General features: G+C 44.1%; 1 protein-coding gene and 2 long non-coding RNA genes across 4 annotated transcripts; 2 read left to right on the top strand and 1 right to left on the bottom strand.

The window, feature by feature from the left end:
- Positions 1-34,559: 34,559 nt before the first annotated feature.
- On the bottom strand, positions 34,560-162,693 carry FAM171A1 (family with sequence similarity 171 member A1). Its single transcript, XM_047741581.1, has 8 exons — positions 162,364-162,693; positions 94,916-95,143; positions 84,750-84,842; positions 68,851-69,009; positions 64,199-64,375; positions 41,241-41,357; positions 38,124-38,238; positions 34,560-37,507 (listed from the first exon to the last, which is right to left on the bottom strand). Exons 1-8 carry the CDS (start codon positions 162,458-162,460, stop codon positions 35,806-35,808), a joined length of 2,688 nt encoding a protein of 895 aa, XP_047597537.1. The 5' UTR covers positions 162,461-162,693; the 3' UTR covers positions 34,560-35,805.
- On the top strand, positions 55,077-66,111 carry LOC125107022 (uncharacterized). 2 transcript variants are annotated; one of them, XR_007129446.1, is made up of 4 exons: positions 55,077-55,132; positions 59,559-59,828; positions 65,540-65,649; positions 66,022-66,111. It is a non-coding gene; the product is annotated as an uncharacterized LOC125107022 (long non-coding RNA). The 2 variants fall into 2 exon arrangements; XR_007129445.1 differs by lacking the exons at positions 65,540-65,649; positions 66,022-66,111 and adding an exon at positions 63,421-64,279.
- A 39,821-nt stretch (positions 162,694-202,514) lies between the features above and the next one.
- LOC125106216 (uncharacterized) lies at positions 202,515-215,371 on the top strand. The gene is made up of 3 exons (XR_007129275.1): positions 202,515-202,659; positions 205,712-205,715; positions 215,360-215,371. It is a non-coding gene; the product is annotated as an uncharacterized LOC125106216 (long non-coding RNA).
- Positions 215,372-225,737: the final 10,366 nt, after the last annotated feature.

The following is a 225,737-nucleotide window of genomic DNA, read 5'->3' as shown; positions in this document are numbered from 1 at the left end:
ACAGATAGCCAGCTCCGAGCAGAACAATCATCTTAGGCGAATTGGGGTAATGTCCATGACGCTGGGGGATCGGACAGTGTCAGGTAGGACACTTTGGCTTTGCTCCGTGAAAGTCATAACCTACACCTTCAAGCCAAAGTAGATGGTCTTCTGGCTGAAACCCTCTGTGTCGACCCGTGAATGCAGGAAGGACAGGTCTCTCTGCTACACGGATTGCCAGATGAAAAGGCCGGTCAAGTTCAGCCTCTTCTTTGCTGTTGCGTTCTGTACACAGCAAACCCCTTCCTTTGCTTTCCTGTAACGGTTGGTGTTCAAAAGTCCTGCTGGACCACGGGAAGGTTTACAAAGTCTGCGGAAAGATAGTTACCAGAAACTGCTTAAGGAGCAAAATTGGATTTTAAAAAGCCACCTGAAATTTTTGGTGTGGGTTCGTTTTCTGCAGAAAGTATTAGGAGCATTTTGTGCCTCCCCTCCGCCCCCACCCCAACACCAAGGGGAGACTATGCCCTTAAAATGCAATGAGGTGGAGTATATAAAGACAAAAATTGCAAAGCGATTTCAAAGCCCATCAGCCTTTTATGGCTGAGGGTGTCGAGCCTGCTAAGGTTCAGTAAGAAGTGCAAAATGGGGCCAAAACATGAAGGAAATACAATACTATCTTTCACAATTGCAACTATTTCGGAGGTAGAAAGTCCCTTGTGGCCTCTGGCTTCAAACTTTAGAATAAAGGCAAATATAGATCAGAGAGTTTCCTGCAGCTCTTGTCTATGAACATGAATAGTCAGATAACTGTAACCTAGTTGGGTAACCAGCAGGATCATGGCCAGGAGCAAGTCTATCTGCTCAGTCACTCACCGATCAGAAGGGTTCTTGAAAAGATTTTAAAAATACAAAGCAAAGGAAACGTATTTGTTTGAATTTGCAAGAAGCTTTGACTAAAAACCCCTCAAAAAAAGAAAAAAAAAAAGAAAAGACAAATAATCCTGGAGAAATAAAATGAGGGCATCAAAAATCAGTTAACGCTGGAAAACAATGACAAACAGGGAACATCTGTTCCCCAGAATGGAAAGAAGTTGGCGCAGACGTCTGTTCAGTACAAGATTGAGGTTTTATATAATACAGTGTTTGTCATTGTTAATCAGTTGAAGGAGGGCAAGGTTTGCGGATGACCCTGGAGATTCCCAAATCCTATTGTCATGTACGGAAATTGACTATTTCTAAAAATGTTTGCTTCTTTCCCTGATCTAATCCCAGAGTTTGGGGAATTGGAACCAAGCAGCATCTTCTAGAATCTCAGATCCAAGATTGATGTGGGAAAAGAGAGTACTGTCAAGTAGCCCCTACTGTGTTAAAGAGGCCCTAGATAATTTTCTATCCTGCTAACTCATCTCCTATTATAGGTGTAAGACCATAATCATATAATTGGTCTTATTTTATTTAAGCTATTATAACTTTTTGGTTTTTAAAAATTGTGGTAAAATACACATAATAATAAATAGATCATCTTAGCCATGGCTAAGTGTATAGTTCCGTCATGTTAAGTATAATCATATCATTGTGCAACCAATCTCCAGAGCTCTTTCAACCTGCAAAACTGAAATGATATGCATTAAACAACTCCCCATTTCTGGGGCGCCAGGATGGCTCGGTGGGTGAAGTGTCCAACTCTTGATTTCAGGTCAAGTCATGCTCTCGGGGTCCTGAGATGGAACCTGAGAATCAAGCTCTGCGCTCAGTGGGGAGTCTGCTTGAGATTCTCTCCCTCTCTCTCTGTTCCTCTCCTTCTGTTCACACAAGTGCCTGGCACTTATGCACATAACCTCTCTCTGTCTCAAATGAATAAATCTTAAAAAAAGGAAAACAGAAAACTCCCCCACTACCCCCTCAGACAGCTAGTATTCTGCTTTCTGTCCCTATGAATTTGGCTACTCCAGATACCTCATACAAGTGGAATCATGCACTATTTGTCTTTTGGGGCATGGCTTCACTTAGCATAATGTCTTCAGGGTTCATCTGTGTTGTAGCATGGGTCAGAATTTCCTTTTTAAGGCCGAATAATATCCCGTTATAGGGATATAAACATTTTGTTTATCCATTTATCCTTCTATAGACACTTGGGTGGGTTCCACTTCTTCCTGTTGTGAATAATGCTGCTATGAATGTGGATGAAACATATCATTTTGAATCCATGCTTTCAGTTCTTTTGGATGTATACCCAAATGTAGAATTACTGAGTCATATGGTAATTCCATTTTTAATTTTTTTTTTAGGAACTGTCATAGTGTAATCCATTGCAACTGTGCCATTTTACATTCCTACCAACAGTGCACAAGGTTGGGATTTCTCTTCATCCTCACCAACACTTGCTATTTTCTGGGTTTTGATGCAAGCCATCTGATGGGTGTGAGGTGCTGTAACTTGATATAGCCAGAGATTTATATATAATCCTTGCTTCTGCCTATAAAGCACATTTTTTTAAGACCAAAACAATAATAAAAAATTTTAAAGTCACATCTAATACAAGGAAGGATAGACCACATGTAGCAATTGTTGTCCATTAGGTAACATGAGGTGATAACCATAGATGGTCCTTAATTACAGTGAAAAAATTCTTACATAAGTCAATTGTTGGAAGAATATTACACATTAGCTGTAAAGTAATACTATGTAGTACTTAACCTCAAGATCAATTTGAATATTGTCTCTTATTTTCATCTCTAAATACTATAATATGAAGAAAACGTGGGGGGGGTGGAAGATTACAGAAAGAGGTAATTAAGAGAATTTGACAATAGGATTCTAAAGGAAAAGTCCAAGAAGATCACGTTATTTGTAGTCAAAATCTAAGGGCAACTGGGTGGGTTCAGTTGGTTAAGGATCCAACTCTTGATTTCAGCTCACGTCATGGTCTCAGGGTTGGGCAATCAAGCTCTGATTTGGGCTCTGTACTTAGTATGGAGTCTGCTTAAGATTCTCTCTCTCTCCCTGTCACTTTGCCCCCCCCTTTCTTTCTCTAAAATTAAAAAAATTAATTTTTATACTCAAAATCTAAAGGTTCATTTTGGAAGGGTAATACATGGAGGACCCAACCTACAGTTTTCCATTTCTTCAGAGGAGAGTAAATTATTGATACAGCTGAAAAGAGATTTAATGAATGGGAAGATAGACCTGAGGAATAACCCAGAAAGCAGTTCAGAGAAATAAAAAGATGAAAAATTTAAAGACGTTAAGAAACATAGGTGATAGAATGAAAAGGTTTAGGGTTCATCTGACAAAAGTTCCAGAAGGAAAGAATGAGTGTCAGAGGGAGAAAATGAGGAACACTATATTTGAGAAGGTAATGTAAGTGTATTTTCCATGATTAAAGAAAAACATGAACCATTGGATTTATATATACCCAATTACTGGCAAGATTTTTTTTTTTTTAATGTAGGCACATTGTGTTAGATTGGTTAAGAAGATGGACCCAAGAGGCGCCTGGGTGGCACAGCTGGTTAAGTGTCTGACTCTTGGTTTGGGATCAGGTCATGATCTCTGGGTCATGGAATTGAGCCCTGCCTTGGATTCAGTGCTTGGCAGGGAGGCTGCTTGGGTTTCTCTCTCCTTCTCCCCTGCCCCTCTCCCTGTGCATGCCCTCTCTCTCAAATAAATAAATCTTCAAAAACAAAAAAAGAAAGTGGACCCAATTCTTAAACTCTCCCTATATCCATATTGTTTATAATCTGACTTTGCATCTCTTTCCCCAAAAGTGCTTGAATTTAGGTTGGCTTTTTAACCTGTTTTGGCCATTTGAATGTGTTAAAAGTGATAGTGTTTCAGATCTAAGACCAGCCTCAAAAGGCTTTGTGTGATTCCTCTCTCTCTCTCAATCTTTCCCCCAGAATCCTGCCTCTGCAACAAAGATGAGCCTAGATGGCCTTCTAGAAGGATAAAAGACTCTACCATTTAGGGTTCTTCCAGACAAGGCCATCCTAGGACCAGCCAACCTCCAGCTCACCCGCCCTCTGACTGGAGATACATTGATGATCACAACAAAAATCAGCGGAGCTCAGCGTAGACGAGCAGAGTCACCCAGCAGACCTGTAGATTTGTGAGAAATAATAAGTGAGATTGTCTCCAGATGCTAAATGTTGTGTGTTTTGTTATGGAACAATTGGTAACTGATACAGAAATTGGAATGTAAACATGGGATGTTGCCACGCAAAATGTATGCTATTGGCTTTACAATCAGGCAGCAGGCAGAGATTGGAAAAGTGGTAATGAAACCATAAAAGGCTAAAAAGTATGGTGTCCCATGTTATTTAGCATCCAAACATTTGGGTAAAATTCTTGTCCTTAGCAACTTATGAGATAGAAAATATATCTCATATACCTTAGACTCAAGAAAGATCATTTCGGGGCCCCTGGGTGGCTCAGTGGGTTAAGCCTCTGCCTTCAGCTCAGGTCACGATCTCAGCGTCCTGGGATTGAGCCCCGCATGGGACTCTCTGCTCAGCAGGGAACCTGCTTCCTCCTCCCTCTCTGCCTGCCTCTCTGCCTACCTGTGATCTCTGTCTGTCAAATAAATAAATAAAATTTAAAAAAAAAAGGAGAGATCATTTCAAGGCAGAATATTCAAACTGTCAGTTGGTTACTCCTAACTGCATATGATGGGGCTCAGCAAGAAAGAGATGAGCCAAGGAACGAAGCGGAGCATTTGCAAGCAGAATTGGAAAGAACATATACGGACAGGCACTTGCAATCTTTTTTTTTTTAAAAGATTTTATTTGAGAGAGAGAGAGCACATAAGTAGGGGGGAAGGGCAGTGAGAGAGGGAGAAGCAGACACCCGCTGAGCGGGGATCCCGAATGTGGGACTCGATCCCAGGACCCTGGGATCATGACCTGAGTGGAAGGCAGATGCTTAACCGACTGAGCCACCCAGAAGCCCCCAGGACTTGAAATCTTAAGAACTGACTCATTCCTTCTAATCAGTTGTGGTTACTGTGTGTATATCCAGTTATATTTGAAAAAGACTCTTGCCAGTTCAGCAGTTTATACTTTCCACTCTACGTGCCCCAAGCCCTGCCCATCACGTCTGCGTTGTACTGTCTGTTCCCAATAGCTGGTCCACTTCAGACTCCTGTTTGATTTCATCTTTTTTTTTTTTTTTTTAAGTGACTCCATTACTAATTGTGTAGGAACCTATGAATGTGCTATACCTTTGGAAACTGCATTTGAGAAGCACTTCTGATGGGCAACTCTGAGTGTGAACATTGCACACTCCAGCAGCTTAGTGTTCTGTGGGGAGTTTTCATACTTGCTCAAGCCAGTAGTGTGGGACTACAGAGAATCCTGCATATGGGCTGCGTTATGGAATTTCACAGCTGGTGAGTGTGTCTTGCCCCTGGAGGACAAGGTGGGACCTGAGGGCAGTGAGAGTCCCAGAGGATGTGAGATCGGGCCATAGCCCAAGTTGCAAGGTGCCCAAACTCTCGAAACCACGCTGCTTGCCAAATTCCTTGAATGTACCCAAGCTTTTTTCCACCAGCACATCACTGGATTGTGCATGGCCAAAGTTCATTTTTCTTTTATTAATAAAGATGATACATTTTTGTGTTCATATTTTAGAAATCATATGTCAAAACAGACAATGCCTTTCTCAGGAAATGTATATGAGGTGACAACTGAGAGCACGAGTCGACGGTTGATTCTGGCCCAGAGCTGTCACTCTCTACCATGCTGCCTCTGGACTTGATATATATCATGATAATCACACTTTATTAATGTCCCATGTCTGCATCTCCCCTGGACAATGGGCTTCTTGAGAATGAGCTTCATTGTCAGCGTCTTATAGGGGGCCTGGCAGATAGCAGGCACATAATGAAATTTTGCTGAGTTGAATTTAGCTTTAGCTTCCTTCCACCACTGTGGTCTTCCTCAGGAATCATGGGCACAATTTTCTGAGAGCTGTGTGCAAGGACTAGGGAGCAGAATGTTCCAGAGCTGGAGCATGGGCTTTAAGGCTCAGCACACTTGGTTTTATGTCCACTTGATAACAATGATGGACATACAACAGTGTCCAGTGCTATGTGCCGTCTGTGATATTCCCAGGCTTGCAAGCTAACAAGTATGCTTGTTAGTGTTTTATTGCTACTGGAAGACACGAGCTTCCTAGTTCAGAGACAAAGGATTTTGTCTCAAGGCATGGTAAGAAGCAGGAGAGGAGTATATCTGTGTCAGTCCCCCTTGACCCTGAGTCCCACAGGGGCAATGCAAGCAAATGGCTACATTCTCAGGAGTAGACAGACTTCTCAGGTGACGAAGCTCGACCTTAGGGAACTGGTTGTCTTTCTATCTTTTTTTTTTTATTAAAAAATTGTTAACTGTGGTAAAAATGTACATAACATAAAATTTGCCCCCAAACCTGTGACTGTATTCTTATTTGGAAAATGGGTCTTTGCAGATGAAATTAATTTATGGATCTCAAGATGAGATCACCCCAGATTACCCAGGTGGGCTCTAAGTCTGGTGACAGATCCTTCTGAGGGTGAAGCGGAGGGAGATTAGACAGAAGAAAGAGGACATGGGCATACAGGAGGGAAGACGGGGGCAGAGACTGGGATCATACCATCCCATGCCAATGAATACCACAGCGCACCGGAAGCGGGAAGAGGCTGGGAAGGATTCTCCCCTAGAGTCTTCAGGAGTGTGGCTCCGATTGACGCACTGTGAGAGAATAAACTTATCCTGTTCTAAGCCACCGAAGTAAGCTTGTAGGCAATTGTTATGGCATCTCTAAGAAACAAATATGACATCACACTTAGCAGGTACGAGTTTCCCGGAGGAGAAGGGCTTTGGGGTGATTTTGGCCAGTGGGGGGAGGCACGACAGAGAGAGAGAGAGAGGGAGAGAGAGAGGAAGCAGAGTCCCCACTGAGTGTGGACTCCAAGGTGCAGCTCAGTCTCACCCCCATGAGACCATGACCTGAGCCAAAATCAAGAGTTGGATACTTAACCGACTGTGCCACCCAGGCACCCCGAGATGAGTTTTGAATAAAAGGAAGAATGTTTGAATCTTGGGTAGACAGCAGGAGCCTCTGATGACATGTTGAAAGGGAAAGAAGGAAACCACATGCCTTTTGCATAATTGGAAGGAAAGGATCTGGGAAGTGATATAATTAGGATAATTTGATAAAGAGTCTTGAAATCAAATGTGAATAAATTGAATCTGCCGCAGAGGCATCCCCCAATTATGTTGTCAAAGATACAGGTGGGAGAAATGGCTTTAACCACGGTGTTGTAAACCTCTTGGAAGGAGCAGCATCTGGAGGTAAACAGCTGGTTACTCTGACTTATTTCAGATGAGAAGCAACCCCTGTCTGTCCTAGAGATTCTATAGCACACAGAAAAAAACCCATACTAAGCATACACAAAATTTCAAACCACCATCAACAAAAATCCCCCAACACCTTAGCCACGAGCCAATTGCGGGAAGGAATGGAAGTTTATTCAGAGGTTCGGTACCCAAGGCAGAGGAACAATGGATAATCAGATGATCTAGGGGGAAATGTATTAGATGCTTAAATGCAGTTCCTGAGCTTTCTGGTAAATCCAAGGAGGCACAATTGCACTTTAAATTAATTCCTAGCATGCCCGCCTTTGCATTTTTTGATGTTTGCTTTTACTTTGCGAGTCAAATTGATTTTCTTTTTTAAAACAACAAATAGCCAACAAAATTCAAGAGGATAATGTTCCAGGTTAGCGGTGCTGTATCTGGTTAACGAGTATTTCCGGAATATTTCTGCTGTCGGTGACAGGGAAGGCGAAGCCAATGGGGATTTGCTGCATGCCAGGGATAGAAGCAGCGCCTCTCTTACATGTGACAGTGATGGGAATTATTTCCCATTAATCTCTACAACAGCTTCGTGCTGTGGATATTATTCTCCTTTCCCATTTAGGAATCTGAGCCTCAAAGAGGTTATGTAACTTATCCAAAATAGTGTCTTAGCAAATTCTCCTCGCACTTACAGCCCTGTCGCAGTTGCCTGTTTCCTTGTGAGAGCAGACACTTGCCTACGCAATGTGCCACCCTCTACGTGTCATCGGCATCCACCAGCCCCTGTCGACAACGCGGTAAATGACAGATGCTCTGCTTGCTGCCTCTCTGGACGCCAGAGGTGGCGCTATGACCCCCTTTGTCAGGGAGACCTAAAGATGCCCCCCGGGCGCCCCTGGGGGATCTTAACGTGTCCTGTATTCATTCATTGACTGATTCGACTGTTGGCCAGACACCTGGCCGAGGGGAAAGATGTGAAGAGCCTGGTCCTCCGTGGGGTCAGCGAGCCTCTGAGGTCTAGGACCACCAGCCGAAGGCTTCTTGTAAGGGGAGAAAAATAATCTCTTAGTGTTCAGGTTCCTCGTATTTGGACATTCTGTGACTCGCAGCTGAGAGCGTCCCAACCCATATAGGCAGGGCAGGCTCGCCCCCACACGCCGGGAGGCTCACCACCTGTTTTGTGGGAGAGGGCCCCGCCCACCGGTCACGGCCAAGGAGACGACAGCCGCCTCCCTGCAGTAGGCAGGACCATCAAGGCACCCTCTATTAGAGCATCCTTCAAAAGGGGGTTTGAAAATCAAATTAGATTCTCTCTTTTGGGAATTTGAACTGGAGATTTAGGAAGATGGTTTTTCATGTAGCAGAGGGTGGAGAATTAAAAGAAAAAAAAAAAGAAAAGAAAAGAAAGAAAAGAAGGAAAAAAAAAACCTGGAGGCTAAGAGCAATGCTGAGTCACATCAAGGTGGGGCAGTACAGTCCGGTGAATACCCATCCATAAATTCCTGGTGCCTCACAGTGGGTAGGGTAGCCAGAGGGGAGAGGCCATGGCGGGCCAGTTGTCTTTGCTGACTCCATGTTCTAGAGAATGAGCTTGAGGCCTCAGGCTTGCCTCAGCTAATGCTACTGCTTCATCATCCATTGTCCTCCATTTCATTTCTAGTTTCTGGGGAGAAACTAAAAATGGTTGGGGGGGGAGGCTAGGAGGGCTTATGCTGAGAGTACTGTTTACGTAGGTTAGCTCTGCTGTTCACTTCCTAAGCACTGACGAGCTTAGGAAAGCAGACCTTGGATTCTAGGAAAACCCCTGCGATCCACTTGGTGCTGAGGTCGTCGCCACCCCTAGTCAGGGACTCAGGGAACTCAGAGCAGCCTCAACCTTCCCCTCCAGCAAGAGGACCACGCTCTTTCCTCACCACACCCTTAAGACTTCCTTTAACCTTGATTACTTCTGTAGAGCCCCCACCTCCAAATATAGCTGTATGGGACATTAAGGGTTCGGTATATGAATTTGGTGGTGGTGGGGGTGGGGGAGGACACACCTCAGTCCTGAGGGCTTTGAAAGTGGTAGCCATGCCCCATGCAGCTTTCCATTGCCCAGCAGAACATAAGTGCTGACAAAGCACAGGGTCAGGAATTGCTAGTTCAGGGGAGTCATGAATGAGATGACAGGGCTGGGATTTCAACTCAGGCCTTCTCTCTCAGCACCAGGTCAAATTCCGGGCTTCATACCTGGACATCCATGGGACATTAAAGGAAAAATAAGACTTGGCTGGCCCTCTAAGAGCTTAATCTTGTCATGGTGGCAAGCCATACAACTGAAATAAATGATAGGGTGGGGCACCATGTCACGGTGGGTAGGCTGGTTGGGAGGTACGGAAGGGCTTCAAAAGGGAAAGAAGACGAGTCGTCCTAAGAGGCTGGTCTGCTTGGGGACTTTGGGGAGTAGAAGGCAGGCAAAGAAAGGGTTCTCCAGCCAGAAAATTTTGGCGTCTGAGACCCGAGATGGAGGTCCGAGAGTCAGCAGGATGGTCCAGGATGTAGTGAGTGAGGAGATCAGTTAGGTTTGAATAAAAGTGCAGGAAAGACCAGATGGCAGGATGAAATCTGGAGAGCTCTGGAAGGTCTAAAGGACAGGATGACATCTCAAAGTCTAAAGTAACCTCTCCACTTAGAACATCAGTTCAGACATTTTAACCAATCATTTGAAAGTTACTAGAAAGGGGCACCCAGCTGGCTTGGTCTATAAAGCATGTGACTCTTGATCTCAGGGTTGTGAGTTTGAGCCCCACATTAGGTATGGAGATTACCTGAAAACGGAATCTTTAAAAAAATAAAGGTTACTGGAAAATGTAATCCTTTCCTCAGCAAAAGAAATTATTTTATGACTATAACTAATGGTGAATAGTTCAGGAAATATATTTTTTTCTATATGGATTATTGATGTGGTGTGCAGGAGGTACCATTTTAAAGTTAGAAGCAGATCCAATATTCATGATAAAATTTTAAGTGAATTCTGGGGCGCCTGGGTGCCTCAGTCCATTAAGTGTCTGCCTTCAGCTCAGGTCATGATCCCAGGGTCCTGGGATCAAGTCCCACATCAAGCTCCCTGCTTGGTGGGGAGCCTGCCTCTCCTTCTGGCTGCTGCTCCCCCATTTGTGCTCTCTCTCTCTCTCTCTGACAAATAAAATGAATAAAATCTTCAAAAAAAATTTTTAAGTGAATTCTTTATACAACTAAGTGTATCTTTTTATATTTTTTTCAACTAATATATCAGATTGTATAACACCTGCAAGGTATGCTTCATGCTTTAACTTGTACTTTGTTTTTCTAAAATTATTTATTGTCTGGTATAAGCAAACTCATGTAAATATTTTGGAGATCAAGCCGAACTCCAGAATTTTCATATATTTATTTTTCAGAGTTTTTGGAAGAAAACTCTATTAAATAGTCTCTATTTTCCAAAACAGAATAGCACGCCAGGTTGCATGTTTAACTACACATAACTCCATAGCAATTGAAAACCACACCTACTCTTGGGAAAATACTCAGATTTAGTGTGATAAAATGAACTGCTCTCTAAATGTTAAGTTATTCAAAGCTTGAAGGCCGCAACACTCCCATCCTCCACTATCTACAATGTGTCACCATATCTGTCCTCAGACACCCCTTCTTGGGTCAGTCTACGCAGACAGTGATGTTTGAAAATGATCGTGGAGACATTTAGAGTCTTCGATACAAATTTAAGGAAGCTGGAAGCTTTGGAAATTGTGGCCATTTGAGAAAGCTCCTTCTTATATGGGTATGTGTATGTCTGTGACCCTTTTCAGTGGCATAACATTAAGAGAAGTCAGCTTTTTAATTTTACGTTGCTTTAAGATCATCCCTTTGGATGATGTCACACCACTTTCCATATTTCACGAATTGGTTGACATTTCATTCTTCTATTTATTCTTTCAATATTTGAATGCACACCATTCCCCCCCCCCCCAATTTTGTGTGAGCCTATTTGGGGCTTAAGAGAATAACTAATGAGACCATGAGAGTCAAGTTACGTCCCCCTCAATGTTAAGTCTAACAGTCAATTTTGGATCGAATGTTCTACATCCCACTATTTTATTTACATAAAGCCCTTTCTGGCTTTCGCTCTTCTGCAAATCAGCTTCTAGCTGCCTTGCTGGCCTCTGCCCTTAACTTCCTCCATGGGTAATGTAAGAAGAAAAGATGACAGGTGTCATTCTACTTTGGAGATTTTTCAGGAACCAAACCTCTCCAGAGGGCAAAGAAGGGATAAGAGAAAGGAAAGGTCAAGTTGACTGTGGTGAAGCTCAGCCTTTTGTTTGGTTCTCCCGTGGTTCTCCAGCTGTGGCCTGTAGTGGCTCTGGCTTCTAGCAGAGGAGGAACAGGATGGGATGTCCAAGCCCGATGGAACGGATGAAGCAGGGCATGCGTGGGTTTCAGGACAGTGGAATTTCTAGTTCCCTTTCAAACTTCTGGTTACGCCATGCTTCATTCTGGGATGAGTAAGCATAAGGATCCTGAACAGGTGACGGGAGATGGAAGCACCAGCTCCCGTGGGGCCCGTGCCCCCCACATCCTGCCTGAGCCATCGTGCTTCCTCACCTGGGCCTGCCTTTGACTGGACACCTTCATCTGGACTGCTAAGTCAGGTGCATTTAATTCCTGGCTCTGAACGCCTGGCTTCTTGGTTTATCCTTGCCGGGGGTCTTGTATCTGGCTTTGATCCTGGATTTTAACACCTGCCCCTGCATCCTTGCGCCTGCTCTTCTGGCCTAAACGTATCCCTCACCCTGTTCTGTCTTCTCCACATGGGTTTCGGACAGGGTGGGGCTGGGCAACGGGGCTAAGTCCTCAGCTTGCTGAGCAACCAGCTCTGGGGCAGGTCTCAGCAAACACAGTTCTGCTCTTAGCTGCCTGCCCGTCTCCTTGGGTCCTCCATGTGAGTCACCCCACGAATGGCTGCGCTGGGTCATGGGCTATACCTATGAGGTCTCAAAGGAGCCCTTGGTGGGGACTTACTTAATTTTTATTTTATTTATTTATTTAACATTTTAATGATTTTAAGTAATCTCCACACACAGTGTGGGGTTCAAACTTGCAACCTTGACATTGAGAGACGCATGCTTCCCTGACTAAGCCAGCTGGGCACCCCACCTTGGTGGGGATTTAAAGGCCCAGCATTATCTGCAGAAGCCTGCGCAGAGGGCGAGGGTCAAGGAGGTGGTAGGATGACCACAGCTTGCCTGGTGGCATTAGCTGTGAAGGCTGTCTTTCTACTTCTAGGTTGGCATCAAGCGTTGTAAACAATAGCTCTTCTTGATTGTGCCCTTGCTCTTACATTTATGTGAAGAAGGGACAGCCCACCCCCCCAACCCCCACCCCGAGCCTGCCTTGTCTCCTTCCCACCCTTGGCATCCTAGATTCCCATCTCTGGGTTCCATCAAAGACAGTATAGACAGGATGCCTTCCCCCCCCCCACCCCCCGCCAATCTCAAGAGCTCCAGAAGCTGTTTATTTCAGCTCAGATTTACAAATATTGCCCTTCCTCTGCCCTGGGTCCCCTCAGTCCATCTCCACCCCCATGTGACATGATAAGCAGGACAAAGTCTAACCAGTCCAGCACGCTAAGTCTTTCTGTGATTCACTGTAGCTGGGAATGTCAGGGCCTGACTGGCCTGCCTCCCATCATGCCTAAGGGGTGTTCAAAGATGGAGCTGGAGAACGTTTCAACCCCTCCTGGAAGTTGGTTACTTTAGAACACGCCTCCCTGCTCCCACTGCTGCTGCGGACAGGAAGGTCTACACCCGGGATTCTCTCAGGCAACCCCTCCCCTGGGAGGTCAGCCTAGAAGAGGTTCTGCCTGCTTGTGGACACAACCATTCCTGCCTCGATGTCCCCCCACACCCCGGACTCGGAGCAGTGTCCTACTCGCTGGTCTTGTCTCTTTCAATCTTCACAGTCATTTTATTTCAGGGATCTCCTAGACCTTTAGTGCTATGTGGTGTTTTTTTTTTTTTTTTTTTTTTTTTCTCCATAGCTAACAGAGCCCTCTGCCGGTTTCCCTAACTTGAAATACTGCAGAGAAGGGATTGAGATTCGAGTCTTCCTTCCCAAATAGCCTTAGCACCTTAAATAGACAGAACCATTCCCCGGGGAGACAATGTTGCTAAGAAAAAGATGCAGGTCCTACTAGACCTTTCTCCCAAGTCAGTGGATGCTGCTTGCCTTACACTGATGCAATTTAAATGATTCTTCTAGGAATTAAAAAAACATCTAGCTGGGGATGCCTGGATCACTCATCTGCCTTCCCCTCAGGTCATGATCCCAGGGTCCTAGGATCGAGTCCCACGCCAGGCTCCCTGCTCAGCAAGGAATCTGCTTCTCCTTCTCCCACTGTCCCTGCTTGCACATGCTCTCTCTCTTTCTGTCTCAAAGAAATAAATAAACTCTTAAAAACAGACAAACATCTAGCCAGGTCTCTACCTTGACTCACTGCAGATAACCAGGGCAGGTAAGTGGCAGGTTCTGCCTCTGGCCACGTGGGGCGGTAATGCCTTTCCTTCTGCCATTACCAGGCAAGGGCTGTCGGTCTCCTCCCTAGAGACCACCAGCTCTGTATTCCTACATCTTATTTTCAATTCCTCTCTCTTTTACGAGCTACAGAGTCATCCTCACATCTGCCTCTGAGAATAAATCCTTTAGGCGGTGGGTAGAGAGATGAGGGAAGAAGGTCTTCTGTCCTTAGAATGTTCTGGATTAAGAGCTACCCTATGACCCAGCAATTGCACTACTGGATATTTACCCAAAGGATACAAATAGAGTGATCTGAAGGGGCAGGTGCACCCCAATGTTTACAGCAGCAATGTCCACAATAGCCAAACTATGGAAAGAGCCTAGATGTCCATCAACAGATGAATGGATAAAGAAGATGTGTGATACACACACACACACACACACACACACACACACACACACAGAGGCATATTACTCAGCCATCAAAAAAATGAAATCTTGGGGCGCCTGGGTGGCTCAGTGGGTTAAGCCGCTGCCTTCGGCTCAGGTCATGATCTCAGGGTCCTAGGATCGAGCCCCACATCGGGCTCTCTGCTCAGCAGGGAGCCTGCTTCCTCCTCTCTCTCTGCCTGCCTCTCTGCCTGCTTGTGATCTCTCTCTGTCAAATAAATAAATAAAATCTTTAAAAAAAAATGAAATCTTCTCATTTGCAATGACATGGATGGAACTAGAGGGTATTATGCTGCGTGAAATAAGTCAATCAGAGAAAGACAATTATCATATGATTACACTCATATGTGGAATTTAAGAATCAAAACGGAGGATCATAGGGGAAGAGAGTGAAAAATGAAAGAAGACAAAATCAGACAGGGAGACAAACCATAAAAGACTCTTAACTCTAGGGAACAAACTGAGGGTTGCTGGAGGGGAGGTGGGTGTAGGGATGGGGTAACTGGGTGCTGGGCATCAAGGAGGGCACGTGATATATTGGGCCCTGAGTGTTATATGCAATTGATGAATCACTGAATTCTACTTCTGAAATTAATAGTACTATATCTTAATTAATTGAATGTAAATAAAAATATTTTAAATAAGAAAAATAGAAATTCTCTTAGCATCACTATATGAAACAATAAGTTAATTCTACTGAAGTGAAAAAAATGCGATTGTTTAGAATACCAAAGAAACCATAATTATGGGAAAAATAATCATCAGTAAAAACACTCCACCTGCTTCCTTAGCTGTTACAACTATACAGCAAAAAGAAATAAGACCAACTTTTAAGAGAGTTTTTTTTTGGGATTTTCCATTTTCCCATTCATATTAAGAGACATTATGACCTGGGTCAACCAAATAAAGAAAAAAATATATTGGGATCGGGAAGCCAAAGGCTGTGAATCACACAGAACTGTCTCTTTACCAGAACTAGAGCCAATTAAAAGAAAGATGAACAGGAAATGTTCCACATCATAGCACAAGGTTGTAGTTAGAGAAACTCTATTTAAGTGTAATAAGAATATAGTCAATGTCATGGGCTTGTAACCAAAGCCAGATAGCCTTTAGATCTGGAGCTGTCTTTGCTCTCTCTACTTTACCCATTCTTAGACTTTGGTTAACGACCCAGCTCTATCTAGACTTCTTTCACCCCAGGAAAATTCAGAATAATGACTTAGGATGGGGAGGGACCATTTCTCTGTTTCTGCTGCTCTGGTGCAACCCATCTGTGCAACGACAGTCATTATCTCTGTGTTTGGTGGAGAGAGTCATGCCTCCCTCGAACCCTGCTCATTTCCCCTGCAAGATTTTCTTCTGATGACTTGAAGAGTTTGGCTTTTTCAACCATATCAGACTCCAGATTTTGATACCCTCAGATGTCTTGAACCGCAGGCCCCGCTAAGATATGTGCTAATATCATATTTTAGCAAAATAATATGTTCTTTCTCTAAAGCCTAAGCTCTTTCTTGTGGAATCTTCTGGAAAGCTGCAATAAACAATCAATACACTCCAACATCTTGAATGTTTCTACCAAATCTCATGTTAAGATCGTGGTAGGCACATCTTCTGAATCCCAATTTATCATTCCCACTACATAAAATAGAGTTGTTTCACTATTTTCCACATCCTTCACTTAGTCAATTTCACATTTTAGGGTCTGTTACTTGTAATTCTACTCTCGATGGAACCAAATTTTACCATCAGGATTCAGCATCAGCAGAAAACACAATTTAAATGGACTTAAATAATGAAGTGAATTTATTAAATCGTTTCAAATGCCCAAAGGCATTGCAGGCTTCAGGTTTGGTTTGATCAGGGCTTCCATTCAATTTCTCTGTGATTCTTTTGGCTTGCTTTCCTGATTTCTATCAGTTGCATCCGCTGAGTTCCTCAGAGCAGAATGACTCTAGCAGTTTCAGCTTTCACTGTACAGAAAGAGAGTGTTTCTTTTTCCTCCAATGGGTGAACAAAAGCATCTTCAATTTCACATTAATAAGACCAACTTAGACCATGTGCTCATTCCTCAACCAATCACGGGGCAAGGAGGATGTGTTTATGCTCACCATCTTGGCCAAATCAGGGCTCATGTCCATAGTAAATGCTACTGAAGTTGCACAGCTTCTGTGTGATGGCTACATGATAGTGTCGGGGAGGAGTGGGAGTTCAAAGGCCACTAACCATGGGCACCACACTCTTTGGAGAACCTGTGAATTAATCAACAGCAGGAATAGTTGTGTTCTGGAAACATGTCTGCCAGTAGCTCACTCCCGTAGCCTATCAATTGGGTGGAATGGAAGGGCAGTTTCTAGAGTGGGGTACTGGCAGGCAAAGCCAGGGGTGTCCACCACACCAAGAAAATAACCATAATTTTCCTAATAATAATTTTTCCTAAAATACACCTTAAAATGCCTTGGCTGCCAACTCACTTAAGTACTTATTATTACTGCAGAAAAATACTTTCTGGGAAGAAAACATCTGTTAAATAGTGCAAAAAACGAAATCCTGGAATTTGGGAAATCCTAAATTAGTGAAAATGTCAGTCTGTTGCTTGACAGCTGGTTATTTCTTTGGTTGCTCACACATCTTAATGACAACTATTTCCTTTCTATTGCGATGGATGTGGATCTCAGGCTACAAACTTGTAGAAGGAACATCCATTTCTTTATTTTTGAGACCTGAGTCTGAGACACCAGGCACCTGGATCAGTGGGAAGTTCAGTCTTGGGCATTACTGGACCATCTCGCCTCCCTCAAGATTGTACAAAGATGTCCACGGGTCTTACTGGTACCAGTGCACTTGCACATGTCTTTCCTTGTGGCTTCTGCCAGACAACTGTGATCCAGGTCTGTATGGCTCTCCTCTGTCCGGTGGCTTTACTGCCCCTGAGTCTTCTCAGGGTAGCGGCATCTTGGGCAAGACTGGCTATTTGAGGCCCAGGGCCCAGCATCCTTCCACATCCCACCAGCCATCCCTGTCTCACTACGCATTTTCGGCCTCCTTCAGCCATTCTCTCTACTGTCGATCTTTGAGTTCCTGAAAATATAATTCTTCCTCCTTATAATTTCCAAAAGCACTCTAAACACAATCTCCCTAAATATTTATTTATTTATTTTGGCAGGGGAAGGGGTGGGAGGAGAGGGAGATCCTCAAGCAGAATCCTCAAGCAGACTCAGGGCTGAGGGCGGAGCCCAATGTGGGGGTCAATCCCACAACCCTGAGATCAGGACCTGAGCCAAAACCAACCGCCTGGGCCACGCAGGTGCCCCTTCACACAATCATTTTAAATGAGCTGATGCTTCTACATGAGATGTGAAGCCAGGAACAGATTCTGCTACATGCTTAGAGGAGAGTGGAGGAGAAAATACAGGAGAAAACCAGGTTTAAGTTAAACTTGTTATATAATCAAACACAACTTAACCTGGTTTTCTCTCCCACTGCCCTTTGATGGGAGCAGGGGGATGTTTCCTCTGTCCATTTAAAACCGTCAAGTTGAGGGGTGCCTGGGTGGCCCAGTCAGTTAAGTGTCTGCCTTGAGCTCAGGCCATGATCCCAGGGTCCTGGGATAGAGCTTAGGGTCAGGCTCCCTGCTCAGTGGGGACCCTGCTTCTCCCTCTGCCATTCCCCTTGCTCAAGCTGTCTCTTTCTCTCTCTCAAATAAAGAAAATCTTAAAAAAAAACCAAAAAACCCTATCAAATTGGTGACATTTCTGGTCACTCTTGAGGAACAACAGTCTTACCACTGAGTGACAAAATGTGCCTCAATTTTTTCATCAGAGTGCTCAGTCCTGTAAATAAGCAAGCATCTGTTAGTTCTGGCATTCAGTCTTGTCTTGTCTTCCCCAATTGGGCTGGCTGTAAGGCTGACACGTGGCCAGGGGGAGAGAGGAGTCTTGTGGGCAGCGCCCCTCCTTCTGTGACTCCAGTCTCTTTGCCCACAGAGGTCTCTGCCCCACCCTGGGGTCTGGCCCTGTGCCTGGAGTTCACAGCCCTGTTTTGTCTAAAGGAGTCTTCCCAATTGCTCTCACTCTGTCTCTCTGACCCTTTTGTAAGTGGGTTAAGTGTTGTGGACCAGTTCCCAAACATTTCCTTTGTAAGTGCTGCCCGCGATGCTCGGCTACCCCAGCACTAACTTCTGGCGATGTCCTCTCTCTTACTGACCATTCAAGGCATTCTTTGCAAGAGGAACTCATTCTTCAAAGGGAAGCCTGAACTTGGTGGCGTAAGAGTGCCTGACCTCTCTGAAGTCTGCACTCTGCCACGTGTGGCTACGACACCATTTAGCAAAAGGGGTCCCTACTCTCTGCTGTGTGGTCACTTCCACATGGGAGCAGCTGATGTTTCACTTCAAAGAATCCCACAGGCCTCGTTTTCTCTGTCAGAATTCGTCTTTCAAAGATGCTGACAGAGTATCTGTGTGCCTCTGTTGGTTAAGCAAGCGTCTGCCTTTGGCTCAGGTCATAGCTCCAGGTTTCCTGGGTCCTGCGTGGAACCCATATGACTCTTCCCTTTCCTTTTCCTGGGTGAATTAGCCTAACTCAGCCATTCTTCAGGTGGAAGAGTTTCCCACATAGATGTCGAAGTCTTAAATCCCGTTTACGTGGACTGTTAATTTCTCAAGTTATGTGTATTTGTTTCCTTGGCAAAATTGTAAGTGTGTAAGGAGGAGCAAGGGTGACAGCCCCATACTCCGCGGGGAAGTGGGAAGGAGCCTGCTCCCTCCAGATCACGGCAGTGGGACAGATGAAGTGGTTGGAGCCCCTTCCCTGGAAGCAAGCCTTGAGCTATGGGGCTTGGGGTCCTCAGAAGGCTCAGGAGTTCCACAACCTGAAGCAAAAATGTGAATTTCCTTTTCATACCCGTTTTAAACACTCAAAGCATTTACACTGTGGCTGCTTACACTTGGAAGGAGTGAGTCAGGTAGAGGTGCCTCCCCGTTACTATCCGGGTGATCGGCATGCTTGGCTAGGAATGTGGACGACAGAAGTGCAGTGGCTTTATCAGCAGATCCACACGTTGGATCAACTGGTAATGACTTTCTCAAAGGGAAGAGATAACGGATAATCACACTGGTGAGTCATCTCCTAGACCACGTGCTGACATCATTCACCAAGGGTTTGTAAAATCCAGAATTCCTAGGGCAGGTCAGTGCTACAGGCCTCAGAGGACACAGGGAGAAAAAATATTGAGTCACACAAAGGCATTTTTCTAATTATCCCAAAGGTTATTCTCAAATGAAAAAAAGGGAAAAAAAAAACACTGTTACTATGGTATTCCAGAAAACCAAGAGATTCTGACTCACAGTAGATGCCATCATCTGACAGCTAATGTCCCCAAGGATAAAGTTAAAGAAATATTTTCATGAAAGGATTCCTACCATTTGCTTAATTAACACATCCATCACCTCCCATGTTTATCTCTTTGTGTATGAGAACATTTGGGTTCCACTCTGTTAGCAAATATCAATTCTATAACACAGTGCTGTCAACTACAGTCACCCTGTGTTACAGAAGAGCCTCAGACCTTATTCATCTTTTAGCTGACAGCCTGTATCCCTTTACCACCCTCTCCCATGTCCCCATGCTCCCTCCCTAGCCCCTGGGGTTCCAACCCCATTTTTACTCTCTGTTTTTATTCCTTTGACTTTCTTAAAAAATTAGATTCCACATATCAGTGATGCCAGGTGGCATTTGTCTCTGCCTGGGTCCTTCACTTAGCCTAATGCCCTCAAGGTCCATCTGTATGGCTGCAAATGGCAGGATTTAAAAAAATTGTTTTTTCAGTTCAAATAAATAATTGAGCTACCCTTCAAAAAATCAAGATGTTGGGGTAGTCAGTTCAGCTCTACATCTTCTGGTTACAACCATTTTGGCACAAAGAATAAACATGCAGAGAAATGTAGCTTGGGAGCTGGAGAGCCAAGTTCTGGTAAGTAAGATTGTAAGCCGACCTCCCCCTACACTTGGTTCCTGCTGCCTCCTCTCCTCCTTTCTTGGAAGACTCTCTCACTTGACTCTCTAAATTGAGTGTGAACCTCGCCTTCTCCTTGGACCTTACCAGGCTAGCCCTCCAGGCTCTCTGTATCATCTTAACCTTTACCTATTTTACCTTTGAATTTTGGTTGTCATTCTGGGCTTGTCGCAGCAGAAGGGGCATTTATTCCGAAGTTGACATGTGACATAGGAGTCTCAGTCAGGTAAGTTGGGGTGTATGTTTATTTTATGTGCTCTGAGCTTATAGAATGGGTGTGTGTTAAGACAACACGCAATCATGAAGTCAATGACAAGTGGATTTGTCCTTGTGCCTGCCTAGGTGGTGGAAGGTTTGATGGAGCACTTAAAAGAAAGACACAGAGTTAGTCAAGAAAAAAAAAGGGGGGGTAGAGAAGATTTTTTAAATGAATTAAGAACAATTATATCAACGCAAAAATGGGATTTAAAAGATAAGTCAATTTAAAAATCCATTCTTTGCCAGACAACTTCTGAATCTCAGCTCTGACGACAATCTTTGCTCTTACTCCCTCAGGATCAGAGATTGTGCCAACAGAATGATTTTGATTACCATTCACAAAAGTCATGATTCTTACATACCTTCATATCTCTCATGGGAAGATTCTAGAACACAGAGGCAGGGAGAATTCAGAACACTGTAGTTCTCATTAAAAGAATGAAGAACATCTAAAATGCAACAAAATGAGAATTTGTTGTTTTGTCATGGCGACTTATAGTTCCCATCATGGTGACTTATGAGTCTAATGATTGGGTAGTGTGAGTTATCTAGGATTTTATAATGAGAATTTTCATATATGGTTGACCCTTGGGCAACATGGGTTTGAACTGCATGGGTCCACTTATATGGACCCAGGACTTTTTTTTTTTTTTAATAAACCCAGGACTGTAAATGTATTTTCTCTTCATTATTATTTTTTCTCTAGCTTACTTTATTGTAAGAATATAGCATATAACACATATAACATATAACATATGTGTTAGCCACCTGTTTATCTTACTGGTAAGGCTTTAGGTCAACGGTAGGCTATTAGTAGTTCAGTTGTGCGGGAGTCAAAAACTAAATGCAAATTTTCCTGTCTGGAGGTCAGTGTCCCTAACCTATGCTGTTCAAGGGTCAACTATACTTTCATAGAAGCCAGGTTAAAAAATTCCAGAAGTATATATTTCAGCTTCTTGAGCTCTTCAAGCACAAGCATGTTTTCTAATATCTAAGTTGTAGTGTATTTGCCAAAGTGATGGTAGCAGTCAAGTCTTTACATTTACTGTGATAATATAAGCAAGAGCTTACATAAGAGACGGCGCCCACTCCCCCAGTTCTCCTCCCCGCGTGGAAGAGTGCCAGCTGAGGGTCAAGAGAGGAGTCATCCCACTGCAGAGGGGGCCTGAACCACAGGCACCTGCCATGCTGCTGGGACCAGGGGCGGGGCGCCGAGTCCCTGGCTGCAAGAGATTGTAGGGGCACTGAGCTGGCAGCAAGTCTTTTGTGGGAAGGCGGCTTTCCCCGAGGGACCCATGAGGCAAAACTTTGTAAATGCCTTTGGTTGGACGTGAAAAAAAAAATCACACATAGGTTTTTAACCAGCAAGACTCGCGTTTCATTACGTCTGGCTAGTAGGATGTTTTATTTCCAGGCTCCGTTAGATACTTGCGACAGACATATTTAAGCTAGCTGAAAACAAAGGGGGGAATTTATTGGAAGAGCAGTGGGATATTTTAAATAATGGAAGAAAGGGGACGGATAATAAGTTTAAAGGAATGGAAGTGATTCCAGTTGAACCTTGAAAGCAACTAGGACGGGAGTCCCGGACGTTGCCAAGGTTCTTCTCTCAGTCTATCCCTCCGGGTCAAGTTCCTGTGATCTGATTGCGGCTTGGCTGCCTTAGGCAACATGGGGTACTTCCTTGTGAAGTTAGTGGGGTGACTCAGATAGTTAGAGGAATAGGGCCATTAACAATTTCCAGGATTCATATGTGTAGCTCTACCACTAGCCGCACCTTTTGGAGTTCTAGTTTAAAAAAAAAGGTTCAAGGAATTCTGATTGGCCCCTATCTGGATCAGTCACTCTGGATGAGGACCAATCACTATACTCCCATCCTAGAGGGAGGGCGTTGGGTTCCAGCCCGTCTATTGGGCATCATTTCCAGAGAAGAGGTTTTTTTTTTTTTTTAAAGATTTTATTTGTTTATTTGACAGAGAGAGATCACAAGTAGACAGAGAGGCAGGCAGAGAGAGAGAGAGAGAGAGAGGGAAGCAGGCTCCCTGCTGAGCAGAGAGCCCGATGCGGGACTCGATTCCAGGACCCTGAGATCATGACCTGAGCCGAAGGCAGCGGCTTAACCCACTGAGCCACCCAGGCGCCCAAGTTTTTTTATTTTTTTTAAGTTTTTATTTATTTATTTATTTGACAAACAGAGATCACAAGTAGGCAGAGAGGCAGGCAGAGAGAGAGAGAGGGAGGAAGCAGGCTCCCTGCAGAGCAGAGAGCCCGATGTAGGGCTCAATCCCAGGACCCTGGGATCATGACCTGAGCCGAAGGCAGAGGCTTTAACCCACTGAACCACCCAGGCGCCCCTCCAGAGAAGAGTTATTAGGCATAGAAAATACCTGAGAGGCAGAGAAAACACACGAGAAGAAATGTCCTTGGATATTATGTGTAAGAATGTAAAGTAAAAAGGATATTCAGAAAACTTAGCAAACGTCTTTCCATCTGCCAGTAACTTGTTTTATAAAGAGAGGAAACACCAAAAGTCACCACATGGTTTAGTAACATTGTTCTTTTGAAAAGACTTTATTTATTTATTTGAGAGAGAGAGAGCGAGAGCAAGCGGGGACAGAGGGAGAGGGAGAAGCAGATACCCTGCAGAGCAGCGAGCCCGATGTGGAGCCTGGGTCTCCGGGATCATGGCCTGGGCGGAAAGCAAATGCTTGGCTGACTGAGCCACCTAGGCGTCCCTAGTAACATCGTTTTTCTAATTTTTAAATAAACTCTCCTGTCAGCTAGTGTTTCTTTTCAGATCTTATATACACTGCTTCTCTTCTCCTTTACATTCTCACCCACACTCATAAACAGCACCCAGATCTCAGGATGCAAAATGAAAGATGGGGTTTCTGTTCTGAGAAGCTATTACCTTTCCTCTTTCCCTCCTGATGCTCACCCTCAGTGTGTGAAGATTCTAGCTGGATAGCCCATAGTTGATGTCGTGTGTGTGTCTCAGCAAGTACACTTGCCTTTTTCCACCACAAGGTTTTCCTGACGGTCCAAGTGTTATTCTACTGGCCCAGTGGAAAAGTTAAGTTTAAACGGTGTGTTGTATTCTTAAAATCCTTTAATGTGGTGAGAGCTATTGTCATTCCTTCTACTCTATTAAGAATACAGAATAGGGGCACCTGGGTGGCTCAGCTGTTAAGACTCAGCTCAGGTCATGATTCCAGAGTCCTGGGATGGAGCCCCGCATCGGGCTCCCTGCTCACTGGGGAGCCTGTTTCTCCCTCTCCCACTCCCCCTGCTTGTGTTCCCTCTCTCGCTGTGTCTCTCTCTGTCAAATGAATAAATAAAATCTTAAAAAAAAAAAGAATACTTGATAGCTCTCGTCACATTAAAGGAATAGCAGATGCTTACATAAAGCATCCCACTGCAGAGGTGTCTGGTTGGCTCAGCCTGCTAATAGTCTGCTTTCCACTCTAGTCATGATCTCAGGGTCTTGGGATCGGCCCTGGGTTGGGCTCTGCACTGAGCATGGAGCCTGATTAAGACTCTGTCTCTCCCTCTGCCTCTACCTCTCCCACTTGCTCGTGGGCACATTCTCTCTCTCTCAAAAACAAACAAAAAGTGTTTTATTGCCGTTCATGATGACACCCTCACCTACTTATTGGTTGATACTCTCTCATTCCAATACCAATTCAAAAGGAGCTAGCTTCAGTATTACAGAATTACAGACTCTTAAAAAACAACCATCTTTCACATGAGACTCTGTGAGTGTCTTCGGCCAAGAATCCTCTCCTCTCTGTGATGCTCCTCTGAAGATGGCCCTCTCCAGCTTTCTTTCACCCTCCACCCCAGAAAAAGGCCAACCCCCTCCCCTAGAAACAGTGTATACTCAGCCTCTGTCACCCAAGAAAAGGAAAATCTACTTTTCTGGCCTTTTATAAGGAAAAAGGTAACTGATTTCCAATGCAATTTGAGCTATTCTCTAATTCCAAGTTTTTGTGTGTGTGTTTTTTTTAATATATATTCGTCATCCTCTGTCCCTTTGTGTGTCTTCTGATATCAGACATGAAATTTTCCACCACAGGGCACTTGATCTTGCATCACCGACTTTCCTACCTTGCCTCGCCTTGAAGGAGTGACTGTTATCACAGGACTCCAGAATTTCCCAGTTTGGGGAGTAGGGATCAAGTTATCTTTCTAAGGAGTACACAGGATCACTTAGGAGATCAATAACCACCACCATGCTCCTTGAAAGAAATTACAGTTGTTTTAACTCTGTATCAAACTGTTAGCATGCTGGGAAACGTAATGCTTAGCTTTCCATGAGAAAGTAACCCTTTTCCATAAGCATCGCAGAATGTCAGAGAGCATATAGGTCCATAAGGCAAGTGACTCTACTTCTCTAGTTTCCTTGCCTGTGAAACGGATCTCACAGGCTATGGTGGTTAGGATTAAATGAGCTGATCCACAGAAGGGGCCTTGGAACCTGCTGAAAACACAGGAAGGACTCAGTGTTAGTGCTGTTATTATCGCTGGAGTTAATCTCTGTGAGGCAGCTGGGTGCCATGGGGAGAATACCGGGCTTCCGGACAAAGCCTCTGGGTTTCTGTTCAAATCCTGGGTCTTTCTTTACCCCTGTTTGGGCAACACACTTAATTTCACTATCTTTGGATACAAAAGAGGATTAATATCACCTGCTCTAGCTATAGGACAGGGGAGTTAGTTGTGAGAGTCAAAAAAGATAATGCATTGTGAAAATAGTATATAAACACGAAGCCCTTATTATTACTCCTTGTCCTCTGTGATTTGGTTCCCTATATAATTCTGACACTGATTCTGATATATGTGGGTTTTCCATTACCACCAAGAAATTCTCCAACACCAGCTCGGGGTCCTACAGGTGAACTCAGTTTTGACACTACCTATCTGGAGACAGTGTCAGATCCCATAGGGGAAGGGCTCAGTCCCATGTGACTGCCCCCACCCTCCCCAGGCCCCCACGTCAGACGCCAATCACAGGTCCAGATTGTACCCTGGGCTGCTGATCCGAGGGCTGTAAATTAGAGGTTTCTGTGACGCCACCTGACGTTCCATGAATTTGCTAGAGTGGTTTATAGATCTCAGAGGATCATTTTACTTAACTAGATCACTGGTTCATATAAAAGGATATAACTCAGAAAAGCCAGATGGAAGAAATGTGGAGTGCCAGGAATGGAGGAGGGGAAGGGTGCAGAACTTTCATGCTCTCCAAGCGCATGGCTCTCCCCAAATCTCCATGTGTTCCCTTATCCAGAAGCTCTCTGAACCCCATCCCTTTGGGTTTTTATGGAGGCTTCATTACACAGGCAGGAGTGATTAAATCATTGACTACCTGCGAACGATCCAATTTCCAGCCCCTCTCCCTTCGTCTGAGGTCAAGGGGGTTGGACTGAGATTTCCTATCCTCGTGTCACATGGCTGGTTTTCCTGGAAACCAGGTGCATCCTTAGGCACAGCTTAAAGGTCACCTCAGGACACATTCAGGTGTGGCTGGGAGGATCTGTTATCAATAACAAGACACCTTTATTGCTCTTATCACTAAAGAAATACCAAGGGGTGCCACCAGGAAGAAGGACAAAGACCAAATATTTATTTCTTGCTTTAAATCACAATATTACCCCCTTGTCATCTGTCTCCCAAATGTCCTTTAATGATGAAGTGCCTCATTTAATTTGTGCTAGTTTGAGTTTGGGTTCTGTCATTTGCAACCACAAGATCAGGTCTGGGAGATACTTAGCATTTGATAAGTCTTTATAGATACATTTATTTTATCCTGACAGTAGAAACAAGGTTACCGGATCAGAGGCAGACGGACTGCTTACTTAAAAAATATCTTTACCCTCTGCCCCATTTCACCGCAACGCAGTAGGGCACGTGTCACATTGCACATATAAAGGGGATGGGGGGGCACGTCGGTGGCTCAGTGAGTTGGGCATCATGCTCGTGATTTTGGCTCGGGTCATGATCTTTGGATTATGGGATCGAGCCCGGCTTCTGACTCCGCACTCAGTGGGGAGTCTGCTTGGGATTCTCTCTCTCCCTCTGGCCCTCCCCTACTCTCTCTAAAGATAAATAAATAAATCTTTAAAGGGGGGATCCATACTATTGGAGAGGAACGCCCAAATTATACATTTTGGTGCTTTATAGGATCTATTGCCTGAAACTAACTTAACAGAAACAAACCCTCTCTGGGTGGAGAAGGGGAAGAAGGTCACTAAGTATTACAACACACGTAAATGAAGATAAATGAATAGCAAACAAATGGCTTGAGGGGAGGTCAACCTGTAAATCTCTCTGTTGTAATTCACTATCTGTCTTCCAAGGAATGATTCCACTCATCCTTATACCTAGGATGCCCCTAAATTTTGCTCAGAAAGCCAGTTGGCAACAGGAAATAGTCACATTGTTTCTGGTAGCAGGTGGGATTGATAGGACTTGGTGCCTGAATTTGGGTGGTGGGGTTGACCCTGAGGTTTCTGGCTAGGGGAGCTATACAGGGAAGCTCTCTACTGGGGTAGCAGAGACGGAGGAAACTAGAACAGGGCTGTTTTGAGGCACATCGGCAGGGAGGTTCACGGGGTATATATGATGACTCCATCACGGGACAAGTGGAGTCTGACATGCTTGAGGGTCATCTGGATGGAGATGCCCAACCAGTAGTTGGGCTAAATCTGAATAGCAGGTCTGGGCTGCAGATACAGTAGTGGGGATCCTTCACAGGCAGTGCTGTGAGATGGCCGTGGGTCTGATCACAAGGACAACGTGTAGTATGGGAACAGGATAGAGGACAAACCCAGGGTCAGTCAACATCTGGGGTTCAACAAGCCGTCAATGTGCACACTGCAGAGCAGGGCCCTGGCCACATATGTTGAGCACCTGCCGCTCAGCGTGGAGGCTGTTATTGGACATGTCTGCCCACCCCAGCTGCAAATCTAGGGACTGACGGCTAATCTACCCTTGAAATGAAGGGGAAATCCATCATTCCCCGGTAACTAACAGAAGCTGCGTCAAACTGGGAAGTATCTTCAGAATTGCCAAAGCAGTGATTTACAAGCCTAGGTTGCCAGCATCAGCTGGGGGAAGTGTGTTTAAAGCAACACTAGTACCAGGTTTTACCTGCGGAAGTTCTGAGTCTGATGGGTCTGGGGTGGGGCCTGGCTATGTCAGTTTCTCCTGCTTGTAGGTGACAATAATTTGCCTCTGGATTCAAGTACCAGTGTTCTGAAGTTACAAGCATATGATTGTCCTACAACAGCCACTTCACTAAGGAACAGAAAGGCTGTTGTCATGTATTTCAAGGGAATTTATCTTTGTAGCTGGTAGCAAATAAATTATGGTCATTGGGCATCTATCTAAACCCTACTGCCTTGTAAGCAGTATGCTCATATATATTTCTAGAGCAATATATAAGGAGGTGGCATCTTCATTGAGGCCCCTGGTTAATATCAGACAACTGGTAAATCATTCTACTTGCACGAAAGGAGAGGTCGCTCAGCCAAACCTTGCAGAAAGTGGTCAGCATGGGACAGAAGAGACCTTACTGTTTTGCCTACCATCTTCCTAAGCAGCTGAGAAGCGGCTGGTATAACAAAAAATGATCATTGTTACATGGTAGCAAGAGGATTAGGGAATCAGAAACTGTTAAGAGGAGTAATAACTTTTGGGGTGGTTGGGTGGCTCAGTCGGTAAAGCAGCCAACTCTTGATCGTAGCTCAGGTCTTGATCTCAGAGTCATGAGTTCAAGCCCCGCATTCCACTTAAAAAAAAAAAAAAGGAGTAACACCTTCTGTTTTGCCACAATTTACAGTTTACAATGAAATTTAATATTTATTGTTGCTTTTTAAAATGACTTTATTTATTTGTCAGAGAGAGAGAGAGCACACACAAGCAGGGGTAGCAGCAGGCAGAGGGAGAAGCAGGCTCCCTGCTGAGCAAGGGGCTCAATGTGGGACTTGATCCCAGGACTGTGGGATCATGACCTGAGCCAAAGGCAGACGCTTAACCAACTGTGCCACCCAGGCGTCCCTATTATCTCACTTGGATACAACCTACCCACAGAGGTAAGCAGAGCAGATGACACTGCCCCCCTTCTACAGCCATAGAAGTCAGTCTCCTATCTGGTCTCAGAGTCAGGTCTGATGCCCAGGTGCTTTGAGTCCAAGTCAGGGTTTTTCCCACAGCCCTAAAATTTTAATAATTGGCATGGCTTGCAATGCCTTCTACCCTGAGAATTAAATATATATTGTGCACAGAATGTGAACAGTGGATGGGGAGTGTGGAAGAGCTGGCCAGAAAGAGCAGGGGACCAAGAATTGGTGGAGGAGGTAGAGGAACATGGGGCCAGGGACCTGGAGATGGGTGCCCGTCCTGTGCTCTGGCCCGAGCGTTTGTGTCTCTGCGCAGATTCCTACATTGGAACCCTTGTGTCCCAGGTGATGGCATCACAGTGGAGCCTTGCGAGGTGCTTAGGTAATGAGAGTAGAGCCCTCATGAATCGGGTTAGTGACTTCGTAACAAGGGCCCCACAGAGCTCCCTGTCCCCTTTCACAACGTGAGCACATGAGAAGGTGTGAGCTGTGAACCAGGAAAAGGGCCCTCATCTGACCCTGCTGGTGCCCTGATCGCAGACTTCCAGCCTCCAAACTGTGAGAAATAAGTAATTGCTGTTTATAAGACCCCTAGTCTACGGAGTTTTGTGATAGCAACGCGGATGAACGGAGACACGCCACGTGGTCACTCACTGCGTGGAGCGGTCATCTCACCCCTCTGGGCTCCATTTCCTCCTGTGTGAGATTATCAAGGATTTTTCATGTTCCACAAGCCCCAGTGCTCTCATTCCTGATCATCCTGCTGAAGTGGAAAAGGTCTTAGAGGAATTATTAGCCAGCTAGCAGGTACCAAAACACTAACGTCAAACAAGCCTCCATCACTGTAAAGAATGGCAAAAACATTAACCATGGATTTTGGTATTTATATCCACAGCTTCAGAAACACAGTTTTCAGGGGTAGAGTGGGGGAAGGCTTGCGATTTCTGCTTCACCTGAAAAACTTAGCTGGATCTCGCCCACGTCTGTTTTGTCCACGGCTCTGTCTTCTCCACTGCTCACTTCTCCTCTGATTTCATGAATCCTGAAAACCATAATGCCTACTTCAACAGGTTTTCCATGATGTCGAGGGTTATCATAAGGGCCCCAAAACATAACTGCAATTGCTTTAACTATTCAAAACAGCCAACAAGAAATCACGGAAAAGGCACAAACTTCCAGTGAACAATACATCCTGGCGATGTCATGGACAGCATGGAGAGGACAGCTAATACTGTACCATGTATCTGAGAGCTGCTAAGACAGTAGATCTGTAAAGTTCTCATCACAAGAAAAGATATTCTGTAACTATGTGTGGTGATAGCTATTAACTAGATTAATGTCATGATCACTTCACAATAGATACAAATACTGAGTCAAGGTATGCACCTAATATAATGTTCTAGGTCAGTTATACCTCAAAAAAATAATAAAGACAAAAGAAATCACACAGTTTTGAATTAGTTGAAAACTTACCACACATTTCTATTTACAGCTATACTCATTTTTAATCCCCTGGTCCTGGGTGGCTCAGTTAGTTAAGTGTCCAACTTTTGATTTCAGCTCAGGTCATGATCTCAGGGTCCTGAGATGGAGCCCTGTGTTGCGTCAGGCTCCATGCTCCTCATGGAGTCTGCCTGGGATGCTCTCTCCCTTTCCCTCTGCCCCTCCCTCTGCTCTCTCTCTCTCTCTCAAATAAATAAATCTTTAAAAAGAATAAAAGGGATAAACACAAGAAATCATATAAAGTTTATCAGTTTATTTTAAAGACTTTATTTAGACAGAGAGAGAGAGATCATGACCTGAGCCGAAGGCAAAGGCTTTAACCCACTGAGCCACCCGGGCGCCCCTAAAGTTTATCAGTTTTGTGGTCTATTTCTTTTCTGGTTCTGGTGTATATTTTGGGTGCTTTGCCTCACGGTTTTAGCATCTATCTAGGCTAGTTTATACTAAATAAGGTTTCAAAGGCACAGGGTCTCTGTTATTTAAATGGTGTTGTGTCTCTCCTGGGATGGTTTAGGGCACCCTCTTTCATAAATTCCTTCCAAGTCCTGCAGGGACCGACCCCTGGACAAAGAATGTGGTCTTTTTCCCAGCGAAGGCCACTCATCTTACGCTAAGTTAGACTAAAGCCTGTAAAGCAATTGCACCTAGTTTTTGTTTTGTTTTGTCCTAAGTAGGGATTTCCATGTGAGCTTTGAAAAAGCAAGAGACCAGGTGATGGAGTCAGAAAGACTTTGTTCATATGCTGCTACCTTCTAGCTAGTGGCATGCTGGGGTACAGAGAGGACTTGAAATGTCAGGAATTTTGCAAGCCAGTTGTTAGACAAAGACATTCTTTTTTTAAGATTTTATTTATTTGTCAGAGAGAGAGTGAGCACAAACGGGGGAGCAGCAGGCAAAGGGAGAAGCACCCTCCCTGCCAAGCAAAAATCCTGACATGGGACTCGATCCTAGAACCCCGGGATCATGACCTGAGCTGAACACAGACGCCTAACCCACTGACCCACCTAGGCATCCTCAGACAAAGCCATTCTTAAAAACTATACTCAATTTACAAATAATTTAATTAAAAAACATAAAACAACTTAATTAAAATGATATAAAAAACAAGGTTACTAATTACTTAAAGCGCATCATGTCCTTATTATTTACTACAGTCCACTCCCTAATTAGTGGTAGTCATGTTCTGTGAAGTTACCCTGAACCCTGAATTTGTGAGTACAATGTTAGAACCTCTGTAATCAGTGGAAATTCAGAGTTGGGATTCCGAGAGTCCCTGGTCACATTTCATCTGAGATCAAAACATCATCTTGTTTGATGTATGTTTCTCTCCAGATACATCTTACGTAATACATATTGTTGATACATTAATGTTGAACTCACAGCCAACAGCCCTATGACTCACACATGAACAACACTCATCTAATACATGTATTCTCAAACTTATTGCTCTGCATGTCTGTGAGTGACCTCAAGAGCACTTCAAGGCTTGATTTTGGGGTTACAAATAAGTTTTAGTTAAGTGGGCAGGTTTGCAAATATGGACTCCCCAAATGATGAAGATCAGCTGTACATGTGATTATGCTCTTGGGGTTATTTCCCTTTATCGTATCCTTTTGGTGGAAATATAATGAGGTGCTACTGTGCATTTCTTCCCAACTCCTGTGTGCAGTGACATCACTCTATTGTCTAGGAAATTGGCCACGTGGGAGCATTTATACCATGGAAATTGGCAAATGCTCCAAAAAGAGGCTTGACCTGCTGATTGTCTGAATTTAAGAACGAGATGGAGGAAATGTTAATAATGCAGATTAAAGGGGTGCCTGGGTGGTTCAGTGGGTTAAAGCCTCTGCCTTTGGCTCAGGTAATGATCTCAGGGTCCTGGGATTGAGCGCCACATCGGGCTCTCTGCTCAGCAGAAAGCCTGCTTCCCTTCCTCTCTCTCTGCCTGCCTCTCTGCCTACTTGTGATCTCTGTCTGTCAAATAAATAAATAAAATCTTTAAAAAAATAATGCAGATTAAACTTGTAATGGTACCATGTCTGGAACCATTATATTGAGAATAGCACAAAATTGAGTAAATACTCTTCCAGTAGTCGAACACTTTTATCTGCTTCAACACAGAAGTCACTCAGTAACTGAAGTTCCAACATGTAGTCTTCCTCAGTTCAGTTCCGTGTTAATCATTAATGTAAAAAAAAAAAAATCAAGAGATGTGCATGTCAGAACTACATCCTTTTGTCAGTTGCAAAAGGCCGGCTACGACAAAAATCAATGAAAGCATTCTATGGAAATCAAGAGTCAAATGGAATTGACAATTATGTGTTTTATGATCTACAAGTCATGTCCTATACATCGTTTATCAGGAATATTTATGACTTTAAGTGCATTCATTTCCAGAGAGCTGGTGGTTTATGCAATGTCCCACTGATTCTAGCCGAGTGGCCTCAAATACTTAATCCCCAAGCCCCCATTTATTTGGAGCTAAAGCAAAGAATGAACATAACTCCCTCACAAGATTTTAAGAATTAAATGCATGATGGCTTCCGATATATGGTTTTTAGGGTAATGACTCAACAACCGTCTGCCCCATCTCCTTGCTCACCTTGTCTGGAGGACAGAACCAGTGTCGGAGCCATCCCCATGCGCATACCCGCGCCGTGTTTCTGGAGCTGGCCTGGACAGCCAGCTGGCGTCTGTCTCATCTCTGTAACAGGCCGGTGAAACCTCACCACTAGATGGCAGAGCAAGATACCTTTGATGGCTTTCGTTCTTCCAACAACATAATTGATTTGTAATAATGAGACGTATTTTACCTTTAACAGGCTAGAAAGAAAATAAACTAACTGTTTAAAGTCCGCAGTCACAGTGCTCCGTCTAGACAGCTCTAGTCTGGTGATCGGTGTTGAGCAAACACATAATCCTCTGATCCTCTTTTTGAACAAAAGACAAGTTAAGCTTTACCTTTGGCAGAACTGATTTTCTTCCGGCAAACCCACTGCCTCGCCTTCCTGGGCACACGATGTCTCGTGACCACAGTTGGCTGCTCCATACTTTTCATAACTGTGGCCAAACCAGCTATGTCCTACCGAATGAGGAGGGGTCAGAAAAACCCCTCTCTCTCCAAACATCCCACCAAATCTCCCATAATCAGTTCTCACAGGTAACACGTTACCTACTTTTCACAGGTAACTGCGTTGTAAATGATTCCTTTTCTGGAAACTGATGCTTTGATAAGCACTGGCAGCAACCTTCGCCAGGGCTGGAAAGACCTCAGAGTCTCCCGGCATTTTCCCAATCATCGATGTCTGGCCCTCGGTATTCTTGGAGAAGCCACTTACTTTTTCTTTGGAAGGCAACTGACAAGTAGTCTTTATGAGTGAAGTCTGCAAATATTGGTGAGGATGTTCAACCCCAAACAGTCCCCACTTGTTAAACCACAGACTCCCATCCATTCAGATGACCCAGCACCGTCAGGGAATCTCAAGTTTTCCCCCTAAAAAGTAAAATACATCAACCTTTGAGAATTAAAGTGATAAAAATCAACTTGGATTAGTTTTCTGTCCACACAGAATTCACGCATAAAGATTTTGTAATGAAGCTGTTACTGTAAACAGAGCTTAGTTTAATGTGTTCTATGCTCTGATGTCTCCATGAATAATTCTAATAGTTCACCCATCTGGGATGGTTCCGGTCATTGTAATGAAACCTTTTGAAGCTATTCCAAGTGGATCAATATTGAACACAATAAAACACATCAGTGTTCTGGTAAAGTGTAGACAATTCTCCCTATCTGAAACACAACAAAATGTTACCTTGTGTTCTTGAATGAAACTAAACAAAAAAGGTGGATTTAAATTGCCATGTCCACTCTGGAGTCTCTGAATAGAAGTTCAACAACCAGAATTTCAGACTACTGCGGAATGAAGAGGAAATTCTTTTTTAAAAAAAGATTTTATTTATTTATTTGAGAGAGAGAGAAAGAACAAGCAGGGGCAGAGGGAGAAGCAGGCTCCCCGCTGAGCAGGGAGCCCCTTGTTGGGCTCGATGCCGAGACACTGGGATCATGACCTGAGCCGAAGGCAGATGCTTCACCCAGGTGCCCAAGAGCCAATTTTTTTTTTTTTTTTTGACAGAGATCACAAGTAGGCAGAGAGGCAGAGAGAGGAGGAAGCAGGCTCCCTGCTGAGCAGAAAGCCCGATGTGGGGCTCGAACCCAGGACCTGGGATCATGACCTGAGCCGAAGGCAGCGGCTTAACCCACTGAGCCACCCAGGCGCCCCTCAAGAGCCAATTCTTAAGAGCAACTCCAAAACAACAAATAATGGCTCAGAATGAATGAAAAGGATGACAGGACAGTTTTTTTTTTTTTCTCTTCAGCATTTATTTTGAATTTTCATTTTTGGATAACCAAGCAGCTCTGTAAGAAGAATGCACAGAAGAGTCATTCTGGCACTTTCGGATAGTACATACGATTTCTGTAAAAGTCACATTCACTTGCTCAGTCCATACTCCATGTCTGGGTGAGCAAGATCAGCCCATAGGATTCCCGAGTTGATACATAACCGTATATACAGACAGCCAATGAAACCATAATGGTGGCTAGTGGCCGAAGGGATAGAGGAGGGAAGGGGATCTCTAAAGTGTCCTCTAGTCTACCTTAGCTCAACAGAATCCACATCACACATGGGAACTAGAGAGAACACTGCGTTGAAATGAGAATTTGGAGCACAAACGGGCACCTGGCAGCATGCAGCTTAAAGAAAAGGGCTATCATTTAATAACTTTATAAAATCCAGGCAGTTCAATTAAAGGAGTTAAGAAAGAAAAAAAAGAAGAAGAAGAAGAAGAAGAAAGGTGAGGGACTGTTGTTGTCACTGTAAAAAAGGCACTTGGAGTTAATGGGACCAGAATTGAAGGGCTCTCAGCTGATAAAAACTTCAGTACGATTTCATTTAAAAGGCTTGGATGTTAAGAGGTGACACTCGGGAGTTCCCAGAAGGAGACACCGAGATTAAACCACCGAGAAGCAGAACAGATGAAAACGAACGAAGGAAATCTTTTCAACCAAATTGCGTTGCTTTTGTTTTTGTTTTTAAAGCAAACCCGAAACCAAACTGAACCAACGCAAAAAACCTAAGCAAAGTAAGAGCACGAAGCAGCGATGCATAGCTTTCCTTTGAGATAATGCATACCTCGAGACACTAAGTGCTAAGCTAATTTCTCAATAATAACTTCACAGGAGCATTATCGTGATAAAATGGATTCAAGCAATGTGAAAAGAGTTTCATCCGTTCCCAGAATCTGAGGGAGAACTGAGGTTATCAGCAGAACCTTAGCAACATCACTTGTGGTTTCTCCGTGTCCCAGACACCGAGGGACACCAGGGCGCTACGTTCAGCCGTCTCCCTGGAGGCGAGGCATCCGTTAACACCATCCTTTATTCTGAGTCATACCTTTGATTCTCTTCTGACAATGACACAGTGAACCCTGATGCAGCGGAAGTCCACTCCCATGGGCGCCGCCATCCTACGTCTTCCACTGACAGGTAAACGCTTCCATAAGAAAGAATTTTTGGCAACTGTATTATATATTCCACGGTCGGGTGGCTCTGCGATCGCTCATTTAATGTTAAACGCCATCAGAGGTCTCTCCTCTCGTTTCTGCCAGGGGCTCTTCTTGTCTTCTCCTTGGTCCTCCTCATCTTCCTCTTCGTCGTCCTCCTGAGCAGATCTTCTCTGTTCGGGGCTGGCTAGCGGCTCAGGGGGCACGTCCGAAGTTCGTTTTGTCGTCTCCTCCTGTAGGCTGGGCAGCTGGCCGCCGCTTCTCCGGCCGGAGCCATCCAGCAAGCACCGCAGGGCACTGTCCTCGGGGGTGCAGACGGTCGTGCCGCACTCGCTGCTGCTTTGGTCCATGTCGTCCAGGTACACGAGCTGCGTGTAGGAGGCGCTGTCCGTGGCCCTCGGCTCTTTCGGCGGATGCTCCTGGCCAGCCGGGTGGTTCTGCGCCAGAGACAAGGGGTCTCCTCTTCCCTTCCGGGCAGATTTTGGTTCATTCATATCCACGCCAGAATCCAAGCTGGCGTCATTACTTCCGTTCCTTCCAGCTCTTTGGAGATCAATGTAGGAATGCCTAACGTGTGCATTGGACCTGCCGTCCAGGGAGACGAACCACGCCCGGGGGTGTGGGAGCGGCTTCCCACCCCCGAGTTCCATCAGCGCCTTTTCCGTCAGGAGCTGGACCTCACTGTTCATTTGAGCCAAGGCCGCATCGTTCAGGGATGCCGGGATGGAGAGCGACTCTGACATGGACGCACCTTGGGGGGTCCACTCCCGGGTGCCTGCGTCCTGCAAGTGCTGCTGGGAGATGGCCTGGCACGACAGGGGCTGCGCCGGGATCTGGGAGGAGGGGTGCGGGAAGATCCCTGCATGGGGACTGGTGAGCTCAGCCTGCAGTCTTTCGATCTCCAGCTGCTGGTCAGCTGGAACGACCAGCGGCTGGCCCACATAGGAATGGTCCCCCGGGAGTTTCATATAATGAGCCGGGATGACCAAGGCAGGTAAGACCTTTCTGTAAACGCTGTCATTGACCTGGTCCACGGAACTGCAGCAGATCAGCTGGCCTGGCCTCGGAAAGGACGTGGGTCTCTCCAGGTGGTCTACTGATCGCGACATCATACACTCAGTAGGCCTGCGGTCCAGCAGCTGCTCCTTTTCGGGAGATGAAGGCGCGGGGTACATATGTTCCTGAATGGTGAGCTTGCTTCCTGTGGGAATATGGTTACCAGAGGCCTGACCGTCTCTGTCTTGCTTTTCAAACAAAGGCTGGGAGAGCATGGCGTTGTAGCTCCTCCTGTATTCGCTGTTGCCAGGGGACTCACAACCTTCTCTTTCCAGAGATTTCCTGGACTTTAAGGGGAAAATCTCCACAGACTTGTGGTACTCTTTTCCCAACGTCCCACTTGGTGTCAGGTTATCAAAAGAGATTTGGCTTTTATCCTCTTCCTTGTGAGAGAGAAGCTCTTCCCGAGAGCTGAATTCCTGTGAGGTACTGTAGGAGAGCTTCAGCATGGGCGTGTGCATGTCCATTTCTCCGTTGGAAGACATCATTTCCAAATGGACCCCGCTCATCAGCTCCTTGGGCCCTGGGGCGTCTGGGCGGCCGTGGCTGGTGACAGAGAGGGGACCGGGGAATTCTGACTCCCGACGAGCGAAGAGCAAGTTGATGTGAGACATAGAAGTTGACTGATCCCTTTTGGAACTCTCCAGGGCTACAGGAAGTTGCAGTTTTCTATGGTGCTGACGAGGTTTCAAGCATTTCCGCCTGCGATCAAAGATAAAATCCAAACCAAAAGGTTAAACATTCTTGGAGCAGTAAAGTTCCACTCAAAATCCCAAGTCTCCATTTCCATAGGAAGAAACATAACAACTAATCACCCGCCAGAAGCCTTCTCACCCCACACCCTCGGCCTTATTTTGATTCAGAACAGCACACGATGCAGATTTCACCTGCAGGCTTTGAGATGTTCAACCAAGTTATTCATTCAAAAATGGTCCCCCAAGAGTCGACAACAAACATTCTCACAAATGGAATAGCCGAGACATCAAAATAAGAATTTTAGTTCTGCTTTGTCCTTGAGAATACCATCTCTTAATCAGTGTTCAGGAATATTCTGAACGAGTCATGACAACTGTCAAACTTAAAAAAAAAAACACCAAAACCCAAAACTCCCTTTCTGAGCAAACTTATAAACAGCATGCCCCCCACACCATGTTCATTTGTTCACAACTTTAAGGACAAATGTTCAGTTCTTAGATATTTTTTCATGAGAAAAAAAGGACCTTGATTCAGAAAAAAAAAAAAAAAAGACCTCAATATTAATGCTCACCCAAGAAATTCCATATTAAAAAAAGAGATTGCCAAAAAGGTAAAACTTTACCTGCAATAATATAAAAGGAGACACAGCAAAACCAAAAGTATGAAAGCCATTCCTCCTAAAATGGCCAAAAGAAACACCGTGTGATACGTGGTAATGTCCTGTGTGACAACGGGACCTAGAAGGTCAGAAAAGGGCATTTTAGATTGGAGAACACCTTGAAAGGAGAAGAGGGACACACTAAACTGAGAGCGTCTCTTTTGCTTCCTCTTCCCAGGTGGGGCGTGGAGCAGGGCCCAGATGCAAACACCCTTTAGGTGATGGGCTTACAGATCACCAGAATTTCACCCAATGGAAAGGGACTACCTCGACTGTCCCTGGAGCAGCTGTGTCCGGGGAGCAGTCTGAATACGTAAATACTAAATGCAGTGTCAAGGGTCCCTCCATAGCCCGGAAGACAGCCGCATTCGGTAGCACGCTCAGCATTCTAAAGACATGATCTTTCAATAAAAGAAAAAGGATGCATGATAACATAATGAGTGGGACTCTTAAACTCAGAGAGATTCAGAAATCCCTGAATATCCAGGGATTTTGTACTGCAGGAGAAAAAAAAAATCATAAGATTTTATTTGCACTTTCCCTGTACAATTATAACTGTGTGGAGGGCCCTTTGCCTAAATGAATCAGTTGAAATGTATGACATATATCGGCTATGACTTAAAAAAAAAATCCACAGATTATGGGTTGTCAAGTATTTCTAAAATGCCTTACGTTTTAAAAAATAAAGTCTTCCTCTACACTGCCTTTTCTAAATGGCTAAGCTGACCTTGGCCACAGAGCTCTTTGGAACTTACAGACAAGGTAGCAGAGATTAAACTATTTTCTTCTTAATGTATGTTGTAAAGAATCCCAAGAGGGAGTTTAACTTGCTCTTTAAGTTCAATAGTAGTAAGAATCCATCTTAATGGCACTGATGACAGATTGAAAGCAACAATGAAAACCTCCCCAAATTATAATATTGGGGACACACTGGTGTCCAGGCATCCCTGCAGTGAGCTAATAGATGGGAAGGAAGGAATGTAGTTTTTCATTATGTCTGACTGGCACTGTTATGATCACTATGCACCATAAACACCCATTAACTTACTGATTCTTGATATTTTAAGGGTTAGATTTCTTCAAAAATCTTTGCAAGGAGACCACTTCAGAGTTAGATAAGCCCAAGGAGGTGTACTAGTTTTTGGAAATAGTGACATTACTTAAGTCCAAAAGGTACCACCATTCTCTCCAAAACATAATTCACTTCAATGGGTGAGTGGTGTTCATATATACAAAAGTAGGAAAAATGACTGACAACTATACACTGCCTTAGTCGTTCAGAGAAATAATTTTTTACCCCCCCCGACACGACCCCCAGAGACATGGGCAATGCCTTGGTGGGAGCCACCAAGAAATCTGGGGTACACATAAAAATCATTTCCAAATAACTCAAGCTCAATCCTTTAAGTACTTAAAATGTTATTATCTTAACTTCTGCCAATGGAAATCTCTAGAAAATTTATAGCCGTACTTCATTTCCTTCTTAACTAGACAATGAAAGAATAAAAGCCCTAATTATTTTCTTGTTGGTTTTGGGCTCATGAAGGCACAGCATCTCTGTAATTTGTTTTTATAAGAGGGACAGCTGTGAGGTTACTAATGTATGTATTTCTACATTCAATGCCCCCAGGGGCTATGCTCTTTTTTTATCTGTATGCTTTTTATAGATTCTTATCTCTTCCTTTGCTGCTAGGAAGGGTTGGTGGACCTACGGCAAGAGGTTCTTTCTGCCCTCTTTACAGAGGATCTATTAGTCTGTGGCGTGATGGAAAAACTGAGAGCCATAGTTGTCGGAAATCTATCTCGAACCAAAGTTAACTGTAACGCATGGGCTTTGTGGCCTCTATTTGGGTACTTCAGGAGTTTCTTTTCTTTCCTTCCTTCCTCCTAGTCATATTCTAGATATTTCAAATTTGGAGAGTGGGGCATTTCTGTACTTGGCTCACAACCTCTACTGCTCCAAGAACATGGTCGCAAGGGAAATACAGACTCTGAAAGTGGATGTGAAATGTACATGTTCTTAGAATGGGAACAGAAAGTGCATGGGACCGATGTCTCAACACCCCCATCAAATCAGTTACTCTGGGAGTCTGAGTGTTCATTCCGGTGATCATTCCACTGCTGACATATTTTGGAGTCCTTCATGACAAGAGACAGCATTCAACCATAGCACATTTTGACCTAGCTCATTTGCCTACTTTATTCACCAGACTTGGTGGTGCAGAACTCTTAGATATGTCTGAGAAAAATCAAAGGGACCCTCTGAGCCTCAAGATCTGCCACGTCTCACTAAGGAAGGGGTCTAAGTGATACGGATTCTAAAGGCATTTTGAGTATCAGAAGCCATCACTGGACAGAATTCTCCAAACGTGACTATTTTAAGAAACAATTCTAGAATATTCACTGGGATAACTTAGGGCATATAGGTAAAAAAAAATTTTTTTTAGTTACGCTTTAAAAAATATGAATCAATTCACATATGCTTAATGGAGATGAATATTGTTCTAGACACAAAGCAACTAGTTTGTTTTTAAGCCTTTAGGAAATGTCAAATCAAGCCTTTTGCCCCCAGAAGGCTCTGATGGGGACTGTTTGCTAGCGGCTCTGAGGAGTGCCCTGCCCCCACATTTCTCTTACTACAGGCCACAGCTGTCTCTGGAATTAGGGAGGAGGTCTGAACCGCCCCTGTGGGCTTTAGATTAGGAATTCCCTATGGCAGCTGTCTGAGTAAAACAGAGACAAGAGACAGGAGTGTGTTCTGTGCATTATTCTTATCCTATCCTAGATGGGAGAGTCACAATCAGAACTCCTCCACTCCCACAAAATACCTTCATTTGGTCATTTGATTTTCAGATTTTCAACCATTTTTTAAAAGTCATCTCTCCACCCAACGTGGGGCTCGAACTCACGATCTTGAGATCAAGAGTTACAGGCTCCACCGACTGAACCAGCCAGGCGCCCTTCTCAACCGTTTCTGAGTAGGATGTGATCTCCCTGCTGAAGTAATTTTCCAAAAGCATACTTAGCCTGGACCCTCAAAGAAATCCCTGCCCACCATCGGGGGTGTTGGCTTCGTGTTACCTGGGTTGGGAGGAGACATGGCAGCCACCCAGTACCCCAGCTGAGGGGCGATGTACGTCCACGTCCTCTGGCTACCTTCCTGGTGCACAAGGCCTAGACCGCTCTTCAGCCACGTTCCTGTGGGATGCAGAAAAAACGTCAGCAGTACGCATGCTAAACACTATTTCAGGCGTACACATATCACACCAGTCATGTTATAGTGTCATGTTGGTAGCCAACAGCGTCCAAAAGTCATCTAGGGACGGCACAAGCTTTTCGTGGATTCTTTCTAGCTTCTTTCAGGGAAAATGGAAACTTTAGTTTTTTTCTTGCCTGATTAAATATTACTTTCAACCACTTTCTCAAACATCCTTGCTTGCAAACACAGATAATTCCACCCGAAAACTTTGGAGTATAGTAGAATAAAGGTCGCAAGACAAGGGCTGGTGAAAGCGGAAAGAAAAGGTGGGGTGACGGGTAATGCAGCATTGTTTACACTCTTCATTCTCAAGAAAATAAGCAAATTTCCTGTCCAAAATTACACACTGATTACATTGGAATTACTTATGAAAGTTTAAAAAAAAGATACAGAGAATTCTTGGTCTCATTTTTGCAAATTCTAACCCAGTAAACCTGGTTTAGAGGTGTGTATTTTAATTTTATTTTTTAAAGATTTATTTATTTATTTTGAGAGAGAGAGAAAGAGTGAGTATGTGTGTGGGGGTGGGGAGGAAGAGGGAGAAAATCCCAAACAGATTCCCCACCAAGTGTGGAGCCTGATGCAGGGCTTGATCTCACCACCCTGACACCATGACCTCAGCCAAAACCAAGAGATGGACATTTAACCAACTGAGTCACCTAGGCACCCCTTAGGTGAGTATTTTAAAAGCTTCCAGTTGGTTTTGGTGCTGGAGAACACTGGATATGTCCACGTCAGTGCTTTCAGTTATTAATTAGTATTTAACACTAATGAGCACCTACTATGTACAGGCTGGTCACAGCAGATGTATTTTATAGGCACTGTCTATAATCTCACAGCAACACTATAGAATAGGACTTATTTTCTCTTTTGGACAAGGACACTGGAGATTGGGGAGGTATCCTGAGGGGTACAGAGCAGGAGCAGACTCACATCTGTCTTTCCATCCATCTGTCCTCAGGGCCAGTGCTATTTCTCATCTACCCTGCTGCATCTCCTATAAACCTTCCCAACACTGGTGACTTTTGCCCTTTTTCATTTTTCCAGACACAGACCCAGTGCCCAAGGTCACCTGTTTCACAGGCAGAGAACCTTGCTTTGAGGCCCATGGCTGCGGCTGGCAGCGGAAGGCAAGGGAGAGCGCTGGCCAGCCCTCCAGCCATCCCCGCACACTTACCCCAGCCCACTGGGGTGATGGCCTCACTCAGCGGGTCTCCTGCCCTGCCTCAGTGCCCAGGGTGTTCCACGGTTGAGCCTGTTCCGGTAAAGTCCCACTACCTGTAACAGCCAAGGGCGCAACCCAGTCCCCTCGAGGCCTGAACGCCAACGTGCACCAACCATTCTCCCCTCTGGTCTCCAAATCCTTGTCTTCCTCCCCACCTCCCTCCCCCCCCCACATCAGGAGGTGGCGACATGGATTGTTCTCCCGGAAGAAAGAAACAATACTTAGCGCTGGCTCTAGGGCCTGTCAGTTGCCATAGCAACATTCAAATGCAGTGGGTGGAAGGTGCCCCTGGCAAAGCCTCCAGTCTTGCTGCCTCCTCTGCTCAGACAGCACTTAAACAAAGGAGGAAGGCCAGAGAGGCTCCTTAGCAAGCGTCCAGCATTGTCGGACCTTCCCATGCAACAGGTTAAGTCCCCGCTGGAGAGGATTTCCATTCACATCAGACAAGAATACAAACTGGGAGGTTTCTCAGCTGAGTCGGTGAACAAAGATGTCCAGTTCAGATTCACCTGCTGAAGAACACCAGCCAAGAGAGGACTGAGCTCCTCAGAGCATCGCTTAGTTCTCTGGAGTATTAAAAAACAAGACCACAGGCCCACAATGGTGCCACTTAGGTTAAGGCCCCAAGTCCATAAACCAAGACTTGGTACCTCACATACTGCAGTTTCATATTTTCAATATTAGGGAGTTTCCTGATAGACCCCTTCCGCTCCTCTTAGGATGGCAACCTTGCCAATAAAGTCCTTCTGTCTTTTGTCTTTTAAAGGCGCAAACAAAAGCCTTTAAAAGCGCAAACTTTTTTTTTTTTAAAGGCGCAAACAAAAGCCTTTAAAAACCTTTCTCTTGTTTAGCTCAGTAGAGTTCCCCCCTCTACTTGCTAGATGGGATGCTGCCCAATTCATGAATCCTTTAATAAAGCCAATTAGATCCTTAAAATTACTCCACTGAATGTTTTTTAACAAGTGCTCTTGAGGAAATGGAAACGCAGGACCTTTGACACCTGCAGCTTAGGGCCTTCTAGGCTTGGGAAGAAAGCTTCCCCGAAGGTAGGAAGCAGACTATTGGCCACCGATTCCAGTTTTCCGCTTGGGGATCCCATGCTGTTTGGTGCCTGACTTCCACGCCAGACCCCACTCTGCCTGGGGCTCCCACACAACACAGCCCTGCCAGGATCTCCACCTCGGCCAGGAGGCGCCAGGAGGCGCCAGGAGGCAGTGCGCACTCTTTGGTTTGTTTTTCCTAGGCTGGATTCTTGAGTCAATGCTCTGCAAAGGGAGTGGATATCCGGTAAGGCTGAAGGGACCCAGACAGAGAGATCTGAAGCTCATGGATCCTAAATGCTGCTTATTCAAACCTAACCTGACAGCTAAGTTGCCTCTGCCTTCGACAACATGAGCACATCAACTAGAAAAACACTTCTAAAATTGCTCCCAGCTAAACTGGAGGCAAGCCTGGTGAATGGAGCCCCCAGTTCCCCAGCTGATAAGTTTCCCAGTCCAGCCTGGATGGCCCTGGCTCGGCAGTGGTGGCGGTGGTGCCGGCAGGAGCCAGAAAGGCCAGCGATTGGAGACCATGCCACTGCTCTGTGCACCTGCTCTGGGAGCACAGGGAAGGCGGAGGGGGGCTTCTGGAGGATGTAAGTTTTGAAAAACAGGCAGCACTGTCAGCTGGGGGTGGGGGTGGGGAGGACACCAAGAGGAAGAAGAGGAGGAGGTAGTGTGCAGGAAGGCACGGTAAGTGCTGGGAAGATCCCTGGGGATGGGATGCAGGCAGGGTGCGGCGGGAGGGACGGGCTGGAAAGGGCTTCCACTGCCACTAAAAATGGTATGGAGGGTCCTCAGAAAGTTAGAAATAGAACCACTCTATGGTTCAGTAACTACACTACTGGGTATTTGCCCCCCAAATAGGAAAACACTAATTCTAAGGGATCCATGCTCTGTCTACTGCAGCATTACTTACAATAGCTCAACCACGGAAACAGCCCCAGGGTTCAGCAATACGTTAGTGGATAAGGCAGATGTGGTATACATACAACAGAATATTACTCAGCCATGAAAGGAATGGAATCGTGCCATTTACAACATGGGCGGAGCTAGAGGGTATGACGCTAAGTGAGAGAAGTCAGAGAAAGACAAATACTACATGATTTCAATACTACATGATTTCACTCATACATGGAATTTAAGAAAAAAAAATGTGCAAAGGAAAAAAAAAAGACACAAACCAAGAAACAGACTCTTAATTATAGAGAAGACACTGCCAGTCACCAGAAGGGAGGTGGGCGGGGGGAGGGGTGAGACAGGTGAAGGGGACCAAGGTGGACTTATCACCATGACCACCAAGTGTTGTGTGGAAGTGCTGAATCCTGATACTGTGCACCTGAAACTAAGACAACACTATGTTAACTGGAATTAACATCAAAAACTTAATTAAAAAAAAAAAAAGAAAAGAAAAAAGGGAGGCCCTGGGCCCTGCAGGTGGAGGTTGGGCGAGCTCAGAGCTCTTTTCCCCACCTGCCCCTTTAGCGCCCCACCCCCTGACCCTCTGCTCCTCAAACGTCAGCTCACACGGTGTACACCTGACTTAAGTCTGTGGCTTTGCCGGCCATGGCTGCTCTAATCGCCCATGGTTTTTCTCTCTTCCAGAAACTTCCCCATCTTTCAAGACTCAAGTCACGTCATGGACTTGAGTGTCTCTAGGACTGTCCCACGTCTCAGCACTCCTGGGGCGTGTGTCCATGCATCACTTTTCCAAAATATATGTTGCTTCCGTTGCTAACCCCTGGCCCGCGTCTTGCCTCCTCTCTCTGACCGGAGGCTCTGTGAGTTGGGGCCCGGGTCCTAAATTCCTTTTGTCTTCTTCCCAGCACTAAGAAATATCCCCGGCATAGGAGCTCAGTAGTACCTGAGCATGAGAAGGCTCGACATGCAACCCCAAAACTATCAGAGGACCTTCTGTGAAAAGCTGGGTGTGGCTGTCAGGACAGACATCCTTACAGAAGTGTGGCTCACATTCAAACTGAAGGGAACCAAGCAGCTGGGAAAGAAGCATTTATTTGGCCTGGGTTTTCAGGGAATGAAGGGAGACACTATCTCAGGATTCAGCAGTCATGCTGTTACTGGCAAACGCCATTTCCAAGCCGGCGTGTTTTGTGGGAGGAAATGAGCCACCGGGAATATGAGAATGAATGAACTGTGCGCTAGAACATATGCTTCTCATTAGTGAGATCCTGATGCCTCGGGATGAGGGCGACCTCCCCACCTGAGGAGCCAGCACACGTTAAGCGATTCCTGGGCTCCCTGTGAGGGAACGGGTGCCGGGAAGCTTCGCTGGTGATCCTGGCGAGCAGAACAAACACGGCTCTGGAAAGGCTCTTCTGCTGAATAAGGGCTACATGAGCACAGCCCCTGGGACCAGGGTGCCAAGGAGTGGGGGTCCCTCTCACCCAGGGTTCTCCTTCTCCTTGCTCTGAACTCGTCCTTCTGGCCTCTTTCCATCACTTCCCGAGGAGGGCCTGCTAGACTCTCTCAGGGTCCTCTTCACAGGTGGGTAGTTGAGGCAGCAGCTGGGACATGGAGAGTGTCAAGGGCCGGGCACCTCGGGAAGGTGTGCAGGTGGGCCCCTGCGCTTCCTCATGCCCCATCCCACTGGCCAGGCCAGGCTGCCACCTTCCTCAGGCACAGCTACTGCCCTGAGGAGCTGGCCAGCTGTTATGGGGGTCTGTCAGGAGTGGGCTGGTGGCTCCATGTGGCTCTGACCCAGGGCCTCGGCAGGTCTGTTACTGGGGACTGAATGTGTGTGCAGGGTGTATGAGTGACACCGAGGAAAGGAATTCTGCATTACCGAAATGTCTAGATCAGTAGCTTTCAAATAGTTTCCTAAAGCATTGGAACTCTCTTCCTCTAATGAAATCTTAAACAGAAATTCATACATAAAAAAGATGTAGGATGAGTTTCTCCAAAGGAAGGTGATGAGCATATCCCTCCTCCCCCAAGGCTGCCCACCACAGCGACGCCACAGCATCTCCTCAACCTGGTTTGGAAACTCTTTTCTCTACAGCATGGGTTTTATTTGCCAAAATGTGAAATAGAAGTTTTAACAAAAATTCTAAAAGGTGTCATTTACTTCTGCCTTGTAAAATTGAATATAGTTTTGATTTTTCAGGATAACTCAGGGCCATGATCACGATCAACCACAATGCTAGCTATTGATGCCTTTACGTCCCTACTGAAGAATGGAAGTGTTTGCTCTTACATTTGCTATACCCTCCCATACACTTGCTCCTTCCCTCTCTCCCCTGCTGCATTCTCCCCTTCCTTCCTCTATGCTGCTACCAGTATTCCTGTTACCAGCTCTGGTCCCTCACCCCCACCCTCCACCCCCCACTGCAGTCGCCATCAGAACTAGATGACCCACCTTCTTAAAACTGTGTCTGAGTAATGTCCAGAGGCAGTGTGAGAGACTGGGTAACAACAGCAGTTATCCAGCAGTGGTGTTCCGAATCTAAGTTCAGTATTTCTTTCCTTCCACACTATACCCTCAGATCAGTTTTTGTCTGGATTATCATTTTCTAGAATTAAACCTTACCCAGTAGAAAGACGGAGAAATATTTTCAAGAATACATACTTTGCTGGAAAGTCATCCTAGTCTTTCGAAAATGAATTAGTTATGTATTCTGCTGGCAAGGTTCGTTGTGCATAAATCACCATGAGTTCTTAATTTGGAAGCTATGCTTAACCACAAAGATTATTACACCCAATAAGTGACAGGCAAGAGAAAGGCAAGATTTCCGCTCACCTGTAAGATCTGATGGGCTCTCTTAGCAATCACCAAGAGTGCTACCTTCTTGCTATGTGACCAAGCAGTCATGAAATCAGCCTTTATTTGCAAAATATAAAGCAAAGTGAGTTAAAAAATATAACCAATGGCTATCAAAATTCTAAAATATGAAAAAGGGCTCAAAACACATGTTGAACTCAAACATGCCCTGTAGGGTTCATATTTACCTTGCTTCTCTTGCCTGCCATATTTCCTTCTCCTGGAAGTCCCTTTTATAGGAACCATACTAACTCGTCTCTGCACTTGGTAACAGGCAGAGAAAATCCTGATATTGGGAGCACTAGTGATTTTGAAAAGGAAACTGTAAGTGACAACTGACACTAGAACTAATTGCAAGCTGAAGCTGACCCCTTGTGCATTAGGCAATGCACAGGGACACAAGCCGCTGCTCCTGCAGTGAGACATGTCACTGACACGGGGCCGACACAAGTCCAGCTGTCCGAAGGGCCAGCTGGCTGCATGGACGGCTTCCCCAGCGGAAGACAACCCTGCAGGTGAGTTTCTAGCTCTGCCACTTTTTAGCTATGTGAACTGGGCGCATGCGGCAGAGGGCGCAGCAGAGGGCCTGAAGGGTCCCCGGGAACAATCCTGGAGCCGTTTCAAAATGCTCTTGTCAGGTAACAACACATGCATCCTCGGGTAGGTTCTGGTAGTTGGGTGTTCTCCCTCTTGCAGCTGACATATTCAAATTGATCTATTTCTCTTGAAAGAGACTGGGGTGAATGCCACTAGGTCTAGGAGCTGGGACTCATGAGGACATTCCACAGCCACTCAGAAAACCCACCTCCAAGAAGTTCTATTGGTCAAAGGGTGAGTACTGAACAGCCATACTGTGAAACACGGCTGTTTCAACTCCTACACCTGCACTTTTCACTGCAAGATATCTGGGGACATTTATAGTGAGAGGTGGGACACATGCATGCGTAGGGCAGGCGTGAACCGATGGTAGGAACCCACGACGGTCTCGCCTCTCAGCTGCTGGCCACAGCCAGTAACTGTCTCCTCTTTCCAGCTCTGTGACTCTTGCTCAGTAACTAGCACAGTGTGGGCACTGGCTCTTCTGAGAACTATCTTCTTTTTCTTCTTTCTTTATTTATTTGTGGAGAACAATTTCTTAAGAAGTAGGTCCCTCTCCGATCCTAGCAAGTGCTGCTGCAGCTGCTTTTCAGGCTAGTCTTAAACACAGAGTCTCTCCCGATCCCGGAATATGCTGGATTTCAACAGAATCTAGATAGGACTTACTTTTCAGGGCTTTCATTTGCATTCTCGAGGGCTATAACCTCTTCTCTACCTTTCTACCAGCCGTGACTACAGAAGTATCAAGGTCAACGTCTAGTTTACTCCATGTTCTGTGCCAGGATCCCTTCCTAAAATCAGAATATACAACTCCATTAACCCTAAGTCACACGTATCAGTATAGCAGAAGTGGCGACAATTTCTACTTTGATGATATTGTGGCACAGCCTTCTTGTTTCTCCCCAAATTCAAGTTCATGCCCTTGAGCAGTTATGCTTCCTTCTTCAGAATTTTTCTTCCATGAGATCTTTGAGGGGGAGGCATTTCTTGTTAATTACATAGCAAAGTATTTACATTGTGTCAATTATCCAACCATTCTTGTTGAAAGCAATCAAACTGAAGAGTAAAAAGTTTTGTACAGATGGTTGGAGTGTTAGGGCTTCAGGCAACCACATTTCAGAACTGATTTAAATAAGAATAAAATTAAGGGCAACTCACTATAACCAACGACCTTCCGTTTAAGCATAAAATCAGAAATACGCTGAATTATTAGAAATTAAAACAAGAAATGAACCTGTATTCAGCTACACCATGTTCCCTGGGTATTTTTAGGGTAATTTTTGAGAAGTACCTTCTTAAAAATAACTTTAATCTAAGCAAGTGACTCTTCTTTTTCCCTTGAAGCTTTGGCTGAGCTATCAGAAGCCTTACTGAACCAAGGTTTAGAAAAGAGTAATGGTAAACCATTAAGATTCTGGCAAAGTTATAGAAAGTGTATGCCTTAAATAGGTAGCTGAAAGCATTAGGATACATAATAGCATTAATAAAATTTAATGAGCGAATTTTGGATTTATAATAGGTATATATAAATTTCTAGAAAGTAGCTATTTCTTTCTTGATATTCTGTATCAGAGTACAGGCTAATTACACCCATATGGAGGGAAATTTTGTTCATTACCCACTAATGGGAGGCACAGCCACTACTCCCCAGCATTAGAAAACTCACTCCCAATGAAGGAGAGCATAACAGAGAAGTTTACAAACATTTGTACAGATGCAGTAAGAAGCCTCAAACCAATGCTTGCTGAAGAGCTTGTTACAACAGAGAGCTTGTTAAAACGCAGGTTCTGACTCGGTGGATCTGAGGTTCTAACAGACTCTCCAGTGTGGACCATACTTGGAAGCAGCAAAGCTCTAAATTATTGGCACTCTTGTGGGCGTGGCGATTCTTTCGGAGAACCGTGATGCCATTTCCCACAGTGCTGCCGTGGTGCACCAACTGGACAGCCAGTGCTCGATGCAACTTCAGAAATATTTTCTACAATATTTTAAAAAATAACCCAGTCACTCGTCAGAGGACCAGCCAGGAGTTGGCAAATTCAAATGCCTACAGATGCGGTTGTGAAGGGGCAGTGATGCCTGCGGACCCAGCTGTTGCCTCCAGATGGGGCCACATCGATCCCAACCTTAAGCCCTTTGCATTGACTGTTTTCTGCCCAGAATGTTCTGCCCCCAAGATATTCCCATTAGGCTCCTAGGTATCTATGGGACCTCGGCCCTAATGTCACTTCTCCAAAAGCTCTAGCCAACCAATCATTCTCTCTGACATTACTCTACCTCAATCTTACGGTACTTAGGTTCTATGAAGTAAGCTGGCTCGCTGTCTGTGGCCTTCATTTAGAGAAAGCGTCACAATCACAGGGACCTTCCCAGCTTTGTTTTGTCATTGCCTTGACCCCAGAATAAGCAGGGCACAAAGAAGCTCTTCAACAAATATTTGCTGAACTCTTCAATTTTCAGAAAAGAGAAGCCCAGAGAAGAATTCCATGGGAAATCTTTCATTTTTAAATGTTGGCAGTAAATTAAAACACCGCAAACAAACGACTGCCCCCAAACCACCCACAGGGGCCAAATCGAACACCCCCGGGAATGGGCTGTTCTGCATTCCCAGATGCGGCGCGTCGTTCTATTAAGCCGCATCAAGTCTTGGCATGGAAGTGGAATGCAGAAGAATCCCGTATACTAGGAAAGGAAGGATCTGGAGTCCGGAGGAAATCATGTTTTGCGTCTCTCCTGCACTCCCTGGGATGCTGTGCTTGTGCTGAATTTTGGCTTCTTTCTGATTAAACAAGATGGTAGCTTCCCACCCCCAGGGCTGCTCTGAGAATAGTGAGAAATGTTGGTTTATAGTAATATAAACTGCTTTGCTAATGGATAAGCTCAGCCAAGAATGAGTAGGGGAAGAAAAAAAAACAACCTTTCTCCAAATGATCCTATTTTTCTTCCCCGTCAATGTAGGCACATTTCGAACTGCCCATGTGAAATCCCTGGGCAGCCACGTACAGCTGCGTCTATGAGTACGGAGCAAGCAAGGGTCCTTCTGCAGATCTTCTGCAGACCCCTCGAATGGAGTGCATCCTCTGTAGGCTGGGTTTGCTCTGTGTGTGTCTGGTTTACGCACACGTACGCGTATCAACACACATAATTTCAAAGGAGTGACTCCGGGTGAGGGGCCAAAAAAAATCAACATAGAACATCATCTCTGGTTATATGCCAGGTGCTTCATGGACCTTGTCTCTCTCCAGTCCTTCTACAACCTTGAAAGGTCGGTATTCTCTCTCTCATTTCCGAGGCTACCAACACTAGCCTCAGAGAAGGGAGTGATTTGCCCAAGGACAGGCTCACCCCTAACGTTTGCAGAACTCAAGACAAGAGTAGAAATGGATGTCCATTACAACATATCTAAGTATTTAAAAGTTACAAAGCAGATGATTGTGTTGTTAAATCAAAGTGTCCTACCCTCTTGAACATAACTTTATAGAATCCGCAGTCTAGGACTGGATGTAGAATTCTTCAGTGCTTTTTAGTTATGTGCTGGAACAAATGGCATGAGGAGAGTTGGTCTGAGACCTCTACCCCTTCTCAACTCACCCTCTGCCTCTTGCATATGTGGATCCTTACTCCATGTCCAGGCTCATGACCCAGCCAGCGGGCACTCCTTGGCCACCCTTCTGGGACATGTTTATGTGTAAATGGGTGGAGAGGTCTGCCCTTCGGGAGAAGGACCTGGGGTACGGCACCTGGAAACCAGCTTAGGACTGGGTGGGCAGGGAACCCTGGAGTCTAGGGTACCAGAAGGGTATTCTAGATTCTAGGTGACCATATCCTTTTAGGTCAGTGGATGCCTTATGCCATGGGGAGAGGACACAGCTGGATGAGGGTCAGAGTGAGGTCCTCTAACGTGGAGGGTTAGAGCAGCTACCCCTCTTGCTCAGGCTAAGGCTGGTACTGCCCAAGGGGCAGAAGCACTAAGAGGCAGAATTTTATTCCAAAAGATAAAATGGGGTGCTTGGGTAGCACAATTAAGTAACTGATTTTTGGTGTTGGCTCAGGTCGTGATCTTAGGGTCATAGGGACTGAGCTCAGAGTTGGGCTCTGTGCTCAGTGCAGTGTCTGGGTTTCTCTCTCTCTCTGTCCCTCCCACTTGTGCTCTCTCTCTAATAAATAAATAAATATTATAAATAAAAGTTCAAAAGATAAAATGACCTATGTAAAGGTTTTCTCAGTAGTACATATATTTTCAAGATTAAATCAGATTAAATCTGGAGTGTTGATGAAGCTTTGCCTAAAATAGACATCAGGCCAGGACTATCTTTCTTTCCGATGATTTCCAGACCTGATTAACATACAAAATTAATTTAGAAGGGAAACAAAATTCTTATGCAATGTGTTCAAATTATTTAAAAAGTCATTATGTGTTAAAAATATCCCAATATAAAAGAGTGTAGCTCATACGAAAGTCTGAAACAGAAACAGGCTATAAAATTTCAAATTAAATTAAAATAAAAAACAGCAATGTAACGTAGTACCGGATGACTCTAGGGCACTTGTCACTTGTATAAACATGACCGAGACATAGGGCAAAGCTTCTTTTTTTTTTTTTTTTAAAGATTTTATTTATGTATTTGACAGAGATCACAAGTAGGTGGAGAGGGAGGCAGAGAGAGAGAGGGGGAAGCAGGCTCCCCACTGAGCAGAGAGCCCGATGCGGGGCTCGATCCCAGGACCCTGGGATCATGATCTGAGCCGAAGGCAAAGGCTTTAACCCACTGAACCCACTTCACCCACAGGTGCCCCTGGGTGAAGCTTTTGAACTCAGTGTGCTATGACTCCATTCTCCTGCCACCTTTTTCTAGCTGAACTTGCCAAGAAATTCTCCTCTTTCCACAGACTTTGATCTTACATTTCCTTAATATGGTGGGGTCCCTGATGAATGGCAGCTACCGAGTTCAGTTCTCTCTCTGTGATTCTATACTACCCACTAGTCGGCTCCTAAGTGTATATCCAGGCAATGACAGTATCCGATGGCTTTAAATTCAGTATCACATCCTGATGATGCAGAATGTTCCTCATATTAAATTTTACAAGATTAGTATCAGAACCCAAACCTCAGATTTTAAAACCCTTGGCGAATAATTCCCATACACCAAACAATCTCTCTGGGCCAAAAGGTTCCAGTTTGAAAAACCTGGCATCTTACTCAGGAAAGCGAAGAACTTGGGATCTTCATCCCACCTGAGTCCTCCTCTCTGGGGTCCTCACCTGGGAGGTCAGGACAGTAACACGGGTTGCTGTAAAGATCAAGGGTACGGAGTTGTAAGAAGGAAGAGCAGGCTGGGGCTGAAGTTGGGACACCGGGCAGCCGGCCAGGCTAACACTTGTTTGGCACAGCAGGAGACTTACGTGCCTGCTTTGCTCAAATCAAAACCTATTCTGAACTCTAAGAGTTATCTGGAAATAGGGAAACAGCACTGACATTCAAAACATGGACCAGCTCATACAAACATGAAACAAAGATACGTACCAGCCAGTCAGACTGGATACCTGGGGCCTCCCAGCCACACGGCAGCCCTGGCTGAGAGTGGATATTCAATTTAAAGGCACTAGGACTTTCCTGTACCTGTTCTTTCTTATATCATGCTTCACCCCTACTGTAGAAGCTGAACATGAGCTCCATAATAGCAGTGATGACTGTAATAACGATGGCTAACATGCCCAGAGCTCTCTACCGAGTACGAGGCACTGTTCCCAACTTATGGCCCAGGGGTGTTAAGGCGCTTGCTCAACATCACACAACTACTAACCCATTGGTTACTAGGAGGAGCCGGTGTCCCGGCCCAAGCTGCCTCAACTGCTTGGCTTCACGCTGCCCATACTCTACAGACTCCTGCTAAACACGGTGCAAATTCTATCCCAAATACCTTTCCCTGTAATTATCCATTTCAACGGAGAGAACTGAAAATAGAAGACATTTTAAATTTATTTTAAAATTATGGCAGCTTCCACCTTCCTATTTTTCACCCAGGCTGACGTCAGAACGAGCAATGGTGGACACAGTGCTTCAAATGCAGGCCGAGGGGCAGTGGCAACGCAAGGGGGCCTGGAGGCTTCCAGGTGACCGGGAGGCCAGCAGGAGGATACAAAGTTGCCACAGAAAATCCACAATGTGAATATTCTGTAAGTGGCAAGTAAGAGTTGATCGTAAGACACATTTCCTTCCAGGAGGAACACACAGATCTGTACACACTCCAAGGCCACGAAGCGGGCAACAGTCACTTGTAAAGCTTGCCAAAAATGGTTTCAGGGAATCTCAAGCATGGAAGTTCTAGTTCTGTGTAAAGTGACAACTGGGAAGATGAAGTCTGTAAGAATAAGGTCTCAGAACAAAAATGGCCCTGAACCACAACGACAATGTAGCCCATGTGATGGCATTCATTATTCTCTGAAAAGTCTCATTTCAGGGCTGGGGGGGCAGTGGTGGCTATAAACACAAAAGGCTTAACAATTCCTAGGAATGGATTGATATCACAAGAATGGTTTTTTTAGTTGCTAGGCAACAACTGAAAAACAAAGGTCCATGTTCTGAGATCGCTGTGCCTCCGTTCTCCCCAGCCGCAGCACACGGGCTCCTCAGCCTGAGCGTTCTCCCCTCGGACAACGGGGGCCGCGCCTCACAGTGGTGATGCTCATGGTCTGTTGTGGCAAAAAGATGCCCATCTGTGTCTCAAAACCACACCAGTTTGTTGGCCACGTGGCAGGTGAGATTTCCGGTCAGCGAGAGTTCCGCCGAATTGCCACCATGTACCCAAATGACATCCTGTCCCTCCCTCCAGTGTTCCTTTCTGTCCTTTCCATCATTTCAGTCGGCTTTCTTTGTAGGTAAATTACCTTGGTTTCTCCGACATATCCAACAGAAGCCGGAATTCACTTTTGCAGGCAATTTTAACATCTGGGGAAGTGGAGACTCCTTTCCTGAGAGTTATTTATTTGTTTCTAAGAAATAGCCTTCTCTGGGAGAAGACTTACTTCTTACCATCTTTCTTAAGGATCTACTGACATCACACTTAAGATTAGGTAAGTCTGCTTCCTTCTTTGTAGTACTCTTACCTACGGAGTCTGTTCTTTTTAATTTAATTTAATTTATTTATTTGTCAGAGAAATAGCACACAAGTGGGGGCGCGGCAGGCAGAGGGAGAAGCAGGCTCCCCGCTGAACAAGGAGCCTGATGTGGGACTCGATCCCAGGACCCTGGGATCATGACCTGAGCTGAAGGCAGAAACTTAACTGACTGAGCCACCCAGGTGTCCCCAGAGTCTGTTCTTTTTGAAAAAATAAACGATGGCATGTATGGTTCTAAAATTAATATCACGCGAGTAAATATGCACTTAATTGCTAGAAACATGAACTCCTTTTGTTCTAACTTTTGCCCAGCCCGTATAATATAGTTTATCCTTGTAATTCAGTCTCTACATCTCAGTATTCGGTATGTCACCTTTCCTCCTGACGTGGGGCTCAGGATAGAGAGAGAAGAAGATAAGGCAGTGATATTAGGTTCATTTTTTTTTGCCAGTTCCAAACATAATTTGGTGCTATAAGAACTCCCATCCCTACCTCCCCCCACCAAAAAATACAATGAAATGGAAAAAAACATCCAGATCTACATTTTAAATCAAGCTCCACCTCGGAGGGCAGGCTGTCTAACTTACCTAAATGGACTAATTCAGAGAGCCCGGGATCGGCAGTCACGTTCACCGTCTGAAGCGGAGACCAAGCCCCTCCAGGCCAGCTCTGAGAGGGGATCCTGACTGCCTGCTACATATGCACCATACAGGCATGCTAAGAGGTGGTTCACTAACTGCCATTTCTATAGCAACCCACACACACTCTGCAGGCTGTGTTTTGGGAAGGCAGTTAAAACTGGATTCTACAATGTAGCTCCACTTAGAAGATGCTTTTATTTCTGTCATCTCGTTAGTATGAGAGTATTCAAATGCAGTAACCCAACTGATCATTAAATGGCAGAAACTCATCACATCCAGAAACCAAAAGGTTGATTTCTTGGCCAATGTCACTCGGTCACTTTCAATCCGAACCACTGACCTGGTTTGCATGCTCAGAAGTGACCCTTCCTCAGGGCATCAAGTCAGATCACAGTCTGACAACCAGGAACATCGGACAGCCATCTGCTGTCCCAGTTCTAGACGAGAGAGCAAATGCCTGTAAAAGCAAGGGGACAGAATGCTCCTGGACGGCCCAGAAAGCCTCAGCTATGATGCACTCAGCAGGACCAGTGAAACTTCATGTGCCAGAACCGGACAGGAAAACCACTTCCTCCAAAGGACACACTGCACCCCCGCACGTGACTGATGAGGACGTGTGTATGTCCACGACACCCTCCCCCTTCCCCACCCATGACACAGACATGTTCTAGTTTGCAAAAGAGCACCATTAGAAGATCGTAAGCTCAAGAAATCCGCTAACCACTCAAAAGAAAGACTTGTGCTCACTACACCAAGTCCCCTCCCTTGCAGCATCAAGGCTTCAGTGCTGCATATAAATACGCAAAGGTCTGAATTCTAGTATATGCAAGCTACACTTCTTAAAAAAAAGCTTTTTTTTGGGAAAGGGCACGTAACAATGAGCCAATTCAAACTGCTGTAACATAGTAAACAAAATCCAACGTTACTTATGTTCTCAGAGTGCTGATCTATTAGGTCATCCTCCGACGAACATGTGGGTTGAAGGGTGGAGATGCTAATTTGTATAATGAAAAATTTCTCGCTTGTTCCAAAAGAAAGAAAAAAGACAACTGTAGCCACTAAAAGAAAGCAGAAGACAAGAGCGATAAATGGCGGCATCAAATACGGAGTCCACTCTAACGGTGTCTGAAAGGGAGTCCCTCTAGGTCCCTCTCTTACAAGTACAGTTTGGTTATCTGGCAGTCACGGACTGTGGTATTCGAGTTAGTGTTAACATGTGGATTTATTTTTCAAATAAAAGTCCCATGGGAGTAAAAGCGATTTCATCTTTCTTTAGAGAGTTTGAAGTCTTACCCTATAACAAAGCTGTTATCACTCTGAGCATCAATCCTCACTCCTGGCACAATGCTGGAGGGCTACTCGGATGGCAGGAAGTATGGACTGTGGCTGCACCAGGCACCCCCACTTCGGGCCTGCAGACCATGAGCTAGAATCTACAATTCTTTTTTAAGATTTTATTTGTCAGAGAGCGCACAAGCAGGGGGTACAGCAGGCAGAGGCAGCAGGGAGCCCGATGTAGGTCTCAATCCCAGGACCTTGAGATCATGACCTGAGCCGAAGACAGATGCTGAACCAACTGAGCCACCCAGGTGCCCCTAGAATCTACATTCTAATACTAGAACGGTAAGAGCTTCCCTGTTGCAGGCCTTTTAGATCAAGGATCACATTTTTCTGTATGAAGTCACTATGTATTTTCAGTTTGTGGGGACATCCAGTCTCTGTCTCATCCACTCAGCTCCATGGGCGTAATGAGACAGCACTCATGCAGACCATCCACAAATGTGTGTGGTTGTGTTCCAGCATCTTAGTCCCTTTAGGTTGCTATAAAAAAAAAATAACGTGGGGCACCCGGGTGGCTCAGTGGGTTAAAGCCTCTGCCTTCGGCTCAGGTCATGATCCTAGGGTCCTGGGATCGAGCCCCGCATCGTGCTCTCTGCTCAGTGGGGAACCTGCTCCCCCCCAACCCCGCCTGCCTCTCTGCCTATTTGTGATCTCTGTCTGTCAAATAAATAAATAAAATATTTAAAAAAATAATGTATTTGGTGGCTGACGAATTACACATATTAATTGCTCACGGTTCTGGAGGCTGGGAAGCCCAAGATCAAGGCGCCGTCAGAATCAGTGTCTCATGAGATCCCACTTCCTAGTTCACAGATGGCATCTCCTTGCTGCGTCCTACATGGCAGACGGGGTGACGGAGCTCCCTGGGGTCTCTTTCACAAGGGCACTAATCTCATTCCTGAGGGCCCCACCTTCATTACTCCCAAAGGCCACACCTCCAAACACATGGGGGTTACGGTTTCAATTGAGGAACTTTGGGAAGGAGGATACAAACAGTCAGTCCAAAATGTCCAATACAATTTTACTTAGGGATGCTCACTTTTGAATTTCATATAACTTTCACGTGCCATGAGATACTCTTCTTCTTTTGATTGTTTCTTCAGTTATTTAAAAATGCAAACACCATTCTTTGCTTTGCTGTAGTTTGCCGACCTTGATTTAGGTGAACAATTCTTAATGGAGTCACAGATTACTGTATCTGGCTGTTAAACAGTTTGGAACTACAATATTTTGATTTACCTTAAAAGCATGTAATTTAAAGTATTAAAATGGTCTGAAGTGATTATTGTGTGTGAATTAACCATAAACAGCTACTAATTAGTAAGTAGTATTTTATGCCCAAGATGGGTTCCTACTTTTTTCCTGATCTGATAATACTGTCTTGGAACTTTTTATTTAACTAAGATAACTTAATTTCTACTTGAATAATGGTATTACTGATTAAGTATAACAAAATAAGAACCTTAATAATTAAAAAAAACAGTAAACAAAACAAAACAAAAACCCCAACTTATGAAATATGTAGGCTTCTACTGAGTTTAGGAGGTTAAAGAACATACACGGTTTCGTTGAAATGTCCATCATTCTTAAAGTTTTCTGAAAGCATATTTAATTCATTTGATTATTTCTTTTTATTTATTTATTTATTTATTTATTTATTTATTTGACAGACAGAGATCACAAGTAGGCAGAGAGGCAGGCAGAGAGAGAGAGGAAGGGAAGCAGGCTCCCTGCTGAGCAGAGAGCCCGACGCGGGGCTCGATCCCAGGACCCTGGGATCATGACCTGAGCCGAAGGCAGCGGCTTTAACCCACTGAGCTACCCAGGCACCCCCATTTGATTATTTCTTAATGCCTATGCAAATGTTGACTTCTCTGGGGCACATACAAGCTGTTACAGCCAGGAGTTCGCAGTTAAATTTCTCGCAGTAGATGCTAGCTTAAAAAGACCATTTAAGTGAAAATATACATGTAAACAATGAAGGTTCCCGACAGCAAAAGGCTTGATGCAGTGGGGATTATTTCCAGAGAAAAGGCAGAGAATCAGGTAACTTATATTTCAGAGACTTCCTAAAAATGTACATTTCTTTGTTTTCATGCACTTCTGTATTGTGTTAATTTCCCATTGCTTCTGTAATAAATGACCATGTGCTTAAGGGCTTAAAACAACCCAACTAGGGGTGCCTGGGTGGCTCAGTGGGTTAAAGCCTCTGCCTTCGGCTCAGGTCATGATCTCAGGGTCCTGGGATCGAGCCCTGCATCGGGCTCTCTGCTCAGCAGGGAGCCTGCTTCCCTTCCTCTCTCTCTGCCTGCCTCTCTGCCTACTTGTGATCTCTCTCTGTCAAACAAATAAATAAAAATCTTTAAAAAAAAAAATAACCCAACTGTATTCTCTCGTAGTTCTGGAAGTGAAAGGTCTGAAGTCAGTTCCCCTGAGCCCAAGTCAAGGTGTCCACAAGCTTGGATCCTTCTGGAGGAAGGAGGCTCCCAGGGGAAAAATCTGTTGCATTGCCTTTTTCAATATTCTCATTGCTGCCTCTGTTCCTTGGCCTGTGACCTCTTCCTCCATAGTCAAAGGACATCACTCGAGTTTCTGCTTCCAACACCCTGTCTCCATCTCCTCCGGTTCTGACTCCTCCTGTCTGCTTCACAAGGACTGCCATGATCACAGTACGTGCATCTCTCTGTTCATATGTATATGATTGTCTTCTCTGTAGATAGTCCTCTTAAGTACAAATGTTATTTCATAATACATTCAACTGCCCTGATAACTAAGAAAATGCAAGGCCCTGCCCATATGTATTTCTAGTATCACTGTAATATATACAATTTAAGTGAGAAGGGCTACTTGGCTGTTTAGGGGTTGGAGAAAGGGATTTGAAAAGAGAGATCCCACCCACATAATGTGACAAGCTATGGGGACCCCGTAACGCAGCCGGGTAAGGGGAAGAGCACACAGTTTGGTGCTGTAGCAATGCAGGTGTGCAGAAGACAGTGGCTTGAAATGAGGCAGAGTGATAGGCAGGGGCTGGCTCTGAAGGCATCTGTGTGCCCGAGAAGCATGGATTGGTTCACTATGAGTAGCTTGGGGACAATCTCACGTGGGAAAGTGGTCTGTGCTTTGGAAAAATAACCTACATAGTGATACAGAAGACCTACTGGAGGGAAGAGAGATGGAAGGCGCTCCAACAGCTACAGGAATTGGGCAGAAAACGGGCAAGAGTCTGAACCGAGGCAGAGGTAACATGGAGAGGATGGAGAGAGGGAAAGCTTGAGAAATGCTGATCTGACAGCAACACAGGACCAGATGTGGCTGTAGGAATAAAGTGGGGACAACTCTCTGGTTTCTACTCTGATGGTCTGGTAGGCAATATCCTTAACCAAGAGAGGGAACACGAAGAGGTTTAGATGCTGGAGTGAGAGTTCACTAATAAGCCTTAATTTTAGGCATCTTGGACTTGACTTTCCCGTGGCACATTCATAAATGGATGTCTACTGGAAGGTCAGAAACACAGAGCAGAAACCAGGACCTGGGTGCATGGGGAGCCATGGGAATGAGGGAAGAGGTGAGATGACCCAGCAACTGATATAAGGTAAAGTAGCAGTTGGGCAGAGGTCAGAGGCTAGCAGCCAGCAGACGAGGAGGACCCAGGGCAAAACTGAGTCAGAGAGTCAACAGAGGAGGGCCCTTCATAAGGAAGGAAGCCCTTCAAACGCTGCAGAGACATCAAAGTGGATGAGGAGGTCACCTGCCTTCAGAGTCGTGCAGCTGCTTGGTGACCCTGTTTCCCAAGAGTTGGTAGCAGAAACAGGATCACGGTGGGCTGAGAAATGGAAGCAGCACATGGAGAACAATCCTTCAAGAGATCTGGGTTAAGAGGTTTAGAGGGCACAGTCTGTGAGAGCTTTCTACAGGATAGGGAGACTTCTGTTTACTTTATAAACTCTTACAATGTCCTTGCTCTGTGCTAGGTGCTCTACTAAGCCTCTTACAACCATTAATTCATTTTCTCCTTGGAGTGGTTAACTTTTTGTGTCAACTTGGCTAGGCCATGGTCCCTAGATATTTGGTCAAGCACATATCAATGTTGCTGTGAAGGGATTTTTAAAATGAGATTAACAATATTAAATCAGTAGGCTACGTAAAGCAGATTACTCTTCATAATGTGGGTGGGCCTCATCTAGTCAGTTGAAGGCATTAAGAAAAAGACTGACCTCCCCCAAGGAAGAGAGAATTCTGCCAGCAGACTACCTTTGGGCTCAAACTGCAGCACTGGCTCCTCTCTGGGTCTCCACTCTGCCTGTTGACCCTGCAGATTATGGATTTGCCAGCTTCCACAAATGTATAAGCCAATTCCTTAAAATAAATCTGTTTCCTCCTTTACTTCCCCACCTACCCACCATACACACACACACACACACACACACACACACACACACACACACACTATTGGTTATTTCTCTGGAGAACTTTGTGTAGTACACTCACTTTAACAACATTAGGTATTATTATTATCATCACCATTTCACAGTTGAGGAAACCGGCACAGAGAGGTTAAGTAACTTGCTTGGGGCCTCACAGCCAGTGGGTAACAGAGTCGGAGTTCTAATCCAGTGTGCCCCCAGACCACTTGCTCTTAACCACATGCTATGCTGCTGCTCCAGAGCACTGGTCTGGGCACGTTTGCGGCCAACTGGGAGGTCGAAGGGAGAAAAGCAGAATATACAAAGAAATAAGAGCCTCGACGAACACATGTCTTATATGAATGAGAAAACAGGCATGGGAATTTGCCCAAGGTGGGACTTACAGCTTTACAAGAGCAGACCCAGTTTTTCAGGATACAAAATGCAAGCTGTGTCCCTTCTCCTTCCTACTTTCTCCTGTGTGCTTCTGAGATTCTCCTGGCCAAGCCCCTCTCATTTGTTGGCTTCTGGGAGGTGCTGGGCCTCTTATGTCCCGACTAAGTCATGGAGTACACATGTTGGTGGCAGCCTATCTCAGTGCGGTGTACGTTAATACAATGGCACCGTCCATCCATCAACATCAAGTTTAGTACGTCTTTAGTAAAATCAGTGAATTCCACACTATTATGGCTCCTGTTGGTAATTATTTGGAAAGGAAAACAAAATAAAACAAACAAAACAAAATCAAACCCCACCAAACCCCAGACACCCAACAGGCATTTCTTTTCAAATATAAATTCCCAGAACTATGATTTGACTACTCATGGAATTAGGTATCTTTGAAAATACATTGGACATCAAACATCTCCCAATAATCTTTATGCAAAGTCTAATGCTTTAAAATCCTGGACGAGGGCATCTGAAAACTGGTATTTTCAAGCTTGACTTTCAAGGGACGGAATACCAAGGGGTGTAAGAATGAAGATGGTATGGAAATCCAAGCACACAAGACATGTGAGCCCATATTGCTGTGATGAGCATCAACTATAAAACTTCCTACAGAACAGTCTGGAAAGATGTATTAAAAGCTTTAGAATTTCATACATTTTTTTTTTAAAGATTTCATTTATTTGACAGAGAGATCACAAGCAGGCAGAGAGGCAGGCAGAGAGAGAGAGGAGGAAGCAGGCTCCCTGCTGAGCAGAGAGCCCGATGCGGGGCTCGATCCCAGGACTCTGAGATCATGACCTGAGCCGAAGGCAGCGGCTTAACCCACTGAGCCACCCAGGCGCCCCATAGAATTTCATACATTTTTAATCCAGCAGCATCACTTCCTCTAAAATTTTATCCTAAGGAAACAATCATGGCCACGCCTAAAGATTTAGCTACAAAGATATTTATCCCAGCCCTGGTAAGAACAGTAATGTTTTCTCTAGTTCTAGGGCACGGGGCCACCAAGTTACGACACACTGACATAATGAAATACTACGCAATCATTAATTCTGAGGTTGCGGATGCTATGTAAAGATGTTTATGATATGCTACTGATTTTTAAAGGCAAGTTACAGAACAGTGTACAGCATGTAATCTCATTCCTGTTAAAAATATATTTTGTGGAAGGCAGTCTTTCTAATAGGGCCCCAGGGATCCCCACCTGCCGGCGTTCACACACATGTACGGTCCAGCCCACCTGTACCCACGTTGGGCCCTGTGACCAACAGCATCGGGAAAGAAGTTACGGTGTGACCCTTTGACATTAGGCTGTAAAAGACTGGGGTGACTTCCATTTTGTCCACTTGTCCTTCTGTGTTTTATTTTCCTTTTTTTCCCTTGGGTCATTTGCTCCGGTGAATGCAAGCTGCCACGGTGTGAGCAGCCCCATGGAGGGACCCCCAGGGCAAGGAACAGAAGCTTCCAACCGACAAACCAAGGCTGGTGAGGAGCCAAGGCCTGCAACAGCCCTGCGGGACTGCAATCGCGTCACCAGCCCTGGCCGGACCCCGAGATGAACCTAGCCCTGGCTGGCGGCCCAGCTGCAAGCTTGCTAGCGGCCCTGACCCAGAAACCACCCTCCCAGCTAGGCTGTGCCTGGACCCCTGACCCTCCAGAACGTGAGCTAAGAGATGCTCAGTGTTGTTCGAAGCTGCTGAGTCTTGAGGCAATCTGTCATCCAGCAACAGAAACCTATCACATATGTGCATGGTGGAACGACCAGGAGGATGTAATGCAAAATTCGATGAGTGGTTTTCCTCTAGGCAGGGGAATTATGGCTCATTTTAGTTTCTCTTTTGGGACATTGTTGGCAATGTTTTTCCTTTTTCATTAACTTAAAAACCACATGACCGAGAGAGATGATAGAACTTTCACAGGATAAAAGGTTAAAGATTAACGGAGCTGATTTTAGCTCTAATAACCTTTAAAGACTCAAGTAAGTTAGCTTACATGTAGCACAAAAACAAAAGCAAGAGAACCCTCCAGAGAGTGCACCTGAATGGCCCAGTGGCATGAGTTTCACCAGCCAGAAACCGCACAGTGCATTCAGTACCTGCAAGGAAAGGAGACTTGGACAGGCTTCTGAAAAGAAAAATCCATCAGTCATGAAGTCACCTGCTAGCCAATCACGGAGTCTCGCTTACCCAGCTTCTGGTCAAACCGCCACGCCGCCACGTAGGCATTGTGCCTCAGACTGCTATGCGTGGCCAGGGGCACGGTGACATAAATGGGGCCATCCACCAGCACTGGCGTTCCATCGCCGCTGAGCAAGTGGACGCTGACGGCTGTGACTGGGGTCAGGTCGTACCTGGTGCCGTTTCCTGCAAGCAAGAGGGATTCTCCATCACACGCGCAGAAGGGACCTACGTGGGGCTCAGGCCACCATCTGCACCCACCATTCACAAAGTACAGTGCCTCCTACACACCAGGGACTGTAGTAAGCACTTGGCATTTCTAAAATCCTCACCGTGCCTTTGTAAGGCAGGCAAAATCCACATTTTATATGTAAAAGCAACAGGCTGACGGAGGGCAGTCATCATAGGAGCTGGCCCCAGGGGCGTGGGGGTCTGTCTGGGATCCAAGCTCAGGTTTGCCGACTCCAAATACACTGCAGTGCTTTGCTTTCAAAAAGGGGCCTCAAAAGGAAAAGACTCATCTATAAAGTGAGAGGATGGGATGTGCAGAAATCCCTGACATCAACTCCTAGACAAAGTCAGCCCCATGCACGTGTTAATTATTTGGCAGAGCCCCATTGTGAAACCAAATGTTTTACATTAGAGACTGCTTAAAAAAAGGGGGGGTTCTTTTTTTTTCCCCCAAGGAATGCTTCTACTAAAAGTAAACTACTGAAAACTTGGACTTGAAATATTTATGAGTTATTTTAGTTGCCATTGTTATTTTGATCTGTTTAAAAGGAATTTAATACCCCAGTTATTCTACATTAGAGGCCTTTTACCCGAGCCGATGCTTTAATGACTGCCTACTTTAGAGATAAATCAGGGAATGCTTATGACAGTGATATTATATTTATATACTTAAGTAATCCATTTCAGGACAATTTTTCTCCAGCGAAATATACTATCACACAAAATGTTTTCTGTTATAATTTTAAATCTTGAGCACAATGACAAAAGCATGGTGATAAAAAAAAATGTAAGCTCCATCAGGACATAATCTATAGGATTTCTTATTAAGGTACTTAGATACTTACCAACCCATCAACTCCCTGAGCTAATGCAAACCTTCACTTAGGACTAGATATAAACACTTAAAGTGAATCTAAGTGAATTTTAGGGTTCAACACCAGTTATAGCTAAACCCTTTGTAGAGCAGTGTATATATGGGTCATGACAGTGCTACCTTTCACAATTTATGCCCATCTCTGTCCTTGAAGGAAAAGGCATGATGATGGGAATTTTATTAAAAGGTCCATCCTGGAATCAGGTTCAAGTTCTGAAATCTTGCAGTCTGGCCTTTCACTTTAGGGTAAAGAAAATCCAAACCCAGGATTTACCAGATTTCTGGTCAAAGCATCTTCTGGATGGAGACCTAAACGTGCCAACTGCTCCAAGAAGACACAGGAGTAAAAAGCCAGGTCTACCATGTACCTCTCTAGGTTCTGTTAGACTCTCTGGATGAGACAGAACTGAAAACCAAGGGAAATTCAGGAACTCACTAGACTTGGTATAAACAACTTGGACATACGTTCTCAACTGGGGAGCGCTGCTGCCGCCAGCAAACCCGAGGCAGGAGGTCCGCAGAGGGAAGCAGCAGGTAGGTTAGAAAAACCTTCCAGACTCATCACCCATCCTTGCCTCCCACTTAGTTCCGCCTCCTCATGCCCACTCAGGAATTCTCCCTTCCTTTTTTCTTTTGCACACTCCTCATCCGGAAAGCCGGGTTTCCAGTACCCGATGCCCCCCTCTAGCTGCACACGTGGCCTCAGGCAAGTTACTTTGCTCCTTAGGGATTTGTTTTTCTTATCTGCATCATCTGGACTAGATGCTTTCCTATGAGCCTATGGAAAGAAAACAGACTCAGCTATAAACATTCAGAAGTAAGTACAGCATTGCAGAAAAGGGCATCTTAGTTAAAGCAATATACATTAGGTTCATGTGATTTAAGGTTCTTTTAAAAGCTCTCCATTAGAAGACACCGTAGGCAGTGATACCCGCTTTCTTGAGCCTTCTTTTCTCTTTCTCAGTGCCCTGCTAAATGTCCACTCCTACTCTATGCCTTCCCAAACACTCTCTCTTTACCCTCCCACTCTCTTTATTCTGGAAGGGCTCAATTGTTTCCCTTCCAGGCCTTATTCTAAGACTGCGACAAAGCACTGAGGTCCGTATATAATAAGGTCTTTCCTTTTTGTTCCCTCCTGATGTTACCAGGCTCCGGTCATGACCGAATAAAGATAGTAGTCAGGCAAAGCCAGCAGGGTGAGGGGCAGCACCACTGGACCAAGCTTAGGAGGCCTCTGACCCATCCCTTGTAATGTGAGGGGTTTGGTTCGGAGAGCATCTAGGGTTCTGTCTGGCTTTGACTTCTGTTACCGGCTTTGACTTCTGTTACCAGCTTTGCTGGTTGTTAGTCATTTTACCGACTCCTCTCTGTCTTCCTGGAGTTACTAGCAGGAGTCATTCCTTGAAAACCTTTGGGAATGTCAGAGGGCAGTGGTGTGCTTTCTTAGCAACCAGAGTGGGGAGTGTGATGCCGGGAAAGTGTAGCATCTCTGACCCGTGTGGGGGATGAGGTTGCCCCGTGTGACACCAGGATACTGTGGAGCAGGTGGACGCAGGGGAACGAATGAGAAAGTGGGCCAAACCTCCATCTGGCTGAGTTGTTCTGTTTACAACTCTGGAAATTCCCACTGACTGGACACAACCAAGAATACTCTGAGGAAACCAGCCTTCAGAGCCCTTTCCAGTCCCATTCGCGGCCTCCATTCACCATTCCCAGACTCCAGTTACGACCCACCATTTCATAGGTATGTGTGGGCCCGGCCAGGCCAGGCTTGTGGCCCGGCCACGAGTAAGTGTGGGGGGTGCGGGGAAGAGAGGCTCTGCATTACAAAAAACCAGAGACAGGCACCTAGATGATGAGATGTCGGGGTGCTAAGCAAAGCCCACGCTCCTATTGCCCTCACAGGTATGAACCAACACACCCAGGGGTGGCCGCCTTTCCTGGCAGCGCTCAAGGAGTGTCTGATTCCTCTTCCCACATCAGCTGTCAGTTATTTCAATGGAGAAGAAGTTGCATGTAACCTTCTGAAGACCTTCCTTCTTTCCTCTAAAATAACAGAGTGATTTTAAAATAAAGCAAACCCCACTAAAATCAATAGTTCTATGTCTTTGTGTTCTTCTCCCTTCCTCATCATCTCGGGTTTCATAATTTATTCAAGAGCTCTTGGAAGTGGGGCACAGAAAAATTAATGAGCTCTGAGGAATGAGGCCGTCCCTCCAAGTTAGGGTTTTGTGATTGTGCACCATTTGTTGGGGACACTGGCAGGAGGCTGCATGATGGTCTCAAATTGTACTTTTTCGTATTCCCTGAAATACGACTTTTCTTCTCGAGCCATACGCTTAAAGTAAAAGCCAACATTTCCTCCAATAATGTTTACTTAAAGTGACTGCCATGCAGTTTTATCTGATGGCCAATTACTGATCTTAATTGCATTTTCATCATGCATAAAACTGGAAGAACCATTTCTGAAAGCAGGTGCCAGCAACAGGGGAAAAGGGAGTTACCAATTACCAGGTCACTTTCATCAGTCACCAGAAATTCACCAGCATTCTACAAAATGGATCAGATGCTGCAGGTATACAAGCTTTTTCAGAAGGACCCAAGATCCATTTATGGAAAGCACCGGACAAATCAAGGAAATTCAACAAAAGCGTTTCTGGGAAAAGGCAGTCACCTCCTCACCTAGCGGGATTTCGCCCAGAACAGACTCCAGTTTTCACGTTTATGTTGTGACTAGTCCAAAGTGTCAAGAAAAGAAGGGAGACAAGAAATGACTCAGGACCTCCGCATCCTCCACTTTCCAATCCCGAGGAGTAGGGACCCAGCGAGTGCCAAGAGCACCGTTGGCTGAGAGCCAGTCTTTTTTGCCGGTAAGGAATTATTACATACTTTCTGGCTGCTGGTTTTTAGTTTCTCTGATTTTTTAGCTCTGTGTCAGGCCAGTCTAGGGTGACACAGACCGAGCTGACTTAGAGGCCTGGATTCAAATCGACATCAAAGCCTGACCGCTGTTTGCCAAGTCAAGATGGAGAGAACAGCACAGAGGATGGGACGATGTGGGAAAATGCTCGGTGAGCACACGGGAGAGAGCCGGGGCTCCTGCTCCTAAATGCTCCTGATTTCTAGACATGACAGGGCCCATTGTCCTGCCTCTCTGTATCAGAGCCACTGCCCTCCTTCCCCTCCCCGCTGTGACCCGTGGGTGGGAGGGGCTGGGTATCCCTGTGGGGGCACCCACTCCAGGGACAAGTGGGACAAGGGGCAGAGAGCCTTATATTTTGGGGGAAAAAAACCCCAACTTCAATTAAAAACACTTCTCTGAATTACATTTAGTCTACCAAAGGGGAGCTCTGAAGGGACATGAGGCAGGATGGCTGAAGGAGAGCAACGTATTCACATGTATTTCCGCCGTGGTGTAGACAGGAACCCCTAACACCGTTTCCAACGCGCTCCAACTTCACAACTCTGGTTCTTCCAGTTAGTCCTAACTCCTCGAGCCACATGCAAAAATTCAGACACAGAAACCCCCGCTGAGAAGAGAACAGAGTCCAATTACCTGTTCCATTTCCATCCAGTCCTCGCAAATAAGGAAAACTGTCCACCTCGGAGGGGGAGCTGGCGGCCGTGAGGAAGGCCGTGAGGTCGCTGTAGCTGGTGTTCTCAGGCAGCCGCAGAGCTCTCCTCTGGAAGTGAACTCGGGGCTGTGGCCGGGCACCTGCAGAAATGAACTTCTGAGTTACCTCCCAGAGGAGCAATAAATCTCCGGCAACCAGGAAGCGCTTCTCGGTGCAGCAGCGCGCCCGCCTCCCCCGCCCCTCCCCCTGGTCCCCGAATCTCCGCCCCTCCCCCACTGGCGCAGGGCACAGAGATGTGACAACATGCTATTATGGGGCTAGAAATAATAGCCCATTGTCACGTTTGTTTTGACACAGGATGTTATTTAGGTTTTTAACAAAAAAGCTTTCCAAGTCCTATTTGTGAGTGAGCTTTTCACTGCCCAGCATTTGCCCGTGGAGGGGGCAACATTTTAGGAAAGGAAGTCCACACGGGTGAAAGGAACAGATGACGGGTTCATCTCTTTACGTAAACAAAGCAAGAGATACCCTCTGAGACTGTTACAAACACCTCCTTAATCTTCTGGTAAAATCTGCTTTACCTCCACAGACCAAGTGGAGGCAGAGCAAGGGAATTCCACGGGCAGCCCGGACAAGATTTGCAAACAAGAGCCCAACAGTAACCAATGCTTTTGCTTCTGCAGACGCTGCCATGTGGCATCTGGTCTCTGGGGGTGGGGGGCACCCTATTCATCGCCCATTATGTTGCCTCTTTGAGGAGGAGACTCTTGAAAGGAGGTGGAAATGCTCCCATCGCTGCCCGCAGCTCCTGTGTGCAGAAGGACGGGCGGGGCCCCTGCAGACAGTTCCCCGCGGAGACATCGTCTGTGGCGTGTGCTCCAGATGTTGTTTTGACTGCAGAACCCGAACCTGTTTTTCCCTTAATGCTATGGCGACAGTCACAAGACGTCAAGGTGCTAAGTCGTTTTGCGCAAAACCAGCAAAAACATCCTGAAGACACAAATTAATAGAAGTGGAAGTTGTGGTGGCACTTACACACTTCTGTGGATTAGAAGAGCCGTTCCTCAAAAGCAATGATCCGCCCGGCGTGCTGGTCACATCCTGCCCAGGGGGCCTGCGGTTTCCCCTGCGGTCGGTTGGGGGCTCCCTGGCCCAGGTCTGGGGCTGTCTGAGCCCATGGTCTCTATGCCTACCTACCCGAGGCTTCCTTTTAACCCTGATCAGAAAGTCTCAAGTGGGGAATAAGCTTATCCAAAAGGGTTCTAGCAGAAGGGTGTTTCAGAGCTCAAAGATACCAAAGAGTCTACATTTCTCTCTCTTTTTTCTTTTTTTTAAAGATTTTATTTATTTGACAGAGACTGTAAGAGAGGGGATACAAGCAGTGGGAATGGGAGAGGGAGAAGCAGGATCCCCACAGAGCAGGGAGTCGGATGCGGGGCTCAATCCCAAGACCCTGGGAACATGACCTGAACTGAAGGCAGACACTTAACAACTGAGCCACCCAGGCGCCCCAAAGAGGCCACATTTCTCTTCCTACAAGCAAGGCCGCAGGAGCCTGACAGATGTGAAGTCTGGGGTACCTGGAGTGAGTACCACTGAGGTAGCAGAGAATGAGATGCGCCCCAAACCACCTAAAAATCACCCGAGTTCTCAGATGACTGGTTCTCCACTCCGTGAAGCACAGGCCCCACTTTCAGGCCCCTGGGAGCCAGATGCCTAAAAGTCATGACTCCTATCTACCTTCTGTCACCTCCACTGAAACTAACTAGACAGATACATACCCTGGTCTCAAAGCCCCATGGCATCTCTCCCCCCAAAACAACCCACGGCCGAGCCTCCAAGTGTCTGTCTCTGTTCACTCCCAGCTCTGCTCAGTCTGGTCTTTTCCTTTGATGTCACAGAAGACTGATGTCTTCCTCCTGTCCCCTCCCCGTTCTGCATAGAGTTTGGATACCTTGCACCCCCCAGGAGTCCCCATGCCCGAGGAGGAGTAGTCTGCTTCTCTGCTCTTCTCTCTGCTGCACTTGGAGATAGAAAGTAAAAGCCAGCCTTTTCTTTTTCACACCCTCACCCCCAACTACATAACATTTTCCCCTGCTCCTATTATGGCTGTCAGTTATAGTGCCTTTCCGAGAACTTATTTCTCTTTCTCTACTGTTCTTCAATCTAAACAATGCTGCTGGTGCTCGCCTGGGTTACACACGTGGGGGAAACGAACTTGCTAAATAAGAAGAAAAGTCTACTGTGTGACAGGGCAGAGGGATTTGTCCTCATGAGCGCTGAGGCAGAACAAGGTGGGACACTTGCCCCATTCCAGGCCTCAGGAAAAGAGCGGCTGCTGACAGGTGAAGGGGAAATCACACTGACCCCCTCATGGGGACTGGCCTGGAACGTGAAGACCCCAGACCCAGCCGCTCTTCGGCTCTCAGGGGCCACTGGCTACCCCTCCTTCTCTCCCTCCCTCCTCTCTCTAACACTTGCAGCCTTCTCTTGTTCTCTGGTTTATCATGCATTTTGGTGGGAGATGCAACTCTCTCTCCTCCCCGCCCCTGCTCTTGCCTCCTCTTCCTTTTCTGTGCAGGAGGACTTGGTCACGAGCCAGACATCTGGGGTCTATCTGCTGTGGCTGGCGGGTGGGGGGCAAACAGAGGTGATGCCTGGGGCAGGTTAACTAGCCAGGGACGTGGCCTGTCCAGCTGATTGGACACAAGCTGTGACCAAAATGACACGGACCCCTGTCTGCTGAGGGACCAAACACACCCCCAGACACAGAGCAAAGGCAAGACCTCTCTCTGCCTGCTGAAATGACCAAAGAAGCATCTGAGAAGTTAGGGAAGGGTCGAAGCTACTCTAGGCCTCAGTGTAAATGGAACAAAAGTGTCTGTGTGTGGCTGGGGGGGCAGTTACGTCCTCACGCCTATCTTCCTCTATCAGCACGGCTGGATTTCCGCAGTTCCAGGATGAGGTGTGATTGGCTGGGGTTGGGAGGACCGAGGGGACAAGCCTGGCTAGGTCTTTTCTGGATGCCTCTAACGCATTCCCCACAACAGCAGGTTCTCAAATTTTCTGTTTTTCTCAGACTTGGGGTTCTATCCCCATCCCCAGATGCTCAGCCCCTCTGCTACCAAAACCACTGGGTACTCCAAAATCTCTTTCTTTCCTCTTTTCTTGTGCCTTCTGTCCCTGCTTTCCTCCAGGGTCAACCCAAGCCTCTACCCCAACTTCTGCTTCTGATGCTGCAAGACTTCTTGCCTTTGTCAATCATCTTTCTCCACTGGCTTTTCCTCCACAGCCAACAAACATACCCATTCCTTCCTCATCTAGGAAATTAACACCAAAACAGGACTTCAATGCTGCTGTCCCCTTAAGGGAATGCCTCCTCTCCTTCCGCCCAACCCCCAACCATCTGGCTTTTACCCACACCACACACCGCCCTCGGAAATGTCAATGGATGACTGTACAATCTGCAAGCCCATGACTATTTCTCGGCCATCCTCCTCACTGACCTCTTCACAATGGTCCACACTGTTCACCACCCCCGCCCAGAAACCCCTCCTGCTTGGCGTTCACAGTCCCGCATGCTACTAGCTCAAGTCAGCCAGCTTTTTCCTCTGCAAGTATGTTTTTTCTCCTCCCACCTCCGGATGAAGCTGTTCCTATGGGGCTGCTTTCAGCTGCCTCCTCTGTTTCTGGGTTCCTACCTTATTGACTGCCCTCCACGGTGGCCTTCCTGTCTGCCCCATGCTCTTCCAAGCCCCATGTCTGCATTTCCTCTGCCTTCCGGACACCCCTACCTGGATGCCCCGCAGGCAACTCCAACACCATCCCTACTTCCTCTCCCACTTCACCACACCCCCATTCTACTCAACACCAGTTTTGCTTCCAGGCCACCGTCATTTTCCCCTTCGATTTTTCTGAGCATCCACTCACTGCCCAGACTGGCTAATTTCCTCTCATCATTTCCAGCAGCATCATCTCCTTTTCTGCCTCCACCCTACCTTACCCCTCGCCTTAACTGTGCTCCAGCCTTTCCCCTCTGCTGCTGTATCTACGGACACACGGACTTTCCTGAGGTCACTCTGGTCACATTCCTTCTCAGCTCAGAGACCTTCAATGGATGGCCACCACTCAGCAAACAATGATGGCGGGGACAATCATAGACCAGCACAGACCCAGACTACTACAGTTCCTGTTCCTGTAAGTGAGAGGTGTAGTTCAGACATAAGAATTTACAGTTTCTTTTTTAAAAGATTTTATTTATTGGAGAGAAAGAACAGGGAGAGGAGCAGAGGGAGAGGGACAAGCAGACTCTGTGCTCAGGGGGGGTTCAATCTGACATCACGACCCAAGCTGAAACCAAGAGTCAGACGCTTGACCAACTGAGCCACCCTAGTGCCCCCACAAAGTTCTCATACACATACTATTTCACTTAATATTTACAACAATCTTGTGACGAAAGAACCCTCTCTTCTTTATGAGCGAGGAAGCAGAAGCCCAAAAAGGTTAAGTGAATTGTCCACAGTCATTCTCTTAGTAAGAGGCAAAAAGGAATTCTTTCAATCCTAACTTCGGTTTCCCTTCCTGGTACACCATGCCTACCTCTCACCCTCTGGCCAAGCAGGACTGCACAGCTCTGTGCTCCCACACACATGTTCGTGTCTTTCCCGCATAGTCTCTATCTGCACGTCCTACACGTCTTCCAAGATGTGTCTTAAATGCCACCTGTTCTATGGAGACGTCCTTGATCCCACCCCAATCTCTAAATGCTATTTATATCTTTCTCCAGCATGGATTTAAAAAAAAAAAGATTTGTGTGAGAAAGAGCACGAATGGTGGGAAGGGACAGAGGGAGAGGGAGAAGTAGATTCCCCAGTGAGCAGTGGGCTGGACTGGAGGGGCTTGAACCCAGAACCCTGGGATCCGGACCTGAACTGAAGGCAGATGCTTACCCGACTGGGCCCCCCAGGCGCCCCTCCAGCACAGATTTTACTGTGCCCTGTATTAGGTTTATTTAGAAATGTATACATCTCCCTAAATCAGAGGCACCATGAGACGAGATCATGGATCAGGGGAATCACTCAGCTCTACGTTTAAATCTTTCTTCGGCCATCTTCTATTTGAGTGACTTTGGGCTTCAGGTTCTTTATCTTTAAAACAGGTGTGGATCATGCCTGTCTCGTAATATGGCTGCTGTGATGCTAGATCAGAGCGTGCATGTACGATGCCTGGCAGTGCCTCCGCGTACAGAACAGGTACAGGATAAACACGAACTTCCCATCTCCTCTCCCCTTCTGGTTGGAAGCTCCTTGAAAGCAGGTGGGCTGTACAACATCTTGCACGGTGTCCTAGACGTCGCTGGTGCTCAACAAGATTTACAGAACTACACGGAAAGATCAACCATACCCAGCAGCTCCCGAAGTCCAAATGCCATGGGTCTCCGTTCTGACGAGGTCAGGAGTCCTCAGTCTTGGCCCTATTGACACTTCAGGCCCGGGAGCTGCTGGGAGAGGGGGATGGGGTGCCTGCACACTGAAACACAGCTGACAGCACCCTTGGCTTCCAGCTGCCAGATGCCAGCAGCAGGTCCGAAGTTGTGACAACCAAAAAAGTCACCAGACACCACCGTCCAACGTCCCTCGGGGACAAAACTGCCCCAGACTGGGAACGACTGCACCAGATGCTCTGAGCATCCTGACAGTGATCCAGACAAGCACCCAGAGTCTCCTCTGCAAGGGGCACTGGATACGTGAAGAGGGAGAGGACAAAGGCTCCGCTGTCCCGGGGCTCAGGAGTACAGAAGGCTTCACGGGCATGGCTTAATTACCACAGTCTTTTAAGCGCCAAAAGAGGAGCTCTATGCAAAAAAGTACAGAGGAAACTTCGAGAGAGCTTTGTGGGTGGCATCCCTGACCGTGTCTGGAGGCAGAGTCGGGGTGGGTGGAAAGGAGCGCACACCTGGAAGCAGGGCCAGCGTGTTGAGAGGGGGGAGGCTGGGGAGGGCGGGGGACCCCAGGAGCCAGGTGCAGGCTGTGTGGGCCCCGCAGGGGAGGCGGCCTACAGGGGTGTCGGCAGGGCTCCCGGGAGGGGAGGAGAAGATGGCATTTGCGCTCACCCAGTTCTGATGGCTGGCGGAGGGGCTGGAGGTGGGCCAAGTGGCTGTCACGAAGGGGTTCATGTGAGAAGCGACAGAATGCTGGGTAAAGACAGTGGCCTTGGGATAGAAACTGAAGAGGGAGCTGGAGGCGGACAGGAGGGCAGAGAAGAAAGAGTGCGAAGAGGCCAGGGGGGCAAGGAGCTGACGAGTGGGAAGCGATCCTCCAGGAGGACACCTGGGTCTTCGCAGCTCAGCCCAGCCAAGCCCCCCACAGGACGACCGGGACCCAGAAGGAGGCCCCCAGCGGCCACTCTTCTTCGGTTTGGGAGAGGACAGAAATGCGGTGGAACCTAAAGGAGGAAGGGGGGTTATGAAGGCCTTTTCCTGGAATGGCAGGCTGCCATTCAGGAAGCTGAGGGAGAGCAGGAGTTAAACCATAGGGCCCGAGGAGGAGATAAAGGGCAGAACAACCTTAGAGAGAAGGGGCTGGTGGTGGAGGAGGGACCACAGCAGGCACATCACAAGGCCAGAGAGAAGCCATCCAAGCCATCTTTCTCCCTGGTGGCCTCTCCTCTCTGTGAAACGTGGTGAGGTCATTGCTAAGAGTAAGGTCACTGAGCCGAGAAGTGCAGGGTGTGGTGTGGATGAGGTGGGTAGGGCTTATAGCTGAGCCCTGGGGACGAGAAGTCAGTGGGTGCTACCGGTGCCCCCCATCTCCGGAGCAGTCAGGCTCAAAGGCATCTTTGTGGTATCTTATTATTATTTATCTAAATTTTATTTAGTTAACATATAGTGTATTATTAGTTTCAGGAGTAGAATTCAGTGACTCATAAGTTGTGCAAACACCCAATGCTCGTCACATCACGTGCCCTCCTTAAGGCCCGCCGTCACTCTGTTATGCTACCCCCCACCTACCTCCCCCCCCAGCAACCCTCAGTTTATTTCCTAGAGTCTCTTATGGTTTGCCTCCCTCTCTGTTTTTATTTTATTTTATTTTCCCTTCCCTTCCCCTATGTTCCCCTGTTTTCTTTCTTAAATTCCACATATGAGTGAGATCATATGATATTTGTCTTTCTTGGACTGACTTTATTTAGCTTAACATAAGACCCTCTAGTTCCATCCACATCATTGCTAATGGGAAGATTTCATTCTTTTTGATGGTTGAGTACTATTCCATGGTGTGTGTGTGTGTGTGTGTGTGTGTACACGATATGATACCCTCTTATATATGTTCTCGAATTCAGAGTCAACAAGATGCCCCACTTCTGAGACCCATGAAGGTCTGCTGGATGCTCTAGGAGCCAGAGCTGCAGGCCAACTGCTCAGAATTTACACAAATACCAAACCTACAGAGGAGAAAACAAGTGAGCAGTCTTTTTATTTTTCTAGGAACACTGTCATTTTCCATGTGTTTATTAAGTCTACTTTACCTGGGTATAAACATTTCAAAACAAAAACATCTACTGAAGCATGAAGTATCCGACTAATGAGAACAATGGGCTCCTTTCCCTCTTCTGTTTTTATCTCCACCCAGCAGCCTTCCTTCTCTGAAAGCTTTGACTTCAGTGTCACACAAAACTGAGCAATGGGGCGACATCACCTAAGACCATACACATAACGTGAGAAGCTTCATTACTGAACTATCATCACACCACCTACCTTTTCTCAGGAGCGTGTGACACATTGTAACATCTGAGCAACATGCTAAAATTCAAAGACTTATGGTACTTACATTTCTGATCAAATACGAACTGATTTTTCTCCTCTGAATCCACCAAAAAAAAAAAAAACATTCACCTATACATGACCAATCTGAGAACAAAAATTTAATATAGCTTTTATAAATTCAGTTTTATATTAATTTTATAGAACAGAACGGCAAAGACCAAAAATTATCTACTTATGGCTTTCCTTTCAACGGGTAAGAAGACATGAAACACGCAGCATTATTATTGTCATGTCTCAACTCTACTGAGACAAGGAAAAACACAAGTAGCAATTATTACACTCACGAGCAAGGATCAGTGAAAAAATTAACAAAATTTCTGGGGCACCTGGGTGGCTCAGTCGATTAAGTGCTTGACTCTTATTCTCAGCTCAGGTCTTGATCTCAGGGTTGTGAGTTCAAGCCTGGCACTGGGCTCCACAGGGGATGTGGAACCTACTTTAAAAAAATAAAAAAATTAGCAAAAATTTCTGTAATTTTAAAAAGCTGGAATGCAAATGAGATCTTAGGAAGGGAGTGAGGGTTCTGTTTTTGTTATGTCCAAACAGGAGGGAGTGAGATTGAACACATTAACTCTAACAAAACCTAACTGAATGATTTATGCTCCTATAATAGGACTGTGCCTCCTGCTCCATAGAGAAAAAGCTCTTCAAGTACTCTTACCATGATGCATGTGTCTGGCTGTGAGCTGCATTTTTCTTAGAAACCACAAGGAAATAATTGACCAGGGCATGGGCAATCTCTATAGGAAGTGCAAAAAGCACTTGTTATTTATACTTTAAACATTTTTTTTTTAGGGGCACCTGGGCGGCTCAGTTGGTTGTGTCTGCCCTCGGCTCGGGTCATTATTGGGGTCCTGGGATCGAGCCCCACGTTGGGCTCTCTGCTCGGCGGGGAGTCTGCTTCTCCTCCCTCTGTGCTTGTTCTCTCGCGCTCTCTCTCAAATGAGTAAATAAAATCTTCAAAAAAATTTTTTTGGGAAGTTTTTATCTATCTGTCAGAGAGAGAGAGAGAGAGACAGAGCGCATAAGCAGGGGGAGCAGCAGGCAGAGGGAGAAGCAGGCTCCCTGCTGAGCAAGGAGCCTGATGCCAGACTCAGTCCCAGGACCCCAGGATCATAACCTGAGCCTAAGGCAGACGCTTAACCAATTGAGCCACCCAGGCGCCCCTAAAAATTTTTTTTTAATTTATTCAGTCGTTCAATGAATTGCTCATTGATTACCTATCATAAGGCAGGTATACGGCCAGGCCCCGGGAAGGTTTTAAGGTGAACAGGATGTACTTTTTACCTTCAGATTTTGAAAATGTTAGGTGGAAAGATAAAGTATACTACCAAATATGGGAAAGGGAGTTATCAGAAAAAGATAGGAACCCAGAGCTGGAGGGTTGTTTTAATCCACTCTTCTGTTACTGATAAGGACGTGCTGGGGCTGGCAGGGAGATAGGGATGGGTCAGAACACAAGGATGGGAGCCAGAGGGCACGGAAGCTGCAGGAGCACTATGTTCTGGGCTCCCGGCAGCTCAGGGCAACACAGCAGGAGTCTGTAGATTTCACTCCAACACAGTGTCATCAACAGGACTCCGCTAATCCCCAGTCGGCTTCTCTCTGTCCTCCTTCCTTTTCTTACTCATACTTTTCTCTTCTAACCGGGGCTTCTGGGTGTTCTGGCAAGATCACAGACACTCTATACCTCACAACCACTCTACTGAGACTCTCGCCTCTTCTGGGTTCTTAGCTCAGTCCCAGTAAAAGGGAGAGAAAGAACTGATGGCTCCAGATTTTCTCTCCCAGCCCCTGGCTGTACCGTGGACTGGTTACCCCTGAGCCGCTGGGCACAGGATATAAGCCCCTTGGCCACTGAGGTTGAAAGGCAAGGCACCTGCATGAGTCACATCTCCAGGGAAGATGGGAGATAAGACGTCCCGGAGGATGTGGCCTTTGCTGGTCTTGATGTCCAAGGAGGGTTTGGAGACAGATTGGAAGGTGGGGTGGGATACTCCAGATGGAAAACAGAAAAGGAACTTCAGTTAGGCTAGAATACGTTCTCCTTCAATACCTGAAGGAGAAGAACCCGGAGAAGGGACGCTGAGGCCAGATCATCAGGGGGGTGTGTGCTGTGTAAGGAGATTGGATTTATTTCTAGGGCAAAGGCGGGGGGTCACTGGGGGAGTGAAAGAACAGGAGATCTGCTCCCAGAAGATTCCTCTGGCCGTTTAGTGCAAGGTGTACTGGAAAGGAGATACAAGAGCTGGGAAGTCTGGTTAATCTCATGCCCAGCTCCAATCCTAACTCAAAGACTAGAGGCCAAGTACACCCATTGTGGGCTACTGCATGGTCCGCAAGGAGACTGACCAGGGCCTGAATCACTGCATAGCCCGTGGCAATGCACGTGGGCAACACGTGGGCAGCAGAAACAAGGCAAGTGTGTGCAAGCACAGGAACATCACAGAAATCACTCAAGGTATCAGGCCCGGGGCACTGGAACGCTGAGTCATGGAGCACAAGAAGGGGAGATGAAGGTCAAACGCAACTGGTACATGGGGAGAAGGTGCCTGCTTACCCAGGGCACATGACGCGATTTTGAGATCATTCAAGAAGCCCCTCAGAGTCACCAGAGGAGACAATGAGGTCTCAGGGCTGGTGGGTGACAGGGAGGGGTGGAGCAGGCAGTGACAAGGAGGTCTGGCAGCCACAGTGGGATAAAGTGGGGCCACAGCAATGGGCCTTGTGGGCTGCAGTGTGAGCCCTTGTCACAAACACCTTGCTAAGGTTAGTGCCACCCCCAGGGAGAGGGGGACTGAGAAGGGGTCACACATGTGGGAGTGGAAGTCAAAGGCGCCTGGGAAGGAGGAGAGGAGAGTCTGCGATGGGAACTGGGACCAGGAAGTATGCATGGAGGGGGCTGGGCTGCAGGAAGCCTGCCCTCGGGAAACCACACGTACCAATACCGCACTCTCCGCCCCTTCTTACCGATCCTCACCTTCCAAGGACCCGCACACCAACTGAAGCTCAGGGCCGAGGGGCTGTCCAGCCCTGAGTGTAAGCATTTGGGATTTTATTCCAAGTACAACGGGAAAACCGCTGAAGAGCAGAAGTAAGTGGGACTTGATTGCCGTTTAACTGTGTGAGGACTAGAGTATGGGCTGGTGAGGGTGGGAAGAGCCAGTTCAAAACCTACTGTGGCTCTCCTGGGGGGCGTGGGGCCTTGGATCGGTATGGTGGCAACCCAGATGGAGAAGCAGCTCTCCCAGGGAGCCAGCTGTGAGGACAGAAGGGTCAGGGATAGTTCCAGGCTTTGGCTCGACCCCTGAGGTACCCTCTACTGAGATGGAGAGAACATAGCCAGACTTCTGTGATGCCAGAGATGTCTATTAGACACCCGAGTGGAGATGGCAAGAAGCAGCCAGCAGGGGGCCTTCCTCACGGGGAGTCCGGGAGGGAGGTGAGAGAATGCGAATTCTGTGTCCAGGGAGCTTAAAACATGGGCCCATGAGATCTTCTGGGGAGAGACCTGGAAAGAAGACATATTGGCCCAGGACAGTCACTCAAGTGTCCAGAGAAGTGACCAAGAGGAGAAAGAAAATCAAGGCATGATGTTATATAAGTGAAGAGAGGAAAGTCTCATGGATGCTGTGGAGATGTCCAGGGAGATGTGGAGAAAGACGTCCTTGGGTTTGGCCGCAGGAGCTTGTAAGAGACTCGGAGAAAGCAGTCTGTACGGAGTGCTAAGGAAGGAGAGCGGCTTGCAGGGCGGGCACCGGGAAAGACAGGCAAGGAGGCAGGAAACAAAGGCGTGCAGACGTCCTTCCAAAAGGACAGCAGAAACACAGGGCAGTGGCTAGAGCCAGGATGGTCGTGGAAGCAATTCGCAGACATGCACAACCATCATATTTGTCCATTCCAGCATGGGGGAAATGGTGGGGTGGAGCAAAGGGGAAACACTTAAACCCGTGTGGAAGAGAAGAATGGGAGGCAGAGCACAAACAGGGGGACAGGCGTGTGCTGGGACAGGGACATTCCCTTCAACGCAACAAGGAGCAGTGGGCAGATCCGTGGATTTGCCAGTGGGCCGGTAAGGTTCTCAGCTTCTCTGTGAAGTACTAGAGATATCCTGAGCTGAGAGCAAGGATGTGAGTGTGGCTGTACACACAGGAAGTCAGGAGCTCAAGAAGAGGGTGTCGAAGTCATCTTGGAGACTCAGAAAACAAACAACTAGGAGTGGCCCCGGTCTTGCAGGGCGGATGTCCATCCAGAGTCTGTGGTCATGACCAGCTGTACAACCAGTTGCTGCCGCTCTGAGGTTCCATCCAGCCACATGTGGCTGGGCTGGGGTGGCCAGATGTGCCTCAGGTCACCGAGGGTCACAAGCTACTGAGTCAGACAAACATGGCAGAAGGAGAGGGGACCAACACTGCTGGCGGGGTGCAGGGGCGGTACATTTGCAAGGGGACAATTCCAACGAAGGGCCCTGCATGTAGGCTGGGGAGGGAGGCAACCCTATTGGCGAGGACTCGGTGGCTCATAACTCTGGAGCCCTCAGTGGTGTGTGAGCTGTTGTCACAGGGTGAGAGGAGGGAACGTGGTGGCTGAGCTTGCAGGCGGTGCATTTGCTGGAATGATGAGGCCTAAGGCATGTGGCAGAAGAGGGTGACGGAGGAGGGTAGAGAAGCACCCGGGAGAGGAACAGCAGCTGGGGTATCGGGTGGGCGTCACCCACATGTACGCCAACATTCCCAAGACACGATTACAGGAACTTTGTGAACCTGCGAACTGGGAGCTAACAGCACGAGCCCAGGAGGAAAGCAGACCAAGGCCCCGGTGGTGAGTGGTCCAGCCAGCCTCCGAGGAGCCGCAGGGAGGGAAGGAGGAAAGAGACAAGTCCTGTGAGCTCAGCCCCCACCTGAGAAGGCTGCAGGGAAGGCTGTGTGAATTCAGGGACATTTCAGACCAGGAAGGGGGGCGGTGCTCAGAGAAGAGGTGGAAAGTTGCTGCTACAGCCATACTGGTGCTCAGAGGACACCGGGTGAGGGCTGGGGCAGGCAGGGGTGGGGCCCGGGGGGAGGCTCTACTAGCCAATGTCCCTTTCTGCTCTGTATCCTGCAGCCTGGCTCCTCTCCATTTATGGAGGCCTACGGGCACATCCACACTGCAGAAGCCCAGCTGCCCAGCTACTTGAGACTTTCCTACCACAGGGTATGCTGGTGGACCAACATCTTATGGAAAGAATGGGCCATTCAGAGAAAGCAGAAGAAAACTGGAACAAAGAATGACAACAGCTGGTTAAGAGAGGAGATGAGGACTAACTCTGAGGAAAAGGTGAGGGAACGGCCAATGAAGAGGAAAACTTAGCACGCTGCGTGACATGGGGGAGGTGGTCAATTTTTTACTTTTTATTTATTTATTTATTTATTTTTTAAGATTTTATTTATTTATTTGACAGAGAGAGATCACAAGTAGGCAGAGAGGCAGGCAGAGAGAGAGAGAGGAAGAAGCAGGCTCCCCACTGAGCAGAGAGCCCCATGCGGGGCCCGATTCCAAGACCCTGAGATCATGACCTGAGCCGAAGGCAGCGGCTTAACCCACTGAGCCACCCAGGTGCCCCAAGGTCAGTTTTTTAAATTAAAAAATCAAAACATTCAAGGCTGTGAAAAAAAATAACGGGTCTTAAGGCATACCTAAAATGAAAATCTACAGCTGCTGTGACCTGTAGGTCGCACTTCCTGTTTTATTGCTCTGTGCCAGTCCGCCGCCACGTGGACACACGGCACAGCCCCGATCAGAATCAGTAGGGTTCCAGCCAGGCTGGGTCAGACTTGCTCTCAGGCTGCATGGACTCCTCTCCTCAGGAAATGCAAAGTAGATCTCAAATTCCAACGCCACCAAGGAGTCTGGTCCAGGGGATTTGTAGTTTTCATTTGCTATTTGAAGAGCTGCAGTCAGCTCTAAATTATTCTCTGAATAGCCTAACTTACGCCATGACATACATGGGTGGGCGCAGCCTGCCTATATCAGATAGGCCATTCATTACAATGATCTGACTCTATCCTTTTCCACTGGGTTAAATTCTGATAGAGACCAAAATTCCAAAAAAGATCATTTTGGTCCTTATCAGAATTTAGTCCAGTCAAAAATGAGAGCAAGACACTTTAGAGTCTTCTTTTTTTAATTTTTTTTATTTTTTAATTAAAAAAAATTTTTTTAATTATTATTTGACACAGAGAGAGGGATCACAAGTAGGCAGGGAGGCAGGCCGGTGGCCGGGGGTGGGGGGGGAAGCATTCTCCCTGCTGAGCAGAGAGCCCGATGCGGGGCTCGATCCCAGGACCCTGAGATCATGACCTGAGCTGAAGGCAGAGGCCCAAACCCACTGAGCCACCTCGGTGCCCCTGAAGATTCTTCTCTTAGTGAGGAACATGAGAAAGAAGTATGATTGTTCCCTCATTTCAAGAAAACCATTGCCACACCCCCATGTTCACCGAGCCTTTATTTAGAAGAGCCAAGACGTGGAAACACCTAAGTGTCCATCAATGGATAAATGGATACAGAAAATGTGATCTACAATGGAATATTATTAAGCCACAAAAAATAAGGAAACCCTGCCATTTGTGACAACACGGTTGAACCTGGAGGACATTACATTAAGTGAAATAAGCCAGACAGAGAAAGACAGATACTGCAGGATCTCACTTATAGGTAGAATCTAAAACAACCCGAACTCATAGAAACAGAACAGACTGGTGGTTGCCAGAGTTGGAGGGTGGGGGAAATGGGTGAAGCAGCTCCAAAAGCACAAACTTCCAGCTACAAGATAAATAAGTCCTGGGGATGTAATGTATAGCATGGCGACTACAGTTAATTTTGTATTGTATATTTGAAAGTTACTAAGAGAGTAAGTCTTGAAAGTTCTCATTACAAGAAGAAAAATTTGTAGCTATGTGGGGTGATGGATATTAACTAGCCTTACTGTGATCATTTTGCAATATACACATATATCCAATCATTATGTTGTAGGCCTAAAAGGGATACAATGTTATATGGTAATTATAGCGGCTGCCTGTTCAGTTCCCCACAGCCACTAAGCAAAAAAAGGAATGAACAAGTTCTCTTCATTTGCAAATGGCACATGAATGTGGTTAGGTAGAGAATGACTCTTATCAAATTTGTATTAAAATGAAGGAAATAAAAAAATTAATCTGATGGAACATTATTAAAAGCCTGGAAAGATCGCTCTCTGGCCTGTGATTTAGATTAAAGAAACTGATCTCGGCACAAATACGTTTGACGTAAGTGTTATTCCCAATTCTAACCCACCATTTCTAACCCACGTTTGACGTGTTATTCCCAATTCTAACCCACCAATTCTAAACCACATATTAAGGGAGATTCCTTAAGCTTCTATACAAGTGTCTCTGCAAGAGAAGTTAGAAGGTGTCACATTTACACAATCACTGCATGTCAGATGAGTTAAGAAAATGAGAGACAAGAGAGAGAAAAAGACCACACTTGAAAGCCTATGAATCTTCTCTCTTTTTTTTTTTTTTTAAGGCAGGGGTTGGATTTTGTTTTATTGTGTTAAAAAGCACATACCATTAAATTCACCATCTTAACCATTTTTAAATGCACAATATAGTAGCTTTAAGTACATTTTTGTGCAACACATCTCTAGATCCTTCTGGTTGTACAAGACTGAAACTCGACCCCCTCGAATACTTACGAACCTTTGCTCATGAGGCTCAGGTGGGGTCCTGAGCTCTGAACCCACAAGGTGAAAATCCTCGACTTTGGAGAAGACAGAGATACAATATGGACAGAGTAGTGGGGTCCTTTCTTTTCTCCCACACACTTAAAGGCTGGCACTAAAGAAACAAGATCATAGCCAGCAGATAGTTTAACCAAAAATTCAAGTATGTTTGTGTACTCACATGGACAACACACGTTGTGTCCAGCTCTGGGTAAATTCATTGCCATCACCATCTGACCAGAAGCTGTCTTTCGTAAGCTCTTACAAGTTGGCCCAAAAGTTACTGTCACTTCTCTTTCTTTCAATATTCAACATACCTTGGAATCCTGACACTATCTGGACAACATCTTCATACACCATTAGAGTGGCGGATCGTTCTGGAAGCAGGCCCAGGCTCAGTGAAGAAAATACTGCAGAAACAAAAACGGACATGAGGGAATTCTGAAATTTAAATCAAAACGCCCACTCTAATATTGGGGGCACACCGCATTCTTTGTATTGTCTGATTTCAAATCAATAATACTGATTTTTAGTATTGTGATGTAATAAGATATATATTATTTGGTGTCTGTCCCTGGTTCCTGACACAGAGTTCCTAATTCCCTTATAATTTTCCGGGTGGTAGGAGGATCTTTTGTTCTAACAAGGCAACTCTGGGTGGGGGAGTTTCTGGATGGAGGCTGGTCCCCGGAAACCTGTAACTGGAACCTTGTAACTTTCAGCCTCACCCCTTCTACCTCCGGGAATGAGAGAGGGGTTAGAGATTAAATTCAGAATCAATCATGCCTGCATGACGAAACCTCCATGAAAATTCCAGAAGTACAGGATTTGGGGGAGTTTCCAGGTTGGTGAATGTGCCAGAAGGGTGGGACACCTCAAATCCACAGGGACAGAAGCTGCCACGTTCAAGACCCTTCCAGACCTCATCTGTGCATCTCCTCCTCTGACTGTTCATCTGTATCCTTTCTGATCTCCCTTAGAGTAAGTTGGCAAATGTAAATAAACGTGTCCCTGAGTTCTGTGAGCCAGCATAGCAAATTACTGAACCTGAGAAGGGGTCATAGGCACCCCTGATTTGGAACCAGTTGCCAGGAGAAGAGGCAACGTGCTGGGAGTTGTGTTTGAGTGGGGGGCAGTTTCGTGGTACTGAGCCTTTCACCTGGGGTTCTGCACTAAATCTGGGTACTGTAAGAATTGAACTGAACTGTAGGACACCCAGTTGGTGTCCAGAGAGTCGGATAATTGGTTGGATTGAGAAAAAGTCCCATTCATTTGGTGTTAGGAGTGTTGTGAATGGAGGGAAAAGAAACATTTTTTGTTTAAGTCTGATTAGGATGACTTTCAAGAAGCTACGAGAATGCTACAGTCTCTCATAGAACTGCCTTCGCTACAACAGTTGACTAGTTTTTATTTGCTACAAGTTTTTAGCAAAGTATCTGAGTCTCTTTACATTAGGAATATGCTACACATTATATGAATGTAAAATATATAAAGTAAGATATTGTTAAAAAAAGACTTTAAAAAAATATGTGCTGAGGTTAACAAATGACACGTGATAGAAGAACATGCCCCCTTATTCTGGAAACTAATAAGATGATAGCACTTGTGCTCTTTTTAAAATTCTGGCTCAAGTACCTACACTTTTAGCTAAAAAATTCACAAAGCCTATGTGTTTTCTGGGTAGAACGTGAAGCCAGGAGAAAACAAATAAATGTATTATGGAAAAATAATACTCATTAAGGTCACTGAACCCTTAGTAACATATCAGACATGATTCTAAGTGCTTTAAATTTGTTAATTTATTTAAATCTCAAAACAGCTCTAGGGTGGCACCTGGGTGGCTCAGTCGGCTAAGCCTCCAGCACTTGGTTTGGGCTCAGGTCATGATCTCAGGATCGTGGGATCAAGCTCCCTATTGCGCTCCGTGCTAAGCAGGGAGTCTGCTTGAGATTCTTCCTCTCCCCGTCTCTCTGCCACCCCCACCCCACCTCACGCTCTCTCAAATAAACAACTCTTTAAAAAAAACCCCAACTCTGTGAAATCCGTATTATTAACTTGTCCATTTGACAGGTAAGGAAACAGGCTTATAGGTAAGGAATTAACTTGTCCAGGATCCCACAGGTGGTAAATACTAGAACTAGGACTTAACTCTGAAGTCTGTTCTCAAATGCTATAGTACACTGACTCAATTTCAAAAACTCATTGGGCTTTTTGCAGTCCAAGTTTAAAGATGAGGAAAGCAAGGTCTAGAGAGGTAAAGTGACTTCCTGGGAAAATATAAGGGACCAGAAACATCAACTGGTGAGAGTATCTATCTGTTAATTAGCACTACTGGCTCTTAATAGTGCCAGGAGGAGACCAGTGAGCTGATCTTGGACATGACCTCTCTTTTCATATCCACTCTACAGTCCTATTGAGCTGCTTATATACACAGCCCAGTGCTCGATGTGTGGAACAGATCAATGCTGGAGGCAATCTGGGCCTGCGAGGTTCTACTTCAAAAGGGGTCTGGGGCATACAGCAAGTGGAAGGTGGTCATTGCAGGAACAACCCAAGAATGCATCTCGGTGCTGTGAAAATAATCTGGTGGTTTCTCAAAATATATCACACACAGAGTTACCACCTGAGCCAGCAATTCCACTTCTAGGTAGACACCCAAGAGAACTGAGAATGTATGTTCACACTGTAACTTATAAGTCAATGTTCATGGCAGCACGATTCGTAATCGCCAAAAAGTGAAACAAACCAACAGCTACCAACCAATGAGCAGAGAAACAAAATGAGGTCGATCCATACAAGGGAACATCGTTCATCCATAAAAAGGAAAAAACATACTGATTCTACACCACAGATACATCATGAAAATGCTACTTGAAGTGAAAGATGCCAGACACAGAAGGCTCCGTATTGTAGAACTCCTTCCACCTGCAATGTTCAGACTAGGTCAACCACAGAGACAGAGAGGAGACTGGTGGTTGCCAGGGCCTGGGGGCCATGGCAGGTACAGAAAATATTCTGGGATTGGTCAGTGGTGATGGCTGTATCATCTTGTGAACTGCACACTTCAAAATGGTGAATTTAATGGTATATGAATTATTATTTTAAGTACAAAAACAACAAAAAAAGAATAAAAAAAGAAAAGAATTCACCTTAGGAGTTCAAAGTTGGGAGAAAAGTCCACTTCAGGTTGGGGGAGGGTAGATCAGGGAATGCCTGTGAGCTAGGACTAAAGCAGGGAGACTGGACCTTGGATAAATCCTTCATAACCACTTCAAAGGGACACTTAACCTCTTTTCACAATGACCCCTTCTCCCAAAGGCACTGGGTCCCTAATGCCCTGGAAGAAAGGATGCTGTCAGGATGTCAGGATGCTGTCTTCAGGATTGCCCTGTCCCATGGGAGAACTCACACACATCCTAGGCACTTCCTGGGCCCTGAAAAGCTCTGTGCCGACTGCTCTGGGGGCTCTGAGCTGTGACATCACCTGTGATCAGTCTCTCGAGATGTGTGTGACCACAGCAGGGGGTTAACACTTCTAACCGAAACCCTTGGTACTTCCACTCTAACAAACGTTCTCAAGCCTTATTTCCTGGAGAGAAAAATGACCTCTCGTGATGAGTGGGCTGAGGCAGCAGAGGCACCACCAGGGCTGGGAGGGAAGGGACCGAATGCCTCTAGGGGTTAGGGGTGGGCAGAGAGACCCTAGGACCCCACCACAGGGGAGATGCTGACTGACCTCTGGAGGTTCTTGTCCTACCCAGTAGATGTTTGTTTTTTTGGTAAGTAGAGAGAAAGGAGGGTCTAACCCTCCTTGCTAGAGTCAGGAAGACTTCACAGAGCAGCAAACAGCCAGGCTGGGCATGGAAGACCCAAGAGGAACTCTCCAAGAGAGCATCAGGCAAAGGTTATCAGTGCGGACAAACACAGGGTGGGTCAGATTCGTCAAGATAATAACAAATTGCCCAGCTGTATAGACTACGAGGTACGTAAGGAAGTAGCAGCTAGGGGAGGAGGGTCTAAACTTTATCCTGGGGACACTGAAGGCCTTTTAGGCAGACATGTAATATAATATGTATATAATATAGCCATATAATATGTACATATAATGTGTGTGTGTGTGTGTGTGTGTGTGTGTATATATATATATATAATTTTTTTTAAAGACACGAATGCTCACTGAATAGAGAAGGTGGTTAGAAGGGGCAGATGGACCAGGTTGGAGGTTGCTGCAACAGGCTTGGTAGAGTCATAACTATGGAGAAGGGAATAATTAAGAGGTGGACTTACAGTCTTGTGTTGACGGACTGGATTTTCTAGAACGAAATCTGTTTTAGCTGTTCGCCAGGGTAAGGGCTACTCTCCTTATGCTGGGCTTCCCCCCCTCCAATCCAGACCTCCCTCCTTGCAAGGGCAAAGCCAACACGCTCTCCAGGAAGGACTGTCAAGAATGAAAACAGAAATCCATTCCAAAATCTCTGAAGAATGCACAGGCCAAAGAAACCATGTGTGCAAGTGTAGCGAAGAAAGCATTTTGTAGTTTCAAATTTTCACCACGTTTTGGGAGAGGCTCCCAACTTTTCTTTATTCCTTGTCCAGGTGTCTGCAGTACCAACACTATTACCTTGACATCCAAAAGCAAGCCTGGAAACAAGCTTACTCTGCCTTTCACAATAGGCAAGTAGGAGGTTTGGTCACCTTTTCTGTCAGATTCTAGTCAAGAGTATCTTTATTGGGGCGCCTGGGTGGCTCAGTGGGTTGGGGCCTCTGCCTTTGGCTCAGGTCGTGATCTCAGGGTCCTGGGATCGAGCCCCATGTCGGGCTCTCTGCTCAGTGGGGAGCCTACTTCCTCCTCTCTCTCTGCCTGCCTCTCTGCCTACTTGTGATCTCTGTCTAATAAACAAATAAAATCTTAAAAAAAAAAACACCTTTAAGAGTATCTTTATTATGTTAACGAGGCAAGCGTAGAAACATAACCAAAGACCTCGGTGGATCCTTGAAAATTACTCAGTCTAATTAATTTAGTTTTAGAAATGAGAAATGTGGTCTTGGAGAGCCGGGAGGGGCCCCCGTGTGTGGGGGATGGCAGGAGGCGGGCAGGGTGAGAACCCAGGGGTCTTCATGCCTAGCCCCAAGCCCTTCCAACGAAACCACATCATTTCCATTTTCTTGACTCATTTAAGAAAACGGGTATTATGGAAATGGTTGCTTTTCTTCAAATGATCATGTTAACGAAGTTGAAACAAATGTAATTCCAGTGAATTGAACCCCCATTATTCGTGGATTCAGCGTTTGCAAATGCAGCTCCCTGCTAACCTGCATCTGTGACCCCACAGTCAATCCTCATGATGCATTATACGTGCAAAGTGCAGAGCGGTCAACAATTTGAGGCTCGGGGGCATGCACTTCCAGTGGAGGTCAAACAAGGGGAAGCTCTGCCTTTCCCTTTCGGCTCACATACTGTAAGCATCCTCTGGCGATCTATTTCGTGCCAAGTTTTTCACATTCCTGTGCTTCCTTTGGTGATTTCACTGTTTAAAATGGCCCCAAGGCCCAGGGTCGCCATCCCTAACTGCAGGACGGCTGGGAGGTGCTTATGGGAAAAATATATGTCAGATAAGCTTTGTTCAAGGAGTTATGAAGCTGTTGGCCATGAGTCCCATGTCCATGAACCAGCAGTATGTAGTAAATCATGTGTCTTTTTTTTTAAAAAGCTTTTAAATTTTATTTATTTGAGAGAGAGAGAGCACAAAGAGGGGGAGGAGCAGAGGGAGAGGGAGAAGCAGAACACCCACCAAGCAGGGAGTCCAATTCAGGCTCAATCCCAGATCTCCCAGGACCCCAACCGAGATCATGACCTGAGCTGAAGGCAGACACTTAAACAACTGAGCCACCCAGGTGCCCCTAAATCATGTGTCTTTAAACACCCCCAAACACACATAAACCAAGGTGATGCATTGTTTGGCTGATGAAAATGTTATGACAGGAAGCCCGTAGGACCCTAACCTGTATCTCCCCTAAAATCCATGGCTCAGTATTGACTCCCCCTGGGGTCCATGGTGACTTTATAGAACACACTGATACTGTGTGCAGCAGTTTCCCCAGCAAAGGTGAAGTCGAGGTGTCCGGCTACCATTTGAAATTCCCTGGGTTGTTTCCAGTGATTTTTCAGTGTGAAAAATGGAGGTGGTCAAATATTTTCTTCATATATAACCTAATAAAGATCATCTTCCTGTTTTGTGGGCCTTCTCAGAGTTCTGTCCCAGGTCTGCCCCTCCATGCTTTGGTGGGTTCATGGTTTTGAACTCAACAATGCCAATGAGTTCATGGTTCTTATCTCAACAAAGCTAATGACCCCCAAACCACGTTTCTACCTCCAAACCCCTTGAGCCCTCAAATCATTTCAAACTACAGGCTAAACACATCTGTGTCCCAGAGGCAGCTCAAAACCAGCGTCCTCTCCACTAAACTCATCATCAGTGATGACCCCCAACGCTCATTCCTGCCCCACCATCTCCCCCACCTCCACTAGCACCTGCATTCACCTCTGTCTAAGCTTCAAGCCTGGGGAGAAGATGCACAGGGGAGTGGGGAAGAAGAAAGGGGCTTCTTTTAACCCACTGCATCAACTGAGTCAACCTGAGGGAACCATAGAGTGGTGGGTCTCCTAATTCCATTGTCCATCTGTTCCAGCTGCTCTATCACCAGCTAGAAACCCAAGATTCAACTTACATTTCTTCTGTTTTGTCCTTGCCCTTTACTCTCTCTCACTTGTTCCCAGAGGCATTCTGCATTTTGTCTGCTAAATATTTGTCAGGTTTGTCCCCTTTTCTCTAAGATTTTTCTAGAAGATCTCCTCAGTAGTACCTATATCAAATCCACTTTCTGTAGCTCACAAAGCAGGGTCCCCAACATCAGTAAATGCTTTCATTCGTGAGTGGAGTGTGGGGGGATGGGGGGGTTACTTGTTAAATTGCAGACTTCAGGTTCATTGTCCCCGGATCGAATGGATGAGTCCTGGAATCTGTATTTTTTTTTTACAAGCACCTTTTTTTGGGGGGGGGGGGTAAGATTTGTTTATTTGAGAGAGAGAGAGAGAAGAATGCAACCACGAGGGGTGGGGGGTACAGAGCATAGGAAAAGAGCAAGAAACTTTAGCAGACTTCCACAGTTAGCACAAAGCCTGATGTAGGGCTTGATCAGGACCTAAGCTGAAACCAAGAGTCAGATGCTGAACCGACTGCACTACCCAGGTGCCCCTTACAAGCACCTTCTAATGCTAATGTCTATTCATCCTCCAGACTCAGCTCCCCTCCCACCCACTCCAGGAAGCCTCTATTCCCTCACCTAGGCTGAACTTTCCTCCTCTAGCATCCCCTACACATATGCATGCATGAACAGACCCATTAGGCAGGAATGGCTTTGGAGCTAACCACACAACTCCCAGGAGACAAGCTCTGTGTCTCTTGATCTCTATTCTCAGCGGCCAGGGCAGTGCCTAGCCCATAACAGGTACTTAATAAATGTAAACTGAACTAAAGAGAATTTTGTGAATGAGGGTAGATGCTGGGTCTTTACAGGCAGAGACAGCCACACTTGGCTTCCATGTGTCCCCAGAGGCGGCGGGGGCTCTGACGGGCTGTGTTCAGCGGCATGGTGGCACAGAGATGAAAACCGATTTGGTATTTTACCAGCCACTGTGCTATTTATTGAGCCCCTACTGTGTTTTAGGTGCTATAAGGTTGTTTATGTACATTCCCTGCTTTTTAGTCAGAACAACTCCGTCAGGTGATATCAGCTCCGTCCTGCAGGGATCTGCAAGGAAGCTCGAGGCGCTCAAGCCGAGACTGGGTGCCAGAATCAGGTCAGCCGGTTTCCAAACTCCACCCTGGCAGCATCTCCCTCCAGCTGTCAGCCCCTCCTTGTCCCTAATCCTGGTGCCAACAGACAATGTGGTCCAGGTGCTAGTGGCAGCCTGAGGTAAGGGGACAGAAGGGGGGGGCATGTCAACTCCCCACCTACCCCATCCCAGGCTGAATCTGTGTCAGGCACCATCTTGTCCCTGTGGGAGACGAGCGTTGTGAGGTGGTGAGTGGTAACTTCACACTGTGATTCATAATAATAAATATGTATCTGGTCTTGGTCCTGTTTCTGGACCATACCTCCTAAACCCATGGAATTTCCTAAGTGATAAGAGCCATAAAGGTGGCTTGTGTTATTTATAACATGTCCCTTTCAAGGCAGCTTTAGCTAATGAGGAGGCTTCTGGAAAGCCTCTAGATAACCTCTAGATAAGGGTGGGGGCGGGTTGGCCAGAGAACCAACCAAGTTGGAAATTCCAGCCCCACTCCCTTGACCGTGGGGAGGGAAGAAGGGCTGGAGATGCCATCAGTCACCAATGGCCAATGAGTTCATCAGTCCTGATTATCATGGAGCTTCCGTAGAAACCCAACAGGATGAGGCTGGAGAGCTTTTAGGTAGGTGTACACATGGAGAGGCTGGGAGGGTGGTTTGCCCAGGAAAGGCATGGAGTCGCTGTGCCCCAAGTCGCTGTGTACAGCTCTTGCCTGTGTGATCTCCTCCATCTGGCTGTCCCTTTATTTTTTTATTTTTCAAGATTTTATTTATTTATTTGGCAGACTGAGATTGCATCTAGGCAGAGAGGCAGGCAGAGAGAAAGGAGGAAGCGGAAAGCCTGATGCAGGACTCGATCCCAGGACCGAGATCATGACCTGAGCCGAAGGCAGAGGCTTAACCCACTGAGTCACCCAGGCACCCCTGGCTGTCCCTTTAATAGCCTTTGTAATAAACCAGTGATCTAGTCAGTAAACTGTGTTCAAAACAAAAAATAGAAAAACCCCACAGGCCCAGAATGGTGTCCCTTAGGCCAAATTACGAAACTGGAACTTAATACGTCACCTAGCCTAACTGCGTTTTCAACCTCCCCCCAAAATTCAGTCAACTGGGTCAGGAATTTTTTTGATTGGCATCAGGGAGGTAATTGGTCACATGGGCCCTCCCTCTCCGTTCCCCCTCAAAAGAAGATGAGGTGACCCACCTAGTACGATCACCTGCCCTTCCCCCCTAAGGAAATATGACCTTGACTGAAAGCATCCTTTTTTTTCTTTTGCTAATAACTCCTCACCTTCTTCCTATAAAAACCTTCCCTTTGGGCGCCTGGGTGGCTCAGATGGTTGAGTGACTGCCTTCAGCTCAGGTCACGGTCCCGGAGTCCCGGGATCGAGTCCCGCATCGGGGGGGTCCCGGCTCCATGGGGAGTCTGCTTCTCCCTCTGACCTTCTCGCCTCTCATGCTCTCTCTCACTGTCTCTGTCTCAAATAAATAAATGAAATCTTTAAAAACAAAAACAAAAACCTTCCCTTTTGTGCAACTCCTTAAAGCTCCCCTCTACTGGAGAGATGGGTGCTGCCTGATTCATGAATCACTTAAATAAAGCCAAACAGACTTTCAAATTTACCCAGCTGACTTTGGTGTTTTACCAACTGTTTCCCTGAGTTCTGTGAGCCACTCTGGCCAATGAGTTGAACCTGAGGAGGGGTTTGGGGAACCTCTGATTTACAGCCGGTGGTCAGAAGCCCAGGGGACAAAGTGGACTTGGGACAGGCGTCTGACGTGGGGGTTGGGGGGGGAGAGGTGTCATAGACTGAGCCCTTCACCTGTGGGATTCAATGCTGTCTCCAGACAGATAGTATCAGAACCGAGTTAAACTGTAGGACCCACAGCAGGTGACGGAGCACTTGAGAACTGCTTGCTGTATGGAAAATACCCCACATGTTGGGTGATCAGAAGCACCGGAAGTGAGGAAGAGTATGGCGGAAACACATAGGAGTGGGTTTTCCCTTAGCAGGTGAGAAGGGGGAAGAGAAAAACTATGTCCCCATCACCCCCTGCCTCTCTGGCCAGTGTTCTCTCAGGCCCCATGAAGCAGAACGACGGAAGTCCGCTCCAGAGCCCTGCCCTAATGCCATCCTGCCAGTTAAAATCAACAAGGTACAAAAGAGGACGCTAGGGAAATGGGCAGAAACTCTGATTTTGATTCTGTTGTATGTGTAAACTGAGGGAGAGCCCCTGCCTGCTTCATACAGGACACCCCCTTTCCTTCTCATAAGAAGCCCCCAAAGGTAGGGGCACCTGGGGGGCTCAGTCGGTTAAGCGTCTGCCTTCTGCTCAGGTCATGATCCTCGGGTCCTGGGATCGAGCCCCGCACGGGGTTCCCTGCTCAGCGGGGAATTTGGTTCTCCCTCTCCTTCTGCCCCCCCAACTTGTGCGCATGCATGCACTCTCTCTCTCTCTCTCTCTGACAAATAAATACAATCTTAAAAAAAAGCCCCCCAAAGTAAAGCAGAGGCTAAACCCCTATTTTCCTGATCATCTGCCTTCCACCTTAAAAATTGCTTCTGTGTCTGATTCCAGCACTAGGCGGGACCATGAGCTCTGCTTTAGGGAGAGGTTCCAACAGCCTTACCGGGTAACCGGATGGGCTTCCAGGGCGCAGAGTTTGGCACATAGGCGTGCTTCGTGGCGGTGACGATCAGCTGACTGCCAAGCTTATACTGGAACTTAACGAAGGCTGCGCCATCTGTCCCCGACGTGCCGGAGGCGATGGACACCTGGTTGGTGAAAATCTCGATGAGCGCATCTGGGATGGGCTGGTGGGTGCTGGCGTCACTGATGTGGACCTTCAGGGTCACCTCTGGAGGGAGGAGAAAGCAACAAAGAAGAACCACTATTACCCAGCCCACCTCAACAACAATTCTGCTGTAGCTGGCGGGACTGGGTAGGGGGTGTGTGTGAAGCAAACCTAGAGCCACATCCAAAATGGGAATCGCTGGAACCAGGGAACATTTTCTTGTTAGGGATTCCTTTTTACTTTACATGATCCCCGCCCCCCCAACCCTGCCCATCACAAACGCCCTTCCTCTTTGCTCCTCTGTGCTCACTCCAACAAATAACAGAGAGAATTCTATCCCTTTAAGACACTGTGAGCAAACAAAATATTCTTCTATCCTTTCATTTGCTGATGGCACACAGGGTCCAAACGGGGAGTGGGGGGCTACCAACGGACCCCCTGCAAGCTGTCAGAGTTGCACCCAGAGTCTTCAACAGTCCTGCTGAGTGTGGACGAGAGCTACCCAGGATCGCTGTGCTGGTAATCGGGAGGACTAGACTGAAAAGTGGTCCAAAATGTCTTTAAAGGAGGACCTGAAGAGTGGGAAGAGAGAAGCTTACAGGAAGGGAAAAAAAAAAAAAAAGAAAAGATTTGAAAAGATAAATGAAGTTGAGGCAGTAATACTGGCAAACCCAGATCATGAATGCAAGATACAGGTCCAAATTCATGTTAAAAATCTAAAATGGAATGGGTAATTTTCGTTTGTTCATGCGAGAGATGTTTATTGAGCTGCTTCTCTGTGCCTAGAACTGTAATCATGTGAACCACAGCAGTGAAGACAAGTGAGGAGACAGGCATGCACTGTGCTGGGAGAGGTCTGGTGCAGGCATGAAGGCAGCACTGAAGGAAAGGCATGCGCAAAGGCTCAGAGGCAAGGGAACAGCCATGTTTCTTGGAGAAACACAGACAGGTTCTGACGGATGACAGCCTAAGGGGCATGAGGACCCATGTGGGAAAGGCTGCAGAGGCGAGCAGGGGCCAGACCACTCAGGGCTTTAGAAGGAACCTAAAAGGATCCTTCTGGATCCCAAGAGCAATGGGAAGTCACAAAGAATTTAAACAAGGGGGTGGCAATTAAATTTGTTATAGAAACCTCTGGCTGTGGGGGAAGGACGGACTGGGGAAGAGGCAAGACTGGACACCGAGCGTCCACTAAGAGGCCTCCCAGTAACCCAGGAAGGGATGAAGTGGACCAGACTCCAGCATCACGGCAGATGTCAGCTAAAAGATGCCAGCCAGGCGCTCCAGAAGGGAAGTGTTTGAAGGGAGTGGCTGGTGCCCAGTGACATACATAAGTCCACTAGGACACTCCTGGACACTCCTTGCCATACACTTTGAGCTGCTTCAGATCGGAAGCCCTACTGATGCCTTGGGATAGAGAGGTGGGTGCAAGGACAAGCAAAGACCCTGCAGGTGACCAGGGAGGCTCCTGTCTACAGAACCACGGGGCTCTGGCCCAGGGGAGGGCCGGACATCACACGGAGGGGGAAGGAGGCAGGTGCCGCATAACTGATCCCATGGGCATGAACCCCAGAGCCCTCCTACTGCAGTTCCCACTAGGTCTGAATCTGAGCTCCACCCAGTTCTAGCCAAGGAGCCCAGGGCAAGGTACTTCTCCTCACCAGGTCTGTTTGCTCCTCTATAAAGTGGAGGTGACAACAACACATAGTTCCACACACAGGTGGAAACACTGAGTGCAGTGCCTCACAGAGCAAGCATAAACACAGCGGTCACCATTATGCTATTCTGATCACTGTGCTTGAAAGTACTCAGTCCTGGCGTCCGGGGGTGCTGGACAGGGCACAGAGAAGGGCGCGCTGGAGGGGAGAAAGGCATAAAACAAAGTGTGGGGACGAGGCATCCATCTTTAGGGAATAACAACTTTACATCCAAGGCCCTTCCTCAGCTGGGGCAACCACAATGAGAAGAAGGCCTTTTGGAGCAAGGACTGTCGCCTTGGTTAACCAGCCAACTGCCTAACGTAACCTGAATCCTGCACATCTCAGCCAGCCAATCACCCATTTTTTTCCCCACACTGAGCGACCTTATCTATTTCTTCACCAGACAAACCATGAAGAACAGCTAAAGAACCCTAGACCTACGTATTAGAGATTTGCACCAAACAAATCTCTCAAAACCTCATAGAGAAAAATAATGCTAAGGAAGCTGAACTTGGCTACTTGATTCAGGGAGAAAACGAACGTCCACAGAGGGACAAAATCAACATCATGAAAAGCGAGGATGCGGCCTTACAAAAATGCACTGAGTTAATCCGCTCCAATCTTATCGGTTACCTCAATGCAGATTTGCAGGACGAACACTGCCTACGTATTTTCTTATTTAACCCAAGTCTTGGTGTCCCCAGGTGGCACCCAAAATTATAACATAAGTTAACTCTGCGTTTGTTAATATGCACACAGCAGAAATCCCCTAGAACAGGGCAAGTGGAAAGGTAGCTTTGTAGGACTGCAGAGATAATTTATGTAATTTTATGGTAATGAAACATTTACCAACAATTGGGATTATAAGGTTCCTGCTCTCTCTTCACTGTTTGTGGCTTCACAAGAGCAGCAAAGATCTGGAAAAAGCTAAAGCATTTTGAATCAACGGTGAAAGGCATTTTACTATAATTCACGTCCTAGATTCTTACTACTGGAATTTCTTCTAACACCAGAAGCCTGCTTTACGTTCTGCAATTACATACTTTGAAAGAGATCGTTTAGCTACTTTGTTTGGTATGACAGGATGGGAGAAAATGTCAGTACGGTTAGATGATTATTACAGACTACTGGGGTATCATTTTTCTAGAGTAACATCTAGAATTAGGTTATCCATTCAACAGCAAACAAAACTGTTCCCACCAAGTGACTAATCTTAGGACTAGGGGAGGCACTATTTACTGAAACTACTCTCATTTTTGCAGAGTAAAGGAAGACCCTATACAGGGTTCCAACCTAATTATGCATGAAGACACATTCTGTATGGCTGCCCATCAGTGAGAGCCGATGGACTCTGAGCTAGGGCACCATTCTTTTACTTCTTACCCTGAACATCCATCACCAAGCTCTTACTGACTGTAACTGCAGAATGTATGTCACAAGGCAGGCCTTTCCTTCCCACCCTTGTTAATGTTGCCCTATTTCAGAGCCCACCATCGCCTACCATGACGACAGCCCAGCTTCTTCACAGAAACCACCACTGTCTTCACACCTGCCCCTGAGATCCCACCGAAGCCAGAGGGAGCTAGCTGGCATCCTGATGTGACCACTTCCTGTCCCCCTCCCAACCCTTTAATGCCTCCCACCAAACACAGCCAGATGACAAATGAGGGCAGCGGCTCATTTTTGAACGGTCCGTGAGCTAAGAATGGTTTCTACTCTTTAAATGGTTGAAAAAAAAAAATCAAAAGTATAGTTCATGTCCTATGAGAATTATCTGGAGTTTCAATGTGTGGCCATAAATAAAGTTTTATTAGAACACAGCCAGAGTCGTTTGCATATGTCTAAGGCTGTTTTTGCATTTCAGTGGTGGAGTTCTGAAGCTTTGATCTCAGAGCTTGTAAAGCTTGAACTATTTACTTTTGGCTCTTAAAATCTGCTAGCCCCTGACCTACAGGATACACTTCAAGGCACCTGAGGCCCTCCACAATCAGGATTCCTTCCATCCGCACGTTACTGCCCACAGGCCCACAGACGCCACCCCGTGCATTCCTTACTCCTCCTTTCTGCTGTGGCTTCTGATCTTTGTAGGAAAGGCCTTTCTACAACATGACTTTCATGTTCCTTATTTCTATTCATCTTCTGAAAGGCCATCTTCAGGTTTGAGAAACTGCTCCTAACTCAGCAACCCCCCACCCAAACTGGGCTAGAGGCCCCTCGTCTCCATCCCCCAAAACTGTACACACGGCTGCTGCTTCTGTTTCCACTTCAGTGTTTGCTACAGGCCCACTATGCGGGGAGACAAGAGGATCAAACCCCTGACGCTGAGGAAATTTTGGCTTTAGATAGTAAGTAAATACCATGTGTAATTATGAACTGAGGACACCATCAGGAGAGGGAACCTACCCCCAACAGGGAGGTCAAGGAAGGCCTCTGGAGGAGGTGTCGTATAAGCTCAGGTCTGAAGGACACACAGGAACCAACCAGGCACAGGGGCAAATGTCCTGAGGTGAGAATGACTTAGTTGTTGGAACTGAGTAATAACCAGTGTGGAGGGAAATGCTGGAGGGCAACCAACTATCCTAACATTGCACTGTCCAAGATGGGGGCCACCTGCCACAGGTGGGCATCTAAATTTCAGTTTAAATCAATCAAAATAAGATTAAGTCAGAAATGGAGCTCCTGGATCAATCACACTATGCACATTTCAAGTACTCCACGGCCCCCTGCGGCTAGGGGCTCCCACAGTGACCAGCAGAGCTAGAGCATTTCCAGCAACACAGAAAATTCTATTGGATAGCACTGATCATGTACTACAAACTCTCATCTCAGGATCCGAGCAAAGAAATGCAGGTACCTGAACGGTTCAATGAAGAAAATACATCTGAGCATGCCTCTGAAGTAGCTGCTTAGCAGCCCTAATGGGTCTGACCTGCACTTGAAGTCCTTACAGTGACTTGAAAGGTTCTGTGTTCTCTGTTCCAGCCCCTCCCCCAAGTATCTGCCAGCCCCCATTTCCTACACCTTCCCCCATTCAAGGAATAAGGCAGAGGCCAGGGTTCTGGGAACGTGCTTTGTACCAAACATTTGCATGCCACACTTTTCCTCAATACCCTTCTGTGTATCTCTCTCCTCCCTGTCTGCTTAAATGTCACCTTCTGGGACACCCGGGTGACTTAGTCAATTGAGCATCCGACTCTTGGTTTTGGCTCGGGTCACGATCTTAGGGTCATGGGATCCAGCCCCAGGACAGGTTCCATGCTCAGCGGGGAATCTGCTTAAGATTCTCTCTCTCCCTCTCCCTCTGCCCCTCCCACAACTCAATTCCTACCCCTCTAAATAAAAAAAAAAAGTCACCTCTTGAGTGACTTCACTGACCACCAGTTCTTTTTCCTAACTTTTTAAAATAAAAAAAAATTATCATTTTAAAAATTTTATATTAATTAACATAGATTGTATCATTAGTTTCAGAGGTAGAGTTCAATGATTCATCTGTCTTATGTAACTCTTATTATGGAAATTTTAGAACATCTATACAAACAGGAAGAATAGTATGAGGAAACCCTCTGCACCAATCGAGTTTCAAATACCAACTTTCTACCATTCTCCTTTCACCTATTCTCCCCTGACTCAACTTTTCTTCCCTCCCCGCTTCCCTCCTTGCTTTTTTGCTGGAATATTCTGAGGCAGATCCCAATTATATTACTTCACATTATTTCCCCATAAATACTTCAGTTTACAACAGATAAAGACTTGGGGCGCCTCGGTGGCTCAGTTGGTAAATCATCTAACTCTTGATTTTGGCTCTGTGATGATCTCAGGGTCATGGGATTGAGTCCCACGTTGGGCTCCACACTGGACGTGGAGCCTGCTTAAGATTCTCTCTCTCCCTCCGCCCCCTCTAAAAAAACCCCAAAACAATAAAGACTTAAAAAATAACCAAAATGTCATTATCATACCCAATTTATGGAACAAACTCTACATTATTTCATATTCAGCAAAAATTCAGTTTTTCTCTGCTTGTCTAAAGCAATTTTTTCTCTTCACGGTTCTGACCGTCCTACCCAAAATGCCAATCCCAATGCCACCATGTGCTTCTGATACTATCCTGCTCTGCTTCTACTTCTTCTTCTATATACAACCCTCATCAGTTCTAAAATGTTTATAACTTACATGTTTATTAACTGTCTGACTCCTCTAGAATGTGAGCTTTGAGACAGCTATTTTGTCTGTTTCTTTTTTCTTCTTCATTCATGTATTCCAAGCACAGAGAATAATGTTTGGTAGAGGAGGCACTCAATTAGTCTGAGAATGAATCCCTAAAACTAATGGGCATTTCTAGATATCATCAGGTACACGGCCTAAATAGCCCTGGGTGGTTTTTTGTTGTTCCATTTATTTCCTATTCATGGTTGTTTTCAATAGACACTACTGAAATTCATTTGAAAAACATTAATTCAGATAGCTAATGAACTGTAATAACGAGAAAATATTTACAGTACACTTAGCATGACATTAGGTACTATGGGGGAGCAAAAAATAAGAAAAAAAGATATGAGTCCTGTTTTTACAAAGTTTAGGGTGTTTCAGGGCAGTGGGGGAAGTAAAAACCAACCGACCAACTCACATGACAGAGAGCAAAAAGGATGGAGCTGGGTAACACAGAGTAAAAAATATAGCAAAGAAAAAAAATATAGCAAAGAAGAGATTAATGAGGTCTGGAGTTTATAAACAAAAACAAAGAAAAAAGACCTCAAAGGTCTGTAGAGGAAGAGGTGATGTCGGGGTGACAGGAGAAGACTTACAAAGGGGGGTGCCTGTGAGCTTCCCGTTAACTGAAACAGGCAAGTCCTGCATGAATACTGCTCCCGATGCTTATGGTTTATGGAGTTCAGTGTGGGATGCTTCCAGAAGAGCTGAGAATTGAAGGGAGGCTGGAAGGATAGTGTGGGAAGATGACCAGCATCTCCTGAACAGCCTTCCCCTCTCGACTGTGCTCCCACATCATACATTTGGCCTCAGGGACATGCCAGAAAATTCGGTTTCTCATCCTCCCTGGTAGCCGAGGAGGAGGAATGGACTTGGACTCTGCGAATCTGCTATCCTCTCTCTGGGTTCTGTGTTAGAATACAGCAGCATAAAAAAACAGGTGCTTTTTCTGACCGAAGGAGAATGCAACTGGTTTGGGGCGAGCAGTGCAAGCCGCCCTGTCTCAGTGCAGGAGGGAGACAGGACGTCCCTGGCTCAGTCTGGCCCTATGGCTTGGGCACTGTTCTGATTATGAGCCTTATCCTCCAAGAACTTCTGTGAGCTCCCTGAAAGCCAGACCGATGTCTTGTCTGGTTAAACTAGCCAGGGTGGGTCATGGTGTCTGTACTCCTCACTTCTGGACTGTCCAAGCATGACACCATGTGGCTGAGGACTGTTTTCTTGGAGCTGCACCCGCCAGGGCCTCCTCCACACTCTGGCTTAACTTCTCAGTATGTTTGATCATTAATTTTATGCATCTACTTCACTGGGCCATGGGGTACCCAGATATTTGGTCATCATTATTCTGGGTGCTTCTATATGGGTGTTTCTGGGATGAGATTAACATTTACATTAGACTGAGTAAAACAGATTGCGTTCCTTGACGTGGTGGGCCTTACCCAATCAGTTGAAGGGCTGAATAGAACAAAAAGGCTGACCCTTCCCCCAAGTTCTTCCTGCCTGACAGCCTGTGAACTGGGGCATTCGCTTTTCCTGCTTTCTGAAGGTGAAATACCAGCTCTGCCTGGGCCTCGGGTCTCAGGCTTTGGACCAAGACTATACCATCGGCTCTTCTGGTTCTCCAGCCTGCTGAATCACGCTATAGATCTTGGAGTTTGTCTGCCTCCACAATCACATGAGTCATTTCTGTATAATAGCTCTCGTTCTACATAAACATACATCCTATTGATTCTGTCTCTCTGGAGAGCCCTGACTAACATAATACCCATCCTGTGTTCTCATTCTGTTTGCTTGAAGTGGGTGGGCCCCCCTCCCCGGAATGTGGGCTCAGGTCTCTTTTCGTTACACACTCTTACTCAGCAAATTATTTCGGGATCACAAATTCAGCCACCGCCTCTAGAGCATTCCCCTCAAATTTTCACCAGCCAGTGAAAGCAGCGAGAAGGAAGCAACAGCTCCTCAAGAATTCTCCCTCCATCATGATTCAGGGCTCCTTTGCTCTTGGCAAACACAGAGTTTGGCTCTGTGGGCACAAGCTAGTCCATTTGAAGTAGTACAAAGAACATCTGCTTTGTGGGTAGAAAACGAAACATTATCTTTTAGTCATTTCCTTTCTTCTGCCACAGATTTAGAACGAAAGGCAACAAGGCTGTTTCCGATTGTTGGCTTCAGAGAAGGCACCAGTTCAGCAGCAAGTTGAGAGCAAACATAGTGGTAGGGGCAAGAGGCCGGGCAGATGGCGTACACTATGCGGGCTCAGGAGGAAGCCCGGTCAGGGTCACATACTGCCTGCCAACCTTGGGGGGCCTTGTTTCTCTCTCTCCTGTGTTTTCTTCAAAGACTTTATGCCTTGAGTTACTTTCCTGCAAGTGACAGAACTCGTTAGTTCATAATCTCTCATCCAAACTCCAGGTCCAACATCTCAAGTCTCTGTCACATGCTCCCATGTCCTCTGTCCTACTCCAGATGGGAAGTCCTCTGTGGTTTTTGCTGGGGACAGAGCTGGGAGATGAGGCTTACCTGCTCCCTGAACAGCCTGCGCCTCTCACCTTCTACCTGCCCGGGCTCTCACCAACTCTGGCTCCATCTGGGAAGGGAAAGTGAAGTTCGGGGGCGCCATCTTTTTTCGTTCCATTTTGGTTTTGTTTCTATGAAGTTTTTGGCTCCCTGTGGCTGTGTTTCATTCCCTTTTATATCCCCTCAAATTAGTCTTTATTCTGGGATTTTTAATTTTTCCTTTCCTTTTGGTTTTTAGAGCTGTTGGTTTCCACAGCAACCCACCCGGTTGGAAATGCAGCATTTGCCAGGCTGGCCAGAGGGGCCCCGCTAAGGGGAGGTCCTTTTCCGGCAGCAGACCAAGCAGAGGCGTCTATCCCAAGTTGCCTGGAGCCCCTGTGGCTGCCTCACCCCGGGCCAAGCAGTGGAGAAGGAACGGTCTCTTGAGCCGCCAGCACTATGATTAGTTAGACTTCGTGGAAAATCAAAGGAGTTACGATGGCTTTTCATGTCTTACATAAAACAATAAAAAAGGACCCCATCATTGGAAAACATTTTCCAAACGGGAACTTATTTTTAAAACGCTACCAGACCTCTGCTCTAGGACACTTTGCCCCATGTTACTTGGTGGTGACATTTTTACAGTATTGGGGGACTCACGGAATTTCCCTGTCTTTATGCAGCAATTACAGGCACATCCGAGTGTGAAGAGGAAACTTGCCATCTGCTGTATGTCTTTTATAAAAATGAAAGGTTTGTTTTACTTTGTAATCTGGCAAAATTCGAATGTACTTTGTACTAGAGTTTTCTTGTATTTTCTCCAGTTTCACCTAGTACATATGCACCTTATCGTTCGATTTTATTTGCGCTCAAAATTTAATGTCTTTCAACCAAATTATATATATATTTTAGAGATTTATATATATCACATATTGTATAAAATGAGATACATAACCTATATTAACTTATACTACATTAGTTATATATAATTATATGTTAATATATATATTTTATTTATATCATCTTATATATTGTGTTATATGTTATATATATGTTATACATATAAGGTACACACATATATATGTAATAGATGTTATATGTTATATCCCATAGTATATATAACATCTAATACATATATATGTAATATGTAGGACAATAAAAATCTGCTACAATTGTATATCCCAGGACTCCCAGATGTCCAATTTCAGCTGCATTTTAAGCATTTGGCAAGCCTTGTGTGTACTTAATTATAAAAGTAATATTCCTTATTCTTCTGCAAAGACCAGCACTTCTGTTCTGTCCCCAGAGGAGAAAGGATAATGCGGGCATACTTCAGAAGGACAGATCTGCTGGGCACTGGTCCCTCCCTCCTGGTCCACCTGACTGTCCTGTCAGGAGCCGTGCTGTACTGAAGACACAGATTGAATCAGGAGCCGCCCTGAGTCCTCTCTATTAATGTGTTAATCTGTGGTCACAATATCTGATACAGAATTCCTCCCCCATTTTAGGAGGTTTTCCTTGCAAGTGTGTCCCTTAATTATCAGTGGAGGATTGTGATCTCTGTATTTTCACTTGAATTTCTATTCACTTGACAAAGCATGGAAGAGGTACGTTTGCTGCTGCAGCCCAGCCAGGAAAGTTAGGATCCCATTTTGTGCCTTTTTGTGTTTTACAATCTCTGGCAACTGACTTGTGCTCTGAACATCATGCAAAGTCCGCTACAAGGTCAACTCAACAGTTACAGCTTCCGTCTGGTATAATAAGGAGAGATCTGGGCTGTTTCCATGAGCGGCTTCTGCTGACTGCCCACCTCTGCAGGGGACATGCTCTGTCTGCACACAACATATGCGCTTACCACTCCCTGCCCCTGACCCCTACATCTGTCTGTCCCTCTATGGAACAGACGTTACTTATGTTACAGATGTTACGTATCTTACTTCCGTCCTGGCAGGGCTGCCAGGATCTCTCTGGGCCATAAATCAATGGATTTCCCCCTCATAAGAAATATGCATGAGGGTCAAACTGATGGTCATTCCATTAACAATTTTCTACCCAACATCACCAAGTTGCGAAGAATGTTGAAATACACAATAAACATTCATGTAAATAGCAGTTAATGAAGCCATGATATATAGAAAGAATACATGATGTATCTGTGTATGACACTGATTTTCTATTTTTTTTGTTTTTTGTTTTTAAAGATTTTATTTATTTATTTGAGAGAGAGAGAGAGTGAGAGAATGAGAGGCGAGAAGGTCAGAAGGAGAAGCAGACTCCCCATGAAGCTGGGAGCCCAATGTGGAACTTGATCCTGGGACTCCGGGATCATGACCTGAGCTGAGGCAGTTGCTTAACCAACTGAGCCACCCAGGCAGCCCCATTTTCTTTCTTTCTTTCTTTCTTTTTTAAACAACAGGATGGCTCCTTCCCCCAACCTGAAACAGTCTATAATGGAAGTAGAAAATGTAATAACACTCGAATACCAGGAACTTACTGAAGTGGACTGGATAAGCATCCTGTTAGGTCTCTCCATTTACCACTAAGTTAAATGGCAAAAGTCATTCTGTTATTGCACGCAGTACAAAATGAAGTTTCTGGGGCTGGTTTCATGTGTGTGTTACATTATAAAAGCAACTAAAAATGGACCACATTCTCGTGACTGGTCAACGGGTTATTTGGGTAAACATCCCAGGATAATTTGGAAACTGATGCTGGATTGACCTGATTCAACCAAACACCTTACATACCTAAACAAGTATTCTCAAGCACAATCATTTCAGACTGTTCCTGTGATCCCACCTAAAAGAGTTATCTGACAATAAACTAAACAGACACAATCCCAAACCTCTTACATGGTAACAGGAATTGCTCAGACGTAGCTTTAAAGTACTACGCGAAGGTACGGTTAGTTATCTTGGGGAAAATGTCTCCAAAAAAATTCAAACCAGCATAGAATGAAAGATGCTCCAACTGTTCAGAAGACATAAGTACTGAAGCAGTTCCTGAACACCGAGATAGTGCTAAAAACGGCTTTTAACAAAGCTGTGGCTCCGACTCCACCGACCTTCCATAGAAATCAATGCACATGTAAAAACCTAACAATATTCTCCTTTTAGTCAGATACGGGAAAGTACGTGATGATTCTGACATTTACATCCGATGTAAATATGGCCAATGCCTGTATGAGCTCACAGAGCATCCTTCCAAAGTGAACAAGAGAATTATGACAATGTAACATTCTGGGGACAAGAGGACTCACAAATGTTTGTAAGGAAATCACTGGAACCAACCACTTTAAAACGCTTCTGTTCTGTTGGCGTTTTGAGAATTTTCACAAAGGCACAAAATCCGCTCAGGAGAGTCTGGAAGAATCTGGGAACCGTGAGTTAATGAGCGATATTAAGCATGTCTATAAAATTAACATACACACCTTAGCCAAGCTTTAAAGATCTGCTGGAAGATGCTAGTGGCTGGTTGCCAAGGAAACCTGGTGGAGGAAAACCTCTGTGTGTGTGTATGCATATGTGTATTTCCAGATCTCCAGATCTCCTTACATCTATGGATATACATTTTTCATAGTTTTTGTCTAGGACTAGGTTGAGAGCAAAATGACATGACATTTATTTTGAATAAAGAAGTCTATAGATGTTTACGATTAAGAAAGGGTTTGTTTTTTGTTTTTTTTCGCAAGTCATTTCTCTAGGAAGAGAACAGTTCAGAAGTGCTAAGTGGGAGCTAGTGGTGAAGAAACGGACTCATTAATTACTTTTAGAATTGAAAAAAAGGGCAAAAAATGCAAGCTGAAGAGCCCTGCTGGAAGGCTGTGAATAGCCCAAGTGTGTGAGGCTCCCCGGCACTTGAACTTCTATGAAAGAAAGATAAAGGTCCCAGAAGCAGCTGCCTTAGTCAATGCAATGATTAAATTACCCATATGTGTTTATCTTTCCAAGGGAATGGAGACAGTTAACAAGCTCAGTGAACTTATTATTAAAACGTTCTTTTCTGTTTCAGAAAGAAGCTTAAATATCTCAGGGCAATTTAAGGTCCTTGATGGGAACGTCCAGGACTGATGCCGAACGCTACTGAAGGCATGTCTCACAGCCACAGCGTGCACGGCTGGCTTCAGGCTCCTTCCTCAGGAGCTGTGTGGTCCCAGTCAAGCCCACAGCCTCCTTGAGCCTCCACGTCTTCATCCATAAAACAGGGATACCGATTGCCTTGAAGACCTTGGAGGATTTGCGGGAGAACTGGCAATGGTGTTCCGAAGGTGTCTGCTAGCATGAGCTCGTTCCTTGCCTCCTGGCTTGCATTCCCCTAACTTCATTTGGTGAAACAAAACCTCTAGGCTTCCCCTCCTCCCTCCACCTCCAAAAGTCTCTCAATGAAAGAGAAATTAAAAAAAGGAAGACACTGTGCTTTTCAGAGCACAGGGCTGAGGACTCCGACAACCTGGATTTGAGTCTCATCTCCCCTCTGATTCCTTAATGCTCTTAATTAGTTTTCTCCTCTGTAGAAAAGGAGGTAACACTGCGCACCCCACAATCACCTCATAGAGCTGAACTGACACAGTAAAGTGCTTAGTATGTAATATAGCACACAATGAGGGTTTAATAACGGCCATTTCTGTAATTGTTTCCCAACATCTGACTCATATATGAGGATCACCAAGGACTTTTAGACAGTTCACAAAAGCCTTCCTGAAAAGGTTCATGGAAGATTCTTCCTCCTCTTTCACATCCAGCCCCCGACAAGTCCCAAGGGCACAAGGGACTGCCACTGCTAGGAGAGAGCACTACATGGGTCTCTTGTATTTCTGCACATCTTGCAAGGCACAGACTACTCTTTGTTCGGGATTATCGCCTCACGGATGTGTAGTGAGTGGCCATGCAAGATAGAGGTGTCTTCCTCTAAGCGAGGGACAGGCATGCCCTTTGGGTTCCCTAAGCTTCTGTAATGTATCCCACTGCGTGTGTGGGTATCATCCAGCCCTATGGGAAACGGGGTTCAGGAAACTGGGGCAAGAACATTGATACTCTGGCTGTTGCAACTGCTGTGAAGGATAAACAGTCCTTCGTCTCTGACCCACAAGTGTCGTGTCTTCGACCTGCATCTGTCAAGCCATGGGAGGCGGCCTTCTTAGCTTACAGGCAGGGCAGAATGTGGACCCTTCACAGTCTGGACAGCCTGTAAAGAACCCAGGGAAGTCCCTGATTTATGGAGGCCCTGAGGCAGGAAAGGAGTGGGTGAGGGTCCTGGGAGAAGGACCAGGAGAGTCAGAGGAAAAAACAAGAGATAAGACAGTCCCAAGTTTGGGGGAATGCTTTTTGGCCTATGAAGGTTCTTTTTTTTTTTTTTTTTTTAAGATTTTATTTATTTATTTGACAGAGTGAGATCACAAGTAGGCAGAGAGGCAGGCAGAGAGAGAGAGGAGGAAGCAGGCTCCCTGCCAAGCAGAGAGCCTGATGTGGGGCTCGATCCCAGGACCCTGAGATCATGACCTGAGCCGAAGGCAGAGGCTTAACCCACTGAGCCACCCAGGCACCCTGAAGGTTTTTATTTTTATTTTTATTTTTTTACCAGTGGAGCTCTGAATCCTTTTTTTTTGAAGATTTATTTATTTAAAGAGAGAGAGAGCGCACATGCATGCACATGCATGAGCAAGGGGAGGAGGAGAGGGAGAGAGAGAATCTCAAGTAGACTCCCCTGTTAAGCAAGGAGCCCAGGACGCCAAGATCATGACCTGAGCTGAAACCAAGAGTTGGACGGACACTTAACTGACTGAGCCACCCAGGAGCCCCTCGAATTCTAAAATAACCCTCTATCAGGGATGATCCAGGCTGACCTTTTCTCTTGGCAGATTCTAACCTCTCCTACTCCTCCTATCGCACCTGTCCCCCTACCAGCCACTCTGCTCCACTGGTTTAACACAATCATTCCACTCCAGTATGTTCCACATGGCCCCAGACTCTCCCACAGGAAAACAGGGAGAAGCTGCAGAGTCTGTGGGTTTTCCACTCCAAGTGTTAGTGTGTGTTCTGTTTGTTTTAAAGCACTGATCATTTTTGTTCCCTTTTAAAGTGTAAGAGTTGAAAAGTCACACTTAGGTCATCACGAGCAATAATGACAAATAGAATTAAAATTCTATGCTAATTAGCTGCTATCCATTAAACATTTGAAAGTGTACATTTGTTTAGTGAAATACTCTGTCTGGCTTTTCACACATTTGAATAAATTCTGTATTAATGACACAGCACTGTAAACTGTGCTGACTTCCACATGTTACAGACCTTAAAACATTCTGATTAATACCAATATTTACAAAATCCAATTTACATGGGTTGTCTAGGATATTTAAAACTTCACACGACCAACCTAAATTTTCAGCTCCATCTGAGGGGGGAGAAAAAAAAACCTGACTCTTCTGAACAGCAAAGTACTGGTCCTTGGGATTTTTTTCCATAGTGAGCACCAACATACAATATTTTCCACACAGTTTAAGTTAATAGAATGGTTCTTAATTTGTGCCAAATGGATTAACATTTCACTTTCTAGCCTTTATAGTTCATATATTGGCATCAATGTCAATAGAAGGATTTAGAAAAACCCTCTGTTTGGGATTTGAAGAGTAGGAACTCCACACTCCTCCTCACTGCCAACTCGATTAATAATTCTGCAACATAAAATGGAGATTTATTTTTCCAAGCTTCAGAACAGAAAGTTTGCCATATTCTGTCTTATACTAGGAAGCCAATGCTATTATTAGCTCTTCTTCACAAAGGCAATATTAAATGTCACCTGTCACATGGGTCACACACTCACTGAAAAATCACTTGGCTCAGATCAAGAATGGGTCACACACTCACTGAAAAATCACTTGGCTCAGATCAAGAATTCAAAGTTACTGGAGTGGCAGGGCCAATGATTACAACCCAAAGCCAGCCTGTTGGCCCGAAGAGTTAGGAATACGACTGTAGGCAGAAAGTCCCCGTATGAAAGAGGTTATAATGAAGCTTCAGGGTGGCCAGCAGCTGACCGGCCTTCCCTGCCCATTAGCCAGGGAGAGAATTCTAGTTAATGCACCTTCCTCCCGGGAATCTGAACCAAAAGAACCTGGGAATTGGGGGAGTACTGGGAGGCGTCAGAGGCTTCATCCCCACGAAGATCAAACAGAAAGCTCTTGACTGCGCTCTAACTTTTAATCCTTCACTTTACAGACAAGGACTGAGGTTCTCATTCAAGGTCACATGTCTACCTTGTAACTGAGATGGGAGTGCAAGGATGAGTAGGTGTTTCAGGCTTTGACATCTTAACTAAGGTCTGGCTGGTCCTGCAGGGACGACCTGTCCCAGGGCTAGCTAGAGAGCTCGCCTTCATATGCAGACTAACCCATCCAGAGTCCACACCCTTAACCTCCTCCGTTATGGGGTTCTCACACTGTAGGCCATTATCCACCTGCCCTACTGACCCCAGGGCCAGATATCAGGCAACCAGGGACAGTCCCTCTACCTCACATGCTGCTGAAAGTATTCAAACTAGCCTCTTCTGGCCCTGCCTCACTCATTCCCTCCCTAGAAAACCATGAGAAGGCTCTTGCCCACATTTACCCTCACTCCCGACCAACCTGCTGCCTCCCCACAGGAACCCTGACAATGTCATGCTGTGTCCCTTCCTCTTGGGAACTGGGAGGATAACAGATTATCTTTGCAATGGCAATCATCTCCTGATCTCACCATACCTGAAGAATAATATATAATCTATGCTTGTTTGTTTCAAAGATTTATTTTTTTGAGAGAGAGAGAGAACAGGAGAAGGGGCAGAATGAAAGAATCTTCAAGTCGACTCCCCACTGAGCGTGAAGCCTGACTCTGAGGCTTGATCTCATGACCCATGAGATCATGACCTGAGCTGAAACCAAGAGTCAGATGCTCAACCAACTGAGCCATCCTAGCACTCCTACAATCTATGTTTTACAATAGTAGATGACACAAGGATTTTCTGGCTGAATATAAGTCATGAGCAGAGTTCTAGTTACACTTGCCTTGAGCAGGAACTTGGTAAAAGTCTCAGCTGCACCAGTAAGCAGCACGTTGTCAAGGACAGTGCCCACTTCAGCAGTGAGGGGAGGCGCTGACTTGTCAGGGAGGCAAGGGAGAGGACTCCATATTGGGCCCCATGAAGCTCCAGGTTCCCTCTGACAGCTGTGAGCTCACTCAGGGCAAAGAGGGAGAAACTACAGACTTAAAACAGCAGGGGTTCGTGGAAGAGTTCAGTTGAAGAGTGGTTCTTAAAACAAGATGCAAAATGGACTGCCACAAACGGGGACTGGAGGTGGAAGGGAGAATGAGGAGACTCCGTGGAAGGCCAGTCCCCGAGATACAGAGAGGGGCTTGCTGGTGCACATGGGAGAGTGCAGGACGGTGGGGACAGAAACAGGAAGGAGGGTGAACTTGAGTGTGAACTGAACCCCTGTCAACACAGGAGAGGAGAGGCCTGGGCAGAGGTTCCCAGGGGAAAAGGTACCAAAGTATCACTAAGGATAGTGGAAAAAGTACGGAAGTATCACTAAGCTCTGACAGTGTGGACACAAACCCGCAAAGAACCTACAGGCAGAGCAAGGTCCCGGGGAAGGAGGGAGACAGGGGCATCACAGGTATCGCTTTAGAGCTCAAGGTGACTGCACAGTTCTTGCTGGGGCTGGTTCCCATCTTCACACATCTGTGCAAATCATTGGATTCAAAACGATTTTAAGTTATGGATTTCAGTTCAGGTATTTCAGGGAGGCTACAATAGGCCGAGTGTTTCTGGTTCTCCTTTGAGAAAGTCACACGAAAATACTGAAAACATGCAGAGGAAGAAAATGTTTAAGTCACCCTGTCATTGAGATCAGTAAATTCAGAGTAATTTATTTAGCTCTTTTAGAACGAAGTGTTCTTTTGAAGTTGGTGGCCAAGACCATCCAACTTTGCGTGAAGGCTCTCAAGGGTGACCCCACGATGGAAATGAAGGCAGTGGCAGAAGCTGCATCCCAAACACCGCCGTGTGTACACACGGAACCGGCAATGGCTTCTGGATTCCATTCTTTTCAATTAGGTCATAGCCACTTTCTCATTGGATCTAAATTCAGCAAACATCCATCATAGCCAATACTTCTGCCAAGTCAAGCTTCCCAGAACAAGGCTTTTCATCACGCCACAGTCGTTTTGTTGGAGTGAACTTCGGGATCTTTTCAGGACTTTGGGTTGTGACATGTTCTGGGTACAGACTTGTACTTGAATCTAGGGCGCCGGGGAGATGGTCCCTACTGAGTGTTCTTACTTCCTGCTTCCATGTGCTGACCCAGCAGCCTAAGGAGGACACCACCCACACATCCTCAACAGGGCAAATACTTTGACTTATTTTTCAGGAAGTTGTGAATCAACATAAATCCAAACACCTCCCACTCACTGGCTTGCTGCACTTGGATGCCATGTGCATGGGCCATGAGGGCTGAACCCACCACCTTGGCAGAGCACATTCCAGGTTCTAAAAAGCCCGAGCCAAAAGGGCATACACGGGTTTACAGAGTTAGGAGTTTGTCTTAAAGTAGACAGTGATCGGAGGAAGAACTCCACCCCCACAAAAACATCCACCACCACAAAAACATGAATTTATTCTTCCAATACTGTGATGCCTCCTTTCCAAAACCAACCAGTATTTAGAGCTTATTTAGAGAGAGAGAAAGAGTGAGAGAGAGAGAAAAGTGAGAGAGAGAAAGCAGGAGCAGGGGTGGCAGAGGGAGGGAGAGAGAATCTGAAGCAGGGTCCAAGCTCAGCACAGAGCCTGAGGCAGGGCTCGATCTCAGGACTCTGAGATCATGACCTGAGCTGAACTTAAGAGTCAGATGCTTAACCAACTGAGTCACCCAGTTGTCCCTAGGGCTTACTTAGGAGCATGGGGTGGGGGTTGGGGGGCAATGTGAGGAAAAGAAAACTTTTAATTATTAGAAATGATTGAACGTTTGTGTCTTTCTCATGCTGCGCATATTCAGGCATTAATCTTTCAGAGCCGCTGGTTGTTATGCAAACAACTCAAACGGCAAACATCATCCCCCATGTCCCAGTATACAGTCAGGGTACACAGGATTTACTCAGGAAGGGCGTGTACTATAATCAGACAGAAAGGGAAACTGTTACCTCATTTTGAGAGTTCATAAATGCGAGGGCCAGGTTCCTAAAGAGACAGTCTTGTAAATAGGCAAACATCTGCTAACATTTAGTTTCTGAAAGGACAAAGTGAGTTTTTAAAGATATGGAACAGCTCAGACATATTATCTTGACATAGTTGCTATTGATCATTATTTCCATAAAGAACTCCTCCAGCAACTTTAAAAAAAAATGTAATCTTAATACGAACAACTATTCCTTGTTGCAAACCTGGTCCTACTTGCTTTAAACTTGAGATATTCCATCTTCTTGCTCACCTCTTATTATGATGTAATTTGCAAATAATAAATTAATGAATGTAGATAACTTAAACATGAATGTAATACAAATTAGGGGCAAAATGAGAAAACCAAGTTCATCTCATTTTTCGAAGGCACCTATTGACTGAAATAACTTATACTCAAGTAAGCTGAACTTGTGCTCACAACCCACAATTTAAAAGCCACCTGGAGCAAACCACTGTATTCAGTCTTGTCTTCCAACGGCCCAAATTTAAAATGAGATACTCGAGAGCATGTAATTTAAATCCACAAAGAAAACAAAATATTTGGAGGTGAAGAATCTAGCTTCTAAAGACTTGCTGTAGGACTTGAACGAAATCTACATTTTCTACGCCTTTATTAATTAAAAACACAGGAAAACATTGCTAATGTTTTAATGTAAAAAAAATGATCCATGATCAGTAAATTATTTTTGCTTAATGACACAGTAAATCTCCAGTTGGGAAGAAAGAACATTGAAGGTATGCTTAATTTCTAAACTCTGATCTTTAATTTTGGTAGGTGTCTGGGATTTGTTCTTAAGCAAAGAACAAATTACAATTTGTAATTGTCTTAAGACAGAAGTTGTCTTTTGGGTCTGACAAAGAAAGATAGGTGAGCTTCACTAGCCAATTGTACTTGATGTTAAGTTTCCTTTGGACCTGGAACCACCAAACGTATAAAAGAGAATGATCAGTTCCAAATTTCCCATGGAATGGGAGCAGGTGTGGGTTGAAGGAAAGAGTTTGGTGAGGGAGAAATTTGATGGGAAAGAGTAATACAAAATTGAGTTAAAAAAAGTAAAAACCCTGTAGGGGCACCTGGGTGGCTCAGTCAGTTAAGCACCCGACTTTTGGTTTCGGCTCAGGTCATGATCTCAGGGTGCTGAGACTGAGTCCCACAAAGGGCTCCCCACTCAGCAGGGAGTCTGCTTGAGATTCTCTCTCCCCCTCTGCCCCTCCTCCTGCTTTCTCTATCAAATAATCAATCAATTAATTAATTTTTAAAAAACCCTTATATAGGTATAGGATATTAGTCTCCAAATAACTATCACATAGATTCCATTATCTGATCTTAGTAGTAATACCATCATATAGAACAGGTCATGTTCATGATTTACAGTAAAGGGAAGTATGACCTAAAATGTTCAGAAATACCCTCACAATGGCAGCTGAGAGGCACACAAGGCCCGGTCTTCAGGCAGCAGTGCTGTGACCCACTCCAGGGAGCTCTGCAGAGAACCAGTAGTCCCTCCCCACCCCAGCCACAGCCCTCTGCTAAAAACTCTCCCCAAATGGCCTGTCTCCAAAACAAAGCTTTCTTCTTGTGTTAGATGTGTAGAGTTTAAGCATCATACCTTGGGAGATTACTCCCTCCCCACCCCTGTGCCTGGAAAGCAGGACGGACCTTTACCACTGGGACAAGGGTGGAGAGATGAGTCCCAAAGGAGCAGCAGAGGTGGGCAGCACTGAGCCCAGGAGAGCCAAGGGATGCAGGGAGGGAGGACTGGCGGGAGGGCTGCCTGACATATACCTGTTGGAAACCTCATCTCTACATTTCATGCAGTGACAGCCCATTTGCTAGTCCCCCTCCCCGCAAAATACACGTTTACCACGATTGCCTTCCTTTCCAAAGGTGGGCCACTTTGTCTAAGCATTTGTTTGAAAAGTCTAAGCAAGCTTTTGCATTTTTATAAGCACAATATGAGATATGCGCAAACTTTCTCCAGCACAGGTATAACCTCAATGTATCATTTCAAAATTTTCCATTTGCATTGAACATGCTGATTGCCTGGAATGGAGGCAGAAGGTAGAAAGAAAACTGAAGCCATATCCCCTTCTCATGATTTTTGACCCCTGTGCTGCATAAGCAAGTAAACGCATATAAAGGCTCCGGTCCTCATTAAGCAACCTTTGCCTTCAGTATGCAAATGTTTGCTTCCTCCGTTAAACAGATGTGATTTCCTTCCGGCCATTGAGAATGAGTAGTAAATATGGCTTAATCTCCATTTATCCTGGGACTCCCCTTAAGTAAGTTCTAAAACACTTTTGTGAAGGATGGGGTGGATGTGCAGACTGAAATCCAGGCTTGCACCTGCTAAGTCTAGTGCACTTTCTGTCACACCAAACAAAGCTGCCTGCGATTCAAGCCCCAGACACTGCCTTTCAGATCTGATCAGATCAGGTCACCAAAAAAAACAAAAAAAACCAAAACAACCCCACAAAAAAAAAAAAAAAAAAAAAAAGAACAGAGAGAGAAAGCGGGAGAGAGCGCCCTGCTTATCAAAGTGCAGAGAACCTGCTCCAAGTTCCCCAGGGGCAGACCAAATGCAGGTGATGCTCTCACTGACCTGTCACCCTCACCCAGAAGCTCTACCTGCCACCTTGCCACTGAGCTACGAAATCGGTCCCCTCGCATGTGGGGAGGTTTGTAATGTTTTTTGTTCTTAAGACTCTTCTGAATGACAATGCTCTGTGGAGGTGAAGCACGCATGGAGTCTGGTCTGGCTGGAGCCCACAGGGGGAAGCTGGGGAGAGCCCCAGGTCGGGAGCTCCCCCTGCCCCGAGGCCCCACTGGCCCTATGCACCTGCGTGCAGGGCGCTCAGGCAGAGAGGTCCACAGAAGGGCCCTCTGTTAACTGCAGAGTTACTTTTTTAAAACACCTGGCACCGAGCGTAACTCAATTACCATCTGAGTTCAGCTCACCTTTATTCCCGAGGGAGAGGTGCCTGATCAAGCAGCAGGGCACGGGGTACATCCTGGCCCCAGCCCTGACGCTCCCGCATGCCAGCGGCTGAGCTCGGGTCTGGGCAACTGGCCCCAGAGAGTCCTTGGGTCTCACACACAGCACTGGATGAGAATGTGTCTCTTCTTCCATGAACACTAGTTTGGGGTTCCTACTTTGAAGAGCAGAACGATCTCCCCACTTGCTGTGCGGCAGAACCTTCTCTCCATCCCGGATCCTCACATTCAGAAAAAGGCCATCTGGAGACCCCAGGAGCATCAGGAGGGTGAACTGCAGCATCGGTGACAGAATTGCCTCTAGAGTGTTCCTGCCCATTCCATGACTGCACAGCCCTGGACATGAGAACACTCTTCCTTGTCCTGACCTCACATTTTCCTTTCTATAACTTCTCTCTCCTCACTATCCTAACGAGCTCTGCAGGCGATCAAAGATTAACACTTAGCCTCCCTCCCGAAGACCCTGCCTGGCAAGAATTTGGAGATGACGGCATCCAAACCACAGACTGCCCCCAAATCATTTAGATACACTCTCGCGGATCTTGATTATAAAAAAAGGCACTGACAGTTGTTAAAACACAGGAGACCTGGGCACTTGTGGATGTAACTTTTGTGTTTCTGTATATTCCCAAGTCTGTTAAAGTATAAAGCACGTGCAAACTAAAAGATAAATTAAGGTGCATAAATAACCATTCCAAAAGTAAAGAAAACATAGCCCTCCCAGGTGAAGGACTCCATTCACTATTCACACTGTCATCCTTAATTTGGAAGGAAATAAAATCGTTACTTATTATGGAAGCCACTTCAGGATTTGTAGGAGCGTGTGATGAGAGAAAGGCAAGCCTCCACATTCCTCAAAGAGGGCGGTTCATTTCCTGCCAGAACAGAGTGGACCTTCATTTAGTCCACACTCTGAGCAAGCAGGAATCGTTCCGGTCCCATATCCTTGGTCCACAGAACTGAACACAACCCACATGCAGGGATCCAGCCCCTCTTCCCATTATCTTGCCTAAAGTCTTCAGTCTTACTGGCAGATATTTCCTGTTGACAATGTGCTTCCCTGATCAGACCCAGAGAAGCCAACTTTCCGTGCCAAAACCTATGATCTGGAGGGGTGGTATGCCAAGAGTCTGATCATACAGTATATGGTAGGGCAAACCGCCACCCTATGATTGGAAAGGATTTCAAAACAGGAGGCCACATACAATGGTATAAAAACATAGGCCTGAATGCCTGCCATCGTTTCCACTCAGATCTTGATATTATCGAAACACACACACGCGAGAAGAGAAATCCATTCGGCATGTTTCAGAATTCTTTAATTTAGCTGATTACCCAAATATTCATTTTTAAAAACACCATAGACCTGGTCACTTGCAGATGTTAACTTTTGTAGTTTTGTCTATTTGCAGCCTTTTTAAGGCTGGCAATGTGGGGAAAACCATAATTCATCTCGGCTGTGAATCATGCTCACTGTATAAAGAAGATGGTTATTGGGCCTGTCTTGCCAACGACCCAACACCACAGGCTAAACGTGGCAGGGAGTTCTCTGTGATTTCTGGGGAAGGAGTTCAAGGAACCCTGGCACTCCTCATCCCTGGGGAAGATCAAGGCATTTCATCCCACCGCTATGGACAGGGAGCATGGCCCCCAGTAGCCTGCTTTCCCATGTGCCTGGGGGAAGGTGAGGAAGCACCTGGCTGGGGTCCCAGGGAAGACGGGACAGAAGCAGACTGCCACGTTGCCCGGCCATCCAAGCCCGCATGGCTGCAGCAGTGGGAGACAGGCTGAGCCAGATCCATTGGGGCCCACGTCCCTCTTCTCTTCTTCCAGAGATGGGGGTTGTTCATATGGGTTGGCTGGCCCTGCCTTTCCTCACCTCATAATGGTAACTTCTCAGACTTTAGTTCAGCATGAGAGAAAGAGACCACCCTCAGGTCTTTCGCTTTTAAAAATCAACTTCTTGGGACGCCTGGGTGGCTCAGTTGGTTAAGCGGCTGCCTTTGGCTCAGGTCATGATCCCGGAGTCCTGGGATCGAGTCCCACATCGGGCTCCTTGCTCAGCGGGGAGCCTGCTTCTCCCTCTGCCTGCCACTCTATCTGCCTGTGCTCACTCTCTCTCTCTCTCTCTGACAAATAAATGAGTAGAATCGTTTAAAAAAAATTTAAAAATCAACTTCTTTGAGGTGTCCTTTAGATGTAAAAAGTTCACCCATCGTAAGAGGGCAGGTGATTAAGTGTTGACACAAGTGCAGCCCCGCGTAACCACCACCATTGCGCGTATGGATCGAGAACATTTCCACTGCTTGCCAAAGTTCCCTTGTCCTACAGCCTGTTCCGATCACTGGATCCATCTAATAAAGGAAAGCAGGCAATGCCTGGGTGCCTCCATCAGTTAAGCCTCCAACTCCTAGTTTCAGCTCAGGTCATGATCTCAGGGTCCTGAGATCAAGCCCTGCACCAGGCTCATTAGTGCTCAGGGTGGAGTCCTCTCCCTCTGCACCTCTCCCTGACCTTCACACTCTCTCTCTAATAAATAAAATTTAAAAGGAAGGAAGGGGGTACCTGGGGGGCTCAGTTGGTTGAGTGGCTGCCTTCAGCGCAGGTCATGATCCCAGGGTCCTGGGATTGAGCCCCGCTTCGGGCTCCCTGCTCAGCGGGAAGCCTGCTTCCTCCTCTCCCACTCCCCCTGCTTGTGTTCCCTCTCTCGCTATGTCTCTGTGTCAAATAAATAAATAAAATCTTAAAAAATGAATAAATAAATAAAAGGAAGGAAGGAAGGAAGGAAGGCAGGCAGGCAGGCAGGTGGCCAGAATGGTTGCTACTTTAGCTACAAACTGTGTGCAAGTTATCTAATCTCTCTTTGTCTTGCTTTCTCCATCTGCAAAATGGGGACAGTAAGAGTATTTAAAACAGTGTACTCTGTTTGTGAATTATACGGTGTGGAAAGAGCAGAGCACGGAGATCCTTGCCTGGCACGCGGCTAGTCTTCCATACATGTGGCTGGTTTTCTGCCATCATCATCCTAACGAATGGCTGAGCTTCCTTCTCTGGGACCGAATTTCTCTGCCGCAGAGGGTGCCTGGGACAGAGCCCTGGAAAAATCACACTTTGGTGCCACATTATCCCATTATTCTAATAAGACTCAGTACATCTGTAAATACAGATTTATTCACAAAGGTCTCAGGAAACACTCCACTCAACGGAAAGAGTTTACTTATGTTTTAACTAATCAGGATTCCTGAGACCTTGATCACACAGGCAACCCATTCCTATTTCCCTGAGACTAACTTGGTGTCCTTCTCAGTCCCAAGCTCAGGCCTTATGGAGGTCTGACGTCCTTTTTATTGGGGACAGTTAGGGGCTGGAGGGGGCTGAGGTTTAGTGTAAGGCAGCAAATTAATATAGAAAAGATATAAAGAAGCATAAAGAAAAAAATGCACACATATAACTCCATCTCCCAGAGGCTACTAAATCTGACATTTTGGCATACTTCCTCTCAGGTTTTTATTTTGGTTTGGATTTTTTGCCATATTTCCTTCCATAGCAAGAGAGTTATAGTAAGTGAATATTTTTACATTTTTGACTTAAATTTAGCATATATTTTCCCTTGTCCCTAAAAACTTATGTTAAAGATTACATATCATTCCATTAAATGAGTATGTCGTATAATTTTCCCACATTCTGGAGTTGTAGGTTGCTTCCAGTTTTTCACGACTATAAATAATGCTCTGAGAACTCTTGTGCATAACACACCTGTTCTGAATAACAACATTCCTTGGCTTATCAAGAAGCTGTATGTTCTGTTTAGACAATCTGGGCTTCATCTGGAACACAGGTATCATCCCAGAGGGTGGCTTCCTTCCTCACTGTCCATGTGCCAGAAGGACACAGTTTGGTCCTTCCAAACTGTAAAGTTCCTTCATGTTAAGCCAAGGGCTTCTTGTGGCCCTGTTCTTACAATGAGAGCATCTTTCTCAGTGACCTACTGCCTTTGGCTCTTTTAATTCTAAGAGGCCATCCCAGCTTTTAGGACCACTCTTCTAGATGCTGACTTAGTGACTAAGGCAGGAGGGACAACTCCACCCAAAGGGGGCCTTTTTACCTCTTCAGACACCATCACTTTCTTTTGCAATCCTCAACAAGGACGAAGGTTTAAGCAGAATCTCAGAAATAGCTACATCTGTCTGATACCACTTTTTACCTGACTGGCAACAATGGCAAATTTTGATGCTACGCTGTGTTGGCCTAACTGTGTCAAAATGGGCACTCAACATTCATTCCTGGTGGAGACATGAATTAGCATAACCCCTCCGAGGGCAGTTTGGTAATACCCATCAATTCACAAGTGCATCTATGTTTTGACAAGCGATTCCACTTTTAAGGATTTATTCCATAGACAGACTCATATTCTCTGACACCATGGAAAAGAAAAGACGTGTTGCCCATCTGGGTCCTAAAGCAGGTCTGGGTGACACAAGGAGGAAACGTCCAACCAACATCTGAAATCCTTGGGGTCTAGCTGGAGTGTTGTCTACACAGATACTTTCTGGCAGAGCCAATGAAGAATTAGAAGGTGTCGACAGTTATGTAAGGCTGAAAAGCAGTTCCTGAAGGTTCAAGGAAGAGGGAGAGAGGACAGTGATGCCAGACAAAGTGAAGTGTGTGGAGAAAGAAAGGCATGTGTGAAGTGGGAGGCCTGACAGGCAGTGTCAGGAAGGCCTGAAGAGAGGCCGTGGGGACTGTCTGGAGACAGAGAGCAAAGGGAAACCGCACGGCCAGAGAGGTGGGGTAGTGGTCCGCAATAGGGATCCCAATGCCTTGATGAGGTCTGGATTTATCCTGCAAGCCCCTGGTCACTAAAGTGAAACATGAAAACCATTTACATATGTTTCAATCTAAAGAAAAAACAAAACAAACAAAAAACAAACCTTGATTGTATTAATAGTTAATACAGATACATAGGACATAATTTATAAATATTTACAGATATTACATATATTCAGGGCACAGGCTCCATTTTATTGCTAGAGTTATACAATCAAAGAAGTATAGAGACAGATGATGTCAGTAACGGACACTGGAACCTTCTCGGCAGGAAGTGACATGACCACATTGGTTGGTAGGCAGGGTGCCAGGAGCTCCGCCTCCTGAATGCCCAGAGCAAATGAATCTGGAAGGGGAAAGGGATCAGAAGGAGCTGAGGTCCAGCTCAGTCCTCCTGGGAGGAGAGCAGCTACTCTAAGATCAGAGACCAGATACCACGGCCACACGGAGAAGGGTCATGAAACTGCTGCCTATCTATATGGGTAGTAGGACAAAACAGAAATAAGGCAATTAACTCCAGTGTCTTGAAGAGACATCTGTTCACCTGCTTCCAGTATAGTCCGTGGCACCAAGATGCTCCCCTTTAGACCCTAGAGGGTGGGGATCTCTGGCCAAATCCCCTAGTGAGTGCTAAAACTGGTTCCTTTCAGGGGCTTCAGGATATCAACTGGTCAGTTCTGTTTAGGAGTTTTGAGGCACGTGCAATTTTATTTTTCCTGTGGAACAGTGTGCTTAATTTTATTTCCTTCAGATCCTTAAAGGGGGCTTAATATTTTAATCCTCTTCCCATCCCCTTATGACTTTCCAGAAGGCTTTCAGGGGTTCAAGAGGGGTAAAAGGCTTCAGAGGAGACAAAAGGGAAAGCAGCACAGAAAGAACCACAGAGTCATCAGTGGGACATCCACTCCTACTCCCACTCTGGCATCAAGGAGACCATCAAGGTGTTCAGAGAACACCCAGGGAGGCTGATACGTGGTAACATGTCTGGAGGGATATAGCAAGACTCAGGAGGACAGTGAAGAGACTTCCGGAAGCGGAGCACACGTGCCCATTTCTAGAGTTAAGCCTGTGGATGGCATGTACATGGAGCTGAGTCCCAGAATGTTCACCATAAAAGAACAATACACATTCCCCCCCATTAAAAACTAAGACATGGTCAGGGACTTTGGACACGTATGAGGAAGACTCTTTCTTAAAAAGTAGAGTGGGAGTAGGGAAACCAACAAACACAAAAACAATCCCTTAAACCAAGAACTCAAGGAAGGCACAGGACAACAATTTTTAATAACATTCTTCACCATCTGTAGACTTTTCGTTAAATAAATGAAAACAGCAGGTGGAAATACCTCGCTTTTGACATTAAACCATTTTAGACCATACAGCAGTTATGCCCGTAAGAAATCATCATTTGCTAGTCCCACCTAAGTGGTTAGAATAATATGGTACAGGGGACGTACTGAAAACGGTCAGGGGAAGGTCTGACGAGTTCAGGCAACTCAGCCAACTTCTAATTTGTCAAAATCCAGTGGTTTCTAGATAAAGGATGTGAAAAGAGAGTTTAATGGTGGTGCTATGGGAGCAGATTTTTGTGTTGATCGTGGCATTCAAAGTCACATCACTGTCGGAATCACACTGATTTTATATTTAATCCTTTTGTGGCCACCATACGAAAGGATTTCCTTACATTCTCGAGTTTGCTACATGGGAAAGGTAATGCAGATAATACATACTCTTCCAAATATTCAAAATACTATACTAAATGTTTTCAATAAACGATAAGGGAGCTCATACAATTTTCCAGTAAGACAGTTTCTGCTTAGGAAAATGAGGGTGATCTGGAACTCCGGCAGAACCCCGGCTGTGATTTAATGAAAATGAACACATACCTGTGTCCACGCATCTTAAGAAATGAGCTCTTCTTTTCAGGTGGGCTGTCTGTCCTCTTACTCACGGCCCTAAAAGGACCCTTCTCAGAACCACTTCTTGCCAACACTGAGCCATGAGGAAGCCACAGTTTCAGCCTCCAGTTTTTAGAAGCCATACTACTGGGACATACTTTAGAAGCCATACTACTAGGTTTGTTTTGCTTTTTTTCCCCACTGAAACTGTAACCCAGTTACACAGTCAATAGTTGTATAATTCTGTACAACTTTCATTTTAAGTCTTTCTTTCGGAAAAGATTAAACCACAAAGGAAAACCCAAACACAAACACGCCGCATTTTTTTCCTAAGTTGAAAATTTTGATATATTCAAATACTGGCACTCCCGGTCAGAAACCGAAACCCTTTAATGAAAACTGAGAGAGAGAGAGAGAGAGAGAGAAAAAAAAAAAAAAAACCCGGTGCTTCAAAATCGTAACTGTTTCTACCTCAAGTCAAAAAGAAACACCATGTTGACTGTATTTTGTATCATTACAAGCTCATAAAACTACAAGTCAGCCACACTACAGTATGAAATGTTTAGAATAGAAAATGACTAGGTAGTTGTTTCCAGCTCCATAGTTGTGCAAGGAATATATACAGCCCTGATTTTTATCTCACAGTATTTATCATATCATTGGGAAACAAATAATAGATATTGTTGTTGACCATAAGCCAAGACAGCTATCTAAGATTATGAGCCACAGCGCAAAATTCTGCAGGATATAAAACTCCAGTGGTTGTAACTCCTTTCACACGAATGCTATTTCTCTTTATGCTCCAGTGGTAACCTCAGGCCCGATACAAGCATGGGTTGTTAGATCTTTTAAAAACCTTCGCAGAGATTAGAAGGCTGCAGAAAAATACCACTGGGGGTTAAAAAGAGCTTTCTGAAATTGTTCTAAATGGACAAATAATGCTTTGCTTTCTTTGACAGCTGTTCAATAACTGAATACATCTGGAGAGAGAGTCAGCTGCTAAGAGATTTCTATTTGGTTCACTACCAGGTTTTCTTTTCCAGAATGCTTTCCAACACTCAGACCAGTTTTATTTCTCTTCAGTGCATTTAAAAAAGATCATTCTTATTTTGATTTCTTCCATCACGTTCCACCCACGTTAGAGAACATGAACTGTGGGTTTAAACGAGATGGCGTCAACCTTAAGGCTATTCCATGCATCTGAACTTTTGCTGGGCACAGGTAGAGATGTGGCTGATTATCTTTAAGTCACATCCAAGAGGATACAGCACTCCTTCAAATGCACGGATCCTGGGCTGACACAACTAGTCGCAAATACCCAAACTGTTTAATAGTAATGATTAATGTTTCAAAGAAAAGCATGAGGATGCCTAGCTCTTTCAGGAGTCGCCAAGTCAGCTGTCCACTAAGCAGACTCCCAGAGTGGGGGCTTGTTCTGGGAAATTTGTCTCAAGTGTCTGGGTCTGGTTTTTAGCCCTGGTGGAGAAACCAGGGTGACAGAGACTGATGTATGAAAACAAACCCCCAAAGTCTTAATTTGCAATGAAAAATACACTTCTCTATAAGATGGCAATACCCTCATTGGATAACTGATACCTTCCCTCCCCTGATGACTAGGCCAATCCAAGAAACCAATTTATAGTAAAAAAATTTTATTTGGTGGGCCACAGAGAATTGCAAAAATGAGACTGAACTGTGGGATTCAAAGGTGTAACAGCATCAGGCTAAAATAACCCAATGCATACACCTCCACAGCCAAAGCAGTCTTGTGAGACGGACAGTATCTTCCACCCTATGTGTTGAGATTTTTACTTAAAATAAGTGGGGAGTGATATAGATGGGAGAAAAGAACATGGTATTAGGAATCCAATGTGATACAGCACCCCATCTAGTTTTAAAAAAAAATCCTTAAACACTGTGCAAATACTTTAAAACCAATAGCCCTCTACTTGCCAGGAAAAGCTTCTACTTTCAGTAGAAATATAAAAATGGATCTTGGTGAAAAAAATTCACATAAAGCGTAAACCATTTCAAAGTGGGGCATCAAAAATGGGAGGGCTTTTTTTTCCCCCAAAACTGCTACCATGTGACTTTTAGTGAGGATTCTTGACACTCTGAACTAGGTGGCAAGCGAAATGAATGACTGCGAGATAAGTCCAAATCCTAATCTCCAACCCAAATGTGCAAGCTTTGAGACGGAAACTGATAGGCATCACACCAGTCTGATTGTATGAACAGGCGACGGAACGCCTAGGCAAGAACTTGTCACCCGCCCAACTGAGACACCACACTCCCTACTCTTCTCCATCTTCCCTCTGGGAAGATGACGTTATTTACGTAGAGAAGGAGTCCATGCAAGCAGATACGGTAGACCATTACAGAGCAACCCAGATCCTCCCCAAGTCCTTCAAGGACACATTCTTTAAGAGCTCTTCCCTCGTTGGAGGGAACATTCTCTCTATATTGTAATCATATATATTTTCTTCCGAGAACGTAACACATTGCTGATATTCCGCATTTTAATCCTATCTCCCGGCAGTCCCCGTCTCTCTCAGCATGGAAGCACTTCTGGTGGCAGGAACCCAAGCTCTGTTACGTGGGCACCGGTGAAACTGCAAGCTTGTACTACTCATCACCCCTCGCTCTACCACGAGGTAAGTGGACAGACTGCTTCGTAAGATAAAATACCCCTTTCAAGGGATCTTACCAGATTACCTTGCTGCTCCAGACACTTCCACAGGGACAGCAGTTAACTGGTCTTGCACATCTACACTGCTTCCTTTGGCCCACAGACCTGGCCAGCCTCATCCCCATCCCTCCATCTCCTCTTCGGATTCCCTGACTATCCCTGGTATGGCTGTGTCTTCGCTGTAGCCCTCCTCCTGGCCTTTCTTCTCAGCTCTGTCCACCCAAACCCCACCACCTGTTCAGGCCTGGCCCACTTCCATCTTCTCTGCTCCCTTTCCAGACCCTTCTGCCCCTGACAGCGTGTGCATCAGACACTTCTGTGTCAAGTTTCTACCCAGTCTCCTCCCGTTAGTTGTGGATCATTAGACAGATGTGTTACGTGCTGTGCCTCTAACTTTCCTCCAGTCTTTCCTCCATGTTCTGCTGGAACTCGGGGTTTCCAAAAGCTTGCTGTATTCTGTGGTAGCAGAACTGAGCTTTAAGACTGGCTTACCCCCAGAACACATACCCCACTTCTTCTCGTCTCCAAATTACATGCTCATCTTCCCTCCTGGCAGGGCTGGGCTCCCACCTCCAGTGGGATCACGGGGGTGGATGCAGAGTATGAACACTGGAGGTGAAGGCTGTTTTCACTCTGACCCAGGGGAAGATGAGTCATCACCAGCGCAGAGACATCTCCCTGACAACCCCATGCCTCTATCTTCTCGTATTCAGTTTCAAATAATTATGACTGCAGACTCCTGCTTGTAAACTCCATTTCTGTCTTCAACCTCATCCAGATGAAGCTTATCTACATCAAATCCCCCTTGTAAATACTCTGAGGATGCTCAGGATTAGGAAATGTATGACGAACTGTTCAGTAAAAGAATCATTTTCCACTCTCGCTAATTACCCTCTGCTTTATCTGTTTGGGAAATTTGGATTCTTCTATTTTATGTTCTATTAATAACTCGGACAAGTCAACTGGACTCAACATATCCTCTCCCTGCCTCCCCCATAACCCACTAATTTCATGCACAGTTGGGTTTGTTGAAGCAGGCTCAGTGAGTAATTAAAAATAAGTCCCAAATGGCTGCCTCTGGTGGGAGTGACAGCTTCCTACTATTCTGGGGTTTTTTGGTCAGGAGGACATGGCCACACGCGGTGGTTTTTCACCACTAACATGTGGCAACAGTGTATTTGAAATGATTAACCACCTCTCTCTTCCCTCAAGTACCCATCAAAAATCAATATAAGCTCTCAATTTCAGATAAGACAGTCCCTCAAAACTAAAAATTAACTAAGATCAAGTCACTAGGAAGTGGTATAGTATGGTGGCCCAAAACTCTGGAACCAGAATATTTGAGTTCAAACTCCAGCTGTGCCCCTTGCTAGCTGAGTTCCCTGGGGACCACAGAAGTCACAGGGTGTTAGGGGAAGAGCCAGTCACGGCACACACAAGGCTCAGAACAGTGCCTTCCAGGTGCTTAGTGCTCACCGGCTCTTAGCTCCAGTTGTTATTTCAATGAGGACAGCAAAGATGACCGAATTGGCCATCCTCTCTGTCGCAGGAAGGAAACTAGCCTCAGAGGAGTCTGGACAGGGACAGGCCTATGTACCCATTGCTTCAATCCACCAGTACTTTGGTATCCTTTAAGAAAAAAAAAATTATTAAAAATTAATTTTAAATTATTGGTTTTTCATCGGAAACTGGGCTCTTCTGAAAGGGAGGAGGCAGGTACCCTGAAGTTAAACCATCTAAACACAGGGTACCCCTAAGAACTGCTGGAGCGGACTTGGCTCTTTCCGCAGCCTAGCCCTCTCCTGGAACAGGCTTCGTCTAAGCTGGGGGCTGCTAGTGTGGCGGCAGGACAGGAGTCTGGCTGCTTCTGCCTGGTTGAGGTCATACCCCTCCTTCATCGGTTTCCTTGACTTCCTTACCGATTTCTGCTCCAATCCCTACCTAGCCCCGGGGATTTGGCAAGCCACTGTTCAAATGGCTCAGACCCTGGCAAGCATCTCCACCCCGGGTTCCAGCATCTAGCAAAGCAGGTATCCCCAGGGCACCAGCAGACTTGGCTTCAGACTATCAGGGAGGAGATCAGAAACTACAGGTCGGTCACTGAGCTGCTCCCTGGGGAAGATGCATCATCTCAGAAAATCTTAACAACCGTGTAAGGAGGGCACATTTCACAGAGAGTCTGTGGCTCAGAGGTTCAGTCACTCACCCTCCGTCACAACACAAGGTGAGGAGCCCTGGCCAAACCCCTGCAGCAAGGAGTGCCTGTGACCGGGAGGCTCTGCTAGAGGCACAGGAGACAAGAGGCCTGTAAGTGCCGCGACTTGGGAAGGAAGACTGAGAATCTGGATGGGGAGGACAGAGCAATGTGAAAACCAAGTGCCATGCACTGTTTTTAACAGAGACTCATTTGTGAGTTTAAGATGGGTTACTAACGGAACTAAGAGTTCACCAACAGGAATCCTGACCAACCACCCAGAATGAGCAGGAAAGACCTGCAGGGAGGCCTCGGTTGACTGGGAGTCCCCATTATCCGGTGGAGATGCCATCTGGCTCCAGCGGTGATATCCATGATCCGGGTTACGGCAGCTGGCACAGCCCATTCCCCTTGACCCCCCTGCTCTCTGTCCTGGGCACAGGACCTGAGCAGACCCAGCAGGAACGCTTGACAGAGCTTCATCTGCAGATGCTGAGAACCATGGTACCTATGGTACTATGACCCCCCAGAAGCCACTTTTAGGATTACAAGGGGAGACTCTCAGAATAAGGCTAACACCATGGAAAGCTAAGCAGATGGAGAAAAGAAACGAGGCCATTCAGTGGCCCTGCTAAGCCAGATCAGTATTTGTCGGCCCAAGCACTGTGCCTCTTCGCTTTTCAGGTTCATAAACCAAACTTTATGAAATGCCCAGCCTTTTGAGTTGCATTGTTTCTTTCTACTTGCAACCTAGAGAGCCCTGGGTGCAGAAGACATTTAAGAAAACCATTTTCTTTATTGCATGGAGCAGCACTGCAAATGGATGAACACTGTCTACAGGCATAATTTGCTTGGTAAATATTTCCACCGCATAGACGACTTATACAAACAATACGCTTCAGCCTATTCTAGACTGAGTTATTTTACTCTAGAGTCTCTAGTATTTTTACAGTGACCCAAGGCCGTTTCTTTGGGAGCCATGGAATGGGCAAATGGAAATGAAAGACGAAAGGTAGAAAAGCTTCTGTGTAATAGTGCAGGGGAGAGAGCTGACAGATAATCAGATTCCACAGATGAGCACAGAAACTTCTTTCTGTCATTATTAATAAGATCACCCTAATAATAAGACAAAAGCAGTACACCAGTCAAAAGTTTTTCAATTAATTCCTTCTGGCACAAATGTAAATGCCACCCACAGGTAGTCTTTTATTAACCTTCTCCACCATCACCCATCGGGAAGCGCTCATCAGGAAGAAGTCTCCGTAGCATGCTTCCTCACGCATGACCTCACAGGGACGTCACGACAGTCCTCGGGGCCCCAGGGGCGTGATCAGCTCTGCTCTGCAAATGAAGGAACTGAGGTCTGTGGAAGTTGAGCGCTTGCCTCGAGTTCATAGGAATAAAAAGTTGGAGGAGCCAGGAGAAGGAAGATGTAGGTTTTCTAACTCAGATCCAAAGGACCCTCCTACCGTATTTATAGCCCTATCTCTCCCAGTTTTAGAAGTATCTTCTGCTGATCGAAGAGATTGGACAGACACCAAAGGAAACTTCTTCATACATTGTGTATGAGAAAAAGATTAAGAAACAAACAATCTACAAATGGAACAGCCAACATCTACATATTAAAATTAGCTCTAGAAACACATTCCTTCAGCTACCTCTTAGCCACCTCAGGCAAGGCTTGGGTTGGAAATTGCTTGGACCACCCCACACTCAAACCTCAAATACATGCTCCTATATGCTGATAACAGTACTGATTTGATATTTTTTAAAAAAACACAATGAAGGTTTAAGAACTCAAGTATAATTATCTAGAAAAGCTAAAAACTTGTACTAGCATTTGAAGGCATTTGTATTTTAAGCTCAAGTTTTTAGAGACACAACCAAGCATTGATCTGGTGTCTTCCTTTCTAGGACGTGAGAAACAATATTTAGTTTACTTGGGATTTCCTCAGTTTCAGTGATGCCCAATAGTTCCCTTTTATTCTTTTTAAGCCAGAGAGTTTTTATCCTTCTCAAGACTGGCTGGATTCCAGGAGAATTGGGGCTACATTCTCCCACAGAAGGACAGATTCTGATATGGGGGCTGCTTGCACAGCACAGTTTTTGTATGATGCATACGTAAATGGTTTCCCAATCTTATTGCAGGGAAATGATGATTCAAACATAAAGTCTTCACACACAACTCACCAACCTGAAATAACTAGCGCCATTAACAAACTCATAAATGTAGCCTTTTTAATACAAATCAAGTCCCAGGGACTCACAGCCCAGGCTTGCAGAAGGTCCTAAGCATTCCAGTTGCTCCTCTGCTCCCTTATCCTCTGTGATTTGACTCATCTGTCCCCTTCTCCTGGTCCTCTTAACAAGTCTCTTCAAAGTTCTTCTGAGGAACAGGTGAGTTGGGAGCAATGCAATTCAGCTAATTTGTCTGTGTCTGGGTCTGGGTCCGGGTCTGGGTCTAGGTGGGGAGAACAGGTTGGAATTACTTTGCAAACTTACAGCGTTTATGGTAAGAAAAAGGGACCGGAATCTATTAAGGGATGCTCCAAGCAAGATGATCAATGCCCTTCACACCCCACCCCTGCTCCACATCCCCAGTGCAGAGCAGCGCACAGAGCTCAAGCACATAGAACAGCTTTCACTGCACCGTCACCTACACCATGAGATGAACTACCTGTCACCAACCAACACTGCTTCCCGCAGCCCCAGCCGCTCTCCTTACAGCTCCTAACCCTGGCTCCTGGGGGATATCTGTCCATTCTTCGCATCACATTCCTTCTGCAGCTCCCCACTCTTGGGGTCTAGGGTTGGGGGCCACTCTTGTGTTTAAAACTCTCTCCCCCCACCCCAAAGAAAAATAAAAATAAAAAATAAAACTCTCTCCCTTGCCCACCTCATCTGCCCCATAGAGCTTCTCAGCCTCCTGGTCACTGTCTTCCTGCCCGTCCATCTCAACACTCAAGGTCTCATCATCAGCCTTCCTACCAGAATCACTAGCCTGGTTTGCCTACCTGCCTCCTGAATATCCATGGCCCCTTCTCCCAGGGAATTCCTCCTCCCAGACCTACAGCTCCTGATTTTTCTGTGTTCCTGATCCTAAACACAGCAATACAAATGCACTCACCCAGATGTTACAGTTCTGTTATTCTGGCTTCAGTAAGACTTAGGTTTCTCTTTATAGACCCTTTTGAGGAGTGGTTTAACGGTAAGAAGGTTTTTCTACAGCCCCTCCCCCCCCTTTTAAAAAAGATTTTATTTATTTATTTGACAGAGATCACAAGTAGGCAGAGAGGCAGGCAAAGAGAGAGGGAAGAGGAAACAGGCTCCCCACCGAGCAGAGAGCCCGATGCGGGGCTCGATCCCAGGACCCTGAGATCATGACCTGAGCCGAAGGCAGAGGCTTTAACCCACTGAGCCACCCAGGCACCCTGCCCCTCCCCCCCTTTTAATGAGACAAGAGCTCTAGAAAAATGGAAAATATCCTCTGATTTTAGAATTTGGTTCTGCAATCAAAGAGGAGTCAGGATCATCTCCCTGTATGCCACATACTGGCTGGCAAATGCTCCCAGCATCAACACTGCTCTAAGAATCCAGAGATCAGGGATGGCATCTCTTAGACCTTAAATAACTGATTTACAAAAACTTCAGTGAACGAAACATTTGGTGGTGAGCTAATACAGCTATTAACCTTTTGTTTATAATCTGCTGGAACAGTTCACTAAGATTAACAAAATGCAACAATGCCTTTATAGACTGTTACACACACACACACACACACGAAAATTATTCAGCCATGAAAAAGAATGAAATCTTGCCATACATGGATGGATTTCGAGGGTATTATGCTAAACGAAGTAAGTCAGACAGAGAAAGACAAATACCATATGATCTCTTGTATGTGGAATCTAAACAAACAAACAAACAAACCCCAAACAAAAACAAGCTCATATATACTGAGATTGGTAGTGGCTAGAGGCAGCAGAGGTGAGATAGAGAAATGGGTGAAGGGGTTCAAAAGGTGAAAAGAAAAAAAAAATTTAAAGAATATAAGAATAAACTTATATGAAAAAATGCTGCTGTAAGAAATCTATTTGCTGGGGCACCTAGGTGGCTCAGTGGGTTAAGCCTCTGCCTTCGGCTCAGGTCATGATCCCAGGGTCCTGGGATCGAGCCCCGCATCGGGCTCTCTGCTCGGCAGGGAGCCTGCTTCCTCCTCTCTCTCTCTGCCTGCCTCTCTGCCTACTTGTGATCTCTGTCTGTCAAATAAAAAAAAAAAAAAGAAAAAAAAATCTATTTGCTTAATGGAGAAGTTTTTTGTTGCTAAAATGTAAATAAAAAATCACCGTCCTAAAGTAGTCATCAGGATGTTCAAACAGAAGATAAACAAAACATGGGCCAAAGCAGATTATTAAATTTTAACAGCAATTAAACATTTATAAGATGTGTACTTCTATATGGCAATAATGTTGAGATTTGAAAAGTAAAATGCTAAATTTGTTTGATTCATAGTCTGAATGTGAACAACTCTATCTTTGTTTCCATCAGGTTGGAGTAAAAGTATGTATATAGAGATATATTGCTTTTTCCCCCTCTAATATAGATTAAAAAGTCAAGGAGAAAGTAGGAATAAATTCCTAAAATTGATAATAAAGGTTAGGTTCATTTTTATCTTCTACTAGACTCAAGTTTCTGACTTGTTTAAGCTTTTGTTATTTACTTTGACTCATAAGATAGAGAAATTCTTTTAATCTTTGCAATTGCTCTTAGTTTCTTACCCAAGAATTGGGAACTTAATATAGCATCCAGTGTCAGAGGTCCTTCTGTGTGACCACTGTGAAATCCTTAATTTATACCTGAGTCAACAATGCAGAATTCTGAGAGGAGGGAGCAATAATGAAAAGGATGTTATTCAGAGCCTGGTACTCTCAAAAACAGAGCTGGCAGAGAGGGAAGCCTACGGCCACAAGCCAGGATTCAAGGACACCATCTGGAGGGCATCTGTCACCCCAAGTTTACGGGGGTCATTGCTATTTTCTCAATGTCTCTCCTGAGGCAAGGCTGGGGTGAGGAAGACCCAGTCGGAGACAGACATATACATGCCCACATGAAAATAAAGAAGTAAAAGGAGAACCAAATAGGGCAGTTTTATTAGTAAAATGTATTTGCCTTCCAAATGCAAGAGGGCAAAGCTTTTTTTTTTTTTTAAGATTTATTTATTTGAGAGAGAGAGAGAGAGCATGCAAGCAGGGAAAGGGGCAGAGGGAGAGAGAAAGAGAAAGAGAGAGAGACATTCTCAGTCTCCTCACTGAGCACAGAGCCTGATGCAGGGATCGATCTCATGACCTTGACATCACGACCTGAGTCGAAACCAAGAGTCCAGTGCTTGACTGACTGAGCCACCCAGGCACCCCAAGGACAGAGCTTCTGACCCAGGACTTGAAGATCATCAGTCACCACACTGGGGGGTTGGAGGAGGTGGCTGGGAAGTTTGCAAGAGTGCAAAGCCACTTGCAGAAACATTTTCTGAGGACTGAAAAAACTTGTGTTTTGTAATCAACGTGGGCCTATGATGTGGTGGTGTCTAGGCAGAATTGGGGAAATCCTGTACAGTCCTGCCATTATCTTCAGCTCAGTAGAAATAAGGTTTTACGTACTGAAATGAGATTGAACGTACACTGTGAGAACACTCAAACAACCATCATGTTTTCCCTGCACAATGATACTGTGTATGCAATGGTTATGGGGTGGGGGGACTACAAACCACTTTGACAGGAAACAATAGGCTCTTAATTCAAGGATTTAGGGATCACTGTTCAGTGCTAAATGTTCTAAAGATGGTGGAGATTGACTGAACCACATCTACTTTCCCTGTCTGAAGAGATCGTGATGTCTTCCCCAAGAACAAGTTCAAACTCACTGCTCTAATGGTCTGTGCCCAACACCCACAGGCAAGGTGGGAAATTAATGCTGAAAATAAAACCTCCCCCTGACTTTTCTTGAAGAAGATAACATTTTTAAAAAGATTTTACTTATTTGAGAGAAAGAGAGAAAGACATTGGGGAAGGGGAAAAGGGAGAGAGAGAAACCAACTTCATGCTGAGTGTGGAACCCGATGCGGGGCTCGATCCCAGGACCCTGGGATCATGAACCGAGCCAAAGGCAAATGCTTAATGGACTGAGCCACCCAGGTGCCCCATGAAAATAACATCTAGGTACCCTAAGAGCTGAAATCCTGGGGTTCTCAAGTCGGCGCTGAGCAGTCTGAGGACTGGCGCTCCAGATGGGTGGCCAAGTTGCTCTGCACAGATCTGAGTCTGGTGCCAGGACCACAGCTGGATTTCAAGGTGTTGAAGTTCAGAGACAACCGACCAGCACGGGGCTTGGCAAGACTCCTTGCAGCTTTTGCTTCTCCAGCGTCACGATATGTGGGTGTGCTATGGACACATTTGTGTCGCCCTCCAAGTCTTACATTAAAGCCCTAACCTCCAACGTGACTGTACTTTGAGATGGGGATTTTAAAAAGGTGATTAAGGTTAAATGAGGTCTTAAGGGTGGGATCCTAGTCCAACAGGATTGGTGGTTTTATGAGTAAAGGAAGGCAGGCAGCTACCACGAATGCTTTAGAAACAGCTCCATTTATGATCAGGTTTGCTATCTTCGAGAAAGGTTCGAAGAAATACCTTGGAGAAAAGGCACCCATTCATGGTTACATATGACAGTTTGGGGGCTGGAGCTGTGTTCGAGTCCTAGCTCTGCCGCTTGGAGTCACGCAATCCCAGGACAGGGGTACATCTGGGAAACTCTTCCTTTTTGCACATGTAGAGCTGGGATAAGACATCAGCTTCAGTTAAGGATGCTTTACGCAGCAAGCAGTGGAAATCCCAGCTAGCAGTGGCTTAAATGAATAGGGGTTTACGTTTCTCAAAGAACAGGAAATCTGGGGCACCTGGGTGGCTCAGTGGGTTAAAGCCTCTGCCTTCGGCTCAGGTCATGATCTCAGGGTCCTGGGATCGAGCCCCACATCGGGCTCTCTGCTCAGTGGGGAGCCTGCTTCCTCCTCTCTCTCTGTCTACTTGTGGTCTCTGTCTGTCAAATAAATAAATAAAAATCTTTAAAAAAAAAAAAAAAGAATAGGAAATCTGAAGGCAGCAGCTGCTGGCCCAGCTTAGCTGCCTGGTGGTGTTGCCAAAAACTCAGGTTCTTTCCAGGGGTCCACTGAACAACCCTCAGCAGGCTGGCGCTTTGTCACTTCCCAGTCCAAAGTGTCATCCCTGGAGCATGGGTCATCACAAGTATCCAGCAGAAAGAAAGGGAAGGGGTGACAGGGCTTCCTTTCCCCACATACCTGCTACTTATCAGGAAGCAGAAGTGGACTGGGACATGCTGTCACACCCTAGAACTGAGGATGAGCCCACCTACTGACACCTGAGCAAACTGGGGTTCTGTTAGTAAAAAGGGGGGCAGTGCAGACTTCCATTAGTATTTAAAGAGAAAAGTTACATGCAACATGCTTAGCATGGTACATGTTAACTACTAATCAATGATCAATAAAAAATCAATTTATTTATAAGCTAATTACATTTTCATCTTTTACTAGAACCCAAAGTTACCTGATAGACTGTATCCCATCTAAGTGAGATTACACGATGAAGTCTCTTTACAAAAAAAAATTTAGGTCCGCGGGTCACAAAGTCACAACAGAAATCAGTGGAGGATGAATTCTTAAGGAAGAAATGGCAGCAAATGAGCTTTTACCTGTAGCTTCATACTAGAACCTGAAACTTTCCCAGTACAAACTATGGTTCATATCACCGGATCCTTTTGGTGGCTTCAACTGAATAGAGTATCTTTAGCGTTGATGCACTAAAGGCCTTTGGGAAAGGGGGAGGAAAAACCCTCTTTCAAGAATGTTAGGGCTCACTTATCATGGTTTTAAATAAACATCGACTTAAAAGACAACAAACTTTTTGCAGCAGGACTACTATATCAAGAGTCCAATTAAACATCTTCCCTGAAACGCTCACTCTGGAATTAACGCTGAGGTCTGATGCATGAGTGTGAAAGCTTTGAAGCCACGGAAACTAAGAGCTCGCCCGGATCTCGGGTGTGCAAACAAGAGATTCTGCGCAGGGGAAATGCAAACAGTTCCGGGGTCCGAAACCCGGTATCTCTCCCCACACCAGCCGAATTTCATCTTGTTCCGATTCAGGCCTGGAAGAGCTGAGGAGGAAAGTCACTACTTTGCAAGATCTTTCCCAACAGGTGTAAGAAGAACTAATACTTGCGCTGTACCGTCGGACTACAGAATGAATGCCAACTAATAAAGGAAAGAACGATTAGGAAACCCATTAATGATGCTTCTGCTCTCTTCTCAGGGCACACAGTCTGTTTTGATGTCTTCGGCCTTTATTATAGCTGTTAATGCCTGTAAGTAAATAAATCCACAACAGAGACCTAAAACGGTATATACATTTTATCTGACATCAAAGTGGAAGAAACTGATGGCATCTGTGAGGACCACAATCCGCGAACATTAAGGGTCCCTAAATTCAATCATGGCATAAACTTTCTCCCATAAAATGTGCATTTTTAGCTAATAATCATCACCTCTATGACTGCTTCACTTCCATCTCCAGCACCAACAGTTACCTTCTTCCATGGGGATTATTTTTATTTTTTAAATAAAAATTATTATTTTATTATTTTATTTTATTTTTATTATTTTATTTTATTATTTTATTATTATTTATTTTTTTATTTATTATTATTTATTATTATTTATTATTATTTATTTTATTATTATTTTATTTTTATTATTTTATTTTATTATTTTATTATTATTTATTTTTTTATTTATTATTATTTTATTATTTTATTTTTATTTTTTAAGACACTTCTGATTTTTGGAGAGTTTTAGGCTCTCAATACAGAATATTGCAATACAATTTGCAATACAGAAATATTGCAAAGACGGTTCAGCTAGTTCACACGTACCTCTTACCCCATTTCCCCGATTATTAACATCTTGAATTAGAATGGTACTTTTGTTACAATAAATGAACCAGAGCCTGTACTTTATCCAGATCCCTCAGTTTCCCCTAGCGTCCTTCTCCTGATCCAGGCCTGTACCCAGACAGCCCATGACATTTAGTGGTCGGTCTCCTCAGGCTCCTCTTGGCCGTGACTTCCTTAATTCTTGATGACCTGGACAGTTTTGAGGCTACCGGTAGGTATTTTGCAAAATGTCCCTCAATCTGGGTTTATCAGATGTTTTTCTCCTGCTTTGACTGGGGTTAGGGTTGGGGAGGAAGACCCCGGAAGTAGAATGCCATTCTCACCACTTCGGGGCAAGGGGACTTCCGGTTAACATGGCTTATTGCTACCGACAATGACCTTTATCAGCTGCCTGTTTGTCAAGTTTCTCCACTGTAGAATTTCGCCCCTTTTCCCACACTACTATCCTTGAAAGTAAGTTCACTATGCACAACACACACTCGAGAGGCTGTGGGTTTTGCTGCCTGCCCTTGACGGCAGAGTGTGGACATCAGTTACCTGGGATTCTTCCGCAGAGCGGATTTGTCTCTTCTCCACCCACTCGCTCACTCCCTCACTCGTTTGTTCAAATCGGTATGGACTCCGCTACTCGGAGTTCATTTTTAGGACGAGACAGGAAGGGGTCCTGTTATTTGTGCAAGTGCAAAGGCCAGGGAGGACAGAGACTGCTGACGGGTACATAGGCAAGCTGCTGGCCTCCCTCAGAGCGACAGGACACCCCTCACACACCAGACTCAGGGCCCACGATAGCGAACTTCCTGCCACAAGAACATCACAAACTCCTACATGTTGCAGAAAGTTGGGCTCAGTCTGCTAATGCCCGAGATCATCATGCCAAACACCCTGCTGCCCATGTCAGTGTGCACCCGCGCCTTTGTCCTCGAACCCCACATTCAGGCAAGTGGCAAATCTCACATGCGATGCTCATGAACACTCTGAGTCAGTGTCCAGAGAACAGCGAGGACCTAGAGCTCACTCTACGGCCTCTCGCAGAGACTTGTGTGTGTGGTGGTGCATGCAGTGACCAGGACAGTCACCTGAGGATAAACCTTTCTGCAGGCCTTGACGGTGAGCATAACCAGGTAGTGGGAACGGAGCAGGGAGGGGCACCTGTATGCGAAACACAGCTGGGGACATGAAGGCGGCTGTACAAAGTGCTAAGTGACCCTACAGAGAAGTCATTCGGGGAGATGACAGCTGATAAGATGGGGCCAGAGCATGAGATGGGGAAGGGGTGGGGATTTGTCTAACTTGGAACCACTTACCAGCATTTTCAGTGTAAGTAAAGTCACTCGAAAGCCGAGGCCAGTGCTTTTACATTTGCAGTCTTGCGTATGCCTGGAGGGGACAAACTCCTCGGTGGCAGGACACCTGGATGCGGTAGTGGAATTAGATTTCTAGGTGCCCCAAACCCAAAGTTTACAATATGGGCTAAGACAGAATTCATCTTACAAGAGGTTCTAATTGAGATAAGCAGCATGGACTAGAAAAATTTTAAACTATAATATTTTCAGTACAACCTAGAAAAAGTCCCACATATTCCATTTTTGGTATCAAAACACCTCTGCTTAGTTCACAAAAAGTCTCTCTTAAGAACTGCTGGTTTGCACACCTGATTTGTGTAAGACGTTATTTTTCAGCTGACTGAAGCCATTCTCCAACATAACCCAAGTTAGCAGGGGCGTCTGGGTGGCTCAGTGGGTTAAAACCTCTGCCTTTGGCTCAGGTCATGATCTCAGGGTCCTGGGATCGAGGCCTGCATTGGGGGCTCTGCTCAGCGGGGAGCCTGCTTCCCCACCCCCCGCGTGCTTCTCTACCTGCTTGTGATCTCTGTCAAATAAATAAATAAAATCTTAAAAAAAAAAAACCCCAAGTTAACAAAAAGTAAAGAGGCTTCAAAAGATACATTTTAAAAATTTTAAGTTGCAGTTAATAGCCACCATCCTATTTGTAACTCTACCGTGCATTAATAAGATCTGTGTTAAATACATGGAATTAGGGGCGCCTGGGTGGCTCAGTGGGTTAAGCCGCTGCCTTCGGCTCAGGTCATGATCTCAGGGTCCTGGGATCGAGTCCCGCTTCGGGCTCTCTGCTCAGCAAGAAGCCTGCTTCCCTCTCTCTCTGCCTGCCTCTCCGTCTACTTGTGATCTCTCTCTGTCAAATAAATAAATAAAATCTTTTAAAAAAAAAAAATACATGGAATTACCTGTGAGCTAGATGTGGAAGACTCTGCTCATAGTTAAAAAAAAAAAAAAAAATCAATCTGCCTTCAAAGCAATAGGAAGAAAGAATCAAAGGGGAAAAAGTGATCCCACAGCCACCTGGGAGAAAGACAAAATGTGTGCAAGCTGTCAGCTACTCCATGGAGCTGGAGATGGCCTGGGGCCACCTGTACTTCCGGGGATGCCCCTGAGATCCTCAGGCTCAGCACAGAGGCCAAGGGAGCCTTTTGCAAAGGCAAAGAGCCAGACCCCACTGCTCCAAACAGAGGGAGGCCCACATTAACAATAACAACAATGATGACAACAACAACAGTAATAAAAACAACGGCCAGCTTCTATCCCCGTCGGACTTTAGAGTCTGCTGTGGTCAAAACGCTGCCCGGACCAAACCCCTGATGTCAGCATCAGAACCACAGGGGTTATTTTCTGGGTTTCTAGGCCCACCCCCAGAGATCCCAATCCCAATTTAATGAGCACCCCAGGACTCACATGGAGGACACGTCCTTGAGGACACACTGACGTTGGGTATAAGCCACAAGCGATCCTCTGACCCAACCAGCCCACTTCTTCCTGGGAGCTGCCCCTCAAGACTTGTGGCAATAGGCTAAGTTTGTTAGCATAATTAGGAGGCACCCTGATTGGAGAAGGGTGTAATCGACAGCCTGTCTCCTCCATTTGTTGTGTTACCTTCAGCGAGGACCCCTGCCACAAGCCTGTATCGGTTAGCGCTGGAATGCAATTTACTCGGCTTCACATTCATCACCTTAACCACCTCAGGTTAACGCCCCTCCAATTACAGCAGCAAACTGCATGGAAGTTGATGACAAGTGGAAAATAAACGTGAATACAGGTCCCATAAAATTTTAACTCCAATCTGAGACACTCCAGTGTGCCAAGTCTGACCCTCTGCAGTCCCATTTACACATGATTTTTAAAATGTAGTTGGTACACGCATGGGTTTCTGATCATTCGGGCCACGTGGAAGTCTCGCCTTAGAGTCATGCCCAGAATTGAAACCTGCCTTGTGTTTACCCCGTAAGTGAAGGTTCTGTCACTTATCTCCACGCTGGTCCTCAGAATATTTCCAGACAACACACAATGCTGAAACTCAGCAAGGCTCAACTCTGGCTGATAACAGAATCAAAGAGAGAGCTTTCAGAAAAACTCCCCATAGTCAGGCCACACCAGACCTCGGACTCTGGGGTGAGTCCTGGTAATGTTCCTGGTTAATTACAGCTTCCACCCAGGGTGGAGCCCCCCACCCCCACCCGGAGTGCTTTTGTTGCTTCCAAGATTGTGAGCATCTTGAAGGTGGACACAGGTTCTCCCACTCTGCCATTCAAATGAATATTTAATAATCGCTTAACTGAATATACTTATATTTCAGACAACTTCCGCTCCTGGAACAGGCAAGCCACCTCAAGGATGGAAGACTGGGTTGACATTTGTGATCTCACCTTTCCACCCAAACAACATTTTAAGGCCTGGTGCCATGCCTCCAGGTTGAAGGAGGTGTCATGAAGGAGTAGGCCTTCTTCCCACTGTTCCCCCTGCTTAATTAGGGTTGAGGAGTGTTCCAGAAGTGACACTGAGATTTAAGTTGGCAAAGTCTACAGCCTCACCAAATACTGAGACACTCCTCTGAAAATCACTATGACTGAAACGAGAGCTAAAAATGGTTAATCCTAACAACTGCCTTCTGCCCACGATAAGGGTTGCCAGATTTAGTGAAAAAAATGCAGGATTGTCCAGTTACACTTGAATTTCAGATGAGCAACAAATAATTTTTAGTGTAATTATGTCCCATGCAATATTTGGGCATTATTTATACTAAAAAGTTATTGTTTGTCTGAAATGCCTCTTAACTGAGTGTTCTATATTTTATCTGGCAGCTCCATTGGTAATGGCCCCAAAACAAATGGTCTGGCTTTCTTGCTTTGTGTCACTTTGTTTTGGGAGAAAGGGATGATGGTATTATAAGATACAAACATTTGAAAACCCTGTGTTTGCTCCCCACCAAAATGCTTTGGTAGTCACAGGCATAGGGGCTATCTAGAGTAAGATATAAGCTGAATGTCCCTCTCTCTCAGTGACTTTTCAAAGAACAGAGTTCTTCAGCTCTTAACAAAGGACACAGCAGAAGAGAAACTTTTGTTGTTGGCTGCAGCTGAGCAAATTTATCAAACAAAGGCAGCATTCAGCTCACCCTCCACACCGCACTCACACACGGAAGTTCAACAAACTGCATATAGAAACCAGAAACAGTGATGAAATTTTATCTGGCTAATCTTGTAATTATGAAGTTCTATTTCCTGGTTTTGCTCCTGAGCAAGATGGAGGAAAGACACAGCGGAAAGAGGGGAGAAGAAAATGAGCGTAACCGGATTTGCTCTTTCAGCAAACACAGACCCAGGACCAGATGAGGAGAGGCAGTTGTGGTCTCAAGGAGAGACAGGTAGATGACTGGCGTGTACGCACAGCGGCTCCACGCGGGGTGGCAAGAGTCTGATGTGCCCTCAGCACCTAGAACAGTGCCCAGAATACTGAAGCATTCCATAAATATTTGTTGAATAAATAGCAACGGTTTGCACACAGACCTGGGGAGGAAGGGGAAACCAGAGACAGCTTCTGAAGGGGAGGACGCTTGATGCTCCAAAAGAGGGAAGATGCGTCAGTCAGGCCAAAGCACTCCGCCGAGCATGCCGGACTCCCCTGAATGGAGACACCCCACAACTAGAACCCAGGTGGTGTGTGGGTGGGGGGATGGCCCGGGGTACATCTGATGACAGCTGGAAACTGAGGCCCCACTGTAAAGCGGATGCTCTGAGGGGTTCAGGGATGAAACCTAGTCGCAGCTTTTTCTTAAGGGGAAGCGGAGGAAAGGAGGGACCCGAAGAGGACTAAGAAAGAGCAGCCCTAGCAGGAGAGAAGCCGGGAGGCGATCCTGCCATGGGAGTGGGGACGGCACGTCACAGAGATGTTAGTACCCATGTCGGAGGAGAGCGGACTGAGCTTGGGCTTAGGCAAAAGGCATTACTATTGAGTGGTGGGGATGGGGATGGACAACAGAGGGTTACGGGGTAAGTCTGGGGTGAGCAAGTGGAGAGACTGAGTGCAGACGGCCCCTTCCTGGCAGTGCAGTGAAAGAATAAAGAGCTGAGGGGGCTCTGGAGCCTGCAGTGGGAGAGGCCTCCAGATCTGCAGAAGATATACAGAGGGGGCCACGGCTGGGGCATGCTGACCATCCGCTCCAGAATGAAAGCTGGAATGCCATGTGCCTGGGTTACGGGTGCCTCTTCTCTACCTCTCCCTCCTACCCCCTTCCCTGAACCTGATTCCCTGCAGTACAAACACACTGGGCGCGGCTGGATCTCAGGCTTGCTCCTGAGCACGCTGGCTCTTACCTGGCAAGTGGTGCTTTTTCTGGAGGCAAGGAAACGAACAGTTCAAGAGGAAGGGGGCTCAGGCACTCGACTCTACCTCACTCATTCAAAAACACAAAACAGAAATAAAAACCCCGTGATCTGGAAAGACAAGCGCTCACACAGACCATCATTTTACCGGCCTCCCCCAAGGCCTTCTGGGACTCTGCAGGCAGCCAAGAATCTCCAGGGAGATAAATTACAAAAAGGCCTTAGGAATTCCATTGCCTCAGCAGACCCTGCACTGCCTTCCACAGCAGGACGGGCCAGCCAAGGCAGCCTGGGTGGGTGCATGGCCTGTTGCCACCAGGGAGCCCGGCAAAAGCCACGTCTTTTGAAGACAGCGACTCACAGGTCTAAGTCATGGGCTACGCCTTAAAAAAAAAAAAAAAATGGGGAAAAAAATCAAGGCCTCTATATCCAAGTAACAAGAGTCAACTATTATTTATTTAAACAAGCCCAAACAGCAGGCAATAAATGACGTCTTCAAGATGCCATCTGCCCAAAACTAAAAATTATACTAACATAAAACCGATAAAAATGGACAGGCTCTATTTACAGTTTTTAACAGCCGCACTCCACTTAAAAAGAAAGTATGAAAAGTACAATATCAAGTACAAACTAGAACCAGGACAGTATCCGTATTTCTGTTGCTTCCCTGAAATAGTTTCTATTGGGTCAAAAACGCATGCAGCATGACTAGAGGTAGCCCACCTCTAACTGCTGACAGGCAGATTAAAGATCCCCAAACCAAAAGTCACTAAGAGCTATATAGGGTTTTTACCGTGTACATAGAAAGAACATAATAAATGAATATTTTAATTATATGAATGAAGCAACCAAGCGGGAATTCTCACCCCAAAAAAGATGTGCAATTGCTTACAAGTCATTTGGGTTCCACCACAACACTTAAATATACTAAATTACCTATCTCTCTTGAAGCTAGGTTTTGAATAAGGTGAGAATAAATCTTCTAGGTAGCTTTCTTAAACACGAGGTTAAAAATCTAAGGAAGAGGGGCGCCTGGGTGGCTCAGTGGGCTAAGCCTCTGCCTTCGGCTCAGGTCATGATCCCAGGGTCCTAGGATGGAGCCCCGCGTCGGGCTCTCTGCTCGGCGGGGAGCCTGCTTCCCTCCACCCCCTTTCTGCCTGCCTCTCTGCCTACTTGTGTTCTCTCTCTCTCTGTCAAATAAATAAAATATATTTAAAAAAAAAATCTAAGGAAGAAGTAGCCAGATTCAATGGGTCTGCCTCTGTCTGTCTTTAAATATTAGGAAAGGGTGTGCATTGAACACTCAGTAGCTCAGGTGTGGTCCAGCGGCCAGCAGCACGGTAAGAGTTCAAGCATCTGAGGGGTCCCCCCAGACCCACTGACCCAGAATCAGCATTTAACAAGATCAGCAAGTGACTCATATCCACTTCGAAGTCTGGGAAGCAGTGGTTAGAAGATTGGCTGGCTTTCCGTATTTTCACCCCAGACCCACCGGGAATGTGGAGATCAAGCAAGAAACCTCAGAAAGTTATCAAGTAAGACTTTCATTATATTATATTTCACTTTACAATATTGTTCAGTTTTATTAAACTTTGCTCTAAGTAACAGAGCTATTTTCCTTTTCTTTGTCCATTAGCCTTAATTTTTAAAAGCAGTTTGGAACTTCATGCTACCATCCAGAGCAATGTCAACTTTAAATTATGTACAGTAATATTGTAGGAGGAATGGAAACTATTTCTCAAGTTCAATTTTAGATATGATTATGTAATTTTTTCCTTTTCTCTCCTCTTTTTTTCCTGTGACAATTACAATTGGCTTATAAGCAAACCAGCATTACACAGCAAGCCAGGATGTCACTTAGAGTGTTACCTAGAAAAATGCTATGTGATTAGGGAGGCAGGGCTGGTGCAGTATAGAGCACAGAACAAGCCCATATGCACATGGTCCAGGCCAAACACAGGTGCTCTACAACAGGTCTAAGTACACATTTCCACCTGAAACGGCAGCGCCACAAACTGAAGAATTAACCACATCCACTAACCTGTAAACTGGAAGAGTGGGGATCACTCATCTATTTTATACTACCTGACAAATACCAGGACAGGTTTAATAAGGATCCATGAGTGAGTGAGTGAGTAAATGAGTAGCACTCAAACCATAGCTTCTCCCTACCACACTCTGCCCCTTCCCTTTCAATTCTTGCAAAAGCAAGAGAATTCAGCGAACCTCCCGGCCATTCCTGATTGCCAAGCAGCCTCTGCCCACACTTGAGTTGCCTCTGCCACGGTGTCCATGAGGACCACTGGAGGGCTCATCGTTGGGCACTAGATCACTCTCCCACCCCATCGCTAAATAATTAGCAGCAGCTTCCTTATTTTGCACACTCTTCGCACATGGAAAGATAAACAGTGCACAGTCAATAACCCTACGGAAACTAAGTAAGATCAGGGTGAAGTGCGATTTTCAATAACCTTCAAAGTCTTCTGCTGCTAAAGTTGACTTTGAAAAGGTTGAACTTTCTGCACCCCTTCAGCTGCTGTGGTGTGGATACTTCCCATTAACTCCACTGAAAGCAGGCCAAGAGTGAAAAAAGAAAGTGACAGAGATCAGTAACAGAGATCAAGACAACTAACTGTGTCCTCAATAAATCCCATGAGATTAGCAGAGGCTAGGGTTGAGGCAAGTAATGCTGGCAAAACCAGACCCTTTGATGCTGGAATAACTGGTTGAAGATTAACCAACCAATTGGGATCAAGGGGAAAAGGGATGTGTAATCATCAGGGCGAGGAAGACAGATGAGACGGGGCAACTGGTTCCCAGACTTAGAATAACACCCGCGACTCATTAGGCCCCTGCAGTAAGTATGAGACCTGAGTTTATAAGCAAGCTCAGCCACTCCACTGATTATTGGGAGGCGGGGAGCTCTTTTTCAAATGCTTAATAAATGACAAAAAAGCTACAATTCACATGGATGGTAGTGTGCCCTCGGGAGTGTCTTCTACTCCTCCACCTGATTCTTAGCCTTAAAACACCAGCTCACAAGCCACTTCCCTGGGAAGCCTCCCTGACTGCCCAGTTAGTTATTCCCTCCTCTGCACCCCTAGATGCTTTGCTCCTACCTAGAGTGCTTTTTGTTTATCTGTGTTTCTCCCATGGGAGCTTGAGTTCCTGAAAAGCAGGGGCTGGGTCTTAATTATCTTTGGATCCCTAGAGCACGGAGCTGTAAGCAGTGACTGATAATGCCTGTTTTCGTTATAAACACGGGAGCTACGCTTGGTGGGTTAGCATGACTGCTGCCCGGGAAGGGGGTGCATCAGACTGGAGAATACCAAGAAAGACATTCTGAGAGATGAGGGCACGTATGTGGGATTACCATCTTCATGCGGTACCAACACGTGACTTCAAGCCACACTCCTCTCTCCCCCACGTGTAACAAGGAATATTCTCTTTCCTGAATACCTCTCAGGATTATGAGGAAGGAGTAAAACAGATAGCAGACCTGAAAGCACTTGAAAATGTATAATTTAAGAGATTATTATTATCAACATTTCAGTGGTGAAAGGTAAGGAAAGTAGAGACTCTTTGTTATGCATATGACTGGCTGACCGGAGGGTGGATGGATTGATGGATGGATGGATGGAGGGTGGATCGGTGGATGGATGCATGGGTAGATGGATGGATGGATGGGTGGAGGGATGAATGAAAGGATGGCTGGAGGGCAGATAGGTGGCTGGATAGGTGGATGGATGGATAAAGAATGGCTCATCAGCCATGAAGCAGCAAAAAGGAAAAGAAGGTTAAGAAGTATCCAGCTTGAAATCTTGCCAGGCCATTGTCTTATGTAAATGTCTCCATAAGGATTCTGAATTTAGAAATGGGAAAATATGAGCAGGGAATAGCCCCATCTAATTAACAAAATGTTAACTAATTAATGAACCTAAAAAATATCCTGGTCTGAAAGCTAGTAACTCCTTTCTCTTGTTTACTTAGCATTTATGTAGTACTTTAACATGTATTGATCCAGAATGCCTAAGTTTAATATTTAATGCAACATCTAATAGATTTCCATCAAGACACTGAAAGAAACATCATTATAGGCAATGATTTTATTTTATTTTTTTTAAACAATAGCTTCTAAAGAGATTTTTTTTAAATATTTATTTATTTGACAGACAGAGATCACAAGTAGGCAGAGAGGCAGGCAGAGAGAGAGGGGGAAGCAGGCTCCCCGCTGAGCAGAGATGTGGGGCTCAATCCCAGGACCCTGGGATCATGACCTGAGCCGAAGGCAGAAGCTTTAACCCACTGAGCCACCCAGGTGCCCCAATGATTTTATTTTTAAATTTGAAAAGGCAAATGAGGTTCAAGATGTTTAAAAAAAAAAAACAAAACTATTTCAAACAGTAGCGGAGAAAGTGCACAATAGGAATCTTTTATCAATTTGATCTCTAACTAAAAACCTAAGTTACAGCACAAAAGAATCAAAATATAAAGTGTGCCTGAAAAGCCATTTTAACAGTCTGTGCTACCAAGAGGTGAATGAGCTAAATAAAAGGGCCGCTAAGTTTAATTTCACTAGGCAGTCTTTAAGGTCATAGTAAAGGAAAAACGTGCCCACAAAACCGTGCACTGAGCATATACCTTGTGCACCAAGTGAAATAGTTTAGGAAGGAGAGACTTAATTTTGTGGCAGCCATACTCATCACATTTGGACAAGCTGTGGACTGAGGGGGCTCTGCACATAGAGCCTGGAGAGCAAAGCTACATTTTAAAAGGGCTCCCTGTGCTCCAGCAGATGGGCTGTAAACTTGACCAGACTGCAGGCACCGCGTCCTCCACCCTCACCAGTTGAATGCATTAACTTTTCTATTCCTTTCCCATATGCTTTATCGCACATTCAAAAACATGGACAGCAGATGGTAGGTAACAAAGAAAGAGATCAATCAACCGAGCAAAAATGGGAAAACCTTGCTCTAACGGGAACATCTAAAAGCCACTTACCTCCAACCTCCCATTAAGATGGGGCTATTTTAATAATCAAATGACATTAAACAGAAGTAACTTCCTTAATGCCATCCCGAAGAAGTACACTCTGCCCTTCTGTATTAGGATATCTGCCATAAGAGACTTGCGTTTTTCTAATGCTATTCTGTTTTCCTAACTTGGAATAACCACAGATTTCCTTAATATCAGAAACATAGACACAATAATAGAAGGGTCAGAAGTTGCCAGAGAATGATTTTCTATCACATTAAACAGGAATAATCGTAGGGCTCTGAGGTTCCACATTCAGGAATCAGAGGGAACAAACGAATCTCATGAGTACAGAAGCAAGAAAATGTTCTAAGTTTGGGGGGGAAAACCCCAACCTTCTCCTTTTATGAAATCTCTATTTTAATTTAAACAGAAGGCCTATTAATGCCACTAATTCTGTCTGGGTTGAAATCCAAAGACAAAGGGCTTGGGGAAAGTACCTGCACTAACAAGGCAACAGTACACACAGCAGGAAAACTGTGCACAGGTGTCACTGTTCTTTGCATGGATACAGTTTCTAAAAGGCAGGCAGCTCGGAAACAGAATAAAAATTAGGAGAGGCCACATGGGGGGAAGAAATTGAACTGAAAACTAGAGGACCTGACTTAAACACCCACTTCCTCCCTAATCCCAGACATGGATCTCTGGGCATAGCCTGATCCCACAAAATCTGCACGTGAGCAGGCACGTGCATTTGAAACGTCTAATGTGTATCTTATAGGTTAATGGCACAAGCAAGGGAAATAAGGAAACAACCATAGCTTGTCTCAATTTCCAAAAGATACACTAATTGTTAGGAGAGTTTTTTAAATGTCAAAGAATTCCATTTTTTTCCAGTAGATCTCTTGGTATGCTCAACTCTAAAGTTTCTGACTTCCATGAATCGATGTTTAGAACTTTACTATCTTAACTTTTTAAACAAGAGGCTACTAGAATACTTTGAGGGACTGACGGAATACACTATTGACTCAAAAGGGTTAATGAACAGTCCCCAGTAATTTCTAGAAGCTGCCTGGTCATTAACAGTTCCTGGCACTTGTTTGAGTATATCAATTCTTACACCTTGCAACTATCATGTAACCCTTAGGTTTCCTTTAAAGAGAACAAACATCCAGTCGCCTAGGTGGCTCAGTTAGTGAAGCATCTGTCCGACTCTTGATTTTGGCTCAGGTCATGATCTCCGTGCTCAGTGTGGAGTCAGCTTGTCTCTCTCCCTCTGCTCCTCCCTTGGTGCACACACACTCTCTCTCTCTCTTTCCCTCTCCAATCAATCAATCAATCAATTAATCAATTCTTAAATAAAAAATAAAGAGAACAAGCTTTGAAACTTGACACCTCTAGTCCCATGTATCTATGTAACCTACATAACCTCAGCAGTATGCAAATATTAGACTCTGGAAGGGTTACTTTTTCTTTTTCTTTCTTATTCCTTCTCTACCCTCACACACACACACACACACACACACACACACACACACACACTCCACATGCATGGACCACGGCTCATCTGGCAAGTGATGGGATCAAGTGGTTCTCATGATCAGATGTGATGTTCGGTGAGGGGATGATCTGTTCATGTGATAGACCTGAATAAATTATCAAAGAAAAATAAAAGTCTGCGTAAAAACATTGTTGAACATAAACATAATGGTGAAACCTCAATTTTGATTTCTTTAAGATTTATTTTATTTTATTTGACAGATGGAGATCACAAGTAGGCAGAGAGGCAGGCAGAGAGAGAGGAAGGGAAGCAGGCTCCCCGTGGGGCAGAGAGCCTGATGCGGGGCTCAATCCCAGGACCCTGAGGAATCATGATCTGAGCCGAAGGCAGAGGCTTTAACCCACTGAGCCACCCAGGCACCCCCCTCAATTTTGATTTCTAAAAGTGCTTGAACAGTCTTCAAAACTGAAAGCCCATTACAGCTGGAAAATGAAATGTATGCACTGGGTTGTTCATCTATCACTCTATCTATCTACTACGTACAAATCTGCCCACCAAAATGGCTAAAATTAAGGAACTAACACCACCGAATGATGGTGAGAATGTGGAACAACAGAAATTTTTTGTGGGAGTATAGAAAAATACAACCAATTTGGAAAAAAGTCTAGCAGTTTCTTGTGAAACTAGAAACATTCACCTACCTATAACCCAATACTCTTTTTTTCGCAAGAGCAGTGAAAACATGCCCAAAGAGCAACTGTATAAAATTGTTCAGAGCAACTATATTTACAACAGCCAAAACCCAGAAATAACTTGTGTGTCCGTCAACAGGAGAATGGATAAACTGTAAGATATTCGCCCAGTGGAATACTATTTAGCAATCTATTGCTACGAGCATCACAATGGATCTAAAAAAAAAGTTACAGCAAACAAAGAAGCCAGTGTACACACTGTATGATTCCACTTACGTGAAGGTCTACAAGAGGCAAGAAAGAATCTATGGTGGAAAAAATCTGAACAGTGATTGCCCCTAAGTGATAGAGGCAAACATTTATTGGCAGGGACATGAAGGAACTTTCTGAAATGATAGTAAGATTCTGTATCATGATGGGATTTGGATTTGCACAGGTATATTCATATGTCAACACTTAAGGCTGGTCTATTTCTTGTATGTAAACTTTCCTTCAAAAAAAATCAAATATTGAATACTAATTAATGATAGGCATGCTGCTGTATTTGGAGGAAAGGGCAGTGATATTTGAAATGTACTTTCTAATGCATCAAAGCAGAAGACAGATAAATGGATGGACTGATAGATAATAAAGCAAGTATAATAAAATGGTGATTATAGAATCTAAGTGGTGAATATTGGTATTCACTGTAAAATTCTTTCCATTATTTTGCATGGCTAAACATTTTCATGAAATAAACTGGAAAAAAATCTGTTATAGTCCCATAATAGCATCATTTAAAAATTTATTTTCTGGATCATTGTATAAGCAAAGAAGAATGTAGACAGTTCTGGGGTTTTTTTTTTTAAGAGTGAAAAAGATTAAACTTCTGCAAGTAAATTCAAATACCTAATAAATACTGATATTTCACGCTTACTTCAGAACGAATAAAGCCCTCACTTGATGCCCTAAGGAGAACAAGGCCATCTCATTACGCTCTACGGATCCAAACATACCTGGAGAACCGTCTTACAAATAACCACATCTTCCCCTCCGCCAACTCTCCAAATTGTTGGGTCCTAACAAGTTTCTCTTGTTATGTAAACTGTCTGCCAAATACTAATGGGCTCTGAACACAAGCCAGAAGATTCCCCCAAGCCCAGCTGGGTGTAACCCCAAATCACACCCTGCTCGACAGGACCTCCCCCAAGAGCTCAGGAGTTACTTGTGGGAGCTGCTTATCGCTTCTACGCATCTGGACACCACACAACACGAGGCGCAGAGCTTGGCCCTCAGGAGCTGCTGAGTAAATAACTGTTCAAGGTTGCTTTCCATCATTCAAAAGCAAAGCAGGGACCACACAAGGGCGCAGATTTGTCTTTCTTCATAAAAACAGCCCATTAAGAGGCCCTTATTTACACTGGTAAAAGGCCGTAGGATCAAAATTGTTGGACGTTATGATATAATCCGCCAACTCTCAAAACAGCAGCACTGTCCGAGGATGCAGGGCGGGTTGCTTTGTGTCACACAGGGGACTCTGCCACTTACTGTGGGATTTAAGGCAAATGGTTTAACTTCTTTGCTTCTCATTATCTCACTTTTCTATGAAATGAGACTGATATTTACACCTCACAGGAGTGACATGAAGATTAAGGACGATAATCCATCAGGGTACAAAACAGCATCATGTCTGAAAGGTAATGAGTACCCCATGCATGTTAGCTCGTCGTTATTCGTACTTTTCATGTCTCTGTGAATGAAGCAGAGAGTGCCTGCCACAATCACACTGATTTAACATTAAACATATTACAGATACCATTAATATTTACCATTCAGTGAATTCACTAAATCATAGTGATCGAACTGAATTGCAGTTTCAAGTTCTCAGGGTCAAACTACAAAAACTCGGGGCTGCTTGAAACAGAGCATTTGGTATCCCATAAGCTGTCCTAGGATCTCCTTGCATAAGAGACTGTGTTGGACTTGCAAGGTCTCAGAGCAGCAAAGGATGGAAGAGTTACCTTCCAGAGTCCTCCTTGGAATTTGCCAAAGGAAGATGTTCTGCCGTCTGCCTTCCCATTCTCACTGACCTCTACAGCAGGTTCCCTATCCTCTCTGCCCAAGGACCCCCTGTCCACATTATGGCTGTGGCAGGCAGAAGGAACCCCTGGAAGAAGTCTACCCCCTCACCCTTGGAACCACCGAATATGTCACGTTAAATGACAAAAGTACTGCAAGGGTGATTAAGGTTATAGACTTTACGATAGGGAGATTTTCCTGGATTATCTGAAGGGTTCAACGTAATCACACAGGCCATCTTAAAATCAAAGAAGTCTCTCTGGCTGGGGCTGGAGAGATGCAGCAGGAGGAGAAGTCCAAGAACGGTGAGATGTGAAAAAGGGGTGAGATGTGAAAAGGCCTCCAGGTGCTGCTGCTAGCTTAGCCATGCAAGGGCCAAGATGACAGAATGCAGGTGGCCTTAAGGAACAAAGAAAGGCTCCAGGCTGATAGCCAGTAAAGAAAGAGGAACCTTGGCCTGATATCTATCTGCAAGGCACTAGATTCTGAAACTGTAATTTAAATCAGTTTGGAAGCAAATTATTTCCCAGAGCCTCCAAAAAAATTATTTCCCACCCCTCCTTTGGGGTGCAAAGGACACACACCACCCCCATACCCAGGTACTACCAGGGTAAGAAGGAGGCACGAGCACCTCACCCACTGACGCTGTGCTTTTGATTATCGTTTTAAAGTCAAAAGGTCTTCGGGCACCAGGGCACCATGTTAAATGTTACCTTCAGCTCAGGTCATGAACTCGGGGTCCTGGGATCAAGCCCCACCGGGCTCCCTGCTCACTGGGGAGCCTGCTTCTCCCTCTGCTTCTCCCTGCCCCCACTTGAGTGTGATCTCTCTCTCTCTCTCAAATAAATCAATAAAATCTTTAAAAATAACAGAATAAAATAATTTACAAAAATCAGAAGTCTTACTAATGTGATTCACCTTAGGGACTGAGCACAGCTTGAACCAAAGTGTTCAGTGACTTTAGTTTAGCCTTGTCAGAATTACATTAAAAATTACATTAGGGGAGCCTGGGTGGCTCAGTGGGTTAAGCCGCTGCCTTCGGCTCAGGTCATGATCTCAGGGTCCTGGGCTCTCTGCTCAGCAGGTAGCCTGCTTCCCTCTCTCTCTCTCTGCCTGCCTCTCTGTCTACTTGTGATCTCTCTCTGTCAAATAAATAAAATCTTTAAAAAAATGCTTAAAAAATTACATTAAAGGGGTGCCTGGGTGGCTCAGTCAGTTGAGTGTCCAACTCTTGATCAGGTCATGATCGCAAGGTCATGAGATCGAGCCCCACATTCGGCTCCATGGTCATTGAGAAGCCTGGTTGGGATTCCCTCCCTCCCTCTCCCTCTGCACCTCCCTGCTTGTGTGCTCTCTCTCTATAAATAAAATACAGTAAAAATCTTGAAAAAAATTTATATTAGAAATCTTTCCCTCAATACAAATTCAGTAATCTTTCCATTCAAATTCTGAGCTCAAAAAAAGTAAGTCAAAGCAAATGAAATGCTCACCTGACTTGGAAATGATTAACTTCCCTTATTAAACTCACATTTCTTTGTCCCTATGAGGTACAGCTTAAAACAAAACAAATAAAATGATGACACTAATCTTTTATAAACTCAACACTCACTTCAAAGTTATCCTTCCCCAAGACAGGTTTTCCTGTGCCACTTGATACTTCCCACAAATCCAAACAATCTTGCCAGTTTCCACATTTGAGTATGTGTTTATATGTTTTACATAAAATTAAGGGCTCAAAATAGTGGAACATAACAGATCTATATTTATTTATTTATTTATTTTAAAGATTATTTATTTATTTGACAGAGAGAGAGAAAGAGAGAGAGATCACAAGCAGGCAGAGAGACAGGCAGAGAGAGATGAGGAAGCAGGCTCCCTGCTGAGCAGAGAGCCCGATGTGGGGCTCGATCCCAGGACGTAAGATCATGACCTGAGCCGAAGGCAGAGGCTTTAACCCACTGAGCCACGCAGGCGCCCCTCAAATCTATATTTAATCACCTTATCTTTCCATTCAATTTAACTAATATGAGTTTTACCTAATTGTTTTGTAATTATTATTCGGAGCTTTACCTGACATTGGAAATCACTACAGTACCCGTATTTCCAATCAACGCTGTCACAGTTTAACTATTTGATCACCAAGAGGACCTCTCTTAACCACATTTATAACTAACAGGTGCCCTGAGTGATGTCCTCATGCTTATGCTCTCTAAAATTAAACTTCCTGTGTCCCACTGTGGATAAATCCTTAAAGTACCTGGATATACACATCACAACTTATAGGGGGACTTTTAGTCAGACAAGTGTTACTAGGTTTCATCTTACTCAAGAGACTCTTATCCAATTACATAAAAGAGTCCCTTAGCGATACCTTCTTGATTTATTTTTCCAGTTTCCTTCTAACTGGATTGTAAAACATCAGAGGGTAAGGATTTAATCAAGCTTACCCCAAAATCAGGTGTTCCCCTCCACACAACCCTTTTTGTCTAGGAGGGTCTTCCTACAGTACGTGCTCTGTATTTAGGGTTTTAAGAGCATCAACAGGAGCACAGCCAGAGGTGGAGGGAAGGGAAGGTGAGGATATACCGTGGTCCCCCCGGGGTGACGAATGGAACGTTCCAGCTAGAGAAGATGATTTAAGCTGGTGGAGCATGGGTGCAAAGGTTGGAACGGGCACATGAGGAAAGGCAGGAAAGCTGTCAAGGCCAGACTAATTTAGACTTCATACTTCGGGCAACTGGAAAGTATTAAATGTTGTTCTGCAGAACAAAATGGCATTTGAAGAGGGACCCGTGGACAGAACTTAGGCTGAAAGAACAGATTAAAACAGGAAGAGAAAAAGACAGGATGCTTTCAACAAGTACCTCATGAGAGCGAGGGATACATGATCATGAAAGTGAGGAGAAATGAATGAATCACTGTTTAGGAGATCTAATGGGAAGACAAGGTCTTCTTTGGCCTTAGAGTAACTGAGTGATTCTCTCCTTTTCTCCATTCTGTACTTACCTTTTGACCAAAGCCCTGAACTCGAGAAGACCAAGCTTCTCTCTGTTCTCAAGTTCAGTTCCTTGGGAGAAGACTTAAGCCGGGACACTTCATTCTCCTTCTCCTTCTCCCAGCCCCTGGGATTTGAATCCCACACCTCTGCACTCAACCACCAGAGACCCCATCAGCTGCTCTTCTAGGACCTGTTCAAATGACTCACATGTCATGTAGCTCCCCTCTCTGGGCTACACTGAGCTTAACTCTTTGCTCCCAGCAAGACAGAAACTGCAGGAGATCAAGTGGTTTTGCTCTTCCTGTGATGCCCAACAGGTGCTCTATCCAGGTGTTTCACCCAGTTCTCCCTCTGCCTGCCTTGGGGCCTGAGGCCCAGAGTGGGTGGGGTTCATCAGCCTCCAGAGGCACAGGTATCAGAGACGGTGTGCTGAGCCCCTGAGACAACACCTGGGAGGCCATTCCAAGTTGGGGGGCAGCATCCTTTTATTATGTAAAGGCACTGGGGCGGCCTACAGTGACATTCAAGGACAAGGTTCTTTTACCTTGTTTAGTCACCAAGAGATAAGTTTCGACAAAAGCTAGACCAAAGTTTAAAAGCAACCAAGATTTCTGGAGCACCTGGGTGACTTAACTGGTTAAATGTCTGACTCTTTTTTATATTTTTTAAACATTTATTTATTTGAGAGAGAGTGTGTGTATTCGCACAAGTGCAAGTAGAGGGAGGGGCAGAGGGGGAAGGAGAGGAAGAGGGAAAGAGTCCTAAGTACACTTTTTGGACTCATGACCTGAGCTGAAACCAAGAGTCAGATGCTCAACCGACTGAGCCACCCAGGTGTCCCTAAGCAACTGACTATTGATTTTGGGTCAGTCATGATCTCAGGGTCATGAGATTGAGCCCCATGTCAGGGGCCACACTGAGTGTGGAGCCTGCTTGAGATTCTCTCTCCCTCACCCTCTGCCCCACCCATGCTCACTCACATGCATAGCCTCTTTTTTTCTCAAAAGAAAAGAAAAGGAAAGAAAAAGAAAAGAAAGAAAAAGAGCAAGAAAGATTTTTCGAAGTGGCTTTTGGCAGGGGTTTGGGAGGTTCCGTATTCTCCCTGCAGGTATGGCTAATTCCAACTCTAGAAGAAACACAGAAGATCTGATGCGCTCTGCTTATGAATAAATCACAGCCTACTGAGTTCATCTGGGAGACAACGTTGTTTGGTGATAGTGGTGGGGGAGGTCCTTGACACACTTGCTAAGGATCCTCAGCATGGCTCCAATCTGGCAGGATTTTGTTCAAAAGATGCAAAAACTCCATGCACTTCTCCAAATGTTATCTTTGGTAGCTTTGGTTCCCCAAAATGGTCCACCGTCACTGTACCATTACCCTGACTGCTTGGGTGCCCATTTCTTTTTACACCCCTTAGGGGTCAGTATCTGTATCCATTTTCTATTGCTACTATAACAAATACCACCACTCAGTGGCTTAAGACTGGGCTACAGTGAAGATGTCAGCAACATAACATTCCTTCTGGAGGCTCTGGGGGAGAAGCCATTTCCTTGCCTTTCCCAGCTTCCAAAGGCTGCCTGCATTCCTTGGAACATGGCCCTTTCTCAACCCCACAGAAAGCAGTGAAGTATCTTCATTGTCTCTCTCACACTGGCCCTCTCCTTCCATGGTTACATCTCCATCTTGGACTCTGATCTTCCCACCTCGCTCTTGTAAGATTCCTTGTGATTACACTGGGTCTACCGGGATAATCTAGAATAATCATCCCATCTGAAGATCCTTCCTTAGCTCTGCAAAGTCCCTCTTGCCATTTAACTAATACATTCACGGGTTCCAGGGTTCGGGACATGGACATCTCCAGGGGCCATTCTTCTACCTTCCACAGGGTCTGTGTGGTAAGAAAGTGCCATAAGCTCAGGTCACCTTAATTCTCTGGGCCTGAGTTTTCCTGTCTCCAGAACAAGGAGGATAAACTTGACCTCAAGGTTCCTTCTATGTTACACAAATGTATCTATTTTGATCTAAAGATATCTAAGTAAGTGTGCCATATAAATACACCCGTAACACTACCAACCATGTGAACTAGAAAGTGGAGAAAGGATCTAAGGAGATACCCTGGTTTTGAGTCTAGTTAGTAGAGGACTTCTGGTGTGCTGGGTTGGAGGAGGTTGAAAGATGAGCTGGAGGCAGAGCACTGAAAGGAAAATGTTTAGTACTGTGTTGGAGAAAAAGGAACAGAGCTAAGACATCATGTCAAGGGAAGAGAGAAAAAAATGGGGTCATCCACATAAAAAGATTTCATTACTGGAATCTGTGTGGATTAGTAAATTCTGTAAAGGGTAAGTGAAAGAAATAAAAAGGAGCAAATGTTTGCACACTGGTTTGGATCCGAGAGGAAGAAGAGCTGGTAAATAAATCATCTTGACCAGAGGAAGGTAGAATCACCTTAAATATGTTGACTCAACTGTTTGCTCTTAGGGAACTTTTTATGAAGCCTTTCTAGAGTCATGAATTGCCTCAAATTTTGCCTATTTACAAGTCTGATTTTATAAAAACAATTCTTAACATAGGGCATACTATTGGGTCACACTGTAGAATTTCTTTAAAAATAATTATTTCATACAATTAACTGGTCTATTTAGAGTGCTGAAACTTAATTTTAAAAATGCATTTCTGAATGCCAGATTGGCTCAGCTGGGGGAGCATGCGACTCTTGAGCTCAGAGTTGTGGGCTCAAGCCCCAAGTTTGGTGTAGAAATCACTAAGAAAAGTAAAGAAACTTAAAAAAAAATTTTTTTTTAATACATTCAGTTCCATGCTTAGTGGAACTGAATAGCTTGGCCAGGACTAAAGTCTTTAAAAGTCCTTAAATTATATTCAGTTAAATCAAACGAAAATGACTTACTTATAATTATTTCTTTGTTACTGGATAAAACCATAAAAGCATCATGGAAGTATGTGATAATTTCCATTAGACATGTTTCACAAAAAGTATAGGAGATAGGTGTTATCACATGACAAATTCTTCCATCTAGATTTCTGAAAATTTTTTAAACAAGTTTTCCTTCAGTATTATTATACATGTCTGTGTTATGTCCAACTTATTTCCTTGTGCTTTTTTTTTAGCATGTAGTATTTGCTAGAATTACTAAATTAGTATTTCTCAACAATAAAAATGTACAGCTAGATCTACAGAGATAATCAGTAATTTCTTTAGAAAGAAGAGTTGAGTAAAGCTTAAAAAGTACTTTCATTTGCAAGCTATTAGTTTAAAAATCTATACAACAGTTTCCTTTCCTTGGCTAGAATTTTAAGCAAATAAGCTGTAAATTACAAAACGTTTTAGGAAAAGTACAAATATGATACAAAAATAATTCATAAAGTCATTTCAAAGTCTTGGCCAGAAACTACCTAGATACTGCTGTGGCTTTTGCAGAGTTCCCACACCTGGTACACAATAAAGCCTGGTGACCTCAGCCAGTCCAAGTGCTACAGTTTCCCAGGATGTGAGTTTTATTTAGATGTTATGTTCTTAACATAGTGTCAGCGTAAGTCATGCTTGTCGGGTGATCCTCCTGATACATACATCACTACGTGGTCTTTCATATGATCATGGTGTTCTAATAACTGAAATTTGAATTTGGCAAAGAATAGACTCTCAAAGAGAGGAAAGAAAACCAACCATTCAGCTCAAATGTTATGACAGATTGTAGCTTTTTGGAGATGAACATCAAGTTAGCACATCATTGCAAAATACCTTACTATTAGATAATGAGCAGCAAACTAAAGATCATACAATTTAAGTCTGAGCATGAAGTCCTTAACCTAGCTCTGACCTTTCTTTTGGCACATAGCAACAGTGTTGGGCTTCAAAACTACGTCCCTATGGAGCACATCTGCACAGCCACTGCCGCTTCCAAGAGAGCCCCTCTATGAAGCCAGCTTAATGCACAGTTGTCCAAGAGGTGAAGAAAGTAAAATTTAGTTGGTACTTCTGAATAACAGTTGCTTTTCTCCTCAGAAAAAAAAGTAGATTTGATAAATGCTTTAGAGAAACTTAGAGGGAAACACTTCATAAAAGCCCGTTATCATGTTCCAGAGCTAATTCAAATCCATGATCAGCAAAGCAAAACTTCACTTGGACAACTGTTGCCTATGAAATCCCTTTGCTGGGTCAAAGCAGCTACAGGAAGAAGAATCTGAAGTCAAACCTTAAATTTTATCTTGAATATATAAAGGGCAAAGTAATGCTAAGAAATGTTGCAGATGTTCATTTCCTTAGATGAAGTGACAAAGACTTGTTCAATAAAGACGGTGTCATTTAGTTTCAGGGATCTAACTGTAATACTACAGTATACAGTATCTATCAGTGGGTTCCAGGTTTCTAAGTAATTTTTCCTAAGCCATTTCTAAACTCTGTTGGTATGAGCTTGGTATGAGCACAAGGCATGTTCAAAGCATGATTCAAGGAACCATTTCTACAACAGAAGCAAAACTTACTAATCAGGTTTTAGGGAGAGTAAAAGTAAAGATTGAAGTTTTCCTCTAAACAGTGCACTATGTTGCATTATAATGTGTGCAGTAGCTATCTTCAATCCTTGACTCATTCAGCACTACCTGAGTACCAACTACATACAAAACAGACTCCAACTGGCTGGGGAACTGCAGAGTGAAATCAAATGTAGCATTTTCCTTCCCCCTGTATGGGATCTAGGAGAAAAGAGGTGAATTAAAAACAATGTTACAAGTTGAGTGTCAAGATGGTTTGAAGAAAACAGTTGGGGGAAGGTGATCTTCCAACCTCAAAAGAGCAACTGTCCACTCTCTTAAAAATGGTCCTAGCTCAGGGCTGCATGGCACAGTTGATTAAGTGACTGACTCTTGATTTCAGCTCAGATAGTGATCTCTGGGTCACGAGATCGAGCCTCTTGTGTGGACTGTGACAGCCCCGCCTGGGCCTCAGTGGGGAATCTGCTTAAGATTCTCCTCTCCCTCTGCCCCTTCCCCCAGCTCTGCACAGTCTTTCTTTTGAAAATAAATAAATCTTTAAAAAAAAAAAAAAAAAGGTCCTGGCCCAAAACCTAGATAACTGATAGTGAGACTGTGACTTCTGGTGAGCTCCTGGGCTCAATACTTTAAGAAGCAATCCTACCCAGTCAAGGCAGTAATCCTGGGGGAAAAACATTCCAAAACACTTGGTCTTACACTCAAACCGTACCATATACTAAGGCACTCCAAACCATGGTATAAATATCCCACTGGCTGACCATTTCTCACCCACTTCAAAGAATATTCCATTTCTGACAGTTTAGTTATGCAATCTGATTTTTAGCAGTAAGACTTCTGTAAAGTTTGGTCTTCAACTATTTTAAACATAGCAGGTTTCACTCGTGACTATTTTTTTTTTTTTCATTTGAGGCCATGCCTTCCACTATTTTATAAGGGCATGAACTTAATGTTTCTATATATTCTGATTTCAAGTGCAAAACACTCACCCCGTTCTTTGGAATTAATGGCCTCATTGAAACACAAATATCATATTCATTAAAATAGCTGATTCCAAGAGCAGTAGGGTATTAATGAAAGAGACTACAATTCTACACCGATGATCTAATGTTCTAAACATTCATTTCCTACTGAAGAGACATATGGGTCTTTTTGTACCTTGCCAATGTCCCCCTTTCCACAATATACATTACTAAATTTATACACAGTTCACAACAGTCCTATTATATCACAGCTATAAAAAAAGAAAAAACCCAATGATGAAAGAGATGCCAGCAAATGATCCAGCAAGGGACGAATAGGCAAACCTTTAATTCAACATGTAGGTAACAAACTAAACCCAGCTGTGGGTAGATAGGACCTTCTTTGCCTGTCACAACATCATGAGTGGAAGTCCACCCAGGGTTCTCTGCTCCCGGGCAATATTTGAATATTTGCTACAAGGGAAGGAGGTTAGCATGAAGAAAAGGGGGTAAGTCAGGGTCTGTGCAAGAGGATGGTGTCCGCTTGGATGAGGTGCTCCTGGTTCATTCCATCCACACGGTAGACCTTACACGTCTCACACCTTTCTGCCAGGAAATAACACGGGCAAGGAGTCCGCGGGTGGGGGTCTACAGAGCTGTAGGGACACTCTCTCGGGAGCCCAGAGAGGCCTCAGGAAGGCCCAGCAGCGGTGTCCGGGGTGACTGCGGCTGCTCATCTGCCCTGGCCTCACTCACCCTTTTGAAAAGACAGGCAACACAGAAGCACTCAATTTGTCCCCACACACGCATGCAAAGGAAGCTTCGGGGTCTCCCCCCTTCAAATAAATTCTTATTTTAAAAACAAAAGACAGGCTTGTGGCCATTACTCCCAGGTCTGGAAAGCAGATTTGCAGAGGCCAAAGATTAGACAAAAGGCATGCGCTGGCGACATACAAACCTAGAAATGATTTTTTTTTTTTTTTAAAGTGATTAAGGCCTCCCAGTTCTAATCTTGTCTACCCTTTTGGGGATGATTCCTGGGGCGATGAGCAAATCCCCTAAGGCCTGGAAAAGACGTCGGACAGGGAGGAGGAGAAGACCCCGAAACTTTCCCAAACTGCGGCAGGCTGGTGTCGGGCAGCGGCCACAGACCTCGGGTCCAGGGCGCGGGGGGCACTCCAGAGGCGGCGGCCACCTCCTCCACCGCCACAACAAAAGGGCCGAATTCAGCCTTCGCACTCGGGTGTCCAGGACCCAAGCCCCAAGGGTGGATCGGACGGCGGCGACCCCGGGGCAGCCCCTCTCTCCGGGGCGAAGGAGAAGATGGAGCCTCGTGTCCGTGTCACGGCATAAAGAAAGGACCTTCGGAGGCACGTAGACGAGCCCCCCGAAGCAGCAACAGCTGGTGCCACCCGCGCGCTCCTCAGGCCTCGGCCTCGGACCCCGCCGGAGCCTCTGCCCGGGGCACCTCGGCGTCCCCCGGCGGCGCCGCCCCCTCGGGAGCGAGGCGCGGGGGCTGCAGGCCCGGCGGCTGAGGCTGCGGCTGGGGCTCCGGCAGCTTGCCGACACAATGCGGCCCGAGAGCCTCCCCGCCCGCCGCCGCCACTGCGGCAGGCCCGTGGCCGACACAAAAGCCCACCGGCCGCCGGCCCTCGCGACTCCCCGGCCCCGCCACCGCGCACCGACCTTGGGCTCCGGCGCCGGGCTCCCGCAGCGTCTTGGTCTCCGCCTTCCAGACGTTGCAGCCCAGCAGGCAGAAGAGGAGCGCCGCGGACCTGCTCATCTCCGCGCCGCAGGGCCCCGGGCGGCTCGGGCTCGCCGACCACCGGGACGGAGCGGCGCGTCAGGGGCGGCCGGGCGCCGCGCCTCCCTCCATGTCGCCTGGCTCCGCGCGCGCCGGGCCCGCCGCCCGATTGGCCGCGCCCCCGCCCGGCGCGGCGCCGGGCTCCGCAGCCCACGGCCGCTCCCTCCTCCGCGCACCCCGGTGGGTTTCCCCGAAGAGCCGCGGCGGCGGCACCGCCAACTCTTTAACCCCTTCGTGCCTCCCGCCCCGCCCGCGGGCGGCGCCCAGGCCCCGCCGTGGTGCCACCTGGCGGCCGCGGCGCCGCGCGGGGAGGGGGCCGCGCGCCCACGAGCCCCGCTCCAGCCCGCGCAGCGACGCCCCCTCACCTCCGCCCGCGCGCCCTCGAGCCTCCCCAAGGACCGCGAGCGCGACCTTTGGCTCCAAGACAGTCTCAGCACCTACCCCCCACCCCCACCCCTCCGTGATCCCCCGCTATTTTGTAGAAAATAAAACACCTGCTTTTCTGGGTGAGGCCTTCGCACCTGTTAACTCAGGGTCCTCAAGACGCCATTTAGGTCTCAGGGCGTGGCCTGCCTCAGTTTCCTTGGTATAAAGCAACCTGCAGCTACTCAGGTCTGCCTATGTTCCCCAAGGTTGACCTGACACCCAGTGTTAAAGGTCAGCGGAAACTGAATCCCTAAGCCTGTATAAAATGTAGTAGGCCCTCTGTGCCTAGGTGTTGACAGATGAAGGGCTCTACATAGAATGGTGCTTGGCTATTTCTAGAAGGTTAGGGTAGGGAAGAAATAACTTTTACATATATTGAGGGCCTAGGTACCCCCCCTTTTTTTTTTTAACTTTTGTCTTCACAATATATGATTCAAGAGATGGGTGGTGTTATCCCCATTTACAGATGAGAAAAAAGAGGCTAAGGAGGGTTAAGAATTTGTCCAAAGCACATAGCTGGTCAGTGGCAGAGCCAAGGCTAAAGAAAATAATCAGTCTGGTCCTAAGGTTAAAGCTCTTCACAAAATCCTTGCTTAGGTACCCCCATCCCATCCTGCCTCAGTTTCCCTTCTTCAAATGGCTCCTGTCTATATGTCTTCCTCCATACAACCTTCTTGTTCCCCTGACTCTGTCCACCCCATCTCCCAACCAGCACTGCAGTGACCTTCGGACCTCTGTGCAGCACCCAGGCTCTAAGGAAATCCACACCAATCTGTCTTCCTGGTGCTGCCTCTAGAACACCAGGCCAGAGGAGGGTTATTTCTGTAATTTTATTAATTGGGTGTTAAGGAAGGGCAGGCAGTGTACCAAAAAGAGAATGAAGGATGGCACTTGCCCAGTTGGCTTATGATAGACAAATCATTGTGAGACACAATAAAAACCAGGAGGTGGAGGAGACCATATGGGTTTTATTGTCACCCTCAGGACCAATGCTACAATTAGTGAAAATTGTGCACCTGCACAGGGTGGCAGGTAGTCAGAAGGCGGAAGGAAAAGCCACAATTAAGGACTGCCTGATCCCTCCTCCTTCTGACTCCCAGAGTCAAAGCCTTAGGGCTGTTCCAGGGTCCACCTCAGAGCCAGAGCAGAGAAGGGAATGGAATGACAGTGCAGCTCAGCCCTCAACCCCAGCTGAGTCACCAGCCTGCAGGAGCACAGAGTCCAAGTAACTAGATTGCTGGGTAGAGCATGACTCCATGGAGGAGGGCAGTCCTAAAGTTTTCAAGTCACTTCCTGGGTAGTGGGCTGCTTTCTAAAAAATGTAGCATTAAGCCCCATTCTAGAGTTGAAACTTCCCACTTCAAATATCTTGAGGATGTGCCTCGGTCAGGGATGTCGGGGATGTTGGCTCTGAGAAAGAGAACCAGCCTGAGCTAAAAACAAACAAGCTAAGCACATTAACCAGGCTGATTATTGGATCACCTGGGACTCCTAAAAATTGTGAGAGCTGAAGTCTCATAAAGGAATGAAGGAAACTATTATGGGGGGGGGGGGTTCCTTATATATGCCACTCTCACAACAACTTCCTTGGGTAGTATTAGGACTCTCAAATTATAGATGAACAAACAAGTTCAGTGACAATTCGCTCTAAGCATCCAGGTCTGATGACAGTGAACTCAAATTCCCTGTAAGACTGTTACCTCCAAGAATGAATTTCATGCAAATAATTCAAGTTACCTCTTGCTGTGTCCAAATTAAAACCTGTTCTAATATCAGTAATGTCTGAATCTAGTTAATGATGTCCAGTAACTAATATGGTGCCAGTGTTGATCTCCTGGTTTATAATGTACTATAGTTACATAAAATGTTACAATTGGTTGGGGGGGGGGGGCGCTTGGTGCAGGGTGTTAACTGGACCTGTCTGTAGTATTTTTATATTTTCTTGTGAGTAATAATTATTCCAAAATTATAAGTTAAAACACCTGTACTATACGATTTTTTTTTCTAAGCTTTATTATTTCCTCAAAACACTGGGGTTTGTGATCCTAGTGTAGAAGAATTTTTAAGAATGGGAGGAGTCTTAATAAACACTAAATGGTTAGTCAAGTCAAGTTGGGTCGCATTCATGACTGTGGCTGCTCAGGTATGATGGATGATATTATTGTGTAAGATTTCTGTAGATGACATAGCACTTTAGGAGATGTTTATGTACCTTTAGAGCAAAACGGAGGCTTGAATAAATAGTTTCAGAAATATCACCACCGATCCACTTTGGGAAACACAAAGAAGTTATTTTGCACAGTGTACCCTGTAAGCCTGTTTCAAATCCCCATTACTTGGACGTTTTCAGTTACGTGGGTGGGAGGCTAAGAGCACAAATTCTGCTAAATCACATAAATAACCATACTTACATATCATCTTCCCAGAATTATGTAAGAGTTAATAATCACACTTTTTTGCTACTGGACTAAAAGAATATGGTTTATCTTTTCTTATTTTCTAATAATCAGATTCCAACTCAGTAACTGTGGAAAAAAAAAAATCAGTGCTTGAGAGGGAGTGTTTGCAGAACAATGGGAATTAGAAGTGTTCTCTTCCTTCTAGAACTTTTCCGGTTACTCTTATTAAAATCTCACATTGTTTGACTAAAGATGAATTACGACTATACTTATCTGAAATTGCTTAGAAGTTGCCTGACTGTAGCATTTGATTTCAATTTTTCCAGTGCTCTGCCAAAAAGCAGTGATGCTATATACAGAACTTTTCCTGTCTGAATTTTCCAGAGACCTTGATTTCAGAGGCTCTGTGTCAAGGTTTCCTAGCCCAAGATTATTTATTCGATTGAAATCTTTCCTGATGTTGGTGCCCATGCAGTGGAATTTTAATTGTCTGAGTTTGCTTCAAGAGGCATTGTCCTACCTTCTCCCCTTTCTCCTCCTACCCATTCCCCCCACCCTACCCCCAACATCCACCCCCAGTAAGAAGCTGCTTGTGAACAACACTGATTATGAGGTTTGCACAGATCAGGAAGTGTGTCATGGACATTCCTACTTCTGCTTGCTGATGCTTTTATTAAAGTTAGATAAAATGTAGCCATAGGTAGAACTTGCAAGCTCTCAGCATGTTTTTCAGAAGCTGTTTGCCATCTATCTGAAAAAGAAAAATGTAGAAAAATGACGGAAAGTAAACAGAAAACTTCCAAAAAAAAAAAAAAGAACATAAAAATCAGCTTAAACTCTCAACTTTTCTGTTTGGGAAATCCTGAGTGAAAACCAATGGTTTTCTTAAAAAAGGGAAGAGGAGGGGAAAAAAATTTAAGTTATTCCTCCATAGTCTTTCAAAGGTCTGGTTTTGTGTCCAAATATGAGTCCTTGGTTTCAAAATGGATTCTGTGTCTCAAACGTCTATTTTAAGTCAGTGGCATTTCTCACTCGGTGTTCTAAATTCTGATTGTTAACCTCTCTGCCCGGTAATGTGTATGAACGCAGGGCAAATAGTTCCACTGTACATATGCCTGAACCCTATTTATACTTTTTGCTAAAAGAATATTTATTCCTGAGTGTTAGGGGTAGACAGAGAGAGGTTCTCTATGTGGGGAGCTGTAGTTCTCAGTGTGATGGTCTAATTTTACATGTTGACTTGACAGGGCCAAAGGATAGGCAGATTGTGTGAGCTAGACTAATACCATCTTGGACAAACGAGCACCGAAGCCCCACCCCCAAATTCTTTCATTTTGTTTAAGCAAACCCTTAGGACATAACATCCTTGAACTGCCCTGGAGATATGACAGTGACACACACTTATTAAACATTCTTCTCTTAGGTGAGCCCTCATTAGGTACTCCCAGTCTCTTGGGCTACAAACACAGGTCCTAAAGGCATGTGGGGTTAGGGCACCTGGGTGACTCATGTTAAGCATCTGTCTTAGGCTCAGAGTCCTGGGATGGAGCCCCATGTCCTCCCTGCTCAGCGGGGAGTCTGCTTCTCCCTCTTCCTCTGCCCCTCCTGCTCCTGCTTGCTCTCTCACTCTCAAATAAATAAATAAAATCTTAGAAAAATAATGGGGGGAAGGTGGAGTTGCTGAGCTCTACTCCTCTGTGGCTACCCAAGACAGGCTTCTATCTGTAAGTCCCCTTAATTAAGCCATTTCTTGTCAAGCTGGACTTGTCTTTCTCTTTGGTTTTGTGGCTCCTTCATCTGGAGGTCTTTTCCGTGTTGTTCCTGTTCAGGGAACACTGATAAATGTTATTTCTGGGTGTGTCTGTGCAGGTGTTTCCCACTGAACCGCTGAACTGAGTAAAGCAGCCGGCCCTCCCCAGGGCAGGTGGACATCACTGAATCCTTGGAGGGCTGGCATAGAACAAACAAGTAGAGGAAGGGTGAATTTGCTCTTTCTGAGCTGGGACGTCCACCTTCTGTCCTCAGACAGAGCACTCTGGGTTCCTGGGGCTTTGGGTTCGGACTGGAACTACAGCACCAGCTTTCTGGGATTCCTGACTTCTCAGCCTCCATAACTGTGTGAGCCCGTCCCTCATAATGCATGTCTCTGTATCTACACGTCTCTTGTTGCTTCTATTTCTTGGAGAACCCTGACTAATACACTTGTGAACGATGGGTCTTCTGCCGATTTGGAAATAAAGAGGTAATATATTTAAAGCTTGAAAACCGTGGTCTGAAAGAGCTTTTCCTTTTCCTGAGCATGGGTTACAGGCTTCATCAGTAAGGGCTTGGTGGGAATTTCACAGGAAGAGAAATCTCTGTGTCACAAATAAGAAAGGGGGACTTTATAGCAGGGTGAGAGGCCAGTCTAAGGTCACCCAGAGAGGCAGGAAGACCAGGCTACTTTTGCAGAAGTGAGGAAGGTCCGACAGAAGTTATCTCTTGGCCTGGCATTGAAGGTTTGGTTGGACAGAACCTCTCAGAGGAGAAAAGGTGCTCCATGGACTCTTATGTGTAGAAATAATTGTGTTTGATGTTCTTTCGAAGCACCAGCTTTGTCATGTTACCTCCTCAAAGATCATCTGACCACACTATCCAAAGTATCCCTCTTCCCTCAAGTTTGTGCTCATCACTAGCTCACATGATCTTTATCTTTTTTTTTTTTAAAGATTTTATTTATTTATTTGAGAGAGACAGTGAGAGAGAGCATGAGCTAGGAGAAGGTCAGAGAGAGAAGCAGACTCCCCGTGGAGCTGGGAGCCCGATGCGGGACTCGATCCCGGGACTCCAGGATCATGACCTGAGCTGAAGGCAGTCGTCCAACCAACTGAGCCACCCAGGCGTCCCACATGATCTTTATCTTAATGTAGCTATTCTGCTTACCGGCGGTTACCTCCTCAGATGAAAATCTAAGTTCCATGAGAACAAGGCTTTTGTTGAGCTCGCCGCCATATTCCTGGCACCTAGGAAAAAATGTTTGGCACAAAGTAGGTGCTCAATAATGACCGACCAAAGTGAAAAAGCATGTCTTACCTTGAAGAGATAATTCCTTCTGATTAGTCTAAATAGAACTCTGCACATTGGGTTGATTCAAGAATTAGCAAGTATTTATTGAATCCTTGCCATGAGCCCAAAGTTTAAGAAGGTAACTCAAAACCCTCTCCAGTCTTACTCTCTCCCACTTTTCTGAATTTCCTTTCTGACTACTCTTTAGAGATCCCACTTCAGATTCCAGATCCTGAGCTGAACTAGAGCTTTCTCTTGTGGGATATTTGCCCACTGAGTGAGTGCACACCGCAGTGTTCTAATCCCACCTCTGCTGTGATCCTTCCACAGCCCTTCCTGCTCTCTAGCAGGTCAGGTTTGCTCCATCCATTAGCTCCTCGGTGGAGTTATTATAATTACATGTAACCATGTGTTGGAAACAACTGTTTTATACATATAAGTTAGACCATGTATAAAAAAGATGCATAGCTAGATTCCAAAGCAAGTTGGCCCAAAGTTCATGCAGTCTGTCTGCAACCATCAAACTCTAACATCTGGCACAGTTATCTCAAATGTTTGTGTAAACTTCTGACCTCTGAAAGCACACTATTCTTGAGTTGTGACAACAGCATTTAGGGTAAAAGTTTATGCATGCAATAATTCTCCAGGATCTTCTCCTCAAAAGAAGGCATACTCAGTCATTTAAAATAAACTCAAAATAGCATACCTCAAAATCTGTAATATCTTTTCCACAGGGATAGCTTTTCTTCCCAACATACAAGTTCTTGGGGAACACCTCCTTGTCTACATTTTAATGGCTCCCTTAAGATCCCAACAATGACTTTCAACAATGCCATTAACTTACCTACTGGCTGGTATATGTAGATTTGACTGGTGGGAAATAATTCATAGGAATGTGAGTTGTTACATGAAATACTAGATCTTGTGCACATATGATTCAAAAATTATTCTTTCACCTATTTTTAAGGAAAGATGTTATATAACAGTGACATTTTTGTCTAAATGACGGTATTTTCTTTTCAAAAACGTAGTTTTTGAGCCACCACTTTGCAAGACTTAGGCATGTGTTCCCCCCCATCCCATATGCTCAACCCCAAGAATCTACCCTTACCTTGGGTGAGGATGTTAGCAGATCTATGAATAGTGATCCCGGGTATATTCCCCCAAGAAGGATGGTGTGTCACAGCAAGGAATGATGGAAAACAGGAACCTAGAGAAATTTAATCAGGGGGCAGGAAAGGAATGGAAACAAGCCACACAGAAGAGCCCAGATCTTCACTCCGCACACTGACATTTGACTCTCAGGAACTCCGGAGGAAAAGCAACCAATAGTAGTATAAAAAGTAAGATTCCTAAGCTTACAAAGCATCAAACAAACAGAGCAAAAAATCTCACAACCTAGAGGCTTTCCCTTCAACTGCTCTGAAATTGATGTGTCACCAGAAGTATGATTCGTTGGCTGCGAGCCTTATTTGGAAGCATTTCAGTCTTCCCAGACTAATAAACCCTTTCTCTGTGCAGGCAGGTGGCATAGTGGTGAAATGCCTGAGCACAGACTCCAGGCTGACTGGGCTTGGACCCCCTTGGTATGGCCCTGGGTGAGTTAGCTCATCATTACTTAACCTAGTTTGCTCCTTTGTAAAATGGGATGAAAATATCTGCACCACTCTTGGGGTTTGGATCCAATGAGAGAAAGGACGGAGCCTGGCTTTGCATTAGCAGCTGTCTGTGTTGTGCCCTTTACTCCACTGCAGATGTAGGCTTATTCTGAAGATCACAGGGTTCTTGGCCAGAGGTGGGTGGCTGGCTTCACCTCACCCCCACTCTGTAAGGTATTGTTGGGGTCTCCCTTGTGTGCTACAGGCTTTGACTCTCAGATGAAATGGAGACAGTTTTAATCGCTCTTCCTTCCATGACAGTCACTCATGTGCCTCAGCATCTTGGTCACACTCCCTTCTGCTGGACTGTGGACTCAGCAAGACTCCTGGATGCCAGGAACGAAGGAAGCTGATGTCTCTTCCACCAAGACTGATGCCTCCTTGAGGAAGGCAGAAATTGGAAGTCCCTGGGCCTCTCATGTGGTCTTATTTTACACTCAGGAGAGTGCCAGGTAGGGATAAGTGGGTTTGGGCAGTAGCAAGGGGGCTGAGCACCACAGCCGAGAAAGTCAGATGGGAGATAGACATTTGCCCCACTGTCTGGAGTCTCTAATGTAATTTACTTACCAGTTCACAGTTTTAAAAATAACTAAGTTGTCAAAATGTGAGGATTATTTCCCTCTTAACAAGGCCATAAAGAGTGAAACGTGATCTGGAATTGGTTCTTCCATAAATTTCATTATACCATGTGTTTTGCCAATTTACACTAGACTACAAGGGAGAGAAGAAACCATTTCATTTTCTCAGTGTCCTTGAAACTATATGAAGGTCAAATAGGTGCTTATGGCGGACAGAATCTTGAACGTGACTCTTAGAGCATATCTAACCAGGAACTTCGGAGTCATTTCTATCAATCTTCATCTCCAAACACTCACACCCACACACCAAATAAAATTATGGTCCAGCTTTTTCAAAACCTTACATACATGTAAAAGACTTTAAAGCCTAGGAGAGGTGGTGATCTACTTCCCACTCAGCGTTAAATTGGATGGAAATGATTCAAAGGAGATGTAAGTTGTCAGGAGAATGCCAGATTTTGGTGCATGTATGATTTGGTGTACAAGTACCAGAAATAACACTTGCAGGTGAGAAGTCATACATGAGTTACAGACATGCGAAATTAGGTGTACCCACCCTATTTAGGTGTACCCAGGAGAAAAAAGCAGCTATTTTTCCTGTCTCCAAAGCTTCTATTACAGGGGAAGGAAGAGCTAATCAGGAACATGAGAAGAATGGGAGACTCATAGCGAGGACTGAGTGTTTGGCATCAGAGTAAAACAGAGTGGGTGGGAGATGTCTAACTGGGTGAGTTGAATTTCAAATCTGTCTCAGAAGTTCTAGAATAAAGCTGCATGTGCTAGAGCAAACGATTAGACTTCTACTCCACCAAGGCAGCGGTGGGTATGATCTGGGCATAGTGTACTTTCATTGTTTTGCCCATGCGGGGCATCCAGCCTCCCTTCATTTGGTAACAGAACCAATACTTCCCTACAGAACCTACCCTTCCTCTCCTTTCACTCCAGGAGATTCAGGGTGGACATGTAATTCAGGTTTGGCCAGTCAGCATGGAACCCCCCATCCTTAGCCACCATTCAAAGGTGGGAGTGTGGTCCTGTCATTCTAGGTCAGACCCAATTCCAGAACTTTAAACATATTTGAAACGAGGGAGAGAGAGAGGTGGGTGGGCTTTTCCAACTGAAATTAATGAGAGGAAAGGATAAAAGCCCCCGACCTCTGGCAGCCATTTTGCCATCATGAGGTAAGAATCTAAGAATGGAGCCAAAAGAGCAAAGCAGAACTAAGAGATAGAGACAGTGAGATGAGTAGTGTGTCCAACCCGTATCTGAAGCTAGCTAGCTTCCCTGGGACTTTCATTTGTTAAGTGAATAAAGTGTTCTTTTTCCTTTAGTCATCTTGAATTGGACTTTCTATACCTGCAACCAAAAGAATCTGGGCGCTGTAGATGGAAATCAGAGCTATAGGGTGCCCACAGTTTGCTGGTTCCAAACATCCATGTAAATGAAGAGCATTTACCTAACCTCCCAACGCCCACTGACATGGTCATTACCACAGTGAAGAAAAACTCCCCAGAAGACTAGACTCTTCCAGTAAGGTACTTTAGGGCATTTCCTACGTGGCTAAGCATATGAGAGACATAAAACAGCAAAACCAGAAACTCTGGATGTGCTGGTCAACCACTTCCTTAAATCTTACTTCATGCCCCGTGAAGAAAGCCCTGCGTGCTAATCCTGCACATATTATTAGATCCTAAATTCTTGTTGTTTTGAAACTTAACCTGCTTACTCTCAGTTTCTTTTTTTGTTTGTCACACCTGGCATATGCATCCCAGACACGGCTGGTGACAGATCTGCCTTTTCACTTCCATGGGGGGAACTGAAATGTCTTTTTTTTTTTTTTTTAAGATTTTATTTATCTGACAGAGAGAGATCACAAGTGGGCAGACAGGCAAGCAGAGAGAGAGAGAGGAGGAAGCAGGCTCCCTGCAGAGCAGAGAGCCCGATGTGGGACTCGATCCCAGGACCCTGAGATCATGACCTGAGCTGAAGGCAGAGGCTTAACCACTGAGCCACCCAGGTGCCCCTGAAATGTCTTTGATGCCCAGGTGCTCACCAGCTACCACGACCCCTGAGTGTCTTCTGGGTAACTGAAAGGTCGTAGCAATCTTTTTTGGAGGGTAAGTCACAGAAGCCAGACCTAACTTAGTAAATAGAGGTCAGCCGTGGCTGAAAACGAAGTTTTCAAATATAAATGTTATCCTGGCCAATAAAAATAGAAATCACCATAAAGGAGCTAATTAAACATAATAAACAGCTCAGAAGGAATGGGAAGCAGCTATTCTTCCTGTCTCCAAAGCTTCTATTACAGGGGAAGGAAGAGCTAATCAGGAACATGAGAAGAATGGGAGACTCATAGCGAGGACTGAGTGTTTGGCATCAGAGTAAAACAGAATAAAAAATGTAATCCTCATTGGGGTCTCAGCCCATGCATGGGGGGAGGGGCAGGGGATTAAAAACTGTGCAGATCAGTTATGCACAGTTTAATCACGTAAAATAGTGAAGTCTATGGCTAACTGGGATTTGCAGGTGGGTACAGCAGGTAATATATGCCAGAGAGCTTAGAAGACAAAAAAGAAGTGGAGAAGGAGGTCATGGGGAGGGAGTAGGGGATGAGCAGAGAGGGAAAAGGAGAAGGTGGAGGGAGAATCAGGAAGAAAGTTCTTCCTCCTCTTGAATTAGAGTCGAAGACGACTCATTAAGAAACCGAAAGAAAACGGATGCCAGTCCAAAGACTTCAACAGATTGCAATAACTTAAAAAGACTCAGTATAAAATGGAAGACGCTTTCGGCATGACTTTACAAAGACCCAGGTCCCTTCTCCCCAGTACAGACTCTCACAAAGTTCATGATGGATGAGATACGCATGAAACCAGGAGGGAACCACACTTTCCATGGCTCTCCAGAATTCCACGCATCAGGACATTTGAAATGTGGCCTTTTGCTCCATGCAAGGAGGCTGGGATTTGAAAATGGATGCTTTTCTGCTTTCCTGGAGCACAGGCCTTGTGCCTCTCCCCCACAACCTGAAGATAGCTGCTCACATCTGCTTGGTGCCTCCCCCACTGAGCACACCATCTGTCCCGGGGAAAGACAAGGGAGGCCTCGTGGCTGAGTAGCTGCTGCACACAGAGCCCCATGCCACACTCTGGGGCCCAGCTCAGGATGAGTCAACCCTGTGTCCCGTCGGTCAATGTGAAAAGTAGGGTTAAGTCAGGATGAGGGATAAAAACAAAACGATTCCTATAATTTTAACTTGTCCCTAAAGGAACCATCTGTGCTGAGGTCCTGAGAGCTGAAAGGGGAACGGCTATGAGGAGAAAGGGGCTAGAGGAAAATCTGCAGAGGAAAAAGGACAGAATGAGCTTTTAACTGAATCTCTAATTATGGTATTTAATACACTTTACTACACGGGACATTTATTTATTGCTGTGCCAAATATGCAGAAAGATGCAGGTCAGCTGGAGAGGATCTATGGGAGCTGGGACCATTTAAAGGGAAAAAGAACATCCAGTCTGCTGCGGCTGGACAGCAAGCAGCTAAATTTAGGCGCAGGAATAAAGATGAAGATACATATTGAGTCATGTTAACATAATGAAAACAATGTAGGAGAATGTTTAAGCAAGTTTTCAAGATTGCAGTAATTCAAATAACCCAGTAAATAAAATTAGCACGAGAAAAGTGTAGGTTTAAATCTCCCTTAACCAAATCAAGATAGTAGCAAAACTCAACTAATTAGTACATTGGGATTTTTTTTTTTCTTGGAAGTAATTACAACGGTGAGGATTTTCTACAATAAGAATTTCTCCCTTCTGGGGAGAACTGGAGACAGAGCCCCTGACTGTTTGCATGACTTTTGCCAAGTTACTTCCTCTTTCAGACTCCATTTTCTCATTTCCAAAAAAAAAAAAAAAAAAAAGGGATGGTAACTCCAACTATTTTATAGGACTGTTGAAGTGCTGAAATGTGATTGTGTATGAAAACAAAGCAAATTTGTAACCTGAAAGCTCTAAACAAATGTGGTTATTGACCATCAACTCCTTCATGTTTTGAGTTTCCTTGGTTCTACTGGGTCATGACTTTTAGAGTGAATACAGGTGGTCATTTAGATGACCCTAAACACTGGCCACTGAGGGATTAGCAACACCAGCACCCTGAAGTAGACACCGGGAAAACCCTGGGACACCAAGCAAATCAACATGAGTTGTCTTTAGGTGGCTGTCACGTGGAGACCGCCGTGTCTGACCACCACTAAGAATATGTATAAAGTGAGGTTCAAGCAAACATTGAAGGCCAATGTGGGTGAGCCAAAGGGACATTATCTAAAGCTGAGTGGCAATGGTGAGCACAGGAGAGGAGAGGGGCACCCCCATTCTCCTAGCTGCTCAGGCCAAACACCCATGAGCTGCAGGGAAGGGGTTGGGAGGGTTTTGTTTCATGGATACAGAGTTTCAGTTGTGCAAGACAAAAAGAGTTCTGTGGGTGGATGGTGGTAATGGTACCACAACAATGTGGCTGTACTTTATGTCAAGTGTCGAGGATGGTAAATTTTATGTGATGTGTGTTCTGCCACATTTTTAAAAGTATGAATCCCCCCTCCCCCAGAATCACATTTTTAAAGATTTTATTTATTTATTTATTTGAGAGAGAGAGATAGCAACAGAGAGCATGAGTTGGGAGGAGAGGATGAAGCACTCTACTGAGCAGGGAGCCCCACTCAGGGCTCCATTCCGGGACCCTGAGATCATGACCTGAGCTGAAGGCAGATGCTTAACTGACTGAGCCACCCAGGTGCCCCTCAGAATTACCTTTGATTCCTACATTCATTTATTTGTAAGACGAGATAACCTGAAGAGAGATTTTGAGAAGACAGGAAGGGAGGTCCTGAAGTCAAAGGATCAGCTGGGGACCCAGAAGCGGAGATGTTTCCGAGTACTGGATTTTTCCTCCTTCCCCACGCCCCCAAGTGAGGACACAGCTTCTGTGACTGGATCCTCTATAGCAAGGTCACCCACTCAAATCTCTGATCCAGGGCTAGTAGCCTTGGGTTAGCTCTGGGTGAGGGGTGGGAAATGGAGAAGACATTTAGAAATCTAAAAAAAGAAATCTAGATAAAGGACAGCCTAGCAGTAGTTTCCACAACAGAATGATGTGACTTGCAGGGGTTTTTCACCCATCTGTGGGTGACAGGGAGACTTCCTATGAATTTATAAAGACTCTGGAGGCTCATTTGTTGGATATCTTGCCCCTGATGGTTTCATTCTTAAACAGAAACAAAAATAAGCAAGTGAGTACTCTGGGAGCATGATGAAGGCCCTTGTCCAGAAATAATTTCCCAACTCCTGTGTCAATGGGCAATGTATAACACGAGACTGTCATCCTGGCTGTTCCTGACCTAAAAATGAAAACAAAATAAACCAAAGGTCATAGCAGGCCGGGAAGCCAGTAGGAAAACTTTCCTACACTTTGTCATTTGAAATGGGCTTTTAGGGAGGAGCTACAGGCTTTTCTGTAATGCCAGTTGCTAGGTCTACTGCAGGGGCCTCAGGCACTGGTAGGGGAAGACACCTTGGCCTTTCCTTATGATCTACAAGAAAGCAGGACGTAAAGGGATGGAGTCCTTCAGATACATTCAGATGCTGATCCCACGAGACACACAGTCACAAGCCGTGAGGCCAGAAATGCCATGATTCGTAAGTGCTTAATCACTTCAAAGAGAGGGTAAATGGGAATAGCATTTCAAAGACATTAAAAAGTTGGTGTGTGGGCGCCTGGGTGGCTCAGTGGGTTGAGCCGCTGCCTTCGGCTCAGGTCATGATCTCAGGGTCCTGGGATCGAGGCCCGCATCGGGCTCTCTGCTCAGCAGGGGGCCTGCTTCCCTCTCTCTCTCTCTCTCTGCCTGCCTCTCTGCCTACTTGTGATCTCTCTCTGTCGAATAAATAAATAAAATCTTTAAAAAAAAAAAAGTTGGTGTGTGTGTGTGTGTTTTAATTATTCACTCTTGGTCCACTAATTCTGTGTAGAGGTTCTGCCTGTGAAAATAGTCAGGTCCGAGAGGTTTTTACAGGATTGCTTATAATGACAAAGGATTACCCATCACTTAGTATCATATTGATTAAAAAAAATTATGATATCTTCTAAATGGAATACTATGAAGGCATTAATACGATTGTGGAAATCTATTTATTGAACAGATAGCTTGGCAACGTGTCTCATTGCTGCAGAGGAAGTTCCTAGACTTTAGCTCTTCCTCTCTCAGGACTATTTTCTTCAAACAATAACAAGACAAGTCCAGGATGTCCAGCACACAGCAATGTTTACAAACACTAATTGAGGTTGGTTAACTACATTAGGAGGTGACATATCATACAGGTATTAAAATTATGCTCTCCATTGATCTTTGCCACATAGAAAGCTAATTGCAATATTAAGTGGAGAAAACATTTCCAAAATAGTAATTATTGTGTAATTTCATCTTACTAGAAGCAAAAATATCTATAGAAAAAAAGCTTGTGTGCCCGCACACACATATACACACCCACCCACATGCAGCCCTAAATGTGCAATAGTAGTTATTTCCGGGTGGGATAGTTAACAATCTTTTATCTATGTTTATTTTTATAATGTGAATGTATTTTTTTTTTTTTTTGCAGAAAGAAAATGCAACAATGCTATTTCCATGAATTTAAAAAAAAGCACACAATGGCGATATTTAAGAAGTCTTTCTAAGGCAGTTATTTCTCAACCTTTTTTTTCATTACCACCCTCTTTAGACAATTTTTACCAATCACCACTGCCATGAAATTTTAATACCACAATGTATTGTATATCTGTTTATGTACTCTACATACATCTGCTTTATATATATAAAAAGTATATGATTTTTGATCCTCAAGAACAAATCCCACTCCCCTGTTGAAAATTATGTTCTGGGACGCCTGTGTGGCTCAGTGGGTTGAAGCCTCTCCCTTTAGCTCGGGTCATGATCCCAGGTCCTGGGATTGAGCCCCGAGTCGGGCTCTCTGCTCAGCGGGGAGCCTGCTTCCTCCTCTCTCTTTCTGCCTGCCTCTCCACCTGCTTGTGATCTCTGTCTGTCAAATAAATAAATAAAATATTTTTAAAAAATTATGTTCTTTTCTTTTTTTTTTTTAAAGATTTATTTATTTGAGAGAGAGAGAAAGAGTGTGTGTGGCTGAGCAGGGGGAGGGCAGAGAGAGAAGGAGACGAGAGGCCGACTCCCTGCTGAGCAGATGCGACCAATGTGGGATGTGGGGCTCTATCTCGCAAGCCCGAAATCATGACCTGCATGGAAACCAAGAGTTAGATGTCTAACCAATTGCACCACCCAGGTACCCCGGAAATTATGTTCTAAAGGAGAATAGGAGTTAATGGGGGGAAATGTGCTTATTACCTCCTAAACTTACTTTTCTCCTTCACTTCTTTTGCAAGACTAATTTTAATCCTTTGTATAAACTCACCAGCCAGCAACTCAAAGCAATCTGCTATCCAAATTCTCTTCACTGACCGACTTTTCTGAGAGGCGGAGGGGTACGATCTAGCCTGGTGGACCCGTACATTCCACTCAGACAACGGTCCCTGTCCTTAACAGGTGTTAGGGAAGAGCAGGCCAAAGCTGAAGCTCTATCCACAGACAGAGACTTTCTTCTTCCTCAGAGAAGCCTCAGCTCTCTTCTTAGAGCCTTTTGGTGGAGCAAATCACATACACTTAAATTATCAAACATAATCTTCCTTAAAGTCAGCTGATTATGGACTTGAATTCACAAAATACCTCCACAGCGACATCTAGATTAGTGTTCGAATAAATGGGCTCATAGCATAGCCAAGCAAACACATAAGACTGACCATTACAGCCTATCCTTCATCAGTCACCTTGGCACCCATGCACATCTCCTTAATCCTGACTTAATCTCCAAATAAAGACAATAATAGGGTCATACGTGTTCACACCTCTGCTTTGATACCCTCTAACTTAAATACTGTGATATATAAAGTAAACTGTTATTCATACCTCTTATGTTAGATAATAAAGGGAAGGAGAAGAAAACAGAGTATTTGGTAATACATATGCAAACACGTTCATATCAAAAAAGGGAAGAAATGCAATAATTACCGTCACTGTTTCTGTGTCCAGTCATGTGGTCACAGCAAGCACCTTAGTGGGTCATGATTGGTGGGGTGACCTAAACGTTCATTCCTAAAAGCTCTGGACCATTAACAGTCCTCCCCAAATTGGGTTGTTGTAATTTTCTGTCTTTTTTTGCATTTAAAAACAATTTTTAAAATTTTTATTGGAGTATAGTTGATCGATAATATTAAATTACTTTTGGGATGCTGGGGTGGCTCAGTTGGCTAAACATCTGTCTTTGGCTCAGGTTGTGATCCTGGGGTCCTGGGATTGGGCCCCACGTTGGGCTCCCTGCTCAGTGGGCAGTCTGCTTCTCCTTCTGCCCCTCCCCCCACCCTTGTGTGTGCACATTCTCTCAAATAAATAAGTAAAATCTTAAAAAAAAATAAATTACTTCCAGACATGCAAGAGTGGTTCAATAATTATATACATAATTAAATGCTCACCACTGTGCTGTATTTTTCATCCCTGTGATTTATTTCTTAACTGTAAATTTGTACCTCTTAATCCCCTTCACCCATTTTGCCCATACTTCTATCCCCTTCCCCTTAGGCAAACTCCAGTTTGTTCCCTATGTATATGAGTGTTTCTTTCTTCTTGTTTGTTCATTTGTTGTGTTTTTTAGATTCCACATTTAAGTGGAACCATATGGTTATTGGCCTTTCTCTGCCTGGCTTATATTTCCCTTAGCATAATACCCTCTAGGTCCATCTCTGTTGTCACAAATGGCAATATTTCATTCTTTTTTATGACTGAGCAATATTCCTGTGTGTGTACGTGTATGTGTACTATATATATATATATATATATATATATATATATAAATACTCACGTACACACACACACAAACCACATATTTTTATCCATTCATCTATTGATGGGCTGTTAAGTTGCTTCCCTATCTTGGCTATTGTAAATAATGCTGCAATAAACATAGAGATGCATATCTTTCTGAATTAACATTTTTGTTTTCAGGTAAGTACCCAGAGGTAGAATAAAGGGATTGTGTGGTACCATTTCTAATTTTTTAAAATTTAATTTTTTTTGGTGAATTTATTTGTTCATTACATTTTTATTTTTAATTCCAGGATAGTTAACATAGTGTTATATTAGTTTCAGGTGTGCCATATAGGGATTCAACAATTCCATACACCTTCCAGTGCTCATTAAATCCCCATCACCTGTTTTATCCATCCCCCCACCCACCTCCTCTCTGGTCAACTACAGTTTGTTCTCTATAGTTAAGAGCATGTTTCTTGATTTGTCTTTTTCTTTTTTTCCTTTGCTCTTTTGTTTTGTTTCTTTAATTCCACATATGAGTGAGATCATGTGGTATTTGTCTTTCCCTGATTTCGTTTCGCTTAGCATTGTACTTTCTAGCTCCATCCGTGTTGTTATCAATGGCAAGATTTTGTTCTTTTTGTGGCTGAATAATATTCTGTTGCATATATACCATATCTTCTTTATCCATTCACCTATTGATGGGCACTTGGGCTGCTTACATAATTTGGCTACTATAATACTACTATAAACACAGGGATACACGTATCTCTTTGGATTAGTGTTTTTGCATTTGGGGGGTAAATACCCAGTAAAGCAATTACTGAATTATAGTGTAGTTTTATTTTTTTAACTTTTTGAGAAACTTCATACTGTTTTCCATAAAGGCTGCACTAATTTGCATTCTCACCAATAGTGCACAAGGTTTCCTTTTTTCCCACATCCTCGCCAACACTTATTGTTTCTTGTGTTTTTTATTTTAGTCATTCTGACAGGTGTGAGGTGATATCTCATTGTTTTGATTTGCATTTCCTTGATGATGTTGAGCATCTTTTCATGCATCTATTGGTGATCTGGATGTCTTCCTTGGAGAAATATCTGTTCTTGTCTTCTGCCCATTTTAAATTGAATTATTTTGTTTTTTGGATGTTAAGTTTTATAATTTCTTTATATATTTTGAATACTCACCCTTGATTGGATATGTCATTTTCAAATATCTTCTCTCATTCAGTAGATTGCCTTTTAGTTTTATTGATTATTTCTGTCACTGTGCAGGTTTTATTTTGAAGTAATCCCAACAGTTTATTTTTGTTTTTATTTCCCTTGCCTTACCAGATGTATCTGGAAAAATTTTGGTAAGGCCAATGTCAGAGAAATTACTACCTGTATTCTCTTCGAGGATTTTTATGGTTTCAAGTCTCACATTTACTTTTTTAACCTATTTTGAATTTAGTGTGTGTGTGCTAGTGGTATAAGAAAGGGGTCAAGATTTCATTCTTTTGCATGTAGCTGTCCAGTTTTCCCAGCACCATTTGTTGAAGAGACTGTCTTTTTCATATTGTGCATTCTTATCTCCTTTGTTGAAGATTAATGACCACATAATCATGGGTTTATTTCTGGGCTCTCTATTCTGTTCCATTGACCTATATGTCTGTTTCTGTGCCAGCACCATACTGTTTGGGTACAACAGCTTTGTAGTAAAACTTAAAGTCGGAATTGTATAACTCCATTTTTTCCCCCTTTTCCAGATTTCTTTGGCTGTGTGGGGTCTTTTGTGTTTCCAAACAAATTTTAGGATTGTTTGTTCCAATTCTGTAAAAAATGCTGATGGTATTTTGATAGGAACTGCATTAAATGTGTAGATTGCTTTGGGTAGTATAGACATTTTAACAATGGATTTAGTTTGCTAGTATTTTGTTGAGGATTCTGACATCTATGTTCATTAAAGGCATTGGATTCTGCTTTGTTTTTGTGGAGTGTCTCTACCTGGTTTTGGAACTAGGGTAATGCTTGCCTCAGAGAATGAATTTGGAAGGTTTCTTTCCTCCTCTATATTTTGCAATGGTTTGAGAAGAATAGGTATTAACTCTTCTTTAAATGTTTGGCAGAATTTTCCTGTGCAGCCATCTGGTCTTGGACTTTTGTTTGTTGGGAGTTTTTTGATTCTGATTCAATTTCTTTGCTGGTTTTTAGTATGTTTAAATTTTTTATTTTTTCGGGGCGCCTGGGTGGCTCAGTGGGTTAAGCCGCTGCCTTCGGCTCAGGTCATGATCTCAGGGTCCTGGGATCAAGCCCCGCATCGGGCTCTCTGCTCGGCAGGGAGCCTGCTTCCTCCTCTCTCTCTGCCTGCCTCTCTGCCTGCTTGTGATCTCTCTCTATCAAATAAATAGATAAAATCTTTAAAAATTTTTTTTTTATTTTTTCTTGCTTCAGTTTTGGTGATTTATATGTTTCTAGGGATTTATCTATTTCTTCTAGGGTGTCCAACTTGTTGGCATATAATTTTTCATAATATTCTCACACAATTGTATTTCTGTTTGTTGGTTTTTCTCTTCATTCATTTGTGATTGTGTTTATTTCAGTCCTTTTTCTTTCTTCATGAATCTGGCTAGAGGATTATCAATTTTGTTGATTTTTTTAAAAGGACCAGCTCCTGGTTTCATTGATCTCTTTTATTGTCTTTGTTTTGTTTGTATATAATTTATTTCTGCTCTGATCTTTATTATTTCCTTTCTTCTGCTGGTTTTGAGTTTTGTTTGTTGTTCTTTTTCTAGCCCATATAGTTGTAAGTTTAAGTTGTTTATTTGAGATTTTTCTTGCTTCTTGAGATAGTCCTGTATTGCTACAAACTTCCGTGTTAGAAATGCTTTTGCTGTATACTAGAGGTTTTGGATCATTGTGTTTTCATTTTCACTTGTTTCCATGTAATTTTCTTTTCTTTCTTTCTTTCTTTTTTTTTTTTTTTTTTTTTTTTTTTTTTGTTTCTTGGTTGATCCCTCATTGTTTAGTAGCATGTTATTTAACCACCATGTATCTGTGATCTTTCTGGATTTTTCTTGTGGTTTGTTTCTAGTTTTATAGCATTGTGGTCAGGAAAGATGCATGGTATGACTTGGAATCTTTTTAATTTATTAAGACTTGATTTGTGGCCAGTATGTGATGTTGTCTAGAGAATGTTCCATGTGTACTTGAAAAGAATGTATATTCTGCTGCTTTAGGATGGCATGTTCTCTATCTTTTAAATCCATCTCGTCCAGTGTGTCATTCAAAGTCATGTTTCCAGGGTGCTTGGGTGGCTGTCTGTTGAGTGTCTGCCTTTGGTTCAGGTCATGATCCCAGGGTCCTGAGATGGAGCACTGCATTAGGCTCTCTGTTCCATGGGGGGCCTGCTTCTCCCTCTTCCTGCCTCTTCCCCTGCTTGTACTCTCTCTGTCTCTCTGCGTCAACCAAATAAATAAAATCTTAAAACCAAACCAAACCAAAGTCACTGTTTCCTTGTTGCTTTTCTGTTTGGATGATCTGTCCATTGACGTGAGTGGGGTGTTAAGGTTCCCTATGATTACTGTATTATTATCAATTAGTTCCTTTATGTTTGTTGTTAACTGCTTTTGTATTTGGGTGCTCCCATGTTGAGTGTATAAATATTGACAATTGCTATATATTCTTATTGGATTGTCCTCTTTAACATTGTTAAATGTTTTAAAGTCTATTTTGTCTGACATAAGTATTGCTACCCTGGCTTTCTTTTGATATCCACTTGCATGATAAATGTTTCTTTATCTCCTTACTTTAAATCTGCAGGTATCTATAGGTCTGAAATGAGTCTCTTGTAGGCAGCATTTAGATGGGTCTCATTTTTTTTTAATCTACTCTGTAACCCTATGTATTTGGAGTGTTAAGTCCATTTACAATCAAAATAATTATTGACAGATACGTATTTATTGCCATTTTGTTACTTGTTTTGTGGTTGTTTCAGTAGTTTTTTCTCTGGTTCTTTATTCTCTTGCTTTCTTTTACGGTTTGCTGGTTTTCTTTAGTGACATACTTGGATTCCTTTCTCTTCATTCTTTGCTTACTTATTACTGGTTTTTAACTTGTGGTTACCATTGGGTTTGCATATTATAGCTACTGCATATAGCAGTCTATATTAATCTGATGGTCACTTAAATTTGAACCAGTTCTTTGCTCCTCTCCTGCCACATTTTAGGTATATGGTGTCATATTTTACATCTTTTTATTTTGTGACTCTCTTGAGTGATTTTTACAGATACTTATTTTTCATGTTCTCATTCATGGTCTTTCCTTTCCACTCGAAGTGTCACCTTTAATATTTCTTGTAGGGCTGGTTTAGTGGTCATGAACTCCTTTAGTTTTTGTTTGTCTGAGAAACTTTGTCTCTCCTTCTATTGTGAATGATAGCCTTGCTGGATAGAGTATTTTTGGTCACAAATTTTTCCCTCTCAGCACTTTGAATGTATCATGTCACTCCCTTCTGGCCTGCAAAGTTTCTGCTGAAAAATCCATTGATAGCCTTATGGGGTTTCCCCTTCTATGTAATTGTTTTCTTTTGCTGGTTTTAAAGTTTTTCTTTCTTTCTTTTTTATTTTTTTGCCATTTTAATTACTATATGTCTTGGTGAAGACATTCTTTTGTTGATTTTTGGGGGGTATCTCTGTGCCTCCTGGTTCTGGATATGTTCCCTCCTGCAGATTAGGTTAAGTGTTCAGTTATTATTTCCTCAAATTGATTTTCTGCTCTCTTTTCTCTCTCTTATTCCTCTGGGATTCCTGTAATGCAAATGTTATTATGCTTGATGGATTTACTGAGTTCCCCAAGACTGTTCTTACTTTGCATAATTTTTCCCTCTCATTTGGTCAGCTTGGTTAGTTTTCATTCCTCTGTCTTGCCGGTCATTAATTTGTTCCTCTGCTTCATCTAGCCTGTTATTTATTCCATCAAGTATATTTTTAATTTGCTTTATTGCATTCTTCATCTCTGTTTCTTTTTTAAAAAATCTCTTTGTTATGGGTCTCACTGATGTCCTCCACTCTTCTCTCAAGTCCAGGGAGTATATTTATGATCATTAAATTCTCCATCAGACATATTACGTATATCTGTTTCGCTTAGGTCTCTTGCTGTGGCTTGGTCCTGTTCTTTCATTTAGGATGTATTTCTCTGTCTCCTCATGTTGTCTAACTTTCTGTTCTGTTTCTGTGTGTTAGGGAAGTCAGCTACGTCTCCTGCTCTTGAAGGTCATGACCTTATGAAGAGGTCCTGAAATGCCTTGCTGTGCTGTGTCCCATCCCCAGGGTCTGGTGTTTCAGGGAGTGGCTCCTGGGTGTGTTTTGTGTGCCCTGTTGTTCTCTTGCTGTTTTCCCCTCAGTCCACTTGTCTGTGGTGGGTCTCTGTCTGTTGTGGGCAATGTTTGATGCCTAGTAGGGGTGGGGAGAATTTTAACAAAATACATGCTGGTCTGTATGCTAAATGAGACCTGGGGTCACTGAAGCTGGGATTGGATGACAGAGGATGGAAACCCTGCAAAAGGCGCAGGCTGGAAAACTCAATGTCGACAAGTTTTGTGCTGATCTTCTTGGCAAGTGGCCCCACAGTGCTGAGACTAAGGCAAGCAGGACTGGGGAGGATAGATTCGCTGACGTGCTGGGAGGGTGAGGCTTGGTGTAAGCAAGGTAGGCAGTGCTAGTTCCCACAGGGGGTCTGTGTGTTCCTGCAAGGGGAGGAAAATGGCACTGGCCATCTCCTTTGTTCTTGCAGGGGTGTCTCTGAGTTTCCTGTCTCTCTGGGATGTGCTCTGTGATGAGCAAATCTCTCTCCCTCCTGTATGCCCCAGGCATCCTCCTAACTGCTGGTTCTGTGCTGTATCTGCTCAGGTTATTAGGCATGCTGCCTCTTTAAGTGTGGAGACTCAACTTCCTAATACCTTGGGACTATCCCAGAGCAGAGGCTACTGATCTCTGGAATTCTAGCTTTAAGTCCTGCTGGTTTTTAGAACTCACTAAATTCAACCCCTCTTACTTTCAAGGCCAAATGTTATAGGAGTTTGTCTTCCCTATGTAGGGTCCCTCATGTCATCATCTGTCTCTCACTTTCACTGCACTCCTGGATCCCTGCTGTCCACAGACCACCACAATCTGTTTAGGTCTCAAATCGTGTCTTTGCCTTTCCTATCTTCTCTAGTGTGGCCTCTTCTCTACCTTTGGGTCTAGAGTTCATTCTACCAGCCACTGAGTCATTTTCTGGGTTATTTACACTGAAATGAGTGTCATCCAGTTTATCTGCTGGGGGAGGTAAGCTTAAGGTCCTCTACTCTCCATCTTCCCTCCTTTTTGTAATTTTCTTTTTTCATCATCTTTATATTATCTGCACCTCCCAGCTTTATGAAGATATAACTGACACATAACATTGTATGTTTTAAGGTGCATAACATGTTGACTCAATACTCAATATACTGCAATATGGTTACCACCTTAGCATTAGCTAACACATTTTTTTTTACCTTTCTTTTTCACAAAAAGTCAGACATCAGACATAGGAAGACAAATAGTTATAATTTTCAGTTGAATTTTGTCACTCAACATGGTGGTACAAAGAGACACCCTAAGGGACCTCCTCTTCCCAAACATATGCTTCCTTGCCTGCATTGCATAGCATTAACTCAATTCTCCTTGACAATCAGGATCAGTCACTCCAGCCAGACAATAACCTGCTTCTTCATCTGTTGATTTAGACGCATAAGGAACCCAAAGGTACCTGGTGGTAGTCTCAACTTCTACTTAGGTGGAATCATTGCTATGTCATCTGGTGGAAGAACAGGACCCTGACATATAGGAGGAGAACATCTGTGCTTGAATCCTCATCTTTCTCTGGATGCTCTGAGTTTGGAAAAGTGGCCTACTCCTCTCTATTCTGGTGATCCTCCATGGAAACTCTACCAGAGAAACTAGTTGTATATGGGAGTCTGAAGGACATTCTATTCAACGAAGTGGAAAGGGATTTATTGTCCGGAGTGGCCCCAGCATCTCTGAAGCTCAGTGATTGGTTTGGGCGCAGGCCAAATGGAGAAGCTGCCTTAAAGGATCTGGGCTCTCTGACATGATGGGGATGATGAGACATGGACATTAGAGAGGCCAGGTGGACACACACAGCCATCAGGAGCCAGGTGAACATGATGATCTCAATGAGCAGGAAGATGAGAGTAGCAGCCAGGATCGCTCTGGTCCATTCTTGTTCTGCGGGGGAAGACCAAGAGCCAGGCTCCTGTGTCTTCCATGGTGGTCCAAGCCTGTGACCAGTCTTGAGTTCTGAGCATTTCACCCATGATTTCAGAATTCAGGGCCTGCTTGCCACCAGTTTTGTTTGTCTCCAATATTAAAAACAAAGGCATACTTAATTTTTGCCTTCATCACCCTCTTCCTTTAATAATACTATTGGTAATAATAAGCATAACACCTGCTTTACTTTGATTAAGAGATAAAATGTAATAATTTTGAGAACTAAAACACTTATGGAACAAGTCAGTAATGACCAGGAAAGTTGGGTTGAATTACATTTTTTTTTAAACTCATAATACATAAACACATTTAAAAGACTGACATTTGTTCTCCTTTCCACATCTCCCAGGGAGAAATGATCACAACCAGAACTTTGAGAAATTTTCTATGCATCTGGGGGAGGAGGGAAAATATGGGGAAAGATGGGGGAAGGGACTGAATTATCACGAAGGAGTTTCTTTTGGCCCAGTCTGGGAAAGCCACAAGAATTTACCAGAAGACCGTCTTCCTGAGGGACTAACTCACTGTTCTCCTCCCTCATGCTCTGCCTTTTCCTCATTCATAGTACAAACACTGTTCATATGGTCTCTGCCATTTATAGTTGCTAGCTAGTTCTCTTAATAGGGTTGAAGAACCCAACTAATGATGTCACTCTCTCCTCTGGACTCTGAAATTCAGATTATACACATGAGAAGGTCAGGGATCAATACATGAGCTTTACTGTTGTGCTTGGACCCCTGGTCACATGGGCTTCTTTCTGATACTTCCCTAAGTTGATCACACTCATGGGATCCTGGGCAGAGAGTGGGATGATGTGGCTGTCCACAGGGGTGGGTGTACTCAGCAGTACCTTCTGACTGGACAAGGCAGGAATAATTGGTGGGGAAGTGCAGCTCGTAGAGCAGAGCTGCCCAAGAAAAAGCCAAGGAGACATGCCTTTCCCGAGGGTGCACTTTCACAGAGTCCATTCTCAGGAAGTGAACATGAACAATACCTCAGGCTCCCCCCGCTTTACCAGGCAGAGTGAAGAGCCAGTGAGAAGTGAAGAGCAAGCAGCAACTTTCTCCCCACTTCCCTGGGAAGTTGAGGGGGAGGGAGCTTGAAAAAAATGCCTATTTTATGGACCAGGAGGAATTTTAGAAAAGGAAGAAAATGACTCCTTCCGTGGTATATAGTTTTATCTACTCATTCATTCAACATTTAACAAAGTTTTACTATGTGCCAACCATTGGGCTCAGTGCAAGAGGTCCACGCATCAGTAACAGAGAACATAGCACACCTATTCACCATTCGGCAGTGTGCTACATCACCTCACCCCACCATTAACGCCCAATTCTCTGCAACCCCAAAGCCTAAGCCTGGGGGAGGGGTCTTTCAAAAGGTTGGCAGAAACAGCTATCTGAAAACAGGCACATTCTCCTGTTACAAAGAAATAAAAAGTTCAGGTAACGTGATGCCCCCAGTTTTATTTTTGTTTTTCAACATTTCCTTAGCGATTCGGGGTCTCTTCTGATTCCATACAAATTTTTGGATTATTTACTCCAGCTCTTTGAAGAATACCGATGGAATTTTGATTGGAATGGCATTAAAAGTATAGATTGCTTTAGGCAGTATAGACATTTTAACAATGTTTATTCTTCCGATCCAAGAGCATGGAATGGTCTTCCATCTTTTTGTATCTTCTTCAATTTCTTTCATGAGTGTTCTGTAGTTCCTCGAGTACAGATCCTTTACCTCTTTGGTTAGGTTTATTCCCAGGTATCTTATGGTTCTTGGTGCTAGAGTAAATGGAATCGATTCTCTAATTTCCCTTTCTGTATTTTCATTGTTAGTGTATGAGAAAGCCACTGATTTCTGTACATTGACTTTGTATCCTGCCATGTTACTGAATTGCTGTATGAGTTCTAGTAGTTTGGGGGTGGAGTCTTTTGGGTTTTCCATATAAAGAATCATGTCATCTGTGAAGAGAGAGAGTTTGACTTCTTCATTGCCAATTTGGATACCTTTTATTTCTCTTTGTTGTCTGATTGCTGTTGCTAGGACTTCTAATACTATGTTGAACTACAAAGCTGTGATCACCAAGACAGCATGGTACTGGCATAAAAACAGACACACAGACCAGTGGAACAGAGTAGAGAGCCCAGATATGGACCCTCAACTCTATGGTCAGTTAATCTTTGACAAAACAGGAAAAAATACACAGTGGAAAAAAGACAGTCTCTTCAATAAATGGTGCTGGGAAAACTGGGTAGCTATATGTAGAAGAATGAAACTCGACCATTCTCTTACACCGTACACAAAGATAAACTCAAAATGGATAAAAGACTTCAATGTGAGACAGGAATCCATCAGAATCCTAGAGGAGAACATAGGCAGTAATCTCTTCGATATCAGCCACAGCAACTTCTTTCAAGATATGTCTCCAAAGGCAAAGGAAACAAAAGCCAAGATAAACTTTTGGGACTTCATCAAAATCAAAAGCTTCTGCACAGCAAAGGAAACAGTCAAGAAAACAAAGAGGCAACCCACGGAATGGGAGAAGATATTTGCAAATTACAGTACAGACAAAAGATTGATATCCGGGATCTATAAAGAACTCCTCAAACTCAACACACACAAAACAGATAATCATATCAAAAAATGGGCAGAAGATATGAACAGACACTTCTCCAATGAAGACATACAAATGGCTATCAGACACATGAAAAAATGTTCATCATCACTAGCCATCAGGGAGATTCAAATTAAAACCACATTGAGATATCACCTTACACCAGTTAGAATGGCCAAAATTAGCAAGACAGGAAACAACATGTGTTGGAGGGGATGTGGAGAAACGGGAACCCTCTTACACTGTTGGTGGGAATGCAAGTTGGTGCAGCCTCTTTGGAGAACAGTGTGGAGATTCCTCAAGAAATTAAAAATAGAACTTCCCTATGACCCTGCAATTGGACTACTGGGTATTTACCCCAAAGATACAGATGTAGTGAAAAGAAGGGCCATCTGTACCCCAATGTTTATAGCAGCAATGGCCACGGTTGCCAAACTGTGGAAAGAACCAAGATGCCCTTCAACAGACGAATGGATAAGGGAGATGTGGTCCATATACACTACGGAGTATTATGCCTCCATCAGAAAGGATGAATACCCAACTTTTGTAGCAACATGGACAGGACTGGAAGAGATTATTCTGAGTGAAATAAGTCAAGCAGAGAGAGTCAATTGTCATATGGTTTCACTTATTTGTGGAGCATAACAAATAGCATGGAGGACATGGGGAGTTAGGAGAAGGCAGTTGGGGGAAATTGGAAGGGGAGGTGAACAATGAGAGACTATGGACTCTGAAAAACAATCTGAAGGGTTTGAAGAGGTGGGGGGGGTGGGAGGTTGAGGGAACCAGGTTGTGGGTATTAGAGAGGGCACTGACTACATGGAGCACTGGGTGTGGTACAAAAACAATGAATACTGTTATGCTGAAAATAAATTTAAAAAAATGATAAAAAAAAAGAAATAAAAAGTTCACTAATTTGTATAAGAAACAGAGTGACTGATTTTGCAACTTTAGTGTCCTGGGAATGTTCACTTCCAGAAGGAATCCATCCATTCAGAATGAAGGCGAAGGAGACCTACTAATAAGGAGGGAAGTTGAAGTTAATGGGATAGGTGGGAGAAAAAGAAATAAATCCAGTTAAAAACCTCCTACTAATTAAAAACAGCAGTCTGGACTCTGCCTGGAAGTGACTTCCACTGTCTCCAAACTTTATAAAATCATCTAGTTATCTATATATTTAGTTATTTACATGTATATGCATACACACACACACACACACACACACACACACAATGCACATATAGTGATGATCCTAGGACCAAGAAAAGGTTAATTTATTTAGAGTGATTTTGGTTCCTAAGGGAGGATATGATGGTTTAAGCAGTTTTCTAGGAAAACTACTGGAGAAATAGAAACGACTTTCAGTTTTGCTAATATAAGCTCACCTAAAGGATTTTCTTTCTGACTGGGCTGAAAAATTAACTGTTACTGTCCATGGTCTACCATGAGGTTGGTCTTCTAAAGTTCCCATTATCTTACAGGAAATAAGTAAGGTTAAAAAACAAAACAAAACAAAACAACAGAGGGAGCACCGTGTTGGTGCTCCACACTGGGCATGGAGCCTGCTTAAAAAAATTTAAAAAAGAGAAAAAAAGAGTAAAAAAAACCCCAAACAAACCAAACCAGAGAAATAGTAGGGGAAAAAATAGTTGCGTTTTTATAATTTTGGGAGAGTAAGAGTGATAGGCTGAGGGAAAAGGCTTTCCTTAGATATGGCAAAACTCCAAAATCATATAGGAAAATTTTAATAAACTTTATTACATAAATATTAATATTTCTGTGTGGCTAAAATTCCAGAAAGAACTGGTTCCTATGCCCTTACCAGCACCGAGTTCTGAATATTTCAACTATGCAAAAAGACTTAGAAAAGAATAAAAGCAAACAAACAAAACAAACAAAAAACAAAAAAAGCAAACAAACAAAACAAATTTTTTGTTTGTTTATATTTACACTCAGTAAAATTTCTGAAGTGACAGCATCAATGGGGAAATAAAATTTTACATCTTGGAGAGGTTTGATTGATGTATGCTTAAAAAGTGTTTCCACAGCTAACCTTTTTCCACATCCTGAAGGCGATTTGGGAGAAAAAAAATAAATACAAGCAGGCTGTGCTACACCAATGATGAGCATCTACATCAGGAACCAAGGATTAATCAATCCCGTTCTGTGCACCTCAAGTCACAAATTTTTTCATTTACATTATCTCTGAATTTTCTAAATTTTCTGAATTCTAAATTTCTAAATTCTCTTTTGTAGCCAGGCAAAACCCTATGATATTGCTTTAAAAAAAAAAAAATCCTGTGGAGCACCTGGATGGCTCAGTAGGTTAAGTTTCCAACTCTTTATCTCAGCTCAGGTCTTGATCTCGGGGTCATGAGTATGAACCCTGCTTTGGGCTCCATGCCTAGCATGGAGACTACTTTTAAAAAAAAAATCCCGTGATATATAGGAATGTTTATTGGCTACATATCTAAAATTTGGCATTTGAAACTCTGCCTTTTGTTTCACAGTTCATAAAAGTTTCGTTGCAGCCTGGAGCCTTGGGACCCCACCTGTAATATATTTATAGAACGGGTCACTAGACCAGGTGCTTCTGGCTCTCTCATTCCACTTGACTGAGCTAAAGCCCCCAACATATATCCATAAAGATATACCCAAGCTTATCATTGCCACTGCCTCATGTGGGACCCCGAAGTTCCTGTCAGGGCTTTTGGCAGAACAGATGCAACTGAATCTCAAATCACTCTCTTCGATCTGCTTATAATACTGAACAGAGGATACATCTACTCCTTAGGAGTGAAGGGAAAAGTAAAAAAATAAAAACTCACTAGCATTAGATGACAAAATCATAACCATGTAGTAAGAACTACAATTTCTTTCCCAACCAGATTTGCAGGAAAAAGATAAAGGACATAGGAAGAAGGAATGCTGTCTGTTTTCCTTGGCTCCTTTTGCTTTAGCAGAGGTCAATCAGTCTCTCTCTCTCAGAGGGCTACACATTTAAAACAAAAGACATATTAATGATATAACCTGATTTTTAAAACACTGAGTGTAAATAGATCTGTGCGTGGATGGAAGAGAATCATGGAGCCCTCTGTCTCAGAAACTTGTTTGCAGAATGACAATTGCCAGTAGCAATTCTTCTAGAAATCAAGGAGTTAAGAAAATCCATCCCAGCTTGGGATTTAGCTGCTTCAGGTTTTTTTTTTTTTTTTTTTTTCAGGAGATCTAGCATGGTTAACTCAGGCCAGATGAGGTCAGCCATGGTTCAGGCCATATTGGAAGACCTAATCCATCCAGGCGAGTTAAACTACTTGTAAAATAGTCTCAAATTGTGATCTCTTGGGTGTTAAAATAGGTTGAAGGTCCAACCCTCCACTTGCTTCTGCTGGTGCCTTTTTTAAGAAGGAAACTCCTGGCTTGTGGTTTCCCAGACTGCAAATAGAGTGAATTTATGTCCCAGACCTTTGTGCAGGGCTTCCTGTGGACACAATGATCAGGGCAGCTCCCCCGCTCCTCATACTCAGTCATGTTTCCTGTCTATTGCCCGCACCAAGACAATGCCTTTTCTCATAGATGCTTTCTCCGAGGCTACAGCACTGCATAATCTTTGAGCAAGGACAGGTGAAGGTTGTGCTCTGACTTCCTATCCTGCATGAGCTTCTGATGTCGATAATCCTCTTCTGTGCTCTGAGTCATCTCTTGTCAGTAGGCGCCATAACATAACAGGTGGCTTCAGCAACCGCATACCCTAAATGGACTTGTGTTTCTGCTTTGTTCTTGGTCTTAGAACTTACCTCACTATCTCTTAAGTTCACTTATGCATGTAGGAGAGTGATTTTAAAATATTTGACCTAAGGGCACCTGGGTGGGTCAGTCAGTTGAGCATCTGCCTTTGGCTTAGGTCCTAGAACCCTGGGATCGTGACCTGCTTTGGACTCTCTGCTCAGTGGGGACCCTGCTTCTCCCTTTGCCTGCCATTCCCCCTGCTTGTGGTCTCTCTCACCTTCTCACTCTCTGTCAAATAAGTAAATAAAAAATCTTAATAAAATAAAATACTTGACTTAGCATTTTTAGTGTGAAGGTTTCAGGCCATCCTGTCCACACCATATTTCCAGAAGCTGAAATTCTACTCCTTGGATATATTCTTTTAAAATTCTGATGGTTGCATCATTCTGGATACCATGGACTTCCCAACATGCTGACCTAGAAACTGAGACTATATACAAGGAGGGCAGTTGGATCAGGAAGGGTCAAGTACAGGGAAATTTTTTTTTTTTAAGATTCTAAGAATAAGTGTTAATAGCATTTTTTAAAAGATTTTATTTATTTATTTGACATACAGAGAGAGAGATCACAAGTAGGCAGAGCAGCAGGCAGAGACAGAAGAGAAGCAGGCTCCCTGCTGAGTAGAGAGCCCGACGCGGGGCTCGATCCCAGCACCCTGAGATCATGACCCGAGCCGAAGGCAGAGGCTTTAACCCACTGAGCCACCCAGGTGCCCTGTGTTAAAAGCATTTTGTCCCCAAAATGCCTTAACTCAAGTCTGAATAGACTAATCCATTATTTTTCATTTAACAAATATTTATGGAGGCTTGATTACATGACTTGCTCCATTCTAGATCCTGGGGATATACAGTGAACAAGCCTTCATGGACCCTGCTTTCTAGCAAAAGAACACAACATTTTCAGGCTATATCGAATTGCTTAGCAATTATTAAACGATGTCCTGCCTCTCTGGCCTCCTTAGCTAGAATAAAAGATTTTTAAAATTTGGGATCATGGTTTATACTCCTGATGCCCGAGTTGCCTGCACCATGGTGATAAGTCAGTATCGATAAAATCAGGCTATTGCGGGGCAGGGGCCACGTGGGTGGCTCAGTTGGTTAAGTGCCTGACTCCTGATTTTGGTTCAGGTCACAATCTCAAGGTCCTGAGATTGAGCCCCATGTTGGGGTCTATGCTTAGTGGGGACACTGCTTGAGATTCTCTCCATCTCCCTCTGCCCCTCCCCCCACACTGTGCATGCCCAGTCTCTCCTCCTAAAATAAATAAAACTTTAAAGAGTCAGACTGATGGAATTACATATATTATTTCATTTTCATCTCATAACATTTCGATGAAGGGTGATTGTCAGTATCCTCTTTCTTTAGATTTAGTAACGAGACAAAGCCAAACAAGAAATCAGTATCAGAAGATAGGCGAGTCTCTTGTCTTTTAGGATACTATTATTTTTTTATAGGATTAACCACATTGAGCTTGAGATGTCAAGAAGCCCCTGGGACTATAGGGCACTTAAGGATGGTGATTAAGAGCATGGGCTTTAACTATGGAAAACAGTATGGAGGTTCCTCAAAAAATTAAAAATAGAACTACTTATGATCCAGCAATTCTACTTCTGGGTATGTATCTAAAGGAAAACAGAATATTAGAGAGAGCTCTACACCTGTACATTATTGTAGTATTATTCAAAATAGCCAAGATATAGAAACAACCTACATGTCTGTCAAGGGATGGATAAAAAAAAATGTGGGTATACATACACACACACACACACATATACACACACATATGCATATATATATAATGCTATATATAGATTATATATGTAATACTATATATAGTATTTACTGTATTACTATACAAATTACTATATGTGTGTGTGTGTATATACACACACACACATACACATAATGGCATATTACAAAGCCATGAGAAAAAGGAAACTCTGCCATTTGCAACAACATGGATGGACTTTGAAGGCATTATACTAAATGAAATAAGTCAGACAGAAAAAGATAAATAGTGTGTGATATCACTTATATGAGGAATGTTTAAAAGGCTGAATTCAAGAACAGAGTAGAATGGTGGTTACCAGGGGCTTGGGGTGGAGGAAATGGAGAGATGTTTGAGGGTACTTACTTGCAAGTAGCAGACAAGTCCTGGAAAGCTAATGCACAGCATAGTGATTATAGTTAATAATACTGTATCATAAACTTCAAAGTTGCTAGGAGACTAGATCTTAATTGTTCCAACTACGAAAAAGAAATGATAATTATGTGATGTCATAGAAGTGTCAGTGAACACGACAGTGGTAACCATATTGCAATATGTAAATGTATAAAATCAACACAGTGTACACCTTAGACTCACACAATGGTATATGTAAGTCTATCTCAATTAAAAAAAGGAAACAGAGCATGGGCTTTGGAGTCAGGCAGACCTGGGTTCAAGTTACTTAATTCCTGAACATCAATTGGCACTTGTGTAAACTGGATTAGTGAAATCATCTTCTTAGGGAACTGGGAAGATATCACACCCATTGCCAAATTGCTAATAACTTTTAAAAAGGATTTGTTGGGGCAATTGGGTGCCTCAGGTCATGATCCCAGGATCCTGGAATGGAGCCCCGCATCAGGCTCTCTGCTTCTCCCTCTCCTTCTGCCCCTCCCACTTCTCTCTCTCTCTCTCAAATAAATGAATAAAATCTTTAACAAAAATAAAGAGGATTTATTATTATCTTTCCCAAGTTGATGGAAATGGAGGGGTAAATGATGAAAATGAGAGGTATTGAGTGTAGGGTGGCATCTATAGTAAGATTATCGTTATTTTGATTATAAGTCCTTTTTTTATTATTGCTTATCTTTGCCATTTGCTTTGCACTGAGAATTTAAGACTGCTTCTTCTGAACTGGTTTGTGCTTTCTCCTAACACTTGAACTAATGGACTTTGGACCCTATGTTTTTGCAAATACTTTGTTGACTAATGATACTATTATATTGGCCCTTTGCAGTTTTGTTCATCCCAGAATATCTGTTTTATAAAGATTTTAAATATGTGCCAGGTGGAGATAAGATGTGCATGCTTAGTTTATTTTGTTTACTTATTGTTATCCCATCCTGTTTTGGGTTGTATTTTTCAGTGTTCCTCTGTCACAATTTCCTTAACCAGATTTTCTGCCAGAGTACATACTGATAATTTCTAATAAGAGAGAATTCAAAGAATCACTCATTCACTCATTTGTTCATTTAAAAAGGAGTTAGTGAACTGTCCCTATGCTAGACTGACAGTACGAAGACGAGTAAGACAGCTTCCTTTTCCTCAAGGTGCTTGGAGTCAAGCAAAGAAAAGGAGTAAAGGGGTATACAAAAGAAGGTTCCCAATTCGATCAAATAAAAAGTATAAGAAAATTGTCATTATTCATTTCTGTCCTTTTAAAAATCATATCTTAGCTTATAAACAATATTTGGTTTAATGTACTTTAATTGAAAGAAATCTCGAAGGCTAGTAGTGTGAGTGCTTGAGGATGAATAAGACAAGGTCCTGGTCCTTAATGAGTCCAGCAGGCTGGTGACGTTTTACATTTCCTTGTATACCCACTCAGACCTCCACCCCATTGTTAATTAACAGGGTTCTTATGTAAATGAAATTTAAGAAATTTAGGATGGTACACATAGGATCATTTAATCCTCCAGGTTTTTAGCTTTTTTTTTTTTTTTTAAAGATTTTATTTATTTATTTGACAGAGAGAAATCACAAGTAGGCAGAGAGGCAGGCAGAGAGAGAGGAGGAAGCAGGCTCCCTGCTGAGCAGAAAGCCCGATGCGGGGCTTGAACCCAGGACCTGGGATCATGACCTGAGCCGAAGGCAGCGGCTTAACCCACTGAGCCACCCAGGTGCCCCAATCCTCCAGGTTTTATTTAGTCTTTTCTAGGTGTGTAAACTTCCTCTTTCTATTATCTGAAAATTATTTCTATGGTGGTTTAAAACTTTTAATTGAACTGCCAGGGCCCGGGATTACTGGTCTCTTGTCCAGGTTTCCAAGTGGAAGCACCCCTGTGCTATCCTCTCTAAAACAGAATACTGAGCAGTTGCTGGCTTCTTGTCTTGTTGAACAATCATGGAGATAAGATGCATTTTTCTGAAGTAGAGAGTACTGTTTACACTTCCTGCTGGACTTGGCCCATAGTTTCAGTAGCTGCTCAAATTCTTGCTGATTCCTCTTGAATGGATGCTTTTGTTTTGATGAAACTCCTATGTAAACCATCTTTATTTCCTTTGGAGAGTCTATTATAAGCAAAATTACTTGTTAATATTAGAATAATTTCTTATTCCAGTTGGAAAGGAACTAACTGCTGATCCTCTTCCTTTTTGACATCGACGTATTAAGAAAGAGTACAGGGCCTGCCACAGGATTGCAGACTTTATCTTTGGAAAACTGTAAAACATTAAATGTTTCCATCGACTCATGGGAATTCAGTATGTTCCTCAAAACAGTGTTTTTATTTCAGGGAATTTCCTGTTATTTCCTACATTAAAGCATGGATTTTTCTCTTAAAACAATAATCTACTCAAGTTTTTTTCATTGAGTAATTTAACTAGAAAATGTGGCATTGACTTAGTTGTGTTGCTGGATGATTCAATATTTACATTAAGTTCTTTCTATATGAAATCAAAGTAACTATTTTGATTTACTCACACAAGTGGTAATTTGTGAATTTAAAAAAAAAGCAAATTAGAAAACACAAAACAAAAAAACACAAGATGGTTGTTTTGGCAGTTTATGCTGCCATCCCCCAAACCTTGTTTCTTGAAATCTTCACTCTCCAAACAAGATTGAATTTTCCCAAATGGTATGTGGAGAGGGTTCTGTATCGAATTCTGATGTAGAGGTCCCTGCCTCAAACGAATTTCAGGCACCAACTGGACGTCCTGCAATTCAACTGAATTAAGACACTGTCTAGTGTCTTAATAGCATCAGACCCCACAGGTTAAGGGCTCGGTCCTAGAAGATGGACACTCACCCCCTTCAGATGTCAGTCCCAAGTCCAGGTGGTTACCTGTGCTTCTGACCATCTGGCTACAGATTGGAAATTCCAACAACTCCCTCCTTGGGTTCAATTAATTTGCTAGAGTGGCTCACAGAAGTCAGAGAAATATCTTATTTACTAGATCACTGGTTTATTATAAAAGGATATGACTCAGGAACAGCCAAATAGAAGAGGTCGATAGGGCGAGTATATGGGAAGGGGTGCAGAGCTGCCATGCTCTCTGCAGGTACACCACTTTGCTGCAATCTCCACATGTTCACCAATCTGGAGGATTCCCAGACACTCTTCTTTGGGGGTTGTATGGCGGCTTCATTACATAGGCATGACTGATTACACCATTGGCCACTGGTGATTGATTCAATCTCCAGCCCCTCTCCCCTCCTGGAAATTAAAGGTTGCGACAGAGAAGTCCTAGCCACTATTCATAGTTGGTTCCCCTGGCAACCAGCCCCCAACCTTAGGGGCTTTCCAAAAATCATTACATTAACATAAACTCCAGTGTGGTTGAAAGGGGGCTTGTTATAAAGGATATAACATTTACTTATAAATAACAAAAGAAACATTAAAGATATTAATTTATACATGTTAGGCATTCTCTATCCTTTCCTGGATTTGAGGAGAAAAGATTAAAGGATTGCTTGCATTCACTAATGGGTTTTTATTATGTTCATGGAAAGACAGGTGTAGAGGACTGGAAGAAGTCTACAGAAGTTTAATTTTAGATACATAAGAAAATATACATAGATTCAGTGAGGATAAAATATCTTAGAAGAAGGGGTACATGGCTGGTTCAGTCAGTGGAGCATGTAGCTTTCAATCTTGGGGTCATGAGTTTGAACCCCATATTGTGTGTAGAAATTGCTTAAATAAATAAACTTTAAAAAATCTTAGAAGAAACATGTATGCTTACCTCTTTTGGAATTTATACACAATCTAAGGCATACTACTAAGAAATTCACATAACTTTTGGATTGGAAATTAGGCCAAGAAGAAAAAAAAACCACAAACCCAAAAAACCCCAAAACACTAGTGTCCCTATAATTTACTTTAAGAAAATGTTTATCTCAGGCAGTCTGTTCTCTGGAGTTGGGGGGAATTTTAACTTGATCCCTTAGGAGGTAAAGTATGAGAGGAATTATTACCTCTCTTTTCATGTGAGGGAGTAGGGAGTAAGTGGCTTATCTAATTGATGATACTGGAAGTAGGAACTTACCTCCTTATTTTTCTCTGCTTATTTGCCCATAAAGTAAGTTTATTGGTTTCTGGTTCAGTTCTCCATGAGGTAAGCACACGTGATCTATTTTCTAGATTACAAGATCATTTCCCTCTTTCCTTACTATTATGTTCCAATAAGTGGTAGACGGTAATTCAGAGGAGAGTTGCCTTGTTTCCAAATGAAAAGTTTCCCTTAGGAAAGTTGCCCTGAGGTGTAGACTTCAGGTGGAATATTAGAAATCTGCTTATAATCTGAGATTAGTTTTTTTTTCAACTGCAGATTTACCAGGAATAAATTTAACATTTTAATCTCTATATCTCTAATTACTGTACACATTCCGAATTTTTTTTCATAAACTCACAGATGGAAAAAAAGTTCAATTAATGATCACCCTTAAAGTCAGAATAATTTAAGAGAAAACAAAACAAATTTCTATGTTCCTGTTGAAAAAAGACGTCAGGCTCAAGAGGCATTATGATCCCCAACCAGGGTAAATATAAAGGAAACCACATGTAGGCATAACATAGTAAAACTGTTGAATTAAACAAAGCCAAGAGGAAATTCCAAAAAGCAGCTGGAGGATGATAAAATATAATACCCTCAAAGAAGCAAAAAGACTGACAGCTGACTTCAAAGCACAAACAATGAAGCCATAAGGCAATGGAATGACATCTTAGTGGTGAAAGAACTGAAAACCTAGAACATGAAATTCAGTAAACGTATCCTTCTCAAATTGTTAGGAAAAAGATACTCTCATAGAAAATTACCAGCAGAACTTCACTAAAATAAAAAGACTAATAAAATGTAGACTAATCTTTGGCAAGACGGATCAAGAAAAACAAAAATGGGAGAGACAGAGAGAAGGAGAAGGTAAAAATCAATATCAGAAATATTAAGAGAACATCATTATGCATCCTGTAAATAATAAAAAGATTCTAAGAGAACATTATAAACAACTTTACACCAATAAATTTCAACAAATAAAACAAAACAAATGCCTTGAGAAACACTGCTTACCCAAACTGACAGAATAAGCAATAGAAAAATTAAATAGTATTATATATGTTAAGTGGTTGGGATCTCCCAATAGGGGTGCCTAGGTGGCTCAGTCAGTTGGGCATCTGCCTTCAGCTCTGGTCATGACCTCAGAGTCCTGGGATTGAGCCCCACATCATGCCCCCTGCTCAGTGGGGAGTCTGCTTCTCCCTCTCCCTCTATCCCCACCCTCGTTCATATGCGCAATTTCTCTTTCACTCCAATAAATAAAATCTTTAAAAAAACTCCCAACAAAGAAAAATCCAACCCATATGATTCTCTAGTGATTTATTCTAAACATTTAAGGAAGAGATAATACTAATGTTACACAAACTCTGCTAGAGAAGAGAAAAAGAGGAAACAATTTTTGCCTTTTCAAAAAATGAGGCTAGTATAACTTTGATCCAAAATATGATAAGGACATTAGAAGAGAAGACATTATAGACTAATCCCTTTCATAAACATGGACGCAAGAATATCCAAATTGAAACTAACTATAGAAAGAAAAATAATAAATCCTGACCAAGTGAGATTTATTCTTGGATGCAAAATTGGCATAAAATTTTAAAAATCCAACTATGCAATTCACTGAAATAACAGAATTAAATAGAAAAACTACATCATTCCATTCTCATGGATCGGAAGAAAAAACATTGTTAAAACGTCTATGCTCCCAGATAAATCTATACTTTCAATGCCATTCTGATCAAAATACCAATGGCATTTTTCAAAAAGCTGAAACAAACAATCCTAAAATTTGTATGGAACAGAAAAGACCCTGAATCACGAAGGAAATGTTGAAAAAGAAAAACAAAGCTGGGAGCATCATGTTGCCTGATTTCAAGCTTTAGTACAAAGCTGTGATCATCAAGACAGCCTGGTACTGCACCAAAACAGACACACAGACCAATGGAACAGGGTAGAGAGCTCAGATATGGACCCTGAACTCTATGGTCAAATAAACTTTGACAAAGCAGGAAAAAATATCCAATGGAAAAAAGACAGTCTCTTCAATAAGTGGTGCTGGGAAAATTGGACAGCTATATACAGAAGAATGAAACTCGACCATTCTCTTACACCATACACAAAGATAAACTCAAAATGAATGAAAGACCTCAATGTGAGACAGAATCCACCAAAATCCTAAAGAAGAACATAGGCAGTAACCTCTTTGACATTGACCACAGCAACTTCTTTCAAGATACATCTCCAAAGGCAAAGGAAACAGAAGCATAAATGAACTTTGGGACTTCTTCAAGATCAGAAGCTTCTGAACAGCAAAGGAAACAGTTAACAAAACAAAGAGTCAACCCACAGAATGGGAGAAGATATTTGCAAATGACACTACAGACAAAGGGCTGAAATCCAAGATCTATAAAGAACTTCTTAACCTCAACACCCAAGAAACAAATAATCAAGTCAAAAATGGGCAGAAGACATGAGCAGATACTTCTCCAAAGAAGACATACAAATGGCTAACAGACACATGAAAAAGCCTTCATCATCATTAGCCATCAGGGAAATTCAAACCAAAACCATATTGAGATACCAATTTATGCCAGTTGGAATGGCAAAAATTAACAAATCAAGAAACCAGAAATGTTGGAAAGGATGTGAAGAAAGGGGAACCGTCTTATACTGCTGGTGGGAATGCAAGCTGGTGCAGCCACTTTGGAAAACAGTGTGGAGACTCCTTAAAAAATTAAAAAATGGAGCTTCCCTATGTCCCGGCAACTGAACTGCTGGGTATTTACCCCAAAGATAGAGATGTAGTAAAAAGAAGGGCCATATATACCCCAATGTTCACAGCAGCAATGTCTGCAATCACCAAACTGTGGAAGGAGCCAAGATTCCCTTCAACAGATGAATGGATAAAGAAGATGTGGTCCATATATATAATGGAATATTACTCAGCCATCAGAAATGATGAATACCCAACTTGTACATCAACATGGATGGGACTGGAGGAGATTATGCTGAATGAAATAAGTCAAGCAAAGAAAGTCAATTATCATATGGTTTCACCTACTTGTGGAAAAGAAGGAATAGCATATGGAGGACATTAGAAGAAGGAAGGGAATAATGAAGGGAGGAAATCGGATGGGGAGATGAACCCTGTGAGACTGTGCACTCTGAGAAACAAACTGAGGGTTTTAGAGGGGAGGGAGTTGGAGGGATAGGTTGGTCTGGTGATGGGTATTAAGGAGCATGGAGCACTGATATTATATGTAAACAATGAATCTTGGAACACTGCATCAAAAACTAATGACGTACTATATGGTGACTAACATAACATAATAAGAAATAAAAAAAAACAAAAAACCCCACAACATTATTATCTTAATATGTACAGAAAAAGCATTTGATAACATTTATGATTAGAAAACTCTCAGTAAAATAAGAGTAGACTTCCTTAATCTGGTAAAGGGTATTTACAAAATCCTATAGGTAACACTGTGCTCAACAGTGAAATAGTGAAGGCTTTCCCCCTGTGGTGATTTGTCCATTAACACTATTTCTATAGACACTGTACTCAGGGTCATGGCCAATGTGAAAAGGTATATATAAAGTATAAAGAAGGAATACAAGTATAAAGATTATAAAGGAAGATGTAAACTGCCATTATTCACATATTATGTGATAATGTGAATAGAAAAATCAAAGTATCTATAAACAAAACATTGTTCTTATGGGACTTTAACAAGGTTGTTGGATATAAATTCAAAATATAAATATCAATTGCATTTCTATTGCTAGTGATTAACAATTAGAAGATGATATTTAAAATAGAATTTATAATACCACGAAGAATGCAAACTATATCAGAACTCCAAAAGATGTGCAAGATGTCTGCACTGAAAACTACAAGGTATTGCTGAGAGAAATTAAAGAGGGCTGAAATAAATAGAGGAATATGCCATGTTCCTGGTCTGAACAGTCAATATTGTCAATTCATCCCAAACTACTCTGTAGATACATTGCAGCCCAATCAAACCCTCATCAGTGTTTGTTTGGTTTTGGATAAAATTAACAAGCTAATTCTAACATTTATATGGAAATGCAAAGAACCTAAAATCACTAAGCCAGTCTTTAAAAAGAAGAACATATATGAACACTCATACCACCAGAAACCAAACTCTCACCAGGTTAAATATGACAGAGGGCTGCCTTGGCATAAGGAGAGCCAAGCAGATGAGGGCAGAAGCAGACCTCAATGTATAGTCATCTCATTTGTGAATGAATCTTCACTGAAACTCAGTAAAAAAAGGACAGTCCTTTGTAAGAATGATACTCAATCAAGTAGATATTAGTATAGCAAAAAATAAAGTATTACCCCTATTTCTTACTATAACCCAAAGTCAATTCCATTAGGATCGTATACCTAAATATGATAGGTTAAAAAAAAAAAGCTTTAAGACAGTAACACAGGATAATATCTTCATAATCTTTGAATAAAGAAATATATACTTAAAGAAGAAATTGGACTACACTAAAATCAAGAACTTTCATTCACCAGAAGAAACCATTTGGAGGCCAAAAAGACAACCTGAGAGTAGCTCAAGATACAACACATGTAATGAATGAGTGGCTTATTTACCAAATATATTAAGAACTACTACAAATCAATAAGAGAAATACACACATATACACAGAACCCAAAAGACAAATGGGCTTGAGCAGGCACCTCAAAAAAAAGTATATTCAAATAGTCAAAAAAATGTGTTTCCTCTCATTAAGCCCATGAAGTAAAAGTAAACCCAAAATGTAGTGCCACTGTATGTATACCACAGTGGTCAAAATTTAAAAAACAAATGGTCTGAAATGTTAGTGAGGAAGTGGAATAATTATCTCTCTCATGTTTCCTATGCAGCTGGTGGGGTTGTAAATTCCAACACTTTGGGAAACTGTTAGTGTCTTCTAAAGTGGAACATGGCTGGGGTGCCTGGGTGGCTCAGTTGGTTAAGCATCTGCCTTCGGCTCGGTCATGATCCCAGGGTCCTGGGATTAAGCCCTGCATTGGGCTCCCTGATCAGTGGGGAGTCTGCTTCTGCCTCTCCCTCTGTGTGCTCACTCTCTCTCTTTTTCAAATAAGTAAATAAATCTTAAAAAAAAAAAAAAAAGTAGACCATGGTCATTGTCTATGAGTAGGTGACCATGTCCTGCTTTCTCTGAATAGTTTTGGCTTATGCATATTTTCTCAGAATGCTTTTAGTCTTAAACTTAACTAAAAATGCATTTGTCTTAAACTTTTCTACTTTTAAACAAAAATTTATCATTAACACAGTTGCACTAAAATAAGGCAGGAAAGGGGTGTGGGTGACTTAGTTGGTTAAGTGACTGCATTCGGCTCCGGTCTGGATCTCAGGGTCCTGGGATGGAGCCCTGCATCATGCTCCCTGCTCAGTGGGGAGTCTGCTTCTACCTTTCCCTCTGCTGCTCCCCCTGCTTGTGCTCTCTCAGTTGTGCGTGTTGTCTTTCAAATAAATGAATAAAACCTTAAAAGAAAAATAAGGGAGGAAAGGTTTGGTGGAATTCTGCTTTATTCTTCCAGCGTTTGCCAGGATCATGTCCAGTAATGTGGGACATTCATGCAGTAAATAGAGCAAATTCATATTATAACATATTGTTCAATCTTAAAGGTAAGATTTAACAGATATTACACTCTATTTTCCCCAATGATTTCTGCTGCCACCTAACTAAAATTTCCTTTTGATGGAGAGCATGTAGAGTGTTTATGGATTTAAAAACACATATTCTGGAACACAAAAGTCTATGGAGAGCTAGCTATCTTTTTCCAGTTTTGGAATTGTGGTGAAAAGAAGTTGTTGACACTGCTGCCCCTGCTGGCCATTTGGTATAATACCAACCAACTGCGCCTTGGCCACTATGCACTGGCCTGCTAGAGGCATGAAGCCAGTAAGTGGTCAACTGGCACGGTTCGTGAGAAAGTTGAGGAACCACAGGTGACATGTATTTGAAATATGTACAGAAACTAAGGCTGAGCAGTCCTGCTAAAGAGTGAATTGAGACTAATCCAAATGCTCTTAGCATAGTAGTTTTGTTATACATTACATGGTGTAAATCTACAATAGTTCATTTATTTATGTCATTATTTGGCAATGTTTTTCTTTTTCATAATAAATTGTCTTGGAAGCAATGAGCTGAAATGAGTGGAGGTGCATATATAATAAAAAATTAAGTAGTTTAATTTTCTTAAGGAAGGTGATAATAAATATATTATTTTTACATAATACTTGTTGGTACTATTATTCATCATGGGGCAAAGTGTTATCACTAACTGCCTGCAAAGGAGAAGACACAAGTACACTGAAGAAATGTCCACAAATACATTAAGGTATAGCACTTTAGGAAGGCTATAAGCAGCTGTAAAATGTGGGCTTACATCTCTCTCCATGAAGCATGCCTTTTCATGAAGATCAAATGATCATTGAAAATTAAGTTTGCTCATTTCTAAATTTTAAATTCTCTTGTGCAAACACAAAACCTGAAGTGATGGCTGTCAGTGTGTTCATGCCATTAGCAGAACAAGAACTTTTCAAACAGCTAAGTTATTATGGTTTTGTAGCAGTGTCATTGATGCTTGAAATAGAAAATCACTTTAATCATGGCTGAATTTTTGTCTGTAATTCATGGAATGAAAATAAAGCTTTTAATACTCATTCCTTCATAGGGAAAATGGATGACACGATGGTGAACGTCACTACAAATTCACTCAAAACATTCGACACAAAGATAACATCTTGATGGTGATGATACAAACACAAACTTTGGTAGAGCAGTTCATTGAGGTAAAAACAATACTCTTTTAAAATTCAGAAACCTGTGGAGGAGAAATGTAGTTGAAATTGGTTGTGGTACACACACAATTCATTAGTATGTCAGAAAATGTGTTACTCTTTTGTGCATCAAAGGACACTATCAAAAGAGTGAAAAGACAACCCACAGAATGGGAGAAAATATTTGCAAATTATATGCCTGATGAGAGATTAATATCCAGAATATATAAAGAATTCTTACAATTTGGGCTCTTGGGTGGCTCAGTTGGTTAAACATTGGCCTTTCACTCAGGTCATGATGATCCCATAGTCCTGGAATCCAGCCCAGAATAAGGCTCCCTGCTCAGTGGGAGTTGGCTTCTCCCTCTCTCTCTGCCCCTCCCCACTGTTTGTGCATGCTCTATCCCTTGAATAAAGAAATAAAATCTTTAAAAAAAGAATTCTTACAATTTAACAACAAAGACATAAATAACCCAAATAATGGGCCAGATGGAACTTTTATATTTATTTCTCTAAAGAAGATATAGAAATGGCCAATAAGTATACAAAAAGATAACACCACTAGTCATTAGAAAAATGAAAATCAAACCCACAATGAGAAATATTTCATACCCATCAGATGGGAAGGGGAGGAGGAGGAGAAGATAACAAGTGTTGGTGAGGATGTGAAGAAATTGGAATCCTGTAAAATGGTACAGTTGCTATGCTATGATCCCCCCAAAATTAAGTACAGAATTACCATATGATCTAACAATTCCCCTCCTAGGTATGTACCCAAAAGAACTGAAGGCAAAGACTCAGATACTTGTAAATCAATGTGCACCAGCAGCATTACTCCTAATAGTCAAAAGGTGGAAACAGCACAAATGTTCATCAGTGGATGAATGGATGAACAAATGGTGACGTCTGTGTATCTATTATCGATGTCTCTCTCTCTATAGATCTATCTATCTAATGGAGTATTACACAGCTTTAAAAGGGAATGAAATTCTGATACATGCTACAACATTGATGAGCTTCAAAAAACATTAGCATTAAATTCATAAACCAAACACAAAAAGGCAAGTCTTGCATGATTCTACTTATACGAGGTACCTATAGCAGGCAAAGTCATACAGACAGAAAGAATGGTGGTTACCAGGCACAGGGGGGAGAGGAATTAGAGAGTTATCGTTTATGGGTGCAGAATTTCTGTTTGAGATGATGAAAAAGTTCTGCAAATAGTGCTGATGTTTGCATAACATTATGGAGGTACTTAATGCAACTGATTTTTTTTTTTTTTTTTTTGAGAGAGAGAGAGAGAAAAAGAGAGAACTTGCTCACACAAGCGGGATGAGGGGCAGAGGGAGAAAATCTTAAGCAGGTGAGCTCGATGCAGAGCTTGATCTCATGACCCTGAGATCATGACCTGAGCTAAAATCAAGAGTCAGCCCCTCAACTGACTGAGCTACCCAGGTGCCCTAATACTTAAAGACGATTAAAACCTGATTAATAACTGGGGAATGTCCATGGCTCAGTCAGTTGAGTGTGGGCCCTTTGATAGGCTCAGGTCATGATCTTGGAGTCCAGGGATGGAGCCCCAAGTTGGACTCTGCACTGACTACTCAGTCTGCTTGGGATTCTCTCTCCCTCTCCGTGTCCCTGTCCCCACTTGTGTTCTTTCTTTCTCTAAAATAAATAAAATAAGATTTTTAAAAAAGGATTTTATTCATTTATTTGAGAGAGAGAGCATGAGTGGGGCGAGGAGCAGAGGGAGAAGCAGACTCCCCTCTGAGCAGGGACCCCGAAGTGGAGCTCGATTCTGGGACTCCAGGATCATGACCTGAGCCGAAGGCAGTTGCCTACCTGACTAAGCCACCCAGACACCGCTAAATAAAATCTTAAAAAAAGTATTTAAGTATTTGAATATTACTTCATTAATATGCCTAATGCCCCACAAGAGTATTGGAGAATGATCCTATTTTGGTTGAATTTTTCCAGAACCTATTGAAAATCTTAATCAAAATATTAAAAAATTAAATACCAAAAAATGCAGCTTTTGAAACTTTCACCAGTTTGAATTACTGAACACCAAGCTTGTAATCAATAAGGTATGGAAATTTATCCCTATTAAAGCAACTGGGGGTTGGGGAGGGGGATTGAACCAATTAAATGATGAGAACTCAAATATACCAGATTTACTTTTAAAGCAGTTTTTTTTAAGATTTTATTTATTTATTTGACAGACAGAGATCACAAGTAGGCAGAGAGGCAGGCAGAGATAGGGCAGGAAGCAGGCTCCCTGCTGAGCAGAGAGCCCCATGCAGGGCTCGATCCCAGGACCCTGAGATCATGACCTGAGCCAAAGGCAGAGGCTTAACCCGCTGAGCCACCCAGGCACCCCCAGATTTACTTTTAGAATAGTACTTCAGATCATGATGACATGTTTGTTAGAGTTCTTACTTTTAAGTTGATATTTTTATATTCTAACCAGAAATGAATGGCATTGAGAAGGCCTCTAATTTTGCTGCAAATATATGTGGCAAATGTCTGAAACATTTTTAAACAGACAACTCAGTTTATAAGTTTTGCTTGTAAGAATATTTGCTGAATAAAATCATTCAGAATAGAGACAAAAAGACAGCATCTGTGGAAAATATTGGGCGTAAATATTTACACAGTTCAATATGACAAGAACTAGAATTGAGATTATCCCTCATTTAGCAGACTTCGCTCTGATCTTACAAGGTACTTTGGAAGGTGCAGACAGATCATTTGCATTACAGATATATTCAATGGTGAAGAGCTCATGGAAGATATCTAACATCCTAGTTATTTTAGCATTAAATGCAACTCTGACAAAATTTGGTAGGAAGTTTTGCCAACTGTATCAATAAGACCAAATTAAAATATGTGGTGTGGTGCCTGGCTGGCTCAGTTAGAAGAGTATTGACTCTTAATCTTGGGGTTGTAAATTTGAGCCCCTGTATTGGGTGTAGAGATTACTTAAAAAGAAAATCTTAAAAAGTTAGGAGGAGGAGTCAAGATGGCGGAGAAGTAGCAGGCTGAGACTACTTCGGGTAGCGGGAGATCAGCTAAATAGCTTATCTAAAGATTGCAAACACCTACAAATCCAACGGGATATTGAAGAGAAGAAGAACAGCAATTCCAGAAACAGAAAATCAACCACTTTCTGCAAGGTAGGACTGGCGGAGAAGTGAATCCAAAGCGACGGAAGATAGACTGCGGGGGGAGGGGCCGGCTCCCGGCGAGCGGCGGAGCAACGGAGCAAAATCAGGACTTTTAAAAGTCTGTTCCGCTGAGGGACATCGCTCCAGAGACTTAACTGGAAGCCCAGGCGGGGTCAGCGCGGCCTCAGGTCCTGCAGGGTCGCAGAAGGATCGGGGGTGTCTGAGTGTTGCAGAGCTTACCGGTATTAGAACGGGGAAGCCGGCTGCAGAGACAGAGCCGAGGAGTGACTCTCAGCTCGGGGTTGCCTTGAACCGGTCGCAGGCTCGGTCAGCTCGGAGCGCGGCCGGAGGCCAGGGTGGCGGGAGTCATTGGGCGCTGTTCTCTGAGGGCGCACTGAGGAGTGGAGCCCCGGGCTCTCGGCTCCTCCGGGCCGGAGACCAGGAGGCCGCCATCTTTATTCCGGTCCTCCGGACTCTACAGAAAGCACTCAGGGAACAAAAGCTCCCGAAAGCTAACCCGAGTGGAGGACTCAGCTTAACCCGAGTGGAGGACTCAGCGCGGCCCCAGGTAAGGGCGGTGCAACTCCGCCTGGGGCAAAGATGCTTGAGAATCACTACAACAGGCCCCTCCCCCAGAAGATCAACGGGAAACCCAGCCAGGACCAAGTTCACCTACCAAGGAGAGCAGCGGAATTCCAGAGGAGAAGAAAGCAAAGCATGGAACTCATGGCTTTCTCCCCATGAATTTTTAGCCTTGCAGTTAATTTAATTTTTTTTTCTTTTTCAATTTTTTTTTCTTTTTCTCTTCTTCTGCTAAATTTTTTTTTAACTTTTACCGTTTTCTTTTTTTAACGTTTTTTAAATAGTTTATCTAATATATATATATTTTTTCCTCTTTTTATATTTTTTCTTTATCGGCTTTCTTTTTTTTAATAGTTTCTTTTTTTTTTCTTTCTTTCTGAACCCCTTTTTATCCCCTTTCTCCCCCCTCACAATTCGGGATCTCTTCTGATTTGGCTAAAGCATATTTTCCTGGGGTTGTTGCCACCCTTTTAGTATTTTACTTGCTCCTTCATAAACTCTTATCTGGACAAAATGACAAGGCGGAAAAATTCACAACAAAAAAAAAAGAACAAGAGGCAGTACCAAAGGCTAGGGACCTAATCAATACAGACATTGGTAATATGTCAGATATAGAGTTCAGAATGATGATTCTCAAGGTTCTAGCCGGGCTTGAAAAAGGCATGGAAGATATTAAAGCAACCCTCTCGGGAGATATAAAAGCCCTTTCTGGAGAAATAAAAGAACTAAAATCTAACCAAGTTGAAATCAAAAAAGCTATTAATGAGGTGCAATCAAAAATGGAGGCTCTCACTGCTAGGATAAATGAGGCAGAAGAAAGAATTAGCGATATAGAAGACCAAATGACAGAGAATAAAGAAGCTGAGCAAAAGAGGGACAAACAGCTACTGGACCACGAGGGGAGAATTCGAGAGATAAGTGACACCATAAGACGAAACAACATTAGAATAATTGGGATTCCAGAAGAAGAGGAAACAGAGAGGGGAGCAGAAGGTATATTGGAGAGAATTATTGGAGAGAATTTCCCCAATATGGCAAAGGGAACAAGCATCAAAATCCAGGAGGTTCAGAGAACCCCCCTCAAAATCAATAAGAATAGGTCTACACCCCGTCACCTAATAGTAAAATTGACAAGTCTTAGTGACAAAGAAAAGATCCTGAAAGCAGCCCGGGAAAAGAAGTCTGTAAAGTACAATGGTAAAAATATTAGATTGGCAGCAGACTTATCCACAGAGACCTGGCAGGCCAGAAAGAGCTGGCATGATATATTCAGAGTACTAAATGAGAAAAACATGCAGCCAAGAATACTATATCCAGCTAGGCTAGCATTGAAAATAGAAGGAGAGATTAAAAGCTTCCAGGACAAACAAAAACTGAAAGAATTTGCAAATACCAAACCAGCTCTACAGGAAATATTGAAAGGGGTCCTCTAAGCAAAGAGAGACCCTCAAAGTAGTAGATCAGAAAGAAACAGAGACAATATACAATAACAGTCACCTTACAGGCAATACAATGGCACTAAATTCATATCTCTCAATACTTACCCTGAATGTTAATGGGCTAAATGCCCCAATCAAAAGACACAGGGTATCAGAATGGATAAAAAAACAAAAACCATCTATATGTTGCCTACAAGAAACTCATCTTAAACCCGAAGACACCTCCAGGTTTAAAGTGAGGGGGTGGAAAAGAATTTACCATGCTAATGGACATCAGAAGAAAGCAGGAGTGGCAATCCTTATATCAGATCAATTAGATTTTAAGCCAAAGATTATAATAAGAGATGAGGAAGGACACTATATCATACTCAAAGGAACTGTCCAACAAGAAGATCTAACAATTTTAAATATCTATGCCCCTAACGTGGGAGCAGCCAACTATATAAACCAATTAATAACAAAATCAAAGAAACACATCAACAAGAATACAATAATAGTAGGGGATTTTAACACTCCCCTCACTGAAATGGACAGATCATCCAAGCAAAAGATCAACAAGGAAATCAAGGCCTTAAATGACACACTGGACCAGATGGACATCACAGATATATTCAGAACATTTCATCCCAAAGCAACAGAATACACATTCTTCTCTAGTGCACATGGAACATTCTCCAGAATAGATCACATTCTTGGTCCTAAATCAAGTCTCAACCGGTATCAAAAGATTGGGATCATTCCCTGCATATTTTCAGACCACAATGCTCTAAAGCTAGAACTCAATCACAAGAGGAAATTTGGAAAGAACCCAAGTACATGGAGACTAAACAGCATCCTTCTAAAGAATGAATGGGTCAACCAGGAAATTAAAGAAGAATTGAAAAAATTTATGGAAACAAATGATAATGAAAACACAACGGTTCAGAATTTGTGGGACACAACAAAGGCAGTCCTGAGAGGAAAATATATAGCGGTACAAGCCTTTCTCAAGAAACAAGAAAGGTCTCAGGTACACAACCTAACCCTATACCTAAAGGAGCTGGAGAAAGAACAAGAAAGAAACCCTAAACCCAGCAGGAGAAGAGAAATCATAAAGATCAGAGCAGAAATCAATGAAATAGAAACCAAAAAAACAATAGAACAAATCAACGAAACTAGAAGCTGGTTCTTTGAAAGAATTAATAAGATTGATAAACCCCTGGCCAGACTTATCAAAAAGAAAAGAGAAAGGACCCAAATAAATAAAATCATGAATGAAAGAGGAGAGATCACAACGAACACCAAAGAAATACAGACAATTATAAGAACATACTATGAGCAACTCTACACCAACAAATTTGACAATCTGGAAGAAATGGATGCATTCCTAGAGACATATAAACTACCACAACTGAACCAGGAAGAAATAGAAAGCCTGAACAGACCCATAACCAGTAAGGAGATTGAAACAGTCATCAAAAATCTCCAAACAAACAAAAGCCCAGGGCCAGATGGCTTCCCGGGGGAACTCTACCAAACATTTAAAGAAGAACTAATTCCTATTCTCCTGAAACCGTTCCAAAAAATAGCAATAGAAGGAAAACTTCCAAACTCATTTTATGAGGCCAGCATCACCTTGATCCCAAAACCAGACAAGGATCCCAACAAAATAGAGAACTACAGACCAATATCCTTGATGAACACAGATGCAAAAATTCTCGCCAAAATACTAGCCAATAGGATTCAACAGTACGTTAAAAGGATTATTCACCACGACCAAGTGGGATTTATTCCAGGGCTGCAAGGCTGGTTCAACATCCGCAAATCAATCAATGTGATACAACACATTAATAAAAGAAAGAACAAGAACCATATGATACTCTCCATAGATGCTGAAAAAGCATTTGACAGAGTACAGCATCCCTTCCTGATCAAAACTCTTCAAAGTGTAGGGATAGACGGCACATACCTCAATATTATCAAAGCCATCTATGAAAAACCCACCGCAAATATCATTCTCAATGGAGAAAAACTGAAAGCTTTTCCGCTAAGGTCAGGAACACGGCAGGGATGTCCGTTATCACCACTGCTATTCAACATAGTACTAGAAGTCCTAGCCTCAGCAATCAGACAACAAAAGGAAATTAAAGGCATCCAAATCGGCAAAGAAGAAGTCAAACTATCACTCTTCGCAGATATATGATACTCTATGTGGAAAACTCCAAAGACTCTACTCCAAAACTGCTAGAACTTGTACAGGAATTCAGTAAAGTGTCAGGATATAAAATCAATGCACAGAAATCAGTTGCATTTCTCTACACCAACAACAAGACAGAAGAAAGAGAAATTAAGGAGTCCATCCCATTTACAATTGCACCCAAAACTATAAGATACCTAGGAATAAACCTAACCAAAGAGACTAAGAATCTATACTCAGAAAACTATAAAGTACTCATGAAAGAAATTGAGGAAGACACAAAGAAATGGAAAAATGTTCCATGCTCCTGGATTGGAAGAATAAATATTGTGAAAATGTCTATGCTACCTAAAGCAATCTACACATTTAATGCAATTCCTATCAAAGTACCATCCATTTTTTTCAAAGAAATGGAACAAATAATCCTAAAATTCATATGGAACCAGAAAAGACCTTGAATAGCCAAAGGAATATTGAAAAAGAAAGCCAAAGTTGGTGGCATCACAATTCCGGACTTCAAGCTCTATTACAAAGCTGTCATCATCAAGACAGCATGGTACTGGCACAAAAACAGACACATAGATCAATGGAACAGAATAGAGAGCCCAGAAATGGACCCTCAACTCTATGGTCAACTCATCTTCGACAAAGCAGGAAAGAATGTCCAATGGAACAAAGACAGCCTCTTCAATAAATGGTGTTGGGAAAATTGGACAGCCACATGCAGAAAAATGAAATTGGATCATTTCCTTACACCACACACGAAAATAGACTCAAAATGGATGAAGGATCTCAATGTGAGAAAGGAATCCATCAAAATCCTCGAGGAGAACACAGGCAGCAACCTCTTCGACCTCAGCCGCAGCAACATCTTCCTAGGAACATCACCAAAGGCAAGGGAAGCAAGGGCAAAAATGAACTTTTGGGATTTTATCAAGATCAAAAGCTTTTGCACAGCAAAGGAAACAGTGAACAAAACCAAAAGACAACTGACAGAATGGGAGAAGATATTTGCAAATGACATATCAGATAAAGGGCTAGTGTCCAAAATCTATAAAGAACTTAGCAAACTCAACCCCCAAAGAACAAATAATCCAATCAAGAAATGGGCAGAGGACATAAACAGACATTTCTGCAAAGAAGACATCCAGATGGCCAACAGACACATGAAAAAGTGCTCCATATCACTCGGCATCAGGGAAATACAAATCAAAACCACCATGAGATATCACCTCACACCAGTCAGAATGGCTAAAATTAACAAGTCAGGAAATGACAGATGCTGGAGAAAGGGGAACCCTCCTACACTGTTGGTGGGAATGCAAGTTGGTGCAACCACTCTGGAAAACAGCATGGAGGTTCCTCAAAATGTTGAAAATAGAACTACCCTATGACCCTGCAATTGCACTGCTGGGTATTTACCCTAAAGATACAAACATAGTGATCCGAAGGGGCACATGCACCCGAATGTTTATAGCAGCAATGTCTACAATAGCCAAACTATGGAAAGAACCTAGATGTCCATCTACAGACGAATGGATAAAGAAGATGTGGTATATATACACAATGGAATACTATGCAGCCATCAAAAGAAATGAAATCTTGCCATTTGCGACGACGTGGATGCAACTAGAGGGTATCATGCTTAGCGAAATAAGTCAATCGGAGAAAGACAACTATCATATGATCTCCCTGATATGAGGGAGAGGAGATGCAACATGGGGGGTTGAGGGGGTAGGAGAAGAGTAAATGAAACAAGATGGGATTGGGAGGGAGACAAACCATAAGTGACTCTTAATCTCACAAAACAAACTGAGGGTTGATAGGGGGAGGGGGTTGGGAGAGGGGGTGGGGTTATGGATATTGTTGAGGGTATGTGCTATGGTGAGTGTTGTGAAGTGTGTAAACCTGGCGATTCGCAGACCTGTACCCCTGGGGATAAAAATATATGTTTATAAAGCTGTAAAAAAAAAAAAAAAAAAGTTAAAGGGGCACCTGGGTGGCTCAGTCATTAAGTGTCTGCCTTTGGCTCAGGTCATGATCCCAGGGTCCTGGGATGGAGCCCTACATTGGGCTACCTGCTCAGCGGGAAGCCTGCTTCTCTCTGTCCCACTCCCCTGCTTATGTTCCCCTCTTGCTGTGTCTCAGTCAAATAAACAAATAAAATCTTCAAAAAAAATAGAAAAATTGTACAAAAAGTACTAGAAGTGGCTAAAATGAATTTATATATGTGAGTATGTACCAAGCATAGTTATTCTATTTAAAAATATATGTGCAGATTATCGATTTTTTTAGGATTTTACTTTATGTACATGGTTATATTACTTTGATATTTTAGAAGGGATTTTATTTTTGAAAATCAGTTTTGAATCAAAATCTTTTTTGTAGGTCTACTAATTTATTAAACCAATTTGTTGGTCAAGAAATAAATGTTAATATTTTAAATATCACCTTTCCTTTCAAAAGTGTCCCAGTTTGGATGACCAAAACATATGGTCACTCTATCTATGACCCAGAAATTCTACTCCCAGGCATGGTCCCATACGAAGTGTGTCCATATGAGCAACAGAAGACACGGGAAAGGATGCTCATAGATTATAATGCCCCCAAACTGGAAATAAGCAAATAACGAAAAACTGAATGGGTAAATACATCATGGTCTCACCAATGGCCGCGCAGTAGGATCACCACTTTTCCAAGGATTTTTTCCTCTGTCTCTTTACTGATGACACCTGTTATTAGAGGGTCACTGATGAGCTCAGTAACTCAAAGGCTCAGGACAGTCTTGCAAGGGATGACTTAAACTGTCCTCACCAAATGACTCCTACTCCCTTTCCCATCTGTGGCCAGGACTCCTCCCCCACACACTTGCTAGGGACAAAATCATCATCATTGTCAGCAGCAGCTCTGTTTCTGGCCTGAGCAGAGACAAGATAGGGCTGCAGGGGACGGACCACCTCCATCTTCACCGACAGCTTTGCCACGTGGTACGGCTGCTCCCCCAGCCTTCACAGTCCGAGCGCGAGTTTTCTTTAGAATTCTCGCATGCACGCCGAAAAACTTCTTCATGAGGACTCACCATCGTGAGGTAAGGACTCACCATCCTTTTCAGACATGGAGGATTTACTGTTTGGATAGGTGATGTGACCTGCCATTTGGGGACCCACTCGGGCATCGTCCGGACTGTTACGGACATAGGGGTTCTTTGATTCTGGGTAGAAACAGACACGAGGCCGCACGAAGGTGGTGCGGATGGTGTTTATAGCCAGCTGGTGCCCGGGTAGGACGGGGACAGCCCTAGTGAGAGGGACACCAGGGTGCACCCCAATAGGGCATCGCGAAGTTTTGAAGCAGCTGAGGTGGGAGTGTGGTGACGTCGAAGCACGCAGGGGCGGGGACGGCCCGGGAGGGCGCGCAGGCGCAGTGGACAGAACATGCCGCTTCAGGCGTCCTGTGCTTTACTCGGCTTGTCACCTCTCTACTCCCGGGCGTTGAGTGTTGGTGTTATCGTGAAAGGGAAGGTCAGTGGAAGGTCAGGGATGGAGTCCCGGTGGCTCGACTGGTCTAGTCTGGTTTTGGCGGGAGCAAACCAGTTGTAAGGAGTACCCTGGAGCTTGTGTGGATCTCCCGGCCCCTGGCTTTCTGACTGCACACAGCTGCCTGCAGACTGGGTTGGAGAAATGGGTTATTGCGGTTGCGCCCTGAGGGGGTTCCAGGGTTCTTGCAGGTTCCCGCTCTGTAAAAGAAATGCCTCAGGAAAGAGCACTACAGATGGGCTGACAGATACTTGAAGAGCTTTCATTCTGAAACAGGCTGAAGGTGTAAAAGGAGATTAGGGCCTGGGACAACTTTACCCCCAAGGTGTGCTTTCCTAGGCAGGTGCCTCAGAATCGCTTTATGAATGCCAGGACCAAGTGGTGTGCTGGGGCCTGAGGTTCCGCAGGAGCTTCCAGAAGCGAGGAGCGACATGTTTGGCGGCGCCATGTTGACGGGCTGTGGTGGGAGAACTGAGCCAGGGAGAGGGGCCAACCCTTCAAGCCTGGGTTCCTTCCCTCCCGGCAGGGTGGGTTGTTGAGCCTTCCCCCTCATCACCCGTATCCAACACCGCAAATCCCACTTTATGCCGCATAGGTCTGAAGTGCCAGCTCCTTTTAAGACTGCCCTTTTGTGAGTAATAGTTGAGAATTGGTCTTCAAAAACCAAACCAAACCTCATCTTTTAAAATGCAACCTGCACAGCATTGCTGTTAGATGTTCCACTTTAATACTTAAGTTAGTGTTAGAGAATAAAATAAATACGTTAATTTTCAAAGTTTTTCTCAGGCATTGCGTTTATATTTCACGTTTGATTTTTAAAAAAATTTTCTTTTTTAAAAAATTTTTAATTTCTTTTCAGCGTTAACAGAATTCATTGTTTTTGCATCACACCCAGTGCTCCATGCAATCCGTGCCCTCTCCAATACCCACCACCTGGTTCCCCCAACCTCCCACCCCCCGCCCCTTCAAAACCCTCAGATTGTTTTTCAGAGTCCATAGTCTCTCATGGTTCACCTCCCCTTCCAATTTCCCTCAACTCCCTTCTCCTCTCCATCTCCCCTTGTCCTCCGTGTTATTTGTTATGCTCCACAAATAAGTGAAACCATATGATAACTGACTCTCTCTGCTTGACTTATTTCACTCAGCATAATCTCTTCCAGTCCCGTTCATGTTGCTACAAAAGTTGGATATTCATCCTTTCTGATGGAGGCATAATACGTTTGATTTTTAAAGCCCACGTTTTTCTACGCCTTAGGACATTTCCCAAGTTTCTGTGTGAAATTGTTTAGGGTTCAGTAGATGGCGCTGCTACACTGTCTTTTCCGTCAGATTTCAGCATTGTTTTCCCGGGCGCTCATCTGATATTTAGGATGTGCATGGAAGGCATCGTGAGGGAAAAACAGATCTCTTAAGCTAATTCTGAGTAGGTACCAACTAAGATTCTGAGTGTCTTTTTTTTTTTTTTTTTCCAAATCCTTTAAAATTCTGTGCTTGGAGTAAATAGGGACGTTATAAAAAGATATCTTCGTTGGGTATTTATCTTTAATACTAATCATCTGAGAATCTGATCGTCTGCGGGGATGTTCTCTCCAGGTCTTAAAATTCAGATGGGTGAATGAAGTAAAGGACAAATCCTTTACTGTTCTTTTCACACATAAAACAGCAAAGTCCAGAGAAGTCGTGTTACGCTGCAAATTGGGTTTTTACTCCCAGAAAACTGCTTTTTGATTTTGAAAAATCACCCACACTGTAAGAAGTAAGATGAACTCTATGTAATGAGTGAATAATGTGTGAGGAGCTGGCTGGCTGCAACATTTTTCCTGCCAACCCCAGGCCCATCACTGGAGCTGGCTGAGAAGCATCATCTTATTCAGTTTATTGTATTGTATTGTATCAGGGATACAAAATAGGATAGATAATAAAATAACAAACACGTATGAACCTACACTCAGCTTAAGATGAGACCCATCAAGGGTACCCTTGAACATTCTATGTATTCTCCCAAGTGCATTTACTGTCCTCCCTAGTATTTGGAGTTCAGTTTTTCCATTCATGTCTTTGTGATCTGTCATACTGACTTTGTTTGCAGCTTGCTTTTTTTCACTCAGCATTCTGTTTTGGAAAACAATCCAAGCTGATGTCTAGTTTATTCATTTTTACATTTGCACATCGAGCCAATTCTCCACACTTGTTTAAACCATTCCTCTGTTGATGCATATTTATATGGCTTCCTGTTTTCCACTATTATGGACAATGCATGTTCTTGTTTATGTGTGAGATAATCCTTTAAGTGTTTTATGCACCTTAAGTATTTCATAACAACAACAAAACCTAAAGAATGCCTACAGTCGTTGTAGCCAGTTGAGCTTCAGATATCCTCATTCAGGGTAGTTGGTGCAATTTCTTATGGAAGTCAATGATATAGAAATACTAGAAAGCAATGGGCAGGGCATTAAAAAGGCAATTAGAGGGTAATTCAGCCTCTCTGAATTTGTTTTCTAAGTACAGAGGAGTGAGATGGTATAGTTATAGGTGTACACACATTGCACTTTTCTTCAGAATGCCCAATAGCTCTTCAAAGTCATGGCAAAAATTCTTCCTCCTACTGTGTTCAGGACCACCAGCTGTCATCCTCTCCAACACAGTCAATCTCATTGCTGTTTATTTAAAAAAATTTTTTTTTCTTATTGAAAATTTCAAAAATCTACAAAAATGGAATAATGAACTTTTGTGTTCCTGTCATTTAATTTCAACAATTATTAACTCATGGTTTATCTTGAATTCTGTACCCTCATCTACCCACACACACGTCCCTGATTATTTGAAGCAAATCTTATCATTCCAGAGTATTTCTCTAAAAGATAAGGATTCTTTCTTTTATTTATTTTTTTTAAGATTTTATTTATTTATTTGACAGAGATCACAAGTAGGCAGAGAGGCAGGCAGAGAGAGAGAGAGGAGGATGCAGACTCCCTGCCAAGCAGAGAGCCAGGTGCAGGGCTCGATCCCAGAACCCTGGGATCATGACCTGAGCTGAAGGCAGAGGCTTTAACCCACTGGGCCACTCAGGTGCCCCGATAAGGATTCTTTCTTTTGAATATAACCTTGATACCATGTTCACACTTAAAAAAAAAAAAAAATCAACACCTGGCGTAGCTGTGTGGCTGGGTCAGTTAAGCATCTACCTTTGGTTAGGTCATGATCCCAGGGTGCTGGGATCAAGCCGCATGTCAGGCTCTCTGTTCTGGGTTGAGTCTGCTTCTCCCTCTCGCTCTGCCTGCTTATGCTCTTGGTCTCTCTGTCAAATAAATAAAATCTTACAGAAAAAATTAATAGCCATTCTTGAATCATGTAAATAATAAGTCAGGGTTCCAGTTTTCACAATTGTCTTATAACATTTTTATGTTTTATTTGATTCGCTGTCCAAAGTAAGAAGCATAATAAGCTGCAATTGTTGATGTGTCTTTTAAATACCTTTTAATCAATGGATTCCTTGCCTCATGTCTTTATCTCCCCTCTTGATATTTATTTCTAAAGAAACTGGATTGCCATGTCCTATAGAGTTTCTCATAGTCTGAATTTTGCTGATTGTGCTACTTGCTCCTTTGTCTTCATATTTTGTGAAAACTGATGTCACATTGTGATTAGGTTTATGTTCAAATGTTTTGGTCCCATAGTGCACAAAGTGCTCCTGTATATCCTTTCAGGATCTCTTTCTAGTCAAGGAATCAGGCTTCCTTGCAAGGGCTAAACTAAGGTCACAGTTCAAACAGTGGGAAGCTGCAGTTTCAGGGCATGGTCTATGTGATTTTTCACTTTTCCCTTTAGCTGAATTTGATGACAGTCTTGGAGGGGAGTCATTCGATTGAGACATTCAGTACATCAAAATAATAACTTCTGGGGCGACTGGGTGTCTTAGTTGGTTAAGCGTCTGCCTTCGGCTCAGGTCATGATCCTGGGATCCTGGGACCCAGCCCTGCGTTGGGCTCCTTGCTCAGCTGGAAGAGCAAGGAGTCTGCTTCTGCCTTTCCCTCTGCCTACCATCCCCACCCCTTTTCCTGCTCTTTTGGTTGCTCTCCCTCTCTCAAATAAATAAATAAAGTCTTAACAAACAAAAAAACAAACAAACAACTTCTAACACCAAACAACTTTATTGTACTTCAGATCTTGCGGTCCCTGCTCCTTCTCCAATTGGTAATCTAATTTTGTGTTTCATCAATCCAGTGCTTTTAGAGTTGGAGTTCAGAAAACTTAAAAATTCTCTTTCCTTGTTCTATTTAATTACTAAAAAGTAAACTAGATATCTTTCCATGTTTCCAGGCTATTTGGCTAAAGGAGAAGGCAAAACAAGTAAAGTGAAAGTAAATGAGTAAAGTAAATGATATGATATTTTTTCCTATCATTCTTAGTCTCTAAAACTCATAGTCTTGGAGCGCCTGGGTGGTTCAGTCATTAGGCGTCTGCCTTCAGCTCGGATCATAATCCCAGGGTCCTGGGATCAAGCCCCATGTCGGGGTCTCTGCTCTGCAGGAAGCCTGCTTCTTCTTTCACTCCTCTTGCTCACGTTCCCTCTCTCCCTGTCTCTCTCTCTGTCAAATAAATAAATAAATAAATAAAATTTAAAAAAAATTTTAAAAATTCATAGTCTTAGTGAACAATATGTTACAGGAAAAAGATTTATAATATTTTTGAAATTTTCTTACTTATCCTCCTTTTTCTTGAAATTCTGGATGGAGGAGAATGCCTGGGTGGCTCAGTGGATTAAGCACCTGACTCTTAATCTCAGCTCAGGTCTCCATCTCATGGTTTTGAGTTCAAGCCCTGCACTGGGCTCCAAACTGGGCATGGAGCCTACTTAAAAAGAAATGAAATGAAATTTTGGATGGAGGAACTGAATCTGAGAAACTGAATGAAACCAAAAAGGGAAAAGAGAAAGCTTCTGGTTTAGTTTGATACAAAGGCATAAAGCTTGAGGGGAATCTGATATTTTTCCACTCTTAGGCTAAGCATCTAAGGGATTTCAGATGAACACTGCAAACAGAAACCGAGATTATGTTTGTTAGCCTTGGGTTGGTGTTTGGGGAGTAAACATGCACGTTTCCCTTCATAAAGCCAGGTATGGTTGAGCAGGGGAGGTGTGTGTTAATCCCAGCGAAGTTCTTGCTTTTTGCCATGATGGCAAGTTTTCCTATATGTAAATACATTTTGGAGGGCTAGGAGCATTGTCTGAGTCATTTTTTAAAAATAATCATTTTGATTGTCTTTATTATTCTTGTTTAAATTCAGTTGACTGAAATATGCTTTAAAAACAAAATGCAAATATTGATCAGTAAATAATTAGATGGTTTATTGATTAAGATATACTGTTTTATACTTTGAGACTCATAAAAAAGTATGTGGACACCCAAAGAAAATACTTTGCAGGATGGAGATGGTAACTTTTTTATGATTAAATGTTGGGTTTTCTAAAGCTGTAATTGGTAAATTGTTGAAGAGTTACACAGAGATTAGTTATGAACCATCCCTGAACACAACAGGCTCACTAGCTTGTAAGCAGTCTGCTTTACACACAATTGATAGATGCAGAGAAATAAGGAGACAACGGGCACACTTACTGAATGGGTCCATTTCCTTCAGGTGAAGGAGAAGAAAGACCAGTTGGATGTTCAGAGGGGCCCTAGAACCATTCATCGTTTGGAAAACGAGGGTGTAAGAGGAACAATGACCAGTTTAATATCCTGTACCTCATTAGAGGCAGAGCTGGAAGTTGAACCAGGAGGTCCTCATTCTGAGACCCTTTTCCATACATTCCGATGACTTGTTAAGTATTAAGGACAGTAGGTAAAACCTGACAATGGTGATTGTCAATGAATACGATAGTGTGTTTATGGCCACAGATCAGAACGTCAACTTCAGATGTAAGGCTGCATTAAAATAATGATTTTTTTAGTGCCTTTTCAATGACACACTTGAAAAATAATAGCATCTTCAGCAGAATCATCTTTTAGGATAATGGTTAACGATATACTCGTATACACATACATTATAATATGAATTCTTTCATTTTGGGGGTTAGCCACCAGAGGGTGACATGCACTCTCATTTTCTCCATACAGGATGGACATTATCTGTCATGTCTGAGAAAACTTACTCTGGTGGAGGATTGGCCTCTTTCTGCCTGTTCCCAGTGCCCTTATCAGTTGTGCTATGGCCTATGTCTGGTTTCGTGGTTTCTGGTCTTCCATGGTCCTGCCAGACAGGTATTTATGACTACTTAGTTTTTCTGTTTAAAATCCTTCAAGGACATACTCTCTTCAGGGATTCTGTGGCATTTTGTACATCCCTCTATTTTAGATATTTATCACGTGGAACAGCAATGATTTATTGATGGCCTATGTTTCACATGAGCATATGAATTTCTCTATGATGAGAACTTCCCTCAAAAAAATTTTTTTTTGGGGGCGCCTGGGTGGCTCAGTGGGTTAAGCCGCTGCCTTCGGCTCAGGTCATGATCTCAGGGTCCTGGGATCGAGTCCCGCATCGGGCTCTCTGCTCAGCAGGGAGCCTGCTTCCCTCTCTCTCTCTCTCTCTCTGCCTGCCTTTCTGTCTACTTGTGATCTCTCTCTGTCAAATAAATAAATAAAATCTTTAAAAAAAAATTTTTTTTTGTAGCCTTGACTCCTAGCCTGACACATAGCATGTTGTTGGCTGATTAAATGAATAGCAAGTCGTAGTTGAGAAATTCTGTCATCCTGATTCTGTTTTGATACACACACATGTGGTCATTGGCTCTGTTTGCCCTGCCTCTGATTCACATACATCGTGAGTCTGAGGAGTGAGTGGCCTGATTTGCTGCCTCACTTGGGGCACCCCTCTGGCTTTAACTATCGCTCTAAGTGTACATTTACATATTTAAGAGATTGAACACTTTTTAAAAAAGATTTTACTTATTTGACAGAGAGAGAGACACAGCAAGAGAGGGAATACAAGCACGGAGAGTGGGACAGGGAGAAGCTGGGCTCATGACCTGAGCTGAAGGCAGACACTTAATGACTGAGCCAACCAAGTGCCCCGACACTGAACACTTCTACAGGGATTAGTTGAGAACTGAGAGCAAGGAGATCCTGGCTGGAGACAGAGGCATGTGAGGAGATGTGGTGCCTGGGAGGACAGGAGGGTATGAATAGGGTGTCACAAGGGGGGCTTTCCAGGGACACAGTTAGTCCTCACAACCAAGGCAGTGCTGGCCTTTGGTTGCACCAACAGCATCCTCTCACAGACTGTTTGGACACACATGCTTTGTTTTGCTAACCCTTGAGCAAAACAATTAAGATAAATTGTTGACTTGAAAGTTCTAGTCCTTTTTCACCTGGGAACGCACCCATGTCATAAAAAGAAACTCAGTACAAAAGGATTAAAAAACCATATTTTTCACACTCTTATTTTATTATGTCTATTTCAGCTTCCTTAGTTTTTCTTTTTTCTCATTTAAAATACCCCCTAGGGGCGCCTTTGGCTCAGGTCATGATCCCAGGGTCCTGGGATCTAGTGCGCTGTTGGGCTCCTTGCTCAGCAGGGAGTCTGCTTCTCCCTCTGCCCTTCCCCCCTGCTCATGGTCTCTCTCTCTCTCTCTCTCTCTCTCTCTCTCTCACACACACACACACACACACACACTCTCTCTCAAATAAATAAATAAAATCTTTAAAAAATTAAAAAAATAAAATACTCCCTTTGCCCCAGAGTTCGAAAGGATTTTATTTTCAAAAGTTTTAGACACTTCACTGGAGTTTAAAGAGGTCCTATCTAAAGCATAGTTAAGCAATCATTCGTGGATCTGTGTACTCTTCTCAACCCTGGGTGTATACAGAGCTCATCAGTACACTTGCCCAAAACAGTGGGCAGCTGGAGCAGGATGCGTACCAGAAATGAGTGTGGTGGGTGAATCAGATGTCCAATATTTGTGCCAATTGGCTGCAAAATGAAAGATAGATGGAAACTCTAGAATGGTTTGTCTGAGCTTGCAACCGACTCCTTTTCATATTTTGCAGACAAATGATTTTAGGGGAAAAAGAACCTAAGATTGAACAAAATGATCTTCTAACTAAACATCAAAGTTCTGCCGAGGCTGCTATGGGTTTAGAAGAAAAGGTGAAAGTTACTGCACTACCTAAATAAGTCCCAGTTGTATAAGATCTCTAGACACAAATATTTTCATGAAATGCTGATATTTCAAAAATGCAGTATGAGGAAACTTTTATATTTTATATTTATGTATTTTGAATTTGAATGAGGATGATTGCTTAATTCACTCCATTTTGAAGATACACATTTTGAAAGGGTGTTGACAATTTTAGTATATCTTAGTGTGGTCCCTCTTGTGTTATTTAACAAAGCTTTGGAAATGGAGAAAGGATTCCAGACTGGAGACATGCTGAAGCTTTGGGGAAAATCTGGTGTTTCAAGGGTGTGCGATACAAAATAAATCAAAATAAAAATATTGTGAGACACAAACCAAGAGAACCAAATGCAGAAGGGGATTTTTAT

The sequence above is a fragment of the Lutra lutra genome, chromosome 8, assembly GCF_902655055.1.
Source record: "Lutra lutra chromosome 8, mLutLut1.2, whole genome shotgun sequence".
Classification (NCBI taxonomy): domain Eukaryota; kingdom Metazoa; phylum Chordata; class Mammalia; order Carnivora; family Mustelidae; genus Lutra; species Lutra lutra.
This window is presented reverse-complemented; position numbering and strand designations above follow the sequence as displayed.

Bases quoted from the DNA above. Each gene is read 5' to 3' on its own strand.
- FAM171A1 (XM_047741581.1), bottom strand. From the start codon at position 162,460: ATGAGCAGGTCCGCGGCGCTCCTCTTCTGCCTGCTGGGCTGCAACGTC. The intron at 38,239-41,240 runs GTAACACGAAGC...CTGACCTTCTAG, and splicing joins CATGTCTCCTCCCAACCCAG to GTCCCGTTGTCACACAGGAC. The intron at 37,508-38,123 runs GTAAAGTTTTAC...CTTTGATCGCAG, and splicing joins CTCCTTTTATATTATTGCAG to GCGGAAATGCTTGAAACCTC.